At 42.1% G+C, this 288,358-nt stretch overlaps 1 protein-coding gene, 2 long non-coding RNA genes and 1 pseudogene across 8 annotated transcripts; 2 read left to right on the top strand and 2 right to left on the bottom strand.

Moving 5' to 3' along the window:
- Positions 1–48,313: 48,313 nt before the first annotated feature.
- LOC123457609 lies at positions 48,314–59,777 on the bottom strand. Its single transcript, XR_006635080.1, has 3 exons — positions 59,661–59,777; positions 50,757–50,862; positions 48,314–48,355 (listed from the first exon to the last, which is right to left on the bottom strand). It is a non-coding gene; the product is annotated as an uncharacterized LOC123457609 (long non-coding RNA).
- Positions 53,847–54,058, top strand: LOC123458030 (annotated as a pseudogene).
- Positions 59,778–62,641: 2,864 nt separating the features above from the next.
- LOC123457610 lies at positions 62,642–75,785 on the bottom strand. Its single transcript, XR_006635081.1, has 3 exons — positions 75,231–75,785; positions 66,683–66,746; positions 62,642–62,661 (listed from the first exon to the last, which is right to left on the bottom strand). It is a non-coding gene; the product is annotated as an uncharacterized LOC123457610 (long non-coding RNA).
- Positions 75,542–220,475, top strand: Add3 (adducin 3). Of its 6 annotated transcripts, none has more exons than XM_004659357.2 (15): positions 75,542–75,840; positions 187,284–187,495; positions 199,169–199,307; positions 203,260–203,411; positions 204,478–204,558; positions 205,503–205,652; positions 206,574–206,717; positions 206,832–206,930; positions 208,398–208,580; positions 210,540–210,797; positions 212,020–212,139; positions 212,565–212,651; positions 215,419–215,542; positions 217,112–217,207; positions 218,290–220,475. In XM_004659357.2, the coding sequence occupies exons 2-15, from the start codon at positions 187,301–187,303 to the stop codon at positions 218,580–218,582; spliced, it is 2,121 nt and encodes a 706-aa protein (XP_004659414.1). In that variant the 5' UTR covers positions 75,542–75,840; positions 187,284–187,300; the 3' UTR covers positions 218,583–220,475. The 6 variants fall into 6 exon arrangements, with proteins under 6 accessions (XP_004659414.1, XP_004659415.1, XP_044997399.1 ...); XM_045141464.1 differs by lacking the exon at positions 75,542–75,840 and adding an exon at positions 76,527–76,591; XM_045141462.1 differs by lacking the exon at positions 75,542–75,840 and adding an exon at positions 78,183–78,361.
- The last annotated feature ends 67,883 nt before the right edge of the window (positions 220,476–288,358 follow it).

Genomic DNA, 288,358 nt, shown 5'->3' with positions numbered 1-288,358 from the left:
CAAGGGGGTGAAGACAGGAGGATCAATCGCTGGGATTCCCTGGTCAGCCAAACAGGCAGAAGACTGATAGAGAAAGATGCCTGATGTGATGTTTTCCTCTGGCCTCTGTGTGTGCATATCTGCACACACATGTGCATAAACTCCTCCCCCACACACACCACATACTACGCACTCCCCCACCCCCAAAAAGATGGATGGAACACATGTGTATATGAGTTCAGAGGCTGAGGACCCACACAAAAGCGGAACGCTGTAGCAGGCTTCCCCCATGAAGCCGACAATGAGAAGAGTCGGAGACGGGAATTTCCCACTCACTGGCCAGCTAGCCTGGCAAACACACCTAAACCAAGAGAACCCTCCCTCACACAAGATGGAAGGCAAGGACTGACTTGTCATTTGACTTCCATACATGTACTGCTTGCATTCACACACATGAACACATGTCAAAATAATACAGAAAAAGCTGGGCATGGCGGTGCACGCCTTTAAATCCTAGCACTCAGGAGGCAGAGGTAGGAGGATCGCCGAGAGTCCGAGGCCACGCTGAGACTACCTAGTGAATTCCAGGTCAGCTTGGACCAGAGTGAGACCCTACCTCGAAAAACCAAAAAATTAAAAAATAAATAAATAAAACTAAAAAATAAGATAGGGAGAAGAGAAGAAGCAAAAGGAGGAGGAGGAAGAGAAGGAGGGAAAAAAGGAGAAGGAAGAGAAAGAAGAGAAGAAGGAAGAAGAGAAGAAGGAGGGGGAAGGAGGAGGAAAAAGGAGAAAGAAACCAACTTTATTTAGTTTGGAAATGCAAAAAAAGTCAAGACAGCCGGAGGCATTTTCTTTACTGTTTGCAGTTGTTCTTTGTTTTTTGAGGTAGGGTCTCCCTGTAGTCCACGCTGACCTGGAATTCACTATGTAGTTTCATGATGGCCCTGAACTCACAGCAATCCTCCTACCTTGACCTCTGGAGGGCTGGGATTAAAGGCATGTGCCATCACGCCGAGTTTCTTTGCCTTTTATTTGTTAATCCTAAATGCTTTTCATAAACAAAGATTTCACTCGGTTCTCCCCACCACACACATCCACCATCCCCAGGAATGCTGATCCAGTTACCCTACCATCAGCCCACTCACAATGAGACTGCTAACCTGAAATTGGCAAAAAACTGTCTTTTCTGTGTACAAGTAGGCATGGGATTTATTTATTTGTGTTGAGACCTAACTATGTAGCTAAGGCTGACCTTGAACTCACTATGTAGCCCAGGCTGGCCTTCAACTCTCCATCCTTCCTGCCTCAACCTCCTGAATGCTGGGATTACATTTGTACACCAGCACACCACATCAGGCATGAGATTTGACCCACCTTTCTTAGCATAATAATATTTACAAGTACTAAGCATAAAGTAAAGGTGCAGAGTCAAAGGATTAAACTCATACCTGTACAAAGAATGTAGTGGGAGTCAGGTTTAACTCTGTGTGTGTGTGTGTGTGTGTGTGTGTGTGAGAGAGAGAGAGAGAGAGAGAGAGAGAGAGAGAGAGAGAGAGAGAGAGAGAGGTGCTTGATATTGTTTTGTTTTATATTTGAGTTGGTAAGGAACTCTTATTTCTTAAAAAAAAAATCTGTAATTTTAGCCAATTTCTTATTCCTGGTTTTTCTATCAACACTACATTGATTTTGTTGCCCAGGAAACTGGTGGGAGTGTCTGGAGAACTAATTACCTCATTCCAAAGAAGAGGTCACTACACTCCCTCTTTTCAACTCTATTTTTATTGGAAACAAAAGTCATTCCTTATAGCTCACCTGAGTCCCTCTGGAGTCTGAAACCCGAGTCTCCAGTCATTCCTGGGATTTCGCACTTCCTGCTGCAAACCATATGTCAGCTGCAAGGGAAAGCCCTGAGCTGCGGTGGGGAAGGGGGAGGAAGGAGGGAGGAGGTCACAAATGCCTGCAGGAGGCAATCACAGTTCCAGTCCAGGGCTGCTGGAAAAACTTGTCCCCATAAATTAGACAGGCTGTTTTTCTAGCCCTTTGACTTCAGGCTTTGGCTCTTGGTGGTTGGATGTGTTGTGCTGTATTCCCTTCTAGACTTCTGCAAAAGCTGGAGGCCAGCCTGCCCTGACTATAATCCATCTGGATTTTGTTCCTGCACCTGGAAAGTTCTTTTAGATAGATGCATCTTATTCCCCTTCTTTCTTTGATAGAGACACCAAATCCTAGGGTTTAGGGAAAGATGGAGTCTCTGAAGTCATTAACCCAGACTGAATGAAACCTCTCGGGTCATGTGTGGTGCTGAGGTGTCGCCTGGCACTCTAGCAAAAGATGCCCAGGATGTGGATGAGAGCACAGTGGGGGTGAGGGAGAAATTTGCCCTCCCAAGGACACAGGGTGGAATCAAAGGCTCAACAGCACACCCCACTGTTGGAAGGAAGACCTTGGTACCTGGTATGGTCCTGGAACCAGAAAGAATCCACCAGAATGGCAAGAGCATGATTATGTCCCTTAAACAAAGGCAGCCAAGGTGATCCCTTAAGAATGACTGGCAGAACCCGGCATGGTGGTGCATGCCTTTAATCCCAGCACTTGGGAAGCGGAGGTAGGAGGATCACCTTGAGTTCAAAGCCACCAAAAAAAAAAAAAAAAACAAAAAAAAAAACCTAGCAGAAAATTAACTCATGTCAGAGTCAGGGTGCTAGAGGAGAAAGGAAATTGAATTTGAACTCTAACCAGCCTGTTACAGTTGCCTTCTTATTGCTGGCGCAAAACCCCCGACCAAAAGCCGCTGGTGGGAGGAAAGGATTTATTTTGGCTTACAGTCTCAAGGGAAAGCTCCATGATGGCAGAGGACAAGCAGAGGCTGACATCACCTCTGTTACAGCAGGTAGAAAACAGCAGCGGGAGAGTGAGCTGAATTCTAGCCCAGGGGAGCTGGCTCTAACACCCCGAAGCCCACCCCAACAGCACATCTCCACCAGCAAGGCTCCACCTCCCAAATTTCCATCAGCTAGAAACCAAGCCTTCAGAGGACATGAGTTTATGGAGGACTCCTACCTCAAACTATCATTCAGACTGGATTTGAATTCTGAGCTCTCCCACCTGCTAAACTGGGTGACCATGAATAACCTGACCGCTCAGAACCTCTGTTTCTTCTTCTGTTAAAGAAGGGTTTCCATGTGAAGTGGGAAAACTGTGCCAATGAAGTTATGTCATGGATCCACAGGGCCTGCGGCCTAAAGACATGGGAAGAATGCTCTGCTGAGGGCAATGCCCCTGCGGCTCTCCAGACGCCCACCCCCACATGGTGGGGTTAGAGCAGCCCCTGGCTTGTGAGGGAGCATCTCCTGAGATGGCAGTTGTACACGGATTTTTTTTCCTACAGCACAGCCCAGACTCTCCTCACGTTTCAGTGCACCTCATCTGCTTCTCCCTAGGGCGTCTAAGGCCTCCGAAGTTCCATTCTCACTTAGCCATTTCCTCTAACAGGAGACTGAGAAGGGGCACGGAAGCCTCCAGCGTTGTGGGAACTGAGCTGCTTTGGCCAATCTGGGTTAATGTTATGACAGCTCACTATTTCTTGCACTCTCAAGACCAAAATCAAAGGGTTTTGCCCCTTTCTTCCAGCTCTGTCCTGTGAAATTGCTTTCATTCTGAGGAGGGCTTTTTAGAAGTGGCTGACTCTGTTCCTGCCTCTGTCGGTCCCTTATGTAGCCTAGAAGCCATTGACTACCAGCTCTGCCACACCAGAGAGTCCCGCCCCCTCTACGCAGCCCTCTTTGGTTACCCAGCACCCCAGGTCCACTCTGCTCACGACGCTGCAGTGCTGCTAATCAGTGCCATATGGCTTTGCCCGGGACTTAGCTTCATTTGCTCCATCATGTTAGCTCATTTCTCTCCGTTGCTGAGTCCCTCACCCAGGGGCTGCCAGAGGAAATACAGATGCTCCTATCAACTATGAATTTCAGATAAATAACAACGGATTGATGTCTCACAGTGGGGGCACCCCACATTTTTGTTTGCTAAGTCTGCAAACGAACTTCAGTTACATGTGCCACCTTGCGCATCCGGCTTATGTGGCTCCTGGGGAATCCAACCTGGGCCCTTTGGCATTGAGGCAAACGCCTTAACTGCTAAACCATCTCTCCAGCCCCCCCATAGGTTGTTGTTTTTTTCATGCAACCTTGCCTAAAGCAAATTTATAAAGTCTAAGAATGCAAATCAAAATTTCAGTGATAGGACTGAAAAGCAAAAAGAAAGGGCCAAAAAAGAAAACACCGGGGCTGGAGAGATGGCTTAGCGGTTAAAGCTCTTGCCTGTAAAGCCAAAGGACCCAGGTTAGATTCCTCAGGACCCACACAAGCCAGATGCACAAGGTGGCACATGTGTCTGGAGTTTGTTTGCAGTGGCTGAAGGCCCTGGCATGACCATTCTCTCTATCTGCTTTTCTCTCTCTCTCAAATAAATTGGAAAAAAAAAAAAACTTAAGGGTCCTCTCCAAAAATTCCTCCTACGCCTCTCTGTCCTGCAGGAGGACCAGGGCAGAATCCTCGGACCCGTGCTGCATCCGAGCTCCCTTCTACGGGGGCGGGGGGTGGGGGGGCGGGGGGGTGGGGGGCGGGGGGTGTTTCCTACTCTGCGCTGGGACTGTGGGAATGAAACCAGAGAGGGTGCCAGATGGCAGGGTGTGGGAAGTCTCAGCCTAGAAAGGGATGGCCAAGATAAACAAGAGACTGGAGGTCTGAAAAATGAATGGATAAACATCCAGACCAAAGTCAACAGTGCTAGAGAAGCCAACCCAGTCTCTACAGCCAGGGAGGTTTGGACATGTGAGTTCAGTCTGAAGTACTTGAAAGAACTTGTGTGTATCTGATGCCTTTGAAGGGAGTTTAGGGGCGGGGGGGGGGGGGGGGGGGTGGGGGGGGGGGGGAGGGGGGAGGGGGACAGAGGCATACAGCTCCTCTGACAGGGCAGAAAACCTCAGTTTTTTGTTTTTTTGTTTTTCCCTAGGTAGGGTCTCACTCTAGCTCAGGCTGTCCTGAAATTCACTCTGTAGTCTCAGGCTGGCCTCAACTCACGGTGATCCTCCTACCTCTGCCTCCCAAGTGCTGGGATTAAAGGCATGCTCCACCATGCCCGGCCAAAACCTTAGATTTTTATCAACAGCCCTTTCTGTGGGACTTGTGCTTAAAATTCTGTAGGTGACTGGATATTGATTGATGCTAGCTTCCTTTTTCTTTCCCTTTTTCTTTTTCTTTTCCTTTTTCTTTTTCTTTTCCTTTTTCTTTTTCTTACTTTGTTTTTTTTTTTGAGATATTCTTATGACGTAGCCCAAGTTGGCTTTGAACTAGACAGCCTCCTGTCTCTGCCTCCAAAGTACTGTACCAGTGTCACTACACTTGACTATTCAATTTATATGTGTGTGATATGCATGTGAATGCATGTGACTGCACATGGGTGCATGCATGTGGAAGCCAGGGGTTGATATTGGGCCTTTAAAAATATTTATTTAGGGCTGGAGTGATGGCTTAGTGGTTAAAATGTTTGCCTGCAAAGCCAAAGGACCCAGGTTCGATTCCCCAGGACCCATGTTAGCCAGATGCACAAGGGGGTGCAAGCATCTGGAGTTCATTTGCAGTGGCTGGAGACCCTGGCATGCTCATTCTCTCCCTCTCTCTCCCTCTCTCTCTCTCTCTCTCTCTCTGTCTGTCTGTCTCTCTCTTTCTTGCTCTGTCAAATAAGTAAACAAATATATATATTAAAAGATATGTATTTATTTGAAGCTGGGCCACCCCAGCACTCAGGAAGCCAAGGTAGGAGGATTGCCATGAGTTGGAGGCCACCCTGAGACTCCATAGTAAATTCCAGGTCAGCCTGGGCTAGAGTGAGACCCTACCTTGAAAAATAAAGCAAAATAAAAAATATGTATTTGAAACAGAGAGAGAGAATGGGTACACCAGGGCCTCCAGCCACTACAGATGAACTCCAGATACATGGACCACTTTGGGCATCTGGTTTACATGGGTCCTGGAGAAATCGAACCTAGGTCCTTTGGCTTTATAGGCAAGTTCCTTAACTGCTAAGCCATCTCTCCAGCCCTGATGTTGGGTTCTTAATCATTCTTCACCTTATTGTTTTTCTTTTTTTTTTCTTTTTGATTTTTCTAGGTAGAGTCTCAATCTAGCTCAGGCTGGCCTCAAACTCATGGTGATCCTCCTACCTCTGCCTCCTGAGTGCTGGGATTAAAGGCGTGTGCCACCATGCTCAGCTCCACCTTATTGTTTTTAAGGCAAGGTCTTTTCCTGAAACTTGAGCTCAATAACAGGGCTAGACTAGCTAGCAGTGAGCCCTGGTGATCTTCCTGTGTCCACCTCCCTAGCACTAGAATTATGGACGTGTGTCTCCATGCCAGGCTTTTATGTGGGTTCTGGGGATCCAAATTCAGGTCCTCCTGCTTGTGTAGCAAGCACTTTACCCACTGAGACATCTCCCCAGCTTCTCAATTGTTTTTTTTGTTATTAGTTTTTTTTTTGCAAGTTGGGGGGGTGCGGTGAGTGGGCAAGCCAGGGCCTCTTGCCACTACAAATGAACTCCAGATACATGTTACTTTGTACATCTGGATTTACCTGGATATTGGGGAATCGATCCCAAGCTATCAGGCTTTGTAGACAAACGCCTTTAATCACTGAACCTTCCCTCCATCCCCTTAATTGTTTTTTTAGAGTATGAAATATACTAGTTCAGGTCTGCGAAGAGCACAGTGAGATGGAAAACAAGCAAAAGGCATTTGGAGCTGGGAAATAACCATCTTCCTCATCAACATCATGACCAGATACCAGTGTTGCCCTGTAAGCCACAGCTGCCATGGAACAGTACAACCGGTGCAGTATTTTCACTTCTCTGGATGACTGGATTGTGAGAACTGATCTCAGGAAATAATAAATTCAGGAAGTAGAATTTACAGCGTGGGTCTAAAAGATGCCTGGGCAAAGCAGCATTGCTCATTGGCTGGTGACCTCTTTGTAGCTCAGTACGGTATTGACACAGACGGGAGCCAAAAGAGCAAAGAACCTCTACACAGTAAGGAGGCAAGCACACTGTCCAAAACACCCCGCTGGGATCCTTCACTAGCTCCATTCATTTCCTCCTGGCCTTCTGGGAAGATGGGATTTTTCTTGTTTATTTGGTTTGTCTTTTCAATCCCTGATAAATTTGAATTAAAATCACTCTATGATGTGTGTTATGGAAAAAAAAAAAAAAGCAAAGTGTTTAGAAATCCTTGTTTAAACTAGAATAACTGATTTGGCTTTGAAAGTAATACATAATCGTTTCCTGACCAGCAAAAGACCCCAAATCCTGTGTGACCAAAGAGTGAGTATTTATGTAACAAAAATGCCTGGGGTTTGTTCGTTCTCATGGGTGCTGGGTAGAAATGCCCTGCTGTTTCTCTAGATATGGTGGGTCCTGTCGGCACTATGCAAGCTTTCCTGGGTTGTGAGCATTGGTAGAAGACCAGCACTTGTCCTGCCGTCCTGTTCTGGAGCAGGGAAGAGTCCGCTAATGCTGCGCAGCTTGCCTAGTTCAGGAAGGAGGAGCACAAACCCGGCCACTTCCCTCTCCTAGTCCAAATCAATTATGCTCTAATCAGGACTGTTTCCAGAACTGGTCTGATTGAGGTTCAGAGGGAAAAGGAAAAATTGCTATTTCTCCCCAGATCCTGTTTGCATTAGCAGACTCCATCTGAGGCACATCCTGTTTGACCCCCGTTGTAGTGGGGTCGCTTGTGTTTGACTTTGACTGTCTCTGATCTGAGGGCCTCTTGTTATTTTTGTTGTTCTTTTTCAGGAAAAGCACACAGTATTAAAACTTAGTCATCATCCTCTGTCTGCAAGGGCGTATGATTCATAAACTATTCAAGTTTCTTACAGCGTTGATGGTGGAACAGAACCCCCAGGAGGTTTGCTGGTTTTTGACAAGTCTTTAGGAAGATGCTAGCAGCCTAACCAGCTGCCCAGGTGATTCTGAAGCCAAGTTCAAGAGCTGTTATCATGGCGGGAACTGCTCGTATCCAGGCTCCTCATCTTAGACACAACTCCTCTTTTGGTGCTGTAGTGCTGGAAAAATTGTTTTGAATGTTAGGCTCCTACAAAGGACCACCAAAGATGCTCCTGTTGGTTGTGGGCACAGGGATACCTTAGGACACCGGGTGAACGGATTGGATCGACCTGAAGGCTACTAACCGACCCTAGCCTGTCTCACTAAGGCACATCAAAGAGAGAGAAAGAGAGAGGGAAAAAAAAAAAAAAAGGACTGAGGAGATGGGTCCATGGATAAAGCCCTTGTCATGCAAGCATAAGTACCTCAGTTTGGATTCTCTGAACCCATGTAAAAAGCCAGATGTTGTAGCAAGTGTCTGTAGCAGGCAAATATGACCCTATTGCTGTAATGCAAATAAATAATAGCAATTTAGTAAGCAGATATATTTTGTATAATGAGAATTATTTTTGAGTAACAACTATTGCAACCATTTCAGAATCAAACAGATCTGGACTTATTAGAGTTCTACTGTTATTTTCTAAGTCTAAGAACTTAGATACGTTCCTGATTTCTCTGAGCTGAGAGTAGAGAGGGAACAGAAACCTCCCTCCTGGAGTTCTGAGGGTTAAGTAACGAGCAGAAAGCAGCTGGGACCTTGAACTGGAAGGATTATCACTGCAGAACTGGCCACAGAGAAATGCTCCAGAAGTTGCCAGTGAGGAAGACTGCAGTGCCCAGGGAGTGCCGTCAGCGGAGGGGCGGCGTGGCCATCCCAGAGAAGAGGAGGGTGGCGTGCAATGCTTGCATCCTATTTTGTTTTCCGAGACAGAATCTCATGTTTTGCTGACTGGACTTCAGCTTCCTATGTAGCCAAGAATGATCTTGAACTCCTCATCCTCCCCAGGCCTGGGATTTTAGGCTTGTGCACCACACTGGGATTATGTGGTGGTAAGGACGGGACCCAGGCTTTGATCACACTAGGCAAGGACTCTAACTACTGGGTGCACAGCCCTCGTGTCTTTGTAGAGACTGGGCACTCTAATGTGGTCCAATCTCAGAGCAGGCAGGGATTCTCAGTGACGAAAAATACTGTTTGGCAATCAAAAAGTTTCTCTGGGGTTCTTTATCTACATTTTCAGAGCACTGGAAAGGGCATATACAGGGTGGAATAATATTTCAATAAGTTCCATTTTTTCTCATGTGCTATACTCAAAGACCCTGGTAGAAATTAAGAATAACAATAGTGAGCCCAATAGGTACTGTTTTTTTCCTATATATGCACACCAGTGATAAAATTTAACTTAGAATTTAGGTATAAGAGAGTAACAGGAATAACTAATACTAATAAAAATGTAGAATTATTATACTGTAATAGTAACTATGTAAGCAACCCTCTCCCCGCTCTTTCTTACACACAAACACACACACACACACACACACACACACACACACCATCAGTATGGATTTGCTGGACAAAGGGATGATTCATATCCTGAGAGGAAAGATTCCTGGGAGGGTGCAAAATTTCATCCCACTTTTCAGAATGGCAATTTAAAACTTATTTTATGTTTATTTCTGAAATTTCCCACTAATACGTTCAGCCTGTGGCTGACCACAGATAACTCAAACTATGAAAAACTCAAACTATGAAACAACAAACGGGAGAGAGGCTCCTGCACTTCTCTCATTCTTCTGTTGTTCTTATGCGTCTCTCAGTGCACCTGCCCCCCCCCCCCCATCATTGTCTCCAAAGAACTTTCTCAGTAGTCAGTGCCACTTTTCCTCTTTCCCCACTTCCCATCTGATTCTGGCTCAAAAAAAGCCCAAAGAACCTCTGATCTAGTGCTGGCAGAATCCTCCACAGAGAACAGGACTGAGCCATGAGTACACAGTGCTGTCTGCCTACTGTGGGGCGGGGGAGGGCAGGGGTAGGAATCTTGCAGTATGAGCTCTCTCTCTCGCTCTCTCTCTCCACAGAAGAATGAGCAATGGATTAACTCAAGACAAAATCTGAGTGGGCTCTGCAGACCCTAAGAATGTACCAAGGGGTGTACCTGAGCAATGCCGTGAGGGGTTGTGAACAGATTCTGTCCCTCTGAGAAACTGTGTTTAACATGAATGAGGCCTTCATGGCCACCTCACTAGACCAGTTGAAATAATATTCAGGAATAAACAGTGTTCTAGATTCACATCCTCATTTTCTCTCTCTCTCTCTCCATATATACTGTTGGCTTTCTTTACCTCTGACCCATGTACCATAATGTCACATGCTACCATTTTCCGTTTCTGAATAAGCCCAGTGTCAAGCCCAACTAGAAAGTGCTGGGCGACTGGTCGTCTTCAGGTTCAATATTCCAAGGTGAGCACATGATAGCCAACAGAAGACAGGAGCCAGGGGGAAGAGGCCTTCAGGGAAGCCCTGGAAGTAGTCCACGCCCCCGGACGGGAGGCCTCCCCCAGGCCTTCTACCCCCTCATTCAGGAAAACTACAGCCTAATTTACCAAAGCAGAAAGACGGAGGCTTTGGCCTCCAGTGAAACTTCGTTGCTTTCAAAATACCTCTGGTTATGAAAGGTTCAGTGTCAATAGGTGAATTTCCATGTAGCATCAATTCAGCTGAAAGATGAGTGCCAATCTGAGTAGGGAATAACTCTTCTTTTTTTTTTAACAGAGAGAAACTCAAAGTAAGAAGTTAAGACGTAGCTGTAGAATTTCTAAAGAGCCAGGCTTTGCGCTTACACAGTCCTTGTCCCGCTGACTGTCACTTCCTTATCTGTGCATCCGTGATCAAGTTGCTCAAGCTGTGGTGGGAACTGTGCAGATAATAATTACAAAGATAATAACCACACCTTCTTCATAACATTCTGAACATAAGTCTAGGGGTTTGTGCCAACAAGAGTATTGTTCAGTAAGTAGCTTTGATATTGATTAGGAACATGGTAGCCTTTTCCTGATAGGTAGTTAGGGACTGGCTCACAGAATCTTGGATGCCACCTTGCCTGTCTTGGCAGGACTAAAACTTATGTCTGATCCAATCTAATTCAGGATGGCTGAAAGCAACAACCTCCTAATTCCTCCTTAGCAACAGTAAGAGCTTCCTGTTTCTTCCTCAGTTTCCGAGGCTTAGTGGCCGGACTCTTCTGGAGTCAGTGTCCCTTTTGAGCCAAACCACCAATTAGGTTTCTCCCTACACACCATCTGCGTCCATGATAAGGCTCATATAAATGGGTCTGAGAGACATGGGGAGGTCCCTTTGTCCATTGTTCATGCCTCCTACCCTTGGCTTCCCCTTCTGCCTTTCTTCCCTCCAGCAGAGGCTTCCTCCCCTGTGAGACTTTTCCCTCTGTGAGAGAGATTTTTCTGGTCTCTCGGCCCCATTCCCAGCCAGGATGGGACATTTCAGGAGAGTTTCTTTCTCCTTTCCTGCTTTGTTTTCCCTCTTAGCTCAAGTCACCCCAAAATAAATCTTATCATTTATCCTTCTCTGAATCCACATTTTAAATTCTTTTACAACTTGGACAAGGACCTGAAGTTGGGCTTCATGGCATCTCCTGCATCTTTATGCAAATCGAATCCCTGGTAGGACTCCAATCCTGCACCAGCTTCTGTTGTTGGTATTAGGGGATAATTTAGAGTTTCCATATGCACTTTGACTGGATTTTTTTTTTAAGTTTTGTTTATTCGAGAGAGCCAGAGAGAGAGAGACAGAGACAGAGAGAATGGGAGCACCAGGATCTCCAGCCACTGCAAACGAACTCCAGATGTGTGCGCTCCCCTGTGCATCTGGCTTATGTGGGTTCGGGGGAATTGAACCAGGGTCCTTTGGCTTTGTAGGCAAATGCTTTAACTGCTAAGCCATCCCTCCAGCCCCTGACTGGATTTTTAAAATGTTAACATCTGAACACTAGTGTGGTACATTGGTCAAAACTAAAAAGCCAAGCCAGAAAGATGGCTCAGCAGTTAAGGCACTGGCCTGAAAAACCTAACTACTCTGGCTCAGTTCCTGAGTAGCCACATAAAGCCAGACGCACAAAGTGACACATGCATCTGGAGTTCGTTTGCAGTGGCTGGAGGCCCTGGCATGTCCATTCTCTCTCACTGTCAGTGTCTTTCCTCTCTGTCTGCTCTCTGCTTACAAATAAATAAATAAATAAAAATGCAATTAAAAAACAACAAAAATCTAATTTCAATACATTGTTATTAATTAAATTCCACCTTTAAGTTTCAGTTTTTGTGCAATGATACACTTGGATCACATTGTATTTAGAAGAATGTTTTAATTAGCACTGCAATCAATGCCATTAATCAATTAGTGCCTGTATTGTCAAAATCTAAATGTACCTTCCAAAAACATGAGAGTTCTTGAAAATTATTTCATATATTATTTAAAAATATTTTATTTGGGTTTTTGTTTGTTTGTTTGTTTGTTTGTTTCAAGGTAGAGTCTCTCTCGCTCTAACCCAGGCTGATCTGGAATTCACTCTGCAGTACCAGGCTGACTGCAAACTGATTCTCCTATCTCTGCCTCCCAAGTGCTGGGATTAAAGGTGAGCCACCACACCCAGATTTTGTTTGTTATTTATTTGTAAGGACACAGAGAGAGAAGACAGAGAAGGAGAGATAGACAGACTGGGTGTACCAAGCTCTCTTGCCACTGCAAACAAACTCCAGATTCATGTACCACTTTGAACATCTGGCTTTATGTAGGTACTAGGGAATTGAACTTGAACCATTAGTCTTTGCAAGCAAGCGCCTTTAACCACCAACCCATCTCCCTAGCCCCTCACTTTATATCTTTTAAAAAATTTTTGTTTTGTTTTGTTTTGCAAGGTAGGGTCTCACTCTAGCCCAGGCTGACCTGGAATTCACTATGTAGTCTCAGACTGGCCTCAAATTCACAACAATACTTCTGCCTTTGCCTCCAAGTGCTGGGATTAAAGGTGTGCCCCACCATGCCCAGCCCTTTCATATCTTTAAAAAATATTTATTTATTTATTTATTTGCAGAAAGAGAGAGAAGAGAAGAGAATGGGTGCACCAGGGCCTCCAGCCACTTCAAACAAACTCCAGATGCATACACCACTACATCTGGCTTTACGTGGTACTGGGGAATCAAACTCAGGTCATTAGGCTTTGCAGGCAAGTGCCTTACCCACTAAGCCAACTCTCTTTTAGACACTGGGTTAGAGACACTTTAGCTTTACTCCTTATTTAATTTAATTTATTTAAGAGACAAAGAGAGAAAGGATGGGTGTACCAGGGCCTCTAGCTATTGCAAACGAACTCTAAACACATGTACCACTTTGGCTTACATGAGTACTGGGGAATCAAACTTGGTTCATTAGGCTTTGCAGGCCATCTCTCCAGCCCTTAACGAGCTTTTAAAGGAGCTGCAGTGACAAAAGGCACTTGCTTGCAAAGCCTTCTAGCACGCCTCAGTACCCACGGTAAAGCCAGCCGCACAAAATGGAGCATGGGTCTGGAGTTCATTTGCAGTGGCGAGAGGCCTTAGTGTGCCCAAAGTCACTCTCTTTGTCTCTTAAGTAAATAAAGAACTTTTTAAAATGTTGGTGTGTGTGTATGGGGGCGTGCATGTAGAGATCAAAGGACAACCACAAGATGTCCATCTTTGCCTTCCAGCTTGTTTGAGGCAGGGTCTCTCTTGTTTGCGACTGGAAATGCCAAACTAGCTGGCCCGAAACCTTCAGGATTCTCATGACTCCACCTCCCTTCTTCCTAGGTACGTTTGGGATTAGACACTTGTGTCACTCTGTCAGGCTTTATGTGGGTTCTGGGGGTCTGAAACCTGGTTTCAGGCTTTCTGAGCAAAAAGCTTTCAACACTGAGCTGACTCTCCCAGCCAAGTAGTTGCTCTTTTTATTATTATTATTATTAACATGCTTGTTGACCTACTTCTTAATTGGCATAGTAAATCCTTTTTGTGTGGTTAGCAAAATAGTTCAATACAGGCTAGCATCTACCTAAATACATTCAATTTATTCACTATTCAGTCATTCGGATTTGAAATTAATAAGATTTGGCTTTGCATAATCATATCCTGCAAAGAGATTTGGTGCCTGACACACAGTAGGTGTTCAAAATGTCCGCATTGTCCAGCTGAACGTAAAAGTGACTTCACATCCCCTGACAGCTTGATCTGCTCACAAGCAGAGTTGGTGGCATTTGCCATGAAGTGAGTCTTGCATTGAGTAATCTCTTGGAGCTTAGCTTTGCCTTCACACACAGAACCTGTTTGTACAAGACTATACAGAATCTGAACAAATAAGATTTACCATTTGGCAAACCACAAATTTCTCTACAATCCTTCACTCAGTAAGGATTATCCTTTGGAGGGAAATTGATTCTGCTGTTGAAAATAAATGTTTTACTTTCATCTCTGAAGAAAAAATATATATATACTCACGTGTACAAATTCAATTTCTGGGAAGTCACAGTAGTGGCTGTTTTTAATAAACAATATTAAGCGCAGATGAAGAGACTCTCCAGGGTAGTGGTGGCAGTGAGAAAGCCAGAGATGAAAGAGCCCAGCGCACCGTGAGCGTCCCGTGTGACCACGGGGGTCCGCTGGAGGCCTGCAGGGGCCTCAGAGGTAAATGATTACAAGACGGGTGTGGCGGGGAACAGCTCACAAACATTCTTTTATTCTATAAGCACACACAGACAACTCCATGCCAGGTAGTAGGTCTTGAGGACTGAGGAAGCTGCTTGTAGATCATCTAGTTACCTGGGAGCTTGTTAGAAATCATGACTGGGGATACAGCTCAACTAGTAGAGTGCTTGCCTAGCATGCCTAAAGACCCGGGTTCAATTCCCAGCAGCGCATAATTTGGGCATGGTAACAAGCACCTGCAATATCCCAACACTAGAGAGGTTGAAGCAGGAAGATTAGAAGTTCAAGGTCACTCTCAGCTATATAAGGAATTTGAGGCAAGTATGTGATACATGAGAACGTACCCACCCACTCCCAAAAAAAGTGGAAGCAAGGAAGGAAGGAAAGAAGGAAGGGAGGGAGGGAGGGAGGGAGGGAGGGAGGGAGGGAGGGAGGGAGGGAGGGAAAGATTGATTTTAGGCCCCCACAGCAGCCTGTGAAATCAGAATGCTGGCAATGAAAGTAAAATGTTTCTTTCCAACGTCAGAATTAATGTCCCTAAATGTTAACAAGATCTGAAGATGATTTTCTTGGGGAGTCGCATTCGAAAAGCATTGGGTCAGATGACACACGTCAGAGTCAGCTTGCCAGCAGGAGAAAGGTAAGACAGTTGTTGAGGAGACCATCGGTAATGGTTCAGAGTCACTGCCAGGCACGGCCAGTCCTAGCTCTGGGGAGGTAGAGATGGGAGGAGCCCCTGGGGCTTGTGGCTTATCAGTCAGTCTAGCCTAATTGGAGAAGCTCCTGGCCAGTGTCTCAAGGAAGTGGATAGCATTCCTGAGAATGACACCTGAGGTTATCTTCTGGCCTCTACGTGCAAACACACCTCCTGCACACATTCGGACATAGAGCTGTTTAAAAGTCCCAAGTGCCAGGAGGACACCAATTGAAGGGATCCGAGTTGGTGGTACACCCTGGAACAAGGGCTGTCAGGAGGCTGTTGCCATTCCAGCTGTAGGAGAGAGCTATGCAGAGGAGCCGAGTGACCATGACCAAACTGTGCCTTGTCAAGAAACCTGTTCAGTGGAATAAAGACCCCAGCTTTTCTCTTGTTCTTCCGCCTGTACCTCCCAGACCCCCAAAGCCAGAGGGCAAAGAAATCTAGATGATACAAACTCTTGAGAGTCAGGGCAGAAATCACAGTGGGGAAGGTGGAAAATGTCTCCACTGGGGCCTCCAGAGGCTGCTGGCCTTTGCTGTCCACAGGACTTTAGGTGTGTGGAGGTTGGAGGTGAAAACAGCCAATATTCTTCTAGCTGATACAAAAGCTAAATTTTCAAAGTGACTTTGGGTTTGATACTCTTAAGATCCTCCTAGATCATTATTTAATAAGCTGCGCGTATTTCAGAGCAACTGTTACTTGAAAGTCACTAAACTTGGCACTAAGAGGAGGACAGAAGGATTAGATAGGCCCCTGCCTTAGGTAATCAATTCTCTGCACATAAAACTTAGAAGACAGGACTTTGAATATACCTCAGTGGCACAGGTGCTTGCTTAACATCATGTGTGAGGCCCAAAGTCCAAGTCTCAGTACCACCAAAAACAAACAAACAAACAAAAAAAAAAAAAAAAGCCAGGCATGGTGACACACACGTACACCCCTGGGATGCAGAGATAGGAAAATCATAAGTTCAAGGCCAGCCTGGATTCCATGTGGATTCTTGGCCAGCAAGAGCTTAAAACAAAACAAAACAACAACAAAAACACCCCAGGGTGACAGCAGCAGACCTGCCTCAGTAGACCTACCTCTAAGGGTTGCTGTAGGACTGAAGACAATGAAAGGAGTGAACAGTGTTTCTGACGACCTCCACCTGGTTTCCTATCATCAGCAATCATGTGCTAGATGCTGAAAGAAAGCTAAGTCAGAACCACCTCCACAGTGGCGGAAGGGCAGAGTAGCAGACACGACATAAGCTGAAATCAATTAATTAAAAAAGAAATATGTCTGGGCCTTTAATCCCAGCACTGGGGAGGCTGAGATAGGGGGATCACCATGAGTTCAAGGTCACCCAGAGACTACAGAGTGAATTCCAGGTCAGACTGAGCAAGAGCAAGACCCTACCTAGAAAAACCAAAACAAAACAAACAAACAAAAAACGCATATGAGTAGGACATGGTGGTGAACGCCTTTAACCCAAGCTCTCAGGAGGCAGAGGTAGAAGGTCACCATGAGTTCAAGGCCAGCCTAAGACTACATAGTGAATTCCTGAAAAGCCTGGGCTAGAGCAAGACCTTACCTTGAAAAAAAAATGTAAGTAAATATTCTTACAGTTGGCACAAGGATACAAAAATATCAAAACAAGTAAGTTTCTATGTGAGTAGGAATAAAACTCAGTAGCAGAGGCCAGTAGGCTAGAAAGGGGATATAAAGGGAATAGAAGGCGGGGGGACCTCAATAGGATGGTATTATATACATGTAAGTAGAAGAACAGGTTAATGGGGGGTGTAAAGGCCTAAGTGAGGTCAGGGGAAGAGATTGAATAAAGGAAAGGTGGTGAGAGGGTTAATCAAAATCTAAGGGGACATAAATAAGTCATATGGAACCTACTTTTTTAGACAATGGAACACTCAGAAGCTATAGATTGTTACTAGAAAATTTTCAGTGCCAGGGATGGGATATCTTCCAGTGAGTAGCTGGCCAGGGAGGTCACTGATACTCCCAAAACATTACAGGCCATTGCTAAGACTCTTGGTTTCCCACCAGGAATAGATGGTAAGACCCTACTGCTGAAGACTCCACATGCTTATGCTGTAAGGTCACTGAGAAATCCTGCTGGAACTGAGCTGATAACCTCCTCCATGTGGACCAGCTGACAGAAAGCTGGAAAAAGCTACATTGCATGCAGTTCAATGGGAGAAAGAGAAATCACCAGTGGAGATACTCAACAGTGGACACTGCAAGCCCTAAATTTGGCCAATCAGATGAAATGAGCTAATGGGTGCATATCTGTTATGGGGAAAACCAACAACTCTAATTGGACTGAAGGCCCACTCAATGGAAGGGAATACATCTCTGATACTGAAAACTTACAACAGGGGTAGTCATGAGCCCTACGGGTGTAATGTCTGCTGGTGTCTAGCTAAATGTATATATTGCTCACCAAACTGCCTGGTAAGCACTTCTCTTAATGTTCATACCTTTATATTAATGCTACACTCACTTTTGGTTAGAGAAGCTTCTCTTTTCAGATGGTGGTGACCTTGCGATGACTCAGCAGGCACATGCTGCTGAGAAGTGACAGGAGTGCTTAGCACTGAGACATCTCTATCACACCTCCCAAGGCTCAGGGTCCATTGCCGAAGAGGTGGTGGAAAGAATGTAAGAGCCTAAGGAAGGGTAGGACTCCTTACAACATGCTCCTCCAGACACAAAATGGCCTGGATATCCATGACCTCACAGTGCCTGCCACTGCCTGCACAAGACCATCATAATAGGAGGAAAAGATGGTGACATCAAAATAAAAGAGAGACTGATTGAGAGGAGGAGAGGATATGATGGAGAGTGGAGTTTCAAAGTGGAAGGTGGGGAGAGGGAAGGAATTACCATGGGTTATTGTCTACAATTATGGAAGTTGTCAATAAAAAAATAAATTAAATTAAAAAATATTTTTAAAAACAAGTAAATTTGAGAAACTTTGTCCTCTGGTTATTTCTAGCCCCATGGATGCCACATAATCCCTGTCTAAGTGTCCTTGGAGGGTGAAGAGACAAGCATTGTCCAACAATTTGGCATTGCAATATGACATCATCTACAAAGTTCACTGTGGAAAAGTGTACAATACAGTTACAGCAAAAACACAAAAAAAAAAAAAAAAAAAAACAACCAAACAGAAAACCTCTCAATGTTTTAAGTAAGTTTTCAGTGCTGTGAGGGGCTACACTCAAAGCTGCCCTGGGGTGCGTGTGGCTTTCAGGTCATGAGGTGGGCAAGCCTACAAGGCCACAGATTCCTACAGAGCTTTCTGGTTAAGAGGGAAAAGAAATAGAAGTTTAAACGCAGAAGTGCTTGGAAGAAACTGACATCCGCTGTGTATTCAGAGCTGCTAAGGGAGTTCTCAGTGCGCCTCGGGAGCCAGTTACTCTGGGTCTCAAGTGGGCCACGCAGCTGAGCCAACAGAAGTTCCGCGCATGCGTCTGGGGCAGAGGTCGCCTTGTGAGCATTTGTTTAGTTACCGCTTTGCCAGGATTTCCAAAAGTTTCTTTTGTTAGAGCTAGTCTTAGTTTTTCTTTGCTTTCTGATGAACTTTTGACCCAAATTGCAGTTCCAATCTCCAGTCATTTAGTGGCAAGCCATTATAGCGGCTGGTTAAGCATACACATGTACACGTATGCCCATACATATTACATTTCCAGGCCAATTGAGTTACAGAAGGAACCAATTTGATAAGTTATTGAATTAAAATCCGAGGAGAGAGAGAGAGATGGGTTTTATTGTTAATGGTTGGCATGACAACTTAATATGCTGGAGAGTAATATGTTCTGAGTTCCTGGCATTGGAGGCTCTGACAAGTTCAAGGCCAGGGCTCTGCCTCGAAATCTTGTTGCCAAGGTAATGCAGCATAGGCCAGAATCCACTGAAATGAATACCTCTGACCGCTCATGCCAGCAGGAGCTATCTGATTCAAAGGGATCTTTTAAAAGAAAAAGAAACAGTATTTTAACAAGAGGAGGAGGAGAATGTAAAGACAGGATATTGAAAAAACGGTCCGCAGAAAATCTGAAAGGGAAGAAGTCAGTGGGTGCCAAGAACTAACTAAATGATGGGGTCTGTTTTATTAGCAAGAGGCTGGTGGTGTGTGAAGGTCTGCAGGCAGGGATGTCAGCCTGCCAGGTCTTTTTGCATGTGAAGTGAGACTGCCACATTTGGCTTCCTTGGCTCAAGTTCAGCAGGATAATTTCATTGGAATGGTGGTCATCTCCCCCCGTCACACACACACCCTACTGCCATCCACCCATGGCAGACTTTAATTTGATAGCTTTTCTTCTCTGATAATACAGTAATGGAAATGGTTCTGGTGGGACTTCGTAGGTTACACATATTTTAAGATGAGAAGAAAATTCATAAAAATCTCAACCCAGAGGCTACCAAAATGTCACCCCCTATAGCTAGGAGAATGACCTCTTGTGTATCTGCATAATTCATGTCTCAGTGACTTGTGAGGTGATTTGCAGGGTAAGAGTCTTAGGTTCATGATCTAGTGCCATCCCCATTTTCTGGGTTTTATGCACCAGTTTGTCTTGGATTTGTACATGATGAAATTATAGTGCTTAGTTATTGTTTTGCTGTTGCTGTTGCACGTATGTGTGGGTGAGGGGTGTGTGCGTTAGATGTGTATGTGTGAGGTGTGTGTGTGTATGTGTGCACATGTGTGTGTGTGTGCATGTGGAGCCAGAGTTCAGCATTGGTTGTTTTCCTCCATCACTCTCCACTTCATTATTTGAGACAAGGTCTCTTGCTCAACCTAGAGCTCACTAACTGGTCTAGCCAGTGTGCCCCAGGGGATCCATCTATCTTTGCCCCCCCCCCCCCGCCCCCCACCAGTGCTGGGTTTACAGGCATGTTCCACCATGCTTGGAATTTTATGTGGGTGCTGGGGATCTGAACTCAGGTCACAGCAAACACTTTACCAACTGCGCTGTGTCTCCAGTCATCCCCACCCGCTTGGAGGTGCTTAAACTCTAAGAATGGAGAAGGACAAAGCCTCAAATACATGATCATCTTTCCAATAGGGATAGACCCAAGGGTTGTATAAGAATCTCTCCCTTACATTTCCAGGACCTCATGGTGACAATTTATGAATTTTGAATGAAATTTGAATTAGTGAACTTACATCTGTAAGTAGAAAAATAAAAATAGACAACTAAGGAATCGCTGCACTTATTATGTCCTATACAAGTACTTTATATCAACTATAATGGAAAGGATTCCAGCCTTGTAATTAGTTGTCCCTAACTATCAGTAAGGGACACACCCCAGAAACTGAAATCTGCCTATGTTTAAAGTCCTGTATAGCAAATTGTATATTTGCATATGAATTACACACATCTTCCCATTTACTTTATTTTTTTTATTTTTGTTTTTTTAATTTTTATTAACATTTTCCATGATTATAAAATATATCCCATGGTAATTCCCTCCCTCCTAACCCCCACACTTTCCCATTTGAAATTCCATTCTCCATCATATTACCTCCCCATTACAATCATTGTAATTACATATATACAATATCAACCTATTAAGTATCCTCCCCCCTTCCTTTCTTTACCCTTTATGTCTCCTTTTTAACTTACTGGCCTCTGCTACTAAGTATTTTCATTCTCATGCAGAAGCCCAGTCATCTGTAGCTAGGATCCACATATGAAAGAGAACATGTGGCGCATGGCTTTCTGCGTCTGGGTTACCTCACTTAGTATAATCCTTTCCAGGTCCATCCATTTTTCTGCAAATTTCATAACTTCATTTTTCTTTACCGCTGAGTAGAACTCCATTGTATAAATGTGCCACATCTTCATTATCCACTCATCTGTTGATGGACATCTAGGCTGGTTCCATTTCCCAGCTATTATAAATTGAGCAGCAATAAACATGGTTGAGCACGTACTTCTAAGGAAATGTGATGAGTCTTTTGGATATATGCCTAAGAGTGCTATAGCTGGGTCATATGGTAGATCAATCTCTGGCTGTTTTAGGAACCTCCACACTGTTTTCCACAATGGCTGGACCAGATTGCATTCTCACCAGCAGTGCAGAAGGGTTCCTTTTTTTCCACATCCCCGCCAACATTTATGATCATTTGTTTTCATGATGGTGGCCAATCTGACAGGAGTGAGATGGAATCTCAATGTAGTTTTAATCTGCATTTCCCTGATGACTAGTGACGTAGAACATTTTTTAGATGCTTATATGCCATTCGTATTTCTTCCTTTGAGAATGCTCTATTTAGCTCCATAGCCCATTTTTTGATTGGCTTGTTTGATTCCTTATTATTTAACTTTTTGAGTTCTTTGTATATCCTAGATATTAATCCTCTATCAGATATATAGCTGGCGAAGATTTTTTCCCATTCTGTAGGTTGCCTCTATGCTTTTTTCACTGTGTCCTTTGCGGTGCATAATCTTTGTAATTTCATTAGGTCCCAGTGGTTAATCTGTGGTTTTATTGCCTGAGCAATTGGGGTTGTATTCAGAAAGTCTTTGCCAAGACCAATATGTTGAAGGGTTTCCCCTACTTTTTCCTCTAGCAGTTTCAGAGTTTCCGGTCTGATGTTAAGGTCTTTAATCCATTTGGACTTAATTCTTGTGCATGGTGAGAGAGAAGAATCTATTTTCATCCTTCTGCAGATATATATCCAGTTTTCAAAACACCATTTGCTGAAGAGGCTGTCTCTTCTCCAATGAGAATTTTTGGCATTTTTATCGAATATCAGGTGGCTATAGCTACTTGGGCTTACATCTGGGTCCTCTATTCTGTTCCACTGATCTACATGTCTGTTTTTGTGCCAGTACCATGCTGTTTTTGTTACTATGGCTCTGTAGTATAGGTTAAAATCAGGTATGGTGATACCACCAGCCTCTTTTTTGTTGCTCAGTATTATTTTAGATATTCGAGGTTTTTTGTGATTCCAAATGAATTTTTGGATTGTTTTTTCTATTTCCATGAAGAAAGCCTTTGGAATTTTGATAGGGATTGCATTAAATGTGTAGATTGCTTTTGGTAAGATTGCCATTTTCACAATATTGATTCTTCCAATTCAGGAACAAGGGATGTTTCTCCACTTTCTAGTGTCTTCTGCAATTTCTCGCTTGAGTGTTTTAAAGTTCTCATTGTATAGATTCTTTACATCCTTGGTTAGGTTTATTCCAAGGTACTTTATTTTTTTTGATGCAATTGTGAATTGGAGTGATTTTCTGATTTCATCCTCTGTGTGTTTGTTGTTAGCATATATGAAGGCTACTGATTTCTGTGTATTTATTTTGTATCCTGCTACATTGCTGTAGGTTTTGGTCAGCTCTAACAGCTTGCTAGTAGAGTCTTTAGGGTCCTTTATGTATAGAATCATGTCATCTGCAAATAATGATAACTTGATTTCTTCCTTTCCAATTTGTATCCCTTTTATTTGTGTCTCTTGCCTTATTGCTATGGCTAAGACTTCCAAAACTATATTAAATAGAAGTGGGGACAGTGGACAATCTTGTCTTGTTCCTGATTTTAGTGGAAAAGCTTCCAGTTTTTCCCCATTTAGTAATATGTTGGCTGTAGGCTTGTCATAAATAGCCTTTATTATATTGAGATATGTTCCTTCTATTCCCAGTCTCTGTAGGACTTTTATCATGAAGGGATGTTGGATTTTGTCAAATGCTTTCTCTGCATCTAATGAGATGATCATGTGATTTTTGTCCTTCAACCCGTTTATGTAATGTATTACATTTATAGATTTGCGTATGTTGAACCATCCCTGCATCTCTGGGATAAAGCCTACTTGGTCAGGGTGAATGATCTTTTTGATATATTCTTGTATTCTGTTTGCCAATATTTTGTTGAGAATTTTTGCATCTATGTTCATGAGGGAGATTGGTCTTTAATTTTCTTTTTTTGTTCTATCTTTGCCTGGTTTTGGTATCAGGGTGATGCTGGCCTCATAGAAGGAGTTTGGTAGAATTCCTTCTTTTTCTATTTCCTGGAAAAGCTTAAGAAGCAATGGTGTTAGCTCTTCCTTAAAAGTCTGGTAAAATTCAGCAGTGAATCTGTCCGGGCCTGGGCTTTTTTTAGTTGGGAGATTATTGATAACTGTTCGGATCTCCATGTTTGTTATAGGTCTATTTAAGTGATTAATCTCATTTTGATTTAATTTAGGTAGGTCATATAGATCAAGGAAATCATCCATTTCTTTTAGATTTTCATACTTTGTGGAGTATATGCTTTTATAGTATGTCCCTATGATTTTTTGAATTTCTCTGGAATCTGTTGTGATGTTACCTTGTTCATCTCTGATTTTATTAATTTGTGTCTCTTCTCTCTTTCTTTTGGTCAGATTTGCTAAGGGTTTAAAAATCTTGTTTATCCTTTCAAAGAACCAACTCTTTGTTTCATTAATTCTTTGGATTGTTCTTTTTATTTCTATTTCATTAATTTCTGCCCTAATCTTTATTATTTCTTCCCGTCTACTGATTTTTGGTTTGCCTTGTTCTTCTTTTTCCAAGGCTTTAAGGCGAAGCATTGGGTCATTTACTTGCGACCTTTCTAATTTCTTAATATAGGCTCTTAAGGCTATAAATTTACCTCTTAGAACTGCCTTCATTGTGTTCCAGAGATTTTGGTATGTTGTGTTCGCATTATCATTTGACTCTATAAATTTTTTGATTTCCTTTTTGATTTCTTCATTGACCCATTCATCATTTAGTAGTGTATTGTTTAGTTTCCATGATTTTGTGTATGCTCTGTAGCCTTTCTTGCTACTGATTTGTAGTTTAATTCCATTGTGGTCAGATAGAATGCAAGGAATTATTTCAATTTTCCTGAATTTGTTAAGATTTGCTTTGTGTCCTAATATATGGTCTATTTTAGAGAATGTTCCATGTGCTGCTGAAAAGAATGTATATTCTGCAGCCTTTGGATGAAATGTCCTGTATATATCTGTTAAGTCCATTCCTTCTATGACCTCATTTAGTCCAGATGCCTCTCTGTTTATTCTTTCCCTGGATGACCTGTCAATTGATGAGAGTGGGGTGTTAAAGTCACCCACCACCACTGTGTTTGGTGTTATCTGTGACCTTAGTTCTAATAGTGTTTGTTTGATGAATTTGGGAGCCCCCATGTTAGGTGCATATATGTTTAGGATTGTAATGTCCTCCTGTTGGAGTGTGCCCTTAATCAATATAAAGTGACCTTCCTTATCTTTCTTGACTAACGTCGGACTAAAGTCTACCCTGTCTGATATTAGGATAGTAACCCCTGCTTGTTTTCTAGGCCCATTTGCTTGAAACACCATCTTCCAACCTTTCACCCTACGATAATGTCTATCCTTTGTAGAAAGGTGAGTTTCTTGGAGACAACAAATTGTAGGATCCTGCTTTTTAACCCAGTCTGCAAATCTATGTCTTTTCGTTGGGGCATTGAGGCCGTTGATATTAAGAGATATTATTGAAAGGTGTGTATTTTTGTTTGCCATTTGTGTGTGTGTGTGTGTGTGTGTGTGTGTTTCTGGTTCTACCTGCGCTCTCTTCTGTTAACTGGTATTTGAGTATTGCTTGTTTTTTCTAGGTTCCTTATATGTGTGCTTTTCCTTTTCTTCAGCATGGAGGATTCTATCAAGTATTTTCTGTAGAGCTGGTTTTGTCTTCAAATACTCCTTTAACCTGCTTTTGTCATGGAATGTCTTTATTTCTCCATCTATTTGAATGGATAACTTTGTAGGATAAAGTAACCTTGGTTGACAGTTGTTATCTTTCAGAACTTGGAATATATCACTCCAAGCCCTTCTGGCTTTAAAAGTTTGTGTTGAATAATCTGCTGTAATCCTGATGGGCTTGCTTTTGTAGGTAACTTGATTTTTCTCTCTAACTGCTTTCAATATTTTTTCTTTGGTGTGTGTGTTTGGAAGTTTGATTATAATATGGCGAGGAGAGTTTCTTTCTGGGTTTTGTCTGGCTGGAGTTCTAAAGGCTTCCTGTATCTGCATTGGCACCTCTTTCCCAATTTGGGGGAAATTTTCTTCTATGATTTGGTTGAAGACGCCTACTATGCCTCTGGAGTGGAGTTCTTCTCCTTCTACTATGCCCTGAATTCTTATAATGGATCTTTTCATAGTGTCCCGAATATCTTGAAATTCCCACTCATACTTTTCTATAAGTTTGTCTTTCTCTTTGTTGGACTGCATTAGGTCTGCCACCTGGTCTTCTAGCTTAGATATTCTGTCCTCTCCCTCATCCATCCTACTGGTGAGATTTTCTACAGAGTTTTTTATTTCATTACCTGTGTTCTTCATTGCTAGTAATTCTGACTGGTTTTTCTTTATTATTTCTATTTCCTTATTTATGTCTTGTATTGCCTTCTTTATTTCATGAAATTGGTGTCCTGCATCTTCTTTGATTCCTTTGATTTCTTCTTTAAGTTCCTCTTTGACTCCTTTGATTTGTTCTCTGACTTCTTTGAACATATTTACAATCATTCTTTTGAACTCTTTCTCAGGCATTTCCTCTAACTCTTTCTCACTGGAGGACATTTCTGATGCATTAATACTTTTAGGTGGGTTTATATCGTCTTGCTTTTTAGTGTTTCTTGTGTTATAATGCATATATTTTTGCATCTTGGATTAAGTTAATGCTTGGATTTTCTAGATAGCTGTGTATTCTTAGCTGTATTAATTGATTTGATGTAATATATTTTCAGGGTAGGACCTTAAGGTGTTAGGTGTGGCTCTTAAGACTCTCAGAGTATCTACAAAGATGTTCTTAGGGGTTGAGTTTCCCTGCTATAGGAGTATTCAAGCAGGCTGAGTGGAATAAAATACAGGTAGATTCTAAAATTTAACTAAACCCTTTACACATTCAATCAAAAAACAGCCCCAAGTATGTATGCAAGAGTAGTTATTATAACGACCAGATCCTCTATCAACAAAAAGGTTAAGATTTCTGGTCTGTTGAGGGATCCAAGTCAGCTTGCGACCAAGTGAGACCCTTCCCTGGTGCAATCCCAGTTACCTTGGATGATTTTGGTCTCAGTCAAGTTGCTGCCTGGGCCGTCGGGCTGCTGTTCTGATTTCTGGAGCTGGGCACTTGCTTTTCCTGTGGGCCAAACCGAGCCTGGCAAGTGTGGCCCTGCAGATCAGCACCCCTGCTGCTGGAACTGCTGCTGCTCAAGCTGCCCCTGCTGGGACTGTAGCCACTGCTGCTGAAGGTGTTGCTGCTGGACCCACCGCTGCTGCTGCCTCTGCTGCTGCTGTAGCTGCTACTGCTGGAGCCACCACTGCTGCTGAAGCTGCTGCTGCTGTGTCCACTGCCGCTGCTCCCCCTGAAGCTGCTGCTGCCAAGTTTGCCGCTGCTGCCACTTCTGGGTCTGCTCCTGCTTGGGTCCCGCTGGCAGCCAAAGTTGGCGTGGCCTGTCCCGGGCTGCTGCTCTGTTCGCCGGAGCTGGGCTCAGGCGGTGGGGGAGTGGAGGGAGCCGCGGCTGCTCTGGTTCTCTCGCTATTCCACGTGTTCTTCTACCTCGCCGTCTGCTCCTCCGCTGCTCGCTGCCGCTCTCCCCTCACGTTTCCTGAGTCGTGGAGAGCGCGGTGTGAGGGAAGCTCCCGCACCTGGCTTTTCCTGCAGCTGGAGCCAAGCCTGGTGGCTTTCTGGTGCGCCGCGGCCGCGGTTGGCTGAGCTGCCGGAGCTGCTTTTCCCGCCTGTGCAGGCTCTGGATGCTCTGGAACTCTTCTACTTCTCCACTGCTGCTTCAATTTCCTATACACCTCACTTTTTAGTAAAAGTGTGTATTTCGCTGAGTTTTTTTGGTCTTTTTTCCCCCCTAGGCTGCTTTGGCATGGTACCTACGCCGCCATCTTAACCGGAAGCCCCATTTACTTTAAATCACCTCTAGATTATGTATGATACCAATATAATGTAAACGCGACATAAATAGTTATACTGTATTGTTTAGGCACTAATGACAAGAAAATAAGCCTTTATCTGTTCAATACAGATGTAAATTTTAAAAAATTATTTATTTATTTGACAGAGAAAGAGGGAAAGAGAGTGAGAGAATGGGCACACCAGGTCCTCCAGCCTCTGCAAATGAACTCCAGACATGTTTGTCCCCTTGTGCATCTGGCTAAAGTGGGTCCTGGGGAATTGAACCTGTGTCCTTTGGCTTTGCAGTCAGATGCCTTAACTGCTAAGCCATCCCTCCAGCCCCAACTGTAAACTTTTAAATATATTTTAATTTATTTATTTAAGAGAGGGATGGAGAAAGCGGCAGAGAGAGAATGGGTGTGCCAGGGCTTCCAATCTCTGCAAACACACTCCAGACATGTGTGCCATATTGTGCATCTGCCTTATATGGGTCCTGGGGAATCAAACCTGGGTCCTTTGGTTTCATAGGCAAGAGCCTTAAAGCTAAGCCATGTCTCCAGCCCACAGATGCAAATATATATATATATTTTTTTTTTTTTTTTTTTTGAGCTAGGGTCTCATTCTAGCTCAGGCTGATCTGGAATACACTATGTAGTCTCAGGGTGACCTCAAACTCATGGTAATCCTACTACCTCTGCCTCCCAAGTGCTGGGATTAAAGGTGTGTGCCACCATGCCTGGCTCAGACACCAATTTTTTGACTGCAAATGATTTACTGAATGATCTTGGCAAAATTAGTTTACATGTTTGAGCTTTCTTTCATGAGTTTCTGTGGGTGGAGTTTACTTTGTTTTGGAGACAAAGTTTCAGTATGACGCCCAAGCTGCTCTCAAAACCAGACTAAACCATTCCCGCCTCAGCCTCCTGAGTCGCTAGGGCTACCGACACACACGGTTAGACCTACCTTGTTTATAAGTCTGGTTTTATTTTATGTTTTGGTGTGTGGCATGAGTGGTGTGCAGTATGTGCTCTTCTGGGTGTGCACATGTGTGTGTAGATGCACGTACAGGGACATGTGCCAGCTGTCTTCCTCTCTCACTCTTCCATCTTATTTCCAAAGTCTTTCAGTGAACATGGATCTCGCTGTTTTCTGTTAGAATGGCTAACCAGTGAGCCCCCAAGGATCCTTCTGTCTGCTCCCTTCACAACTAGGATTTCAGGCATGTGCTGTCACACGGGTGCCAAAGACTGAACTCAGGGCCTCATGCTTGTGCAGCAAGTCCTCTCACTGCTGACTTTTACAGGTTTTAAAACCTGTAAAAGGAGGTTCGCCTAGCTCTCACCTGTACTGGCAGTTCTCTAAGTCATAGAAGGAACTTTCCAAGCAACACCGATCCTCTGGCCTCACCCTAATCTCTACTGAGTCGGTGTATGCCTTTCAAAGTCTCTACATGTGATTCTGATTTGCATCTCTAAGAATCACTAAAGATTAAGGATAGCTTCCAAAGATGAGCTTGTTAATACATGTGAATTGTCATAAGCTCCTCAATCAGTCAAAAAAGGTACAGCTAAGCTCAGCTCATACATACATATTTTAGTTTTATATTAACATCTAAACAGGGCAAAGGAATTTGGAATGTAGGAAAGTTGGCATTAATAAAGTGGAGACATTTCCCTGAACTACTTGCAGTATTTGAAGATGTCCAAAGTTTAAATGAAAAGCCCTTTGAAGTCACTTTCTTTGTTCATGATTTGCAATATTCCATTCAGTCTTTATTGATTTGGACAGAATGATAATACTATTTATCTAATGCTTGCTGGCACTTACTTTAAGTGCTTTATAAGCATTAGCTCATTTGATCTTATCTCTCTAATATATTCACTGTGGAGAGATTACAGTACCTGTCTAAGACCTCCAGGATAAGAGGTAGAGGTAGGCTTTGAACTTAGGAACTCCACTTTAGAGCCCCACTCTTAATCAACCTGCTATTCAATGACTTGATGGGTCTGATACTTTTAATGAATAAACTGTTCCACCTTTTTAAGTAAAAAGCAAAGCAAACATATAAGAGTTTTCTTGTCCTTAGACCATCATTTCTTCAAGGATGTAGACCCAGATGGAGAATTCAAAGACTGCTCCTAAGCCCCTCCAACCAGAATCTTAGGCTGTAAGTGGAGACAAGGAACTGACATGTAGAAATACACTCTTCAATTGAATAAAAAGTATTTTTTAAAAGTACTGGAGAGATGGCCTAGGCCCACAAAGTCAAAGGATCCAGGTTTGATTGCCCAAGACTCATGTAAGCCAGATGCACAAGATGGCACGTGCACCTGGAGTTCATTTGCCGTGGGTAGAGGGCCTGTTGTGCCCACTCCCTCTCTCTGCCTCTCTCTCATAAATGAATAAAAAATACTTTTGAAATGAAATACATTCCTAAGCACAAAGAACTCAAAGAGCTAAACAGCACCAAAACAAATCCCATAATCAAAAAATGGGCTAGGGCTGCAGAGATGGCTCTGAGGTTAGAGGCATTTGCTTGCAAAGCCTAACAGCCTGCCAGATGCACAAAGTGGCGCATGTGTGGAGCTCATTTCCAGTGACAAGATGCTCTGGCATACCCCTTCTCCCCCTGCCTTCTCTCTCTCTCTCATAAATAAATAAAAATATTTTTAAACACTATGGGCTAGTGGGCTAGAGATATGGCTTAGTGGTTAAGCACTTGCCTGTGAAGCCTAAGGACCCAGGTTTGAGGCTCAATTCCCCAAAACCTGTTAGCCAGATGCACAAGGGGGCGCATGCATCTGGAGTTTGTTTGTAGTGGCTGGAGGCCCTGGCGTGCCCATTCTCTCTCTTTCTCTCCCTCTCCCTCTTTCTCTCTGTCACCCTCAAATAAATAAATAAAAATAAACAAAAATTAAAAAATACTATGGGCTAAGCAGGGCATGGTGGTGCACCTCTTTAATCCCAGTACTCTGGAAGCAGAGGTAGGAGGACCGCTGTGAGTTTGAGGCCACCATGATACCACATAGTAAATTCCAGGTTATCCTGGGCTACAGGGAGACCCTACATCAAAGAACCAGAAAGTTTATATATACATATATATATGATCATACATTATATATAATATATATACATATATATGTATGTATGTATGTATTGGCTAAATGTAAGGCCCTCAAAACAATACAAGCTATTGCCAAAGCTCTTTGTTGCCCACCAGAACTAGATGGTAAGACCATATTGCTAAAGACACGCCATGGTCTGGTTGTAGGGCACTGAGAAACCAAGTAACAACTGAGCTGAAAGCCTCATTCCTGCTGGCTGGCTGGCTGTCAGTACCCAAAAGTGCTATGCCCCCTGTTGGAGAAGGAAAGTCATCAGAGGTCTTACCCAGCAGTGGATCCTGCAAGCTTTACAACTGGCCAGCTAGGTAAGATGTGCCCACTTTGGCAATAGTGGCTATGGAGTTAGTGGTTATGGAGTCATGGAGTTAACAGTGGTTATGGAGTTAGCCCAGTGCCCTTAGACTGAATCTGAGGGAATTCCTTCTTGATACTAAAAGCCTAAAGTCAAAAGCCCATGGCTGGGAAGGTCACAAACCCCATGGGGGGAGCAGAGCTACTCCTGCTGTTTATCTAGCTGAATGGACATATTATGCCAACCAAATTGCCCTCAAAATACTTGTGTTTATGCCCATATATTATTGCTGCTCTCACTGTTGGTTAGAAGTTTCTCTTTTAAGATGACAGTGATTGCTGGGAGGTCTCAAAGTTGTCAACGCGCTCAGGGGAAGCTGAATGTTCAACCCAGCATGAGCATCTCTACCACACCTTCCACTGGCTCAGGGACTGTAGTGGAAGAGGTGCTGGTGGAAAAAGTGTAAGAGCCAAAGGATGGGAAGGAGTTCTTTGAAATGCTGTCTTCCAAACACAAAGTGGCCATTGCATTCATGAGCTCATAGTGGCTGTCATTATTTGCACAAGACTTGTGTAATATTGGGCCCACAAACAAGTTGTCGTGTGTAATGGAGGAGGACAAACACACACACACACACACACACACACACACACACACACATCAAAATAGAAGAGGGAATAAGTAGGAAAGAACTGGGAGGTTATTGGAGAGGGATGGGGGGCAAAAGAGTATAATGGGAGGATGTGGTGGCTTGAGCTAGGTGTCCCCTATAAGCTTGTGTGTTTCGAATTCTTCCTTCCCAGCTGATGGAAATTTGAGGGGTGATATTTTGCTAGAGGAAGTGTGTTGCTAGGGATGATCATAGGGGTATTATAGTCAGCTCCCCTTTGTAAAGCTCGGCTCACTCTTCTGCTATTTGCCACCTGCTAATGATGTCCAGTCTGCTCTACCATCTTTCCCCTGCCCTCTTGGAGCTTCCTCTTGAGACTGTAAGTAAAAATAAACAAACTTTCTTCCCATCAGCTGCTTTTGGTCAGAGGGTTATTTGAAATATTTAATACAAGTTTTTTAAATATGCTTCATTTTCTTTTTCTTTTTAAAAATAATTTATTTATTTGAGGCAGAGGGAGAGGCAGATAGAGAGGGAGAATGGCCGTGCCAGGACCTCTAGCCACTGCAAACAGATTCCAGAAACATGCACCACCTTCTGTATCTGGCTTATATGGATACTGGGGAATCAAACCCGGGTCCTTAGGCTTTGCAGGCAAGTGCCTTAACCTCTAAGCCATCTCGTCAGCCAAGGTTAGTTATTATTTTAAAAATGGGCTATAAAGTCAAATATAATTCTCAAAAGAAAAAATGCAAATGGTTGTGCAGCAAGTCCTCTCACTTTTTAAATTGTTCAACATCCTTCGCCATAAGGAAAATACAAATTAAAACTACTTTGAGATTCCATCTCAGCCCTATTAGAATGGCTATCATCAAGAAAACAAATAACATCAAATGCTGGCCAGGGTGTGGGAAAAGAGGAACCCTTATCATTGTTAATGAGAATGTAAACTGGTGCAGCCACTATGGAAATCAGTGTGGAGGTTTCTGAGACAGCTAAAAATAGAACTACCATGTGATCCATTTAATGCCACTCCCATACCCAAAAGACTCTGCACCTTATTACAGAGATCAGTGTTTATTGCTACACTCTTCCCAAAAGCAAAGAAATGAAATCTGCCTAGACATCCATCAAGGAAGAATGGATAGTGAAAATGAGACACATGTACACAATGAAATTCTATCCAGCCAGAAATAAAAATGAGGAGGGCTGGAGAGATGGCTTAGTGGTTAAGTGCTTGCCTGTGAAGCCTAAGGACCCCAGTTCGAGGCTCGATTCCCCAGGACCCACGTTAGCCAGAAATAAAAATGAAATTAGCAGGAAGATGGTTGGAATTGGAAAATATTATATTAAGTGAGGTAACCCAGCTACAGAAATACAAACACTACATGTTCTCATATGCAGATCCTAGCTTAGAATATCTCTCTCTATCTCCCCCGCCTCTTTCCCTCTCTCTCTCTCTGTCTTTCTGTGTGTGTGTGTGTGTGTGCTTGCTATTGTGGGAAAGAGAATGTGTTGAGACAAGGACATTAAAAAGGGGCCCATGAGGAAGGTGGGAAATAGGCTATTGAGAGGAGGGTAGGAAAGTTAACAGATCTTAAGTGATATAAAAGTCAAAGTAGAAGGGCCTGGAGAGCTGGATTAGCAGTTAAGGCACTTGCCTAAAAAGCCAAAGGAGGGCTGGAGAGATGGCTTAGCGGTTAAACGCTTGCCTGTGAAGCCTAAGGACCCTGGTTCGAGGCTCGGTTCCCCAGGTCCCACGCTAGCCAGATGCACAAGGGGGCGCATGCGTCTGGAATTCGTTTGCAGAGGCTGGAATTCTCTCTCTCTCCCTCTATCTGTCCTTCTCTCTGTGTCTGTCACTCTCAAATAAATAAAAAAATTTAAAAAAATAAAAATAAATAAATAAAAAAGCCAAAGGACCTAGGTTCAATTCCCCAGGATCCACGTAAGCCAGAAGCACAAGATGGCACGTATGTCTGGAGTTCATTTGTGGTGGCTGGATGCCCTGGCATACCCGTTCTCTCTCTCTCTCCTCTCTCTCTTTCACCTTCTCTCTCCCTCTGTCTGACTCTGTCTCTCTCAAATAAATAAATAAACAAATAAGAAAAATTTTTGAAGTTTAAAAAAGTCAAAGTAGAGCTGGGGAGATAGATGGCTCATTGGTTAAAGGCACTTGTTTGCAAGGCTTGTGAGCCCAGCATTCAATCCCCAGCCCCCAAGTAAAGCTGAATGCAAAGTTGTACATGCATGGCACACATATGCACATACATGCACACAAATAAATAAAATTTAAGAGTCAAAGGAGGACCATGAGGGTAATAGCTGAGCAGGAGCAGGAAGATGGGGGAGAAGAGGAGAGCAGTGGATCAAGATTAAGTATATCTGCGAATAAAGGAAATCCATGCTAGGGGTGGTGGCTCAGCCGCTAAAGTCACTTTCAAAGCCGGTTGGCCTGTGTTTTAGTCCCCAGTACTCATATAAAACCAGATGCACAAAGTGGCACATGCATCTGGACTTTGTTAGCTGTGGCAAGAGGCATTGGGGCATCCATACTTTCCTCTCTGTCTTTCCTCACAAGTCAATTTTAAAAATTGGAGGGGCTGGAGAGAGGGCTTAGCAGTTAAGGAACTTGCCTGCAAAGCCTAAGGACCAAGGTTCTATTCCCTAGTATACACGTAAGCCAAATGTACAAGGTGGTACATGCATTTGAAGTTTGTTTGCAGTGGCTAGAGGCCCTGGCACACCCATTATCTCTATCTACTTCCTTCTTGCTCTCAAATAAATAAATAAATGCATTTATTTGAGAGATGTATATATTTGAGAGCAAGAAAGAGGGAGAGAGAGAGAGAGAGAGAGAATGGGCACACCAGGGCCTCCAGCCACTGCAAATGAACTCCAGACTTACATGGCTTACGTGAGTCCTGGGGAATCGAACCAAGGTTCTTTGGCTTCTCAGGCAAGTGCTAAGGCATCTCTCCAGCCCAAATTAAATATTTTTTTAAAAAAAATTAAATCCCAAAATATTTGAAGGACTTTGAGCAGTGGTAGGAACAGGATGACAGTGTGATGCCAAAACTCCAGTTCTGGCTGCCACATTAATGTAAATAGAACAGAAAAGGAAAGAGAGAAAAAAGAAGAAGAAGAAGAAGAAAGAGGAAAGAAATACACTCAGGTGATTCTTAAGTCCAGTGGCCTGGATTAATGTTTGTAGGTCACCATGGTTAGGATACATGTTGGGGAGACCATCGTGAGAGCCGTGAGAAGCCAAGCTGTTTCTCGCTGTGCCCCAGGGCTGTGCCTGAGGTGGCTCCGAGATGGCAAGCACCGATCTGTCCCGGAACTGCTGGTGGCTGTCACGCAAGGACAGAGCATGAATTTGCCTTGCCTTCCGGGCCCAGACCTCATAGTCCCTCAAGGGCTCGTGCTCATGAGCAGCAGGGCTGGCACTGGCCTGGAACTTTAATGTCCTTTACACTATCTGAATGCCACAGAGGCTCCGTGTCACAGCAGAGCTGGGTCCCTGTCCCACACCAGGGCGGAGGAGAAACGGCTGTTTGGAAGGATGTCTGCTGCTCCCCTCCCCCTCTACACTTGTGTTGAGCTGATCTTGCAGGCTGAGAATCCACCCAGGCCTTTTCAGATGGGCAATAAAAAGGAGGTCAAAAGGCTAACCTGGAAGGATTGGGGCTCTGTATTTTCTTTTTTCATGAGCTAAAAAAAAAGAAAAGTAACAAAGTTGAGGTATAATTTTATACAATAAATCTTTTTGAGTATACAAATCCATGAGTTACCAAAGGCAACTTTACTTAGCATAGTGCCAGTCTGATGAGTTTTAAGTACTTGCCAGGTGTGGTGACACACGCCTTTAATCCCAGCACTTGGGAGGTAGGGATTTAGTTCAGAGCCAGCCTGAGACTACACAGTGAATTCCAGGTCAGCCTGGGCTAGAGCGAGACACTACCTCAAAAAATATGTGTGTGTGTGTATATATATATATGGTGTATAGTCAGGCAATGGACATCAAGTAAGATACAGACCATTTCCAGTTCCTCACAAAGCTTCTTCTGCAAACAGCTCCGTTCTCTCCAAGCCCTCATCTAGCAATGATCTGAGAGCCTCTGTATTACAGAATGTCACATAAATGAATCTCATAATCATTTGTCATCTATATTAGTTGTTCCTTTTTATTATGAATTAGTAGTACACTGTATGGTTGTAACATAATTTGCTCATTAGTTGGTGGGCATTTGAGCTAGTTCTTATTTGAGCAAGGAACTGAAATTTACAGGAGTAGTAACTCAGCAGCAAGCATTGACTGGGCTTGAACACGGGAGAGTCTGGAAGATGAGAAGATGGACGTGCTGTTTGGGGTAGTGATTAGAACAGCTTGTTTTGCCCTTTGTAATGACAGTATCGTGAGGAGACACATGAGGGCGCTCTAACCAACCAACGTTACCAACTACCTCCCTTTTTTGTCATTAACAAATCTTGGTGTTTTTGCTGTTGTTTTTACTTTATTGGAATGCTTTCATGAAAGCCTTAGTGGATTCTCTCTCTTATCCTTAGTCTTGTTAGCTATTCCTGGATAGCAGAAAATAATTTGGCATCGAGTGTATCCGTCTTTGACTAGACCTTGGGGATTCATGGTACCCAACCACAGTTTGACGAGGAAACTCTAGGCAACTTCCCTGCTTAAAATTCACAAGGAACTCTGGATGAAAATATCTCATAAATATGAACTGTTGATGGTTAGTGAATGTCGGGAACAGGGGAGTTCTCCAGTGGTGCAGCCACTGCTAAGTTTCCTGTGCTTAGGTAAACACCCACCCGGGCTTCTGCAGGCAGTACCCGATCAGACTCAGTGGGTCACAAAAGAAGAAGAAGGAGAAGGAGAGGAAGGAAGAGAAGGAGAAGAAGAAGAAGAAAGGAAAAGAAATTAAAAGAAAAAAGACATAAAAAATGGGAAGGGGACCAACTGGGAAGGAGCTCAGTAGGAATGAAGGAAGTTGAGTGCAAAGGAGAGGGTGATAATGACCAAAATATTTTATGTACATGTAGAAAACTGCCAAAACGAGAACAAGTGAAAAATAAAGAATGCCTTATCAATCACAAAAGAGAACTGGGATTTTCCCTAAGTTTCCTTTTTCATTATTGTTGCTTTCAGGCCTTCTCAGAACATAGCACATAAGTCTTAAAAAGTAATGGCTGGGCCATGCTTTGGAGAGTCTGGACTCATGCCTCTCCTGAGGGTCAGCACTTTGGCTGCCTGAGAGCCGTTGCGGCTTGTGGAAGGGACCCCGGTCAGGATGGAGAGGAAGGCAGGACGCCACCCTAGTACAAAGCAGACCAGAGAGCTTAGGGTTACGGGTTTTGGCTTTCTGAGTGACTGTTCAAAACAAAAACCAGAAAAAGAAAAGAAAATGTTCTGGATGCATTTAAATTTTTTTTCAATCAGTGACTCATTACAGAGTCATTGTTACGGAGTGACCAAGTACAAACTAAAACACACTTCATAAGACTTGCATGCAAGCCCTGGGTGGAACTCCGGAGTGGGAGTTTAGCCCTGAGGTCCACGTGGTTTTCAGGAAAAGACCTAGCAGCCTTAGGGGGGTCCCATCTTTGGAGATGAATTTGATTCCATCACTTGCAAGGACATCTCTGCAAGCCTGTTTTACCATTAACAGAATAAAATGCTCACTCGAAAAAAAGAAGTCTTTTACTTTGTCAAACCTATCCAATCTAAAATATGACTAATTGTTTTAAGTGGAAAATTATCTCTGTTTTTTATAGCCAGATTATGTAATAGAGTGGCCTTAAAATCAAGGAGATAGTGAAAAAATGTTTCTAATGACAGGGTGTGGATTTAAAGCGGTTCTACTCCTGTCTCTTGTGCTGGGCTCCATCCACAGGGACCACCCTAATATGTTCTTTCTTCTCATTTGGGTGTAGTCCTAAACCACTCCTGGAGACCTGGAACCTTCACACAATCCTCCACTCCCCCTTTTCAAATACATTTTCCCAGTCTATCCTTACTCCTTGGATCCAAAGCTCACTGGCCAATGAGTGTGGTGTTAAAAGCATGATCGTGGTGGCACACGCCTTTAATCCCAGCACTCTGGAGGCAGAGGTAGGAGGAGTGCCGTAAATTTGAGGCCACCCTGGGACTGCATAGTGAATTCAGGTCAGCCTGAGCTAGAGTGAGAACCTACCTCGAAAAACAACAAACAAACAAACAAAAGCATTATTGAGGGCTGAATATGTAGCTCAGTGGTAGAACATTTGTCTAGCATGTATACAGCCCTGGGTTCAATCCCTAAAACCACAGAATATTGACTAAACATAATAAATTATTTCTGATTATGTGATTTCTGGTACATTTAAACTTCTCATGTCTCAAGAGGTCACCCTCACTATAAACTAAAGATTATAGCATCCATATTAAATTATAATTATATATAGTTATAGATTAATATATAGGTACTATACTATTACAGTATCTGTCTGGATATAGATAATGCCATAATAAATAGTACCTATCTGAAGTTGTTGAGATTAAATAAGATAATGTATATAAAATAATAAAGCAGAGTCTGACACATAGCCCTCTATAGAGACTAGCATTCTTATCACCATCACCAGCATTACCATTATTAATTTTCTCTTGGGCCCCTCTCATTGTGATCTGACCTCCTCATCTTGGTCATCCATCCTCAGAGCCAATGGGAAGAACTTTTCTAGTCAACCAAGCCTTTAGTCTCTCCTGTCTGCATCTCCCCTGAGGATGAACCTCTCCCCCACCAGGATTTGCAAAAATATAGACAGCCAGTGCTAACAAGGTCCCATCTCCTATGAAAGTGGTACTAAGCTGAGCAGGAGCATCTGTCACTTTGGCTAGCTATCAATTTGTATGGATTTTTCTTAAAGGTGGCACACACTCTATTCCATTATAAATCCCTGTGACATTCATCCATTCAGGGCAGAAATGAGACTTCAGGAGCATACACGACCCATCAGCAGCTTTTGCTTCTGAACGAGAGGCAGAAAGAGCAAATGCAAACAGAAAGGTGTTCTGTCTGAGGAGAGGAAATGCTGCTTAATATCATTCCAGTTATGTCACCAGCAGGCAACCGAGTCAAGACACAAGCTGACAAAGGTGACTCTCAAGAGAAATGAAGCAGAGGAAAATCTGAAGAGACAAAGATCCCAGCTTTTCGAAACTGGCTCAAGTTCTGCAAAAGAAGAATGAGGAGAAGCAAAGATCCTCAAAATAGATCTGTTAACATTTCTCCTGAATAATGAGAGGAGATGTCTTACAGACAATTCAAAATAACTTAGAGACAAGTTGTATTTTAAACAAGGGTTTGGTTTGGTTTTTTTTTAACCTTCCATTCTAGGAACTGAACCCAGAGCTTTGTGCATGTTAGGCAAGCGCTCTACCATTGAGTTTCACTCATTTAAAAAAATTTTTTTTTCTTTATTTTTACTTATTTATTTGAGAGCGACAGACAGAGGGAGAAAGAGGCAGATATATAGAAAGAGAATGGGTGCGCCAGGACCTCCAGCCACTGCAAATGAACTCCAGACGTGTGTGCCCCCTTGTGCATCTGGCTAACGTGGGTCCTGGAGAATCAAGCCTCGAACCCGGGTCCTTAAACTTCACAGGCAAGCGCTTAACCACTAAGCCATCTCTCCAGCCCAGAGTTTCACTCATTTTGAGACCGTGCCTAACTAAGCTGCCCAGGCTGGCTTTGAATTTGCAATTCTTCTGCCTCGGCTTCCTGAGTAGTTAGGATTTCAGGCCAATGCCACCAGGCCTGGTAAACAAATGTCCTTGTTTAAAGGGTGTAGTGTTTAGGAGTGTGACATTTGAAGCTAATTGGGTTTATATTATGCATTAACCTTTTGCTCTTTTTGTTGTTGTTTTTTATTTTCTTTTTTTTTTTTCAAGGTCCAGGGTTTCACTTTAGCCCATGCTGACCTGGAACTCACTCAGCAGTCCCAGGCTGGACCTCAAACTCACAGACATCCTCCTATCTCTGCCTCTTTTTTTTTCATAACTGAAGAAATATTTTATTTTATTTTAATCTTATTTTATTTTTTCTCAATTTTTTAAAACATTTACTATGATGATAAAAAATATCCCATGGTAATATCCTCCCTCCCCACCACCCACTTTCCTCTTTGAAATTCCATTCTCCATCATATCCCCTCCCCATCTCAATAAGTCTCTCTTTTATTTTGATGTCGTGATCTTTCCCTCTTATGATGGTCTTGGGTAGTGTCAGGCACTGTGAGGTCATGGATATTCAGGCCATTTTGTGTCTGGAGGAGCATGTTGTAAGGAGTCCTACCCTTCCTTTGGCTCTTACATTCTTTCTGCCGCCTCTTCCACATTAAACCCTGAGCTTGGAAGGTGTGATTGAGATGTTACTCAGTACACTAGTCACTTCTTTCCAGCACCATGATACCTTCTGCTATCTCTGTGAATGCTGTGATTACAGACCTGTACCACCCTTTTGCTCTTTTAAAACCTCAGTTTCTCCATATGTCAACTAAGAGTACAACAGTCTGTCCCATAGGGTTGTCATTAGAACTAAATAAAGAGAATAGACATGGTGGTGCACTCCTGTGGTCCTAAGCACTTAGGAGGTGGAGGCAAGAGAATCAGAAGTTCAAGATCAACCTAAGCTAAGCAGGGTATTGAAAGCCAGCCTGGGTAACATGACACCCTGTCTCAAAAACAAAAAGAATTAAATCAAGATAGATCATTTGCATCAATAAGCAGAGCAAATGGAAATGGAACAAGGGGAAAAATGATGGGGAGGAAAAAATAATAACTTAATAAGAAATGGAGAAAGGTTTAATCAGCCTGGATGACAAGAGGACATGTGAATGCACAAGTGAGGTCAGCTCGCCACAGTGCTTCTTCTGCCCATGGACCTTGCCAACCTGTTTGCCCAATGGCACTTTTCCTCATCCTCTACTGTGGTTGATGAGGCGAGCTTGCCAGATAGCCAAATACCAGGGAAAATGGGTACTAAACAAAAAGGAACCAAAAAAAAAAAAAAAAAAAAAACAACCTCCACCACAACAAAACCTCTATTCATCCAGGGAAGTAATCCACAATTTTAGAGGCTCCGTGGGTCAGCTCACTGAGTCTAAAAAGGTTAAATGTCCTCCTCAGTCATGCAGCTAGGGAGCCACCAAACCAGGACTAGATTCTGAAGGCATCTTGAGGGTCTCCCCTTACTTCCAGCTGCAGGGGGAATGCAGATGTAAGGATGCTATTTTATTTCATATCTGATGTCCAACAAGAAAATGAAAGAAAAGCCCCAGGACAGGAATCTTTTTAAAGTTCCACTCACAATAGGCCTTACATCTTAAATGGGTCACTCTTCATCACCATGGTGACTCTTCCAAGTTTTCCTGGAATCATCAGCTGTTTTCTAATGAGGACACTCCCCTGAACTTGCAACTCCACCAAGCAGATAAATATTTCCCAGCAGAAAATACTTAACTCCTTCTGCAGCTTAGTCAGCAACTGCTTTTCCTTCTCCACTTCTAAAGAAAGCAGCCTAAAGCCTGCTCCCACATTCATTTTGGATGTCACACAGTCCTCTAAGCCTCTTGAGTCTACTGATGACAAGGTTAATTCCCTAGGGTCTGTATGATTTATGCATTGAGGATCAACCACCTTCTTGCCTTCTATCTTTCTAACTGAGCCTTGGAATAGCAATAGTGGCACTTCAAAAAGTTACACAGCATTATCCTATGATCTGGCAATTCCACTTCTGGGGATACACCCAAGTGGGTTGAAAACGGGGTTTAGGAGAGATAATTTGCACACCCATGTTCCATGTTCATCAATACCCTTGTTTGCGAGAGCTGAGAGCTAGAGTGCCATTCAATGGAGGAAGGCATAAATAAAAATACACCACCTATAGTGTGCTGTGTATGTGTGTGTGTACAGTGAGATGTGTGATGTAATATTCAGCCTTGAATAGGAAGTCCTGTCACGTGCTATATCGTGGAACCTTGAAGACATTAAGCTAACTAAGCTAAGCCAGTTACAAAAAGACAAATGCTGTATGATTCCACTTATATGAGGTGTCTAGAATAGTTAAATTAATAGAAAAAAGAGTACCATTCTTGCTATCAAGGACTGAGGAAGGGGGAAGTGGACAGCTGCTTAATAAATATGAACTTTCAGTTTGTGAGATGAAAAATGTTCTGGAAACTGGTGCATGACAAAGTGAATATATGTAATAATACTGAACTATACATTTAAAAATGTCTAAGAGGACAATTTTTTAAAAATATTTTATTTATTTATTCGAGAGAGGGAGAGGAAGAGGCAAATAGAGAGAAAGAATGGTCGTGCCAGGACCTCCAGCCACTGCAAACGAACTCCAGATGCATGTGCACCCCTGTGCATCTGGCTTATGTGGGTCCTGGGGAATTGAACTGAGGTCCTTAGGCTTCGCAGGCAAACGCCTTAACGGCTAAGCCATTTCCCCAGCCCCTAAGAGGATAGCAAGTATGTTATACAAGTTGTACAAGTTGTATGTTGTACAAGTGACTTTCTCATTGCTGAACAACTAACTGACTAGGAGCAACTTAGGGAAGGGACAGTGTAGTTCTATCTCGGGTATTGTTGGGAGGGTTCATGGGGGGGAAAACGCAACAGGCTGGAGCGGGAACAAAGTTGGCCACACTGACAGGCAGGAAGCAGAGGACAAAGGGAGTGAGGGCAGTTTACAAATCTCCACTGAACACTGCCTCCAGCAAGACTCCATCTGCTAACCATAGGTGTGAAGGGTGCTGGTTTGAATCAGATATTCTCCATAAACTCAAGTGTGTTAAATACTTGGTCCCTTATGGTCTGGTTTCTCTTCAGATCATATAAAAATCATCTTGAATACTTGGTTCTCCAGCAATTTGAGTGGTGGAACCTTGCTGGAGGTATGTCTTCGTGGGCAGGCTTAGGGGTATTACAGCCAGCTCCCCCTTGCCGGAACTCAGCTCACTCACTGCTTCTTCTGCCTGCGGTGGCAAGGTGTGATGTCCAGCCTCTGCTCTGCCATTCTTTTGTTGCCATCATGATACCTCCTCAAGACTCTAAGCCAAAATAAAACCTTTCCTCCCACCAGCTGCTTTTTTTTTTTTTTTGTCCCAGCAATGTGAAGGTAGCTATGACATGAAGGTTCACAGTTGACATCCCAGGTCATGAAGCCTGCCATAGCACGAGTTTTAAGCAACAAATGAAAGAAACATCAAGAACAATCAAGACCAATTATTTACTCTTCACCTGGATGTCTCAAGTTTCCCTTGGGAATATTGATCTCCTGACAGCTAGAGATAGCTGTCCTAATCTTAACAGTCTGAGGTTTTTGGTTTTTTTTTACTTTTTGAGGTAAGGTCTCACTCTAGCCCAGGCTGACCTGGAATTCACTATGTAGTCTCAGGGTCTCAGACTGGCCTTGAACTCATGGCAATCCTCCTACATCTGCCTCCTGAGTGCTAGGATTAGAGGCATATACCACTACACCCAGCCAGTCTGAGTTTTTTTTTTTTTTTAATTTTTTATTTATTTGAGAGCGACAGACACAGAGAGAAAGGCAGATAGAGGGAGAGAGAGAATGGGCGCGCCAGGGCTTCCAGCCTCTGCAAACTCCAGACGCGTAGCCTCGAACCGGGGTCCTTAGGCTTCACAGGCAAGCGCTTAACCGCTAAGCCACCTCTCCAGCCCAGTCTGAGTTTTTATATAAGTTATGATTTTAACCAATGGCCAGAAATTAACAGAATTAATTTATAGGGATTTTTTATTATCTCCATAATGGTCCAACCAAAATTCTTCAAGTTCAAGTCCTTGCTTAGGATCCAGTTCACAAAAGAATTTTTTAAATTAATTTATTTATTTGAGAGAGAGAGAGAGAATGGACACACCAGGACCTCCTGCCACTACAAACGAACTCCAGATGCATGCACCACTTTGTGCAAGTGGGTTTATGCGGGTACTGGGGAATTTAACCTGGGCCATCAAGCTGTGCAAGCAAGTGCCTTTAATCATTGAGCCATCTCCCCAGCGCAGGAATTTTTATTTCTATTTTTATGAGATTCCAGCTTAGAAATTCTGACCCCAGGACCTCACAATAGGACCTTCTGTAAACAGGGCTGTTGCAGATATAATGAATTAAGATGAGGGTCATATTGGGGTCGGACGGGTCTCCAATTCAATATGACCAGGTCCTTATAAAAAGTTGGTATTTGGACACAGGAAAGACACAACGTGGTTATGAAGGTAGACAGCTACAAACCAAGGAACACCAAAGGCTCACCTACGAGCCATCGCAGGGTGGAGGGGAAGCACAGCACAGATTTGTTGGGTCATAACCACGAGAAGAAAGCTGTCCTGCTGGCGTCTTGATCTTGGCCTTCCCAGCTTCAGAACTGTGAGGTGAGAATTTTCTATTGTTGAAAGCAAAGCAAAACCAACAGCTTTACTCTTGCCACCATTTCCCTTTTCCTTGATTCTTTTACCTATTTTTCCCTATTTATTTACGTCTTTGTTTAGGAGAGAGAGAAAGAGAATATGGGTGAATGAGGGTCCCTTGCACTACAGACAAACTCCAGACGTATGTGCTACTTTGTATATCTGGCTTTATGTGGACATGGGGAATTGAACACAGGCCATCAGCTTTTACAAGTAAGTACATTTAACCACTGAGCAATCGAGAGATTTTTCTTTTTAATTTTAATTTATCTATTTGCAAGCAAAGAGAGATGGAAGTGTGGTAGAATGGGCATCCCAGGGCCTCTAGCCACTGTAAACAAACTTCAAATGCATGCGCCACTTTGTGCAGTTGGCTTTACATGGGCACTGGAGAATTGAACCCTGATCTTTAGGCTTTGTAGGCAAGTGCCTAAACCACTGAGCCATCTTTCCAGGCCCTGTTTTTTTGGTATTTTTGACACCAGGTTTCATCTAGCCCAGGTTGGCCTCAAACTCATTACATAGCTAAAAATGACCTTAAACTTCTAATCCTCCTCCCTCCAGCTCCCAAGTGCTGGGATTATATGTATGCACCAGCACAGGCCCAGATTCTGTTTTATTTTATTTTCTTCAACTCTCTTTGCTCCAAACTTTCCCTGTCCCTTAAGGCTCTTGCTCCATGTATTATAGTGTACAAAAATATGTCTGGGGTTTATTTTTATGTAATTAAATCAATGTGTTTGGTTGTCTTATAAAAGTAACACATACCCATTGTTTAAATGTGCGCTGTCATATAGTCCATAAAACAAATGAAGAGAAAAGAGAAAGAACCCTGGCATAGCTCCACAGCCCAGCAACGCCTTCCCGGGAGTGATCCCTCCCTTACAAGCCAGCACCTTACCTGATGAGCCATCTCCCAGCCCAGGAGTGATTCCTTAAAAGTGTGACCTAGTTCTGTTGGTGGTGGTTTTGTTTTCGTGGTTTTAGGGTTGTGCTTGTTTTAAGATAGCCTTTACCTTGGGCCACCCTAAGTAGCCAAGGATAACCTGGATGACCTGCTTCCACCTCCTGCATGCTGGGATTAAAGGCACATGCCACCATGCCCACTTGACACAGTGCTGGTGGCTCAAACCCAGGATTTTATGCACATTAGACAAGCACTCTACCATCTTCAACCTTTGTTTTTGATTTTTTAAAATTTATTTTTGTTTATTTATGAGAGGAGAGGAGAGGGATTGAGAGAGAGAGAATGGGCATGCCAGGGCCACTAGCCACTGCAAACAAACTCCAGGTGCATGCGCCACTTTGTGCATCTGACTCATGTGGGTACTGGGGAGCTGAACCTGGGTCCTTAGGCTTTGCAGACAAGCACCTTAACCACTAAGCCTTCTCTCCAGTCCTGTTCTTGATTTTTTTAAGCAGAATTTCACCCTGTAGCCCAGGCTGGCCTGAAACTCACTAGGTCGTCCAGGCTGGACTCATACTCATGGTGATTCTTCTGTCCTAGGTTTTCAAGGCCTAGGATTACAGGCATGAGCCATTACACCTGGCTCTCCAGAAGTTTGCATATGCATGCATAGGATTTATACCTTTTTTAAAAAAAAAGATAAACCGAGGCTGGGAAGATGGCTCTGAAGTTAAAGGTGCTTGCTTGCTAAACCTTCCAGCCCAGGTTTGTTTCCCCAGTGCCCACATAAAGCAAGATGCACAAAGTGGCACATGCACCTGAAGTTTGTTTGCAGCAGCAGGAAGCCATGGTGTGCCCATACTCAATCTCTCTATGTGCTCACAAATAAATAAAGTCATTAAAATTAAAAGTAAAGGGCTGGAGAGATGGCTTTACAGTTAAGGTGTTTGCCTGCAAAGCCAAAGAATCCAGGTTCAATTCTCTAGGACCTATGTAAGCCAGATGCACAAGGGGGCACATGCATCTGGAGTTCATTTGCAGTGGCTGCAGGCCCTGGCACACCTATTCTCTCTCTCTCTCTCTCTCACTTTCTGCCTTTTTCTGTCCTCAAATAAATAAATAAATGAATATTTTTAAAAACTGGAATAAAATCTTGAATATATTTTTTAAAATTAAAAAATAACAATAGGAGGCTGGAGAGATGGCTTAGTGGTTAAGGCACTTGCCTGTGAAGCCAAAGGACCCAGGTTTGAATCCCCAGGATCCATATAAGCCAGATGCTCTAGATAAAACATACAACTGGAGTTCATTTGCAGTGGCTGGAGGCCCTGATGCACCATTATCTCTGTCTCTCCCCCTCCCCCCCTCTCTACCGCTCTCTCAAATAAACAAATAAAACATTAAAATATTTAATTAAAAATAAATAAAATCAGAAAGGTAAATCCAATCTAAGAATACATGTCATTCAGTAGCTTGCTTTTCTTCAATTAACACTACATCCTAAATAGCTTTCAATTTAGCCTCCCTAAGTATTGATTCTATCCTTTTAAGCATTTTTTACCTTATTTACCAAGTTTATCAGCAAGGGATGGTTACTAATAGAACTCTGCTATTGTAATCAGCACCTCAATGAACATTTCTTGTGCTTGTATCATTAAGCATTTATATAGTTGAGGATGAATTCCTCTAACTTGTGGGTCAAAGGGTACATATGTATATTTTACATTTATATAGATATTTCCCATGGACCTTTGCACCTGGTGATGATGAGATTTAATCTGTAATCTGGCACCTTCTAGCTGTGCTACTTCAAAGAGCTATTTTGTTTCTTGCCTGTAAAATGGACATAATTTAAATATTTCAGTGCTGTTTAGGGATTAAACAACATAAATAGTTCATGATGGCTAGCAGTTTGTAGCAGACAGCTTCAGGTTCGCTGAGATGAACTTTCAGACCAGGCACAGTTATGCAGGAAGGGATTTATTGAAGCTTACAGATCCAGGGAAAGTTCCATAATGGCAGAAGAAGCTAGCCTGCCTTCACAGGTCCAAACAGAGAGAGAGAAGCACAAGCCTAAAAGTCAAAAGCCACACAGCACACTTCAGGAACTCCAGCTAGGCACACCTTGCATATCTTTAGATTGAAATCTGAAACTCACCATCACACCTTAAAATCACGTGGTGACATTGCCTCCAGCCAGGTGGCTACAGATGCAAACTACAAACAAACAAACAACTGAATATATTGGGGGCCATCTATTCTATTCAAACCACCACATTCCGCCCTGGCCCCCAATAGATTTATAATCATCACACATTGTAAATTGTAAGCAGTTCAATTTTAAAGGTCCCCACAGTCTTGAACAATTTAAGATATTAAGACCTGTAAAAACAAACAAGTTAAACATTTCTAACATAAATAAAGGCACAGAGTAAACATTTTTAACTGGTATAAGGCACAGCAAGGAGATACTAAAACAATGCAAATTCAATCACCATCAAACATCGAACTTCTGCAGTTCAAGTTCAACATAATCAAAGGCTGACAGTCTCCAGATTTTCCAATTCCATCCCTCCAGCTGGGCAGAGTAGCAGGGAAACATTTCCATCCCAGGCCAACAGTGCACTCCATGGTAGCCCTTGCACAGTCCTGGTATATCCAAAACATCTTGAGGTCTTCATGCAAACCACGGTCCATCTTCCAAAGGCTCTTTCAGCCTATCAGGGCATCATGCCCTGCCTCATTCTGCATCTCAGCAGCAGCTCCTGGAACAATGTGCAATTCATGACCACTCCTCACATTTTCCAAAGGCTCTTTCAGCCTATCAGGGCATCAGGCCCTACCTCATGCCACATCTCAGGGGCAGCTCCTGGAAGCATGTGCAATTCACGACCACTCCTGGCATTTTTCATGCTTCTGAAACCAATACCAGGTGTGTAGGACACAGCCAAATTCTTAATTCAGGGATGAAACAAATCATAGCCTTGTAAAGCAGGTTCCTTCTCCAATCAACTCTTTTCAAAAGTGTTTGCATTTCTATGATAGTCTTTCCTCAGGCATCCTTTCCATGGTCCTTTAAGATTGCTAATGTGTTTGACAATAGCAGCTTTAGTAATCTAAAGCCAGTTTCTGTGCCAGTAAATTTAACTTGCTTAAAGTTTTCCAGCTTAAAATCTTAAGTCTCTCAGTCCAATATCTCTAGCCAAGCACATCAGTCCATTACAAATTCAACCTTGATCAAGTTCTCTGGGCCTGGGCAGCAGGATGCAGCCAGCCCTTATACCAGTAGCCCAGTTCCAACAAAGTCCTCTGCAGTCTTTCCTTCCCCTTAGAAAGCTCATAAGCCAAGCCTCGAAGTTCAATGCTATCTGCACTTAGCATTCTCAGACTCTCATCAGAATAGTCCATAAAACTTGGCTTACCACTCCAGAAGACATCCTCAGCTGCAATCACCAAGTTCATGCCTATTCCTCCAAAACAACATCCACATGGCCAGGTACATCTCACCCCACTCCTGGTACCAAGTTCTGTAGCAGACAGCTTCAGGTTCGCTGAGATGAACTTTCAGACCAGGCACAGTTATGCAGGAAGGGATTTATTGAAGCTTACAGATCCAGGGGAAGTTCCATAATGGCAGAAGAAGCTGGCCTGCCTTCACAGGTCCAAACAGAGAGAGAGAAGCACAAGCCTAAAAGTCAAAAGCCACACAGCACACTTCAGGAACTCCAGCTAGGCACACTTTGCATACCTTTAGTTTGAAATTGGACACCCATCACCACAACTTAAGATCCACACAGTGACATTGCCTCCAGCCAGGTAGCCAGCAGATGCAAACTAAAAACAAACAACTGAGCTATTGGGGGCCATCTATTCTATTCAAACCACCACACAGTTCGTACTCATCTCCTCCACCCCCCCTGCCCCCCCCCCCCCCCCCCCCCCCCGTAGTTCCTAGCTACTGTGTTTCTACAAAGATTGAGCAAAGATCCCATTTCATGTCAACAAATATTTATAGAACTCTAAAATTGCAGGACTTAACAAATGCTGAAGAGACTTTAATTATTTGTTTTGCTCTTGAAGATACTGACTGTCCATTTGGGAGCTGACATTACTGAACAGGATAAAAACATCCCCCAGCTCCTAGTGTATAATAGGCCCTTTACTGAACATTGTTGGAATGAATGAGTAGCGAAAGGAAGCAAGGTTGTTGAATGAGTGACAGCACCCAGTCTGGAAGAGAGCTCACTGGTAGTGGTGGAGGCAGCAGAGCAGTGATGGAGAAGGGAATTCACAGAACACTCTCTCTGCCTTTCACCTAGTAGAAGGGAGGCACTGAGGCTGAACATCAAAGCATTCAGATGGAATGAACTTACAGACTCACATTTTATTTTGATACTTTACAATCAGTTTGCATTCTCCTCCCTAATATTTTGTCTCCATGTAAATGGCATCTTTCTCCCTAATGCTGGGGGATATTTCAAGAAGATGTATCATATATATCATGTGGCTTTTCTGTTCCTGGCATGTTTTCAGGGACGTGCATACTTAAGTTTGAGAAATGTTAGATTAAGCATGATCCTGAATGAGCTCTCCTCCTGCTTCCATCCGAGTGTATGACATAAACCCATATCTCACAGGCTCATCCCTCCCAACTTTCTGCTAAAAGTCTCCACAAACCCCTATTTGTCTCCTCCATCCTGGTTTTGTTTTCCTGACTAACCAAAATTTCGTGCTGAAACTACACTAAAGGAATACTTAGTGAAAATTTTTTTTTTAAAAAAGAAATATTTTGGAAGAATAACTGCAAAACCTTTCCAATAACATTTAAGTCTACTCAGGTCCCAGGGGACACCCTTCATTTATCCACACTGTACTGGTTTCTTGGTCTGTTTCACCCCCTCGTCATCTATGACAATAGACTCTTGGAGCCTGTTTTGTTTAAACCTTGAAAAACACCCAAACTAATGCTGTGGTCAACTAACACAGCTCTGTTTTGGAGCACTTGGTTCAATGCTCTCCTCTGTTTGGGAAGGGCGCGCTAAGTAGAGCATGTGCTTTGAATTGATCTCCAGAGCTCTGATCTGTTCACCTCTTTTCCATCTGTCACCCCTGCTTGGACCCTGAGTTATGTCCTTACGTTCTCTTGCTAGATGATTCCCCTAATTCCTTCCCTGCTCTTGTCACCCCTCTCCACCCTCCTCAAAGCTTCAAGAGTGGCTGTTTTAACAGAGATCAGGCCAAGCTGCTTGCGGTCTTCAGACTTAAGCAACAGACTTAATCCACGACTGCACACAATAACTCCAGTTTCATTTATTCACACGACGGAAAGGAGCCAGCCACAGGAACGCACACGTTGTAAACAGAGTGCGGACCCCAGTAAAACCCGCCTATGGGAGTCAGCATCACAGGGACACTTGCCAGGGATAGAGGGCTGATCATGAGAGGGCGTGGGTGGGCCTCCTGATAGGCTGCTAACGCCCTATCTCGCTATCGGGACGCTAAGAAAATATGTATGTTGTGTTTTTGAAAATCTGTTCAGCTTTAAGTTTGGGGCACTCTTTTATGTCTATTCCTTTAATAAAACATGAAAACAGGTCTAGGGAACTGGCTCAGTCAGTACAGAGCTTGCCTCACAAGCATGAGGACCTGAGTTCAGTGTCCAGATCTCAGGTAAGAGTGATGGGCATGGGTGTCATCAGAACCCAACAGAGGCAGAGACACAAGGATCATTGGGGCCAGACTAGCCTAATTTGTAAATTCCAGGCCAATAAGAGACCTTTGTCTCAAAGAAGGTGGATGGCATCTCTGAGGATGAGGCCTGAGATTGTCTTCTGGCTTCTAGACGCATGCACACACACACATGAACATGCATTCCACGTGTACCCACATACATGAAATTGAAAAAAAAAAATACAACAAACCATATTACTTGTTGCCTCCCTGACATGCTATTCAGTCGCTCCCACGTCTCCCCCTGGTTTCTCCTGTGAGCATTTTCCCCCACCCACCCACCCACCCAGCGCACTTACATTCCTGACGCTGCGCACTTTGACAGCAAGCCCTTCCCTTCCGCTGAAAAGTTCGCTTACCCTTTTAGCCCGCACTCAAGTGTCACCTTCTCCGTGCTTCCATGCACGTTGCCATTCCTTCTCTATCACTGTAGTGCCCATAGTTTCCATGTGAAAAGTGTGTTATCTTGAAGGGAGAAACAGGACAGAATACCAGGGTCAGGGGGACGTGAGAAATCCAGCTCTGCATAACACATTGCTTTACTGTGTAGTAATTTCTCTGGATTTACCTGCCCATCCATGCAGACACTCTTTATCGTTTCTATGCTGGGAACCTCTCCAGCAAACTGAAGAAGCATATGGACCCCCCCCCCTCCTTTAAGTGAATTTTTACTGAAGTATGACTAAATGCACAGATCACAGGTGGGTGACTACAAATTTGCACAAAGTGAACACATTGATATTTCTTGCATCTGGATCAATGAATAGATAACCTGACCCCCTCCTCTCAAGCACCACCCTATAAAAGAGCAAATGTCTTGAGTCCCAATCCCAGATCCTAGTCTGGTTTTAAAAATGATATGAACTGGATTAGATAGTACTTTTCCTTCTGTGTCTGGTTTTGGTGTTGAGCCTTAGGGGCTGAGATGCATCCACGTTTCTGAATGTAGCAATTGTCTCCTTTTTCTCATCCATGGCTGGCATTTCATTGTATCAACAGACCTCTGCTGACCTAGCCATTCTTTTGTGATGACCAGCAATAGCTTGTTCTCAGCCTTGGATATGAATGGTGCTGTTATGAACGTCCTCATATGTGTGTACTTGTTTCAGGAGATTTTTAGTTGTCTAAAATACTCCCAGAAGTACACAAGAAATTTAAGTAATTTATAGTTCTTAAAATAGAAGACAAAATTTGAGATGTAGTATAATATATGCGTGTATATATCTGGAGATGCAGGTAGCTCAGATGGCAGAGTGTATGCCTAGTTATCTATGTGCTGGCTGGGGAGATGGCTCAGTAGTAAAGCACTTGCCTAGTGTGGTCAGGACCCTAACTTCAATACTATCTCTGCATCACCAAACAAAATAAGACTCCCCCCACCCACAAAACCCTCTAATTTGTACATCATTTAGCTAGGCATATTAGCTATTACCCAAATTTCAGCACTCAGGAGGCTGAGGCAGGCCAATTACCATGACTTCAAAGCCAGCCTGGTCTATATAGTGAATTCAAAATAGTCTGGGCTACCAAGTGAGACCCTGTCTCAAAAAAAATAATGTTATATATGTACTTCGTTATCAACACAATCCCTAGATCTAGCATGGTTCTAATAGCTGTTAATAATTTCAAAGTCATAATGTTCATAAATAAAATTTTTAAAAAATAGCTATACGATAATATTCTATGAAAATATGTACATGTGTTCATACATACTGTGAGTACTTTATGACATAGTGAATGCACTCATAATTAAAGGAAATGTTAAATTTCAAGCAAATGTCTTTAATCTCTGAGCCAACTTGGAAATTTTAAGTTTTAGTTAAAAGGTTAATTTGGTAATTATTGTTTTGCTTGAGTTTTTGTTTATCTGTTTTGTTTGTTTGGTTGGTTTTTAAGGGTTGCCTTTTTAAAAATTTTATTTATTTGAGAGAAAGAGAAGGAGGCAGATACAAAAAGAGAGAGAGAAAAAGAGAGAAAATACACATGCCACAGTTTCCAGCCACTGCAAACAAATGCCAGATGCATGTGCCACCTTGTGTATCTGACTTTACATGGTGTTGCAGTCAGGTTCGCATTGCTGGTAGAAATCACCCAACCAAGAGTAGCTTCTGGGAAAAAGAGGTTTATTTTGGCTCACAGGCTTGAGGGGAAGCTTCACGATGGCAGGGGAAAACGATGGCATGAACAGAGGGTGGACATCACCCCCTGGCCAACATAAGATGGAACACAGCAACAGGAGGGTGTGCCAAACACTGGCATGGGGAAACTGGCTATAAAGCCCATAAGCCCACCCCCAACAATACACTCCCTCCAGGAGGCATTAATTCCCAAATCTCCATCAGCTGGGAACCTAGCATTCAGAACACCTAAGTTTATGGGGGACACCTGAATCAAACCACCACACATGGGTACTGGGGGATTGAACTGGGTCGTTTGGCTTTGTAGACAAATGCCTTAACCGCTGATCAATCTCTCCAGCCCTCAGAGATGGCTCAGGGGCTAAGGTGCTTGCCTACAAAGCCTAATGACCTGGGTTTAATTCCCCAATACTCATGTAAAGTCAGATGCACAAAGAGGCACATGCAACTGGAGTTTGTTTGCAGTGACTTGAGGACCTGGTGCACCTATTCTGTCTGTCTCCTCTCTCTCTCCCTCTCTCTCTCTCTCTCTCTCTCTCTCTCTCTCTCTCTCTCTCTCCTTGAAGATAAATGAGAGCTTATTTGGAGGTTCTAGCAGGGGAGCACAGCTACTCATACACCATTGACCAAAGACGGGGATCCTCCTCTATTCAGGAAAAGTGGTCCTCTTCGACCCAGCACATGGCTTCGGGAGGGACGCACACGGAGCGGTGAGGGAGGAAGGGGACACCCTCCTAACCAGCCAGATCAGCCGAATCAACCCTGGCGATTAATGGGTGAAAAATGTTGCAACCAGATCGCCCTCACATCCTCCTTGCAAATAAATAAATAAATAAATGATATTTTTTAACAATCAACTCACGAGTGACAATTGTTAACTTTTGTTCAGTTCATCATGTGCATCGTATCTATGGTAAGTGCTTTAAAAGTCCTTAAAGTCTCATGTCAGCTTGTTGATTACAGCCAGCAATTTATTGATGAGGATTCAGACTTGGATAGATTATATAACTTTTTGTTTTGTTTTGTTTTGTTTTGTTTGAGGTAGGCTGACCTGGAATTCACTATGTAGTCTCAGGGTGGCCTCAAACTCTCAGCAATCCTTCTTTACCTCTGCTTCACTGAGTGCTAGGATTAAAAGCATGCGCCACCATGCCCAGCAGATTATATAATCTTAGATTTTCTAGCCTTTTTGTTTTAGGCCAGGAATTCAAACTCAACTATTTCTGATCCCTTAACCCTTAAATGACTGCTATGTTTTATATATTATTGCTGATGAATGAAGAGATTAATGCATAAATAAAGGAACAAATAATTGCTTCTCAGCCTTTTGGCTAAGATCAAGTGTAGTATCTGTTCTTATCAGTTTAATAAAGGAACAAATGAATGACTTTAGCCAACTACATTGCGTATTCCACAACTAGTTGAAATAGTGATACAGTGTGATCAGTAAAGAATAATCTTTATGTAAAGCAGTTTGTCCCCTTGAAAATATTTAAAACCAACTGCTCATAAACACAGCTCTTTAATCTAACAAACAACCATCTAGTAATGTTAGATGACAGTGCCAAGCTCAAGAAGACAAACTCCTGGGCCACAGAGCGACCAGTACTTAGCCCCAAGTGAGGCGTCAGGGTATTGTGGGAAATAAGCTCATAAGTAAATCTCCCCTCCTTTCAAGAACATCACTCAGAAGAGCCACACTTCAGTCAAGACATTCTGTCTCTTCTGAGAGACAGAGGAAGAAGTGGAGAGGTCCGGAGAATTCCTGAGGTCTGAGGAATTTCAGCTTCCTCTTCTGTCCTGAGTGAGGTCTGGAGTGCGTATGTGTCTCTGCAGACTATCTTTAAGACTGAGACACTTCTTATCCAAAGGAAATGCATTCAGATTATTCTTTTCCAGCTGAACATGGTGGTGCTTACTCTAATCACAGCATTTGGGAGGCTGAGGAAGGGTGATCTTCAATAAGTTCAAAGCCAGCCTGGGAAAGAATGAGACCCTGTCTCTAAGTAAGTAAGTAAGTAAATAAATAAATGTATTCTTCAAGTTATTCTTCTGAAATTTAGGAAAAGGTAACCAAGTGTTTAAACATGTTTCTGAATTTAGCTATTTTTGCTTTACTGCTTTGCAAAATTATAGAACTGGAATTTATACACTTTGTAGTCACCTTCAGGTTGCTGGGACAAAACACCCAACCAAAAGTAGCTGATGGGAGGAAAGGGTTTGTTTTCTTCTTACAGTCTTGAGAAGTTTCATCAAGGCAGTGTGGAAGGGTGGTAGGGCAGAGGCTGGCTATCACTCGGACCACAGCTGGTGGAAAATAGTAGCAGGAGAGTGCACTGAGCTCTGGTAAGGGGGAATCTGAGCTATGACACCCCAAAGCCAACTCCAGAAACACACTTCCTCTAGCAAAGCTCCACCTCCCAAATTGCCACCAGCTGGGGACCATACATTTGAAACACATGAGTTTATGGGGACATCTGATTCAAACTACCACAACACATGTAAAAATATACAAATAGCCGGCGTGGTGCCACATACCTTTAATCCCAGCACTCAAGAGGTAGGACAATCACCATGAGTTCAAGGCCACCCTAAAACTACATAGTGAATTCCAGATTAGCCTGGGATAGAGTGAAACTCTGCCTTGGAAAACCAAAAAAAAAAAAAAAAAAAAAAAAAAAAAAAAAAAAAAAATCCAAATATACAAGCACTTAAAATAAAAAGATGAAAATTTCCTTTACTTCCCTAATCTCTTCAGAATTAAGTATTGGCAGTATTTAAAGTTTCATGTTGAGATTTTCAAACTTTTTTTTACTAACTACACCATACATTTGTATCTCTATGCACACATAAACACATATACAAATATACAGGCATATATCCAAATATTTTATGACTTACTTTTTTCCTTGCCAATATGTCATGGACATCATGCCTGATCAATACCATGTTTCTTTTTTATTTCTTTTTTTTTTGTTGTTTGTTTGTTTTTCAAGGTAGGGTCTCACTCTAGCCCAGGCTGACCTGGAATTCACACTGTAGTTTCAGGGTGGCCTTAAACCCACGGCAATCCTCCTACCTCTTCCTCCCGAGTGCTGGGATTAAAGGTGTGCGCAACCATGCCTGGCAATACCATGTTTCATTAAAGGTAACTAGTATTCATTTTAAGGATTCATTATAAATTGTGTTTACTGTTTATTGTAGTTAGTCCATGTTGTTAGGACAAACATCCAACCAAACACAGCTTGTGGGAAGAAGGGTCTATTTCAGTTTACAAGTCCGGAGGAAACTCCACCAGGGGCAGAAGAAGCTGCTGACTCCCACAGACCCGAGCACAGACAAAAACTGCAGCAGGCAAATGCCCACACCAGCCAACAAACTCACCAGAGCGCAACCTTCTCTCTCCACACCTTTGGGGCGAATCCAGATTGCCCCAAACCCACCTTAGGGCTGAACTCCAACCTCCACCCCCAATGACAGACACCTCCTCCAGCCAGGCCAAAGTTACAAGTTTAATTTTAATAAAACACCAAGTCTATGGGGCCGTACATGTTCACTATTGCATTCAAACTACTACACTGCTCTCTAACCGAAAGCGCGATGTAATTCCTTTTGTTTCTGTCAGAAACCACAGGTCAGTGAATGGCCTTGTGATTACCTACTCTAAATGCTCACGCACAGATTCCTGTAGAGTGGCTTCATTTCCATTAATTTGCTGGTCACAACTTCTCACCTTTCATTTTCAACAGTTATGTACAAATTCCAGAGGTGCCATGGTGAAGCTTCTGCTCCTCGGGGCATTTTCCACCAGCTTTCAACTGGCTGTGGGGCTGCCGCTCTGGGTTATCTCACTCCTAACCTCACAGAATTCCTCCCCGGGAAGCTGACATGTTTTCTGCATTGCTGTTATCTCGCTTTCAGGGCATATTTCAGTTATTAGCCCCAAACTACCCTTTATTTCAGAAACATTATTTATTTGCAACAAAATATAAAGCCTCTTATGCTTCAAATAAGAGACTAAATGCCACCTCTACTGTAAACTTTTGCCCTTGGTCAGCAAACACATGTCTACAACCTCATTCAGTTCAAGTTCAAGCTTCCTTGCATCCTTCCCCTCTTCTAATTGTACAAGCAAAAGAAGCAGGTGGATTGAATGGGAAGGGAAATGCTGGGAAATGTATAGGAAGTGATTATTTAGGACTGGAACAAAGGAAAAGTTGAAAAAAATTGCAGAGTAAACCATTGGAAATCATGACAGAAACTCCTTGGGCCTCAGTAAATACTGATTTTGTGGTATGCTGAGAAAAAGAATCTGCTTAATCCTATATTAAGTATCCTTTACCTCATGACATTTTATAGAAATCATTTCTTTTTAAAGTTATTGATTTTTTTTTTTTTTTTTTTTTTTTTTTTTTTTTGGTTTCTTTGAGTGTCTCACTCTAGTCCAGGCTGACCTGGAATTTACTATGTAGTCTCAGGATGGCCTTGAACCCATGGTGAGCCTCCTACTTCTGCCTTCCGAGTGCTGGGATTAAAAGGAGTGCACCACCATGCCCAGCTGATTTTTAATCTGTTTTTAATTTTAATTTTATTTTATTTGAGAGAGAGAGAAAGATAGAAAAAGGCAGAGAGAAAGAGGGAGAGAATGGGCGTGTCAGGGCCTTCAGCCACTATAAACAAACTCCAGATGAATGTGCCACCTTACACATCTATCTGATTTATGTGGGCCCTGGGGAATCGAACCTGGGTCCTTTGGTTTCTTAGGCAAACACCTTAACCACTAAGCCATCTCTCCAGCCCAGAAATCATTTCTTCTTTTAACAAATATTTTATTTATTTATTTGAGAGAGACAGAGAGAAGCAGATATGTATATACAGAGAAAATGGGTGCACCAGGGTCTCTAGCCACTTTAAATGAACTCCAGACGTGTGTACCACCTTGTGCATCTGGCTTTACATGGGTACAGGGGAACTGAACCCAGGTCCTTAGGCTTTGTAGGCAGGCACCTTAACCACTAAGCCATCTCTCCAGCCACATAGAAATCATTTCTAGCCCTAACCCAATACAGTTTTCACATAGTTTGCACTATCTCCACCAGACAGATAAGGAAACAGAGGTTCATAAATCTTATGTGATTTGGTCTGGATTTCATAGTCAGTGAGGTGCTTAAGATAGGGTAAGACTCGGGTCCCCTTGATTTTTTTCTCTCTGTACTGCACTGTCTCTCTTGGCATGCAAGATACCAACTCAGACTTTCTTTTTTTTTCTTTTTTTTTTTTTTAAATATTTTATTTATTTATTTGAGAGCGACAGACACAGAGAGAAAGACAGATAGAGGGAGAGAGAGAACGGGCGCGCCAGGGCTTCCAGCCTCTGCAAACGAACTCCAGACGCGTGCACCCCCTTGTGCATCTGGCTAACGTGGGACCTGGGGAAGCGAGCCTCGAACCGGGGTCCTTAGGCTTCACAGGCAAGCGCTTAACCGCTAAGCCATCTCTCCAGCCCCCAACTCAGACTTTCATGGAGAAAACAAGAACTAACAAATGGATGTGTTGAGATGCAGAATGTGTTTCAGTCTGAGGGTTCAGACAGGTGCTCTTTCATAGGAACATGGCTAATAGTTAATCTGTCAAGAATATTGTAGATGAGGTCTGGGGAGATCACTCAGGGGGTCAAAGTGCTTGCTGATCAAGTGTGACAACCTGGAATTTGGATCCTCAGAGCCCACTTAAATCCAGGCATGCTAGTGAACACCTAAAACCCCAGCATTTCTTAATCTCACAGGAAGAAGGGAGGCAGAGACAAGAGAATCCCCAGAGGCTAATGAGACAGCTAGCCTGATGAACATAGCAATGAACAAGAGAGAGACCCTCCCTCAAACAAGATGGAAGGTGAGGACTGATAAGCAGAGGCTGCCTCTCCCGCCACAAGCGCACTATAAATACATGCATGCATATGCACACATACATGTGAACAACACATGTGTGTGGCATACATATCATACACAAATACAAAAAAAATATTATATGTCAAATTCTATAGTGGATGCTAGATCGAACTTCCAGATCCTCTTTCCCTCAGACATCCATTTTACAGATAAGAAAAAAGAGCTACAGGGCTAGAGAGATGGCTTAGCAGTTAAGGCGCTTGTGTGCAAAGCCAAAGGACCCAGGTTCAATTCCTCAGTACCCATGTGAGCCACATGCACAAGGTGGCACATGTGTCTTGAGTTCATTTGCAGTGGTTGGAGGCCTTGGCATGCCCATTCTCTCTATATATATATCTGCCTCTCTGTCTCTCAAATAAATAAATATTGCAAAGAAAAGAGAACTACAGAATAAGGAAGAGATTTGCTCAAGTCCACGGCTAACTCGTACAGACCAGTGGGGGACTCTTCTGCTAACCTGCCTGCTAGAAGACACCTACTTCCATGTTTTCAGACTGACTCCCTTTACTAATTCGTTTGTACTTTGGCTAATGTAGGCTCCATCTTGATATAGGAACATGGGCAGGGAGTGTCACACTTTTGTTTCTGCCCCTTCTCTCCCCAAAACAGAGACACAAGATGCAGTCCACTGCAGGACCATTTAGTGTCATCCTATCTTTTAAAAAATGCATAATAAAAGTTTCAGTATATTAAAGAAAGGAACAGCATAGCAAAAGAGGGGCTGGAATATTTCCAGAAAATACAAACACTGAGCCCAACCACAGGTGCATCCAATAAGAACTCTGGCGGTCTTTGGAAAAGCAGTCAGGGTTGTATCAATTCCATTATCCCATTGGAGAAGGAAAAAAGACGAAGAAGTGTCCTTAAGAAACTACTGCCTTCTGTGCTGAAGTGTGTTGTGTCATAGCCAGAATTTGGGGAGACTGGCTCAAAAGATCCACACTGCAGCAAGAGCTCTTGCATGTTTGAGAATAGACAGTTTACCACACTCACTCCACACCCAGGTACACTGCCAGAAGTGAGTCCCCTGCTGGCATCTTGGTTACTATCCTGGCAAAGAAATGAAACCACCTATCAGAAAAAAAGAAAGAAAGAAAGAGAGAGAGAGAGAGAGAGAGAGAGGAAGGAAGGAAGGAAGGAAGGAAAAAAGGAAGAAAGAAAGAAAGAAGGAACCTACCTTTCGCAGAGAATGCACCCATGCCCTCATCCCACATTCTCTGTAGCAAAGGATATCTGAATTTGAAAAAAAATGAGGGCCTTGCTTACGTATCTGGAGGCTTAACTTAGATTAGATACCTAAATTCTTACTATTCCACTTAATGTAAAACTCAGGTAAGTACATTGCTGTAAAGGCTGCTTTTAAAGACTTACCATTGAGTTAACAATTAACATCTAAGCAATTTGATTCCCAGAAAGACTATTTATTTGGACTCCCTAGTTCATGTTGTTTTTTTTTTTTTAATGTAACTTTAAACCATCAAGGGTTAGAACAGTCTCAAGCACACACAGAAGCAAAGACCAGCTGCAGTCTCACTCAATGGCCAGGCCATATTAGAGGGTTAAATATCAAGGGGATGAGAACTGAAATTCTGGAGCTGCTGTGTTATTGGCATTCAGAATCCAACCTCTGCCAGTCACTGGCTCTTTGACCTTGGGCAAATTACTCAGACCCTCTATTACACTGTGTCTAAATACATGTAGTAAATAGGGTGATACTTGATGGTACCATAAGGGTTGAATGAAATAAAAAGTTTACAATAGTACTTGGCACACAGTAAGTCCTCGGCAAGTGTGAACAATACTTTGCATGTTTGAATGATAAGCATTGTCTCCTTCTTGTATTTGACATGAAACAACTGACCCAGCAGAATTGATATAGTTGTTTTATCCGGACACTGTTATGTTTAGCTTCCCACTACTAAAAATACCAAGTAAAAACTTAAGGAGACTGTTTTTTACATTTAATCTCTATTTCTACTGCATAGAATCTGCAAGTGATTAGGCTTCATTTTTATTACGGTTGTTAAACTGTAACATGCGGCTTATCTCTCCCTGGGTGTGGTTCACACTCAGAATGCTGCTGGCTTTGTTCAGCATCCTATCTGTTGTTACTTAATTTCAGCTCTCATGAGAGAGATTGTGAGAAACTTATCTTGTTCTGTTGTTCATAAGAGTTATTAATTTTTTAAGACTTAAAGAGTTATAGGTCTTTAAAATTATGGGGGGAGGGGCGGAGGTCAAGAACTGGCTAGGATTTAACCCAAATGATTAAAAGGACAGGATGTTCTCCCCTCCCCCCCTCGGGGAGCCTCAGAAGGAAATGAGAACTAAATTTAATGTTATGAGTTCTCATGTTCACAAATTGGTGTCTTAGGTTTATGTGTCCTAGTAATTATCCCCTGCTGTGGACCAGCTCCCCCTGCCCCCCCCCCCCCCCCCCCCGCAAAGCTTAAGCTGAAGGTAGAAAGTCTGTAGTTGAGAGATCTGCATGGAAACTATGAAAGGTGTGAGAGTTTCTAACAAGCTAGCTATCTCGTGTGTAACACGGGAGCAATTGTGAAGTGGGACTCAAGGATCACACCCAGCCATTCTTTCCCTTCCCACCTCAGGGATGGAGCTGATGTCAGGCAGTGGAGTGGCTCAATCTTCTTTGTCTGCTGAAGTGTGCTGTTTAGGCTCTGCTATCACACATTTACACCTCAGTGAAATTGAAGTCAACGTGCTGCTGCTTCCAGGAAGGGCCTGTTTCAAAAGCTTTCTCGCTCACTCGTGCTCTCTCTCTCTCTCTCTCTCTCTCTCTGTCATTGTGGATGTGGATTGCAGAGTTTGTATCACTGGGTCATAGTTTATATGCAAGCACATGACACTACTCTATCTTAAATGAGACAGGGGTTTATTGGAGGAATAAGACTCACAGCTCATACTGAAGGTAAAAAGCTGAAGGACTGGGCATGGGAAAGGACAGGAGCCTAGGGAGTTCTGTGAGATCTTTGAAGTTTTATCTAATCACGTTCTCTGTAGGGACCTCCCCTGAGCAGGACTCTGATCTTAAGTCTTTGTGTCACTTTACTCCAAATTCACATGCTGAGAAGGGAACATCTGGTTGGTCCAGCTTGGGGTCAAGCCTTATCTGAGGGGAGGGCAGGGTGCCAAGAGTGTAGCAGTGGGGTGAAAAAAAGTTCCACAAAGGATATCAGGGCACTGTTCCTGAAAGAGGAATGGATGCTGTGCAAACTAAAGCATACATCTGCTATAATCACCAAGCAAGGGGATTTCATAGACCTATCCACAGGGACACTGTCATTGAAATCCTAGCACTTAGGCTGCCACTTGTATTCAATGTCAGACCTTTCTAAGAAACCCTTTTCTGATCTCCAAGGACATTATGTAAGTCAAATGAGATAGAATGGACTCCAGGATTCTTTTAGGTTATTTTTTTTTTTTAATTCAGAAGCTCAACACGTTGTAACCTGACTACATTTAAGAGTATCATTCAGGACTGGAGAGAAGGCTTAGCAGTTAAAGAGCTTGCCTGCAAAGCCTAAGGACCCAGATTCAATTCCCCATGACCCACATAAGCCAGATGCACAAGGTGGCACATGGTGTGTGGAGTTCATTTGCAACAGCTAAAGGCCCTGGTGCATCCATTCTCTCTCTCTCTCTCTCTCTCTCTCTCTCTCTCTCTCTGTCTCTCCCTTTCTCAAATAAATAAAATAAATATTTTTTAAAATATCAGTCAAATTTTTGTTGTCGTTGTTGTTTGCTTTGTGTTTTTGAGATGCAGTCTCACTGAATAACCCAGGCTGGCCTGAAACTATCTTCTTGCTTGTACCTTCCAAGTGTTAGCATTATAGGTATGTATCAAACCCAGCTTGAAAACTTTTGTGGTAAAAATTCAAGTCTTCCTATGGAAAGGGGAGGTCACGAACCCTAGGTGTAATGCCTGCTGGTATCTGGCCAAATGCATATATTATACTCACCAAGCAGCCTTGTAAGCACTTTTCTTAACATTGATACCCATATATTAATGCTACTCTCACATTTGGTTAGGGAAGCTTCTCTTTTCAGATGGAGGTGACCACTGGGGTAACTCAAAAGGCACCACAGTGCTGAGAAGAAGTGACAGGAAGGTTCAGTGCTGAAGTATGTCTATCACACCTCCCAAGGCTCAGCGACCACTGAGGAAGAAGAGCGGAAAGAATGTAAGAGCCAAAGGAAGGGAGGACTGCTTACAATACAAGCTTCCAGACACGATTTGGCCTCGATATCCAGGACCTTGCGGTGCCTGGTACTACCTACACCAGACCCTCATAATAGGAAGAAAAGATGATGACATCAAAATTAAAGAGAGATTTATTGAGAGGGGATGGGAATATGATAAAGAGTGGATTTGTGAAGGGAAAATTGGGGGGGGGGAATTATCATGGTTTATTATCTATAATTATGGAAATTGTTAATAGAAAAGTTTTACAAAGGCACGCATGTCTGTTTAGCAGGACCTGGTGGTACAGAGCTGTAGAACTATCACTGGGGAGGTGGAACCAGGAGGATCAGAAATTAAGGTTATCCTTGGAAACATAGTGAATTTGAGGCCAATATATCTAAAGCAAGAAAAATAATAAAAATAGGGCTGAAGAGATAGCTAGGTGGTTAAGGCATTTGCCTGAAAAGCCTAGCAACCCGGGTTTGATTCTGCAGCACCCAGGTAGAGCAAGATGCACAAAGTGGCACATGCATCTGGAGTTCTTTTGCAGGGGCTAGAGGTCCTGGTACACCCATTCTCTCTGCCTCAGGCACTCCACCACGGCAGGACTGCTGTGAGTTCAAGGTGAATTTCAGGTCAGCCTGGGCTAGAGTGAGACTTTACCTCAAGAAACAGAAAGAAAGAAAGAAAGAAAGAAAGAAAGAAAGAAAGAAAGAAAGGAAGGAAGGAAGGAAGGAAGGAAGGAAGGAAGGAAGGAAGGAAGGAAGGAAGGAGGAAAGGAAGGAAGGAAGGAGGAAAGGAAGGAAGGAAGGAAAGAAGGAAGAGAGAGAGAGAGAGAAAGGGAGGGAAGAAGGAAGGCAGAGAAAGGAAAAGAATTGACAAAGAAACAAACAAATCAAAAATTCAAAATCAGGTTTCTCAAGATGCCACTGAAATGTGGCTTCTAAAGTAAATATTTGTGTGACCGCTGATAGATCTAAACCACTGCTTTAACCTATGGTCCACTCCCATCCACAGTACTAGCTAAACATGTAAATCTCTAAGTGCAGCCTCAGACTCTCACTGGCAGAGTGTAGGTGGGGATGTGCTAAGGTAGGGGCTGTTTCTAAATGCCCAGTAAGCTCACTAAGTGGTAACTGAGAACTACTACACCCAGATTCAACAAACCCCAGTGTTTTTTGCATACCTATCATGTGCACCTCAGTGGTCTAGACTCAAAGGATACAACAGTGAGCAAAATAAACTAGCTGCTTGCTCCTCTTGGACTCATAAGAAGGCAGGGGAGAATAACTTATAAGTAAATGTTAAAAATAACAAGATAATTACAGGATGGAATAAGTACTCAAAAGGAAGAAGAGAGTAATCTCAAGGTTAACAGAAGTGTTCACTTTGGGGGCTAGGAATACAGTTTGTTGGTAAAGTGCTTGCCCTAGCAAACACGAGACTACTGTGTAAACTGGATATGATAGAGGCAGAGGGACCAAGAGTTCAAGGACAGCCCGGGATACATGAAACCCTATCTCAAACAAATAAATATTTATATTCACTTTCCCCTGCAATGCTATGTCTTCTCTATCAAGATATTGGAGCTCCAGGGGCTGGGGAGTTGACTCTGTGGTTAAAAGTACTTGCTGGCAAAGCTTGCTGAACCTGGTTCAATCCTCAGTACTCATGTAAAGCCAGATGTGCAAAGCGATGAATCCATCTGGAGTTCATTGCAGTTGCAAGAGACCCTGGTACACTCATTTTCTCTCTGTCTCTCTCTCTCTCTCTCTCCCCCCTTTCAAATAAATAAATAAAAATTTTTAAAAAGATAGTGTAGCTGACATCCCCCAGGTGCTTAAGCCAAGTCTTGGAGCCACTCTGGATCCTTTCCTCACCTCCTGGCCCTCACCACTCTGTGCATGACATCAGCAAGTCACATGGACTCTGAGTCCAGTCCACCCATCTTCTTGCATTAGTGACCTCAATGGCTTCCTAAATGGCTTCCCATGTCCCTGTAGACTTTTTTTCCCTAAAGCAGCCAGGGTGAAATTTCAAACATACAAAGGAGACTGTTTCCCCACCTTGCCTTGAAACCTTCTGGAAGTCAAGGTTCTCCCCTGCATCCATCAGGCAGACATGGTCCAGCCTCTGCCTTCCCCAGCTCTCTGGCCTCATCTCCAGCATCCTGCCTCCAACACAGTGCTCAACCACCCTTCTCTCGGTCCCTCTCTCAGTCCCTCAGGCACACCAAATTTGTTCTAGCCTCAGGAACTTTGAACTTGTCTTTCTAGCTGCCAACTATAGACCATTTGGGTCTTAGCTCATGTTAACAAAACTAGCACCCCACCCTACCATATTAAGGTCTGTTTTATTGTAGTCATAGGCTTAGTATACATAATGATTTTTTAATCAGTTTATTTACACATTAACATCTGTGTTTTCCCAATACAATAAAAACTTCATGAATGCAGAGACTTTGGTCCGTTTTATTCACTAGTTATCCCAAGCACCCAGAACACAAGTTAACTAATTCTGGTGCCTCAAGGAGTGAAGGGAAGTGAGTAGATTAATGGAACACATTGGAGGCAGGCAATTTAGGTTCTCAGAAAAGGAAAGCCAAGTATTTCAGGGTTATAGGTTTACTGCTTCTAGGCCTTTGGGCTAAGGCAGTGCAGGGTGACAGCCTAGGGGAACACATACATTCTACCTTTGCCCTACACAACCCCATGCTCTAGACAAACAGCCTCACTGCTATTTTACCAACATAGCTAGAATTTCCCAACCCTGTTCAATGAAGAGATCTAAGTCCTGTGTTCATCGTGAGCATCAGAGCACTGGGGGAAGCTCTCACAAAGTGCGTGTGTATTACTGTACCCTCCCTCCGCCAACATCAAAAGACCATCCCAAAATTAGACATTTACATTTTAGTCAACATTTAGGTCAATGTGTTCCTGGTCCCAGGAAGGCCTTGCATTGAAAGCTTTACCTCTGATTGTAGATTGCCGGGTGTGTCTTCCCCGGCTTCTCTTCCTAGTCATCTACCCTCCATGTTTCCTCCAGCAGAACTGGATCCCCTGGCCGGCCCCCCCCCCTGGTTTTTGCAATACTAGAGATTGAGCCTAGGATGTCATGTGTATTGGGAAAGACTCTACACTAAACTCTTTGGCTGTTATTTTTTATTTTCAGACAGGATCTCACTAAGTTGCTCAAGCTGGTCTTGAACTCACTCTGTAGCCCAGGCTGGTCTTGAATAGGTAGGATTATAGCTTGCGCCACCAGGTCCAGCTTCCCTCCCCTTCTTTTTTTTTTTTAAAAAAATATTTTTTTGTTCATTTTTTATTTATTTATTTGAGAGTGACAGACACAGAGAGAAAGACAGATAGAGGGAGAGAGAGAGAATGGGCGCTCCAGGGCTTCCAGCCTCTGCAAACGAACTCCAGACACGTGTGCCCCCTTGTGCATCTGGCTAACGTGGGACCTGGGGAACCGAGCCTCGAACCGGGGTCCTTAGGCTTCACAGGCAAGTGCTTAACCACTAAGCCATCTCTCCAGCCCTCCCTCCCCTTCTTGATTGCATTTGTATATTATCTGACTCTGACATACTTGCCAAGTATGTGTGTTGGGCAAGTTCTTCAGTTGTGTCCTCTGAAAAGGAGGATAAGTAAGTATTGTCTTAATAGAATTAATATCGTGACTAAATGAAACATGCATTAGCACTCCAAGCACACTGTTTAGCACGTAACCATTCGTTTAAATGGTAGCTATAGCATTTATTATTTCTTCTTGTTGTTAATAAAAGTTAGCCCATACTATTTATCAAACAAAAAATATACTGATGAAGGGCTGGGGAGATGGCTTAGTAGGTAAGAGTGCTTTCTGTACAATCACGAGGGCGCAAGAAGGCTTGATTCACCCTAAGTTTGATTTCCCCAGCACCCACATAAGCAGCTGGGCTTAACTACACATACCTATGACCCTGGCCCTGTTAGGATAGAAGACAGGAAACTCACCGAGGCTCACTGGTCAGCCTGTCTGGCTGAAAATAGCCACTCCAGCTCCAGTGAGAGACCCTGTCTGAAGGAAACATGCCAGTGAGTAATATGATATATAAAGGAGCACACCTGACTTCCTCTTCGGCCTCTTCAGGTGTGCACACAGGCCACATGCATCTGCACATGCACGTGTGTACCGCACATGTGCTAACTATACCATACCACGCATACCACATGTACACACATGACAAAAAAATCACTGTAATAATATGGCAATACTTTATTACACGTTTGCCAATTGCTAGAAGATTCTTATTTATTATCTCCTACGATTTTGCAATCCAGTTGCTTCAGACATTTGTGTCTCATTTCCCAACCACAGGCTATATTTTAAAGGATTTTTTTTTTTTACAATCCTCCTACTGCCAGATGAGTATATTGTTCATAACAAGGATTCAAGAACCATTGCAAATAATGGAATTATATGTGGTTCTGTGATTTAGAGACTTGCATTATGTCAGAGCATAAGCTGATCTGGAAAACCAGATCAGGTTGGTCTGCAATTTTTTGTTTTAAAATATAGGCTTGCATAAGCCAGTTGCTGAGGTGGTGTACTGGTACAAGCCCTGACTTCCTGCTTTGCTTCTGAGTACCTATGATATGCTGTGCTCTGGTAGAGGCGTCTAAAGTAAGAAAGTTTGTGGAAGATAGGGCTTGAGGTGTGGCCCAGTGATAGAACATGTGTTTAGCATGTGTGAGGCTCTGGATTAAATTCTCAGCATCCCCTTCAAATAAATGAATAAATAAATGAGGAAATTATGGCATCAACTTGTCAGTATTTCTGGCATGTTTATAAACTTGACTCTTGCAGTTGCTTATTCCTCCCAAGAGCCTGGCTTATGTGTTGGAATCCAAGTGCTTGGAGAATATATGGAGCACACAGCATAATGAGCACTTAGGTTCTAGAGTCAGAAAGCCCAAGTCCAAATCCCAGCTGCATATGGCTTGTTCTGAGATCCTGGGCAAGCTACATAAATAACACTGAAGCTTTAGCTCTATTTCTTCATCTGTACATGAAAATCATAATAGCACCTATCATTTGGGGCTGTTGTAGGTCCAAAATCAAATAATGTACATAGAACATTCACTACTGGCACATTTTATTTTGTTGGTGCTGGGGACTGAACCTCAGGGCCTGACACATGCTAAGTAGGGGCTCTCCACTGAGCTACATCTTCAGGATTGACGTGTTTATAAAACTCAAAACAATATGGCATGGTGGCACACACCTTTGATCCCAGCACTCAGGAGGCCAAGGTAGGAGGATCACTGTGAGTTTGAGGCTAGCATGAGACTACATAGTGAATTCTAGATCAGCCTAGGCTAGAGAGAGACCATACCTCAAAAAAACAATAAAAGAAGATAAAATAAATAACTCCAAATATTAATCATCCTGGGCTGGAGACATGGTTTAGCAGTTAAGGCATTTGCCCTCAAAGCCAAAGGACCCAGGTTCAATTCCCCAGTTCCCACATAAGCCAGATGTACATGGTGGCAATGTGTGTCTGAAGTTCATTTGCAGTGTCTAGAGGCCCTGGCCTATCCATTCTCTGTTTCTGCTTCTTCTCAAATAATAATAAATAAAATATTTAAAAATATTAATTATCCTTGTATTGCTAGTTCATACTACTCTACCAAGCACAAGCAAGAACATGAACAAGAAGACTACACTTGGAAACTCACTTGTTAACAAAGAATAAGAGAGTGAGCAATACACCAGTTCCACTGTAAGTCAGGCATTAGAGTAGAAATCCTCCAAACGGACATCACTTAATCCTCACAACACTGCTAAGCAGGTATTATCTTTTAGAATATTTATTTATTTACGTGTGCATGTGTGTGTGTGTAGGAGTTGGTGGTAGTTTGAATGTGATAGTTTAAGTGTTATGGCCCCATTGACTCAGTCGTTTTTGCTTAACCTTCCCACCTGAGCCCCTAGCGGAGTACAGGGAGCATTTCACTGAGGGCAGATCTTAGTCCAGCCCTAGCAGGTATGTACAGTTTGAACTCTGGCTGTTCTCATTTTGTGGCGCTGACTGTTTGTGATGTCTCTCTGCTTAGATCTATGAAGGGGATCCAGCTTCTACCACTGTTGATGGTGTTCCCCTGGACTGTGTAAGTCTAAAATAAACCCTCTTCCTCCCACAAACTGTGTCTGGTTGGATGTGTTGTCTCAGTAATGTGAAGCTGAATGTAACAGCATGCCAGGGTCTCTCGCCACTGCAAACAAACACCAGATGTATATGCCACTTTTTGCATTTGACTCTCATGGGTACTGGGGAATAGAACCTGGACCAGCAGACTTTGCTGAAACATCTCCCAAGCCCCAAGCAGGTATTATCTTAAACTGAGGATACTAGGGCTCAGAGAGACTTACCCAAGTTTGCATAATAGAAAAAAAAAAAAAAGGCAATAGATTCGTCCTTTTCTGAGCTCCTATCACCTAATGCAAAAGGTGGGCCCGAGTTGCCCATGTCTAAGTTCTCCACAACACGGCCCTCCTTCAGTAGGAGAGTAGTCAGTGCTCAAGCTGGTGTGTGTAAGAACCACTTGGGTGTCCTAGAAGATTCTAACTCAATTAATTTAGGGTAGAACTCAGAAATCAGCATGTTAGGAAATTCTGCAAGTTATTCTATTGCAGGTAGTGTCTGATCACGTTCTAGAAATCTAGTCATAAGGATTAAAATGCCATTTTAAATTCATGTAATATAACGATTAATGATTAACAGTTGGCATGCTGGTATATATGTTTCATACAATAATAACATCTGTTGCAGCCATTTTACAGTTTCTTTGTACGGAAACTAATGACACTTTAAAATTGTTTTTTGTTTGTTTTGTTTTTTGAGGTAGGGTCCCACTCTAGCTCAGGCTGACCTGTAGTCACTCTGTAGTCTCAGACTGGCCTTGAATTTACAGTAATCCTCCTACCTTTGCCTCCTGAATGCTGGGATTAAAGGCATGCACCACCACACCTGGCTCTAAAAAATATTTTTGAGAGAGAGAAACAACACAAATAGATACACAGACTATGGACATGATGCCAGGTGTGCTTGCCACTACAAATGAATGTCAGACTCATGTGTCATTTTTTGCAACTGGTTTTACATGGGTAATGAGAAATTGAACCCAGGCTGTCAGGCTTTATAAGCAAGCACTTTTAAGTGTGGAGCCATCTCCCCAGCCCCAGAAATGGATGACTCTTAAATTGAGTCCATATGACTCTCATGAGTTTACTGTGCTATCTATTGGTGGGTCTCTCATTAGGAGTATCTACTTGGTAGCAGTTGTTTCCATATCTATTTAGTCATGATGATTTAAGTCACCAAAGAGAATTTTAACACTTTAAAAAAGTAGGAGGATCTAGGCGTGGTGGCAAATGCCTTTAACCCCAGCAGAGGTAGGAAGATTGCTGTGATTTCAAGGCCAGCCTGAGACTACATAGTGAATTTCAGGACAGCCTGGGCTAGCATGAGACAGTATCTTGAAAAACCAAAAGAAAAAAAAAGCAGGAGGATCCTGAAGGTAGCACTGCATTAAATTTACAGGAACCCACCAAGCCTGATTACTTAAACAGTTGTATCAGGACCTGCCTGGTATTAGCTGAGGTAATTCCTTTAAAATAAACCATATAGGTCACATAGTGCTAATAAAATATGTTGATGAATTCTTGAGTATTTTGCCCTGATTACATCTCCCTGAAGAATTGAGAACTCATTAGCATGAGCTCCTTGTCAGGCCTCCTGCCTTGTTCCTCAAGTACTTTCCAGACAGGTTTGGCATAAGAGTTATCAAAATGAACATGGTATGGCCAGCTTTCAAATGCATGGCTCACCCACCCGCTGACGGCACACACGACATTACGTGCTATGGAAAGGCTGCTATGCTTCATTACGTCTACTTTTCCATCTGAGAACTTTGGAAAGGTGAACTTGGGGGAGTGGGATATGGAGAGAGCCCTCTCTAAAAATTCTTAGCTCCTCACATGAAACTGTAGCTGGGTATTTCTCAACCCGGGGGGAAAGTCCAAAGCCAAGAAGGTAAAATAGGAAACAACAGGTGTGTGTCAGAGAGAGAACATGTGGGGGGATAAGAGTTACTTTCTGAAATGATAAGTAGTAAAAGATTGTTAGGGTAAAGCGCCTTGAATTGGATGTATTTAAAATACATCTTGCTATAGCAATGCATTATACTTATAGAGTGCTTTGAGAAGTTCAAAGCGGTTCTACATTTATGCATCTCATTTGAGCTTCCCAGCAGTCCTGGGAAGTAGTTAGTGCAAGCCCTATCACCCACCACCACCACTTGGCTGACCCCAGGAGCAGAACATCATGAAACTTGTCTGAGGTCACATGACCAGTTAGTGTCACAAGTAGAACCAGAATGCCGAGATTCTGAAACTTCGCCCGTGTTTTCTTGGCAGAAAGTGACTCTGTCACAGCTTGATCTACCCAGAGCTCATGAGGAGATTCGTGGCTACAATTTAATTGGAGAATACAAATCAGGCATGCCTAAAGAGCTCCACAGAAAGGAGGCTGTGTCTTTCAGATCATGACTGTGTAAGGAAAGGGAGGTGGAGGATGGAGTCAGTTGCTTTGGACAATATAAATTAAAAACAAACAGAAACACTTTGTAGTCAGTTTCAGGGTATTTTCAGGATGATTCATTCATTAAACTGTGTATTCATTTTTAAAAGTATCTATTAGCTGCCTTTCTATAGGAGACTGTACTCATCATTTGGGGAAGATACAAAGAAATGCATTTACGTTTTTTTGAGGGCGCTTTGAATTATACAGATAATCACTGTTTTACTGTGTTCATTACCACCTACTAGATCAAAAGAGAAGACTTCCAAGCAGAGAAGAAAAATAAACAGAAAGAGATGAAGAAGGAATCTGGGAAACTAATTTCCTTCGATTCTCTCCTGGTAGAAAGCTCTCCCTTCCCCCACATCCATCAAGGTGATAAACTGTCATACCTGGTACACAAAAGGCCAGTTAGGTCAGGTCAGCTAACCTAACATACACACACACACACACACACACACACACACACGTGCACAATGTGTGTTTCGAGGTAGGGTCTCACTCTGTTAGCCTGACCTGGAACTTCCTTTGTAGTCCCAGGCTGGTTTCGAACTCATGGTGATCTTCCTATCTCTGCCTCCCAAGTACTGGGATTAAAGGTATGTGCCTCCACGCCTGGCTCTAACACACATTTTAGCCCTAATGTTTCCTTAAAATTCAGGAGACTTAGCTCTGACTGGTGTCCGTTTCCACCAGGAACAACCAGATCAAGAGTTAAAGGAACTGTGCTAGAGCGTTGCCCAAACCTTACACTAGTCACAAAGCATCTTGGAAAGCCCAGGAATAAACTTCTGTAGTGTTTTCCTTTCCCTGGCACCAAAAAGAACTTTTCCTCTTGGCAGGCATGCACGAGGATGCAGACAAAAGCAGAGGTTTCAATGAGTGTAAGGAAACAACCCCCAAAGCAGCTAAAGGCCGGGTCATTTAGGTTGGAAGATAAACAAGGGTTTCCTAATGGGAGGCTGTGGGTTTACCCACTTGGGGGAAGGGGATTTTTATTTTCTTAAACATTCTTCCAGGCAAATTTCTTCACTTTATGTCACAAATACTTCCAAAACTTGTGGTAATACTTACATGCTAACTTTTTGTTTGGTATGTTTTTCTCTCTCTTTGTCTTGAGAGAGAGGAGAAAGACAGAGAGAGAGAGAAAGAGAGAGAGAGAGAGAGAGAGAGAATGAGCAAGCCTGGGCCTTTAGCCACTGCAAATGAACTCCAGATGCATGCACCCCCCTTGTACATGTGGCTTACGTGGGTCTTGGGAAATCGAACCTGGGTCCTTAGGCTTTGCAGGCAAACGCCTTACCTGCTAAGCAATTTCACCAGACCACAAGCAAGCACCTTTAACGGTTGAGCCATCTCTCCAGCCCCCTTGATGTATTTCTTTAATTCATCTTATATGTACATAAATAGTGTCACTGAGTAAAGACTACTTTTGTTGCTGTTGTAAGAGGTCCTGCTCAGCCCACAGAGTCAGTATATGAAACAGTGTGTATTTTCATATGCATGGTTTGCCTTTAGTGTGCACATAGACTCAGTGCTGGCTCTGTCTCTATGCCATCTCCTTTCTGCTTCTCCCGGTTTCTGTGTTTTCCACTGGCAAAATTACAGGTGAGCCCTAAAATCTGTTCCATGTGCACCATCTGATCACGCTCAGTTTTTATTTAAAAAAATATAACACGCTAGAGTGAGACCCTACCTCGAAAAACAACAACAAAAACATATATAACATATATTTGTTTGGTTTTTGAGGTAGGGTCTTGCTCTAGCCCAGGCTAACCTGGAATTGACTATGTAGTCTCAGGGTGGCCTCTGATTCACAGTGATCCTCCTACCTCTGCTTCCTAAATGCTGGGATTAAAGGCGTGTACCACCACACCCGGCCTTAAAAAATATTTTTTTAATTGGCCTAGGAGGTGGCTCAGTGGTTAAAGGCATTGCCTGAAAAGCCTGTGGCCCTGGTTCCATTCCCCAGTGCGCTGGCATGCTCATTCATTCCCCCCCCCCATTCTCTGTTACCTTCTCTCTGCTGATAAATAAAAACTATTTTTAAAATATTGTATTTATTTATTTGAGAGGGAGATAGAATGTATGGGCATGCCAGGACCTCTTGCCACTGTACACAAATTCCAGATGCATGCACCACTTTGTGCATCTGGCTTTACGTGGGTACTGGGAAATTGAACTTGGGCCATGAGGCTTTGCAAGCAAGTGCCTTTAACCAGTGAGTCATCTCCCTAGCCAGTGGCTCCAGTTTCTAAATCAGTTTTAGATACATTATGCATACATGAGAAGGGCATGGTGGCTACACCTGTAATCCCAGCTACTCAACAAGATAAGGCAGGAGAATCATAAGTTCAAGGCCAACTTGGGCTATTTAGCAAAATCCTGAGTTGGAAAAGAGAAAAAAACTGGGTTGAGAATTGCTCTCAGTGCATGTGCCACGTGCAAGACTTGAGCATACATCTAGTGCTCCAGGCAACTGGTGCTCATGACATAATTGGATTCTGCACGGCAAAATTGGGCATAGTTGGGTAGTCAATCATAATTCTGATACAATTCAGTTTATTCATGACAGAGTGATTGTAACATAACTTCAGGATAACAAATGAACTGACTGTGCTACTTTGCTCGTCCTCCCTTCCTTTCTTCCTTCTTTTCTCCCTCCTTCCCTCTTTCTTTTTTTCCTTCCCTCCCTCCCTTTCTCTCTCTCCTCCCTCCCTTCCTCCCTTCCTCCCTCCCTCCCTCCCTCCCTCCCTCCCTCCCTCCCTTCCTTTCTTTCTTTCTTCTGACAATGCTGGGGATCAAACCCAAGGCCTTGCGTGTGTTAGATAACAACTCTGCCACTGAGCTACATCACCAGCACTCAAGGTCTAGTTTTGGGTTGGAGAGATGGCTCAACAGTTAGAAAAACTTGCTTGCAAAGCCTGATGGCTCTGGTTCAATTCCCCAGCGCCCATGAAAAGCCACATGCACAAAGTAGCACATGTACCTGGAGTTCCTTTGCAGTGGCAGGAAGCCCTGATGTTCTCATCCCCCCCCCCCATCTCTCTTGGCTTGCAAATAAAAAATGATTACTTTTAAATCATGTTTTCAGAAAAAAAGTAATGTAGAGTGGGTAGTACTTGCTTTAAGTGATGAAAATATAAAACATGTCAATGTCATGAAAACCACAGTATTTTGGAATGGTCAAGGCCATGTTAGCATTTCTTTAGTAGAAATCTGAATCCAACTTCCACGTTTTACAAAATAAGGAACTAAGGACAATAAGGCCACTTGCTCAACACCACACAGGTAATTAGCAAAGGTCGTGTAAAGGAAATTCGTGGCAGAATATTTCTGTATGCAAACCATCGTCTCCACACTCATCTATGAAGAAAAATGTCACAGATGCTCAGAGCTCAAAAGAAGAAATATGATTAAAAATAAAATTTGAGGGCTGGAAAGATGGCTTAGCTGTTAAGGCACTTGCCTGAAAAGCCTAAAGACCTAGGTTTGATTCCTCAGTACTCACGTGAGCCAGATGCACAAAGTGGCACATGCGTCTGGAGTTTGTTTGTGGCTAGAAGCCCTGGAGTGCCCATTCTCTCTCCCTTCCTCTCTCTTTCTCAAATAAATAAAATATTAAAAAATAAAAATTGAGGTTATAATATAGTCCTGGCAGGCACAGCACATTTTAATAGTTTAAGAAGATTCACAAGTATTTAAAATAACCTAAGGCAATAGGATTTCTAAATTTTGCTGACTTTTGAATTACCACTGAAATAACATAGTGTTCTAAAATTATTCTAGAAGTTATATTTTTATAAATGATACTGTGGTTTTTATAACATATGCATATACATTGAAATCTTAGAGTAATATATTTTCTAATATTGAGTGCCAGTGTTAGAAAATATAGTAGAAATTCCAGGTATACTTACAGTTGTTGGTAGGACCTGAATCCATTGCTCACGATGGCTTAAACGCATTTTACATTATTTTCTTTCATTCTTGCACTAAGTACTCAACAGTCCCCCTATGGTTATTTAATTCAGCGATTGGAAATTAAATATTAACACAAATCGTTGATCAGTCATTTTTCAAGGCACATGGCTTTATTCTTACCATTAACCCCAATATTCCGAGCAAGCAGGGCTCTTTAAAAGGAGTGCTTCCAGCATTTCATTGACTCACTCAAAACTCGGTGCCTCCGTCCCTCAGTCACCCAGTGAATTTTAACCTTGACCTCCCCACAGCTGCACTGAGTCTTAAGAAAGTCCTCGATTCCGCCCTGATTCTGCCTCTTATGAAGCAATCGTGGAGAGGAAAAACAAAACCCATTCCTTTAAGAAAGATTCCGCCTCCTCTCTTCTGAGGCAGCCCCTCATGGTAATTGTGGAGTCTGCACGAAGTCACACACTTTACTACTCGCTGCTGCCGCCGCCGCGGGTCCGAGGCTGCAGCGGGCTCGGCGCAGCACTGCAGAACCCACACCGAGGAGGACGCGCACACGTCCACGGCCCGCACCCGGGAAGCGTGGATCGTCTGCGGGTAAGCACCTCTCTTACCCGTTCTCCCCAGGAACCGCGGGAGAGGGAAGGATCGTGGAAGGGACCGCTCATCAGACATGCTTAAAATGGTTATATGAATGTGTCTTCCTTCCGCGGCGCGGTGGGGTCTCGATTTGTGACTGGCAGATGTGCAGTGCGGGAGACGATGATCTGATCCATGCCCTCAGCACACTTTTTTTTTTTTTTTGTGGCTATTCATTTTAAGAAAAGCTCCTCTTGATGCATGTGAAGCTTTTCAATTTTTATTTTTATTTTTAAATGCAAGAAAACATCCCAGCCACTCCCAACAGATCTCTCAAATACTGCAGATATTTTTAAATGCCAAATAAATTGACAGGGTGAGCATTTTCTAAATAGCATTTTCTCACCAAGGCTAAGAAGTCTTCCCCCATGATTGTTTGGGTGTGTTTTTAAATAATAAGGCATGGTTAGATTTTTTTTTTTAATATATGGGAGATGGTGGGAGACTAAAATTTCTATAGCTTCACTCCAGTGCAGAGAGAAAAGGAGGATAAATGAATCGCGGTATGTGCCAAGACAAAATTCATTTGCCACACTTTATATGTGGGAAGAGGGAACTACATTTTAATTACCACATTCAGGGAAGAGGGAGGGGATGAAGATGAGGGGGATGTCGTGAAGTATTTGAGGGGGAAGAGAGAGGAGTCTGCAGATGAGGAAGGAAAGGAAATGGACTGTCGCCAGTGCCTGGGAGACGACGGGAGATAAGGGTGGGGAACGAAGTTTGTTGTGTGTTCGGGTGGGGTGAGCCCTAGGGACCGTGAATCACTAGAATGGCGCTCCGAGGGGTGTGCTTGCGGGTGGACTCGTGTCCGTGGAGGACATGTGTGCGGGAGGGATGTGCCAGTCGTGGGTGGCAGAGAAAAGTGTGTGCTGGGAGGTCTATTTCGGGACCAGGCTGGGGGTGAGAGCCTCGTGTGGAAGGCGGAGGTGGGCGGCCCGGTGTCACCTGTGGAGGGATCCCCGGTCTTGCCGGTGAGTGTGGCAAAGTTTGCCTGGTCTGGGATTAATTTTGAAGGCTGCTGGCGAAGCCTGGACTTTTCATCCACCCCAAGATGTCAGGTCTCCTAAGGTTTAGGAGGCCAGGGACCAAAGGAGGGGTGCACACCCTTGCACTGGTCCATATGAAGAATTTAAGACCGTGTCCCTGGGGAGGCGCGTGTGTGTGCGCGCGCGCACGGGGCGAGGGGGGCGTCCCCCCCCCCAACGCCAGTGTGGCGGGGAGGAAATCCAGGCCCCTCCGGCGGGGGACGTGCGGAGCTCGCTCCTCGGGGCCTCCCTCGCTGCAGCCGCTGCGGGCAACAGGCTCCATCGGAAAGCAGAGGCTCCCCAGCTTGTGGGTGTGTGTGTGTTGGGGAGGGTCTCGTTCAGCCTGGGGGAGACATTTCCCAGGCATCCCTCCTCCCCCTCGCGGTCGGTCGGGTTTCCGTCGGGGTCATTTCCCTCCTCAGGCCACGGCTCGGAGCTGCACAGCGGGAGGAAGACGTAGCGGAGGCGCCAGGCAGCCGCCCTGCAACCAGCCCTCCCTCCCGCGGAGCGCGTAGGCCCCCGCGGTCCGCCTGCCTGCCTGCCTGACGGTCTGCGCCGCAGCAGGGCAGACTTGGGGCCTCGGAGGGCGGGGCCTGGGAGCGCCGGGGTCTGGGCAGGGGCGGGGCCAGGGAGGACTAGGGTCTTGGCGGGGGCGGGGCCTGAGAGCGCCGGGGTCTGGGCAGGGGCGGGGCCAGGGCAGACTTGGGGCCTCGGAGGGCGGGGCCTGGGAGCGCCGGGGTCTGGGCAGGGGCGGGGCCAGGGAGGACTAAGGTCTTGGCGGGGGCGGGGCCTTGGAGCGCCAGGGCCTTGGAAGGGGCGGGGCCAGGGAGCACCAGGGTCTGGGCGGGGGCGGGGCCTGGGAGCGCCAGATTCTGGGCGGGGGCCTAGCCTGGGAGCGCCAGGGCCTGGGTGGGGCGGGGCCTGGGAGCGCCATGGTCTGGGCGGGGGCGGGGCCTGAGAGCGCGAGGGCATGCTGGAAGCGGAGCCTGTCAGAGGCGGGGCCGCGACGCTCCGGGGGTCGAGGGGGCGGGGTCTGGCGGAGCTGTGGGAGCCTGTAGGGGGCGGAGTCAGGGGCGGTTGGGGCGGGGCCTTCGGGGGCAGGGCCAAGGCCGCTCGGGGCGAGGGGAGTTGGGTTCGTCCCGCCAGAGCGCGAGCGGCCGCCGGTAACGGTCGCGGGGGTTGGGGGCGGGCGGGGAAGGGAAGGATTTAAATGAAGTACATTTTGAAAAGCCAAGTCGAGAGCTAGAGTCGCCGGCGACGTAGCCAGGTGTCGCCGCTTCCTGCCGCCCTGCTCGGCGTCCAGGTTCCTCCCTCCGTCCGTCCCTCACGCCCCCTCCCGTGGCGAGCGGCTCTTAAGAGGCGGCTGCGGCCGAGCCGGGGGCCGCGGCAGCCCGGCGGCTGCGGAGAAGGAGGCTGGGAAGCACAAAGCGCGCTGCGAGCGGCGCCGCGAGGTAACCTTGCGGGGTCCGGGCGGCGGGGCGGTGCTGGCCTGGCTGCGGGGGACCCTCGCCGCGGCCTCAGGTGAAGTCCCCGTGCAGGCCGAGGGGCGCCGCTGAGAGGGCCCCGACTTCCCCCGGGTGACCTCTGGCTGGCTCGTCGTGCCCGGGCGGGGAGTTGTAAAACCCAGGGCTGGCCGGAGCCTGCGCGGGCTGAAGGTGCGCACCGCGAGGGTGGGAGGTTCCCGCGCTTGGAAAAGGTGGGAGAAGAGTGTGTGGGCTTGCTGGCGGGCTGGGGGGGGGGGCGTCGCTACTCTTGTTAAAAAAAAAAAAAAAAAAAAAAAAGAAAACAACTGTCACAGGTTAAAAGTATTCATTTCTTTCCACCCCACCACACCCGCAGTCAGTGTGCCCCCCCCCAGCTCTCACCCGGGGCCGCACACACCCCCTGCAAGGATGTTAGGTTGCGCTTCCTGCGAGGGGTTACCAAGCAGAGGTAGCAGCTAGTCTGATGGGCTGGTGTTTGGGGCACTTGCAGCCCTTTTGGAGGTGTGTAAGAGCTGAGGCAAGGCCACAGATACTCTTATAACTGGAGCCTCAGTGAAATCGGCAAGACTGGCCTCAGGTGAACTTTTTTTTTTTCCTTTTTGCAGAGATTTAATTGCAGGTAGGTGCCCGTTTAAAGAGGGAGTGTAAGGAAAACCACTAATATCCCTGGCACATGTGCTGTTGGAACTGACCCGTACGAGTGTTGTGGGACTTAACTCAGCCAAGAGGCTTTGAGTGAGGATTATATGCAAGACTCAGGAAGGAATTGATAAGACTCAGGGGTTTAGGAAGAGCTGCATAAACATGTGTGGGTCCTTTCCGCTGAATTGTACAAACTTTAGACTTAGCCGTATGAAATGGTTGTCTTTCCTAGAATGGATTCCATCCTGCATCGTGCTGGAGACATCCTCATCTTGGTTTTGGAGATTTCTCCTGAGTGTTGTTAAGAATAACAATGCGATCATATTTACAATTATGACTCTTAGCTGGTAAAAAGATTTGTGTATGGGACTAACTCGTTTGGAGCATTTATGGAAAGATTTTATATCAAAGTCTCCATTGCACTGTAACTCATTTTCTTTTGCTTAAACTGATCAGATTACTGGGGGAGGACCAGGGGGGAAAGTCCACTTTTTAAAATAATTCTCCACCCCCTTAAAGAATTCAATCTGTGCTGACTTACTGAGTGCTGGCTTGTTGGTAATACTTGCTTTTCTAAAGAAAAAGAACAGTAGTATATCTATTTAAAAGGTTAGACTTAATTTAAGGTGTTTTTGAGATACTTGGTTATGAGACATTTTATATGGCGCAGCTTTTAAAAAAGTTTGTGTGCATGAGCACGTGTGTGAAGGTCAGAGGACAACTTTGAGGTGCCCCACTGCCTTTGAGACAGCGTTTCTTCTGCTGCAAACAAACTTCTGGATTGCAAATGAATGTCAGATTGCATGTATGTGCCACTTTGCATCTTGCTTTATGAGAGTGCTAGGGAATTGAACCCCCAGTCAGGCCAGCAAGGCTTTGCAAGCAAGTGCTTTTAATTGCTGAGCCATCTCCTAAGCCCCTAATATGATAGAGCCTTTTGCATGTATGATATATCAGGAAGTGTTTGGTAAACACTTGGCATGTGACATAGAGGGTTAACATGACACCTGGAAATGTTTGTTTTGCATGGTAAAAGGAAACTTTCATAATGTGTAACTTTTAGTCATTGGCTGAAAATAACTGTTTTTAACACCTTTTACCAATAATAATGTTATACTGAGATGAATGTGAGTTCTGCTCAATGATGTAGATTTGGTTTTTGTGATGCTACAATATGTTCTGGAAACAAAAGAAAACCTCTTCAAGAGCCTTCCTGAACACAACCCTAAAACTGGATGCAGTGGTGTCTGTTGTCTGTGCTTGTGAGGCTTCTTGAAGTAGTCAGCCCGGTGCTTTTGTCCCATGTAAGCACAGGTGGTTAGCTAATCAGTCTGTTATCTCAAAGCAGTTGACTGGCTGCACAGAGCATTATGCAGGTATGTTTTCAGAATGAAGGAACCTTTTTCAGAATGAAGTCAGGTTAAAAACTCAACCCAGAGCCAGGCGTGGTGGCGCACGCCTTTAATCCCAGCACTCGGGAGGCAAAGGTAGGAGGATCGCCATGAGTTTGAGGCCACCCTGAGACTACATAGTGAATTTCATGTCAGCCTGGGCTAGAGTGAGACTCTACCTGGGGGGGGGGGGGGAACAACCTCAAACCCAACTGAACAGTTGTAGAATGATCAGAACTTTCGCTTCATTAAGTACTTAACAACCAAGTGACTGAACCAAGGCATAGAGATATTCAGTGCCTGGTACAAAGTGAGCAGCCCATGTAACCTGTGGGCCCTGTACCCTGCTGCTGTTTCACATAGGGATCAATGAAGATCTTTGCTGTACTCCTAAGACTACTATGTATCATAGTAACAGGCTGTCCTGTTAATTGCTATGTAGCTCAGACTGGCCTTGAACTTGTGGTTTTCCTGAGTGCTAGGATTACAGGCATGTGCCACCATGCCTGGTACAGCCTGTTTTAAGTTTACCAAGGTATGTAGTGCCTGTAAATGCCCAGATGATAGGCATGATCTTCTTTCTGGATTATCAACATTATCAACCTGAGAGAGGTTAAGATTGTTCTGAATATTGCGTGAGTTGCTTCCTAAAGTAAATTAATTAAAAAAGATGTAAGCTGGGCATGGTGGCACACACCTTTAATCCCACCACTCGGGAGGCAGAGGATCCCCGTGAGTTCGAGGCCACCCTGAGACTACATAGTGAAATCCAGGTCAGCCTGAGCTAGAGCGAAACCCTATCTTGGAAAACAAAACAACAACAAAAAGATGTAACTTGTGTTTATATGTTGTCACTCATACTCCTCCAGGAACTTGTTCCTGCTGCTTCAGCATTGTGGTTGATATGCCAAGTAAATTAATTGTAAGTTAAGAGATGCTTAAAGCTGTGTTTAGAATTATTATCGTTAGCTGATAAGTCCTTTGGTGATAATTCAGTGAAATGTAATGTTAGGGAAAAATGCTTAAAAACAAACATTGAGGGCTGGAGAGATGGCTTAGCGGTTAAGCGCTTGCCTGTGATGCCTAAGGACCCCGGTTCGAGGCTCGGTTCCCCAGGTCCCACGTTAGCCAGATGCACAAGGGGGTGCACGTGTCTGGAGTTCGTTTGCAGTGGCTGGAAGCCCTGGCGCGTCCATTCTCTCTCTCTCCATCTGTCTTTCTCTCTGTGTCTGTCGCTCTCAAATAAATAAATAAAAAATGACCAAAAAAAAAAAAAAAACCAAACATTGAGTGAAGGAAGTTCAGCCTGTCTCCAAGACACAGGTTGCTCATCTGTGTCTCACTGTAAACTATTTCTCCTATAATTCTTAGCACTGTTGCACATTCCTTTGAAAATAATAACCATGTAGAATTTGACTAGAAAAATCTTTAACTGTCTAATTGATAATGCTGTCTTTCTTTTTAAACAGTCTTATGTGAAATTATTGAAATCTAATTTGAAACTAACATAACAGTCATAGACTGTATTGTGTCATTGAAATTCAGAATGGTGTCTTAGCACTTTTTATTTCATGTCTTCTATGTTGTTATTCTATCATCTGAATTTGGGGTCCATACCACATTATTTATAAGTGAGATTGTTATGAGGTCTTTGGGTTATACCACACATTAAATTATCTTGGCCCAAAGCCAAAACAGTCTCAGTTTTTACTGAAATGTGTTGTCTTATTTTAAGAATCCCCCTCAAAACACACAAATCAGAAATTGTCTATTGACTGGGTAAAACAAAAAAGTTTGTTATCTATTAGATGAATTTATAGTAGTCAATTTCTCTGTGATTTGTGTTTTCTAAAGGTAGGTTGCTGGTGATCCAATGGGGTCAAACCTTTTTAAATGGAAAATTCTAGAAATAATTTCTAAGCGTTATAGAATATATTATGCTTGTTTTTACTAGTGTGATGGTTTGAATGTGAATTTGTGTCCCTGTAGCATCAAGGATTTTTGATTGGATTAAGCTTCCTACTTAAGTCTGCTGGAGGAGCTGTCACTGGGGGCAGATCTTATAGTTCAGCCCTAAGAAGTGTTCAGAGCCATTTTGAGCTTTGGGTGCTCCTGTTTGCTGGCTGTTTGGTGGTGTCTGTGCTGTGCATCTGCAGAAGGGAACCAACTTCTGCTGCCATTGATGATGTTTCCCTGGATTCTGAAATAATAAGCCCTTTCCTCCCATAAGCTGCGTCTGGTCAGATGTTTGTACCAGCAACAAAAGTAACTGCAACAGTTTGTTTCTTTTGTTGTTCCTGATTTATAAATTAAACTTTATTACTGGTTTATGTTTACATTTTTCTAATACACAACAATAGATGACTTCTGATATTCCCTGGGGCAGGGGAGAGGGAGTCTTGGAATCTATTCCCCTGGGATGAGGAGGAACTGCTGTAATTATTTCTTCTATGTGAAGTGAATCACAGTTGCATATAACTGTGTGCAGGCACTGTACAGGGAGGATTCTGTTCCTTTTAAGTAAAGTTAAATAATATTTACGTGGCCTTCATTCAATAAGTGTTTACTGAATAAAAAGATAAAATTATTAGATAATGAAAAACGTGTCGTTTCTTTTATTTCATGTGTGTTACTAATGCTGCTTGTCATAGTTGAACAAGTCTCAAGTTCAAAATTAAATATTAATTGCACAGTTAAAAACATGTTTGGAAGCTGGGTGTGGTGGTGCATGCCTTTAATCTCAGCACCAGGAGAGGCATTGGTAGGAGGATTGCCATGAGTTCAAGGCCACCCTGAGACTACATAGTGAATTTCAGGTCAGCCTAAGCTAGAGTGAGATTCTACCTAAAAAACAAACAACAAGTGTGTTTGGCCAGGTGTGGTGGTGCATGTCTGTAATTCCAGCACTCAGGAGTCTTAGGTAGAACCGCTTTGAGTTTGAGGCTACTGTGAGACTACATAGTGAATTCCAGATTAGCCTGGGGTAGATAGAGACTATACCCTGAAAAACCAAAAAAAAAAAAAAAAAAAAAAAAGAAGAAGTTGTTTGAATGTTATCAAAGTACTGTTAACTTGTGTTAGCATAGGTAATGAGAATCATCAGTCTCTTGTTTGTTTAAACTGTTTTTGATTGAATATCTCTGAAAGGCTGCATGAACAATCCCTTTCAGGCTTCCTGAACATTACCACGCTTACAGAAGATTATCCTCGAAGCCATGAACAGTGACTGTGGCTTTTTGAGTTGCCTAGTATAATCCAGATGGTAGCCCAACCACCAGAAGGTATCAAGTGGATGAAACTTACTTTGGATATGAAACAGCTTGCAGTGCTTAAAAGTTTGCGTCTTGAGAAGGTAGCATAGAACAGCAGTAAAAGCTGCATGGTTAGTAGGCAAGCTGTTCAGGTTTAGTGTATAATAAAGCTAAGTCTGAATCGAGCTTTTACCTGATATTAATTGATCACCACCTTGTCGTTATCTTTTTAACTTCAAGTTTTCAGTTATCTTATTTTTCAGAGTTGGCCTAGTTGGAAGTGCTAAGACTTACTGGCATAAGATGACCTTTGAAACCTCTTTGTTATAAATTTCCTGAAATTGGTAGTAAGGACATGGGTCTGTAGACCGCACATTAGCATTTAAGGTTACTTCCTCGTACCAGGTTGGTTTGGACTTCAGGTTATAAAACTCATTTTCTGGAGTGGGCATACTCATACTTTCCACAACCATGTAGGGGTAAAAATAGTTCTGAGAAATTTGAGGATAATAGCATAATGTCCTTAAAATCAGTGTTTGTACATGCACACATACACACACACATGAAATACTTTAAATGCTCATGTGTATTAAGACAAGTAAACATTAAGGTAAGCATTGGATTAAGCAAGTTCAAAACCTGACTCTAGGTAATATACATGAAATCATTATTTAAAAAAAATACTTATTTACTTGAGAGAGAAGGAGGAGAGAGAGAAGCATAGAGAGATAGAGAATGGGTGCACCAGGGCCTCCAGCTGCTGCAAGCAACCTCCAGTTGCATGTGCCACCTTGTGCATCTGGCTTATGTGGGTCCTGGGAGAATCAAACCAAGGTCCTTTGGCTTTACAGGCAAGGGCCTCAATTGCTAAGCCATCTCCCCAGCCTGAAATCATTATTTTTTTTAGCTCATTCCTATCTTCTTTAAACCTGCCTTAATTTCTTACAACCCTCTCCTTCCAAGAAGTACTACTCCTTGGAGGGAAGGAGAAAAGGTGTTGCAGTAAGGAGTCAGCCTATTTAACTGAACTCGATGGAGGTTGGTTGGTTGGTCACCTATTAGGAACCTGGAATTCCAACAATATAGAAAGCAGTCAGGTTGAAAAAGTACTGATTTTTTCCCTTGATCTTGGGGTCTTGGTTTATAGTGTTTAAATTTATTATCATCAGCAGTCAGCAGTGGCTCAGTTTATCTATCCTGTGCATGGACAGCATTTCCCTCTTCCTTTTCCATACAGTAGCACTCTGATCTTTATATCTGCTGGAATGACTCAATGTCACAGGAGAAAGATGGGTTTACTTCACCTCTTCATGGAGAAGATAGACTTAATTGCTATGTCTAAGGAAATACATTTCAGGCTCATTTTCCCCACTCCACCCCACCCCAAGACTTAAGAACACTCTACTTGCAATCCTTTAGATGTTGGAGCCAGCCCTTGTTAACTGTGTTGTCTTGTTTATTCTCACTTGTCTAATTACTGCTTGAGGAAGAGAGTCTGTATGGTCAGCTTTGTAATATCCAAGGGTGTAGGCTGGATGGAGAGTGCCTAAGTGCAGTTGTGAATAGGTATAAGAATCTTGCATCAGTGGAGCACCTCATTGTTTTTCAGGATGACCAGAGGAATGGGTGATGACCTTGATACTTTGTTCTTACACTCATTTTTCTTCTCTCTCCTCCCTTCCCCTCCTCTTTCCTCTTCTTCCTTTCTTTCCCTCTTCTCTCTTAACTTTAAGAGTATTCCTCTTTCCTTGCCTTTTTGCTGATGACTATTACTCTTGAGACAGTATTCTGTTTCTTCTAGGGAAAGATAGATAAAGTGATTCCCATCTTGTTTCTGAAAGTTGGCTTTCAACTAGGGATTGCTTTAGAAAGAATTATTTTTCTTTTCCAAGACAGGGTCTCTCTCTAGTAAGTCTCAGGGTGGCCTCACTGCAACCCTCCTAACTCTGTATACCAAGTGCTGGGATTAAAGGTGTGCACCACCATGTGTGGCTTGTTTTTCCATTTTTAACAGCTTTGCTTTTTAAATTTCAAAGAAAGAACTCTGCAAACAGAAGTGTTAGAAACCTTACTCATCACCTAATAGCTGGGAGCCATTATGTGTTAGAGTAAAATATGTCATCATAAATGCACAATGCTTTATACTTGGGCTTTTTTGTTTTGTTTTACAAAACTAGATTTGCAGTGATTTTTATATTAAAAGTCTTGATCTATTTAAGTGGATATCAAATTATTTTCAATCAAAATGTTAAAAAGTAATATGTTCTTTATCTTGGGTTGGAGAGATGGCTTAGAGGTTAAGGCACGTGCCTGTGAAGCCAAAGGAGCCAAGGTCAATTCTCCAGGTCCCACATAAATCAGATATACAAGGTGGCACATGAGTCTGGAGTTCGTTGGCAGTGTCTAGAAGCCCTGATGTGCCCATTTTCTCTCTCTCTGTCTCAAGTAAAAATAAATATTTTTAAAAAATACATTATTTATCTTAATGAATGTTGATAATATTGTTTCCTAAATACTTTGCTATCATTAGCATCATAATGAGAAATGCTTGATAAACAAGGATATAGTCACTAGCCATAGAGACACGTTCACTACTATCACAGAATGGAATAGGGAAGGGAGGGACATTTTATGCTGGCCATGGTAAAGACTCTGTGAAACAGATTACTTGGCATCACTTGAGTTACGTGGTTTTATGTTGCATTTGATGTGTTACAATAATCTTAACTTCACTGGGCTCTTTCACAGCCAGGGGATCAGTCAGACCAGTACTGTCCATGTGCTAGCTTAACACCTCAGGTTTCATTGAGTATGTCTGACATGACCCGCCAGTTTTTAATGGATGCTTCTGGAGGATTGTGTCTATCAGTTAGGAACTTTGAAGAAGAGATCCTGCGTTGTCTCACACTTGGATGTCACAAGCACATGTCTCCTGGAGCTTGTTTAATCTGGTCCCAAAGAGAAGAGTGCTATCTATTGAGTGGCCAGCATCAAGTTGAGCAGTGCCTAATTTTTCTTACAAAAACTCTGGCAATTCCTGTAGAAATCAGATCTGTCTTATTGGAGGACTTGAAAGGATCTTACTACCAAGCAGCATTGTTGCTAGTTTCTTTTAATTACATTTCAACTAACTCCATTTGTTGAAGTGCATGGGAAAGGAGAAATCTTAAGAAGTTGTTGGGAGTTACTAAAAATAGTCTAGCAGTGGTGAAATTAATAAATTAGGCAACAAAGGAAATGATGTGAGTGAGGTATCCTTCATTAGTTGGTCTGGTTATTGATGGCTTCTGCAGACAATAATGAAGTTTTTTCTTTGTATTAGTTTCTAAGGCAGTAGGCAGTACTTGACTTTCAGTGTATACTTGTAGTCTCCTTGTTTGTTTTCTTTTCCTGTCTTCAGAAACTGCTTTTAGTAGCAGGTGTGGATATAGTTGGAGGAGAGAGTGAAGCCAGTTATAGGTCAGCAGAGGCTTAAGGTACTCAGAATAATCCTGTCAGAGCCAGATAAGAAGGAACTTTGACAATAAGACTTGAAAAGGAAGCTTTGAAATTGTTATTGTAGGAATAGCCTGGATTTTTCTTTTTCGAAGTAGGGTCTCACCTAGCCCCTTCTGTCCTGGAACACTCTCTGTAGTCCCAGGCTGGCCTTGAACTCACAGTGACCCTCCTACTTCCGTCTTCTAAGTACTGGGATTAAAGACATGCACCACCATGCCTGGCCTGGATTGGATTGTTTTTTTAATATCTATCATATATAACTAATTAGTTGCCATTTTAAGCCCTTAAAACCTGCCAAAGATCATGTTTTTTAGGACAAGTAAAGTTATTTTATTAAATCATGCATATCACATGTGTTAGTGCAAATAGTTTAATCTGTACTCCAGAAATTTTATTGTATGTTACATCCTTACAAAAAAAATTTCAAACATTTCCTTTAAAAATGTAATTTGGGGCCTGGAGAGATGGCTTAGTAGTTAAGATGCTTGTCTGCGAAACCTAAGGACTCAGGTTTGATTCCCTAGTACCCATGAAAGCCAGATGCACAAGGTGGCACATGTGTCTGGAGTTTGTTTATAGTGGCTAGAGGCCCTAGTGTACCCATTCTCTCTCAAATAAATGAATAAATAAAATATTTTTTTAAATGTGATTTTTCCAAGTATGGTGGCACACGCCTTTAATCCCAGAACTTGGGAGGCCAAGGTAGGAGGATTGCTATGAGTTCAAGGCCAACCTGAAACTACATAGCAAATTCCAGGTAAGCCTGGTCTAGAGTGAAAACCTACCTCAAAAATATAATAAAATAAAATTTGAAGTTAAGCATATTAGAACAATACTTAACAATAACCTATTGTAAGAGATACTGGGTACCACTGGGATATTAACATTCTGTGGTGGAGTCGCCAAAGATATTAAGTAGTACATAAGTATCTGAAGTTTAATGAAATTTACCCAAGATCATACAGGCAAGCTTTGAACCCAGGCTTATTATCCTTAAACACCATGCTGTACTGTGATAGTCTTGTTGACCCCACAGAAAGATTTGAACCAAGATTAGAATGATATTTCTGTCTTTATTGGAAAATAATTACTTTTCAAGTGGGTAGACAAATGAATAAACAGGATTGAAATTTCACTAAAAGCAGCAAGTAATCATGAGACTTAAGTGTTTTCTGTTTTTATAGTATATTAATTTGTTCCTTTTGCTGTTTTATTTGTTTAAAATCACAAGGCAGTGGGCTGTGGAGTGACTCAACCATTAAAGCCATTTGCTTGCAAGGCCTGCTGGCTCAGGTTCAGTTCCCCACATAAAGCCAGGTGCATAAAGTGGCACATGCATCTGGAGTTCATTTGTAGTGGCAAGAGGCCTGTTGTGCCCACATACTCACTCATTCTCTTTTACACCCCCCAATAAATAAATAATAATTTTAAAACCTAAAAAATCACAAGGCAAGTTTATTGAACCGTGAAGTGAGTTGTTTCACATGCCTTACCCATTGTATTTGAAATATCCTTCCTGGGAGGAAAGAGCAAGTTATCTTTGGGGTTTCTTAAGGTGGTGACTTGTTACCTGACTTTATTTTAGACTTCAACAGTGTGCTCACCAAACCTTTCATGTAAGTCACTGGTCACAGGAACATTCTTAAACAACTCTGTTAAAGTCTATAATGCTTAGGAAAGCTAGTAGACTTTAAGAATCCACGTCTTCCCAATGCCAGGCTAGCAAAGTCTCCTCCTTTCAAAAGGTGTACTTAAAAAAATACTTGTGCCAGGCGTGGTGGTGCACGCCTTTAATCCCAGCACTTGGGAGGCAGAGGTAGGAGGATTGCCGTGAGTTCAAGGCCACCCTGAGACTCCGTAGTGAATTCCAGGTCAGCCTGGGCTAGAGTGAGACCCTACTTCGAAAAAACAAAAACAAACAAACAACAACAACAACAAAAATACTTGTTCATCATTTACCTCACTTGCTGAATACTATAGTTCTGTCAGTTTGTTGTTATAAGTTGTGGGTGATAGGTGAAGGAATAGAGTTGTTGGTATTATGGGAAGCAACTATTTTTACTTAAAATTTTTATTTAAACATCTTATTTTAAAATTTTAAAGTATTTGTTCCATACTTACAAGTCCATAGTAACTCATACTTGGCCATGCTTACTATTTCGTATTTGAGCAACATTTCAAACTTTTTCCTTTTCTTTGATTTTCTTATGTATTAAGAGATGTGAAAAGTTGGGATAAATAGTCATCTGATTCATTTCAGTTTGAAGGTGGTATGATTGTCCTGGAAAAGCACGTGAATTTCCCAGTGGCATTCACACCTGTGATGGAGCTGTGTGAAGGTCTTGAACACGAGTCTAACAGCAGCAAAACCCATGAATAACTTGGTGCTCTGTATATGTGGCAACAGAGCAAAGGACACTATCACTCCAGGAACTTGACTCCCAGAGTTTCAGTTCTTCAGAAACTAAAGGCCTTTGGCAATGGGCAGTTTTACCTTTCCAAAAACAATGGATGAGCCAAGAAGACAACTTTTCCCAAAACAAACTGTAGAAACATTGAGGTATATTTTTCCAGAAATGGTGCCTTCATCTCCCATCCTGACTTTATTATGTTTTAGTAATGTTATTTCCTCATAAATATTTCCCTGACCTCTGTTTAGCTCTCCTTTTTAAAAAGCAGCTTGATGCTTCCTTTCATTTGTTCATTTATTCATTCAACAAATATTTATTTATTAAGTATTTACTATGTGATAGGCCTTTTGTGAATACTGAGAATTCAGTAAGCAAAACAGACAAACCCTCCTGCCCTAAAGAAGTTTATATTATGGGGGTAAATATAAGTAAACATATACTTAAAGTATATGTCATGTCAGTGATTAAGACTATGGAGAAATACAGAACAGGGAAGAGTAGCCAGGTCAAGTCTTCATGGAGATGACGACATGAACAGAGACCTAAAGGGAGTGTGTGTCTTTGTGTATCTGAGGGAAAAACATTGCAGACAGAGGGAACAGGGGTCCCTGAGGTACAAGTTAATTGGCATAAATGAAGCAAAGGGCCAAGGGTCAGTGGGAAGCTTTGAACAGAGAAGGGACCTAATCTGTTATATTTTAAAAAGAATGACTTTGGCTGTTGAGAGTAGCAAATGTGGATGCAGGGTGACTATTTAGGCTATCAGCTTGGTGAGAGGGGATATATCTGGTGGAATTGGTGAGATTAGATTGGATTTTAGATGCATTTTTGAAAATCAAGCCAATGAAATTTTCTTTTTTCTTTTTTTAAATATTTTATTTGAGAGAGAATGGGCCTCCACCAACTGCAAGTGAACTCCAGATGCATGCCCCACCTTGTGCATCTGGCTTATATGGGTCCTGGGGAATTGAACCTGGGTCCTTAGGCTTAGCAGGCAAGTACCTTTACCACTAAGCCATCTCCCTAGCCCCCAATGAGATTTTTCTGACTGGCTTGTGGGATAGATGTGTGAAAGAATATCAAGCTTGATAGCAAGTGTTGGGCCTATGCAAAAGTCTGCAAGTAGAGCAGTTTGGGGAATGTGAGCAATCATAACCTGATTTAAGATGCATAATGTATGAGCATGTTTAGCTGTTAGCTTAGAGGTTGCTGAGTGGAGACCAGTGGATAGTTCTAGGCTGATGAGATAAGCCCAAGAGCTGTCATTATTTTTCTCCTTCATTTTTAAAAGAAATGCATACTTAATTCCTATAGCGACCTGAATAAAAACTTTGCTCTAGTAAGGGTTTAAAATACAAATACACATCCATATGCTTTCAAGAGCTTTAGGTTGAGTTTATTTCAACTTAGTGACACAGTACCAAAGGAAATCTTTTTGCTTGTGGGTAGAATATTTGTTTAATCAAAAGGTAAAGTAAAAATAGCATTGTTACTGCCCTTTAATAATGTGTGTGACTATAAGTGGACTGCTCTGGCAGTTTCTCAGCTAACATGATTGAAAGTAATAATGGAGTTATCATTAGGACCCAGCAATTCTAATGGCTACTCAAGAGGATTGAAAATATGTGTTACCACAAAAACATTGTACACCTGTGTTCATAGCAGCATTATTCATTATAGCTAATAAGTAGAAACTGTGCATATATAGCAAGTACTGATAAATGGATAAGTAAATGTTATCCCATATCTGTAAGGTGGAATATTACTGTCATAGAATGAAGGGCTGGTATAGACTACACACTATGCTAAGTGAAAAAAGCCTGGCACAAAAAGACACATTGTATGGTTCCATTTACATGAAAGGCTTAGCATAAGTGTATCCATAAAGAGGACAAGATTGCCAGGAGATGGTGCAGAGGGAGATAGGGAGCAACCGCTTGATGAGAGCTGGGTTTCTTTTGCCTCTTGACTCATGAAAAGTCCTGGAACCACATGGTGGTGGTGGTTGCAATGTTGTGACTATACTAAAATGTATGGTTTGAGAATAATTTTATGATGCATGGATTATGCCTCAGTTTATAAGAAATCAGGAAGTCTGCGTACACTCATTTTTACATGAAAAACAAAGCAATTGATATGGAACTTGTATCTTAAACAGAGCTGCTTTTCTAGGAGACTGTTAGACAAAGCAAAAATTACCACACCTGCCCTGGCTGGGCTTGGTTTCTTTAAATAGGTTCAGCTCATCTAGATAGAAATCAGGAGGTAGTGATCCTATCCATGATGTCATGAGTTTGTGCCTTTAATACCCATTTGATGGGAATGACCTAGATAAGCAAAAGAAGGGCTCTATGATTATTTCTGTGGGTTTCAGAGAGCAGCAACAGCTTATAAATAAGTTTATGAGGTTACATTAATAAAGATAGTCTGTATTTTTCATACTTAAAATTACAATTTAAGGGGCTGGAGAGATGGCTTAGTGGTAAGCGCTTGTCTGTGAAGCCTAAGGACCCCAGTTCGAGGCACGATTCCCCAGGACCTATGTATGCCAGCTGCACAAGGGGCGGGCGCATGCGCCTGGAGTTGGTTTGCAGTGGCTGGAGGCCCTGATGCGCCCATTCTCTCTGTCTGTCTCTCTCCCTCTCCCCCTCCCTCACTTCCTCCCCCTCTTTTTCTCCCTCTCTGTCACTCTCAAATAAATAAATAAAAATAAACAAAAAATTTTTAAAAATTACAGTTTACAATATTTTTCACAAACTCAAATTCATGTTTACCTTCTTAAAAACATTATTGTCAGCCAGGCATTGTGGTGTATGCCTTTAATCCTAGCATTTGGGAAGCAGAGGTAGGAGGATAGTTATGAGATCAAGGCCACCCTGAGGCTACTGAGTGAATTCCAGGTCAACCTGGGCTAAAGCAAGACTCTACCTCAAAAACCCAAAAAAGAAAAAAAAAAATTACCATCAAAGATTTGTCTGTTCATAAACTACTTGAAAGTATTCCTTATTTTTATTCATTTTTAAAAAATATTTTATTTATTTATTTGTAAGAGAGAGGTGGGAGGGGGAGAGAGAGAGAGAAAATGAGTACGGCAGGGCCTCCAACCACTGCAAACAAACTCTAGGTGCATGCGCCTCCTTGTGCATCTGGCCTATGTGGGTTCTGGAGAGTTGAGCCAGGGTCCTTTGGCTTTGCAGGGACTAAACCATCTCTCCAGCCCCTATTCATTTATTTTAATATTTATTTATACATTTATTTATTTGATAGAGAAAGAGGAAGATAGAATGGGCACAACAGGGCCTCGAACCACTGCAAATGAACTCCAGATACATGCACCACCTTGTGCATCTGGCTTACATGGGTACTGGGGAATCAAACCTGGGTCCTTAGGCTTTGCAGGGAAGTGCCTTAACCATTAAGCCATCTCTTCAGCCCTATGCTTTAGTTTTATATACTACATATTGTAATTTTTATATTTTAATATTGTTATTTTTTTTGAGACAGGGCCTCAAGTTTGACATAGCCAAGGATCATTTTGCCTAGTGACACATACCGGCAATCCCCCACTCTGGGGTGGAGGCATAAAGATCAGAAGTTCAAGATCATCCTCAGCTACATAGAGTGCGCCAGGATTACAGTGCCATCATACCAGCTTTTATACATTGCTAGAGATCGAACCCATGGCTTCATTCATACTAGGCAAGCACTCTGCTAACTGAGCTGCACTCCTAGCTCCATTTAGGTTGAAATGGTCTCATTGTAGCCTTCAATTCTCATTCTTCCCTGTCTCAGCCTCCTGAATGCTGGGATTTCTGTTGAGTGTCACAGTGCAAGGTTATGCCACGTGGGTGTGTAATTTTTCTGAAATATACTTCATACAGTATAAACTTTCTAAATTTTAGAAGTCTTTCCCTCCTATGAACAGGTATATGTTATTTGTGCCTAATCGTGATCATGGCTAATGTTTTCAGGATTTTAAGGAGAGCATATGGACCTAGATGAGAACTGTAGTGGAGAAGATGGACGTTTATGTATGTTCTCCAACCAACTGTGCTAAGTAAAGTAAATGAAGTCAAGCATGGTGGCTCATACGTAAAAGCCTACTAGCACTGGGGAGGCTGAGGCAGAAGGAAGGATTGCCATGAATTTGAGGTTTAGTCTGGCTACTTAATGAGTGCTGAGCTGTCTCAACTATATTGTGTGACTGTGTCTCAAGAAAATAGCCAAATAAATGAAGGGAGGGATGAAGGAAGTAAGGGCAGGTGGGCAGGTGGGCATAGAGACAGGGTATTTATCCTGTTGGGAGGAAGTGGCATGGGATTTGAGCTCCCCTTCCGAAGGATTTCAGCCGTTGGGAGAAAGATAAATTACCAGCTAAGGCAGTATAAATACTCTGTCCTGAATGTCCCTGGGGGGGGGGGGGAGCAATGGAGTTGAGATTATCAGATTGTATGGGCCTTGAATGCTACTTTAGAAGCTTAGATCTCATGCTTTGCCACCTGTTTTGATTGATGAGAGACATAACCAAATGTATCTTAGATTTGGAGTTAATATCATGTGGAGAGTGGATGCTGGCAAAGAGTTGGGTGAGGAGACAGTGATAAGCAGGTGAATTAAAGTATGGTTTGGAGATTAGAAAGTGAGGGCTATGGACTGGAGAGATGGCTTAGCAGTTAAGGCGTTTGCCTTCAAAGCCAAAGGACTCAGGTTCGATTGCCTAGGACCCACAAAAGCCAGACGCACAAGACGGCACATACTTCTGGAGTTCGTTGCAGTGTCTGGAGGCCCTGGTGTGCCCATTCTCTCTCTGTTCTCTCTGCCTCTTTCTCTCTCTCTCTCTCTCTCTCTCTCTCTCTCTTTCAAATAAATAAAATATTTTTTAAAGAAAGGGAGGGCTTAATTGACTGAATGTTTATTTCCCCTCATAATTCATAGGTAGGAACTTAATCCCTCATGTGATAGCATTTTTGGTATGGGCTTTTGGGCTAAGCCCTCATGCGTATAATCGGTGCCTTTCTAAAAGCCATCTCCGAGAGCTCCCTCATTCCTTCCTCTGTGAGAGAAGATGACAAGATGACCAGCTGGCACCTCCTTGTCCCTTAGCAGACATCAAATCTTTCAGTTTCTGAATCTTGAATTTTGTACCAAGAACTGTGAGAAATAAATGCCTATAACTCATCCCTTCCTATGGGATTCTATTATGGAGGTCTGAATGGACTACGGAAGGAAGAATGGGAAATTAGGGAGGCAAAAGTTTCTAAAATTTACTGAAGATCACTTCATTTAAATGTTTGTCTAAATATTTAAATGTTCATTTAAATGTTTCATTTTTCTATTTTCACTACATCTGACTTGTGTGAGAGAGAAGTTAACAGATGTGCTACTTGAACTTAGGTAGATTCAGCAACTCTTGACATTTTAACTTCCCATACATAATTCAGAAATTTGACTCAACCTGTGTATGGTGCACACATCTGGAGTTGGATTGTGGTGGCTGGAGGCCTTGCCACTCCCAGTTCTCTCTCTCTCTCTCTCATAAAGGCACATGCCACCACACCCAGCAAAAAAGTAAACATATAGAAAGCATACATAACAAATTAGTAGAAACACCCAAATCATATGCAAAAATCATTTTTACTATATAACTTGAATGGAGAATCTAAACAGTAGGATTGCATATTTGCATAGTGAAATAGCTAGTATAAGGTTTAGCTTCTCAGATGCAAAATTTGCTTTCATGTTTAAAAATTTAAGTTTTAAATGATGCTTGAAACAGCCTATTTATTCTAAAGTACTCTTCATAAAATTTAAAATGTCTTATGGACATAAGATAGAATGAAAATAACACATCAGAGATGTAAAAGGTACCTAGGATGTTATAAAAATATTTTTATTTGAGAAAGAATGAGGCAGAGAGACAGAATGAGGGAGAGAAAATGGGCACCCCAGGACTTCTAGCCACTGCAAACAAACTCTAGACACATGTACCACCACGGGCATCTGCCTTATGTGGGTACTGGAAAATAGAAACTGTGTCCATAGGCTTCACAGGCAAGTGCTTTAACCACTAAGCCATCAACCCAGCCCCCATATGTATTTTAAAAGCAACACTTTCTTGGTGTGTTGGTTTATGGTATGTCTCTGTGTGAATGTGGGCATGCATGTGGAGTCCAGGACAACTTCCAGTCAGTCCTCACCTTCACCTTTGAGGCAGAGTCTCAAGTTGTGCACTGCTATGTTTTCAGAGTCCAGGGTGCATTGTACCATGGAACCTCATGCACTCCTGCTTTTTTGCCAGGCTTGCTGATCCTAAGTTTCTGGTTGATTTCCCTGTCTCTGACTCCCTTTTCATCTGTAATGCCTGGCACAGTGTTCAGCTTTTAGATGAGTGCCAGGGTTATGAACTCAGGGTCTCATGCTTGTGCATGAGTTAAATTGCATGTTAATCAAATTTTGTAAAATAAATTTTATTTTTTTGGTCTTTTAAAAATATTTTTACTTATTTATTTGAGAGAGAGAATGAGACTGGCAGAGAGGGAGAGAATGAATATACCAGGGCATCCGTCCACTGCAAATGAACTCCAGATGCATGCACCACTTTGTGTATCTGGCTTACATGGGTCCTGGGGAATTGAACCTGGGTCTTTTGGCTTTGCAGGTAAGCACTTTAACTGCTAGGCTATTTCACTGGCCCTTTCTTTGGTCTTTTCGAGGTAGGGTCTCGCTCTAGCCCAGGCTGACCTGGAATTCACAATGTAGTCTCAGGGTGGCCTTGAACTTAAGGAAATCCTCCTATCTCTTGCCTCCCTAGTGTGTGCTAGGATTAACGGTGTGTACCACCATGCTTGGCTAAATTCTTTTTTTTTTTTTTTTTGTTTAAAGGAAAGGTTTATTTATTTACTAGAAAGAAAGTGGCAGGTGAGAGAATGGGTTTGTCTAGCCACTGCAAATGAACTCCAGATGCATACACCACCTTGTGCATCTGGGTACTGGGAAATCTCTAGCCCTCAAGTTACTTTCATTTAATTTCTTTCTTTCTTTCTTTCTTTCTTTCTTTCTTTCTTTCTTTCTGTCTTTCTGTCTTTCTGTCTGTCTGTCTGTCTGTCTGTCTGTCTGTCTTTCTGTCTTTCTGTCTTCCTTTCCCTCCCTCCTTCCCTCCCTCCCTCCCTCCCTCTCTTTCTTTCTTTCTTGAGGTAGGGTCTTGCTCTAGTCCAGGCTGACCTGGAATTCACTATGTAGTCTCAGGGTGGCCGTGAAGTCATGCCAGTCCTTTTACCTCTGCCTCCTGAGTGCTGGAATTACAGGCGTGCACTACCACACCTGACTTCTCAATTTCATTTTTAAGTACTTAAAAATATTTATTTACATATATTGTGTGTGTGTGTGTGTATGTGTGTGTGTGTATTTATATTTATATATTTGAGGCAAGCCCAACATTTTTTTTTTAATGAGAGTGAGAGTGAAGGTGAGAGAAAGAATTTGCATGCCAGGGCCACCAGCCACTGCAATTGAACTCCAGACATGTTGTGCCATCTTGTGTGCATGTGCAACCTTGTGTACTTGGTCATCTTGTATGTCTCACGTTGGATCTGGATAGTCGAACATGTACCCTTAGGCTTTGCAGGCAAGTGCTTTAACCATTAAGCCATCACTCTAGCCCTTAAAATTATTTTTTGAGGGCTTAGTCTTTGCAAGCATAACAACCCATGTAAAAAATGCAAGGCATGGTGGCAAGCATTTGTAATCCCAGCATTGGGGAGATAGAAACAGGTTGATCCTTGGGTCTTCCTGGCCAGCCAATCTAGCCTAATTAGTGCATAAGAAACATTGCTAAATTAGTCTTAGAATAAATTTAGATAGCTGTGGTGCACCATCCATTATCTCCTTCAGTTAAAGTTATCTTTCCCACTTTCCCTTCATCTTCAGGCAGAGGATTGGAGAGATTATCAGTTACTTTTCAGTCATAAGTGGCTTTTTTTGTTTGTTTGTTTGTTTTTATTATATTTATTTGAGAGCGACAGAGAAGGAGGCAGAGAGAGAAAGGGCGCACCAGGGCTTCCAGCCACTGCAAATGAACTCCAGACGTGTGCACCCTCTTGTGCATCCTACTAACACTGGTCCTGGTGAATCAAGCCTCAAACCAGGGTCCTTAGGCTTGACAGGCAAGCGCTTAACCACTAAGCCATTTCTCCAGCCTTTATAAGTAACTTTTAAAAATTGTTTTAAGGTAAAGGTCCGGGGTGACATAGAATGTCTTTTTCTTATGCCTAATTAATATTTTGAAACCTTATAGTCTTTTTTTTTTTTTTCCCCAAGGTAGGGTCTCGCTGTAGCCCAGGCTTATCTGGAATTCACTGTTGTCTCAGGGTAGCCTTGAACTCCCTGTGATCGTCCTACCACTACCTCTTGAGTGCTGGGACTTAAGGTGTGCACTATGTTAAGCATTATAGTCTATTTTTAGCAAGAACGTGATCTTCAAGACCCTGGAGTTGAGAAAAGGGCATATAACCTTTGTCCATTATTTTAAAGTTGAAGAACCACAATTTCATCATAAGTGGAGGGACTCCCACACATAAGCTGGACAGATGCTATGGTGGGAAGTCAAGTAGCTTGGTGATTATGGGAGAGGTGGGATCTTCAAAGGGTGCTAGCCTCCGTGACTCAATTAAATGTAGTATCCAAATAATAGAAAGAGTTTTTCCAGATTTGTAGATTTCTTTGGCTGCTGAAGTTATTACGCCTTTTATTCAGACTTTGTTATATGGGTGGGAGTGGGAATTCTCTGTAAACTTCTAAGTTTGGAGAAGGGAGTTAAGAGTAGCTTTTTGAACCTTTTTCTCTAAGTTCTTGGTCTGATTGAGGCAGCTTGTGGCTTAGGGCAGATAGATCTGGACTTAGATTCAGAAGCCTGGTTTGCCATCCAGTGCTTTTCCTGCTTTATCATGTTGCCAGCCATCAACCCTGGTGCAGTTCTGGAGTGAGGGTTTCCTCAAACTATACTTGACCTCCCTAGAGCAAGGCCTTGGACGGGGTGAGAGACCCTAGGCTCTTTTCTTTTTAGGAAATAGTTAGATTCTGGCTTTTTAAAAATTGAAATTAATTTTATTAGTATTTTAGTCTTTCATTAAGTTGGGGGAGCTTTTGTAGAGTTTAAAAAAATTGGAATATGTCATAAACTTGCTTATTTTCTTAACACAAAGCCATGCTAATCTGTGATTGTCCAGTTCGGCATGCTCACCACCAAAACAGTCATGTTTATGATAACTGCTTCTGACAGTTTAGGAACATTATGCTGAAATTCAAACTGGGCGTATTTGGCTGCCACTTCTTTTTCTTTTTTCTTTTGGAAAGGAATGGATTTAAATGAGAAACAGTCTCACCCCTCCAAAAAAAATGTTTTAGGTCTTTGCTTGAGTGAAATAGATTATAGAACCTTTGACCCCAATTTTCCATTATTTTCAGCTAAGTGGACCATTACATAAGACACAGAAAAGGAAGGAATTCTGCTATGTTAGAAAGATTAGTGATTTAAAGTGTAGTTTTGTGATTAAGCTTATTTATCAATAAGTTTTTTTTTTTTTTTTTTGGTATTTTGAGGTAGGGCCTCACTCTAGCCCAGGCTGACCTGGAATTCACTATGGAGTCTCAGGGTGGCCTCGAACTCACGGCGATCCACCTACTTCTGCCTCCTGAATGCTGAGATTAAAGGCGTGTGCCACCACACCCGGCTTTATCAATAAGATTTTTATCCATCAAGAATGTATTCTTTTATTGACAGCTTCCATACTTACAATAAATCATGATATTTTCCTCCCCTCCCCAACTTTCCCCTTCACAACTCTGCTCTCTATCATATTCCCTCCCTCTCTCCATTAGTCTCTCTTTTAATTTGATGTCATCATTGTTTCTCCTATTGTGAGGGTCTTGTATGGGTATTGCTAGGCACTGCGAGGTCATGGATTTTTATCTATGCTGCATTATACCAAGGACATTGAAATCTATCAGGTTGTTTTTATTTTTATTATATTTTGGTATAACATTTTTAGAAGGCAGTTTTCAGGATAACCTGATCTTTTCAGAATAAGACCTTTTATAATACTTCCTTTTGAGGCACTGAAAAGATTCATCATATGGTTAGGGCCTAAATAAAGTAGAATCACTTTTGATTTTGCTAAGTATAGAAGGTGTCTTCTGATCTATTTTTACAGGAGGAAGAACAAGGTCAAGGCATTTAGAACTTAGAATTTTGTGAGGTTTTGCTGTTGTTGTTTAAAGTAGGTTCTCACTCTAGCCCAGGCTGACCTGGAACTCACTCTGTAGCCCAGGCTGGCCTTGAATTTATGGAGATTAAAGGTGGACACCAACACACACAACTCCAAATTTGGTATTTTATTAACTGTGTTTGAGTTGGTTGGAGACTTTCATGGTGACAGTATTTGTTTTAACAGTATGCATCAATTTATATGAAAATCATGCAGCATTTATTTATTTTGGTTTTTCAAGGTAGGGTCTCTCTCTAGCCCAGGCTGACCTGGAATTCACTATGTAGTCTCAGGGTGGCCTCGAACTCTTAGCAATTCTCCCACTTCAGCCTCCCAACTGCTGGGATTAAAGGCGTGTGCCCCCATGCTCTGCTTTTTCATGTAACATTTCTAAGTAAGCTATTTGGGTTTTCAAAGTCCTTTGTTGAGGTTTTTCCTGAGAGTTTTAGTCTGTACAGAATAAAATATGAGTTTGGCAGAAAATTTCAATTATCTGAAATTTTATGGGTCCTCCTTTTAGTGAGAAGGAACCACATGATTAAGAAAACATTTGGATAAAAACAAACTGTAAGGGTATGTATGTATGAAAGTTCTGGGCTGGAGAGATGGCTTAGTGGTTAAGGCACTTGCCTGCGAAGCCGAAGGACCCTTATTCAGCTCTCCAGGTCCCACATAAGCCTGACACAAGCACAAGGTTGCACATGTGCGTGAGGGGGTGCACACATCTGGAGTTTGATTGCAGTGGCTGAAGGCCCTGGCATGCCAATTTGCTCACACTCTTGCCTTATTTAAAAAAAGAAAGAAAGAAAATGCTATAATGGAACCCATTACTTTGTATGCTAGCTTAAAAAATAAATTATAAAAATCTCTAAAACATGAAAACTAATAACTTGAATTCATGGTTGTATAGAAAGAAGTAACTTCTCAAAGATCTTAAAGTCAGCTCACATGGCCACCTCTGTGCTCCTGCTTTGTTATATTTAGAATCAGTATTCAGAATGAAGACCCTCCCTGGTCTTGCAGTTATTTTTGTTTTGTTTTGTTGAGACAGGGTCTCACTGTGTAGCTGGGCTGACTTGGAACTTGCTGTGTAGCCCTGACTGGCTGGGAACTGCCGCCATTCCTTCTTCTTGAGCCTCCTGAGCAAATGTGAGAATTACAGGTGTCCACCACCACAGGCTGCCTTGTACAATTTCTATGCAATAAAAATAAATATGCTCATGAAAGTCTATGAAACCAAAAGTCAGAAAAGTCCTTCCATTTTTTTGTGTATGCTTCTATAACTGAATGGAAAATGAAACACTTTAGAGAGAACAACAAAAAAATTAAACATTAAACCTTTATTGGTCATGGTGTTTTTCACCATTTTTGTTTTTATAATGTAACCAGAAGCTAGCTAGTACTGCCAAAGATATGCAAGTGTGTGCTTGTTATCAAATGAAAACTTCAGAGGGTAAGTTCAGCTGGTTATGTCTCCCGCCCAGGGAAATATGTAAGGACACACTTCGTGGTTTTTTTTTTTTAATTTATTTTATTTGTTTATTTGAGAGAGAGAGAGAAAGAGAAATAGGCACACAGAGAGAGAGAGAATGTACCAGTGCCCCCAGCCTCTGCAAACGAACTCCAGACGTATGTGCCACCCTGTGCATCTGGCTTACATGGGTCCTGAGGAATCAAACCTGTATCCGTAGGCTTTGCAGGCAAGTGCCTTAACTGCTAAGCCATCTCTCTAACCCTCATCCCCTCTTTTGTTGAGATACAATCTCACTCTATATCAGACTGGCTTTGAATGCTCCATCCTTCTGCTTCAGCCTCTCAAGTGCGAGGATTCCAGGCACAAACTACCACATTCAGCTAAAAGGACAAGTGTAGGGATTTTTGCATGTGTATTTATGTGTGCACGTGTATGCATAATTGCATACGTGTGTACACATTTGTGTGGATGTGAATGCATGTGTGTACATGCATGTGGAGGTTGAAATTAGGGCTCTCTATTGTTCTCTACCTTAATTATTGTGGGTCTCTCACTGAAGCCAGTGCCAGTGCTCCCCCATGTGGTTAGTGTAGCTAGCCAGTTTGCCCCTCGGCTCACCTGTCGCAGCTGGGGTTACAGGCGTGCCGCTGCATGCATGTGGGTGCTGAGGAACAAAACTTAGGTCTTTAAACTTGGGTAGTGAGTGCTTTACTGACTGAACCATGTCCTCACTCAAGGGCACGTTTTGTTCAGACAGATACAATGTAGAATGATGCTGGCCTTCAAGTTCAACATCTTTGAGCTTTTTCGTTTTCTTCATATGTAGAATTGGGATAAAAACTTTCTCTCAAGTTGCTTTGAAAATAAAGTGAAATGACAGTAGAAATTCCATATGCAAGCAGTAATTTGTAGTAGTAGATTTCATAGTAGATTATTCTGATTATTTCAGTGGATCAATTAATATGTATTGATTAAATGTGTTCTGGTTACTTACCTCCTGTATCTCCATGCCCCTTGTGAAAAAGGAAGATGCAGTAGGCAAGCCTAAAATGAATACAGGAGTATATGGAAAAAGCAATCCAGGCCAGACATAGTGATGCACACCTTTAATCCCAGCTCTGGGGAGCCATAGGTAGGAGGATTGCCATCAGTTTGAGCCCAGCCTGGGACAACAAAGTTACAGGTCAGCCTGGGCTAGAGTGAGACTCTGCCTTGAAAAACTAATAAGTAAATCCACTTACTAAGTTGACAAGAACTCAGTGATTGACAAGAACAAACTAGTCTGTCTATTAAGCATCATGGATAATTGAAGTTTTAAGTTATGACTATTATTCAGGTTGAGAAAGTAATGATACATAATTGTTTATGCTTTACATTTTTTAAGTAGTAAGGAATTGATTTTGCTAATTTTATTTCAGTGTATTTATGCCATTGTTAATGAAACGCATCTCTTTTTCTTATTTATTTATTGAGGTAGGGTCTCACTGTAGCCCAGGCTGACCCGGAATTCACTATGTAGTCTCAGGCTGGCCTTGAACTCACAGTGTTCCTCCTCCCTCTTCCTCCTGAATGCTGGGATTAAAGGCGTGCGCCACCACATCCCACTCAAGGAGGAAGCATCTGTTTATTTCTGAATTTGTATGAAATAAAGGGAAAATATGTTTCAAACTCTTAATCTTTTCTAAGATATGATAAAATGCATTGTATTCTATTTCTTGGAAAGGTTTTATCAGAGGGGTTACTGCATTTGGGAATTTAAACATGTTTTACTCCTTTGGAAGGTTAGGTTACAGTGCAATAGATTGTTCTAATGATTATATCCTGGTTAGTAATTGGAACTGAGGGACAACTTTTCTAAATGGAAGGAAAACAGCTACTTGGTGACTTAAGTTTAACAGTGTACTGCAAGTGGTGTTTTTCTTCTCATTCTCCTTTAATATAACTGAGGATTTTATGTGAAATTAGCTGTATGATGTGTTCTGAGTCTATTTAAGAGGAGGGAGTGTTCACTCACATATTTCTGATTTGTTGTGTATTTTGAGAAATTTTAAAATTTGCAGTATTGAAATGTGGAGAGTTAGAATTCTGAGTAGATGGTTGTTAAATTAGATGTGAATTCTTCAAAGCTTTATACTCATCGGTGTGTAGGTCTTGTCTCTGGTAATGTTCTTGGAAATCAGTCATATTTGAAAATCCATTTCTTTGCCAACAACATCTGGTTATACTTTACATTACATACTTTAAAAGTATTTTTGAATCACAAAAAGTCAAACCATATGAAATGAATTATTCTTACCTGATGGAAAGTTGTTTACAGTTTGGTTGGATTTTAACAAGCTTAATGTAACTAAAGGCATAATTGTCCACAAGCATGTATCATTACATTTTCAAGATAATGGATTCTTCTTCTTCTTCTTTTTGGTGGGGGGTTTACCAGGTAGGGTCTCACTCTAGCCTAGGCTGACGTGGAATTTACTCTGTAGTCTCAGAGTGGCCTTGAACTCACAGCAATCCTCCTACCTCTGCCTCTCAAGTGCTGGGATTAAAGGCGTGTGCCACCATGCCTGTCAGATTCTTTTTTTTTTTTTTTTTAATTTTTACTTATTTATTTGAGAGCGACAGACACAGAGAGAAAGACAGATAGAGGGAGAGAGAGAGAATGGGCGCGCCAGGGCTTCCAGCCTCTGCAAACGAACTCCAGACGCGTGCGCCCCCTTGTGCATCTGGCTAACGTGGGACCTGGGGAACCGAGCCTCGAACCGGGGTCCTTAGGCTTCACAGGCCAGCGCTTAACCGCTAAGCCATCTCTCCAGCCCGCCTGTCAGATTCTTATTTTTAAATTTTTAAATTATTTTAGTCGGGCTGGAGGGATGGCTCAGTGGTTAAGACATTTGCCTACAAACCAAAGGACCCTGGTTCGATTCCCTAGGACCCACCCACGTTAGCAAGGTGCTCAAGTGGGCACGTGTGTCTGGAGTTTGTTTGCAGTGGCTGGAGGCCCTGGTGCGCCCATTCTGCCCTCTTTCTCTCCTTCTCCCTCTTTCTCTGTCAAATAAATAAATAAATAAAAATAAAGTATTAAAAATTATTTTAGCAGACTCCTGTGAAGGAGGCCTATTTACTAAAAATTCTCTTAAGTGTATAGAATTTTTTTTTCAGGTACATATGTGTGGATCCAAACTCAGGTCTTTATGCTTTCATGGCAAGCACTTTTCTCACTGAGCACCTCCCTAAGGTTTAGAACATTTTCAAGGTAACACTGAGTGGACTGTATTCCACTGAGCAAGAAATAGTGTTGATTGATGTAACGTCGCTCATCAAGTTCTCCAGCTCTAACAGCTAGCTGTTCACAATCATTATACACTTGTGTGTGTTTGTCATACCTGTGAGGAGGTTTTGTTTGTTTATTTATTTATTTGAAAGCAACGGGGGGGGGGGAGAAAATGGGTACACCAGGGCCTCCAGCCACTGCAAATGAACTCCAGCTGCATGCGCCACTTTGTGCATCTGGCTAACTTGGGTACTGGGGAGTCGAGCCTTGAATCGGGGTCCTTAGGCTTGACAGGCAAGTGCTTAACCACTAAGCCATCTCTTCAACCCCTGTGAGGAGTTTTGATAGGTCAGTGTATTTTCATTGCAGTACTCTGGGTAGTTAGATTTCTTGGAAACCTAAAAGGCCTCTGAGATGATTCTAAATTGCAAGGACCCAATCTAGCTTGTGAGACAGAGATTAAATAGTAGAGATTCTTGGGACTTGGCCCACACAGACTTGGTGTCAAAATTACAAAGCTCCACTGCCCATAGTGGCAGCTGCCAGCTACATGTGGCTGTTGACCAATTGAAATGTACTGTAATTGTAAAGTACACAGTATATTTTGAAGACAACACAAGAAGGATGTAAAAGAACTCAGTTTTTATATTGATTACATATTGAACTCTTTTGATGTTTCATTAAACAGAATGTTAAATTTAAAAAAACAAAAGAGCTAGGTGTGGTGGCTCATACCTTTAATCCTAGCACTTTGGAAGCTAAGGTAAGAGGATCACAATGAGTTTGATTGAGGCTTGCCTGTGAATTCCAGATTAGTGTGGGATGGAGAGACTCTGCTTCAAACAACAACAACAAAGAAAACAGTTAAAATTAAGCTGTTGCTTTTTACTTATTTTGAGAATTGGACTCATTATATAGCCCAGACTGACCTTGAACTGATAATTCTCCTGCCTCAGCTTCCCAAGTGCTGGGATTGTAGGCATGCATGACCAGAGCTGGTGTTGCTTTTTACTGTTGTAATGAGACTACTACAAGGAAATTTAGGAGCATGTAGATGGCTTGCATGGTGGCTCGTATTATGTTTGCACTGAGCAGTGCTACTATAAAGGAAAGAGAGTGCATGTCATATTTGTACTTTGGGAGCTTGCAGAGAAGTCTGGGAAGTGCTCCCTTGGGATCCTTCAGCTACAAGTACTTGAGCTGACTTGGCTGCACCAGTTTGTATTACATGTGCTGTTTTGAGAACTGTGGCCTACAAACAGCCATTACCTTTCCTCCTCCTACGTCTAGCTTTCCCAGTGGATGAATTAAAAACAGAAAAAGGTTGTATCACCCACATCTCTAATATTGCTTGCTAACTCAGCTTCTTTTTGAAGACAAGTGTTACAGCTGCTACCCTTTGGGCACCTGCCACGTTCCAGGTACTGTGCCAGATTCCTTACGTCAATTCTGCAAGTCTTATATTATAAAATGAAGAGACAAAGTCAGATGCTTGTCTTTGTCCTGGGTCAGCTAGGAAGTGCCAGAATTAGGATGTTAACCCTAATCTGCCTCATTGTAAAACCAGTGTTCTTAGTGACAGTATTATGTTCTGCTCACATATTTGTAATTTCCTAAGTGTGTCCTTTAGTATAAAGTAGAATACTGGATAGAAAGTCTCTTAGCAAAAGGTGTTGGCTTATTGCCACCTGGGATCATTGAGTTGTTTTCCTGTGTCTTGGTGTATGACATTAGTACCCCTCACTCCAGGCTACCCTCACACCTCCACTCGCCACCTGGTGAGTAGCTGAAACTTTAATGAAAAGACTTCAATTTTCTTTCTTCTCTCTCTTTCTTCTTCTTCTTTTTTTTTTTTTTTGGTTTTTCGAGGTAGGGTCTCACTCTGGTCCAGGCTGACCTGGAATTAACGCTGTCATCTCAGGGTGACCTAGAACTCATGGCAATCCTCCTACCTCTGCCTCCCGAGTGCTGGGATTAAAGGCGTGCGCCACCACGCCCGGCTCTCTCTCTCTCTCTCTCTTTCTGTTTATTTGAGAGAGAGAATGAGGCAGCTAGAGAGAGAAGGAACATACCAGGGCCTCTAGCCTCTGCAAATGAACTCCAGATGCATATACCTCCTTGTGCATCTGGCTTAAGTGGGTACTGGGGAATTGAACCTGAGTCCTTAGGCTTTGCAGGCAAGCACCTTAACTGCTAAGCCATCTCTCTAGCCCTTAAATTTTCTTTCTAAAGAAATTTACTTGAGTGCCGGGCATGGTTGTGCACACCTTTAATCCCAGCACTTAGGAGGCAGATAGGAGGGCCATCATGAGTTCAAGGCCACCCTGAGACTATATAGTGAATTCTAGGTTAGCCTGGGCTAGAATGAAATGAGACCCTACTTCAAAAAACAACAAAAAAAAAAAAAGAGAAAAATTTAGTTGACAGAAATTGCATGTGTTTGTCATGTACAGTATGTTTTGAAATATATATGTATTATAAAGGTGCTAAATTGAACTAATTAACATGTGTATTCTACTTCATGTACTTTTTTGTGGTGAGAACATTTATAGTTTACTTTCTTAGGAGTTTTCAAGAGAGACCTAAGCTTACTGGCAGCCTTTTGAACAACATAGATTATCTAAGGCCTATGAAAGAAATCTTTCTCACCTTAAAAATCCATCAGCAGATCTTTCAGATGCCTTCAGGAAGAGATACAAGAAGAGTCTTTTCTAAATGCTGGGAATATCTTCAGTCAGCTTCAAAGACCAACCATATAAGGAAGGAACTTTATAGAGAGAGAGCTGAAGTGAAACAATGTGATGGAATAAGCATATTGATCTGGATAAGTCTTCTATAATCCTAGGTCATCTCTTAATGGCCGTGTCCTTGACATTGTTATATTTGATAATGAGGGCAAGGGGAAATGGTGATGTGTTGACATACTTACTGCTAAATTAGATGCAATTCCAGTTTGAGTGCTCTGGAGGGCTGGGTGCTGCATATACTCACTGCATACATTCACCCAGGCACAAGTGTTACTGACTGTAAAGATGAAGAGAGAACAGAGAGATTCAGAGAGCAGCAAGGAAACCTGAGGAAGTTGGAAGTCTACAGCACAGCCCGGCATTTAAGAGCCTAAGGCAGGACAATCTTGTTTTGTTCAAGCTAGCCTGGGTTATGAAGTGAGCTTATGATAGTCTGTTTGCATATTTTAAAAATACCTTGCAAAACATAAAGAAAGCACTTTTACCAAGGTACATGTACATTCTAATACTGAGAGTATAATAAACAGAGAAGCACTATTATTTCATCAAAGAAACTTATATACTACAAAGAAAATTTTCTGGCTACGTGGTATGGATTCACTTTCGTAAGTCTTCCATTATCCTAACTATGTAGCCTTAGGAAGTGACAGAATATGGAATAATCAGATTCAGTAATCACCTTTTCTTCATGCTGAAAAGATCAAGAAGAGTTTTAACACTATTCAGGCTCATATACTATATATATTATAGTTTTTATACTATTTACTCCTCTGTATCTGAAATATTACCTACTTGAAATCTCAGGGAGAGGGAGAAAATGCGTACCCAAGACACCCACATAATGTTTCAGGGAAGTGAGAGTTAAATGGTCAACTTGAAGAGAGCCAACATGGTCTCCTTCCTAGGCTTTCTAAAAGAGACAGTGGCTGCCTTGTGGGTGAGGAGGTGGTGAACCTAAATACTTACTTAATTTAATCATTCATCCCTTTAGCTCCCTTAAAGCTTGACTTTGTAGATCAATTATATAATATATGTATGAATGATGTTTCTGAGTAAGAATCCCTGTTGAATAGCTGTTTTTTTTTTATGAAAAGGTTTTGATGTATTTATAGTAATCAACTTGGTTTGCATTTCTGGGTAACTCATGCCCTTCAACTTCCAACCAGGTTTGTGAAGGGTTGCTATAACTACCAAATGGCAGGCTTTCCTACTCTGGTGCTATATGCCAACAGATTAATAACAGATATATGCAGAATCAAAGCACAGTGTTTGAGGTATTGTTTAAACTGCAAATTTAAAGAGTATAAATTGATATAGCCTTGTTAGGATGCAGTTGCTTGGTTCTTAGGACAACCCTAGAATGCATCTTCACTATGTATTCTATGTAAAATATTGGGTGTGGGGAGAGGGGATATAGTTTGCCAAGTGCTGGTTTGGAATTTACTTGGGATCTGTCCAGCTGGCAGATCAATTGTACTAATTACTCAGATGGGCCCATTTCTGTGGAATGGGTTTTCATTGTGGAAGAGTCCCTGAAATGTAATTATTTTGAAAATCAACTAACTAAAATAATTTTCAAATGCTTCGTTAAAATATAGACAATACAAGCAATATGTATATATTAGAAATACTTAATTCTTATGTGTTGTTGTTGTTATTATTATTATTATTATTACTACTACCTTCAAAAAGCAATAGTGGGGCTGGGGAGAAGGCTCAGTGGATAAAGCACTTGCTTCTCAAACCCGAGTACCTGAGTTCAGTTCTCAGACCCCATGTAAAAAGCCAGAAGCTGTGTCAGGTTTCTGTAACCCTTCATGCTGATAGATGGGAGGCAGAGAAAAGAACATTTCTTAGAAGCTCTCAGCAAGCACAGGGAAAAACAAAAACAACAAGACCCAGCATACAGAGATATAGAGAAACACTGCTTCAAATGAGTGGAATGGTAAGGACCAACTGGAAAAGTGTTCTCCGACTTCCACACGTGTGCTGTGCTACACATTTCCCCACACTCACACACAAATATGTATATATACATGCATACACATGCAAATATCCCCCCACAAAATAAATGATAATATTCAAAAATATAACAGGGACAACAAATTATAATATATTCATTTTTTTAAAAAAAATTTCTTTGAGCTCCTGAGATAGCTTGCTTCTATTAATCTCCTAAGACAAAAGATACTGAAGTGTAGATGTGACTTAAGCCTCAAGTAGTACAGGCAACTAGCTTTCTTTGTGAAGTAGCTGTAGTGGGCACTCATGTGGGGGTCAGATAAATTGTCTGTGTTCCATCTTTTAACACAGGGTCTCCTGCCACACAAATAAGTCTGGCACCCCAGTGGCTTTACATGGGTGTAGAAAACTGAACGTAGGCTGGTAGGCTTTGCAAGTAGCACCTTTAACTGCTGAGCCATCTCCAGTTCCCAATTACTCTTTTTTGGCTTTCCAAGGTAGGGTCTTGCTCTAGCTCAGGCTGACCTGGAATTAATTCACTATGGAGTCTCAGGGTGGCCTCCAACTCACAGTGATCTTCCTACCTCTGCCTCCTGAGTGCTGGGATTAAAGGCATGAGCTACCACGCCCAGCTACCCAATTACTTTTTTAAAAACCTCATAAGATTAAATTTAGTTGATTAGTTTATCTCCATTTTGTGAATATAATGTTTTGGTTTCAAAATTGTGTTTTAAAGCTGGGCATGGTGGCACATGTCTTTAATCCCAGCACTCAGGAGGCAGAGGTAGGAGGACTGCTGTGAGTTGGAGGCCACCTTGAGACTACATAGTGAATTCCAGGTCTGCTTTGTCTAGAGTAAGACCTTAAAGAGCCAGAGCCTCAGAGGCCCCCAACACCTCAACACTGAAGCAGACCAAAAATGAACCCAACATGGCTCAGGGAAATTTTGCGGAAGAGGGGGCGGAAAGAATGTCAGAGTTACATGTTGGGTCATGATTTGCAGAGACATTTATCATACCAATAACTGGGGGCTAACTCCACAATGCACGACCCATTTTCATTAACAAGGAGGGTCTCATGGGAGGGGTTAGATCACAGATGAACCTAAATAATGGTACCAAACTGCCTGTATTTACTGAAGAGAAAACATAAATTAAATTTTAAAAAATCCAAAAAATAAAAAAAAAATGAAGTTTTTTTTTTTTTGGTTTTTCGAGATAGGGTCTCACTCTGGCCCAGACTGACCTGGAATTCACTATGGAGTCTCAGGGTAGCCTTGAACTCACGGCGATCCTCCTACCTCTGCCTCCCGAATGCTGGGATTAAAGGTGTGTGCCACCACGCCCGGTGAAGATTGTGTTTTAAAGTCAGTATTTACAAGACCATTTTACATAGAAATGTTAAATTTTATAGGGATTATTTTTGAATTACAGTATATTTATACTGGAGGGCATTTTGATGCTCTTTACAAATGTAATTTTTTATTTAAAAAATTAACTCATATCACATAATTTCTTCAGCAAGCTTTTTAAAAAAATTACATATTTTGAATAGTAAATTAAACAGGTTATTTTAAACTCAGTGATTATGTAGAGAAGTGTTAGTGCTATTTGAACTAGTCTTCAATTGCTTTATTTGAAACTGAAAAGAACAACTAGTTCAGTAATCTCATATACTGCTTTGCAATCACTTGAGGTTTTGAAATTCAGCCTATACAAGGAATCCTAAGGATATGCAAAGTATTTACTCCAGACCTTATTATTTATAGAATCTCTTAACTGGAGTTTGTACAAGAGGATATTAAGCATCATTTTGCTTTCCATGAATTCCCTAACAGAGGTATTTTTTTGTTAAATGTTAGAGCTAAATATGGATCTTGAGTCATCCCAGGGTTGGACATTATGTCAGTGAGTAATAGAGATACTAAGTAAAGATAAGTTTCTAAGTGTAAGTCAATGCATAAATTAAGTAAATTAAACCAAAAAGCTTAACTAGCTGAGTTTGGGGTTTTGAGACATATGCTGTATAAGTGTAACCTCCTACAAGAAAAGAAACAGTTCTCTTTCTATGATCCACCAAGCCAAATCATGAGAAAGCATTTTTTTCTTTTTTTATTAGTTATGTACACAGTGTGTATATAAACATGTTGGTACCATCATTAGCCTCCTCCCTGTCCTCCCCATTTCGCAGGGACCCTCTTTGTTGGGGGTTGGGGATCATGCATTGTGGGGTAAGAGGCAATGTATCTCTGCATAATATCCCAACATGTGGCTCTAACAATCTTTTAGCCCCCTCTAATGAAAATTTCCTTGAGCCATGTTGGGTTTGTTTTAGGTCTACTTCATGATGATCTTGGTAGCCTCTGTGTCTCTGGATATCTGATTTGGTAAGAGTTGAGTGTTCTCTTTGTCTATCCACTTCACCCTTGTGCTGGCACCAGGTTCACCAAGAAAGCAACATTCTTGCTCATTGCACCAATTCTCTCGGTTTCAGCTGAGGCCATATTGAGGTGCAATGGGCTGATTCTCTCATCAAGATCTGCGTCCATCTGAAAAAGAGAAGCAAATTCTCCAGTGTGAAGTCAGCATCAGATAAATGGGATAACCATTATTATTTTACAGAGAATTTAATAGATATAGGCCCTCTTGTAGCCCATGTTTGGTGGGAGCTTGATAATGGAGAGTGGGCTCTTTTTATTACATGGTTCTGACATGTTACCCAGCTCATCATATGCTGTCTTCAGCTGTAGAGACTTATCACTAACCTTTGGTGGGTCATCAAGTACTCTGACAGAAATCTTTCTTCTTTTGGGAAACATTGTAGGTCTCTCTGATAAACAGCTCACTGTGGATGTTAACCACATACTGGTACTGGGAGTTAACAGGCCAGCGCCAAGGAAAAGAAGGAAGAAAAAGATGAGTAATATAAAAGAGACAGAGTAGAGAGGGAAAGAGAGAGAGAAATGAGAAGATTAAGGTTAGTCTTTATCATACCTTCTCCAGGGCCCTATGATTCAGGTGTTCCCTCTAAGGACCTGATAAAGGGTCAACCATTTAGTCTGTCTTTTAGGATGTAGAATTTTATGGTACCATTGCCATTTGGGTCCAGTTTTGTGTCCCCCTCCCCCCCCCCCAATGTCTGGTCTCAAAAACAAAAACACCCAACAACAACCACACACAGAAAAAGAAAGCAAGTGCTGGTTGCAAAGAACTGTTTATAAATCTCGAGGTCATCAAGTCCAGTTTTCTCATCTTATGTGGTAGGAAATGGAACATTTTCTGGGCTTGTCTAAGGTCACATAGGTGATCATACATTACTTGACCCTGATTTCAGCCTTACTTTAATTTCTCTCTCTTTACAAATAAATAATAAAAATAAGTTTAATAAGTAAATCCTCAACCTGAACATGGCTGACACCATACAGTGGGCTAGGTTTCCAGACTAAGTACAAAGGAGAAAGCAAGCTGAGCACCAGCATTCATCTCCCTGATTTCTGACTGGATGCTCCTGCCACCATGCCTTTCCTTTCCTGATGGACAGTTTGCTCAAACTGTGAGCCATAATAAACTCTCTGCCTCCTCCTTTGTCTGTCTGTTGCTCTCAAATAAATAAAAATAAACAAACAAACAAAATCACCTTGTTTTTGTAGCCTTAGTCCAGACTAAGAAAACACCACTGTAGGGATCCATTTCATATTCAGGCTTTCTTGAGGTTGTAGTGAATGAGATAAACTTTGAGCCCAGGTTTCTTTGTCTGTAATGTGAAGGTGGGGTTTCAAGCCAGTTGTTCTGGAGCTTTTTTTCTTCTGGATTAGGACAGCATGGAATATTCATGTGCATGGTACATTCCTACAGATGTTTTCAAAATTATGGACAGTTTTCATACAAAAAATACAAGTAAATGAAAGTTTTTATAGAGATAACCTTGGTTCTGCTTTGTTACGTACTTAAAATAGTTATCTTACAATTTGAATCTTAAGGAGCAACAAGCTGTTTGCTATAAATACCTCCTATTTGGAAGGCATGTACCAGAAAAAGCATTTAAAACTCCCAGTTTAGTCGTGTAACTCCATAAACTCTTGAGGCCACAGATCCCCTTTGAGACTTGGTCAGAGCTATAGACATTGCCCAGAAAGTACATGGATTTTTTTTTCCTCTTTGTGAGACTTCAAATTGAATTTTCTGAAGTTTGTCAATAGAACCTTGGGATCAAAGGACTTTGTATAAAAAATACCTTATTATGGAGTATGCTGGCACAGGCCTGTAATCCCAGCACTTAGAAGGCTGAAGTAGGAGAATCATGAGTTCAAGGACAGCCTAGACAAGCAAGGAATTGTCTTAGCAGACTAAAACCAGCCAAACTAAACCGTGTTTAGATAAATCTTTAAAACTTTATAACTTTTATTTCCTTTTTACAAAAGAAGTTTTAATAGTTTGAAAATATACTTTGTAAAAAGATCATTATAGCTAAGGAGATTCTTACTAGAAGATAGCTGTCTATTTTGGGCTAAATGATCATTAAGAAAAAGAGATATTTTGAAGCACAATATGTTAAATGTATGAAAATAATCATTAGTTATTGCAGCTACAATTCTACACTGTCTTTTGATAGGGGTGACAAGGAAGTGGTGGTAAGGCAGCCAGAAAATCATAATGCGCCTGAGAGGCTGAGCCAAACAAAAAGTTTTGTTTGCTCATTTTGTCAAAATTGGTATTACTCAAGTGATATGGACTGTTTAAAAATATTTTTTTAATTTAATTTATTAGTTTTCTTTTCAGTAAATACAGGCAGTTTGGTACCATTATTTAGGCTCATCTGTGATCTACCCCCTCCCATTAGACCCTCCTTGTTAATGAAAATGGGTCGTGCATTGTGGAGTTAGCCCCCAGTTATTGGTATGATAAATGTCTCTGCAAATCATGACCCAACATGTAACTCTGACATTCTTTCCGCCCCCTCTTCCGCAAAATTTCCCTGAGCCATGTTGGGTTCATTTTTGGTCTGCTTCAGTGCTGAGGTGTTGGGGACCTCTGAGGCTCTGGCTCTCTGCTTTGGTAGGAGTTGATTTTTCTCTGTGTTGATCTCCTTCCCCTTTGTGCTGGTATCCGGTTCACAGGAAAACATCACCCTTGCTTATTTCACCAGTTGTCCTTAGTTTCAGTTGGGCCCCTTTTGAGGTATGTTGGGGCAGCTCTCTTCTTAGGATCTGCATCTATCTTTGTTTTCCTTGTTGTCTGTAGTGCTGCTAGGCGGTCGCCATCTTGGCTGGAAGTCTCTAAAAATATTTTTTAAAGATAGTATTTTGCTGTGTAGCTCAAGCTGGCCTTGAACTAACTCAACCCTTTTTTGTTGTCCTGTCAGTTTCTAGGATTACGGATTTACCTCAGTACTCCCAGCCCTTATACATTTCTTTACAAAGAAAACCTTCATGATCTGAAAAGGGAAAAATGTATTTCAGTTAAAATCTTGCTGTTTTAAAAAATGTTTATTGAAAGAGAGGGGGAGTGGGCTTGAAGAAAGAATGGGCACACCAGGGACTCCATCTGCTACAAACAAATTCCAGATACATGCGCCACTTTGCATCTGACTTTATGTGGATACTGGGGAATCAAACCCTGGCTTTCAGGCTTTGTAAGCAAATTCCTTTAACCACTGACACCCCCCCCCAATAATTCTACTTTTTAAACTTTTTGTTGTTGTTGTTGTTGTTGTTTTTGAGGTAGGGTCTCTCTAGCCCAGGCTGACCTGGAACTCACTATGTAGTCTCAGTGTGACCTTGAACTCACTGTGATCCTCCTACTTCTGCCTCCCACGTGCTGGGATTTAAAGGTGTGCACCACCATGCTGGTTTTTTAAAGAAACTTTTTATTGGCAACTTCCACAAATACACACAGTGTACACTGATCATAAACCTCTCTATCACCATCTTTTGTTCCCCTGTCATATTCCCCCTTCATTGAACCCCTTCTTTTAAAAAAATATTTATTTACTTACAAGATAGAGAAAGAGGCAGGTAGGGAGAATGGACATGGCAGGACCTGTAGCCAGTGCAAATGAACTCCAGACACATGTGCCACTTTGTGCATCTGGCGTATGTGGGTCCTTTGGCTTTGCAGGCAAGCACCTTAACCAATAAGTCATCTCGCCGGCCCTGAACCCTTTCTGTCCAACTAATCCCTCTGATGTTATCTTTTTTTTTCTTTCCGGTTTTGGTTTTTCTCACTCTAGCTCAGGCTGACCTGGAACTTACTGTAGTCTCAGGGTGGCCTTGAATTTACAGCAATCCTCTTGCCTCTGCCTCTGCCTCTGCCTCCTGAGTGCTGGGATTAAAAGCATGCACCACCGTGCCCCAGTGATACCATCTTTTTAATTTTGTCTTCATATTATGCAGGTCTTATGTAGAAAGAATCATAGCTACTGTGAGATCATGAAAGCAAAGGCCCCTTAGTGTCTGGAAGTCAGCATTCCAAAGCACTGCTCCATGTCCTTTGACTTTTACAGTCTTTGTTTCACCCCTTCCCCTTCCACAATGGTCCCTGAGCTTTGGAAGGTGTAATAGAGATGTCTCCGTGCTTAAGACCTCACAGTCGCTTCTACTCAGCACCTTGATGAGTTTTGAGTTTCCCCATTGGTCACTGCTGTTTCTAACCAAAAGTGAGGGCAGTATTAATACATGGACACACACACATATTATGTGAATTATGTATTTAGAGTACAAATTAGTGGGCACAGTATACCCATTTAGCCAAACGACAGTAATAGCTTCACCCCAGGGCTCATGACTTCCCTAGCCATATGGTTTTGACTAGATATTAGTACTGTGAATTCCCCTCCCACGGAATGGGCCTCAAATCCAAACATAGATTGGTTGGTTTCCCCAATAACAAATAAGACACCATTATACCATTTGGCATATTTGAGCTGGCTGTCCACTTGAAAGCTTGCCAGTTCCATTGCCGGTTAAGACCACTGATGACTTCTCCCCTAGCAGGCTGTGTAGTACTTTCCATCACAGTCAATAGGGAGGAGGCTTCCAGCTCAGCTCCAGCTTGATTTTTCTGTGTCCTGCATCCAAAGCAAATGGAATCGTCACCAGTAGGGTCTTAACCATGTTAGTTCCCAAAGACAACCAAGAGCTTTGGTTATAGCCTATAAAGTTTTAGGGCATCAAGGACCTCCCTGGCCAACTGGGAGAAATGCCAAACATGACAGTGAAATTTTTCTGTAACAGTTATGGCTTCTGGTCACAAAAGTAATGCTATCTTCAATCAAGAAATATTCTTTAATAATATAGAATGTGAATTTTTGTGTTTTATAAAAATTTGCTTAGAATTATTACATTAATAAAATACTAATAACATTAACCTTATTGACAGTTGAGTTTTGTCTGACACTTCATCAATGTTTTACTTCATAGATTGGGAAACTAATGCTAATAATTACAAATAAGTATTATTTCAACAATTTCCATTAGTTATTTAAAAAAAAAACTTCCACTAATAGTAAAGCAATTTAACTTTGTTCTTTGTCCAGAATTGTGCAATACACATAACTAATTTTGATCTAGTTATTAAAACTTTGAGAAAAAGGCAGAATGTATATTTTTCTACCCCAGAGTTTGGAAGGGTTACTTTATAATTTACTTTTTGTGAATTATCATGTATTTCAGCATTTTGGCCCATGGCGTGCACAAGGCCAGTGATGAATCCTGTTGTGCTGGTCTAGGACATTGGCCTTAAACAGCTTACTTCCAAGGATAGAGCAGTGTAGTGAGGACACTGATGGTTCGTGCTGGAGCAACTTGTCAGAAACTTGGTGTACATGGCTTAACCAATCCAATTTTCATTTTACCTCTTGTTCTTTATAGGTCGATGTATTTCTTTCTGTTCTTCTCCCCCTTATTTGTAGTAGGCTTCTTTTTGTTTCTGATTTTTGCAGTGCAGAGGATCTTTGTATCCTACACAAGTGATCTACCAAGCTACATCTAGCCCAGTAGTTGTAATTTTAATTGAGGTTAGATAGACCCATCAATCCAGATGAATTTTTATTTTCCTTTAACTAGCTTTGAAATTAAAAAAGAAAAAAACAATAGAATCAGTGTACTTCTCAGTTCTACATTTTGAAATCATGTGCTATCATAAAAACTTAGCAAATGTACTGTGCTTGTATTTGGCAACATCTGAATTATGAATTAATGTTGTTTAGGGGAAAATTATTGCTTAACACGTAAAGAAATGATCTTTCTTCTTCAAGGTTCCTAATGATATTGATTGATGTTATAAGACAACGGGATTCATTAGGACATTTTATTCATTACTTTCCATTGTCCTTTCTCCCTTTTGCTGGGCGTTTTTCTCCCTCTAGCTTCCTCTCTAGGTTCCACAGTGAGAGAAAACCTGCAGTATTTATTTGACTCTGGCTTATTTCATTTAACATGATGATTTCCAGTGTTGTTCATTTTCCTGGAAATGGCATAATTTCTTTCTTTGTAGCCAAGTGTTGGTACTAAACATTATGGAATATGTTTATAACAATAACTTGAAAATAGATGTGTTTCTCAAGGAATATTAAGTTAATTGGGGAAGTTAATGCTGTGTGCTTAGCTGTAGAGGAAGGGTTCCAGTGTAATGGTTAGCACTCTGGATTCTGAAAGCAGAGTAGTAAGAAAACATAATGGCTGTGGTAGCTCAAAGGAAGGGTTGTTGCGGGGGAGGCATGTTGGGAGAAGTAAGATAATTAGGCATGATAGTCTTACAAATCTTATAAAGTTTATTGAATACTTAGTAGAATAGGAAACTTGTGGCTATATAAATGAAACTGAAGCTGGAGTACATCCTAAGAGAAAACCTATGCAAGAATTTATCATTTTGTATTCTTGTGTCTTTTTGCCGATTAAACCATTGTCCTCTTGAGAGTATCATGCATTTTTTGTCTTTTGTGTTTGTAGTTTCATACTTGATTGCTGCTTATTACATGACTTTTTTTTTTCCTATTTTGAGACAAAGTCTGACAATGTAGCTTAGCTGGCCTGGAACTTGCTATGTCATGGACAAGAGCAAAAGAAGGAGGAGGAGGAGCCAGGTCCAACTACATACCCTGCCTGAGTGCCCAGAGTACCTCCTCTAAAGTTTCTACCTTCTCCCAGTGAGGCCATGCTAGGAACTAAGCCCTTAATACTCAGGCCTTTAAGAGGACACATACAAGATCCAAACAGTAACAGTCAAACTGCTGTGTGCATTTGATAACAACTGGATTTGTCTTCTTGTAGCTTAGCTGGCCTAGAATGTGTTATGACATGGCCAAGAGCATGGTAAAATAGGAAAAGGAACCATGTGAACGCTTCTTTTCAGTGTTTTTCCATACGTGTGTTCTTTGAAATAAAGTGCGGATGGTGAAAGAGCAGAGCTTTAGGGATCTCTGTTGCTAGGTTGTACTTTTGAGCTATTAGTTAAGTTGTATCAAGCATTTGTATAAATTTTATCTGTAATTCTGAGACAATATTAAAAGCTTTACAGAATATGAAATCCTGCCTAAAGTGGCAGTTTTATTTAATGTGCATAAAAATGAAGGTTAACTGGAAAGCAATGTTTACTGAGCATGAGTTTCAAGCCCTGCTTCTTCTTGTGAAGCTAGAGACGTTGCTCATCCTTTCTATGCCTTGATTACTTCTCTACAGAATGGAAGCAATAGTTGCCTCAGTTATTGGTGAACTTAAGTCAAATGTGTATGAGTGAGTCTCTTAGCATGGTGTCTTGTACTCATGTGCTTACAATCATAGCTTCTAATTAGGCATAAAACACTGATTTGAAAATACTTGGTTGAGAATTGAAACAAGCAGTATTTTCAATACTGTCATAATCCATCCAGTATGTTGACATTTTTGGTTTGTTGTATGATGTTTCACTTCCCACTGTGAGGCTTGCTCAGCAGCAGTTCACTCACACTGATTGAGGTGAAGTACTTATCATCCTAAAGACAGTGGAAAGGAATTTGTGCCAGATCACTTTCTGTTATATGGACCATGCTTTTCTAATGTGCCCCGGTTATTATTACACATAGCTTATATCAAAAACATAAAAGCTTAATGATTAAATAAATCAATATCTTATCACTCTTGAAACACTTTCAGAGAAGATACACGCACATTTGATAGTAAAGAAGATGATATAAATGAAAGGGAGTAAGTCCCATTGAGAGACAGGCTCTCCAGAGAAGTTGGCGTAGACAAGAGGGACATCTTTAGAGTTTGAAGAAACCATTGTTCAGATAGAGTGCACAGGCACTCATGTGGTTGGAAGTAACTAGAGTGTGTTCTGGTGATTCACAATATGAAAATAATGAAGCCTTGAAGAATCTGTTCTGAGGGTCAGAGAGATAGCTCACTGGTGATGAAATGCGTGCCTTGCAAGTATGAAGACCTCAGTTCAGATCCCCAGCTCCCACTAGAAGCTGGGTATGGTGATGTGCATCTGTAATCCCAGTGTTGAGGAGGCAGAGCAGAGGATCCATGGCCAGGTCTACTGGCTGGCTAGTCTAGCTGTATTGTGAGGAGCAGGCTCTGGGGCACAAGTGAGAATTATACCTGACATTGACCTCTGGGCTCCACACATGCACATATTCATGTGTACCCACACACATATGAATGTGCATACACATGTGCACACCTCACATACACAGAAGAACAAAAATAGAATCTGTTCTGAGGTACACATCATAATTTGTTTAGGTAATAAAAGAAAAGCCTATAAAACAACTGTAAGCACAATAGGAAAAACTGCACTTTGAGTTTTGTTAGTAAGTATTGATTCTGAATACAGCGAATACAGGCCAGATGGTTGAAAGCAGATGATCATAGCAGAGGAAGGAAAATAGTCCCCAACAGTTGATCGTAGTGATCATAATGATCATTCTGCATTTTTACATTTGATTCAGTAATAAAAGCAATAAAAAGAATGCTCCTTGGGGCAGGGAGGTGGCTCAGTGGATAAAACATTTGCCATGCAAGCATGAGTACCTGAGTTCGAATCCCAAAATCAGCATTTAAAAAAAAGTGCCAGACAAGGTGGCACATGCCTTCAGTTCCAGCGGTCAGGAGGTAGCAGAGGATCACTGTGAATTCAAGACCACCATGAGACTACATTGTGAATTCCAAGTTAGCCTGGGCTAGAAGGAGATCTTACCTCAAAATATAAACACAAACAAACAAAAAAGCCAGAATGTGCCAGGTTTCACTTTTGGATATATAAATTTAAACAATGTCAGTTTCTGCTTGGACACAACGTAGACAAATTTCTTTTTTTGGTGGCAGATGATAATGAAATAACAGTTCCCCTTCCTTCCCCCCACCTTCCCTTCCTTTGTGTTGGGGTAGGGTGCCAGGGCCTCTTGCTACTGCAAAGGAATGCCAGACACTAGTGCCACTTTTTGTGTCCAGCTTACGTGGGTGGTTTGGGAAATACACCAAGACCAGCAGGCTTTTCAAGTAAGTGCCTTTCACCATGGAGCCATCTTCCCAGCCCCAACTCTTCTCTTTTCAATGAGCATTTCCACACAGCACAGTCTGGTTATTACTGTTAGAACTGTCTATCTGTATGATATAAGGTCATTTAGTTGTTGATTTAAAATTATGTTTGCATATAAATAAAATATTTTTTAAAAGGGCTAGAGAGATGGCTTAGTGGTTAAGGTGCTTGCTTGTGAAGCCTTAAGACCCAGGTTCATTTCCCCAGTACCCACATAAGCCAGATCATATGGTGGTGCATGCATGTGGAGTTTTTTTGTAGTGGCTGGAGGCCCTGGTGCACCCATTCTCAATCTTTCTATCTCATTCAGTCTCCCTCTTTCTCTCAAATAAATACATTTAATTATGTTTGCATTTCTAGCAATCCTCTTAAATCTAGTACGTATGTTCTAACACTAAGACTTTGGCATAAATGTAAAATAGTAAAATTTGTTTCAAAGTATGTGCTTGCATTATGATTATAATCATTACACAAAAATAAGAGTGAGTGAAGTATCCCAGGACAGAAATTTTAAGTGAAACTTTAAATCTAACATGGAAACTAGTAATATGTGTGTTAAGACGTTCATCTTTTATGCAGGTAGTTTGTCAATGTTTACCAGAGATTAAGTATGCCTATTCTTTGCTTCATCAATTATGTTTGCAGTAATTTACTGTACATTTCATTTCCAAAAAGGTGCCAAATTACATATGGAAATGTGTATTGTAGTATTGTTAATGATTTTAAAACAACCTGGAACCTGGGAGATAATGATGGTATATGACCATTCTGCATTGACGTGTAATACATGTCCATTATATCTTATTTTATTTGCACGTGTGCACACACATGCACCAAGATCTTTTGTCATTGCAAATGCATGACCTTTACATAGTGACTGGGGAATTGAACCCTGCTGGCAGGCTTTGCAAGCCGTCACCTTTAACTATTGAGCCATCTCCCCAGCCTATTATATAGTTTTCAAAATCCAGCTTGTAGGACAGAAAAAAATGTACTATCGGTTTTTTTGAGGTGTGAACAAGAATCTACTTCCATATACTGAAGGAATACCTGGCAAATGATAAAAGTTGATGTTTGGGGAATAGTATATAAATATAAATATTTTTATAGTATATTATGAATGTAACATACATTAACTTCTAAAGTTCTTAGACACAGAAGATCTTTCCTTTTAACTTTTTTTAATTGACAACTTCCATAATTATGATAATTCCTTCCCCTCCCCTACTTTCCCCTTCACAAATCTACTCCATATCTCTTCCCTTTATCTTTTGTTATTTTGATGTCATTATCTTTTCCTCCTGTTTTGAGGGGCTAGAGAGATGGATTTAGTGGTTCAGGCACTTGCCTGCAAAGCCCAAGGATCCAGGACCCACCTAAGCCAGATGCACAAGGCGGGGCATATGTCTGGAGTTCATTGGCAGTAGCTGGGGTCCCTGATGCACTTATTCTCTTTCTCTCAAATAAAAATAAAATATATTTTTAAAAAATCTTAATGTTATTAGATAAAGCTAACACAGCCTATAATAGATGGGACACTGAGTATAGAGTTCTAACTAGATTCAAGTTCTGAGACTATTATTAGTTAGCATGTGAGCTTGAAAGAATAAGCCAATCTTCTCAGAATTCCATGAGCAGTCTGTAGCACAGTTTATAGCATAGTAAGTACCCCATAATACCAGCCGTTGTAATGCTGCTGAAATCTTTCTTGACCAACATGATGATAAATTAGAAAATACTCCAGAAGGACAAAAAATAAGAATCAGCTATGATGATAAAACATTGGGGCAGATGTGTTCACCTTTGAACTCTTGAGCTCTTTGCTTGGTGTTCTGAATTATTCTGGCATTGTGTGAACATAGAGTGTAGTGGTAAATCAAGGTTCTCCATAGACTGTTCTCCTGCTTATCACTGTCATCTTTAATTTCAGAAACACCATGTGACATTTTCTGATTATTACTTGGCTTATCGGTATGCATATTTGGGGCTAAGGATTGAGTTGTGTTCTGTATTTGCCAGAGTCCATAGAAAAGATAGGTTGCTAAATTTCACAGTGTAAGTTGTTAAGTTGTTACTAGAAGGATGGTATTTTCTAAGGCTCAAAGCCTTCAATGAATCTTACAATGTTTGTATCTTGGTACTTTCTTTGATGTTTCATGTTATATATCTAAGAAAAGCCCAGAGTTTTTTAAAAGAAAAAACGGATTAAAATTCTTAGTAACATATAGCCTCTCACCTGCCTTAATAAGAAGCAGGTTCAAATGACTTAGACTCCTGTCCTACCTCTGCCACTCACTAACTTAATGTCCTGAATAAGTCTTTTCATTTCTATAAGCCACAGATAGATCTTAGTCTGTGTAAGGGCGCTATAATTACACAAAGTTGTTTTGAACATAAATGAACTAGTGGATGTGGAAGTGCATTGTAAGCTGGAAGGCTCTGTGCAGAGAGAGGAGACATGTAATCTTTTTCTAACGTGGAATTTATTTGCACAGTTTGTTTTGTTTTATTAGATGACATAAAAGTCCATCATGCCAATTTTTTTAAAAGGAATATTTATTGTAAATCCATGCTAACCACTATGAAATATTTTGGCCTCGCTAAACATGCAGATGAATATAGTGCCTGTGGTAGCATAGATGGATTTATGACCTGAAAGCTGTTGAATTGCAAACAGATTTTTAGAAATCACCAAAAACAGTAATCCAAAATCACTTCCCAATTCCAAGTGTTTTTAGTGAGATGACTGCTTGCATCAACCTCACCCTTCCTTAGCTGCAAAGGGTTGGGGTGAGCCACACATATCTGTAATCTTTAAATTCTGTAACTAAATTGTATGTGGATTACTTTTATTTTACATGTGCAGACTGTTGTGTTCCTGGATACATGCACTACCTTGTGCATCTGGCTTAAGTGGGTCCTGGTGAATCAACCCTGGGACCTTTAGCTTTGCAGGCAAGGGCCTTAACTGGTAAGCTATCTCTCCAGCCCTATTTTTGGTTCTTTCAAGATTCATGTCTTTATTAGAAGGTGGTTTGCATTTCTGTGCTCAGCAGGATAAGGAAATAACAGGTTATGAAAAATTTTATTATTTCATTTTTATGTTTTTGGTTTTTCGAGGTAGGGTCTCACTCTAGCCAAGACTGACCTGAATTCACTATGTAGTCTCAGTGTGGTCTTGAACTGGGCAGTCCTCCTACCTGTGCCTCCCGAGTGCTGGGATTAAAGGCATGCCCCACCACGCTTGGCTCAACAATTTTTTAATTATTTTTTGGCTGCAAAATTTTTGTTTTTTTAAAAAAGGCAGGGTCTTGCTCTAGCCCAGTCTGGCCCGGAATTCACTATGTAGTCTCAGGCATCCTCGAACTCATGGTGATCCTCTTGCCTCTGCCTCCTGAGTGCTGGGATTAATGGCATGCGCCACCATGCCTAGCTACACAATCTTTTCGTATTCTTGTTGTTGTTTTGGGAAGTAGAGTCTCACTATAGCCAATGCTAATCTAGAACTCACCTTGTAGCCCAGGCTGGTCTAAAACTCAACAGCAGTTCTCCATTATGCTCAGCTCTTTGCTATGTTTGTTGATAGAGTTAGAATAGGATTAGTGACTGCATTTCTAAGAAATTCATGATATTCATATTCCTAATTAGTCCCACTTCTCCCCCTTTTAGCCCCATCACCAGTCCGTGTCACAGTTTTCTAATTGGGTATTTTGTAGTAACCAATCCTTAAAAAAAAAAAAAAGAATCTTCTCTTCCTTCTTCCTTCCTCCCTCCTTTCTTTCCTCCCTCCCTCCCTTCTTCCCTCCCTTTCTCCTTTCCTATTTAATTAATCATCTGTTTATTTATCGTGTGTGTTTGTGTGTGTGTTTGTGTGTATACACCACAGAATGTCTTGCTGCTACAAATGTGTGCTAGATTCTTGTGTTACTTTTGTGTTTGGCTGTGCCTCCTTTCTACCTATAAGTAATGTCTCTACTTTGAATGATTACATTGTTGAAATAATTACTAGTAATTTTCCCTAATAGTTGCTATACAATTTTTCCTTCATTTGAAAAGATGCATGAAAGCACTTTTACTGATGAAGATGTTTTTTCCACCATATCTTTTATCACTATATATTCATATATCAGATAAATATATCCCCAAAACTTAGAAGGCATGTGTTTGTAACATGGGGTGGAAAAAAAGTGTTACATGTTGAGGGACTGGAGAGATGATTTAGTGGTTAAGGCACTTGCCTGTAAAGCCAAAGGAACAAGGTTCAGTTCCCCAGAACCCATGTAAGCCAGATTCACAAGGTGGTGGAGGCCCTGGTATACCCATATTCATGCTCTTTATTTCTCTCTCTCTCAAATGATAAATAAAAAATTTAAAAAGAAAAGAAAAAGTGTTACATGTTGGAAAACATTAAATGTATTATCTGACTACCAATGTACATCCATTTCAGTTTTGCGAGTTTAAAAAAAAATTCTGATTGTATATAATGTTAATTTTCCAAATTAGGATATTTTAGTTTTCTTTTTTTTTTTAATAGGACCTAAGCTGTTCCAACACTAAGATATATTTTGGGGCATAAAATATGTAGAATATATTCTCTTAGGAAAGATACATACCAGCTGGGCATGGTGGTGCATACCTTTAATCCCAGCACTTGGGAGAAAGAGGTAGGAGACTACATAATGAATTCTAAGCCAGCCTGGGCTAGCAGGAGACCCTACCTCAAAAAAAGAGAGAGAGAGAGAGAGTGTGTGTGGGGGGGGGACCCAAAATCTGAGCACAGTGAATGTTATAGCACATGTTATAAATGTTGAGAAATATTTGTAACTCATCAAAGAGATGAAAAGAACCAGGAAGAGATTGGTGACATGCTTGAAGGATTTCACAATAAAACCTAGGTGATAGAAGGCTTTGAGTCTTTGAGTATTTTAAATTGGAACAGTGTAAGGGTCTGTATACATAAGTTGTAAAATATCAGGCTTATCTCTAGAAAGGTCCAACGCATGCCTAAATAGGAACTTTATCAAATTATATAAATTGTATGAATCAATATTTTATTGAAATGAGATATTTAAATAGAGCAAGTCCCTTTGCAAGAAAAATTAGTTCAATTTTGCTCTTACTAATTGATTTAACTCGCATGCATGTGGGTATTTGAGAGAGAGGGAGAGAGAGAAAGAGACAGATATATATAAAGAGAATGGGTGCACCAGGGCCTTGTGCCACTGCAAATGAACTCCAGACACATGTGCCATCTTGTGCCACTAGGCTTACATGGGTACTGGGGAATCAAACCTGGGCCCTTAGGTTTCACAGGCAAGCACCTTAACCACTAAGCCATTTCTTCAGCCCCTTAAATTTCTTTTTGCTCTTCTATGGAAATATGGAATTTAAAGGGGCTATAATTTTCTTTTTATAATTTTAACTTAGGGTTGGTTGATTTTTTTTTTTTAAGTATAAATTTCAGTAATGCTGCCTAACCCTTTCGTACTAATTTAGATACCAGAATGACTTTTCAATCCTAAGGCTAAAAAAAAAATTAAGCAGAACATTTAAAATATCTTCATTGCATAATTAGCATGTTATAGAATGTGTGCTCTTCACGTATGTCAGCATATACCAGAATGACTATTCTGTCTTCCCTTTGGGTATCTCAGAAGCCCAGGAAGGAGGCACCAAAAAGCAAGCTGGGTGGAAACATCTGCAGAGACCTCTCTGTGACAGGTAGTTGCTGTTGTGAATTGCAAGTAGACTCCCTTCCTTGTCAAGCATCCTCAGTGAGCCTTCTTTCTCTTATTTAATAGTAGAATGCAGAGGAATAGAGAAATCCATTTCTAAAGATTTTTTTAAAAATCTCTATTTTTTTAAAGATGCAACATGGGGACTATACTTTGATTTTTTTTTTTTTTTTTCATGGCACTGCTAAACACTACTGCCTGCACTCCACCCCTATGATTCTGATTTAAATGCTGGCTTCAGCAGGAAATTGGGATTTTTTTTTTAAATCTCCTTATGTAATTCTCACTTTTAACAAAGTTTTAAAACTGCTCTGATCTGTAAACAGAATGAGCATAGGAAAATGGATTCCTTTCCGAGCTCTGGGAGGCAGGGAGCTTGTTCTCCACTCTGCCCCCAACACAAAGAACATTTATTGAATGAAGAAATAGACAATAAAAAATTGTCTAACTTAAAATGTGAGCCATCTAAATGGCTCTTAAAAATTATCTGTGCTGTAAGATCTAATAACATATAGTGGTGAATCATAGAGACTGTGTGTGTGTTTATGTGTGTAGGATTTTTTTTTTCTTTGTCTTATTTGATTTTTCTGTGCTAGGCTTTCATCTAGCCCAGGCTGATCTGGAATTTACTATGTAGTCTCAGGCTGGCCTTAAAGTCACGGTGATCCTCCTACCTCTGCCTCCTGAGTGCTGGGATTAAAGGCATGCACAACCACACCCAGCATGTAGGAAAATTTTAAGCTAAATACTCACTTTCAAAAACTGCAGATAAGAATTCCTACATGAACATAAAGAGGAAGTTGGCATAATTCCCATGAAGTATAGTTGCCCTTGAGACAGATGAACCCACTGGGACAAAATGATTATTTCACTGAGGCTAACCAAACCAAGGAAGTAAATGTTCAGTTAATGTCAGTGGGACATCTCTTGGAGAGACATTTTTCAGCTTGCTTTCATTTATTTATTCTTTCCAAACCATGGCAGTTCTGTCTCTCCTTGCCTCCGGAAACACCTTTTTGTGTGTGATGTAGTCATGTTTTGTCATTTTCACTTTAATATAAACTAAAAAGTGACAATTTTCTTGGAAAAGAAAAGTTCCTAGCTGTTGAACAGTTATGTAGAGACTATTAAGAGATATATAGAGAATGTTGAGAGTTCCATCTCTTGCCTTGTGTTCTTTTGTTGTTTCCCATGCTGCTGATCTTTTCATATCCGTCTCACTGACAAGTTGATGGCTTCCTGCTTTGGAGCTAGCTCAGCTTTGGGTCTCAGACTCATGGTGATAGTACTCTATGAGACTACAGCAACACTGTTGTGCTGTCCTCTGAGGTGACAGGTGAGCTCGGAAATGAAGAGATGTTGAAAGGGGTGTTATTTTGAAAGTAATTCTGTGCTCACCACTTCCTCTTTTGTAAACACACCCATTTTGAGCACATCATGATTTCCTTTGTTTTGAGCCTAACTTATTCATGTATGTAGAACTGCCATTTAGAATATAAAACTGTGGCTGATGTATCAAGGTACCTCTAATCAGTACCTAACTATTCAGTGGGCTCTTTTTTTAGTATCCTAAACTCACTTGCAAGCACAGTTGGCTGAGCAGTGGTACATGCCTTTTATCCCAGCCCCTGGGAGGTAGAGGTAGGAGGTTGGCTGTGTGCTCAAGGCCAGCTTGGGACTACAGAGTGAGTTCCAGTTCTGGGCTAGAGTGAGACCCTGACTCAAACACAACAAAAAGAAGGAAACTGCCATACTACTTTTCACTTATCATCATCTTTCAAATGTACCATTGCTTGTGCCCATGTTGCTCTGATGTCTTGATCACTGTCTCACTGCTCCCTTGCTTGGCTACCTTATCCTTGGATTTTTAATTTGTAAGGTACACATGATTTATAAGTCACATTTAGTTGTTTTGCCTTAGCCCTGGGTTTGGTTCCTTCCCTGAGTATTCTGTGATGGATAAAAAGGGAAATTCTGGCCAGGCTTGGTGGCTCATACCTTTAATCCTGGCACTTGGGAGGCAGAGGTAGAAAGATCACCATGTGTTTGAAGCCACCTGGAGAGAGTACACAGTGAATTCCAAGTCAGTCTGGCCTAGAGTAAGACCCTGCCTCAAAAAACTCCAAACAATAAACTTATATTTTAGTATCATGGAAACAACTCAGAAATAGGAAACTAAATACCATCCATATTAATACAGGCTTATTAAGGCTAATTTGTCATTTTTGCTACAACTGTATAAATAGTTAACACATTCATCTTTCAGGGCTTTTTAATTTTGGAGACATCATGATTAAAGGTTACTCTATGGACTCCCAAAATACTTCCCACTGTAGGCTCGCTGACAGTTCATCAGGGTGATGCAACCTGGCCAGAGGGCCACTGTGTGCTGAGAAGCGGGGAGTGTAGAGTTGGAGCTTGGGAACATGTATGTTTTCCAGATTTCTGCTTCCTGTTTAGCAGAGGAGATAGTCCTGTAACTGCTATTAACGAAAGAGATAGTTCTGTGAGCTTGACGGATCACAGCTGTATCCTATACTATGTGAAAATGCCTAGGCTTTCCCTCCTATTCATTTAGTCTTTCTGATTTCATAATATATTAAAATATATTCTAGTGTTGCATGCAGCAAGAGTTTGGATATATGCCCAGATGAGAATGTGAACAATGGCATAATACTAGGCTGTAGGCAGATAAATAGTAAATTAAACATGGGGTATATGTGTTAGAAAAATTGAATGACAAGGAGAAAATTGCCAAAATAGGAGGACTTGGATGCTTTAAGGAAGGGCTGTCACTGAAGAAGTTCTCCTATTTCTTTTATAAACTACACAGTTCTTTATACAAAGAAACAAATGCATGCTCTATGTTCTAACTGTTTCATCATTTTAACTCAAAGCTTTTAAACAATTTTAAGATATTTCTTCTATCTCACCCTCCTAAAAGTTTTTTATTGCCACTGTTACAATATTAATTACTTCCTTCCTTGGGGTTTCATACTCTGATGTCTCTTTAAGCCAAATATCCATTAGATTGTGCACATCAATGCAAACTTGTTTCTGGACATTTGACAGACACAGCTTGGTACTGCTTTCCAGCATGTCATCTTAGTTGAGGTTGAATGTTTAACAAGTCACATAGGAGGACGAGTTTTAGTTTGAGCACTCTTTCCTGAGAGTCAGTTTTCTCTTTTATAGAAACAGCAGGAGAGTTGAAGGAATGGCACCATGTTTAAAGGCACTTGCTCTTTTAAGTCTGGCCTGAGTTTGGATCCCTAGCATATACATAAAGCCAGACACAAAGTAGCTCATGCATCTATAATCCTGATGGTGGATCTGGGGCACAGATAAACCAGAGGGACTGGGTGACCTTCAGGGACCTTTCACCTGTGTTTGATGTTCACTGAGTCCTGGCTTCCTGCTAGGTTAAAATGCAGCTGTCTGTTGGAAGACCTGCTATATAGTGTGAAAGATGAGAAACAATGTGCTGGGTGAATTGATTTAGAAGGTGACATCACAGTGTTCTGAGTGGTGAGGTAGAGCTACTGATCATAGCTAGAGTGGATGCAGGTGATGGCTCCTGAAGGCAGAAGGTATATGGATTGACATACTTAATGCTTACTAACAGCCTAAAAGTGGATTGTCTATTGTTGCTGTTTTCATTTTTAATTCTAACTAGTTGACATTGAAATCTAAATGAGGATTGACTGGAATCAGTTTTCCTTTGAGAACATAGGAAAAACATCTTCACAAAGTATTATTATAGAAGTAAATCAAACAAGTGTACTGAACTTGACACAGGGTAGACTGCTACAGTGTACATCAGTTCTGAAACATATGGACATCATCCAGGGTTCCTCGAGGAGTAAGGAATCTCCATTTGTAAGAGATGTTTCCGCTGTTCAGGCCAAGGAGGGGTTAAATTAACTGCCTGTGCTGCTATGTTGTGCTCTTCTAAGTTCTGTAATCCATGTGAACTTCTGTTCTTAGACACATTCTTCACTAGTCTTATAGAAGGTTAGCAGGGTATGAAATCTTTGAGGGCATTAATTTAGTCCTCTCATGTTTAGTTGAGAAAATCAAGGCCAACAAAGGTTCAGGAATTTAGCCAAAACAACACAGTTAGAATCAAAGGTAGAATTGGAACATGAATCAAGTGCTATTGATTTTTTTTTTTTTTCTGTTACAATACAAAGCTGAGCTGGACGTGGTGGCTCATGCCTATCCTCCTAGCACTTGGAAGGTTGAGGATCTCTGTGAGCCCCAGCCTGGGCTGGAATTAAAACCTGCCTCAAAAAAGCAAAGGAAGGGCTGGAGAGATGTCTTAGCAGTTATGTGCTTGCCTGTGAAGCCTAAGGACCCTGGTTCGAGGCTCAATTCCCCAGGACCCACGTTAGCCAGATGCACAAGGGGGCGCATGCGTCTGGAGTTCGTTTGCAGTGGCTGGAGGCCCTGACGTGCCCATTCTCTCTCTCTCTCTCACTCTCTGTCTCTTTCTCTCTCTGTCACACTCAAATAAATAAATAAAAATGAACAAAAAAAATTTTTAAAAAGCAAAGGAAAAACAAAAAGCCTGCCTTTTGTGTTTGAAATGTACTCTCCCCATCCCCACTATTTTTTCAAGAGGGTAGCCAATTTTAAGTTAGTGAATGAGAGGAATGTGCTATTCTTTTCCCTAGAAACTTCCTCTTCCTCCAGCCTTTGCCCTTCAATAAACATCAGAAAGTAGCTTTCTGCTGGCAGATCTATCTCCTTTTCACATTCTCTGTCAGATTCTTGAACTATAGAGTAAAATAGTGCTCACCAAAATGGGGTAACATGAATGTACAGTTAGTTACACTGTGTGTGCATGCATGTGCGTATTCACATTTGTGAGGGCTTGTGTGTATGCAAGCATTCATGCACATGTGTGCACGTGGAGGCCTGAGAACAACCTTGGATGTCATCCTCAGGTACATTATTTACCTCTTTTTGAGACAATGTCTCACTGGCCTAAAGCTTGCTGTATAAGTTAGCTGGGTGGCCAGTGAACTCCAGGGATCCTGTCTGTGCCTCCCTGTTCTGGAATTACAGTAGTGCACCACCGTGCCCAGCTTTTATATAGGTCCTGGGGCTCAAGCTCAGGTCCTCGTGTTTATGGGGCAAGCACTTTACTGACCGAGCTCTCTCCTCAGCCCCCGTGTTGGTTTGGAGCAGAAATAAGAGAATGCAATGAAGGAAAATAGAATACCCAGTTATTTGCTGTCAGTTAGTGGTCACATGTCAGCTTTTGTTTTCTTTACATCTAGTGTAATATGTATATCTCATTTTTTAATGACTTAGCCATAATTTAGATTTGAATATTTTGTGAATATTTTAGAAATTTTTGTAATCACAGAAAAATAGTATCCGAATCTAAAGATGGGAAAAGGTGGTAAGTTGAGATAATGGAATGTCATAAGACTTCAACACTGCAGTTAGTCATATCAGTTAAGCATTGAGATAATTTAAGCTACACTGTACATTTCAGTTCATTCACTGTGTAGTTGGTGTACAGAAACAAAGTATGTAGCAGAATGATTTGAGACCTAAATTCTCTAAGAAGCTCTTAATTATGCCTTTGTACAGAGTAATTAAATTATGTGTCTCAGTTATTTGTTTTTCTTTATGTAGGAAATACACAGTTTATGTAAAAGACTTACATTATTTCTTATAAGAGCCATGGGGATGAGAAGATGACTCACTAGGTAAAAGTGTTTGCTGCTTAAGCATGAGAGCATAGCAGGGCTTGAGTTCAATCCCAAATTAAAAAAAAAAAAAGGTCAGTTGTGCCCATACGTGCTGGTAACCCTGTAGAGAGCAGAGATTTCCTGGGAGAATTCCTGGGACTTGCTAGTTAGCCAGTCTAACCAAAAACAACAGCTCTGGGTTCAGTGAGAGACTTTACTCAAGGAAACACATATTGCTCAGTCATGGACACCTGATTTATTTTTTGCACATATGTACACAAGGCATGCATATCTGCACACACATGTATGTACCATACATACACATCATACATAGATATTATTATACATATGCTTGTACTTAAAATTTTTTTAAGAGCTTGGATTATACAAATGGTCTGTTTTTCATGAGAAAGATTTAACAGTGTCTCTGAAGAGCTAAACTAATCAACAGAAAAAGATGGCATCCAGTTATAAGTTCCTGCTATAGGAATAAGACAGGATTTTCTTTATTTTAATTTTTCAGATAAACATTCACATTAACTTAAATAAATAAATAAATAAATATATAAATATATATGTATATATACACACACACACACACACACACACACATATATCTAGAAAAGTGCAGGGATTATAGTATAGTCTGATCAGTATTTACAATGTGAACAGCATGTGCCTAGATCAAGAAACAGCACTAGGCCTGTAGAGATGGCTCAGCACTTGTCTGCAAAGCCTAACAACCCCTGGTTTGATTCCCCGGTACCCACTTAAAGCAAGATGCATAAAGTGGCACGTGCATCTGGGATTCATTTGCAGCAGCTAGAGGCCCTGTTGTGCCCATTCTCTCTCTCACCCCTCTCTTTCTCTCTGCTTGAAAATAAAATTATAGAAAAAAAAGAACACCAGGAACATCCTTGATGTGCTACTGCTTGAGCTATTTCCCCCAACAAGGTGACATAATTTTGACATTTAATATTATGCAGTGATGTTGAATTTATACAGTTTGGATCATTGACTATCTACTACTCTTTAGTAGCTGGCTTCTTTTCTGCAAGGTTCTTCTACATTGTTAAAGGTAACAGTATTTTATTCTCATTGTTTTATGTATTCTGCTTTATGAACATAACATAATTCATTCAGTTTCCTGATGGTCAGAATGTTTCCAGTTTGGAGCTGTTAAAATAATTCTAGGGATGGAGAAATGGCTAAGCAGTTAAAGATGCATGCTTAAAGATGGCCCTGGGTTCAATTCTGCGTACCCATGTAAAGCCAGACACAAGTGGCACATATGTCTGGAATTCATTGGCAGTAGCAAGAGGCCCTGGCATACCCACATTTTCATTCATATTATCTATCTCTCTTACAAATAAATAATAAATAAACTATTAAAAATAATTTTAGCCAGATGTAGTGTGCTTTTCTGTAATGGCTCCTTTTTGCCAGCTGTCTCAAATCACTACAAGAGACTGAGGCAGGAGGATCATGAGTTTTAAGGCCAGCCTGAGCTGCACAGTGAGACTCTACCGCAAAATTTAAAAATTTCTGCCTGGAGTGGTGGTGCACACCTTTAGTTCTAGTACTCAGGATGCTGAGGTCAGAGGTTTGACATGAGTTCAAGGCTACCCTGTGCTACAAAGGGAAATCCTGCCTCAAAAAAAACCTGTGAACATTTTTAAATATTTTTTTCTTTGAGTCAGAGAGAGAAAGGGAGGGAGGAAGGGAGGGAGGGAGGGAAAATGGGTGTGGCAGGGCCTCCAGCCACTGCAAACAAACTCCAGATGCCTGCACCTGCACCACCTTTTGTGACTGGCTTATGTGGGTCCTGGGGAATCAAACGTGGGTCCTTTGGCTTTGCAGGCCAGTGCCTTAACCACTAAGTCATCTCTCCAGACCTACTGTGAACATATGATCCTTAGAGTTCATATATGTGCAGCTCTTGGTATGTTTCTAAATATTTTATTTATTTATTTATTTGAGAGCAAGAAAGAGAGAGAGCGCGCGCGCGCGCAAGCGTACCAGGGCCTCCAGCCGCTACAAACGAACTCCCCTCTTTAGATATGTTCTAAGAGAAGAGTGGCTGTTTTATAAGGCATGTGTGTGTCTAACTTTTAAGATAATGCCAGACAGTTCTTAGAGTGCTTGTGCTGTTGACAAACTGACTTGTAAGAGGTTGAATTCCTGATACTCCACATAAACTCTTACCCTCCATTCTCATCCTCTGTTACCTGATTGACCACAATTTCTGTTCACCTTCTTTTTAACCCCCTAGTTGTTGCTGTTATGGGCTGGTTAGATGGTTGGTTTAAAACAGGGGCTCCAGCTGAAGAGATGGCTTAGCAGTTATAAGATGCTTGCTTATAATTCCTAACGACTGGGTTTAATTCCCTAGTATTCATGGAAAGCCAGATGTACAAATTGGTGCTTGAGCTGGAGTTCATTTGCAGTGGTTAGAGGCCACAGTGTACCCATTCATATTCCCCCACCCTCCCTCCCTCTCTCTCTCTCTCTCTCCTTGTAAATAAATAAAGTATTAAAAAACAACAACAACAGGGCCTCACTCTGTATGTAGCCCATGCTGGTCTGGAAGTCACCTTGTAACCAGGTAGGCCTCGAACTTCAGCCATCCTCCTGCCTCAGCCTCCTAAGTCTTGGAATTATATACATAAACCCTCATTCCTGGCTTACTGCTGTTTTACGTAGTATTTTTTAAAAATATATGCTTACCAATATAATATTCTGAATTCTCTTTAGGTCTTGTAACTCTTTCACCTTTTACCAATATATTTATCTTTCTTTCTTCCATCTCAACTCTTGCTGTTTTAATTCTTTTCTTCTTAGAATTCATTCTTTAAATTACTTTAGTGAGTTTATGTAATACTCTTGACAGGTAGTGACAGATAGTTGTATTAGACATATCATTCTAGGCTGGCAGCTACCTTCGCCCAGCAGTTCAGAAATATTTGTCTTACTCTTTCTTTTGAAGTCTACTGCAAATGTAATTGTCTGTTTCTTGTAGGGAATCTGACCCTGGGTAACTAAACTCTTTGCAGCCATGAGCTCCTTGACTATGGCCTCTCCCTACTCTGTTTCTTTTTACAGCGCTACGATGCTCATTTTACATACTGTACAATTATTTCACTGTAGCTCTTGGAAAAGCATGTCATACCAGGCACTCATACATGCCAGGCAAGTGTTCTCTCTCTGAGCTGCAGCAGGGACCAGGAATTTGGATTTTTTTTTTTTAAAGATGTGGTCTCACTGTAGCCTAGGCTGACCTAGAACTCACTCTGTAGTCCTAGGCTGGCCTCAAACTCACTGCATCCTCCTACCTAAACCTCCCGAGTGCTGGGATTAATGGCATGTGTCATCATGCCAGCTAGGAGTCTGGTTCCTTTTTGCCAGGTGTATCAGATTGCCACTAGCCTATGACAACATCATGTTCCTCTCTTGGCTAAGATTTTTCTGGACCATCTGGTGTGTAAATTCCAAATGTAAAGTTCAGATTCTTTTAAGTAAAACTACTGTTACTGATTCTTAGGAGAGATTTTCTTTTTCCATTTAGCATTGTGGAGGAGGGGCCTCAGATAAGGCATTCTATTTTTATTTTGGGTTTGAGTGTGGTTTTTGTTGTTGTTTTGATAGAATCTTGTCATTATGGCCAAAGCTGGCCTTGAATTTACCATCTTTTTACCTAAGCTGCCTCAATGGGCTTGCTAATGTGCACTACCCTTGGTTCCATTTTTTCTTTCTTAAAAAAATTCATGTTAGTGGATAGATTACATATTTATCCACCTGCTTTTTAAAAATCTTATTTATTATTTGCAAGCAGGGAGAGAGAGAATGGGTGCTCCAGGGCCTCTTGCCACTGCACATGAACCTCAGACACATGTGCTACTTCCTTGTGCATCTGGCTTTACATGGGTTCTGGGAATTCTAATCTGGGCCGTCAGTCAGGTTTATAAGCAAGCGCCTTAGCCACTAAGCAATCTCTCCAGGCCTGTGTCATTTTGTTTTGAGACAGGGACTCATTATGTAGCTCAGGCTGACTTGGAATTTGTGATCTTCTTGCATCAGTATTTTGTGTATCTAGGAATATAACCCTTCAAAATTCTGGCTTTCATGAGGTGGTTTTTTTAATCTTTTTAGATTTTTGTAATAGTTTTAAAAATGGCATACAAAAGAATGGGTTTTATTATGACATATTCATACATATATAAGTTCTCTGCTTTTAGAAAGAACATGGTTTGGGATTATTGGTTATGACTGTGATTCAGAAATTTTCTTGTAGCTGGGTGTGGTGGCACACACCTTTAATCCCAGATCTCGAGAAGCACAGGTAGGAGGATTGCTGTGAGTTCAAGATCAGTTTGGAACTACAGAGTGAGTTTCAGGTCAGCCTAGGTTAGAATGTAACTTTAAAAGAAATTCTCTAGTAAATTTGTTTATTTATTTATTTGAGAGAGAGAAAGAGAGAGAGGGAGGAAGACACACATGAAGAAAGAGAAGAATGGGGTTGCCAGGGCCTCTAGCCATTGCAAACAAACTCCAGACCCATGTGCCACCTTGCGCATCTGGCTTATGTGGATACTGGGGAATCAAGCCTGGGTCCTTAAGGTTCACAGGCAAGTGTCTTAACTGCTAAGCCATCTCTCTAGCCCCCTTGTAAATTTTAAGCTGTTTATGAGGTCTCATTAAGTGCCTGGGATTTGGGGAAATTGCTGAAGTAAGATATTTTCAGCACTGGGCATGTAGCTCAGCAGGGTACTTGTTTGGATTCCATCTCCAGCGGCACCAAAAAAAAGTATTGTCATAACTTCACATTGGAAGTTTATGTGTTTAGTAGATTCCTTTTGTGAGCCTTAGATATGTTTATTGTTTTTAAGCCAGTAATCCAGAGTGTTAACACAAGATCTGGCTTTTCTATTCTGACTATGGTAAAAGCACCAGTCTTGGTAAATGACTATTTTCTGGTTTATCAGGTACATCTTGGCTTTTGTGTCATGGAAAAAGCAAGCACTTATTGAATCTACTGTCCCTTTCCCAATTTTATAGACAGATACTGACTAGTGTTTAGAATAAGGGTGAGCAGATTTGAGTAATGTAGTAAATCATCCATAAGAAATGCCTCACCAAAAGCGTAAAATCCCTCCTTCAGTATTCTGCAACCTTTTAGTTAAATTGAACCAGAATTGTTCACTTTTATTAACTTCTCTTTCTGAGATTGTAGCAGAGGTAATAATTAACAATCATGAAATTGAAGAAAGTAGTTTGTTTCTCACAAAAGGCCTTTCTGAAATCCTTCTTGTAGCTTCTAGCCATGGGATTAATAAAAAAAAATAGTAATATTAGCTGGGCGTGGTGGTGCATGCCTTTAATCCTAGCACTTGGGAGGCAGAGGTAGGAGGATCGATGTGAGTTCAAGGCCACCCTGAGGCTACATAGTGAATTTCAAGTCAGCCTGGGCTAGAGTGAGACCCTACCTTGAAAAACGTAGGTGTGTATGTGTGTGTGTGTGTGTGTGTGTATAATATTGCTTCCTATTCACAACTTTATTTGTTGCCCTATTGGGTGATGGTCGTGGTGGTGATGGTAGTGGGGTGTGTGTGTTCTTGGGGTCAAATCCATAGCCTCAAATGTACTAAGGTCCTTTGCCATTGAACTTAAAGCTTAAAAGTCACACCAAAGTTACTAATTGAGCCTTCTTTCTCCTTATCCCTCCCCTTTTTAGTTAAGTACTATGTCATGTATTATATTGGACCTGCAGGAATCAGTTTTACAGGAGTCAAGAGCTGTTTCAGATTAATTACTTGGAAACTTGGAAAATACCCACCAGAGGCAGGTCTTGTTATCTTAAAGCAAGTTTTAAAAACCTCACCATTCAAAATTGTTTCTATAAGCTGCCAAATTTAAAATCAAAGCAAAAAACATTTGTACTGATGTAGACAACCCCAGATTTTTGTCATCATAATTTATACAGGTCTTGGTTGAGTGTTGACATGATCCACAGCATTATAATGAGATAATGGCTAATGCTCTGAACTTAAGTAGAGTTTATATTACTCTTCTTCAGAGTTTGTTTCTTCATTTTCATCTCTAAAGTGTGTATATTGCCTTCCTGAAATACTTTTTGTGCAAAATTATTTTGCTTTGATTTTCATTATATTTCAATGACTCATTTTTCTCTTCTAAAATATATTTAAAGTGAAAGGCATTTGTTGTATCTCAACTTTTTTCTATGTTGGAAAACAGCCCTTCTTCCCTAATTTGTATGATTATGCAACCTTTGTTAAACAAAACCAAAATTGTTCACTTGTTTAGTGTTCTACCCCCTTGAAATAAGTGACACTGGTCCTTGTGAGTATGCCTGGCCATGGTTGATTGGTCTCTTAATCTCATGCCACCCTGGGTTCCTTATGATTTATCTTCATTTTTCCTGCTCTAAGTCACAGAAGTAGTTCTTTTGTGAGCATATTTTTGGGTTTTAGATACTGTCCAAACATACATGTTTCATTGAGGAATTCCTGCTTCAGGATTAAGCTTCTCAGTATGAACATTCAAAACTGCAAGTTACTTTTCCCCCTTGTCAGAGCTTAGGTATTATAGGTGTAAATTCATTAATATAAATCACAGGTGGCTTTTACTTTATGTAAGCTGTTTGTTCCCCAAATTTTGTTATATCCCAGGATGTTATGATTACATTCAGGAGAAATTACTACTGAGAAGAACTTGACAGGCAATCTTCAAAGAATTCACATAATATAAATCTATCTTAATTTTGCTGAAGTACATTCTTTTCTACCAGGATGAGCTATGCTATAAATGATCATCAGGAGACTTGTGTATACTTATGTGTAAACATAAACCTTGGGAATTTTTCATATCAATGGTAACTTGACTAAAGTGAGTGGTCTGGTCCCAGCAATTTGATGTCCTTTTCACAATTGTCTTTTTCATCACTATAGCCCTTTTTTCTTTCCAGAGTTGAGACAAAAACTGAGGGGCCTCACCCATACCAGGCAGGTATTCCACCATTGAACTACATTCTCAGCCTACCTTTGCGCTTGTTTGAATCCACATAAATTTATCATCTACGTGCCTTGTAAGACAACTCTGGGACCAGTTGTCTTTTTCTTCCCAACTCCTGATAAATCAATACTTGATGCCTTTAAGAATTTCAAGCCATAGAGTATGGCTGTACTTCTGCCACACGGAATGTACCTTTGTTTACTGACCTTGGTATTAACCCGGAACATTCCTGTGCCTCTCTCCATGATGCTCTTGTGGCAGAGTACAGTTTGACTGGCTTTCAAGATAATTGGTCTTAATTATTTCTAAGTCATTTGTTAGCTCAGATTAAGAAAGGTTATAAATGGCTTGAGTTTCTTTTCTTAGCGTGCAAGTCAAAAGATGAGTGAGAGGTGAAGCGCACGACAGCAGTGTAGTTGTAATAGAGCGCAGGTCTTACAGCCTCAATTATGCAAACCACTGTCTGTTAACCAGGGACAAGGTTTACTTCTTTTATATCAGTTGCAGTATTTCAAACTTTTATTTAAAGTAAAGTTGTATGTTAAAATATAAGCTTATTAAGAAGTTTATTGTCTTTGCATGCCTTTCCCCTCTTCTCACATACCATTTGTGCCTTGTAGAACAAAGCTGTTCTCTCTGAGTCTGTACCATGTGCGTGATAGTACAAAACACACTGTACAATAATTTTTTAAGAAGTTATCTTTCCTTTCTTCCCTCACCTAGCTTACTAAGTTGTTAGTATTTTATGGTCAGGAGCACTCTCTCATTTCTTTCCACCATACTGTCTGATCAGCTGCTGTTTATACATAACAAATATGAAATGAATGATTGTTTGTAGAATAAGTGAGTTTAAACAGAAATTAGAGAAATATTTTACTGATTTACCAAGTTAGAATTTAAAAACAAATTTAAAACAGCATTCAGAAGATTATGTGATTAGTACAGCATAAACTTAGCATAAAACAGGTTGATACTATGTAACTTTAATAATACTTGGGGTAGAATGCAAAGAAGAGATATTTACACACTAATTTTCATTTTGTTTTAATTAAACATTCTATCATGCTACTAATTTGCCTGAGTAGCTGACAGATCTGCCAAAAAAGAATGAACAAACACCTAGAGAAACTACTTTGAAGACGGGCAGAGCTGTGCAAGTGTTGAGAAATAGGGATGGAGATGGGAGGGAAGTATTTAAACCACTTTCTTGTTCTCTCTTGGGAATAGTGTATTATAGTATCCAAAGACTCTTAAAAATGTTAGTTTTAGAGGATGACATGTGGCTCTTACAAACACACAGTTCAAGTGTAGAGCTGATCTCCAGCTGGGATCACTAGTCGCCCTATAGCCCCGTAATGAATCAGCATCACCACCACCATCTTAAAGCAGTGCTTGAAGCTGTGCTTGAAGTTGCTTCTAGAGGAGGCTGTTAGGAACACTGTCAGTGACACAATGCCCAAGATTTTTTTTTTAAGAAGAGATATGGCCTTTTCTGGGCAAAGTATTTGAAGCATAAGATTTTTTTTTCTGACTAAAAAGATTTTATATCATAAAAAAAAGCAATATGAAAGTCCTGTGTTCCATGCCCATTGAGTGGATGGAAGTAGAAGTAATATTTTTAATGAGAAACTGCAAAGGTAGGGGATTTCAGCATGTGCGATGGGTAAGTTCAAAAGCACTCCTGATAAGTTTTGTGCTAACTGCCAACAATCTTGCAGTGGTTAATTCCTCATTGCTGGGCCAAAAGACCTGTCCAGAAGCAACTTAGTGGAGGAAAAAAGGGTTTAATAGTTTCAAGGGGAAATTTCGTCGTTGTGGGGAAGGCATGGTAGGGCTGCTATGGGAAGTGGCATCACACTGGCAAGAAGGAAGCAAAGAGAGACAAGTAGTGAGGCCAGGCTGTAAAACCTCAAGCAAGGCCTACCCCTCAGTGACTACTACTCCTAGAAAACAGAATCACTAGCGCAGGATCAAGTATTCTAACACATGAGCTATGGTGGGGAGGGAGGGCCATCTTGCATTCAAACCACAACAAAGAGTGTATTGGACATTAACTCATTAGCACTATACTGTAACTAACTGAGCTAACCGGCCACGTTGGATATTAACTATCATTGTGTTAGCACAACTAAAAATAAGTGTCATGCTTGAGTAAAAAGTTAAAAGTAGCAATAATGACAAAAATGCTATCGTAACTGTTTCATATGTTACGGCTATATTACATTTTGTTTTTACTTGTTTTTTCCTCTGCTATTAAACTCTTTCAGAAAGTTGATACTATGAGCTTGGTGTGGTGACTAAAGCCAGTTATCCCAATACTTGGGAGAATGAGGCAGGAGGATTGAGAATTCAAGGCCAACTTGGGCTACATAGAGATGTCTGTGTCAGCCTGGGATTCAGGGTAAGACTCTAGATCAAAAACAAGCAAGACTGATATTATTAATAATTACAGAGTATTTTACTTTGTTGCTTTGAGGTACTGAGAGTCAAGCCCAGGGCGTAGAAAAGTCTAGGCAGGTGTTCTTCCACTGAGCTACAGCCCTGCCCCCTGTAGGCATTTTATTGTATTCATTTCATTCATTCATTATTCATTTTGTGTATGGAGGAGTGAATGTAGGGCTTCATACATGGTAGGTGAGCTCTCTAGCATGGATCTATATCCTAGCTCTCATTTTACTTTGAGACTTTGAGACATACTAAGTTGCTCAGGTTGGCTTTGAACTCACTCTGTAACTTAGTACTAGAATTTAGAGCATTTTTTGCCTCAGCCTCCAGTGTATCTGGGATTACAGTTCTGTACCACGTATAGGTAATGACTGTGTGTGTGTGTGTGTGTGTGTGTGTGTGTGTGCGCGCGCGCATATGTGCCACCGAGCAAAAATGGAGGTCAGAGGACAACTTTTGGGTGTCACTTCTCACTTTCTACCTCCTACAAGGCAGATCTCCAATTGTTCATTGCTACTTTTTCACTAGACTAGCTGGCCACCTAAGCATCCAGCTGATTCTCGTATCTCCACCTTCCATTTTATCCGTAAGCGTGGCTGTGATTAAAAATGCTTACCACAGTGTCCGACTTCACCTGGTGCTGGGGTTCTGAACTGAGTGCTCGTATTGGCATGGCAAGCAGTCATTCATTGAGCAGTCTCCCAGCCCTCGCCCATAGGGATCTGCAGCAGTACATGTATATTGACTCCTCTTGGTACTCCTCTTCTATGCAGTCTTTGTTTCCATCTATGAAGGGGTTAATAAAGTGTGTTGTTTTAAAAAGTGTTATGCCCTGGTAGAGCCAAAGCCATGGTATATCATTTCACCTCAGGGTTGGCAGCCTTGAAGATATAGTACAATATAGTCACCAGCCTTTACAAGTCATGATAACTAAATATCTGTCTTGATAGGCCTAGTGTGACAATCACTGTAGGCTACAGTGTGACCTTCTGTTGATATAGAAGAAAACTATTTTGAACATTAACCATCTTTCACTTATTCCCCATCCTTGCCTTTTCTGTAATTTCATTTTCAACTCTGGATTACCTCTTTTAGCAAATAACCATCTACCAACCATTAAGGAGGCAAAGGACATCAAATACCATCCCTGGTATTTTCACCTCTTGATCAGAGTCTGTGCTAGGTCCTCAGGAGCTACCTTGAAGTTGCTGACCACGTGTGCCCATGAACTAACAAGTGTGAATAGGCATCAGGACATGTCTGGGTAATAGGGATTCAGTTACCATCATTCAGTAGGCATTTATACGTGTTCCACTAGCCTAGGCAGTGGGAAATGCTACTGACTGATTTGAAGTGCCCACAAAGCAGCTAGTCATTATGAAATGTAATTATTTAGACAAAACACTATGGAAACACAGATGAAAGGGCTTTAAGGTTGCTCTTGGTAGGCCAGTAAAATGGGTTATATTTTAACAAGGCCCTGAATTATTTTTTGTTTGGTTGCTTTTTTAAATATTTGTTTATTTTTATTTATTTTTTTGAGAATGACAGGCAGAGAGACAAAGAGGCAGATAGATAGAGGGAGAGGTAGGGAGAGAGAGAATGGGTGTACCAGGGCTTCCAGCCACTGCAAACGAACTCCAGACGCATGCACCCCCTTGTGCATCTGGCTAATGTGGGTCCTAGGGAATTGAGCCTCGAACTGGGGTCCTTAGGCTTCACTGGCAAGTGCTTAACCACTAAGCCATCTCTCCAGCCTTTGTTTGGTTGTTTTTGAGATAGGGTGTCACTCTAGCCCAGGCTGATCTGGAATTCACTCGTAACTCAGGCCTCACACTCACAGCAGTCCTCCTACCTCAGCCTCCCACATACTGGGATTGCAGGATGAGCCACCACCTGTGCTAGGCCCTGAATTCTGACTTGGTGAAGAGAAGTAACAGCAAGTTGGCAGAAAGAGCTTTTTATACAGACAAGAGTATAAGTATTTAAATTATAGCTAGCTACCACACAATCTAATCTGTTTCCCTCCTCACACAAGTTCAGTTATGAAAACAAACAAAGCAAAAAAGGAATAGTAGCCACCAACCCCCTGCCCCCATTACAGTTACATTACTGCCTGCTTTAATCGTGAATAAAGGGTTCTAGCCAGGCAGGCCTGTAATCCCAGCTGCTCAAGAGACTAAAGCAGGAGGATCATAAGCTCAAGGCCTTCTTACTTAGGCCACAGAATAAGTTTATGACCACCTTGGGTAAGTTAGCAAGACCTTACTTCAAGCCAAATAGCAAAAGAAGAGCTGGGATGTAGCTCAGTCACTGTGCTGGGGCAGGACTCGACTTTATTTGCTGTGGTTTTTTTTCCATTTCCAAAATGCAGACGTGGAGTAACACAACATTGAAGAAAGCAGTATTTTTTTTTTTTTTTTTCTCAAGATGGGGTCACGTTCTGGTCCAGGCTGACTCACTGTGTAGTCTCAGCTGGCTTCAGAGTCACAGCAATCCTCCAGCCTCTGTCTCCTGAGTGCTGGGACTAAAGGTCCACACCAACAGCTAGAATATGCTAATTTTTTAGTTATGCCTCAAACTGCCAAGTTTCCCTCTGTTCTCTGTGTTTCCTTCCTTTGATCCCTTACTATATACCAGGCACTTTACAAATGTTCTCTTTTAAAATATTTTTGTTTTATTTATTTATTTGAGAGAGACAAAGAGGCAAATAGAGAATGGGTATACCAGGGCCTTCTGCTGTTGCAAATGAACTCCTGACGCATGTGCCATCCTTTATGTGGGTACTGGGGAATCGAACCTGGATCCTTAGGCTTTGCAGGCAAGCGCCTTGATATTTCTCTTATTTTGCAGTTAAGTCTCAGACAGTAAATGGAAGATCTGGGTTGTCTGTAGCAGCTTCTGCTGCTTTTGTTGTAACATGAAACATAGAGCTACCGCCTAAGAGCTCTGGACTAGGAGTAGGCCAATGAACAACTCGCTAGTTGGCTGACTAGGACAGGTAGCCAGAAGCTTCTCAGTGTTGCTCCCTTCACCTAAGATTTTGAGTAATGTAAGTACATGGATATGTACTTTCCTTTAGCTTTATGATCTCTTCTGAGGTCCTCCCATCTGGTTCATGTCTGCCAGTTGTCATTCTTTGTGACCAAATGCAAGTTATGTGATACAAAATATCCTCCTTTAAAGATCATGTTGATTTGTGTGTTGGGAATGCGTGTGCCGCACATGCAGGTGGAGATCAGAGAACACCTCTGAAGTCCCTGTGTACCGCTGCAGACCTGCAAGCTGCCAGAATGCAGAGGAATGTGAGTCCGGGCCTTCACATTCTCCTGGCTCTGCCTCACATTGTCACTGGTGTTGGGATCACATATGCACGTACCACTTTGCATCTGGCCTTATGTGGTTTCTGGGGAATTAAACCCAGGCCAGCAGGGTTTGTAAACAGTGCCTTTAAGTCATGAGCCATCTCCCAACCCCCTGATACAGAACATTCTAATGCAAAGGGTACAGAGGCCTAGTTATTCAAAGGTGGTTGCTTCTCCAGCAGTAGAGTGGCAACAACCTGGGAGGAGATGTGAGGGAAACTGGGGTGAGGGACACAAGGTAATGATGGTCTCTATAGGAATTTGAACCACCCAGGTCCATACAGATTTTTGCTTTGATCTATATGCAAATGTTATACTAAGAACAAAATTAAATTTGTTGGGGCTGGAGAGATGGCTTAGCAGTTAAGCGCTTGCCTATGAAGTCTAAGGACCTCAGTTCAAGGCTTAATTCCCCAGGACCCACATAAGCCAGGTGCACAAGGTAGCTTACACATCTGGAGGTTGTTTGCAGTGGCTGGAGGCCCTGGAGCGCCCCTTCTCTCCTCTCCTCTTCCCTCCCCTCCCTCTGCCTCTATTTCTCTCCTCTCCTCTCCTCTCCTCTCCTCGCCTCGCCTCGCCTCGCCTCGCCTCGCCTCGCCTCGCCTCGCCTCGCCTCGCCTCGCCTCGCCTCTGCCTCTGCCTCTGCCTCTGCCTCTGCCTCTGCCTCTGCCTCTGCCTCTGCCTCTATTTCTCTCTGTCTGTCTGTGGCTCTCAAATAAATAAATAAACAAAAAAATTAATTAAACTTGTTAGTGACAAACATGCTGAAGTTTTTTGAGGGATATGTACTGATGTCTATAATTTATGTTAACATGCACTACAAACAACTTAATAGATTAACAGAAGGATAGGTAGAAGAAATATTGTGGCAAAGTGGGTAAAATGTATTCCTAATGCAAAACCTAGAAGTTTTTTATATGGTATCATCAAATGCCTTCAGGGCTGGAGAGATGGCTTAGCGGTTAAGTGCTTGCCTGTGAAGCCTAAGGATCCTGGTTTGAGGCTCAATTCTCCAGGACCCACATTAGCCAGATGCACAAGGGGACGCATGCATCTGGAGTTCATTTGCAGTGGCTGGAAACCCTGGCACGCCCATTCTCTCTCTTTCTCTCTATCTGCCTCTTTCTCTGTCATTCTCAAATAAATAAAAATGAACAAAAAAATCAATTAAATAAAATGCCTTCAAATTTGCTGTATATATAAATTATAAGCATATAAATATTATTTATAATAAGCCATTTGGAGAAAGTCACTTAAATTTCATTTCAGTGGCTTCTTTGAAGGTACTTTGTTAGTGCTACCTGGGCCTTAGACCGTCATAAATTTAAGATTAAAACTGCTTAGACAGACCTCTGTCTTTTTCTTAGCTGGTCTTGTAGGTGGGGAAGTTCCTGCCCTTAGATATTTCAAGCCAGACCAAATGTCCCACAGAGTTGAAGCCTGCCAAGCAAAGCTCATCCCAGTGGCTGCACAGTCACTAATGGTTACACCATACTTTAGAACTAATGTCACATCAACCAAAGATTAAATTCTCCTCCTTCCCCATATATCCTTGATTGGATGACCTTTATTGGAAAGGACAAAGCTCCTTTTTGGTGTGTTCTATTTTCAGTCTTCCACATATTTAAAGTGCATTTGTTTAACAAATCAAGCTTCAGATATTGAGGCTTCAGAGAACTTTTGTTGCAATAACTTCACTTATACTCGGTTCTGGCACTTAACAGCATCTTCCTTCAGAAGAGTAAAGGAGTATCTCATTTATATTGGGAATAGACAGCTTGTGTTCTCGTCATTAGAATGACTGCCCCGTAGACATTATGTTTGAGAACGTTATAGGCTTTAGAAGTACATGAATGTTGTGCAGCTGACATTAATTGGTGGGCAAAAGGGGAAGAACAATTCAATTATGGAAATAACTATCATCCTATTTGATTTTTAAAAACACTAACTGTTCTAGGCTTAGTGGCGCATACCTTTAATCTCAGCACTCGGGAAGCTAAGATAGGAGGATTGCTATGATTTTGAGGCCACCTTGAGACTACATAGTGAATTCCAGGTTAGCCTGAGCTACAGTGAGAAACTATCTTGAAAAACAAAGCAAAATTAAAAAAAAAAAACCACTAAATATGTTTTGCATTATTTTGTTTGAAAAAAAAACCTTAGGCTGGAGAGATGGCTTAGCGGTTAAGCGCTTGCCTGTGAAGCCTAAGGACCCCGGTTCGAGGCTCGGTTCCCCAGGTCCCACATTAGCCAGATGCACAAGGGGGCGCACGCGTCTGGAGTTCGTTTGCAGAGGCTGGAAGCCCTGGCGCGCCCATTCTCTCTCTCTCTCCCTCTATCTGTCTTTCTCTCTGTGTCTGTCGCTCTCAAATAAATACAAATTAAAAAAAAATTAAAAAGAAAAAAAAAACCTTCTTTCTCATTCTCTAACTTCATAATAGTAACTAATCATAGATGTTTTATGTACTGAAAATGGAAGTCATTTTACACACTGAAATAAAACGGTAGCTTACAAGATTTAAATGAAAGAATATTTAAAATAAAATTGGGGGCTGGAGAGATGGCTTAGCGGTTAAGCGCTTGCCTGTGAAGCCTAAGGACCCTGGTTAGAGGCTCGGTTCCCCAGGTCCCACGTTAGCCAGATGCACAAGGGGGCGCACGCGTCTGGAGTTCGTTTGCAGAGGCTGGAAGCCCTGGCGCGCCCGTTCCCTCTCTCTCTCCCTCTATCTGTCTTTCTCTCTGTGTCTGTCGCTCTCAAATAAATAAATAAATAAAAATTAAAAAAAATAAAATAAAATAAAATTGGGTTGGAGGGTAAAGAGAAAAGGGATAGAATACCTGTTGAGTTACATGATTCTACACTGTCATTATTAAGCCTTTGGGTACTCAGACTATTTTCACATAAAATCCACAACACTGGGGCTGGAGAGATGGCTTAGTGGTTAAGTGCTTGCCTGTGAAGCCTAAGGACCCCGGTTCGAGGCTCGGTTCCCCAGGTCCCACGTTAGCCAGATGTACAAGGGGGCGCACGCGTCTGGAGTTCGTTTGCAGTGGCAGGAAGCCCTGGCGCGCCCATTCTCATTCTCTCTCTCTCTCTCTCTCTCTCTCTCTCTATCTGCCTCTATCTGCCTCTTTCTGTCTCTGTCACTCTCAAATAAATAAATAAAAATGAACAAAAAAAATTTTTTTTTTAAAAATCCACAACACTGGAGAAAAGAAAGGAGAAATTTGTCTGCTTGAAGGTTACCTTAGAAGATTGGATCTGTAAACATGCATGCATCTTTGTAATAGGCAGGTGTATACATATGCCAAATAATGTCTGAACCAACCAAGAAAAACTGGCTTTACTGCATGATTGTGGTGCAAGTACTACTTCCCGATAGCTTTCACATGTAGAAGGTTTTTAGTGGACTCCCTACACATTGGACAAGCAGCTGTGTAGTCAAAAAGTTATTGGCTGTATTTAACATTATGGGGGCATGTAGATTCCTAAGAATGTCACACCTTGCCTATGCCAGTAAATCAGTGAGTATTCTTGATCCCAAGTCTGATGTCATTTGCAGATTTCCCTCTGTATTAAGGGTGATACTGAGAAGAGAGAATTTTTAGTGTTATTTTTCTCTCTGTGATTGTGGTGTTTTTATGAGCTTTTAAAGCTATGAAATAATACTGGCAAATCCCAAGAAAACTGAATCTGGATTTCATTTTGTCTCTTCTACTCTTGTGATCTTGTGCACATTCCTGACATGTTACAAGCAGCTTGTGTCCCTGAATGTGCAGTATCGGTTTTCAGTGGTGAAAGCCCCAAAAGGAAACAGACGGATTCTTCCATGCACAAACAGCTGGGCAGTTGTGGATGGAGTTAATTGCTGATATATATTGGCTGTGTTTTTCTTCTCTTGTCATTTCCTTTGCAGCTGTGAAAGTGAAGTTGGACTTGAAAACAGGCATTTCCAGCAGTACAAATCCAAAAGTATCACAATGAGGTTGTAATAAATACCTACTGGTACCTTTGAGTTACAGTGTGAAGCTGAAATGAGGAAGAGTGAAGGGTGGCAGCAGGTGACTTGTAATTACATAGATGGTTGGAAAAATAAAGCGGTCACATGAAGAAAGGGGTATTTTGGAATGGGTAATTTTGTTTTGTTTTGTTTTTCAAGGTAGGGTCTCACTTTAGCCCAGGCTGACCTGGAATTCGCTCTGTAGTCTCAGGGTGGACTCGAACTCATAGCAACCCTCCTACCTTTGCCTCCCAAGTGCTATGATTAAAGGCTTGTGCCACTACTCCCGGTGAATGGGTAATTTTGATATGGCAAAAGTTGGTCTCATAATTGAGCAAAGTCTAGCTCAATTAGTACCCGCTTCATAGGATTCTGAAAGAGGTTGTTGTAGGCCATCTCACGCAATATTAAAATGTCCAATATTACAGAGCAATTTCTTCTTCAGTAAGACAGTAGCAATTGTTGGGGGTAATGTGACAACATGCATCCCTACAAAATGTTTTCCTGGTCTTTCAAAACCTTTCCATTGTTTATTTTAAATTCTGTGTGAATAATTATAAAGCTTCTTTTTTTAACATGCTTGGATTTTTTTAACCAGCGAAACTTATTTTTTATTGCATTATTCAGTGCAAAGTAATGTTGTTTTAAATATGCATACAAGGAAAGTATTATTTGTTAAAATCACTTTAAACAGTTATCAAATGTTTAATAATAGATTTAATACTGACAAATTATTTTAGACGCAAAGATTTTACAAGTACTTATGTATCCTGTAGAGTAACTTGTTTGGAAAAAGTCATAGAAAAATGTTTAAAAACTAAAATTCTTATAAAATCATCTGACAATAGATGATTATAAAAATTTTAAAAGTACGGTGGGCATATTACTAATCTTTATCAAATCATCTTTTCATGTGCACATTTTGATGTCCTACCAAAGCAAGTTCATAAATCACATTCCTTATTTTTATTTTTGAAGGCAACTCGTGCTAACTGGTAATAAAATGCCTTTATTATTTCCATATTGCTAAGAAAAAAAAAATAGGGCATTGATGAGGAGGGAAAGTTGTGTCCATGTTCAACAAGGCATGTCGTGTTCTAGAGTGAACATGTTTCTGACACCTTGAGATATGTAAAAGCGGCTGTTGCTAAACTTAGAAGTTGGCATGGTTGGGCTTCCTTTAGAGTAGTTCACTTCCACCTAACGTTATGTTGGTTGAGCTGCGTGACCTATCTGGCATTCTGTCTCTCCTTTCTTCTGAGAAAAGAATTGAGCCTGTAGTGTACTTGTAAGGCAGGAAAGCTGATCCACAAACATGAACTTTTCTCCTATTCCTTTGAGGAGAATTGACCAATTAATTTAGGCCCTGAAGCCCTGGAAAATGTTGTGGCAGTATTAATGTGCAGTTTGCTCTCACTGAAATCTGTCTGGGTGTGTTGTTTCCCCCAGAGTGGGCTCCACCCTTGCTCTAACCACAGCGAGTGTGGATATCTTGCTGTTTAAAACAAAGTTCATTTTTAGGGCAGCATTGCATCAGAATTTTGCCACATGAAAATCGGTTTAAGAAATGTGCAACCGCTTCAAATTTTGTAAGTAATGGATTGTCTATTGTAATGCTGATAGCTCCCAGCCCAGAGGGAAGATAAGATAGGTGGTTAATTTTGTGCTGCCCTCTGTAACATTCTTTGGAAGTAACCTGTGGATTGTTATTCAACTAATTATTTTCTTTTAGTTCATTGTCTGCTTTTCATTTCTTAAACAATTCATTCTTGTTTTTAATTGTTTCATGGGTGGCATTGCCTGATTTAAAAAATAAAAAGGGAAATACTAGTAGTCTCCCAAATGTGCTAATTATTTAACATAAAAACATCTGAAGTATGGTTTTGTACTGAATTTATTAGGCTCTTTATGGCATAATCTGGTAATACTGCATTTCGAGACATCGTGGCATGAACTTTGTGTGTAAGAGTGGGTTCATTGAATTAAAACAAGGCAGTATCTAAAGAGCCTTTATTTCTGTCATAATGATGCTTTGTCCTGTCTCTGTTGGCTATTTGTCGGCAGTCAGGGCAGGCTGCAGCCCAAAGTTCTGTTCCATGCCCGGGCAGTTCCTGTAGTTCCATGCCTCTGTGTTCTCTAGAATTTGTGACGTGAATGGTAAGTTGAACTGTAGGAGAATTACTGCTCAGTTAGGTTCGTGTTCAGAAGTTTTGTTCTTTACAATGGAGTGTGATTCCACCCCTCCTCACATATCAGAGGGTTTTGTTTATAGCTAGATTTGAAATGCCTATGAAGTATTCTTATGCATGAAGTGGGCATGTTGAGAAAGATTGATTTGTAATATCTGTATTCTGCTGTGCTACTTGTTCATTCTGCACTCTTGGGATAGTTATGTGCATTCAGTGTAATCAAGTTCAGCAGCCTGCCCCCATTGAAATCATAACTGAATGTTGAAAATGGCAGTTATCTGTTACTCTTGCACTGCTAACATTGTATCATCCTTTTTGGACTTCCTGGCATCCCCTTGCTTTAGCTTCCTCCTTGTAAATTGGCTGTGACTCGGTGGCCTTGTAAACTCCCAAGAAAGTGAAATCAAGTGAAGCCTGGTGGCACAGAAGGAAGCGCCAACTGGTAACCAAGAGACTGCTTCACTTGGGGCTCACTTTCTCCATCTGTAAAGTTGGGAATTTGGTTAGCCCTCTAAGATATTTTCCAGATTAGAATACCTTAATCTCTTTGTAAAAACACATGCTTATTCCAAAAACCTTAAATGACAGTGTGTTAAAATTGAGAAAAAAATGCTTATAACTTAACCCCAAATTGTTATTATGACATAGAAATACTAAGCATTACTTTAAGTAAAGTGTATCTGCCAAGAGTTTTTAGAAATTTACTTTTTAGTATATTAGTAAGTCTGGCTAACCCTTACCAGAAAAATAAATGTCCAGGTCGAAGTTTTGAGGCCATCCTCTCTGAGCAGTATAGTCATTCACCTCAAGGCAGCTCATGTACTAAATATGCTTGCACGGAATGGGTGTAACTGCCCTAAGAGTTATTAGCTGCGCAGTGATGGGCAAGGCTTTTAGACTTCTTTTCAGTGTATTTTACATCAAGACCTTCTGTACCATTTAATCTCTAAAATTTATTTTTTTTTCTTTTTTTTTTTGTTTTAGAGAGAGAGAGAGAATTGGCATGCCAGAGCCTCAGCCACTGTAACTGAACTTCAGGCACTTGCGCTACCTAGTGGGCATGTGTGACCTTGTACTTGCCTCACCTTTGTGCTGGCTTATGTGGGATCTGGAGCATTGAACATAGGTCCTTAGGCTTTGTAGGCAAGTGCCTTAGCTACTAAGCCATCTCTTCAGCCCATTAGTTGACATTTCTTACAGTATTCTTTCCTTACAAGAATTACATAATATAAAAAGAATGGAGTGAAATTTTTTCAAGTCCTATACAATTGCTCCCCAGCTCATTTGCTTCTGTATGCTTTAAGAATTTTACCTTCTTTATGCTGTTACCTCCACCTTTTTAAAAAAGTTAACTTTTAAAAATTTTATCCGTACTTACTTATTTGAGAGAGATAGAGAATGGTTGCCCCAAGGCCTCTAGCTACCGCAAATGAACTCCCAATGCATGTGCCACCTTGTGTATCTGGCTTATGTGGGATATGGGGAACTAAACCTGGTCCTCAGGCTTTACAGGCAAGTACCTTAACCACTAAGCCATCTCTCCAGCCCCTATACCTACACCTTGTTGGTGTATCTAGTACCTATTCTGTGATGTGAGAAATGTTAGAAAGTCATGTCTAAGAATGAGAATAGTGGGTCACATAGAGTAGATGTCAAATGTCAGCTTGCTGTTGATAAACTCCTGTATCTTTCTGTCCAGAAAGCTGTACTCCAGGTCTTTGTAGTTGCTGCTTTGCTTCAGTGTACTTTTGTCATTGCATAGCTTGAATGCTTTTACATGAATTAGACTATTGTTCAATATAAAACATTTTTAAAAAGAAAATGCAAGGCAGGGGAGATGGCTTAGCAGCTAAGGCACTTACCTTTGAAGCCTAAGGACCCAGGTTTGATTCTCTGGGCCCCACATAAGCCAGATATACGAGGTGGCACATGCGTCTGAAGTTCATTTGCAGTGGCTAGAGGCCCTGACATGCCCATTCTCTCCCTCTCTCTCTTTCTGTCCCTCCCTCCTTCTCTCTTTCTCTAATAAATAAATAAAACTAAAAATAAATTTTAAAAAAGAAAATGCATATGGCAAAAAGGTGAAACAATATAAAAGAATTATGACAAGCTACTTTCTTTCCCATTCTACTCCTCTCAACCTTTATAAACCCAAAGAGGAATTTCTGTTTTTCCAGAAAACATCAATGAGTAACAGTTTATGTGTATATATAATTGTATATACTTGTGTACTTATAAAATAAACTGCACATTATATTATATGAACTTCTAAAATTTTTATTTATTTATTTTTAAAGAGGATTTATTTATTTGAGAGAGAGGGGCACAGAGAGACAGAGAAAGAATGGGTACTGCAGGGCCTCTAGCCACTACAGACAAACTCTAGATGCATGTGCCACATTGTACATCTGGCTTACATGGGTTCTGGGGAATCAAACCTGGGTCTTAGGCTTTGCAGGCAGGCAAGCACCTTATCTGTTAAGCCATCACTCCAGCCTCCATTATATAACTTTTAAAAAGAATGTGTAGTATTGTATGCTATGTTAGTGTATGGACAGATTTGTTATGAATTGGTCATTTTTATTGATATCTGTATTATTTCAAGTTGATTCCCTTTGGGAATCACTTTTATCAGATATACTTGCCCCCTCTAACTTTTCCTTTACCACCATTATAGGACAGAAGCCAGGGGCTGTAACAAAGGATGCTAGTGTTGTGTAGAAGTAGAGAACCCCTCACCACCTCTCACTTGATTAGGGCATTGAGGAGAGGTTTCACCATCCTAGCCTCCACAGAGGAATAATTTTTTAGCACAACAGTAAAAGAATATTGAATTCAAACTTAGGTAACTTGAGTGTGAGATTATGGGACTATGGTCAGGTCATTTAATCTAGTTGATTCTCAGTTTCATCATCTATAATGAGAGATTTAGGAGGCTAGGAAAATGACTCAGTGCCTGATTGCAAAACCCAAATTCAATTCATAAGCCATCCACAAAAAGTGGTGAAAACATTGACATTTGTTTGCAGTGGCAAGAGGACCTGGTACCCACATACAGGCACAAAATAAATAAATAACATGAGAAATTGGGATAGATGAATTTTGTTGTTCCTTCCAACTTTAATATTTGTTGGAATATTGATTTAAGATATATAACCCAAAATTACACAAAATTTATACCCCCCCCCCTTTTATTTTTGTTTTTTTGTTTTTCGAGGTAGGATCTCACTCTAACCCAGGCTGACCAGGAATTCACTATGTAGTCTTAGGGTGACCTTGAACTCACAGCAGTTCACCTACTTCTGTCTTCCAAGTGCTGAGATTAAAGATATGTCACCATGTCTGTCCTGTTTTTATTTTTTTAAAAAATATTCTATTTATTTGCAAGCAGGAGAGAGAGAGAACATGCATGCACATGCATGCCAGGGCCTGGTGCTACTGCAAACAAATTCCACAGATATATCCATCATTGCTCAAACTTGAATTCTTGAGGAAAAAGATCATGAGGTGATATTTGCTATTAAAATGAGTCCTTTTGCTGGATGTGGTGCTGCATGCCCTTAATCCTAGCACTCCGGAGGCTGAAGTAGGAGGATCACTGAGTTCGAGGACAGCCTGAGAATACATAGTGAATTTTAGATCAGCCTTGGCTAGAGTGAGAACCTACCTTAAAAAATGGGATCCTGGGCTGGAGAGATGGCTTAGTGGTTAAGCGCTTGCCTGTGAAGCCTAAGGATCCCGGTTCGAGGCTCAGTTCCCCAGGTCCCACGTTAGCCAGATGCACAAGGGGGCGCACACGTTTGGAGTTCGTTTGCAGAGGCTGGAAGCCCTGGCGCGCCCATTCTCTCTCTCTCCCTCTATCTGTCTTTCTCTCTGTCTGTCGCTCTCAAATAAATAAATAAAAAATGAACAAAAAATATTTTTTTTTTTAAAAAAAAGGGGATCCTTATAATTTTCAATGAGTAACTATTGAGAACTAATCTAGGGCTTTGAAGTTTGGCCTCAGCTTTTTGTTTACATTCGTTCCCAGTTTAGCTTCTAATTCACCTACTCCTTTCTCCTGAAATGCTAAAATCAACATCACTGATGTGACCAGTTTTCAGATTTGGTGCTGAAGAAGCAGCCTGGAGGTAGACTGTACACTGCCCTCCTCCTGCACAGTTATGAAGTAACAGGAGCAGGGATGTTTGCTGCCTCATACATACCATGTTAGCTTTGCTTGTTTCATAGTTTAATCTCATAATTCTTCCAAATGAGAGCTATTCTAAAAGCAAAATGGAATAAGAACTTCATCTGTGTAACCACAGCCAAATGATAAAAGACATTTTCTTGGCCCAAAGGTTAGGGAATGGATGTGTATTTGTGTGTGGTTACACTAACTTCTTGGCAGAAGGCTTGATGTACCTTAAGAATACTTTAAAACATAGGATTATTTATTATCTAAGTAATATTAGATAATTAACTGGTATTCTGTTTTCATATAAATGGTTTGGCATATGGTTCTGTTTAGCAAAATGTATTGACGTCCTAGAAACCAAACATTATTAGTATTAAATGATGAGAGTGGGCTGGAGAGATGGCTTAGTGGTTAAGTGCTTGCCTGTGAAGCCTAAGGGCCCCGGTTCAAGGCTTGATTCCCTGGGACCCACATTAGCCAGATGCACAAGGGGGCGCACATGTCTGGAGTTCATTTGCAGTGGCTGGAAGCCCTGGTGTGCCCACTCTCCTCTCTGTGTCTCTGTCACTCCCAAATAAATAAATAAAAATATAAAAATTTTTTAAAAAAGAAGCTCTTCCCTACCTGGTAAGCCTCTTTAAAAAAAAATGTTGAGAGTACATTAGTGACTAAGTCTTTCTCCCATTCTTTCTTCCTCTCCTTCCCTCCCTCTGTCCTCCTTTTTCTTTGCCTGTCTTTCCTCCTTTCACTTCTCTCTCCCTCTCTGTCCCCATCAGTCAGGTCTCACTACCTCAGTCTGCCAAAGTGCTGGGATTGCAGGTGTGTGTTACCATGCCTGCCTCCTGTGTCTTTTATTATTGGGAATTTTCTAATATCAACTGGCCAGTAAAACTTGCTAAAGAAGCTTCTTTAAATATGAATTTGTGAAAATAGATGAAAATGAAGTATGTTTTCAGAGTTTAAACATGGAGACTTCTTAAAGGGTGGGGGGGGAGGGTTTTAATATTATTAGGGCAGTGTCAGTTACTGAGGGAGCACACTTCTGAATGTGGATCTGCCAGGTACTGGTTGTTATTAAATTGAGTTCTGCATGAAATAATGTTGTGCTACTTGCACCAATAAATTAAACATCTATTTTTGCCTACTAAGATGTATCTAAAATGTAAAAGCCTGTTGCAGTTATTGTGTGTTAGGTACGGTACCTTTAAAATGATTGTTTACATTAAATTAAAGCTTGACAATGATCTCCCTGTGTTCTGCGGGAATATCCTGATCACTTCATTGTGACGTGTACAAAGAAGGAAATTCTCCACAGTTAGAAATATACAGGATGCTGCTGTCTACAGGATGTTGAATGAACTCTGTCTAAAACATTTGAAGTCATTTTAGGAGAACAATTCTGGAAAAACAAAATGAACCAAATAGATCACAGCTTAGCTAGAACTGAAACAGAAAACCATTTTAAAGAAAATAGAGAGGAGAAAAAGGAACCAAAACGGGCTCATCAGTGCTCTGGTCAGGCATGCACTTCCAGAAGAACTTGCTGTTTCTCCTTTGGAGCCCACCCAGTGTTTGGCTAGGGCCCTGTGACACACAGTGGGAATTCACTTCCTATCAGGAAATGCTGATTTTCAATGTATTATCTTGTTGAGACAACCAGAGTGAACAATGGGCTATTAACTTCTAGAACAACAAGTATCATAACTAAGCCAATATTTGCTTTGTTTTGAGTATTACTCAAAAAAAAAAGCTTTGACCAGGCTTCATAATATGCTGGACCATCAGTAACTGCTGTACATAAAAGTCATGACAGTTAAAGCACTTTTTTCTTTTTAAAGGAGTATGGATGTGCTTTTGCAGGCTCACTCTTCTCACTTTATATGCAAAGAGAGATAAGAATCAATGAAACTTTTTCAAGCATATCTTTGGGTATGAAAAATGTTCAGGAGCCTACTTTGAATTTTTTTAAATTTTATTTATTTATTTATTTGAGAGCGACAGACACAGAGAGAAAGACAGATAGAGGGAGAGAGAGGGAATGGGTGCGCCAGGGCTTCCAGCCTCTGTAAACGAACTCCAGATGCGTGCGCCCCCTTGTGCATCTGGCTAACGTGGGACCTGGGGAACCGAGCCTCGAACCGGGGTCCTTAGGCTTCACAGGCAAGCGCTTAACCGCTAAGCCATCTCTCCAGCCCCCTACTTTGAATTTTGACAACCATACCACAGAACTGGTTATTTCGGTCAGCTTCGTGTTGCTGTCAGAAAACAACCAAGAGCAGCTTGTTGGAGGAAAGGGTTTATTTTTGCCACAGACTCTAGAGGAAGCTCTGTGATGGCAGAGGAAGACGACGGCAGGAGCAGAGGGTAGACATCACCTCCTGGCCAATTCCAGATGGACAAGAGTAGCACAAGAGTGTGCCAAACACTGGCAAGAGGAAGCTGGCTATAACACCCACAAGCCTGCCCCCCAAATATAATGCCTCCAGGAGTCTTCAATTCCAAAATTACCATTAGCTGGGGACCTAGCATTCAGGACACATCAATTTCTGGGGGACACCCAAATCAAACCACCACAGTGGCATTAAAGGAAGAAAGGCCTCAAAATAAAGTTTTCCTTTGAAATAGCAAACCCTCTTATTAGCCATCATACTGAGAAATATTTACATTTAAATACATATTTGGTAATATTTTAAGGGTTGACAACTTTTTCAAAGCTCTGCTTTTTCATAGTTCATTCAAATGGCGGCCAGCTAATAGCAAGTTACTACTATAACCAGGTGTTCAAAGCACAATAAAATTTGTGAGCTTGATGGGAACATAGAGATGATCTGGTCAGGCCTCTTCACATGTGCAGAAATTCAGATCTTGACATCGCCATTGAAATCCTCTGTCCTGTCTTGATCCAGAATTTGTTAGCAGGCCTCAGCTATTGTGTATGTAATATACGTAGCACATATCATGCATCCCGAAGCTGTCTCATACTGACTTTAAAGTCAGTTATCTTTTTCCTTTTATAGTTGTCTCCATGGTTAAAATAGAATGTCCTTTAAGGAAGGATTCAGACCTCTGCTTTCTCTTTCTTTATAACCTTTCCCTACTATCTGCATGAATGTTTACTGATTGGATCAGTAGAATTTTGGGGTTTTGGATGTTTATAACATTTTTTGTATTTGGTCTTAGATCATTACACTAAGAATACGTTTGTTTGTTTGTTTGTTTGTTTGTTTTTTTTTTTTTTTTTTCGAGGTAGGGTCTCACTCTAGCACAGGCTGACCTCGAATCCACTCTGTATTCTCAAGGTGGCCTCGAACTCACAGCCATCCTCCTACCTTTGCCTCCTGAGTGCTGGGATTAAAGGCATGTGCCACCACACCCAGCCCTAAGAATATGTTTTTAAACTGCTCTTTTTATGCCTTCATTTTTTTAAAATGACTTTCCATTTCAACTAGTATGGTTCAAATGCAGGTCACAGTATTCATTACCTCAACTACTTTGAATCTGGTCAATTTGATCAGTCTACAGAGAACCCAGGATTTTCAAGTTTGCTGTATATTCTGGTTTATTTCAAGAAAAGTAGAGACTGGAATATTAAAGAGTGAAAGGCCCTACCCAGTGCATAGTTAGGAAAGAATAAAGATGTTGACCCAGTTTGTGAAAGCAGACACAAAGTCTTTAAAGGTAGCACAGACTATGACAAAGTCCAGGAACACTGAGGCAGGGTGTAGGAAGCTAATTCTCATGGAGGTGGGGGAAGTCATGGAAGGAGCTGACTTTTGAATAACATCTCAAAGTATGAACTAATATTTAGATGAATAGAGATGAGTAGTGAATAGTCCAAAAGTGTAAGAACTATCGTAAGCAACAGTGTGGGATGCTTCTGCTTGGAAGACTCATTTCCTACTGAACCTAAGAACTGATCTTTGAAGCCTCTTCTACCCATTTTTTCAGGGTCTGCAGTTTAGAACTCTCAAACATATTCCTAGGTATTTTTATAGATGGGACTCTGGGCCTGGAGAGATGGCTTAGTGGTTAAGGCACTTGCCTGCAAAGCCAAAGGACCCAGGTTCAATTCCTGGGACTCACGTAAGCCAGGTACATGGGGTGACACATGTGCCTGGAGTTTGTTTGCAGCGCCTGGAGGCTCTGGAGCACCCATTCATATTCATTCATATTCTCTCTCTCTCTTTGTCTCACAAGTAAATAAAAATAAAGATGGGTTTTTAAGATGTGTTTTAAAGAACCCATTCCACCCCCAGAAAGGGGCCTAGGAAATAATGTTTTGAAAAATTACAATAGATGGCGTTTTGCTTCTCAGTTGTAGCCAAGGACCCCAAGGATGATGGTATCCATGCTTCTTCTTTTTTTGTTGTTGTTGTTGTTTATTTTTATTTATTTATTTGAAAACAACAGAGAAAGAGGCAGAGAGAGAGAGTGGCTGCAAACGAACTCCAGAAGTGTGCGCCCCCTTGTGCATCTCGCTAACGTGGGTCCTGGGGAATCGAGCCTCAAACCGGGATCCTTAGGATTCACAGGCAACCGCTAAGCCATGTCTCCAGCCCTCTTTTTTTAAAAAATATTTTTATTATTTGTTAGAGAGAAAGAGGCAGGCACAGAATGGGTGCACCAGGGCCTGTAGCCACTACAAACAAGCTCCAGATGCATGTACCACCTTTTGCATCTGGCTTATGTGGGTTCTGGGGAGTTGAACCTGGATCCTTTGGCTTTGCAAGCAAGTGCTTTAACCACTGAGCTCTCTCTCCAACCCATCCATGCTTCTTTAGATGCTTGAGGTAGCTGCAGCCTTTTACAAGGTTATAGAACCAACCATTCTTTGACAACAGAGATGCAGGGTAGGCACAAATGCTTGCTTTTCTGGAGAGCTACTTAAATTACTGAGCTCTATGAAGTTAGCTTTTTATTTGACAATAAAGTGCTTGATGGAGGCTTTAAGTCCAGCTAAAAAGGCACTATAGAACTAAGCTGTGAGTCTAGTCTTTGTGAGCCTCAGAAAAACAAGAACCCTACTTCAAGCTTGAATTTAAAATATAGCAACCAATTTAAGTGGCCCTTTCAGGCATGTGGGTGGCATGTTTACTTGCTAGTGAATTACTGGAAGCTTTAAGGAAGAGTTATTATTAAAAGCTGTAAGTTTTTGTAAATTCTTATGAAAATAGCACCTCCAAAACTGTTGTGGTTTTTAGCCCTGAATGCATACCTATAAACCTCTTAAAAATCAAATTGAAAATGAAGGTATTGTGTTTTTATTTTCAAAGAGGTAAATATTTTATTTACTGTCAATTTCCTTCTAAAATTAGTATCTTCTAAAACCTTTCATTATGGACTTTTGAAAAAATATTTTGTCTTTTATTTATTTATTTGAGAGAGAAAGGGAGAAAAAGAGAGAGAGAGAATAGGTGCACCAGGGCCTCTAGCCACTGCAAATGAACTTCAGGAGTGTGTACCACCTTGTGCATCTGGCTGTACATGGGTACTGGGGAATTGAACCTGGGTCCTTTGGTTTTGTAGGCAAGGACCTTAACTGCTAAGCCATCTCTCCAGCCCTACTTAGGATCTTTATTTATTTACTTATTTGAGACAGAAAAAAAAAAGAAAGAATGGGCATGCCAGGGCCTCTTGCCATTGTAAATGAACTCCAGATGAGTGTACCACTTTATACATCTGGTTGTATGTGGATACTGGGGAATTGAACCTGGCCCATCAGGGTTTGTAAGCAAATGCTTTTAACCTCTGGGCCATCTCTCCAGACCCCCTAAGCAGGAATTTATAAAAATGCAATTCATGGGCTGGAGAGATAGCTTAGCAGTTAAGGGACTTGCTTGTGAAGACTAAGGATCCAGGTCCCATGGTGGTGCATGCATCTGGAGTTTGGTTTGCAGTGGCTAGGGGCCCTGGCATGCCCATTTTTTCTGTCTTTGTCTCTCTCTTTCTCTCTCTAATAAATAAATATAAATCTTTAAAAAAAATGCAGTTCATATTGTAGATGTTTTAAAATTGACAGATCATATGACCTATATTCGATACTCTGTATATCTAGATAATTTGAAAAGGCTAAATTGAGGGACTTTAGCAAATTACATTCTCCCTCAGGACTTGTTTCTTCCTATGCAGAAATAATGGAGTAAAATAAAACCCTACATGTCCTTTAAGCTTTGACACCTTTAAGTTCCATGGATGCTATTTCTTTTGTTTGTAATTAGATATATAAGGAGAGACAAAGAATTATATATTCATATATTAATATTTCTCATGGGCCTTAGAAAAAGATGCAAAAATTGTTTTCATCCTTCCAAAGTCTGCATTTCTTTTGTTGTTGTTGTTGTTTTAAATAAACTTCCACAAATTAAATTTTGAGTTAGTTTAATGATTTCTTTTTCCCTGTCAGTTTGATACTATACTCTTGAGATTTTCTTTTATTATGATTTGAGCTCCCAGAAGAATTGGCAGTCCGAGTTGCTGTTTCTGTCTTGCTCTGTCCTCACCATCTCTGTGTCAAGAAAGAATCTCAATCTTCTTTTTAAAATTTTTTTGTTTATTATTTATTTATTTATTTGAGAGCGACAGAGAGATAGAAAGAGGCAGAGAGAGAGAGAATGGGCATGCCAGGGCCTCCAGCCACTGCAAACAAACTCCAGACATACGCTCCCTTGTGCATCTGGCTAAGGTGGGTCCTGGGGAATGGAGACTTGAACTGGGGTGGGTCCTTAGGCTTCACAGGCAAGCGCTTAACAGCTAAGCCATCTCTCCAGGCCAAGAACCTCAATCTTAAGTGAACTAGGTGGATGTCATAACACACCAAAACATACACAGGCTTGAAGTTCTTACTCTTACTAAATAAGCCCTACTTTTCAAAGCTAAATCTTTTTTTTTAAATATATTTTATTTATTTAATTGAGGGAGAGAGAGAGGGAGAGAATGGGTGTGCCAGGGCCTCTAGCCACTGCAATCAAATTCCAGATGTGTGCGCCACCTTGTGCATCTGGCTTACATGGGTCCTGAGGAGTTGAACCTGGGTCCTTTGGCTTTGCAGGCAAATGCCTTAACCACTAAGCCATCTCTCCAGCCCAAAGCTAAATCTTATTTCCTTTGTCAGATTAGAACCAAGATCTCCATATGAATCAGTAAAATTGTATGGCAGTTAATGTCTGTCTGACAGAGTCCTAGATAAAATGATGAGTCATACATAATCCAGATACCATGATCCAGAGAAGCCCTACTCTTTTTAAAGTTCATAATTACAACTTTAGTTTCTACCTTGTGGAGGACTGAATTTGTTGAATGACCAGGAGACTTATTTATTTGTCATTGATTTGATTATAAAATTCTGAATGTTAAACCCTATGCTTTATTTTTTAATATTTAGGTAAACTTCATCTTTAGAAAATCTACTCCATGAAAATAAGCATTTTGCAAAAGAATTGATATATAAAAGCCAGAATTTAGATTTGAATCTAAGGTAGGGAAAAAGTTGTAAAGTTACACAAAAAGATCTCTACTTTAAGTTTATAATGATGCAAAATTTGGAAACATCAGTGGGAGTGAGAAGATTCAAGAGGCATTATAGTGTAGTGGTGAAGAACTTGTTTTATTTGAATTGCTATCTGAGTTCCACACACAGTTCTTAGGTGGGTGTGACCTTGGACAAGTAATTTCTCTAACTTGCTTCTTCATCAGTAAATTGAGATAACAGCAACCTCCTCTGAGGGTTGTTATGAGGATTAAGTGAAGCAAAACATGCTACATCCGTAAAACACTGTTGAACAAGAATAGGTGCTTAAGTGTTAGGTATTTAGTGATGATTTTCCTTTGCAGCACATTTGTTACAATTTGGGATTGTGAACATATGCATAATAAATTACTAAGGAGTTGAAGTAACTGAACGAAGATTTAGAATCCAGGTAAATAAACCCTTGAAAGTAGAGTAAGTTCTTGACACCAGGCAACTGGAAAGAGTCCAGACAGTGTGAAAGATTTCAAAATCTGTCATGTAGGCAGAACATAGGGACAAGTTATTTTTGGCAAAGGCCAGTAAGTAATTTATATAAGTCCACACAGAAACAATACCAGAGAGTTGTGTAAGGTGTCAGAAGTCTGCTTCCATAAGTCAAAGCATGAGCTATCAGATGACCTCAGAGAGCAGTGGCAGCTGATGGAAGATTTAATATGAATCTTAACAGAGGTGTACCAAGAAATATCTCTTTGGATCACATTTTCTTGCTTTCTTGAAAAGGAAAAAGCTAGAAAATGGGATTCACATAGAATGTCAGTTGCAGGAATATTTGAAGTTACCCAGTAGAAAAATAAGAAAGCCATTAAGTTCATACAATAAAGTTCTCAATAAAAGAGAGAGGGGGGTTAAGAAAGGGATTTAGGCCACCCAAGAATAGGTAGGGAAATTAATACTTAAGCAGCACTTTCTTTTTAAAATTTAATTTATATATATTATAACAGGTTATACTATTATTCCCTCACCCTGGCTCCCATTTCTCTGGGTGTCCTTAAGTGTGGCTATGATATTCATTGTGGGGTCATGAAGGCCTCAGTCAGTCCCATGGGGTGGAAGGGCAGAACATGCCTCAAGATATTCCTACCCACTCAGAGGCTCTTAGAATCATTTTCCCCTCTCTTCTGCAGTGTTTCCAGAGCCATGGCAGGTCAGTTGGCAGTCACATCTAATTGAGTTCTCTGTAGCTTATATATTTCTACTTTGGTGGATTTTGATTGATCATCATGTCTGTCACCATCACCCTGGAGCTGGTTGTCAGGTTAGCAGTCAGAACAGTATTCATGTTGCCACTCCCTCTACAATTTCTTTTTCTTTTTCTTTTTTAAAAAACATTTTATGTATTTATTTGAGAGAGGAGGACATGGGGAGAGAGATTGGGCACACCAGGGCCTCCAGCCACTGCAGACCAACTCTAGATGCATATGCTTTCTTGCGCATCTGGTTTATGTGGGTCCTGGGGAATTGAACCGGGGTCCTTAGGCTTTGCAGGCAAACACCTTAACTGCTAAGCCATTTCCCTAGCCGCCTTCTACAATCTCACATGGGCCCCAACAGATGTGGTAGAGAAGGCATGTCTCATGGTAAGCAGTCAGATATCTTCTTGTTTTACTGATAGATCTTGGTTCTCCCCCATTTTCTCTGCCATTCATAAAATAAAACAGATTCTCCAATCAAGAGTGAGAACAGCTTCCCCTGGTTTGTCCACTCCCAGGCAGCCACTATAGAATGAGTAGTCCTGGCCCTCAGCCCCAGTTCTCAGCCCCATCTCACAATCAGCACTTTGTTTCTTAATAATTAAAGTAATAGTCAAATATTATCATGGAATCCAGCAGCAAGACTGACTCAATGCTAAGCCAGTATCTTGTGCTTTCTTATAACACGAACCCTAGCATAATACTTAACCCTGCAGACAGGGTTAAATAGTTGTTGATGTGGAGAAAGGGGCAGAAATAGAACACTGGACAAGAATCTAACCTGAACATGTGACTTCTGAAATTCAGTCTTGCTTAAATTTTATGATTTGATACCTGCTTTTATAACATATCAGCTATGGTGGGAGCAGGAGAACCTATTTCAGCTTTAATCTGAGATTGGAATTCATTGTCAATCTTCATAGGGTTTTACAAAGCAATTTCTGTTCAAAATCTGGTGTGATCACGTTTTCTTGCTTCAACTTTGTAGAAACATTTATTCCCAGTCTAACTTTGTAGTTGGCAAAAGTCATGGTGTGGTGGAAAACATTTTTTTCTTCAAATCAAATGTTTTGTTTAGGAGACTATAGGCTATAGGGATTATTACTTCTGAAGAGCTGACTTAATGCAAAGATGTTCATTCCACATTGTTATGATGGTAAAATGTTTCCTAAAATGCTGATTGGGATGGAAATACTATGGTTTCCTAGAACTACTATATCAAAATCAAAATTAGATAGCTGAAAATAATAGGAAATTTATTCTCTTAGAGTTCTGGAGCCTATGTGTACAAGATACCAACAAATTGGTTTCTTTTAGGAGACCCTGGGGAAACGTGGACTGTGCCTCCCTCCAGCTTCGGGAGGTTGCCGGCAGTACGTGGAGCTCCTAGACTCGCAGCTCCACCAGTCTAGTCTCTGCCTTTGTGATCACCATGCGGGTTCTGCACGTGCGTCCTCTGGGCCCAGTTCTCTCACCTTCCACGTGCTAGACACTAGTTAGTGATCTAGGGCCCACCTCAATCCAGAATGACCTCATTTTCATTTTACCTTCAAATATCCTGTTTTCAAATAAGATCATTTTGAGGTACTCAGGACATGAAGGGGGAGGGGTTAACATGCAACAAATGAGTGTAGCACTTCTTAAGGAAGTGCTTCCTAGTAAAGCCATCTTAAGTTGAATATACCTAACTTCCAAACATGGATGAACAGCTTCGTACCCTGCAGTACTACTGGTTGTATTCTTGACTTCAGAGATGACAGGAGCTGGAGATTACTGCACTGCCCAGCATCCAGTGAAAATACCCCTTAAGATAACCAAAGCAGTAATGTTACATAACCGCTGTAAAGAAAGTTACAAATTTTGTTTTTCTATCAAAAATTACTGTACAAATTTGAGAGAAAAAAGAGAACATCCCATTGTATAATGTTACATCAAAAAAAACATCAAAATTCCAAGTATCACTTCTGGCTGGATGTGTATTGCTCAGTCAGTCATAAAGCTAAAAGTCTGATTCAAATGATTGTAACTTGGACACTGTCTTTATACTGTGTAGTATCAAACTTTAGATTTAAAGGATGGTTAATTTGAAAAATGTTTTTTGTTTCAAGATTGGCTTTCACTGTAGCCCAGGCTGACCTGGACTCTTTAGTCTCAGAGTGTGGCCTGGAAGACTTGGTGATCCTCCTACCTCTGCCTCCTAAGTGCTGGGTTTAAAGACGTGTGCTACCATGCCCACCTGAGAAATGTTTTTGAAAAACTGCTTTTGTGAAACTGATTTCCAAAGTTAATATATTTCTCTTTGTGGACTTCACTTAAAATGATCATCAGATTTTTATACTTAAAACCAGAAAGTAATTTTTTTCTTTTTTGGCTTTTCAAGGTATGGTCTGAAAGTAACTTTGGAAGCAATTTTCAGACACCATTTCCTATGCTTAATAAGTTACATTTTTATGGCTCAATATTAGGATTTCCACAAAGAAAAGAGCAAGTTGTGATTATCTTGAAGCCCTACTAACTAGCCAAAATATGAAAGCAGGGATACCTTGTTCAGTTCAGACTGCTTTGTAGTAACAATGTGTTGAGTTACCTACAGTTTTGAGACTGACTTTTGCAGTTGTGTTTTATAAGTTACCATAATAAAAGCCAGAAGTCTTTAGCGCAAAGATCCAAAATAGTAAATCAAAGTGAATTCTTGGGACTTAGTCACACCCTGTGTTCTTTAATTTTTTGTTTTGTTTTGTTTCTGTTCTGCTTTTTTTGTTTGTTTGTTTTGTTTTGTTTTTGAGGTAGGATCTCACTCTAGCCCAGGATGACCTGGAATCACTATATAGTCTCATGCTGGCCTAGGACTGATGGCAATCTTCCTACCTCTGCCCCTCCCAAGTGTTGGGACTGAAGGTGTGCACCACAAGGCCTGACCCACTTTTTTGTTGTTGTTGTTGTTGTTGTTTTTTGCGGCAAACCCAATAGACTGACCTTTTTTATGAGAGAGAATATGAATTGGTGTACCAGGGCCTCCAGCTACTGTAATCAAACTTCAGATGCGTTCATCACCCTGTGCATATGTGTGACCTTCCACATGCATTACCTTGTGCTTCTGTCTTATATGGGATATGGACAGTTGAACATGGGTCTTTAGGCTTCCCAGAAAACTGCCTTAACTGCTAAATAGTCTCTCCAGCTCCTTTCCACTTTTTCAAGGAAGGTACTTTGTCTTCTTCTTGGTACCCTTCCAATCCTCCCAACCCCAAGAATTCCAGTGACCTCAGGAAGAATATGCACAGGGGATGTAAGGGCAATCTGGCTGCAACATTTTTCACCCACTGACCGTCAGGGTTGATTCGGCTGATCTGGCTGGTTAGGTGGGTGTCCCCTTCCTCCCTCACCACTCCGTGTGCGTCCCTCCTGAAGCTGCGTGCTCGTCGAAGAGGACCACTTTCCCCGAATAGAGGAGGACCGGTCTTTGGTCTAGGGTATACGAGTAGCTACACTTCCCTGCTTGAATCTCCAAACAAGCTCTCAAGGTCCATTTTAGGAGTATGTAGGGTAGTCAAGCTTCCAAGACTCCAGACACAACCAAATGAGGCGCTGCATGTGGCAGTCTGCCTTTGTTTAAAAAAAAAAGAATATGCACAGGAGTCCATGGTAACAAATCAGTTTTTTTAGGGTAGTATTTTAGGTAAACGGTTCTTTCTTTCTTTTTTGAAATAAAGAGAAAAAATTATTGGGATGTAGAATTATTTTAACAAAGCTGAAGAGTATAGCCTCTCTCTTATGCACATTCTCTTTCTTTCTCTCCATTGTGTTTCAGCCTCCTTTTTCTATCTGCCTCTCTTCCTCCTTCCCTTCTTGATGGTAAATGTTTTCTTTTGCAAACTCTTTTCTATAATGTGCTTTGTTAGAGTAAGTATATTTCTTCAAGCAATTAGAAATTCGGGTTTTTTTTTTTTTATGAGAAAGGGAGAATAAGAGGGCAAGAGAAAGAGAATTGGCACACCAGGACCTTAGCCACTACAAACAAACTCCAGACGTGTATGCCACCTTGTGGATCTGGCTTATGTGGGTTCTGGGGAGTCAGATTCTTAGGCTTCACAGGCAAGTGCCTTAACTGCTAAGCCATCTCTCCAGCCCTAGAAATTCTTTAGTACAGTAAAAATTTCTGCGCTTGGAAGCCAGGTGTGGTGACATACACCTTTAATCCCAGAATTCAGGAAGTTGAGGTAGGAGGATCACCATGAGTTACAGGCCAACCTGGAATTACAGAGTAAGTTCAGGTCAGCCTGGGCTGGAGTGAGATCGTCTCTGGGACCAGTGGAGATTTCAGCACTTGGGAAGTAGAGGCAAGAGGATTGAAAGTTCAAGACCAAGAAGGGAGAACCAATTTTAACTTTTAAGAAATAGAGGTGGGGGACAGAGAGATTGCTCAGTGGATGAAGATGCTTACAAAGGTTGATGGCCCAGGTTTGATTCCCTAGTATCCATATAAATCAATATGCACAAAGTGGTGAATGCATCTGGAATTCATTTGCAATGGCAAGAAGCCCTGCGTGCCCATTTCTCTCTTGTCTTACCCCCTCCTCCACCCCCCACCGACTTGCAAATAAGTAAAATTATTTTTTAAAAAGAAATGGATGTACAACTGGAATTTAGAAAAGTTACTGCCTGTATTTTCATACTCACTTTGAAAAGAATTTTTTGAATATATGTATTACAGTGCCAGGTAAGAGTAAGTTTAACCTCAATATCAAAAGTAAGGGTTTGGCAGAATAAAAGAATATATCAAAAAGATCATTCACCCTGACCAATTTGGCTTTATCCCAGAGATGCAGGGATGGTTCAATATACGCAAATCTATAAATGTAATACATTATATAAACGGGTTGAAGGACAAAAATCACATGATCATCTCATTGGACACAGAGAAACCATTTGACAAAATCCAACATCCCTTCATGATAAAAGTCCTACAGAAACTGGGAATAGAAGGAACATATCTCAATATAATAAAGGCTATTTATGACAAGCCTACAGCCAACATATTACTAAATGGGGAAAAACTGGAAGCTTTTCCACTAAAATCAGGAACAAGACAAGGGTGTCCACTGTCCCCACTTCTATTTAATATAGTTTTGGAAGTCTTAGCCATAGCAATAAGGCAAGAGAGACATAAAAGGGATATATATTGGAAAGGAAGAGATCAAGTTATCATTATTTGCAGATGGCATGATTCTATACATAAAGGACCCTAAAGACTCTACTAGCAAACTGATGGAGCTGATCAAAACCTACAGCCATGTAGCAGGATACAAAATAAATACACAGAAATCAGTAGCCTTCATATATGCTAACAACAAACACAGAGGATAAAATAGAGAATCACTCCCATTCACAATTGCATCAAAAAATAATAATAATAATAAAGTACCTTGGAATAAACCTTACCAAGAAAGGAAAGGATCTCTACAATGAGAACTTTAAAACACTCAAGCGAGAAATTGCAGAAGACACTAGAAACTGGAGAAACATCCCTTGTTCCTGGATGGGAAGAATCAATATTGTGAAAATGGCAATCTTACCAAAAGCAATCTACACATTTAATGCAATCCCTATCAAAATTCCAAAGGCATTCTTCATGGAAATAGAAAAAAAATCCAAAAATTCATTTGGAATCACAAAAACCTCAAATATCTAAAATAATACTGAGCAACAAAAATAAGGCTGGTGGTATCACCATGCCTGATTTTAACCTATACTACAGAGCCATAGTAACAAAAACAGTGTGGTACTGCCACAAAAACAGACATATAGATCAGTGGAACAGAATAGAGGACCCAGTTGTAAGCCCAAGTAGCTATAGCCATCTGATACTCGATAAAAATGCCCAAAATACTCATTGGAGAAAAGACAGCCTCTTCAGCAAATGGTGTTGGGAAAACTGGATATATATCTGCAGAAGGATGAAAATAGATTCTTCTCTCTCGCCATGCACAAGAATTAAGTCCAAATGGATTAAAGACCTTAACATCAGACCTGAAACTGAAACTGCTAGAGGAAAAAGTAGGGGAAACCATTCAACATATTGGTCTTGGCAAAGACTTTCTGAATACAACCCCAATTGCTCAGGCAATAAAACCACAGATTAATCACTGGGACCTCATGAAATTACAAAGATTTTGCACTGCAAAGGACACAGTGAAAAAAGCAAAAAGACAACCTACAGAATGGGAAAAAATCTTCACCAGCTCTATATCTGATAGAGGATTAATATCTAGGATATACAAAGAACTCAAAAAGTTAAATAATAAGGAATCAAACAAGCCAATCAAAAAATGGGCTATGGAGCTAAATAGAGCATTCTCAAAGGAAGAAATACGAATGGCATATAAGCATCTAAAACATGTTCTACGTCACTAGTCATCAGGAAAATACAGATTAAAACTACATTGAGATTCCATCTCCTGTCAGATTGGCTACCATCATGAAAACAAAAGATCATAAATGTTGGCGGGGATATGGAAAAAGAGGAATCCTTCTACACTGCTGGTGGGAATGCAGTCTGGCCCAGCCATTGTGGAAAGCATTGTGGAGGTTCCTAAAATAGCTAAAGATTGATCTACCATATGACCCAGCTATAGCACTCCAAAGCATATATCCAAAGGACTCATCTCATTTGCTTAGAAGTACGTGCTCAACCATGTTTATTGCTGCTCAATTTATAATAGCTGGGAAATGGAACCAGCCTAGATGTCCCTCAACAGATGAGTGGATAATGAAGATGTGGCACATTTATACAATGGAGTTCTACTCAGTGGTAAAGAAAAATGAAGTTATGAAATTTGCAGAAAAATGGATGGATCTGGAAAGGATTATACTAAGTGAGGTAACCCAGGCCCAGACAGCCAAGCGCCACATGTTCTTCCTCATATGTGGATCCTAGCTACAGATGATTGGGCTTCTGTGTGAGAAGGAAAATACTTAGTAGCAGAGGCCAGTAAGTTGAAAAGGAGATATAAAGGGAAGAGAAAGGAAGGGAGGAGGGTACTTAATAGGTTGGTATTGTATATATGTAAGTACAATGATTGAGATGGGGAGGTAATATGATGGAGAATGGAATTTCAAAGGGGAAAGTGGGGGGGGGGCATTACCATGGGATATTTTTTATAATCATGGAAAATGTTAATAAAAATTGTGAAAAGAAAAAAAAATGAATTTGAAAAAAAAAAAGTAAGGGCTTGGGGGCTGTGGAGAGATGGCTTAGTAGTTGAGGCACTTGCCTGCAAAGCCAAAGGACCCAGGTTTGATTCACCAGGTCCCCCGTAAGCCAGATGCACAGAAGGTGCGTTTGGAGCGGCTGGAGGCTCTGATGCACCCATTCTCTCTCTCCCTCCCCCTTTCTGTGTGTGTGTGTCTCAAATAAACATAAAATATTTTTTTAAAAAAAAAGGAAGGGTTTTTGGTTTTTGAAATTCAGTGCTGAGCAAATAATTAAATGGACTTAAGTTCAGGAAGTATATGGGACTTGCTGTCCATCCCCAAGAGGATTTCCACATGTTAATGCATCAAGATGTAAGGCATCTCTAGAAATTGAGAGCAATGAATCTTCCTGTAAAATTCATCATTTCTAGTGATTTCTCTCTTGCAAACCTGTTATTTATCATGAGCTGTCAAGTTCTGAATGGTTTTCTGGATCTCAAGTTTTAAAATTTCACAGATGCCATGGGACTCAATAACAGAGACTAAGTGTCTGATAGGTGCATTCAGGTAATAATCCACTGGTCTTGGTCAACTTTCTCTTGAAGGAAAAAAATGTTTTATCTTCTCTCAATTGTTTCCAAATACTTCATATTGAGGACAAATGATGACTGCAGAAATAGAGATCAAATGTTCATCATTTTAAATGAGGCAATCTGTGTAGAACACAATATCTGTAATGTATGGTTGCAAAAAAATGACTGATTAACACTTAGGGATATATGAATAGACGTACATTTGTACTCTGTGCCCATCTTTTTTTGTTGTTGTTGCTTGAAACAGTGTCATGCACTGTAGCCCAATAGCTTGGTCTGGTTTAGAATTTACAATGTCCTCTAAGCTGGCCTTAAACCACAACAGTCCAGCCTCCCATGGGCAGGGATTACAGGCATAAGCCGCTACCCACACCTGTCTCTGTCCTGTTTTGTTTTGGTTTGTTTTCTGAGACAGGGTGTGTCACCCCAGCTGTCCTTAAACTATTCATTCTCTTTCCTTTACCTCCTTAGTGCTGGGAATACAGGTATTTACCACCCCACCTGGCTTTCTTAGACTGATTCTGTCACCCCTCATTCAATTGGGTTCTTGTCTTAACTTTTTATTTCCTAACACATTCAGTGCCCATCTGGTCTTTTCAGGGGCCCTTAACTTTATAAAGACCCTTATCCTATATACAGTTGCTTTTGGCTTGTAACTCAAGAGCTGTGTGGAATGTCTCATGATGTTTGTGATCCCACTTATCATTGCCTGGATTATGCTTCATAGTTTGCCCATCTCCTGGTCTGCTTGTCCTTACAAAGCTTGTTCCCCATATGTCTTGTTAATTCCAGTGAAATGAAGAGCAGGTACATGAGGTGGAGGCTATGAGGAAGTGAGATAGTAGAGTGGTAGAAGTCTGGTCTGGAAGAATTAATGCTGCTAGATATGTGTGTATGGACAGCATCTCTTTAAGACCTCCTCGTTGCCTAAAATGTTAAGGATACTTCACAGCCTTAGTAACTCAGTTACTTCCAGAAAACTTGCCCCTTCAGTATTTAGCTCAAATCACCGTCAGATAATGGCCTTATTCCTACATCTGTTATATATACTAGACTGATAAGCTGTTGAGTCTGTTCATGAACACTAGACTTTTAGCCCTTCCTTTTAGCTGTTTAATTAGTTATTTCTCTGTATATAAATTAGAAACACACTAACATATTCCAAGAAAGGTAGGACAGGCTCAGTAGCCATTATAGTAATAAGATTCCAGAGGAAGATAATTAAATCTTCCTCTACTTGGGAACTTGGAGACTGCAGCTGTATTACTTGATGTCAGACTTGTTTGTTTCCATTTTCCTCGGCTGCTATCTCTTTCCAGTTCAGTTTTCCAGATCACTCGGTGTCGATGTCAATTTATATAAAATTGTGGTTAGCAGATAAAAGTGGCTCATAGAACTTAAATAGAATTTTAGTGGCTAAAGATGTGGCTTTCCACTTTGTGCAGGAACTAAGATGTTTTCTAGAACTTTAAATATTTTCACCATTTTACAGTAACCATCAAGAAGAACAGTAACAAACAATCAACCTTTGTTGTTTTTAACCAACCAGTTTATTCCTTTGAAGTCTGTCATATATGTGATTGTTGTTTTAAGGGTGGAACAATAGGCCTGGTACTTGAAAGTACAGCGTCTCTTGGCTTTTTTCTAGAAAAAGGGGTTACAACTGCCAAGAATTTTAAGTTTGGAAAGACTTTTCATAGGTAATAACTTTTTAAAAAAATTTTTGTGCCATTCCTCACTCTGCTTAGAAGGAATTATAATGTAGTAAATAATTTGGTTCAGTCCCCATTATATAATGGGGAACCTTCCACTGTGGACATTGTACAGATGGTCCCCACCCCCAAGCTCACAAAGTGGTCAAGACCTTCTCTAGTGGGATTTTTAAAGTAATAGCTCTATAGATATGCAAATCAATTCCATCGAATTTTTCTTTTTAAAGTATATAATTTGATGGTCTTTAATGTATTCACAGATTTATACAACTCTAATAATTTTAGAACATTTCCATCATCCTAAAACAGAAATCTACCATTTACTCCTCACTTTCTCACAGCTGTAAGCTGTAAGCTGTCCCAAACATTCCAGATAAATGTGTAGTCCTTGGTGACTATCTTCTTTAACTTTTAATAGTGTTTCATGATTTATCCTATAATGGTATGTATCAGTACTCCATTTTTTTGTATTTATCAAAGTTTCTCATTGTAATCCAATGTAGCCTAGGATTCACAGAAACCCCCTTTCTTCAGCCTTTTGAGTGCTGGGATTATAGCCATGTACTACAATACCCAGTTTCCATATAATTTTTTTTTTAATTTTTTTTGTTCATTTTTTATTTATTTATTTGAGAGCGACAGACACAGAGAGAAAGACAGATGGAGGGAGAGAGAGAGAATGGGTGCGCCAGGGCTTCCAGCCTCTGCAAACGAACTCCAGATGCGTGTGCCCCCTTGTGCATTTGGCTAACGTGGGACCTGGGGAACCAAGCCTCGAACCGGGGTCCTTAGGCTTCACAGGCAAGCGCTTAACCACTAAGCCATCTCTCCAGCCCGCATATAATTTTTTTTGCCATGTAATGTTCTGTCTTATAGCCATACCACATTGCATTTGTCAATTTACTAGATGCTAGATATTTGGATTATTTGTATTTAGTAGTTATTATGAAAAATGATGCTGATAAAATCCAGAGACTAAAATAATCTGGATATCCTTCAATAGGTAAATGATTAAACAAATAACAATACAGCTATACCATGGGAGAATACTAAGATTAAGATTGAATAAACTGAAAAAAGAGTGAGTAAACTGTCGATGCATTCAATAGATCAGCACTGAGCTATGCTGCATGGGAAAAGTCCTAAAGGTTATACATTGCAGGGTTTTAGTTGCATGATGCTCTTTAATGAATTTTAGGAGAAATGAATAGATCAGTGCTTGCTGCTTATGAAAGGAGGGAGGTGGGCAGAATGTGTGCTTTCTGCTTCAGAAAACTGTCTTCTTGACTGTCTCTCAGGTCCTGCTTCTGATGTTATAATGTAGTTTTGACAAGGTGTGCCATTAAGGAAAACTGGATGTCTGTATTCTTATGTATAACTGTTGCAGTCCGGTTCGCATTGCTGTTAGAAATCACCCAACCAAGAGTAGCTTCTGGGAAAAAGAGATTTATTTTGGCTTACAGGCTCGAGGGGAATCTCCATGATGGCAGGGGAAAACGATGGCATGAACAGAGGGTGGACATCACCCCCTGGCCAACAGAAGGTGGACCACAGCAACAGGAGGGTGTGCCAAACACTGGCAAGGGGAAACTGGCTATAAAGCCCATAAGCCCGCCTCCAACAATACACTCCCTCCAGGAGGCATTAATTCCCAAATATCCATCAGCTGGGAACCTAGCATTCAGAACACCTAAGTTTATGGGGGACACCTGAATCAAACCACCACAATAACTAACATCAAAATACACTTTTATGCTCTGGAGAGATGGGTCAGCAGTTAAAGCACTAGCCTGCAAAGCCTAATGACCTGGATTCGATTCCCCAGGACCCATGTAAAGCATGCATCTGGACTTTGTTTGGAGTGGCTAGAGGCCCTGGCATGATCATTCTGTCTGTCTCTCTTCTCTTTCCCTGCTTACAAATAAGTGAAATATATTTTTAAAGATTTTTTTTTCATTATTTAGGTATTTATTTATTTATTTATTTGAGCACGACAGACACAGAGAGAAAGACAGATAAACAGAGGGGGAGAGAGAGAAAGAGAATAGGCACACCAGGGCCTCCAGCCACTGCAAACAAACCCCAGATGCGTGCGCTCCCTTGTGCATCAGGTTAACGTGGGTCCTGGGGAATCGAGCCTCGAACTGGGGTCCCTAGGCTTCACAGGCAAGCGCTTAACTGCTAAGCCATCTCTCCAGCCCAGGAAAATATATTTTAAAGTATGTTTTTGTCTTACAAAACAGCCTCAATTCACTTTCAGCACTTTGCCTATCCACATCTCCTTAGCAGATCATGTTTATTAGGCTGTTTTCACACGCTTGCTAGCTTGTGCTATCACCACACAGCTAGCCCTTCTTCAGCCTGCAGAGGCCTCTCTTCACTGCCTCACTTGTCAGCCTCACTAAGGCTCCAAGCCAGAAGCACGCACTTTCAGTTTTGGTTATTGCAACACTGCACTTCTGGGCACTCCTTTGCAGTATATTTCTCTCTGGCTGTATTAATGGTTGGGCGATGGGAGAGTGCCGGAAGCCTGGAGTTGTACTGGATCTACTCAGCTGGTCCCTTTCAGCAGATCTTTAGCTGATCTCCACTGTCTCCCCTTCAGGTTTCTTGACTTTGCAAGGCGGCTGATGAAGTTGGAAAATCCCCTTGTTTGGTCTCTGCTCCTGCAACGTGGTGCACAGATCAGGGCCACAAGCACCTCAGTGTGATTCTGGCCGCTTTCCTCCTTTCTGGTGGGTCTCGCTGTGGCTAATAAAAACCTATACACCTTCACTTTTCAGAAGAAGAGTGTATTTTGTTGTGGTTTTGCTTAAGTCTCTCACGAGGCTGGTTTGGAGTATCTTACCCAGAAGTCCCCCTCTGGCTATGTAGAAAAAAATACAAAGTGCCAGGTGTAGTAGTGCACACTTGTAATTCTAGCTGCCCAGGAAGATTGCAAGTTCAAGGCCAGCTTGGGCAACCTCAGGAGATTCTGTTTCAAAATATATAAATAGGAGCCGAGCATGGTGGCACATGCCTTTAATCCCAGCACTTAGGAGGCATAGGAAAGAGGATCACTGTGCATTCGAGGCCACCTTGAGACTACATAGTGAATTCCAGGTCAGCGTGAACTAGAGTGAGACCCTACCAATAAAACAAAATTTTATATATATACATACATACATATATATATATATATACACACACACACATATATATATGTATATATATACACACATATATGTATATATATTGTATATGTTATATATACACATATATAAAATAAAGATACATTATTTACACATACGTTCATAAATATTCATGTAAAAATGGACTGTAGATACAGCTCTGGTGCAGCTCTTGTTTTAACATAACCAAGATCCTGGGCTTACTCCCCATCCCCCCCCGCCAGTACCATCATGGGATAATAACCACTGACCTCAAAGCTTTATGTCTAAAACAGCTTATTGCTTCCTGTTTTTCTGTATGCTGGCCTGCTCACTCATTATTGCATGCTGCTGTAGTTAGCTGGTGGTGTCTGTGTGGAGCTAGGTTTTTCTGGGCTGGCTAGATCTGTATCACTTGATGGTTGTTCATAATGGGCTTCTTCATGGCATTCAGCTCCAGGCCCCTCAAAGGCCTAACCTGGAAGTTGCACAGTGTCACTTCTGTCACGTTGTATTAGGCAGATAATCTGTGTCTCAGTGGAGTAAGTAGCAAGGTTACTTGCCAGTACAAATGTACTCCAGATGTGTGCACCACTTCATGCATTTGGCTCTACATGGATATGGCAAGCAAGCATTTAGCCACTGTGCTATCTCTTGTGGCCATTTTTAAAAACAATCCACCACAAAGACCGTTTTAGTTACTTTCTTGTTGCTGTGACCAAAATGCCTCACCCTAAGCAACTTAAGGAAGAAGGGTTTATTTCAGCTTACAACTCAGAGATGCAGTCCATCATGGTGGGGAGAATGTGGAACGTGAAGCAGTTGGTCACGTTCAATCTGCCGTGAGAAAGCAGCGAAAGGTATTTGCTGCTCAGCTAGCTTTCTCTTTTGTTGCATCCAGGACCCAGCCCATGGTCTGGAGCCACCCACATCTAGAGTGAGTCTTCTTGCCTCAATTAACCTAACCTAGAAAATTTCTCACAGGCAAGTCTAGAAGTTTGTTAATTGAATCTGACAACTGAGAATAACCATCACCAATCTTAGACCACGAATTCAGCTTGTGTGGAAGCATCTAGAAGATGCCTCAGCCCTGGCACAAATTTCAGTCAACAGGAGGAACTGACTAGTACAAGCAAAGCAGGCCATAGGAGAGGCAGGCCTGGCACCAGCGGCAGTGCCTTGAGCTCAGAGATGAAAGCCAGGGTGTTTTATTCTGGTGTGCTGCTGAGCTGAGAGGCCTCAGGAAGCTACAGAGCAGTGTAACTTTGAGTTGATGAATGTGGAACTCGCTTGTTTACTAGTCACTGCAAGTGACTACTTTAGCTTACCTGGTATTTGTGAATTTGTGAATGTTAGAAAGAATTTGCAAATACAGGCTTTATAAACATTAGTCTTACATTCTAGAGGCCTGCCATTTATATTTTCCTCTTTGTGTGTGCACGCACATGTATGTGCAGGTGTGCATACACATGTGTACTGATATGTGTAGAAGCCAGGGTTCATACCAGATGTCTTTCTAAATCACTCTCCATCTTAGTTTTTGAGAAGGCTCTCTCACTGCTTCTGCTAGACTAGCTGGCCAGCAAGCCCTAGGGATCTTAGTATCTTCACCACCCTGGCACTAGGATTATAGGCATGCTGCTGCTGTGCTGGCTTTTATGTGGCTGCTGGGGATCTGAACTCAGGTCTTCATGCTGTACAAGTACTTTACCCACTGAGATATCTTCCCAATCCCATGTTTGCTTGTTTTTCTTGAAGATGTACTACACCCCAGGTATGGTGGTGCATGCCTATAATTCCAGCACTTTGGAGGCAGAGGCAGGAGAATTTTGAGTTCAAGGTCTGTGTGGGCCACATAGCAAAGAAAATCAAGGATGGCTCAAGTGGTTCAAGGCGCTTGCTTGCAAAGCCTGATAGCCTGGATTCAAATCCCCAGTACCCACATAAATTCAAATGCACAAAATGGCATATGCACCTGCCGTGGCAAGAAGCCCCTGGCATGCCCATTTTCTCTCATTCATTCCTATTCATTCTCTTTTCTTCTCTCTTTTTCTTTTTCCTTGTGAATAAATAAGTTATGGCTGGATATGTTGTTGTTTGCCTTTAATAATCCAAGCACTCAGGAGGCTGAGGTAGGAGGATCAGCATGAGTTTGAGGCCAGCCTGGGGCTATAGAGTAAGTTCCAGACAGATCAGCCTGGGCTACAGTAATACTCTGCCTTGAAAAGAAAGAAAGGAAAGAAAGAAAGGAAAGAAAGAAAGAAAGAAAGAGAGAGAGAGAGAGAGAGAGAGAGAGAGAGAGAGAGAGGAAGGAGGGAGGGAGGGAGGGAAGGAAGGAAGGAAAGAGGAAGGGAGGAAGAAAGGAAGAAAGAGAGAAAAAGACCAAAGGCTAGGTATGTAGCTCAGTGGTAGGTTACTTGCCTACTGTACACAAGGCCCTAGTTTCAATCTCAGGGTCAAATATACATAGACACACACACACACACACACACACACACGACATACATGTTTGAGTAGACAAGATCTTACTTACAGTATAGTCTTTCTGCCAACATTTGAAAAGTGTCCATACTTATGTATCTGTTTCTACAGTCTGTTTGTCAGTCTGTAAACCTTTAGGATTAATTTGATAATGAGCAGCACACAGAAGACAAAGTAAGCCTGTCTGATACCATTTCAGTATATTAACAAGGTTTTATTACTTGAGTTTTGAGGGTTCTTGAATTAATAAATTTAAGTGGATTGAGGGTATAACTTTAATAGGCATCTCTGGTTTGTAGTTTTATAACTCACATTGTTTGGCACTCTCACATTTATAAATTTATATTTTGTCATATTTTACCTGTTATTTAACATTTATTTGCCAAGGGAAGAGCATGATATACTGTAAAACTTAGGGAGTGTCACCTTGAAAACTGCAATATTTTTCTTTGTGTGGGGTTGAATTTATTTTTAAAGGTTTGCTAGAGATTTTAAGCACAGGCATTAAAAGAACGAGAAACACATTAAGAGAAAGACAGTATACTCCCTATAGTGTGTATGTACTTCTCAAATTAAATACTGTATAGTTATCATATGTATTTTACAGGATTGTTAAAAGAACTTTAAAAAAAACTTTATTTTGGAATTATTTTAGACTTACAAAGGAGTTACAAAAGTAGTAAAGGAAATCCCTCATCCTGATTCTCTAAAATGGTAACATTTTACATAGCCACACTATACTTGTTAGTATTAGAAAATTAACATTTATGTAAACACCATTATCATTTATGGTTTTGTTTAAACATTTTTAGACAGTAAGAAAGAGAGGCAGATAGAAAGAGAATGAGCATGCCAGGGCCTCTAGCCACTGCAAACGAACTCCAGATACCTGCACCACCATGTGCATATGGCTTTACATGGGTCCTGGGGAATTGAGCCTGGGTCCTTTGGTTTTGCAGGCAAGCCTTAACCGCTAAACCATTTCTCCAGCCCTATTTATGTTTTATATAAATTTCACCAGTGACCTCATTGATGTCCTTTAGCTGGTATTTAGTCCAACCCAAGATTTCCCAGTTGCTTTTAGTTGTAACCTATTCTACCTTTCTTTTTAAAAATCTATAACAAGTCCTCAGTCTATTGTTCATCATTTGACATTATTGAAGAATCATGGCCAATTGTTATATTTTTATTAATTACAAACTTTGTTGTATGGACAAAAAATGTATTGGTCCCATTCCCCCCCCTCCCTGTCCCCATTCCACAGAGGGCCCTCCTCAGTGAGGTTATGGTATTCACTGTCAGGTTATGGGTTATGACTGTAGCTATCAGTCATGGAGGGGAGGAAGGACAATGCCTCTGAATACTCCTCACCCTGTGGTTCTTACAGTCTTTCTACCCCCTCTTCTTCAGTGTTCCTGAGCCTTGGTAGGTATAAGTCTACTTTAGAGTTGAGCTCTCAACTTCTGGATTTCTGCTTTGTGTATGTTTTGAGTATTGTGTCTGTTGCCATCTGCCTAGTTCAGATTGTCATGAGAGTAGCACTCATGCTTAACTTACCATTTCCTCTGTGATGTCACCTGGACCCTGGGTGATGTGCAACAGGTGGGTCATCTCATGATAAGGAGTCAGCTATCTTTTCTTGTCATGTTGATGGATTTTGAATCACTCTGGTTTTTGCTGCCTTCTGTAAAAAAGAAAACATATTCCCCAACATAGAATGAGAAGAGCATTGGTTGAGGAGATAAGCATAGTTAACAGAGAGATTTTAGTGAGTGTAGCCTCCCTTTTTGGCCAAAGAATAGTGGGAGCTTCTCATTGGAGTCTGTGACCCTCATCTCAGTAGGATTCTGACTTGGTTCCATGTACCAGCTATGGGTTCCTTCCCATTGAGTGGGCCTCTTATCCAATCAGAGAGTCATTGGTTACCCATATAGGCCAAGCACCACTATTTCACAAGTGTGTACATCTCGTCCAGCTACTTGGTATCTAGCAGGATCCCCTGCTTGTTCACAACATTGGTAGCCATTTTCCCCCAGCAGCTCATGTAGCACTTTCCAACAATATGAGGACTAACCATTGGTAAGCTGGCTTTCTTCTACCTTCCAGTGTGATCTCACGATGTCCTGTTTTGGCAGTTTGTGCTGTCTTCAGCAATAGGGTCTTACCTTTTAGTTCTGGCAGGTAATCAAGTGTTTTGACAGAATCCTGCTTGTTTTAGGGAACTCCTAGGTCTCTCCCACCAACAGCTCACTGTGAGTTATTACCCATTTGTGATGGCCTTTTATTTTGTAGGATAATTAATAATTTGGGCCAACCAATTAATTTGGGTAAGAGGAATGGAGCCTTCTTGTTTTATTATAAAGTAGCCAAATATGCAGAAACATTTCAAAAGTATGATTCTTGAAAGTATGAATAATAATCAAGAGAGGTGGACAGCTGAGGAAATGGATGAACATGACATTAGTAATCTTTTTACATGTCTTTGTTATGGAGAGAGAGACATAAGGAGAGAGAGAATTGTCATGCCAGGGCCTCAGCCCAGATGCTTGCACCACCTAGTGGGCATGTGCAACTTTCTGTTTGCCTCACCTTTGTGCATGTGTCTTAAGTGGGATCTGGAGAGTTGAACATGGGTCCTTAGGCTTTGCAGGCAAATGCCTTAACCACTAAGATATCTCTCCAGTCCCTACATGGCTGTTTTTATAATGTGTTATAGTTTAATTTTTAAAAACAGACCAAAAATATTTTGCCTTCAGACATATAGTATACAGACTCACAAACATCCCTTCATAATACACTCAGGTGGTTTGAAAATGCTTTCATATTTCTTCATGGTGACATGATAGTGACATGTGTTTTATATAGGTGGGCTAACTGTCAACAAAGTGTCTATCTAAAATAAACACATAGTTGTTAACACTTTATCTGGGACTGGCTACTTAGAGGCACTTTACCATTTGTGGTGGTTTGATTCAGGTGTCCCCCATAAACTTAGGTGTTCTGAATGTTAGGTTCCCAACTGATGAAAATTGGGGAATTAACACCTGCTGGAGGCAGTGCATTGTTAGGGGTGGGCTTATGGGTGTTGTAGCCACTTTTCCCATGCCAGTGTTTGGCACACTATCCTGTTGCTATTGTCCACCTGATGATGGCCAGAGGGTGATGTCTACCCTCTGTTCATACCATCATGTTCCCTGCCATCATGGAGCTTCCCCCTCGAGCCTGTAAGCCAAAATAAACCTCCAGCAAGACTCCGCCTCCCAACTATTCAACAACTTTCCAAAACAGCATTACAACTGGGAATTAAATATGGAAACACATGAGGCTGTGGGGGCATTTTACTTACAAACCACCACTGGCTGACACGTTAACTATGGGAGTAAAATAAGAGAATTACCTGTGAGACCAGAAAAGAGGGCTAGGGAAATGGCTTAGTAGTTAAGGCATTTGCCTGCAAAGCTTAAGGACCCAGGTTCAATTCCCCAGGACCCACATAAGCCAGATGCACAAGGTGGTGCATGTATCTGAGTTTATTTGTGGTGGCTAGAGGCCCTGCTGTGGCCATTCTCTCTTTCTTTCTATCTGCATGTCTCTTTCTCCCTCTCTCTATCTCTCTCTCTCTCTCTCAAATAAATAAAATCTTTAAAAAAAATCTAAAGGGTCTCTTGAAATAATCATATTATTTTACTTTATTTTTAAAAATTATTTATTTGGGCTGGAGAGATTGCTTAGTGGTTAAGGTGCTTGCCTGCAAAGCCAAAGGACCCAGGATCTATTTCCCAGGACCCACATAAGACAGATAGATGCACATGGCAGTGCATACATCTGAAGTTTGTTTTCAGTGGCTAGAGGCCCTGGCACACCCATTCTCTGTCTCCCCCCTCCCCTCTGTATATTTCTCTCTCTCAAATAAAGAAAAATAAAGTATTTAAAATAAGAAAAATATTTATTTGCAAGCAGAGAGAAAGGGGGAGGGTGGGAATGGACACATCAGGGCTTCTTACCACTGCAAATTAACTCCAGATGTATGTGGTTTTATGTGAATACTGGAGAATCGAACCCAGGCCATCAAGCTTGGCAAAAAAATGCCTTTAACTGCTGAGCAATCTCTTCAGCCCCCTTTTATTTTGTAATTGTTTGTGACATCTTCATAATGAAATTGCCTGTTTTCTTCTTTGTATTTCTTTTTAGACTGCAAACCTCAGGAAGAACCATTTCATCTTTGCCATTGTATCCCCAGTGTGCAAGGCAATCCCTAGCATAGCATGGATGCTCAAACACTTGTTAGATGAGCATCCCGTGCTGTTGTACACAAGTTAGTATGAATGCAAAGAACTGTGTGCTGGTCTCTTTAGCTACAGTTTAGTATCTGCACTACACTGCTTTCTGGTTGGAAAGATTATATAGATGGAAACTTTAACAATATATTTTGAAGTTTTTAAGCTAATAATCAGCTGACATTCCCAGACCATTTCATCTCTGTTTAACTATGTGAGACTGTTTCATGGAAAGTAGTTATACTTAAACTGACCTTACCACAGCAAGGGTTCCTAGAGTTCCTTAACAAGCTCATAACTGAGTTAATATTTCTGCCTGGGGTATCTCCTGGCTCTTGAAGACTCGTACTAAAATCTGAACAGTATCCATTGTTGTTTTTTTTCCAGTACTGCATCATTTTTTTTGTGTCCCAGGTGGCTTCATATTATAATTGTCCTTAGTATAAGCAAACTGCTGCATAACCACACTTTACATTCCATTGTTCCACTAATCACCATGAGAAATATTGTGCAGTTCCCAGTTGATGCCAACAGGATGCATGTGTTTTTACACAGGTGCATTCATGCAGAACTACAAGTACGCTCTGGTACAGAAAGTACCTAATGGCAACTATAGTACAAGCTTTGCTTTGCTGTACAACAGGTCATATGCTTATAGCAAATGGGAACTCACAGCTTTGCTGTTTTTCCATTCCTACAAAATGTTAATTTATAAAATTAAAACTGAACTTTTTACAGATAATTGTAGATGTACATGCAGTTGTAAGATTTAGCAGAGATCCTGTGTACCCCTCACTCAGTGGTCCCCAATACTAACATGTTAAACTATGATTTGCTATCCTTTCAAGATAATGGTACAAGAGATCCAGATTCTTTACATCCTTCTAGCATTTTGGGGGTCATCACTATTTTCATTCTGATCAGTCTGATACTTGAATAGATCTCATACTTGAATAGAGACTGTGGTTTTATCTTATGTTTCCCAGTGACTAGTCCTGTTGGAAGGTTTTTTTGTGGGGGCCCATTTGCTATCCTCTTTGGTGAAATGTTTGTTTGCATTCCTAATTGTCTGTCTGTGTTCTATTTACTTTCTGTTGTTTTTGTTTTTTTGAGGTAGGGTCTTACTATAGCCCAAGCTGACCTGGAATTCACTATGTAGTCTCATGGTGACCTTGAACTCACAGTTCCTTCTACCTCTGCCTCCTGAGTGCTGGGATTAAAGGAGTGTACCACTACACCTGGCTTCTGTTGACTTTTGAGAGATCATTATCTGTTCTATACACTTGTCCTTAGTTGGATATGTGGTTTTCTCATGGTCTAGAGCTTATCTTTTCCTTCTCTTAGCAGTATCTTTTGCAAATAAACATTTTGGGGTTTCCAACTCATGCTTTATTATGAAATTTAAGAATTACGCCTTATCTTAGATCCTGAATATCTATTTGTTAAATAAAATTGTATAGTTTTAGGGAAGTTCTTCTAAGGTTTTGTGTTTTGTTTTTGCAAAATAGGCTTTCACTGTAGCCCAGGCTGACCTGGAACTCACACTGTAGCCTCAGGCTGGCCTCAAACTCATGGTAATCCTCCTACCTCAGCCTAGCAAGTACTCGGTACACCACTATGCTCAGCTGTTTTTATAGTTTTAGGATACAGCTCAGTTGTTAGAGTGCTTGTCTAGTATCTATCTATGGGCAAGGCCCTGTGTTCAGTTCCTTGTATGAAAAATAGTTACAGTTTTACACTTAATATGGTGGTGTTCTGTTTGGAACTGTTTAAAAATTGTGATAAAATTCATTGCCTTCAATTAACCAAGTGCACAGTACCACTGACATAAAGTACAATTGCAGTATTGTGCAACCATCACCACTGTCTTGATCCAGAGTGCTTTCATTGCCTCCTAAAATACCAGTAGCTATTAAGCCATTACTCTTTTTACTTCTTCCTCTAGTCCAACAAGTATGGAATGTAACAACAAATGATAACTTTCTTGTGATTTTATGTTGAGTAGCATCTAAGCTCAATTTTTTATATTTTACACAAAATATTGGTCCATGTGAGTTGGAAAAGGTCTTTCTTGGGCATTGTGCGCAGGCTTCAGCTTTTAACATGGCTGCCCTGCTGATCTAACTGGTTCTAGCTCTAGTAAAGCTCAGATAAATTTGTCTCCTTGGCTGGCATCAAGAGTTCTCCACAGTATCAGCCATGAGCATGGTAAATGAGTGAATTATGGTTGTTCATGTAGCTTCTGAATAGTTTTGTTTTTTAATCATTTCTTACTTGGAATTAAAGTACCATTTGCTGAAGTTGTATCATCTAGCAACCTCAGCAATTCTGATATTCTCTTGGGAAGTTACCGACTCACTTGAAAACTTAACTTATACCTCTTTCATACGTCAGGAAGTTAGTTATATCCATTATGGAATGTAGAAGTTATTGAATGGTCTAACACAAAAACATGAGTCGAGAAAGATCACTGGTACTTGTAAAAATTTGTCATCAATATTCAACATTTTACTTTTGGACATTTTGATAATTACTTCCTTGGCAGTGTTTAGATCACAAGTTTCCATTAGCTCTAAAAATACCAATTTCCAAGTTATCATAATCTGATTGTTTTGTTTTGTTTTCATTTCACGTTGTTTTGTTCTGGTTTTTGCATTTTGAGACAGTCTGTCTATGTCATCTGAAATTCCAGGTCCAAGTGCTACAATTGAAGGCCTGTGGTGATACCCAGATAAGATACTTTTTCATGAAGAAAATTTTTATAGTATTTTTGTAGAAGTTGTTTTTTTCTAAGGTTTATAGGTTTCATTAGATTATAGGTGGATCTTAAGAGAGGGAAGGAATACAGAGCTCTTGCCCAAGAGGCATGAACAATGTTCTCAGAAATGGGGAAGCCCAGAGTTTACGAGAAGGAAAGAGAGAGAATACAGAATCCTGCCCATGAGAAGGCAGGAACTGGATAAAGCCCAGAGTGTAGAGAGCTCCTCCCCATGAAGGCAAGAGCAGGGTAAACCCCCAGGTACAGAAAGTTCCTGCCCATGAGAAGGTAAGAGGTGAGAATAAAGCCCCATAAGTTGTGTTCTTAACATTGTGTGTATGCACAGGCGTGGTAGGGATCAAACTCAGGGCAAGTGCTCTATCACTGAGTTAGCCCACCATTCTACCAAGCTACTTTAAAGATATATTTTATTTATGTGTAAACAAAGAGAGAATTATGAATGAATGAATGGATGCTCTAGGGTCTCCTGCTGTTGCCAACAAACTCCAGACACAGGCAGCACTTTGTGCATCTGGTTTTACATGGGTATTGAAGAATTGATTTCAGGCCAACCCAGGCCAGCAGGCTTTGCAAGCAAGTGCCTTTAACTGCTGAGCCATCTCTTCAACCCCCACAAAGCTACTTTTTTGTTTGTTTGTATATGTTTTTCAAGGTAGGATCTTGCTCTAGCACATGCCAACCTGGAATTCACTATGCAGTCTCAAGCCAGCCTTGAACTCAAAGCAATCCTCCTACCTCTGCCTCCTGAGTCCTGGGAATTAAAGGCATGTGCCACCATGTCCAGTTCTAAGCTACTTTTTGAAGAAAGTTCCAAATGTTGCAAAATTAAATGGTTGTACTAGATTCATGTAAAGTCTTAGTTAAGGAATATGTTGTGAATGTCCTCCTATCTTTGTGCTTATTACATAGAGAACAAGACGTAAAACATGAGTTCAGATGCCAGCCAAGCTGTGATCACCACTCCGCCTCCTCCCAGCATACCGCACAAAGAGAGATATTTTGACCGTATCAATGAAAATGACCCAGAATACATTCGAGAGAGGAACATGTCTCCTGATCTACGACAAGACTTCAATATGATGGAGCAGAGGAAACGAGTCACTCAGATTCTGCAGAGTCCTGTGAGTCACGTGTGGTCTTGTTCTTCCTCTTTGGAACCCTTAATATGATGAAGTAGGCAAGTGTTTAAACTAACCTGGGGAAAAAAATGGGTGGAAGAGTGACCATTTGCTTAAATGAGAAATGGGCACTTAATTTACATATTTGACTTGCAAAGCTTTGATAACAGTGCTGTGTCCAGTGGTGTACATTTTCTTTGTCTTTGGATGTAATGCTTCTAAAGGAGGACTGATCATTTTACTGAAATCCCCCAACTAAGGTCACCCGATTAAGACTGAAAAATAAAAAAAGAACGGTATGACTCAAGCTCTGGGAACCAAGAGCTAAGTTAGGTATACCCCATATGCATGCTTGCTTCTTCCTTTGGGTCCAGTCACACTCACAGTAGTGCAGAAAGACTTCAGAATTTTGAGCTCTGATTTGACAGCCTAATGTTAACACACCTAATGCAGGCACACATATGTGTACACACCCCAATTAACTAGATGAAAATAAATGCAGCTTGAGTTGAAAATCCTGTCTGCCTCAGAAGGTATCATAGTGCTGGAAAGAAGTGACTAGAGTACTGAGTAACATCTCGATCACACCTTCCAAGGCTCAGGGTCTAATGCAGAAGAGGTGGCAGAAAGAATGTAAGAGCCAAAGGAAGGGTAGGACTCCTTACCACATGCTCCCTCTAGACATAAAATGGCCTGGATATCCATGACGTCATAGTGCCTGACACTACCTACACAAGATCATCATAAGAGGAGGAAAAGATGATGACATCAAAATTAAAAAGAGACTGATTGAGATGAGGAGGGATATGATGGAAAATGGAATTTCAAAGGGGAAAGTGGGGGAGGGGGAGGGTATTACCATGGGATATTTTTTATAATCATGGGAAATGTTAATAAAAATTGAGAAAAAAATAAAAAGAAAATCTGTCTGCACATTAGTATACAGGCTTTTAAATTATTTTGAAGTGTTCAGTTAGTTTTCATCCAAAGCCTTAGTGGAATTACATAGGTTACATATAGTGAGAGAATACCTTAATTTTCTTTAAGATGATAGAACTTATAACTTTATAAAGAAGGAAGATCATGGGTCCCATAGGCATGTGATGTCCTGGTTAGGATTCAATTTGATTTCCAACTAAGGTGCTAAAATATGCATCAGGGCATTGAGCTCCTGGTGGCCTGGTAAATCATTTTTTGTTTTGTGCCCTTGTGAATTTAATCACAGGAGTCAAGTCCAAAGCTAAAGGGGAATTCCACTCTGAGTAATTTTCCCATACTAATGGCCTTGATGAAAGTATTGAGGATATAGAAACAATGCCAGCTTTGAACGGTTTTAAAACTATAGTCCCCAGTTTAGAGAAACCCTTTCTGAAAGAACCTGAAATTAACCAGAGAAATTATAAGAAGGCAGGGCATGCTCAGGACCCTTGCTTTACACAAACCTGGGCTTAGGCTTACATATACTTGAAGGACACACCAATAATTTACATCAAATTGATTCATTTTCTCCACAAAAGAACCCCACTTTTAATAATTAATTTATAGGTGGGTGGGGTGGTACATGTTGAAACTCAGGAGCCTGAGGTAGGAGGATCCCTGTGAGTTTGAGGCCAGCCTGGGACTACAAAGTGAATTCCAGGTCAGCTTGGGCAACAGAAAGGCCCTACCTCGAAAAAAAAAAAAAATGGAAAAGAATTAATTTGTGAACCAAATGATTATTGTAATAGATACTATAAAGTAATTTAAAGAATGACATGAAGTTCAAATTTTGCATAAGGTTATATACTGATAATTCTCAAGGAAAATGCCCCTATAAGCATCATTCAATAAAAATTGAAAATTTAAACAAAAAGAACTAACCTACATTTCTATTCCAGAATTTTTGCTTGCTTTATTTATTGTATTTCCCCATTCAACGAAAGGGCATAAATTTTAGTATGTTACTATTTTTTAAATCTTTTTGCCTATCTGAGAGAGTGGAGGGAGAGATCATGGGCATGCCAGGGCCTCTTGAAGAATCAAACCAACTCCAGGTGCCTATGCCACATTGTGTATCTGGCTTTATGTGTGTACTGGGGATTGAACCCAGGCCAGCAGGCTTTCCATGCAAATACCTTTAACCATTGATCCATCTCCCCAGCCTACTGAGTATATTATTTGATTTTTATATTTATGTATTTCTATTTGTCAATTAAGCTAAAAGCTACCAATTTTATGTCTGTCCTGGAGAACTTAAATAATAGGAAAGGGCAAGCATCTAGACTGCCATTCCCTACACTTGTAAAAGAATGGTCATTTTCTGCTCAGAAAGAAATGAAGAAGGCTGATATTTAAAAGAAATGTGGGTAATTTTCTTTTCCTTAGATTTTTGCCTAATGATTTTAAATTTTTGGTTCATTTTAAGTGCATAAATTTTGCATTCTCTCACGTGAGACAGTGGTCTTCACCTTCGTTTGAGGGCATCAGAAATTTTTTAACAGAGAAAGTGACACATTATAGCCTATACTAGTTATTTACTGATGAGCAAAAAATTACCCCAAAACTTCACTTAAAATAACTACCAGTTGTTTTTACCTTACCAATGTTGTGGATCAGGAATTCAAAAATAGGTTAGCCAAGTGGTCCTGGCTGAGCTTCCGTTATGACCATGGTAACTAGACACCTCCAGAGCTGCTGTCATGCTAGGATCCCTTCTTAAAATGCATCATGTACATAGTTGGTACATAGACCTTTTGGGGGGCTACTTGATGCTACCCCCCACCACTGCCGGCATCTTAGGAGAAAGCAGTCTTCAGTTTCTGTGACCTACTATCAGACATCAATCATACCGTCACTTCCCACCTGAGGTATTTTTAGCCTTTTTTTTGAGATGGTTTCTTATGTAGGTCTCATCCTCAGAGTCACTATGTAGCCAAGACTGGCCTTGAACCACTGACAGTGCTGCTTTTCCCAAGTGGGTGCTAGCATGCGGGCTCCTAAGTTCAGCTTTTAAAGGAAAGTTACTCCCTGGACATAGCTTCTTTCCAGAGAACTCCTTCCTTGGTCTGGAGAGATGGCTTAGTGGTTAGGACTTGCCTGCAAAGCCAAAGGGCCCAGGTTCAATTCCCCAGGACCCACATAAGCCAGATGCACATGGCAGCACATGTGTCTGGAGTTTGTTTGCAGCATCTGGAGGCCCTAGTGCACCCATTCTGCCCCACCCCCTTCTTCCCTCCCTCTCTCTTTCTCTCTCTCTGGCCCCCTCTCAAATAAATAATAAATACATTAAAATTTAAAAAAAAAAAAAAAACCCTTTCTGCCATTAGCCACAATTTCTTTTTGTTTTTCAAGGTAGGGTCTTGCCCTAGCCCAGCCAGACCTGGAATTCACTATGTAGTCTCAGGCTGGCTTTGAACTCCCGGCCATCCTCCTACCTCTGCTTCACAAGTGCTAGGATTAAAGGTGTGCACCACCATACCCAGCCCATGGTTTCTTTTTTGTTCTCTCACCTTACAAAATATACTTACCCTGTACTAACATAAAAGTTTCATCCCGTTATAACAAGAGCTTCCATCCAGGAGCGTGCAGTCCTCCTCAGGGAGTAAGTCAGTCTTTACATACAGCTTCTTGTATTTGTTCCTTTCAACCTGTCAGCCAAGAGGGACTGTGCTCCCCAGTGTGCATGCACACATACAGTACTCTTGCAGACATTTCTGTGTGAAACCAGAAAATTGTGGTGTTTTAAGAGGAAACTGGGACTGGAGAGGTGGCTTAACGGTTAAGCGCTTGCCTGTGAAGCCTGAGGACCCCAGTTCGAGGCTCAACTCCCCAGGACCCACGTTAGCCAAATGCACAAGGGGGCACACGCGTCTGGAGTTCATTTGCAGTGGCTGGAGGCCCTGGTGCGCCCATTCTATCTCTGTCTCCCTCTTTCTCTCTCTGTCGCTCTCAAATAAATAAATAAAAATAATTTTAAAAAAGAGGAAACTAATGCTTTGGGGACAAGCTAAGCTTTCAAGTAAGACTTTGAATTGAAGTAGTATGACTTTTTAAAACTATACTATCCAGTGAAGATGAATATCTCATTTAAAAAATGATTTCTCCCAATTATAGATAATAGTTACTGTGTAAATGACTATATGTATCCCAATCAAGTGACAGACTGGACTATTTTCTAGCTAATAACTCATGATGTCAATTGTTGCATCAGTGAGTGAGTTAGATTTTGTGATGAGATTCTTGGCCTGTTCCCTAGGATAATAAAATGAAAACTTAACAATTTTTGTCATTGAGCTGAACTAAACATTCCTAGAGGATCTATGAATGTTAAAGATACTGTCCTTATGAAGAGGTCAGAAGGAAGTATCAAAGAAAAAAATTCAAGGTCCCTCTGACTGAACTGAGTAGGAGGGACTTCAAGGAGAAGGTGGCATGTGCTGAAAAAAGGGAAAGGTTTCGTTAGAATGAGGAACATGGAAGCCAGCATGTCCATGAAACAAAACATCCAAGCATGGAGAGATGTGATTTGTAATCAGAGAATGCTAGATGAATGCCATAGGCTACACGAGAGCATAAGGTCCCAATGTCAGATAAAACCACAAGAGATTATGAAGCAGTAGATTAGCGGGCCCTGCAGTACCAAGGAGCCAGCTCATTTTCTCCTCATTTTCAGGTACACATTTGTATTCTTGTTTCATTCTGATCACAAATCTTGCCTCATCTGCCATTTATTAGCTGTGACATTAGGAAACACACTTAACTTGCACTTCAATTTCCTGATTGGTAAATGAGGAAATTGCTTCACGCATTTGTTGTGAAAACAAAATGAAATAACAAAAGTGTGTAGTGCTATACTTAGCACAGAATGGGCAACTCTTGTGTGGAAATTGTAGGGTAGCTTTCTAATATAAAGCAAGTGATGGTTTTGTGTCAATATGTGAAGATTGTAATAGGAATACCTAGGACTATATTTTAGTTTTTGAAGGTCCTAAAGAATCAATCACCTTGATAGCATTCTAGCTTGTTTATGTTGTTCACAAAATGTCACAGTCCCCAGTACCTCCTTTGTGATCTTCTCTAACAAGGACATTGTGGTTTTGTGCAGTTTGCTATACATGCAGTGCAGACTTTAAGGAACTGTTGTCTAATCTGCTATGAGAAGCCCAACATGTACCTTAACTGTGCTGCCCTGGTTATTTATAAGTTAGTATATCATTTTGCTCTGCTGTGTTCCTAGAATCACCACACTATACTGCTATTCGATTTTACTTACTTTATATCCAACCAAATGTTCTAACAACAGCCTGGGGAGAGCTTCCCTCAACATTTCTGATCACAACATATCTATTGCCTTATATTTGTTCTCGGAAATATAACCAGCTGTGATAAAATTAGAAAAAGATCCTGTACCCAATTCAGAGTTTTGAGCTGGTCATTGCTTATTTGGGGACTGTGTTGTGAGACTCAAGTGAATCAACTATGAAGAATTATTTTATAAATGTTACATTGTTGTAGGAATACGATTTGCTATCATAAAGATAAGTTTAATGTTTATGCTTTCAGGATTTCATTTGATTATTGTTTGGTTTGTTTCTTTGTTTTAAAACAGGGTCTTGATATGTTGCTTAGGCTGGCCTTGAATTCATTGTATAGTGTAGGCTTTCATCAAACTCAAGATCCTCCTGTCTCAGCCTTCTAAATGCTGGGATTATAGGGATGTACCATCATGCCTGCATCTTTTCATTGTATATAGAAGTTAAAGCTTGGAAAATTTACCAACAATTTTCTAAAGTCAATTAACAGTTTATATTAGTAATGATTTGTACACTTCTGTTTTATGAACTATGTAATTATCTGAATAATATTTCAAAAATGTTTCAAATAAAAACTGAATTGTAAATGCTTGTGACAGAAAATTAATTTTTTTGCATTAGAGGAATTATTTTATTTCATTTTGTTTTTTCTGAGGTAGTGTCTCACTCTAGCCCAGGCTGACCTGGAATTCACTATGTAGACTCAGGGTGGCCTCGATCTCTCAGTGATCTTCCTACTTCTCCCTCCCGAGTGCTGGGATTAAAAGCATGTGCCACCACACCAAGTACTCTTTGTTGTTTTTGTTTGTTTGTTTTGTCTTTTTGAGGCAGGATCTCCCTATAGCCTAGACTGACCAGGAGCTCAGTCTGTATTTCCAGGCTGATCTTGAACTCATAGTTCCTCCTACCTCAGCCTCCCAAGTGCTGAGACTAAAGGCATGTACCACCAGGCCCAACTTACAAGAATTCTTACTATTGAAGTGTTGTCAACTATAGTAAAGGCTGGGAAATTTTCATCTATTTTCAAAGTAACTTTTTTAGCCATACTGCTTCATAGAAGCTATTTAGCCTTAAAGGAGCCACTCATACTTGATATCAGAAGAGCTTTGACATCCTACTATGATATTATAGATACTCTAAAGCTTTAGGGTGGTACTTATTATATTGTGGAATGTATAGAAATGAAAATATTTTTAATTTGAATCATGTTCTTATTAATCTATTCTGACAATCCTATCTTTTTAATTTATTTTTTAAGTTGATAATCTTCATAACTTGAGCATAATAATCTCTTCCCAATGCCTTCTTTTGTCCCTCCTCTTCCTCCTCCCTTCCACTGAACTTTCCAGGTAGTCCCTCTTCCATTTTAATGTGTGTGTGTGTGTGTGTGTGTGTGTGTGTGTGTGTGTGTGTGTGTTTGCCACCTCCATCATCCATGTTGAAATGTGGTTGGGATCAGTATTGTGGAAGTAAAGGATCCACTGTGAGGTCATGAAGTAATGGTCACATAGCCAGAAGATAGTGCTCCGAAGTATTCCTCCCTGTCCTCTGCTCTTACATTCTTTCTGCCCCCTTTTCCACAATATTTTCTGAGCCTTGGAAGTCATGATAAGGATGCCTCATTTAACACTGAGCACTCAACTGTCACTTGTTCTTGGCACTTTGACAAGTTTTGAGTCTCCCTAGTAGTCACCATCATCTGCAACAGGAAGGTTCTCTGACCAAAAGCGAGAGTGGCACCAATCTATGGGCATAAGCATAGTATAAATACTAGAGGGCAATTTAATGGACACAGCATGTCCTTTTAGTCAACCAAGAGTAGGGGCTTCTTCCATAGGGTCCATGCCATAGTTATACAGACTGTTTTCAGTCTTGAGGTTGAATTCCCTCCCATGGAATCAGAAAGCAATTGGTTACCCCCATTAACCATCATGCCACTATTGCACCAGTGAGCACCTCTTGCCTGGCTACTCAGTTGTGTAGCACATGGAGATCCATAGTTGGGTAAGCCTGTTGATGATTTTTCTCCCCTCACAGGTTGCATGGTGCTTTCCAACACCATGACAGCCAGGAGGGAGGAAAGAAGCTTCCAGCTTGACTTTTCAGTGTCTTGTGACAGCATTTGAGGTGTCTTCAGCAATAGGGTTTTACCATCTAGTTCTGGTAGGCAAGCAAGAGTCTTGGCAGTAGCCTGTACTGTTTGGGGGCCTCTGGAGTCACTATGACCAACAACTCACTGGAAGGCATCCATTGCAGGCACTGAGGTTTTCCTGTAACAACTTGTGGTTTCTACAAGCAGCACTGTCCACCCTCATAGGAAGCCCAAACTAGAGCCCTTTTTGTTGTTGCTATTCTTAATTATGTTTTCAATAGTTATCAAGGAACTGGGTTTCTATATGGCTTCTTCATAATGTCTTTAGTTTGATTTAGCTGTCTTCCATTTTTACCTTTTCATTCCCAATATTCTGCCTGCTGGCTTGCATATCCACTGTCCCCTCTGTGGAGCTCCCTCCCCATGGCTCCACTGTGGCTTCCAGGCCTCTGCTGCTCTTACTCCAACTTACATGCAAATCTAAAAATTCAGAGTTGAGATCTATATGTGAGAGAGAACATGCAGCATTTATCTTTCTGAGCCTGGGTTACCTTACTTAGTTTAATATTCTTCCAGATCTATCAACTTTACTGTGGATTTCAAATTTAGTTTTTCTTTACATCTACGTAAAATTCCATTGTGTATATTACTACATCTTCATCATCTATTCACTTGATGAGAATGTAGTCTGATTCCATTTCCTAGCGATTGTGACTACAGCAACAGTAAACACGAATGAACAGGTATCTCTAGAAAACTTAGGGCATGTACCCATGAGTGCTATAGCTGAGTTATATAGTAGGTCTGTTTTTAATTTAAAACAAAATACTTGACCTGTATCCTTACCTGTGACAGTTACTAGCTATATGACCTTGTCCAGGTTTTCAGCCTTGTCATCCCACCCAGCAGAAATTGCTCATTAGTATAACAAATAGTTGTACTTCTCTTGAGCAACTGGTTACTTTTTTATCTTGAATACAGTATAAATTAGCACACTGAGCAGGTTATCCTGATTGATTTTTTGTCAGCTCCCTGAGAGTTTACATGAGATTTGACCCATCTCTGGCAAATACTTACGACTGATGGCATACATTTAGCACCCTGACTTCATTCCTGCCACTGTCTCCCCACCTTAGGTTTAATTTGTCTCTGGAGCTTGATTTTTTTTTCTTACTTATATTTAATTTGTTTTGCTTTTTAAAAATATTTTTATTTTTTGGCAAGCAGAGACAGATACAAAGAATGGGGGAGAGGGAGGGAGGAGAGAGAGAATAGGCACTCCAGGACCTCCTGCCTGTGCACCTGAACTCCAGATACAGGTACCACTTGTATCTGTCTTTATGTGGGTACTGGGGAAGCGGGCCTGTGAACAAGTACCCTTAACCACTGAGCCATCTCTCCTACCCTTGTTTTGCTTTTTGTATCATCTTAATCGGCCTTAAATAAATTTTTCCTAGAAGAATATGGGGTCAAGGACTTTGAATAAAATAGATAATGCCTTCTGCTTAGAGTCATGGGATATGATACATATAACAGGTATTACTAGGTTGTTGTTTTTTTTGGGGGGGGCGGTTTCGAGGTAGGGTCTCACTCTGGTCCAGGCTGACCTGGAATTAACTGTCATCTCAGGGTGGCCTTGAACTCATGGCAATCCTCCTACCTCTGCCTCCTGAGTGCTGGGATTAAAGGCGTGTGCCACCATGCCCAGCTGTTAGGTTTGTTTTTTTAAATTGAATCAAAGAATATTGATTATAGCTACTTTGAGCAAGATAAGTTTAAATAGTTTACTTTTAAAGGGAGATAAAGCTTTAGAAGAACATATTGGCCTGTTACCATATGTGTAGAATTTTTCTGTAGAAGACTCTTTCCTTCCAGTCTTAAGCATGATGGATTACTCATATTATCCATCTTTGTGAAGCCATACATCTATCTCACACACAAATCACAACCATTTTATGATCAGGGGATCCTGGGTAGAATTTTTTAATGGATGGAGTATGTCTTTGTAGAGGATAATTAGATTTTCTTAGGAGAAAGTTCAAAAGAGTTCTTCAGTGGCTTCTGTAACACAGATGTTGGGGAATGTTGTGTGTACACGCCTGTGTGTGTCTAGGAGAGGTGCACCAAAGTGTGTTCAGCCCTCTGCTCCCTTGCATTCCCCTTGCACATGATGATAGCCTGGAAGCTGGTTTTACCCTGTCAGCAGGAGCATGGGTTTACTTTTTTAAAAATAAATATTTTTAATTGTTATTTCTTTCTTTATATATTCATTTACAAACAGAGAGAGAGAGAGAGAGAATAGAGACAAAATGGGTATGACAAGATCCTCCAGCCACTGCAGACGAACTCCAGATGCATGTGCAACTTTGTGCATCTGGCTTTACATGGGTATTGGGAAATTGAACCCAGGTCATCAGGCTTTGCAGGCAGGTGCCTTAACCTTTGAGCCGTCTCTCCAGCCCTGTGGGTTTACTTTTAGCTCAGGGTTCAGGCAGACTGCCATGGCGCATGAGTAGGATGAACTTCTATAAGCTCTGTCCAGGTCACAGTCATGGCTTCTAAAAGCAGCACAAGCAATGAATAAGGCCTGGTCCTGATATCTCTCATGTAGCCTTAGACACACATTTTCCCTCCCACTGTGGGCTCCTATGCTATTATTTTAAAAGGAAGGTTCCTGGACCTCTGGATTATTAACTCATTCTCTGAGCAGAGACCCTGAGGATCTTATTTCTACACCAATAAAGGTTAGTGGAGGCTGGAGAGATGGCATAGCGGTTAAGCACTTGCCTGTGAAGCCTAAAGACCCCAGCTCAAGGCTCAGGACTCATGTTAGCCAGATGCACAAGGGGGCGCACGCGTTCGTTTGCAGTGACTGGAGGCTCTGGAATGCCCATTCTCTCTATGTGCCTCTTCCTCTCTCTGTTGCTCTCAAGTAAATAAGAAGAAGAAGATTTCTGTTGGACTGGGAAGATGCCTCAACAGTTAAGGCATTTGCCTACAAAGCCTAGCAACCCAGGTTCAGTTGCCCAGTACCCACGTAAATGCAAATGCACTACATGATGCAAAGTGGCGCATTAACCTGGAGTTCATTTGCAGGGGCTAGAGGCCTGGCACACCCATTCTCATTCTGTCTATAATTCTTTCTGTCTCTCTGCTTGCAAGTAATTTTTAAAAAGAAGATCATTGCTGTTGTCTAAAAGAGATTGGCCCTTCTAAGAGAACAGAATGTGATTTCTAGAAGGGCATGTAACTAATCTCAAAAGGAAGAGAAAGATTTGAGTGATTTATATTACAAGAGCCTTCATATTTTAAAAAGATACAATAGACACGAGCAGGACAATACATGATAAAGATAAATATAGTAATTTCCAATTTTTTTCTTTTGGTTTCTTGAGGTGGGATCTCACTCTAGCCCAGGCTGATCTAAAATTCACTATGTATTCTCAGGGTGGCCTCAAACTCACAGTGATCCTCCCACCTCTGCCTCCTGAGTTCTGGGATTAAAGGCATGCACCACCATGCACAGCCAATAAATACAGTAAGATAAATGTGATGGAGTGACATAACCAACAACTTCTACTGAAGTAAAGGGTTCTGAGGTTCAGATGATGGATCATGTTAACTACTTGGGTTACTAGAATAAAGTTATTCTGTTAATGCCCAGGATTTTGATTTATGTGAACATAGTTTCTCCTACTACCACCCCAAAGAAATAGTACAACTCCAGAACAGCAATAGAGGATCACAGAGTTGGAAAAGTGTCATTTCACAGGTTAGCTGCATTGAAAGGAAGTGATTAATACTCAGTGCTCCCTTTTGCTTTGTGTTTAGCACTTACAGAACTTACTCCAAGGAATTCCTCAAAGGAAAACCACAATTTTGTATGTCTTAGTTCAAACTTTCTCTGTGACTCACTCTGTATTCAGATGTGCTCCATTCAAATAGGGACTGAAGATAATCAAGACAATGATGTTGCTAAGCAAGGAAGTATCTGTCTGTGTTAGTTTACAGCTGGTGCTCAAGTTGCATATTAATAACAATTATTTAATCTATAACTGTTATTTTATGTTACTTTCTTTGAGAATAAGAATACCTGGTGGTTTCTTGCTTTCGAAAAAAAATCTTCAAGTGTGTTTATTTTATTATTCTGCACTTAATATTTGATTGTACATGGTGTATATAAAAAGAGTTCAGAGGAAGTATGGGGGAAAGAGTGATTGTGCTGGGGCAAGTTTAAATCATCCTGTTCCACGTGAGATACATGTACTCAGTGGTTATTTTTGTGTGTTACAGGCCTTCCGGGAAGACCTGGAATGCCTTATTCAAGAGCAGATGAAGAAAGGCCACAATCCAGCTGGATTACTTGCATTACAACAGATTGCAGATTATGTTATGGCCAATTCTTTCTCTGGATTTTCTTCACCTCCCCTGAGTATGTCATTTTTTGGAGAGTTTAACAATTATAACTTTAATTTTATTGCTTTGGAATACTGTACATCTCTAGCATATTCTGCCCCCATTCATCTAGCCAGGATTTAGTGATACAGGCCTGTAGTACCAGGTACTCAGGAGGCCAAGTGAGGCAAAAGGATCTCAAGAGCTGCCTGAGCTACAGAGTAAGTTCAGTGCCAGCTTGGGCATCTTAGCGAGGACCTTGTCTCAAACGTTAAAAAGTTGTGCCAGGCATGGTGGCGCACACCTTTAATCCCAGTGCTCCAGAGGCAAAGGTAGGAGGATCACTGTGAGTTTAAGGCTAGCCTGAAGACTACATAGTGAATTCCAGGTCAGCTTGTGCTAGAGCAAGACCCTACCTTGAAAAAAAAAAAAAGTTTATAATCTTATATTTAGAGTAGCATTGTGTCAGAATCTCTTTTTTTTCTGTACCACTCAGGCAATTAACTGACTTTGTAAGGATTATAAAACAGTACAGGGGCATGATCCCTGCCTCAGATAAATATATTTTAATCAACTCTGGAATATAACTGTATATGTTATTTTCACTTCTCTGTGACCAAAATAACTGACAGAAACAGCTTAAAGGAGGAAAGGTTTGTTTGGCTCGTGGTTTGAAAGAGATTTCTGTCCATCATGGCAGGGCAGAGCAGCTTAGGCTATGGCAGGCCGTGCAGCCTTTCACATCAGGGAGCAAAGAGCAGACCATAATCAGGGCCTTCATGACCTTTCAAAGGCCCATCCCTAGTGACCTACTTCCACAGCTAGGCCTTGCCTCCTAAAGCCTCCACACTCTTCAAAGTAACAACACAAAATGGACCAAGAATTCAAAGCATGAGCCTGTGGGAGATATTTCAGATTTTAACTGTAGCATAGCTATAGAGGGAAAAGCAGCTAACAATCCACAGAGAATTGTCTAACTGTCTTTGATAAGTCATCTCACTTGTGTGCTGAGTTGGAGTTGATTACAGGCTGTAATAGACTGAAAATTTTATGGGAAAAGAGGTCAGACAGAATAAATCAGGCTTTGAAGGATGATAGTTAGTCATAACATGGTGTCAAAGAAGGATTCGGATGTTTTATTCATGAAATAACTCTTTAGTGAGAGAACCAGTTTGTTAAACTGAACTCTCAGATACCAAGCATCAAGGTCTTAAGCAGCTCCAGTATCCAGCCTTGCAGCTGTGATATGCAGAGAAGTCGCTGCAGTGCAGGGGCAGCACAGAATGCCAGATTGACAAGGACTCCTTCATGGCAGACTCAAGGGACAAAGGGACTTTTTTCCCCTTTCCTATATTTCCTTCTTTGTTTTCTTTTTACCCCTTTCTCTATTAAAGATTTATAAGTAGGCTTTTATTGAATTAAGTATTTTTCAAACACGCTAGTGGAAACAGGCAGAGTCCCAGTATAGAAGCCTATGGAGAGGAAATAGGTCTTATCAAAGGTCCTTCACTATTTGACCAAAGTGGTATACCAGGTCTGGAAAGATGGCTTAGTGGTTAAGGCATTTGCCTGTAAAGCCAAAGGATCCCAGTTTGATTCTCCGGGACCCACGTAAGCCAGATGCACAAGGGGCTGCATGCATCTGGAGTTTGTTTGCAGTTGTGCCAGTGGCTGGAGGCCCTGGCGGGCCCCTCTCTCTACCCTTCCCTCCCTCCCTCCTTCTCTCAAATAAATAAACTATATTTAAAAACAAAAAAGTAAACAAACTTCTTTAAAAAAAAAAAAAGAGGTATACCAGCATGAAAAGGAAGAATTGATAGCTGGTGAGCTAAATGAGTACCAGGAAAGGGGAAGAAGCTGAGGACAGGTATTTCAAGACTCTGGAAGTGTTTCAGCATGAGATGTGTGGGTCTGAGGTAGAGGAGTCGTCACTTGTGGGAGAGAAGAAACCAAGAACAAGGAAGAGTCGAAGGGCTTCACTGTTAACACGTTTGATATGTTTAGGAAGGGAAAGATTGACTAAAATCGAGCTTCTACCAATAGAAAACGAAAAATTCAAAAGTAAAGCTAATTTTATTCTCTTTCTATAACATTAGGCATCTATGCCAAGCGCTGTTTTAGGGGCAAAGTACACTGCTAAACAGCATAGACAAGATTCCCTTTCTTATGGAATTAGAAAATACACTAAATAAATAATGTGACAAGATAACAGGAAGTACTCTGCAAAGAATCCTGACGTTGTAATGAGGCTGAGAACACCTGGGTGACAACGGTAGACTAGGTCATCAGAGAAAACATCTCTGAAGTGGTCACATGTAAACTGAAATCTGAATAACAAGGGGTGCCATGTCCTGCTGCAAAACAAATGTTTAAGTCCAGGCAGCTCGTACACGTATCTGGTGGAAGAAAGCCAGGGGTGAGTTTAGCCTCTCCAAGGCCCAGAAATAATGGTAATGGTCTGGAGTGTGGTTTTCAAAGGGGCAAGTAGAGCAAAATCAGAGCAGAAACATAGGGCCAAATAATGTGGTGTTATTTTAATGTGGTAGTGTATAAATTATACCACAGACAGGGTTGGAAGTTTGATGTGTGTGTATGTAACGTTCTTTGAGTAAATTTTCAACATTTCACAATTAGAAGATCGCACATTAGTAACTTCTGTTTTGTTTCTTAAGACAGGATTTTATATAGACAAGACTGGCTTTAAACTTGGTATGTAGCTAAGGGTGGCCTTGAACTCCACTCCTCCTGCTATAATTAAAAGCATGCACCATATGCCTGGCTCTTGTGGCTTCTCTTTAAAAGTTCTTACGGGCCTCATAGTCTCATGTTAAAAGCGGTGCTTTGGGAAACAGTCTAATGGCTTTATGCTGAATGGATTTACTGAGAAGGGCTACAGGCAGGAGGAACAAACAAGAAGAAGAGGCTTACTGCATGGGTGTACATATGATGTAAGGCCCAAATCCAGCCTGGAAAGTGGGGGACCTTGTCAGTAAGAGTGAAGGAGCATAGTAGTATGTTACTAGTGGTAGTGCAGGAAGAATTAAAAAGTAAAGATTGCTAAGGATTAAGCTTGCAGAAATTGTAATATTGTCAATATTAGAAGAATAAAGAAAAGAAAGAAGATAAGGAAAATGGGAGAGAGAAGGTAAAATCACTTTTAGATCCTTTTAAGTTTTAATGTTACTGTGTTGCAGGCAGTTAGGAATAGCAGCTGGAGAATGGGGAGGAGGTGGTGGGATATGAAGACCAAATGACTGACTTAGAAATGGCATTAGAGAAGCTTGAGAGGATGTTTGATGTAGCGGAGACTCAGCTTTGGATAGGAAAGAGAAGAGAGTGCCTGAGAAGGCGAACAGAAGCAGGTGAGGGGGGGCCAGAAGTCCAGCACAGTATCTCCCAGCTTGGGGACTTATTCTAGAGTAAATAGCATCAGTCTATAAAGAGATCAAGAAGAATAAAGACTGAACAAAAGCTGAACTTTGAACTTGGTAACAAATGAACTTGACATTTGGATCATCAGAGACTCTCAATAGGGCAGAAGTCACACTATTATTTGTATGTATGCTTTTCTGCTTGAAATGGTTTTTATATTTGAAAAAGTTTTTAAAAAGATATTAGAAATAACTGTCTAAAAAAAGAAATTACTGTCTGTCAATGCCTTTTCATCCTACAGTAAATTACCTCAGTATTTATTAACATTTAACCTTTCGGTTCATCTAAGTAATTTTTTTTTGCCAGTGATGTGATCCTTTGGCATAGTTACACTCCAGTGAGTATTAGATGAAATAGCTTATATCAAGCCATCAGTGAAGATCCTGATACTTATTTGTACTCTGAAAATTAAGTGAATAAAGTGTTGTAAGATAGTGATATGAACTTTATCAGTGTATACAAGACTAGATACTCCCAGGCACAAGCCATTTCCTAGCATCAGATTTCCAGGTTAAAGGATTATTTGACTCAGATCTCTCCACAATTTTTCCTTTTAGGTCTTGGCATGGTCACACCTATCAATGACCTTCCTGGTGCAGATACGTCCTCATACGTGAAGGGAGAAAAACTTACTCGCTGTAAACTTGCCAGCCTGTACAGGCTTGCAGATTTGTTTGGATGGGCACACCTTGCAAATACATATATCTCAGTGAGTCCTTCAGCTTTTGGTTCCTTTTTCTAAAATTCCAACTAGAAGGCAACTTTAAGTGGAAATCCAGTTTTCAGAATTTATTCTCTGAACCCAGCATGTTGGATCACAACTTACATCTCCAAGGGAGAGACTACAGTTCTTCAACTTTCCCCTTCACTATCTGTGTTGTTCCTTCCTATGACCAGGAAGAAACGCCCTGTCCTGGATTAATTGTTCCTAAACACCAGTGGCATTAAAAAGCATTTGGAAATAAAAAAGCAGCCAGTGAAGTTTCTCCCATGTTGGTTTCATCTTTCAAATACACTTTTCCTATTCAGTGTCATCTGCTTTAACTTTGGCACACTTGGAAACAGGACACTATTGGGAATGGAACAATATATTATGTGATGCAAATGGCATAAACACGTTCAAGTAGTCTACCAACAGTCTTTTTTTTTTTCTTTTCCCCTATCCATTCCTTAGTTTCTACTTTACATCTACCTAACTCCTTTATAGGAAGAGATTTTTTTAAATATTTTATTTATTTATTTAGTTGATAGAATGGGTGTGCCAGGGCCTCTGGCCACTAAAAATGAACTCCAGATGTATGTGCCACCTTGTGTATCTGGCTTATGTGGATCCTGGGGAAGCAAACCTGGAGCCTTAGGCTTCACAGGCAAGTGCCTTAACCATCAAACCATCTCTCCAGCCCTTACAGAAAGAGATCTTATCCTCTTTCCTGCCTATTTTCTATGAATTTCCATGTTATCAATTCAAATTATGATCATTACCACATTCTGCTGAGTAATATTGATTATTGGTAGTATCATATTGATAAAGTAGCCATCTTAGAAACCAAGGTGGCACTTAGGTAAGTCCAGCAAGTGAGGAAATCATGTGGAAATTTTAGCAAGTACTTGAGACCTAGAAACTTCAGGACAGGTTCACACTATAGACCTAGAATTTTTGCTTTGTTGTCCCCCTCCATCCTTACAATTAGTCACTGGCAAGGTTTCTAGGCACATTGATGCTGTAAAATATGAGTATCTTAAAGTAAGTTTTTGTTGTTGTTGTTTTCTTTCAGGTAAGAATAAGTAAGGAGCAAGACCACATTATAATAATTCCTAGAGGCCTTTCTTTTTCTGAAGCCACAGCCTCCAATTTGGTATAATTTTTAGTTCTTTCTTACCTTTTCTGAATTTCCCTGACCATCCTTAGCTTATAGGATAGGGTGGACCAAGAAAAAGGTGTGGATAGAAAATCATTCATATAGAACAGTGAAGGGGTTGGAAAATTATGTTAATTTTTAACAAAAGTTTTAAGCTTAAGAAAAAATAGGATGTAGAGACTACTAAATGAGCTGGAATTATAATTTAACCTGTTCATTTTTTAGAAGAATCTTTTGGTATTTTCCACCTTGTCCTTGTATTCCCACCCACACCCCCCACACACCCATTAAGGTCTCATTCTAGCCCAGGCTGACCTGGAATTCTGTAATTCCAGGCCTGCCTCAGACTCACAGCAGTTCTCCTACTTGTGCCTCCCAAGTGCTGGGATTAAAGGTGTGTGCCACTGGCTGACCTTGTATGCGTTCAGGGTACCTCCTATAGTATAATTTAAACAGTTTAGTTGGTATGAGTATAGGACCTAATGTAGTATTTTCTCTTCTGCACAACTGCATTGCCAGCCTCTCCTGGGTTCCTAGGACACCTGGAGCAACCCAGTTCTAGGTGTTGTAGTGTTAGCAACTGTGAGTTTTCCAGTCAGCTCAGTCCGTGCTGGATTTGTCTAAACCTCTGAAGATGACAAGCTTGTTACTCGGCTCCTTGGGAACTGTGATTCTTGCTGAATATTAACTTTGGTTGCATACTGCTTATTTTATAATAAAATTTTATGGGAACAAAGCCAAACCTTTTCTTTTACAAATTGTTTATGACTACTTTTATACTGCAGAGATGAGCTCAGTTGTTGCAACAGAGGCCCATAAAGTTGAAAACATTTACTATGTGGCCTTTTACCCAAGTTGGCCACTCCCTGGGCTAACTAGTGGGACACAGATGAACTTTGGTATATATGTATTGGTTAACTATGCCCTTCTGACTTTTCCAGGTAAAAGTCAATATAATAGGAGAAGTGGTTGACCAGGGAAGTACTAACTTGAAAATTGACCATACGGGATTCAGCCCCCATGCTGCGATCTACTCAACACGTCCTGATGTGAAATGTGTGGTACATATCCATACCCTCGCTACAGCAGCTGTAAGTTAGCCCAGGGCAGACCAGTGATGGCTGGAAAATGTATTGTTTCCATGACTTTCCCATCTGTTGCTTTCCAGTGTACCCTGCCATTCAAAATTCAAGTTGAAATAGTAACCCAAGGGGCTAGATAGATATCTTAGCAGTTAAGGCACTTGCCTGCAAAGCCTAACAAACAAGGTGCCATTCCCCAGCACTCTTGTAAAGCCGGATGCACAAAGTGGCACATGCATCTGGAATTCAGTTGCAGCAGCTGGAAGCTTGCGAACCCATTTTCTCTGTCTCCTCTTTATCTCTATGCTGGCAAATCAATAAATAAAATTATTTTTAAAAAATGCTAACCTGGGCTGGAGAGATGGCTTAGCGGTTAAGCACTTGCCTGTGAAGCCGAAGGACCCCGGTTCAAGGCTCAACTCCCCAGGACCCACCTTAGCCAGATGCACAAGGGGGCGCACGCGTCTGGGGCACACGCGTCTGGAATTCGTTTGCAGAGGCTGGAGGCCCTGGCGTGCCCATTCGCTCTCTGTCTATCTCTCTTCTTTATCTTTTTCTCTCTGTGTGCTTGCAAATAAAATAAAATATTTTAAAAAAATGCTAACCTGAGCCAGAAAGGCTCATGGACCCAAATGCTACCAGTCTAGAAAACAACCAGAGAAATAACATTTGGATTTAAAAACAAACTAACTTAATAATTGGGTCATTGAGGTTTTTAGAGTAAAACTTATTCCATAATATTTAATATTTGATGCCACTTTTAGATTGTGTTGTATCTCCTAAGATCTTTTTGCTTTTTGCTGAAGTGGGAGGTATGCTATAAGCCAGTGCTTCTTGAACTGTCTAGAAAAAAAGAAAAGAAAAGAAAAAAGATCAGCTTTCTATGACTGTGCAGTAACTCAGTGTGCTATCTTGGAACAAATCAAATAGGTGTCGTCCATGAAGTGTGGAATTCTTCCAATTTCTCAAGAGTCCCTTATTCTTGGAGAGGTTGCCTATTATGACTACCAGGGGTCACTTGATGAACAGGAAGAAAGAATTGAACTGCAGAAAGTTCTGGGGCCAAGTTGTAAGGTATGTTGTAGTGGAGTCCGTATCTAAGAAGCTATTTTTGTTGCTGTTGCTTGTGATGAAAACAGTGTGAGCTGCGGCGGCTATTGAGAGCAATGCTCTGTGGCTCTGTTCCAGGTGCTGGTGCTCAGGAATCATGGCGTAGTAGCACTTGGAGAAACACTTGAGGAGGCTTTTCATTACATATTTAATGTGCAGATGGCCTGTGAGATTCAGGTAGGAAAAACCATCCCCTTCTTCTTATTGCTTGATTGTTTAGTTGGATCTTGTGCTTGCTTACTTTCAAGGCCCTATTAACCAGTGACTTTTTATTTTGTCTTAATGGAAGTTCTCCTTCATTCAAGTAAAAAAGGTTGTCAACTCAGTTATCTCTTGGAATTGAAAAGAGGAGGAGAGGAAATTAGACATTTACATTCACATTGTATTATATGCACATTACATTCACATACCCACAAGTCTAAGGGCCTTACGAATGTCATTTTCTCTACAGTCCTGCTTTGCTTTCCCTCTGGGAGTCCTGACTGAGAAATAAAGGTAGCCATATATTATCAAAGATGGGGTGTGCTCTGGTCACTTCTGTAAAAGCTAAACGTAGAGCCAAAGGTTCTAGAACTCAAGCAGTTTCCAACAATCCCCCAGCTTCTGTTTTGTAATAGGTTGGATATTTATTAGCTGTTTTTCTCCATCTGAAATTTTCTTGAAACAAATGGCAATAATCCTAATGTATTCAAAGGACTACAAGAAAGGGGAGGGGACTTTATACCAACTTTTTTCAAGATAAAGTAACCCATGCTAGCCCTTGGCCTTGGGCATACTGGGGTCTCAGGCATGTACCAGGACTCTCAGTCTTTGTCTAGAAACATTACCTAGTCTTAAGAAGCTTCTCTTGAGCTTTAACATCCTCTTAGGTGGGGCTATGAAAGGCTCAGTGAAGACAATGAGCTGTTAACTTCTGCCTAGATATCCTAAATATTCCTTTAAAGTGATGCTTTTCAGCCTGGTGTGGTGGTGCATGCCTTTAATCCAAGCACGCTGTAGGCTGAGATTGGAAGATCAGTTCCAGGTCTTTCTGGGCTAGAATGAGACTCTGCCTCAAAACAACCAAAAAACTAAATAGAAACAGCAAAATTATTAACTAGATAGCTCTAAGGAAAATTTCAGGAATAGAGCTTTAGGTTGGAGAGATGGCTTAGCAGTTAAGGCACTTGCCTATGAAGCCTAAGGTCCCATGTTTGACTCCCCAGATCCCATGTAAGCATGTGCAAGGTTGCACATGTGCACAAGGTGGCGCATGCATCTGAAGTTTGATTACGTGGCTGGAGGCCTTGGCATGCCAATTCATTTTGTCTCTCTCTCATTTAACAAAAAAAGAAAAAAAAAAACAGTCTGTTGGGCTTGCCTCAAAAATAAAGAAAAGAACTTTAAAATTTGGTAAGAAAACTCAGTTCTTTGAAATAAGGTAAAAGGTGTGGTTCTAAATGTGTTTTCCTGCAGAAGCGTAACAGTCCTGGAAGTTATTGTTTCCAGACCAATGGAAAGAAACTCTGGCTGCTGCCTTGTCTTTGCTGGCAACAGCCTGACAGGCACTGTGGATGTTTGCCATATTGAAACTGGCTTTCTGAGAGTCAAATACTTGTTACGATATTGACAGTGTTGTGTGTGTCTATATCTGATCGATTACAGGTGCGGGCGATAGCTGGGGCAGGTGGAGTGGACAATCTACTTGTGCTGGATCTTCAGAAGTATAAAGCTTCCACTTATGGTGTGGCAGTATCTGGAGGAGGGGGTGTTAATATGGGTTCCCATCAGAAATGGAAGATTGGCGAGATTGAGTTTGAAGGGCTGATGAGGACTCTGGACAATCTGGTAGGTGAACAATTGAACATAGACTTGGGTTTCATGTCTCCAGAGTCAAAAGATCCTTCCATCTCCCTTTCATTTTAAAACATGCTCTTAGGCTAGAGAGATGGCTCAGCAATTAAAGGCACTTTCTTTCAAAGCTTGATGGCTCAGGTTCAATTCCTCACTACCCATGTAAAGCTAGATGCACATAGTGGCACAGGTGTCTGGTGATCGTTTGCAGTGGAAGGGGGTCCTGGCATGCCTATTCTGTCCTTTGCTCTTTCTCCTCTTCTCCCATGTAGATAAATAAATAAATATTTAAAAAAAAAAAAAACCATGCTCCTAATTTGACCACACCACATTTCTTTGTGATTTGACCACATCTCAAAGAAATAAATAAACATGTAGATGTTACCTTTTTTTCTCAAGAATACAGCACACTGTCATTATAGTCACAGTATTATACAGTATATTCTTGAACTTAACCCTCCTGTCTAATAGACTTTGTATCCTTTGACCAACTTCCTATCTTTGTCCACTTGGATCTGCTTGCATGAGTTCAGCTCTTGTAGATTGCACTTGTGGGTGAGACCATGTGGTGTTTGTCTTTCAGTGCCTGGCTTGTTTCACTTTTCATGGTGTCTCCCGTGTATGTCCTTGTCAAAGGTAGTATAGTATTCCTGTGTGTGTACCTCATTTTATTTTCCCCTTATATTTAATTTTATGTGTCTTTCATTGAAACATACTAAATTCAGACCTAAAGTTTACAAAAGTACATACAATAGAAAGTTTGTCCTTTTCCAAAGCTAACCACTATTAACAAAAGTATTGTGTACCACATTTTCTTTATTTATTCACAGACACATAGGTTGATTCCCCATCTTAGCTATTGTGACTTAGTGCTTCAGTGAAAATGGGAGAATAGTCTCTTCACACTGAGTTACATTCTGTTGGAGATACATCCAGTAGTAGAATTACTTTTAAAAGTATTAGCTCTCCTTTTAATTTTATAAGGCCTCTCCATAATGGCTATACTAATTTACAGTCCCAGCAACAGTACACAGGGGTTTCCTTTTCCCCTCATCCTCTCCAATTCTTACCCCTTATTTTCTTGATAATGGACATCCTAACAGATAACATTTAATTTGCATTTCTCCAATGATTGGTGGTGGTGGTCATATTTTCATAGATCTAGATGTTAGCTATCTGAGCGTTATCTTTTGAGAATTATGTATTCAGATATTTTGCTTATGTTTTAAAATATCTTTTTTTTAAATTTTTTAATTTATTTTTTTGAGAGTGACAGACATAGAGAGAAAGACAGATGGAGAGAGAGAGAATGGGCACGCCAGGGCTTCCAGCCTCTGCAAACGAACTCCAGATGCGTGCGTCCCCTTGTGCATCTGGCTAACGTGGGACCTGGGGAACCGAGCCTCGAACCGGGGTCCTTAGGCTTCACAGGCAAGCGCTTACCCGCTAAGCCATCTCTCCAGCCCTTGCTTATGTTTTAATTGGATGGCTTCTTGGTACTTAATTGACTTAGCTGCTTAAGTAGTTTTGATTATAGCCCCTTATCAGATATATGGTTTGGCAAATGTTATGTCAGATGTTTTTCCCTCTTCCAGAAGGGGTCAGAAGTCAGATTGTCTTCAGATCCAAGAAGAAAGACTTAAATGAGCACTGAGCTTTGGTTTCCCCAAAGCCACTTTGTAGGTAGAACATGTTTCTGGTGAGATGTCTAGAAGTTACCTTTGCCAGAACTTGTATGAGTAGAAGTTAGAATGCCAGGTGGAGTCCATTTTAACCAGATTTTGAAATTTGTTTAATTTCAACTGTATTATTGTGAGGAAGTTATGTGGGGTTTGGAAGGATATTTTCCCTTTATTTTTCAACAAAAGGATCTTTTTGAATCATTCGTTTAAAAAAATGCTGTGTTGGTACAGGTTGATTGCTTCAAATGTGGTTTCTTCCTCCCTCCTTTAGGGGTACAGAACAGGCTATGCATACAGGCATCCTCTCATTCGTGAGAAGCCTAGGCACAAGAGTGATGTGGAAATCCCAGCAACTGTGACTGCTTTTTCCTTTGAAGATGATACAGTGCCACTTTCTCCTCTCAAGTACATGGCTCAGAGACAGCAGCGTGAAAAAACAAGATGGCTAAACTCTCCAAATACTTACATGAAAGTTAATGTGCCCGAGGAATCTCGGAACGGGGAAACTAGTCCCAGGACCAAGATCACAGTATGCTGCTATTCTGCACAGCTTCCCTTCACTAAATATTTTGCTTACTTACTCATCAGTTGTATGTTCAATGTCTTAAGTTATTAGGAAATTTGAATATAACTTAAAAATTATATCACAGTCAGTTACTAACTTTGTAAAGCATTGTCCTATGTGTCATACATGACCAACTTAGTTATCCTAATGCGAAACAGAGACTATTTTTCTCTTGTAGATGAGAAACCCAAAGCAGGAAAGGCTAATTGATTTTTACTGGTAAAGTCAAAATTTAAAAGCCAAGAGCCTAATTCCTACGAGTACTTGATACTGTTGTGTAGCTTATATTTCTCCAGTGCTTTAGAATGATAAAAATTATCATAAAATAAGTAAATTCCACTAAAAATGCCTGAACTAGCATATATAGCTATTTTAGACAAGCTCTCACAGGTTGAGAATTGGGTGGTTTTATCTTTGTTAGACTATTGCTTCAAATTTGGAATATAACAAACATTTTTTGGTCATTCAAAACAGTCCAGCTTGTATATCATTGCCATTCAACAGAAAAGCTTAGGTATTTATTCCTCATCTATAAGATGTCTTATGTCCAGGAAAAGAACATAATATAATTAAACTCATAAGTTTCCCATAATTCAACTTGACAGAGGTTGATGGTCAGCCATCATTAATGGTGTTCAGTATTTGTCTTCTCTAAGTTATGTAGTTTGGAGTAAATAAGGACTTATACAGGGCCCTTCCAATCCTCTGGATGTATCATGCTATGTATCTCCAGATTATCTCTTATGAAGTCTGATTAGGACTTCTGTCTTTTCTGTAAGACAAAACTAAAAACAAAGCCTAGTCCTAGAACATTGCATCTTTAAGAGATTTCTTGAATCCTTTTTAGTGACTTTTTGTCTGTTGTCATCTGATATAATTCAGTACAGGAAACAGAACTCTTGAGTATTACATAATATGCAATCCTGCTGTCTGTCAATCTGTCTGTCTGAAATAGTTTCAGCAGCAGTATCAGTTGTCAAGAAGAAAAAACTTAGTCAGCACTGTAATTGAGTCTTCATGTGAACTGTCATAGTATTTGTTTAAGTGAATAATTTTTTCTGACTAGTATGAGGTAAAAGCCAGTAGGATATTACTTAGTGAAATTTGACTGGCAGTAATAAAAAGTTACTCAGTATCTGGATTTCCTTAATAAAAATCTCATTTTAGAAAATGTTTTATTTTGTAGTGGATGAAAGCAGAAGACTCCTCTAAAGTTAGTAGTGGAACACCTATCAAAATTGAAGATCCCAACCAGTTTGTTCCTTTAAACACAAACCCAAGTGAGGTGCTAGAAAAAAGAAATAAGGTAAGATAAGTCCTCTGTGGCCAGAGACACGTAGCATCTGTTCCATGTTCAAGTCACAGTGACTGAAATTGATGATAAGCTTAGGAATTTGAATACCTAAAAGTTAAATGCAGTAATTTAAGCTTGATTGAATGCCTCTAGCCCCATGCTAGTCACTGGCAAACAGGTTACATGAGGAGGGTTATTCGGCTTTAGAGAGCCCTAGTAAGAGAGGAGAGTGCAGCTCGCCACCATATAAGACAATAGGGAATCACGTGCATGAAAGGAAGAGATTAATGTGAGGGTTGGGATGGGAAAAGGACTCTTCGTGAAGATGAGAATTGAAGAGACCTACTTGGGAACAGCACACAGTGAGCTTCCTGGAGAAGTGAAGGTGAAGGTCATCTGCACATTTACCCAGAACTTGTCACTGTGTCTCAATTCAGATTCGGGAACAAAACCGATATGACTTGAAGACGGCAGGCCCACAGTCTCAGCTGCTGGCTGGAATTGTTGTGGAAAAGCCTCCTTCTGTAAGTTGAAAGCAGCATGATCTTTGTGTTCTATCTGCCACATAGTATGTTTGCTTTTTAACTATGATGTGTGTGTGTTGTGTGGTATATATACATGTATGTACATATGCATGTCTGTGTATGTGTGTACAGAAACCAGGGTCTTCCAGTTCCTTCAGTGACTTCTTAGCATTTACTTCCATGTTTCTAAATAACATGAGCCACACATGCCTGTAACCCCACTGACTCTGGAAGAAACAACTTGGACAGCAAAAGACCTTATCTCAAAAAAAATAGCATATTTATTCTGCTTGCTTTTGATCTTAATTCATTCCAACAAATCCAGTATATCCATAAATCCCATTAATGCTTTATATCTCAGTTATGGAGACAAAACACTGTCATTTATATTGTAGAACACTATATGGTTCCCAGTATCAGAGATTAGAAAATGTAGAGAATCTTAAAAATAGTGGTTACTTTTTTAATAAGTGGGCATTAGCCTGTTTATAAAATGCAGGTGCAAGTGTATGATTTCACACATGAGCACAAGGGGGTGCACACATCTGGAGTTCGTTTGCAGCTACCAAAGGCCCTAGCGTGCCTATTCTCTCCCTCTCTCTGTTCCCCTCCCACCCTTCCTCCCTCCCTCCCTCAAATAAATAAATAAAAAATTTTAACTAGCAGAAATAGCTATATTCACATCAAGGCAGACTTCAAGCCAAAGTTAATCAAGAGACAAAAAAGTCACTTCCTATTCATAACAGAAGCAATCAAGAGGATACAATACTTATAAATATTTGTGCACTTAGTTTTATAAAATAAATTCTACTGAGCATAAAGGGTAAGATAGACTCCAGTACAGTCATAATGGATGACTTCAGAACCCTTGTCTCACCAATAGGTATATCTTCCAGACAAAAATATCAACAGAAGAACATCAGAGTTAAACTACACTATAGATCAGGTGGAAACACTATGCCCTGTATATTCTGTATAACTTGATATCATGAATTTTAAAAGTTCTGTTCTGACTTCTTCAGTAATGCAGTAATTGGATATTTTCTGTAGTTTATCAGGTTGTTAATAACTAGTTTTATTCCATTATGATCTGATAAGATACAAGAAATTATTTTAATGTCTTGGTATTTAAGACTTGTTTTAGGGTTGGGGAGACAGCTCAGTAGTTACAGGCACTTGCTTGCAAATCTGGTGGCCCCAAGTTCAATTCCTCAGCACCCATGTAAAGCAGAATGCAAAGTGGTGCATGCCTATGTGATCCCAGTGTGCTCATGGCATCCGGAGGTGGAGCAAAGAGATCCTGCCTCAAGAAAAAGCTGGAAGAAGACAAATCCCTGAGGTTACTCTCTGACCACCACATGTGAGCAATGGTGATGCGACCACCACATCCACACACACTTAGGTACATACATATATGCATGCATATAGACATACATACACACACAAACAAAATTTTAAAAAGATCTCTTCATGTCTTAACATAGGATCAAGTTTAGAAAAAGATTAGGGAGCTGGAGAAGGATGGGTATTCTGAAGCTGTTGAGTGTAAATAATCTATACATGTCTTTGCTCAGTCCACTTGAACCCTTTATTCTCACCCACTTCCCTCAGCACCCACCCTTTTCCCTGTCACCTTTTTACTTCCATGAACTTTTTTCCTAGATTCTAGATTTCATAGATGAGGGGAAATGTGATATGTGTCTTTCTGGGTCTGTCATATTTTCACTAAGCATGATCTCCAGTTACATCCATTTCCCTTTTTTTTATTTTTTATTAAATTTTTTAACTTTATTTACAAGAGAGAGAGAGAATGGGCACACCAGGCTTCCACCTTCTACAAACAAACTCCAGATGCATGTCCTATGTGTGCATCTGGCTTATGTGGATCCTGGGGGAATCTAACCTGGGTCCTTTGGCTTATCAGGCAAGTGCCTTAACTGCTAAAGCCATCCTTCCAGCCCTCCGTTTTCTTGTATGGACTTGATTTCATTGTTCTTTGTGGCTGGCTAATAGTCCTTTGTGTATGTTTACATTTTTTCATCCATTCATATGTTGATGCAACTGGACTGATTCATGATTTGCCTGTTGTGAATAGTGTCCTGGTAAAGATGGTATGTGTACAAGTATTGCCATTGTGTGTTGAGTTTGATTCCTTCAGGTATACACCCAGGGGTTAGTGTAGTTGGATCATATGATAGTTCTTTTTAGTTTTCTTAATCTGTTAAGTTTTTTTTTTTTTTTTTTGAGGTAGGGTCTCACTGTAACCCAGGCTGACCTGAAATTCACTAAGGAGTCTCAGGGTGGCCTCGAACTCACGGCGATCCTCTTGCCTCTGCCTCCCACGTGCTGGGATTAAAGGCGTGCACCACCACGCCTGGCAAGATTATTTTTTAAATAATCATTTTGTTTGTCATTTCTTTTTTGGTTTTACGAGATAAGATCTTGTTCTAGCCTAGGCTGACCTGGAATTCACTGTGTAGTCTCAGGGTGGCCTTGAACTCACTGTGGTCCTTCTACCTCTGCCTCCTGAGTGCTGGAATTAAAGGCATTTGCCACCATCCTCATTTTGTGGTTTCTTGTAACTGCTGTGAAGTTGGAACTCACGAACACTTAAGGATATTATACACACACACACACACATACACATGCATGCATGTGTTTATGTAAATAGATAGTTATCACAAACATGTATGTGTGTGTGTATTTAAAGAGGTAGTTGGAAAAGTTTATGTAAAGTTGCTGGTAATGACTTGTTCTTCTTTGTCAGACCATGCAGTTTGAAGATGATGATCAAGGCCCACCAGCTCCTCCTAACCCATTCAGTCATTTCACAGAAGGAGAACTTGAAGACTACAAGAAGACAATCGAAAGAAAGCAGCAAGGCCTGGAAGGTCAGTTAACTTTTAAGTTCAGCTTAGGGTAACGACACTGACAACAGTAGAGCGCCCTGAGTTGGATGATTAAGACAGTCAAAGTCACTGTTAATGAAGAACAAAAAGATCTGACTAATTGAGTGCTCTCTCCCTTTTTCTCTAGGACAAGAACTTTTAGTAGAGTCTCTCAATCCTAGGTCTCTGAATAAGCTTCAGACCTGAAAAATACAAGATTAATTGTCTATGATACACATCTGGATAAGGAGGCATTCAGGGTAGAAGATACGAAGTAGACAAGAGCTTTAATTCACCTGTAGCACGCAGTTAGAATGTTCACCCAGAGCAAAACAGAACCCAATAGTTGCATGTATCTTTCTACTTTTATTGACTTATTTATTTGAGAGAGAGAGAGAGAGAGAGAGAGAGAGTGGGCATACCAGAGCCTCCTGCCACTGCACACAAACTCCAGACACACCACTTTGTACACTGGCTTTACGTGGGTAACTAGAGAATCAAACCTGGGCTCTGTAAGCAAGCACCTCTAACCACTGAGTCATCTTCCTGGTCCTAGTTTCAGAATTTTTGCCTATCTATGTATTATGTAGTTTTTAAAGATTTTATTTTTATTTATTTATTATAGTCAGAGGGAGAGAGAGAATGAGAATGGGCAAACCAGGGCTTCTAGCCACTGCAAATGAACTCCAGACACATGCACCAACATGTGCATCTGGCTTACGTGGGACCTGGAGAATTGAACCTAAGTCCTTAGGCTTTGCAGGCATGTGCCTTAACCACTAAGGCATCTCTCCAGCCCAATTTTTATCTATGTTAATTACCATGGAAGAGGGGCTGATGGCATATGGATTATCCAAAAGACCATGTTTAATCAGTGTACTAATAATGTCTTCATCACAAAGATGAGTCTTCCTCACTCATTAAGGTACTTACACTAAATGTTTCAGCATATTGAACTTGTTTATTCTGACATAAAAGTAGAAGCTTCTTTATCTTTTTTTTGTTTTGTGTTTTGTAAACTCTCTTTAATCTTATTTTTTTGAAAGCCTAAAGATGCCAGGTAACAAATGTTCTCTAAAACTATCACCTTTCATATGTAACTTTGTAAGAAGATTATTTTATATCAATCATGACCTTCTGGATTGGCTCCTTAATATTGCTCTGAGGGAAATCACTAGTTGGAAATTATTCACAAATTCATTGAAGCATTCTGCCTCATTAATGTAACAGCATTGATGAGGCTTCATAATTCTTCTATCTGAGTATGTTTATTTGGGTTACTTAACATGAGCGAACGCTAAAAGCATAGATTCTTTGCCTGAGCTACCAGTAGCCATGCTTCCTTTGTAGCCCTGTATGTAAAATTGTTATTAGCAGCCTCATGTTTTAACAAATTAATCTCCCGAATGCATAATTATTGGCATATGGTTTAACTGTCAGCATGCTCAGGTCGTAGCTGAAGAATTTCACATCTCTTTGTGCACAGGCATTTGGTACATGCACTAACTTCCCTGAAATCTCGAGCTTCCTTGCTTTGTTTTGCATGGCTTTAACTAAACTCTTACCCAACAGATGCTGAGCAAGAATTACTCTCAGATGACGCTTCATCTGTTTCACAAATTCAGTCTCAAACTCAGTCACCGCACAATGTCCCTGAAGACTCAGAAGGTACTCACTGTCGCTTCCCTAGCACTCACTGAGAACTCGGAAGGTGTTCGCTGTCACTTCCCTAGCACTCACTGAGAACTCGGAAGGTACTCACTGTCGCTTCCCTAGCACTCACTGAGAACTCGGAAGGTACTCACTGTCACTTCCCTAGCACTCACTGAGAACTCGGAAGGTGTTCACTGTCGCTTCCCTAGCACTCACTGAGAACTCGGAAGGTGTTCACTGTCGCTAGCACTCACTGAGAACTCGGAAGGTACTCGCTGTCGCTTCCCTAGCACTCACTGAGAACTCGGAAGGTACTCACTGTCGCTGCCCTAGCACTCACTGAGCTGTCTCCAGTGTCTTCCTTTCGTTTGTTCTCATGTAAGAAATTGAACACTGTTCACAGTAAGTTTGTCAGGGATTTTTGCTTAAATCTCCCAACAGTTATATATATTTTCTTAAATGGGGTACTATTTTTGTGGACATTTTTATTGACTTACTTTCATCTGGGTTTTGGTAACCCATAGTTTTTAAGAATCTGTGTAACTAAGCTAGGCGTGGCGGTGCACGCCTTTAATCCCAGCACTCGGGCGGCTGAGGTAAGGGGATCGTTGTGAGTTCAAAGCCACCCTGAATCTACATAGTGAATTCTAGGTTAGCCTGGGCAAGAGCAAGACCCTACCTCAAACTAACAACAAAAAAATAAAGAAAGAAAGAATTTGTGGAACTAAACATTGACTTGGCATGTCATGCATTGTCTACTCAGTACCATGAATGTTTTCATGATTTGATTATCAACGATCAAAAGTAAAGAAAAGTATGTTGTCTTCATTTATACGGACTTGGTCTACAATGAAATGTCATGTCATCAAACTAGAATTATGTAGCTTGACTCTGGTTTCACATCTTTGCCTCTCGTTCCCCTTTCTAACATTTGGAAAAATTCGCTTCATGCTAATAGATCCATAGGCTATCAAAATAATCATCTATTCTCAATAGAATTAAAGTAATGCCTTAGTACATCGCTAAAACATCTGTTTTTTCAAACTAAAATGAAATGGCTATGTAAAATAACTCCCTAACTCTCCCCTCTTTTGTAGAAAACCATGAGCTGTTTTCCAAGAGCTTCATGTCCATGGAAGTGCCTGTCATGGTAGTGAATGGCAAAGATGATATGCATGATGTTGAAGATGAGCTTGCAAAGCGAGTGAGTAGATTAACTACAAGCACAACCATAGAAAACATCGAGATTACCATTAAATCTCCAGAAAAAATTGAAGAAGTCCTGTCACCTGATGGCTCACCTTCAAAATCGCCATCCAAGAAAAAGAAGAAATTCCGCACTCCTTCTTTTCTGAAGAAAAACAAAAAAAAGGAGAAAGTTGAAGCCTAAGGAGTCTTTTTGTAACTTTATTATATTGTGACATTGCACATTGACATACCACATTTAAGTTGATCATTAAATTCACAGTGGTAGATCAGATTGAGGGTGTGTAGCAAACTGGACTTTAAAAACTGGAAAGAGGTTTTACTAAAAGAAAAACATATTATGAAAAAGAGTTTTCAAATTCATCTCTCGTTTTATATGTCCAAAACTGGCTATGACTTTTTAAAACATTTGCTAGTTTTAATTAGTTCTGCCCTCATGAAGTAGCATTAGAGTCTGTCACTAACAGATACCTGTCTGTATACTTCAGACCCTCTCCATCATATCTGTTAGAAAGAATTGTCTGAGAATGTGAGACTTTAGTTCACCACCTGCCTCACTTGGCAGTCAGACTATGATTTTTGTCATGGTTACTGACTGTGTCTTTTGGGTCACCAGTGTTTCAGTGGGCATTAGTAAAATGCTTTAAAAGTTTCTAAGACAAGAATCTATAGCATTAGTATACACTGGCACATAATTTTTTTAAAGTTTTGAGAAAAAAATTGTTTGGAATTTTATTCATAGTATAAAATTCCCTCACCTGAAGTAACTTTGTTTGCCAAAAAGAAGTCATTTTAAAAAAAAACTATAATTTTTGAAAACTTCCTTTTTTATTAGTTTAGAAAGCCCCTTATTTTTCACAAAGGGGATTTTGTACACATAATTTAGTTTAACTCTGGCAGAAACAATTTTTGTATGTTGAAATGTTTGTATACCTTTCAGTATAAGAGTGTCATATGCATATTAGCCAATCATTTAACAATAGAGCATATTTGTGGCTGCTTGGTACTGAGTCTGACTCAAGAATCCAGGGACTTGGCATCAAAAAGGCATATAAAGGTATATCTAGATTCATATTTGAGCCTTATAATGTCTTTTTCTCTTAGTATCACTAATGACTGGCGAGTATCTCTGAGGTAACCAGTGAAAAGATAACGAGAGAAAGGGAAAGGAAAAAGTAAGGGGCCAGAAGAAGTGATATGAAAAGAATTCTGGCTTATTCACAACAGGGACAAAAAGTTTGATTTGTTGAAAACATGTCCCAGATCTCTAAAGCCCTGTTTCTCTGCCAAAAATCAATGTCTTGGTTGGTATTTGAGTTTTAAAAGGACCAAATCCTTCTAACTTAAATATTTTTAGCGGGCAGCACCAGAAGACTTCAGCAGATATAATCCCACCAGTGAGAAAACTACCACTTCTTGATTTTTTTTTCAAACTTAAAAAAAAATAATTTCAGTTGACTTTCTTTCTCATGTAAATACAAATTTAAATCTAGGCTTTATCTAATTTTCTCCCTTTTCCCAAGTGACGTCACAAATCAATGTAAAGTCAGTGATCCAAAATGGTCAGTGGGTAAAAATAAACACAAGTGTTCTGAGGGGAGTTGGCATGCAAAAACTTCCATTGATTACAGTGTACTCTGGGCTGGTTCTGTGTGTATGTGTGAGTGTGTGTGTGTGTATGATGCTGCAAAGTGAAAGGGCGCCTGGGAATGTCATTCTAGATCTCACTAACTACTGGAATCAGTGTTCTAGCATAGTGGAAATCTTCCATTGCTTAACTGTGGACTAGGATTTTATTTTTATGTTCTACATCTACAATATATGTGGAAACAGTAACCTGTGAACTATGCTTTTCCATACTTTTAAAAAATATATATATCTAAATGTGCATAAATATTTTTTAAGCGCAACAGTAAACTATTGCACCTTTTGCTAATGCCTCTATTTACTTGCTTTGGCATAATGAATGAGCCAATGAACCTGTGTCCTGTGGAAAATGTATAAAAGTTATCTGATATTGCTCTTAGATGTTATGCTAATTAATGTTAAATCACAAATAAACAGTATTTTAAATATATGTATTTGGTGTAATGGGCTTCAGGAGTGGTTTATGTTGTATTTTATATAAACTCTGTAAAACTTTCAGTAGGTAAGAGTGATGCTTCTGAAGAAGGAACATCTTGCTAAATGTATTTTCCACTTAATCAAAAGTTCACCTAGGGCTGGAGAAATGGCTTAGCGGTTAAGGCACTTGCTTGCAAAACCAAAGAACCCATGCTCTACTCTCCAGATCCCATGTTAGCCAGACGCACAAAGGTGAGGCAAGCACAAGGTCGCACATGCCCACTAGGTGATGCAAGTGTCGTGAATTTGATTACATTATCTGAGGCCCTGGCACACCCATTCTTTCTCTCAAAGAAAAAAGTTCACATATATAGCATACATAGCATATATGCTTCCATATATATGTACATGGATGAAACCTTTCTTGTTGCCACCCTGTTAGAGGAAATGCTCTAGTTTTTGTCTTGATAGGGTATGGTGGTTTAGGATTCTGATAATCTTGGTTCTGTGGTTCATAACTATAAGTGTAGGGTAGAAGATTTAAGATATGTACTGAGTTTATACTTTGGCCCCTTTTGAGTGTTGGGGTTTTTTTTGGTTTTTTTTTTATTTTTTGTTTATTTTTTTTTATTTATTTGAGAGCGACAGAGAGAGAGAGAGGGAGAGAGAGAAGGAGAGAATGGGCACGCCAGGGCTTCCAGCCACTGCAAACGAACTCCAGATGCGTGCGCCCCCTTGTGCATCTGGCTAACATGGGTCCTGGGGAATTGAGCCTCAAACCGGGGTCCTTAGGCTTCACAGGCAAGCGCTTAACCGCTAAGCCATCTCTCCAGCCCTTGAGTGTTGTTTTATTTTACAAACAATATAAGGAAAGTGACAGATAAAAGAGAAAATAGTTCATTATTTCTGCTTCTTTAACATATTTTTTTTTCATTCCCTTCCAGCCTTTATATACATTTTCATTTTCTACATGCTGATAATCCTGGTACCAAAAATCCTTTCTGTTCTGTTTCTGGGGGATGGAGAAATAGCTTAGTGTTTAAGCTGTTTGCCTACAAAGCCAAAAGGACCCAGGTTTGATTCCCCAGGAACCATGTAAGCCAGATGCACAAAGGGGGCACATGTGTCTGGAGTCCATTTGCAGTGGCTAGAGGCCCTGATGCACCCACTCTCTCTCTCTGTCTCTCAAATAAAGAAAAATAAAATATTTTCTATTCTATTTTATTCTTAAATAACCCACCATGGCCTGGAGAGAGAAGAGATGGTTCAGTGGCTAAAAGTGCTTGGTTGCAAAGCCTGACAGCCTGGGTTTGATTCCCCAGTATCCACATAGAGCCGGATGCACAGAGTAGCAGGTGTATCTGGAGTTTGTTTGCCATGGCTGTAGGCCCTGATATACATTCACATTGTTCCTCTTCTCCCTCCCCCTTCTTTCCCCTCTTCCTCCTTTCTAGTTCTTTCTTCTTCCTCTTATAAACTATTTAAAATTGTTAACAAGAAGAAAACTCCCTATAAGATTTTTAAACCAAGTTCCTCACATGAATAATTTCTTATAATTTTTTTTCTACTTTGTCCTAAAAATAGAAATGCAAGAGGGAGAAATCATGTTAATTGGAGGTTCTGGTTAATTGAACTTTTTATTATAATTATAAAAATGAAGGGCTTGCACAGAGAATAGATTCATAGTCTTCGGCATATTTAATTGTTACCTTGGCTTGTAAATAACTCTGTGGTTTAAAATGTTTTTGTTTCAGAAAGATACCAAAATCCTTTCCATAAAGAAACTAAGACCAAAGCCAGGTATGGTGGCTCTTGCCTGTAATTCCAGCACTTTGGAGGCTGGGGTAGAAGATTGCAGTGAATTCAGGGCCAGCCTGGGCTAGAGTGTGACCCTGCCTCAAAAAAGTAAAACTGTGGAGTCTGGGAAGGTGGACTCAGCAGTTAAAGACATTTGCTTACAAAAGCAGTGGACCCAGGTTCAATTCCCAAACCACTCATGTAAACCAGACACAGAAAACAGCATTGATACTTCAACAGGAAATAAAAATTAGTATGCCATTGTTTCCCTTCCACAAACTCGTGAGCCCACTGCAGATGTGCTTCCCTGCACAGGACTGAGCCTGTCAGTGTCGCAGACCCCACAACTCCCAAAGTCAGCAGTGGGAACCAGTGGTTTCTGGGAGAGGGGTAGTCGTGTCCTCTAGCGTGGTAGCCATTCATGGGTTGCCCATTCTGCAGTAAATAACCTGCCATGATTATGCGGGCAACCCCAGTTTAAATCAGTGTGTCAAACAAGTAGCATGGGGATGAATGGGAGTGCAAGAGGGGAGAAAAGGGAAGCCAAGGCAGTGGGATGAAAATCCGTTGTACGCAGGTGCGAAAGTGTCTAAATTTAAATAAAAATGGGGAAACTCAAAAGCAAACTGCTTATTTTCTGAAATCCAGGATTAATATATCCCAAGTTACCTTGAAACTAGGAAAAAGCAGTCTTCTTTGTGGCCACTAGAGGGTGCTACAGACCTAACAATCCGGTCTTTGCCCTCAACTTTGCACCATGTTTATTGCGAAGAGCTTAGCATTCCTTTGTTGTGTATTCTCCTCACTAGACTGTTCTCAACTTTTTATCTTAACAGAACCCATTTCACCAATACTCGTATCACCTGCAGTGGCTGTAACGCCTGTAGAGACATGCTGAAACAGAGTAAGATTGCCCCAAGTTTTTCTGCTTGTGAGGGGCAGCATAATTAGTATACCTATCTTGATGGGTGCCTGTGTATAGCACAGACTATGTTGAGTGATTTTCGCTTGTATTGCCTCTGTTGACCTTCCCACCATTCCAGTAGACAGTGTTACCCTGATTTTGTAGATGATAAAACTAAGGTTTGTAAAAGATGGAAAGGAAATGTTGGTATTTTGACTGTAGATTCAAACTTCAAAAATTACTAAAATCAGCGGGGCATGGTAGCACTTGGGAGGCAGAGGTAGGGGGATCGCCATGAGTTTGAGTCCACCCTGAGACAATAAAGTGAATTTCAGGTCAGCCTGGGCTAGAGTGAGAACCTACCTCAAAAAAAAAAAAAAATTACTAAGATCATATGTATGCTAATCTGTGTGTGGCTATAGTGTATGGGATTTTTGTTTTGTTTTATTTTTCGGGAGAGGGAAAAAAAAGGCTTGTATTTTCCAAATCAGTATATGAGATATCCTGACAGGTAGGGGTAGAAAGGAGGAAGAGGAGATGTGTTACATAAGAGAAGTTCAGGGGCCTGGAGAGATGGCTTAGCAGTTAAGGCACTTGCCTGCAAAGCCAAAGGACTCGGGTTCAATTCCCCAGGACCCATGTAAGCCAGATGCACAGGTGCATGTGCCTAGAGTTCATTTACAGTGGCTAGAGGCTGTGACATTCCCATTCTCTCCTTCTGTCAAATATTTTTTTAAAAAAAGAGGAGGAGCCTGGCATAGTGGCACATGCCTTTAATCCCAGCACTCGGGAGGCAGAGGTAGGAGGATCACTGTGAGTTCAAGGCCACCCTGAGACTACATAGAGAATACCAGGTCAGCCTGAGCTAAAGTGAGACCCTACCTCGAAAAACTTTAAAAAGGGGGGGGGGTTGAAGGGGAGTGAAATATTACGGCTTATTGTCTATAAGTATAGAAGTTATCAATTAAAAAATAATATTAAAAAAGAGAAGTTCAGGGATAGCCTGTCTGGATATCCCTGGCGGTGTTCCTGACTTGACTTCTTTTCTAAGATGAAGAGGAGGAAGTAACTGTGCTCTGTAACTCACTCTTTTCCTGTTGAGTAATGCTGGGGGGGGGGGAGGTGCAGGGGTGACTGATGTGATAGACTCTGACTTCAGAATAGATGGCCTCCTCAGTTTTACGACAGAACATGTAGATACAGTCAACTTGTTGGCAGATGTGGGCAAACTCTTCCCAAGGAGCTCACTGGGCTAACAAGGTTGGACACGACTTTCTGCCTGGTTTCTGTTTTGGAAATGTTAGCTTCAGTTGCTTCCACTAACTTTAAAAAAAAAAAAAAAAAAAAAAAAAAACTTATTTGAAGTCAAGACAGTGAAGAATGTGTCCCAAATAAAATCTGCTGGTCCACAGACAGGTAGCAAAGGGTGAGGCTCCCACTGTACCTGGACTTCTTCAGCGGGTGAGTTCACCGTCCTTACTTCAGAGTGCACTGTGTGATACAGGCTTTGTTTCAAAGTACCTTTTAAATAGATTCGTTTATTAGGTCTGTATGGGCTCCATTTTGACTTTCAGGTTAGTATTGAGCAAGAGCTTATGTACGTGTACTTGCCAGAGTCAAGCAGGCCCGGCTCAACTACAGAGCAGGACAGGCTGGGCGGGGCAAGTGCGGAATTCTTCCCACTCACTGAGCGGCAAGTCAGGTGTCAGGGGAACAGCTTGAGCTGAAGAAGCTAGCAGCAAGTCAAGCCACCAAGTGAAGCATGGGATCTAGAAGATTCCAGTCAAGTCAAAGAAGAGCCTGGTAAATGGTGTTCATCAGGGAAGCCTACGTCCCATTGGGGGTCATGGAGCAGGACTGTGGAGCCCCAATCCCTAGGATGTGAGGAGCCACACCCCCTCCCCACCACACACACACACACACACACACACACACACACACACACACACACACCCCCGAGCTAACAGAGCAGCACCTCCTCTACTTCCTGTGTGCTAAGGGCAAGATCAAGGCAGGATCTCAGGCCTCAGGCACAGGCGGCCCCAGGGGAGTTAACAGTTCTTCAGGATGGGAGCCATTGTTACCAGAACTGAGGGGTCAAACACCAGGCCGAGTTCAGAGCCAAGTCTGGCCTGGAAGTGGCTTGGCTGGAGGTGAGTTCTGACTTCAGAAGTGAGGTGCCTGAGCTGCATGGAGCAGTCAGTCCCGGAACATCACAGCCAGTCTAGCAGTCCAGGTGCCCTGGCTATGCCACAGGAGGGCTACAAAGACACGGAAGGACCTGGCCTGGCTTTCACAGTGGAAGCAGCATGTGAGAGAAAAACAGCCATGATGGGGGTGGCCATGGTGCAGGAGAGGTTATTGGTGTACCACAAGCCCCAGAACCACGTCTGAAGCGTAGTGAACAAGGGCCCAGGACTACCAGACGAGCTGTGGAGATGGTCCTGTGTTCCTTGCAAACTGATTTTGTGTCTGGAGGCAGTTTCCCATAGAAAAGCAGCTCTGGTGATGGCTCTGTCCACCCCTGTGGGGACACCTCTGATGATCACAAGAGCACTAGCTGGAGGGGATCAAAGATCCAGGTGCATGCTTCCTGCAAGAGATGTGTGTGTGATTCTATACCAGCAAAACAGTCTGCATTCCATGCAACTTGACTTCCACAGCCCTCTGCTCCTGCTAATAGCCTCTGCTATGAGTAAGAGGCGTCTCTGACTTGTCCTACCACATTTGCCCAAATAATGACCTCTCAGTCCACTCCTCCAGCTTGCTACTAGACAGAATGGCTTCCTGGAGACCCTGTAAGAGCTCTAACCTGTTACCACCTGGGAACCAGAATGGAGCTCAGCCTGTTGTCCTTGACACTCACCACAGCTGTCCATGTTGTCTGAGCTTACGCCTGACAAGCAGAGCCCCGCTACACCCGTATGTCCTTGATGCAGGATTTGTGGATCCAGAGGGTCCCCCAAACCCATGAATACCAACTTTTGGGTCCCTTATCCTATTTTTGCAAGGAATTGAACAGACTTCAAGAAGGGAAAATTATGAATTCTTTGTAAGTTTATTTAGGGGGAAATTGTGAATTATGTGGTTTACTATAGAGGGAATTAAGATCCAGGGAGGACGCAAGCTGAGAAGCCAGAAGAGAATTCTTCCCAGCTGGAAAGGGAGAGAGGAAACAGTCTCCATCACAGAGACATCTCCAGGGGTAAAGGAGGCACACACATACACCTCACCTATGGAAAGCAAAGCATAAGAACTAAAAGGGGACTGGCAGAGATGGCTCACAGGTTAAAAGTGCTTGCTTTCAAAGCCAGATATATGGGGTTCGATTCTCCATTCCCCACATAAAGCCAGGTGCAGAAAGTGGCACATACTCATTTGGAGTTTGTAGAGGCAAAAGGCCCTGGTATGCCCAGTGTCTCTCTCCCACTCTCCGTCTCCCCCTCCTTTGGTTGCAAATAAATAAAATTTTTTTGTTTTTATTTTTATTTATTTTATATAGAAAGAGGCAGATAGAAAATGTGCCACTGCAAACCCCAGACACATGTGCCACCTTGTGCATCTGGCTTATGTACATCTGGGGGAATCAAACCTGAGTCCTTTGGCTTTGCTGGCAAGTGCCTTAACAATAAGCCCAATAAAAAATTTTTAAACAGGGCTGGAGAAAAGGCTTAATGGTTAAGGTGTTTGCCTGCAAAGCCAAAGGATCCCGGTTCAATTCTCCAGGACCCACGTACAGATGCACAAGGGGGTGTGTGCATCTGGAGTTTGTTTGCAGTGGCTGGAGGCCCTGGTGTGCCCATTCTCTCCCTCTCCCCCCCCCTCCTCCCCCTCCCTTCCTTTCTCTCAAATAAACAAAATATATTAAAACTTAAGAAAAAGAAGATCCCCTTCACAGAAAAGACCAGAGAGGATTAAGAAATAGTGAAGGACGGGGGCTGGAGACATGGCTTAGTGGTTAAGCACTTGCCTGTGAAGCCGGAGGACCCCGGTTCAAGGCTCAATTCCCCAGGACCCACGTTAGCCAGATGCACAAGAGGGCACATGCATCTGGAATTCATCTGCAGTGGCTGGAAGCCCTGGCCATTCCCTCCCCCCCCCTTCTTTCTCTCTTCTCTCTCTGTCTCTTTCTCTGTTGCTCTCAAATAAATAAATAAAAACAAACAAAAAAAGAAATAGTGAAGGACTATTTACAACCAAAGAAAGAGAATGAGAAAGAGAAGGAATAGCCGGCGCACCAGGGTCTTCTACCACTGCAAACAAACTCCAGATGCATGTGTCACCCCATGTACCCAGCTCCATGTGGTCACCCAACCGAACCTGGGCCACCAGACTCTGCAAGCAAGCACCTTCAGTCCCTGAGCCATATCCCCAGCACCCTAGATCTATTTCTTGCTATTATAGCAGATTATTCACCAAGTGCAGCTCTAACCTACTGGCAGGAAAGTCAGGCATTAGAACTTGCAGTAGAGCCAGAGAAGGCACTAGGTGAGGAAGTGTTTGCCCCAGGCACCAACTGGGGTTCAGAGTGGGCAGACCTCCTGGTCAAGAGCAATGTAGTCACCTTCAGACAGCTCAGGACAACTTGGGGTACACAAAGGATAGAAGACTGGGCACTGTTCTTTCAGCAACCCCTTGACAAATATTAATAAAATGAACAGTGACCTAGGCATCCTGATCAACGATGTGATTTTATGCACATTCCTTCCTTGGATCTTCACTAATTGCTTACCTAACTAAAGACTAATACCACAGAGGTTTTTTGATACATTATAACTCCAGATAAAACTGCAACTGACTAAACACCAAGTATTTTAAATAAAACCTCCCAGGCAGATGCTATTCCTTCCATTTTATAGATGAGAAAACTAAAACCTAAGAGAAGTTATCCAAATTATACAAACTTGAAGTTTATAACTCTTTAAAAGGACGCCTACTTTCTTGCCTTAATTCGTCTGACCCCACTATCTCACTTGAGGAATCTAAGAAAGTCTGTCTGCATAAGCTCAGCTGATGCTTGCTCTATCTGTCTCTCAGCTTGGAGATGCTCTGGCAACGGCATGATCCCGACTACTCTCAAGATAGCCTGGCAGAGATGCAGCAAAGGCAGCTCCATGCCAGCCCTGGCTGGACACGGCAGTTAGAAAATGAGCATGCTGCTACGGCTTTCTGTTTTGAGACAGGGTGTCATGAAGCTCAGGCTGACTTCAGATTTGCTATGTAGTCAAGGATGACCTTGAACCGTTGGTCCTCCTGCCTCTACCTTCCATGGGTGGCTAAATATGCTTATTAAGAAAAATTTTATATGCTCACAATGAGATGGTTGTGGGATGAGTGGAATGTGTAAAAGTGAATGCAGTAGGGAAACAATGTAAAATTTTTCTACAGTTTTGGTTTGATAATCATATTATACATCTTCATATGTATAAGGGAAAGACAAGAAAGCACATACAAATGGCATGTCTTTAACAATGGTGAATTCCTGTTGGTGGAATTACATGTATTATTTCTTGACTTTTTTATATTTCCAAATGTTGAACAATGAAATATTAGAAACTCAAGAAATTAGCCAGCACAGTGGCTCTCACTTATAATCTTGGCACACAGGAGATCAGCCTGGGCTACAGAGCAAGTGCTAGGCCAGAGTACATAGCAAGACCCTGTCTGTCTGAGGAAAAAGAAGAAAAAGAAACTCAGACAAAAATTGTGATAATTGGGCTGGAGAGATGGCTTAGCAGTTAAGCGCTTGCCTGTGAAGCCTAAGGACCCCGGTTCGAGGCTCGGTTCCCCAGGTCCCACGTTAGCCAGATGCACAAGGGGGCGCACGCGTCTGGAGTTCGTTTGCAGAGGCTGGAAGCCCTGGCGCGCCCATTCTGTCTCTCTCCCTCTATCTGTCTTTCTCTCTGTGTCTATCGCTCTCAAATAAATAAATAAAAAATTAAAAAAAAATTGTGATAATTTCTTGTCATATCAGTATTGGATGATAAATAACAGTGTAGAACAATACCCTTTCATAAGAAAGGGAGAAACATATTATTTGCTTTTATGTGTATAAGATATCCTTAGAAGTGGAAAGCAGAAATCAGTTACACATTATTGTAGCTGGGGAAGGAATTAACCTGGGGGGCACTGGAAATGGAGAGTTTTCACTGGGAGTCTTTTTACTATATTTTTAAATCTAGTACCTATATTAAATGTTGTATTTTCAGGGCTGGAGAGATAGCTTAGTGGTTAAGGTACTTGCCTGCCAAGGGACCCAGGTTCAGTTCTGCAGGACCCAGATGCACAAGGTGGTACATGATGTGTCTGGAGTTTATTTGCAGCAGCTGAAGGCCTGGAGTGCCCATTCTCCCTCACTGCCTCTTTCTCAAATAATTTTTTTAATGTTGCTTTTTTTTTTTTTTTTAAGGTAGGGTTTCACTCTAGCTCAGGCTAACCTGGAATTACTGTGTAGTCTTAGGGTGGCCTCGAACGCTCTACAATCCTCCTACCTCTGCCTTCCATTTTTAAATACAATGTGTTCTTGCATTCTTGTGATGCCAAGAATTTCATGGCTGTCCTCATTTGGATACACACACACACACACACACACACACAGCCCATCAAGTTTCCATCTTTACCCTGGCTTCCAAGTTTTCCGGAATAGTTGACCCATATTTATCTATTCATGTGCGTGTCTAGACCTCATAGCACAAGCTGGCTTTAAATTCACTGTGTGGAAGAGGCTGGTCTTGAACTCGCGATCATCCTACCTCCACCTCCCACATACTGGAATATAGGTATGAGCCACCACACCTGGCCAACACACCTTATGTATGAACTCATTCTCATCTTTCAACCCTTCCCCCAGGTTTCTATCTTGTTATAGTTTTGCTTTCACCTGTAGGCAATTTCAAATTCTTTTTGAAAGGCAGTGGGTATATTGTTACCTATTTCTGGGTAACAAATCACAGTTTAGCTGCTTAAAACCATGTACATTTAGTATGTCTCCTTCTTTGGGTGTGAAAGTGGAAGCTTCTGAAGAAGTGAAGGCATCATCTGCAAGTATGGGGCAGGAGGAGCCCCTTCCCTAATGGCCAGCAGGTTGGTGGACCTGAAATGCTGACCACATGGGCTTCTCTGCTTGGATAGCCTCATGCTGGGACAGTCCCCAGAACAGACAAGCCAAGAGAGAACAAGACAGAAACCACAATACCTTGACAACTATGCCCCAGGAGTCATGAGCCTTCACGTCCACCACGTTCTGTGCATCAGAAGTGAGTCACTACGTGTCATAGAAAAGCAAAAAGACTATAGCGGGGATGGGGCAGGAGAGGAAGGAGGAAAAGGAATTGAAAATGGTTGCTTGAGATACATAATGAAACCTAGTTCTTTGTATACTAGTAAAACAAATTCTAATAAAGTTCAAGCCAGCCATGGTGGTGTGCACCTTTAATCCCAGTGTTTGGGAAGCAGATGGTCACTGTGAGTTTGAGGCCAGTCTGGGAATACAGAGTGAGTTCCAGATCAGCCTGGGCTAGAGTGAGATAATACCTCAAAAATAAATTCTCTAATTCATTTATACGTTAAAAAAAAAATCATTACCCAGGTGTGCATCTATAAACCTATAATCTCAGCCTTGAGAGGCTAAGGTAGAAGAATTGCTATAAATTTTAGGGCAGCCTGGACTATTGTGAGTACCAAGCCAGTCAGGGTGACATAGCAAGACACTGTCTCTAAAAGCAAAAGCAAGAGGAAAAAGTCATTCAGCTGAGTGTACTGGTATGCACCTGTAGTCCCAGCTAGGTGCTGAGAAGGCTCAGTTGAGAGGATCCCTTAAACCCACAAACTCAAGACCAATCTGGGCAGCACAGCAAAGCCACATCTGAATGAATGGATAAATAAATTATAAACAAATGGAAAAATAAATGAAACACTAAGTCCATAGGCAAAAACAAAGTGGGGGGGGACACGTTTTTGAAAAGTGTCAGAATTTGGAGTACTATTTTGAAATGACCATGGTATGGTAATCAGAATTAGTTGACATGAAATTAGTCAAATGACAAGGTGAAGAGAACTGTAATACATTGCCGTGTTGCGTACTCTGCTTTTGTTTTTTGTTTGTTTGTTTGTTTGACTGATTGTTTGTTTTTGAGGTAGGGTCTCACTCTAGCCCAGGCTGACCTGGAATTCACTATGGAGTCTCAGGGTGGCCTCGACCTCATGGGTAATCCTCCTACCTCTGCTTCCCAAGTGCTGGGATTAAAAGCATGCGCCACCACACCCAGCTTGTTTTTTTTTTTTTATTTGCACATGTGCTGGGGTGCGAGTTGCACTGGGGCCTCTTGCTTCTGTGCAAACGAACACCAGACACTGGCCCCACTGGTTGCATCTGGTTGACATGGGTGGCATGGGAATTGAACCTGGGCTGTCAGGCTTTGTAAGAAGTACCTTTAACCACCGAGAAATCTTGCCAGTAGCCCCTGCAGTCTGTATTTGACATGCTCTGTGCTCAGTTTAATTAAAAGTTATTCTTGGGCTGAAGAGATGGCTTAGCTGTTAAGGTACTTGTCTGCAAAGCCAAAGGACCCAGGTTCAATTCCCCAGTACCCACGTAAGCCAGATGCACAAAGTGGCACATGTGTCCAGAGTTCCTTTGCAGTGGCTGAAGGCCCCAGGGGCTCACAATCTCGGACTCTATCTGCCTCTTTCTCTCTCAATCTCTCTCACAAATATTTTTTTAAAGTTAATCCTAGCTTTATGAATGAGGAAAAGGAGACTCTAAGGAGGTATAGGTTACCTGAGGTCACATGGCCAGTAAAGTATCAGAGGAAGACTTTAAGATACAGGTCAGCCTGACAGCCCCAAACCCTCCCACAGTAGACAACGGAAAAACATGCCCAAGTATTTGCTGCTTTGACTTTTCTATGCTGAAACCGTTTTACCACCAGAGAGAAATGTGGCGGACAACCCAAGCCAAATGAACTGTGGCAGAGCTGTGTGATGTGCGTCTAAACACACCGGGATCAAACAAGCATGAATGCTCCAAGCTTAGCAGCACCTCAGGGCCTTCTCATCACCCATATTTGCCCAGCCTGAGGCAGACTGAACCTCCCCTCACCCCTGGCTTCAATCACATCAACTCCTCTTCCCATTGTGGCTGACAGTGGCATGGAAGCCCCTGGAATCAACAGAGCTCGGTGACACAGCCCTGGGTGTGGAGAGCAAGGCCCTCCCTCTTGTGGGGACAAAGCCAAGTCCAGCAGGGTGGAGCTAGGATGGCCCATCTGCCCTGGTTCTTTGCTGGGCTGTGGGCACCTGATAAGGCCGAGGGAGCCACCCGCCCCACTCTGTGTGCCCTTCCAAATAGAGATTTCTTCACAGGCAGCTAGCTCCCTCTAAGCCCACTGTCACGAGGCTCTTTCCCTCTGAAAGCAGCTAGCTGGCTTTTCCCCGCTGGGAGATAGAACCTGATCCAGGGCAGGGCCAAGTGTGCAGGGGCGCAGGTGGCCGGGGGCTATGAAGCAAGTGTGTGATTTCCCACCTCTCCTACCCCCACTTCTCAGCAGGGGGCATTGCCTCCTGGGAAACAAGCCCTTCCCCTGGATTCTCCAGCTAACACTGCCTGGTTTGCAGAGTGCTCACACCTGGAGAATCCCCGCATTCTCCAAAGCTAGACAGTTCCTAAGGCACATTACCCTACATTAGAGGTTGGAGGACCTACAGGCATTGCTGTACCCCAAGCTGCGGGTCAACCGAGCCATTAATGTGGCTCCTGAGGAAGGTGGAAAAAAAGGTAGGCTTACTAGAGTTCCTCTTAGGAGGTACAACCATCTGTGGTTGGGGTGATGAAATATTTGGGGAAGGCATTGAGACAGCATCCACTGGTTGCCAAAGATGATGGTCTGCTTACCATCAGGAGTTTTTTTTTTTTTCTGGGTGTGGTTATGTTTGAAGTCCTGGCTGCTCCCACTCCACCCTGCTCTTCCTCCACCCTCTGTACTCAGCCTCCTCTCTGACACACACTGAGGGGTTATCAGCAGGCAAGGGGAACCAAGCTGTCACTCCTATAGAAAAGTCAGGTCTTGATTGGTCTGGGTGTGAGTGGCATGCGTTTGGGGCAGGCTGCTCTGTCCTAGCAGGGACTTTGGAGGATGAGCTAGATCTGCCCTAATGGGGTAGAGAGAGACAGGGAGGGACCAAGTCCATAAACTCTACTCTGGCTGTCTGCTTTCCCCTCAGTCAGCCAGCCTAGCCCTGGAGTTGACCTTCCATGTTCCTCATAGCTGGGGCTGGTCCCTCTCTCGGAAGCCCCTAGGATACATGGCAGTGATGAACAGGACAGGGTGAATCCACATCCTGTCTGGAGGGCAGCTGTGAGTCAGTGCCAGTTCATGTTGGGAGCAGGTGAAAAATTCCTGCTGAGGAACCCATTACTTTGAAACCTTGAGCCCCTGAGAGGGTGGCACTGGGGCCCTAAGGAGGTCAGCCTGACAGTGGGACGCAGGGAGATGATAAGTGGTGTCAGGATGTAGGTTGGTGCACCTGGCACATGCGTGTAGGGTACTGTTGCAGTCAGCCTCACCTTGCTGCCAGAAAACACCCAGCCAAGAGCAGCTTGTAGGAGGAAAGGGTTTATTTTGGCTTGTAGACTCAAAAGGAAGCTCCACGACGGCAGGGGGGTAATGATGGCATGAGCAGACAGTGGACATCACTCCCTGGCCAACATCAGGTGGACAACAGCAGCAGGAGAGTGTGCCAAACACTGGCAAAGGAAAACTGCCTATAAGACCCATAAGCCTGCCCCCAACAACACATCACCTCCAGGCGCCTTAACTCCCAAATTGCCACCAGCGGGGGACCTAGCATTCGGAACACACAAGTTTAAGGAGGACACCTCAAGCAAACCACCACCGATACCATCTGGGCCATTGAGCTTTTCGGACGGCACAGGAGACAGGCCTCATGACTACCTACCCCATCCGTGAGCGGGGGCCTGCAGGGCTATGGGCTGAGCAATCTCCCTCACCACAGACGAGCACGTGGCTTCTGAGGCCTTCCGAGCCACGCATCTCTCTGAGAAAAGTTACCTTTTTGGTACTCATAAACCCTATTTCTTGCTTTTCTAAACATCCGTTGTCCCCCACTCCTTCCCTAAGGATGAAAGCTGCGCCCTCTCACCATGGAAGCTGCTTGGGCAGTTCACATGATCCTACAGCAAGACAGGCTTTTCCAGACCAGATGGGGGTGTGTCCCTCGGGAAGTAAGAGAGCCCGGCCTGGTGAGAGGGTGTTGGGCGCTGGGTTGTGACTGAGGATGACAGCCTCTGCCCTGAGGGTGGCAAGGCCAAGGCCGTGGCAGAAAGAGTATAAGCAAACTTTGGAGCCAGAAGCCTTGCCCTGAGCCAGTGGAGTGACCCGGGGCCAATGACCACACTATGTTCCAGTTTTCTGGGCTGCAGAGTTGGCTAAGTGTGCATCTTCCATTTGGTGTTGATTCTGGGGATGCAGCAAGTGTGACTGCAGTTGTCCCACTTCAGGATTTCGGCTGTCCGTGAAGGGCCTGAGCGACCCTTCCTCCTGTTCCCACCCCTGCCACGCCCCCTCCACTGTCATTCTTTCTGTGCCTTTTCCTTCTGGCTTATTGGAGGCCTCCAAGTGGCCAGAGAGATGAAGCTGAGCCTTGCCCTCACCCCGGAAGGAACACAGACACACCTAGAACACTGTGACCAGAAAGGTTAACTGAGCCAGGCCCTGAGTCAGTCGGAGAACTGTGCCCCATGACAGCCACACCCATGCTCTGACCTCCTCCCCACCTCTCACCCCCAGGCACCTGCTGCCCCACGTCCCTCCTCACCCCTGGCCTCCACCAGAGGGCCCCATTGCAGGCTCGGAAAGGATCCCAGGGGACTTGTGGGGGGGACCGTGGCCATGGTCACTTCTCACTGGGAAGGACACTGCAGGCGCCTTTCTCCCTCTCTCCCTCTCCCCTGCCCAGAGGACAGGAACTGGGGAGGGGTGGGGACTGCCACGCTTGGCTGCCTGGCTTTCTGTGTGCAGGGTATTGAGGCCGTCTAATTGACAGATAGCAAACAGGAATAAAGACTTTGGGGCAAGGAAGGGGGAGCTGTCGGGATAAGGCAGGCTGAGGCATTGGGAGGGTCGGGGGCTGAAGGTCTTGGGAGAAGACCAGATGGCGACCTGCCATGTCCCCATCTGGGCCTCTGCTAACTTTAAGCCAAGAAAGCGGGGCCCAGCAGACAAAGCCTAATGTGCACAAGGAGGGCTCTGGGAGGTGTTGCGTGCGGGGAGAGGAAGACGGGGCCTCTCCTGGGTGCGGCCTGGCCGCTGGGGACTCCACGCTGGGTGTCACCGTCCCTGGGAGGAATCCCGAGCGCCCAGCTGGTTTCGGGCAAGAGATGGGTCTGGCCTCTCCCCACGGCCCTCTGCTCGCTCATCTGCCGCTAGGAGGGAGGCCCCGGGACAGCCACGCATGGCTTGAGCATCCGCTTTTTTTTTTTTTCTGCAAGAACTGGGGGGTTTCTGCAGGCCTGCCAATGGCAGAGCCTGGGAAGTGCTCAGAGCGTGTGGGCCACCTGTCCTGTGAATCCCCAGCGGGGTCCCCCATTGGACCGCTAGCACAGGAACAGGACTTTGGAATGAGAAAGAAAAGAGGAGCTAGCTGCCTGCTGGAGACCTGGACCCGGGCATCACCTCTCCCCTGCCACGGCTGCCTGGGTCAGCCCAGCTCTATCCCGAAGCTTCTTATCATGCCAAGCGACCTGCGCAAGACGGAAGACCAGAGACGTGCCAACTCTTGTCGGAAAGACGCTCTCCCTTCTGCCCCTCTTCTCAGTTGTTTGGAGAGGCCTTGTCAGCCTGGTTCTGACCCTTAGCTAGGACCTGCCCAACCAGCCAAGGCTGCTCAGCACAGACAGAGCCCTCCCTCCTGTTCTTCCACCCTGTCCAAACCCATCCCAGGCATATGGCGCAGTCAAGAGAGAATGCAAATTGAAAGGATGACTGAACGTCGTGACTGAATGAGGAAGGAGTTGTCCTCTCTTCCTTCTTCCCTCAGCCTGGCAGGTGCTCTGGGAGCTGGTGAGACTGAAACTCAGAGGCCATAAAGCCACCCCGCCCCACTGACACTGCCTCCCACATCTCCTCTCTTTGGGCTACTTTTCCTAACCCCGCTGTCACCGCCTCGTCTGAGCTCTCCATTGCCCACCTGAGCTCAGTTGAACAATGAATCCCTTGGCCCTTCGCTGGTCTCACCCCACCCATTCAGCCTCAGGGTGGAAGAGGGACCTCTTTAAAATGCAAACCATGGTCCTACCACTGCAACTTTCTTGCCTGTGACTTACAAGACAGATGAAATCTAACGTCCTTCTCATGCAAGGAGTCCTGTCCACGGGTGATCTGGTCCTTATCTGCCCCCAGGCTTGATTTCCACGCGGCCACTCAGTCACCTCCCTCCAGCCACTCATTCTCCTTTGCGTAGGCCATTCTAAGTGCTTTTTCCTGGACTTGGCATGTCCTCACCCAGCTCATCTGGGCACAAAGGTACCTATATGTGCCAGGTGTACACTCTGCATTTTATTCTTATCATCTCATGAGGTTAAACACTATGATCACCACCACTTACCAGGCCTGACTCCATCCTGCTCCCAAATCCATGATCTCCTGCTCCTTCTGCATCTCAACCCCATGCCTCTTTCTCTCCCACCCAGCCTTCCACCACGCTAAGGCTGGAGGCTGCGCTGACTGGGTGGTGGTGATGGGGGGTGGGGGAGGTGGGGGGAGGCAGAATATGGAGGTGAATTTCAGAGAAGCAAAATTTTCTGTTTGGGCTAGTACAGGATTCCTTTAACAGACATGAACACACTACTTCCTGTGTTCAAGGGGTGGGTGTGACTGCTGCATGGAGCTTAAAACTAGGTAAGTAAGCAAAGTATTGGATTGTGAGCTACATCTCAAGAATGCGACTTTGAAAAGCTGGATGTAATCTAAGTGCCCACCTAAAGGAGAATGGCTGAGAAAACGGCAATATAATTAATAAAGCACTCTGCAGGGAGTTTCGACGATGCAAAGACGATGTAAAATGTTGCAAAAAATTCAAAATTGTTAAGTGGGCAACAGAGGAGTTACAGAACTCAAAACAGCATTTGATCTGGGGTGCGTGTGTGTGTGTACACGCCCAAAGGAAAAGACTGCCAAATATTACAAGTCCCATCTATGGCATTATTATGGGCAAATTTATTCTTTTGGGGGGCTGGGCTGGTATGTGAACTGTCTCTATTTTCGCACCATCAATACCTATTAGCTGTGTGATTTCTGCAAAGAGAATATAAGCAGTCATCTGCATCCCTCCAAGGGTTCATGGGTTAGCCAGGAAGCCATACGAACATTGCAAAGGGAGGCTAAGTGGGACAGAGTGGGTCAGGTCTCTGTGAGGGGCTTCACACACATCTCCTATAGGAGATGGGTTTTGAAATTATGGCTTTATGCAGCATTTGGGAGCAAAGAACAAACAAACAAAAACCCAGAGCCTTCGGCTCTCGCTCTCTAGAAAACTAAAGGGGAAAAGGCAAAGAGCATCTCTCAAGAGCTTGAAGCTAGCCTGAGCTACAAAGCAAGAAGCTGTCTCAAAGAAATAAATAAAATTGTATGTTCTCTCAAGATAATTACTCGTGTGTTCTTCTAACTTTACCAGGCTTTTGAACTGCTTATGAAATAGTCTGAGCACAAGCAAAATTGATTCAAAATTCTTTTTTTTTTCTTGTCCAAGGTTTATTTGAATATTGTTCTAAAGTTAAAATGAAGATGCCCTACTCTCTCATGCCCTACTCTCTCTTCAAGGCTGGTGAAACGATCCTTTGAGGTGTTCTATAATCACAGCTTGGAGGTCAAAGCTAATGAGGGGTAAGGAAGGTAAGAGAGTGATATTGTAGCCTTTGTCCTCCAACGTCAACCAGGACACAGGGGACACTGGACCCTTCTAAAAGGGACTGCTAACTCCAGTAAGTCAGCTGTCCTCTTGATTAGAGAGGCATGGAAACTCTTAAGTAGAGTCATTGGAGGGAGAAATGTCCCCTAGGCTTCCCAGGGAAGGCCCATGATCAGCAAGACCCTGACCCAACCCAGCAGGTATCAGTGAGAAGAGAAAAAAAGATTTAAAAAAATGAAGGATCAATAAGGCTCCCTACAGAGCCTAACCTTAACAGTACAAGAAAAAAGGTTAATTTTTGGCCATCTACTTGGTCTTAAACTCCCAGCAGTGAAGCATGACCAAAAAAGTTTAAAAATGCATTAGACTATTACAAGTCTACTGGTCTTTAATGGAGAATCTCCTCTCAACCCAGGTAAGCCAGGGACACAAGTGCTCTTAATGTCCTACAACTTCAGGTGACCAGCATTAGCCATGTCAGCAGGACCCCTCACTCTCCCTTTATTCAACACTCCACCAGCAAACTCCAGGGAAGTACTAGACAGGATCACCTGCCCAAGATGAAATCTGATTTTCCAGAAAATAGTCTAGTTGAGATGCAAGAGTAGCCTTGTTGGAGCAATAAGACAACTGGAGACTTACACTGAAAAAGGAACCCCCCAAGGGCTAACTTGGCTTAAAGAAATCTACAGACCCGTGATCCATTCCTCCTGCCTGTGGAATTAACCTATGAATGTGGCCTCATATTACTGATGCTCCCTTTACCTGGGCCCCACCTGCCAAATCCTTTCCTAGCTGCCATCAAAATGCTGTGAGGTATTCTAGTCTGTCAAAACGAATTGGCTGGCTAGGTGTGATGGCTCAAAATCTAGCACTAGGGAGGCTGAGACAGAGGAATCACTGGGAGTTTGATGCTCTCCAGAGCTACAGAGCTTCAGCTTAGGCTAGAGTGAGCACCTGCCTCAAAAAAAAAAAGGACATAGCCGGGTGTGGTGGCTCATGCCTTTAATCCCAGCACTCGGGAGGCAGAGGTAGGAGGATCGCCGTGAGTTCAAGGCCACCCTGAGACTATAGAGTTAATTCCAGGTCAGCCTGGACTAGAGTGAGACCCTACCTTGAAAAACCAAAAAAAAAAAAAAGGACAATTAATTTGTCCAGCTTTAGTAAATAAAAATCTCTCTGTTAAAACAACTGTATCTAGCCAGGTGTGGTAGCCCACGCCTTTAATCCCAGCACTTTGGAGGCAGAGGTAGGAGTGTTGAGTGAGTTCAAGGCCAGCCTACATAGTGAATTCCAGGTCAGCCTGGGCTAGAGTGAGACCCTACCTCGAAAAAGAAACAAAAGAAAAACAACTGTGCCTAAAGAGCCTGGATCCTGCCTACAGTTCTCCCCCAGTGCTGGCTGCACTCTGGATAGAGAATGTGCCCTCTACATACCCACCACCATTGGCAGGAAACTGGGTGCATCTGTCCAAGACCACGCATGACCCAGCGGTGGGTCTGCACCAGGCTTCCTGGGACAGCTGTGCTGGGGGCAGAAGGGGCGGGGACTTAGGAGAGGCAGGATGCAGCCCCTGGGCACCCTGATGTTTCCCACCTTTCTCTTTGCCTTCTTTCTTAAATGCTGTTTCCTCTCATGCTGGGGAAGTACCCAGTGGGCTGTGAACAGAAGTCAAAGGCTGTGAAATAAAGCAACCTTAAAGATCAACAGGAAGCGGGGAGATAAATCACAAGGAGAATGGCTTCAGAAGGGCGTGTGTTGGGTTGGGTCTTATTTTTAGTGGTCGTGGTGGTGACGGTGGTGGGGAATTGAGGCCAGACTCAGGAAGCCAGGTTTCCCAGCCTCAGCTTTTGATGGTTTCCGGGTCTCCTTGGGCCTGTAAAGAAGGGGCCCATCCCAGTGAGAAACTAACCTTTTAAAGTTGCCTGCATCTCTGAGAGTTTGTCGTATGATCTTGTGCAACCACTCTGAGAGGACTTCTTCATGTTCTGAATCAGACAGAACACATTAAAAAGGGTCTGAGGACTGGAGACATGGCTTAGTGGTTAAGGCACTAAGTCGAACTAAGGTTCGACTCCCCAGGACCCACATAAGCCAGATGCACAAGGTGGCACATGCGTCTGGAGTTTGTTTGCAATGGCTGGAGGGCCTCATGTGCCCATTATTTCTCTCTTTCTCTCTCTCTTTCTTTCTCTCTCTCTCTAATAAATAAATAAAAATAAAATATTTTTTTTTAAAGGGTGTGAGGGGGCTGGAGAGATGGCTCAGTATTTAAAGGCCTGGGCTTGATTCCCCAGTACCCACGTAAAGCCAGGTACACAAAGTGGCACATGTGTCTGGATTTCATTTGCAGTGGCAGGAGGCCTTGGTGTGTCCGTTTCTTTCCCTCTCTCTCCTTCTCTCTCTCTTACCCTGGCAAATAAATAAAAATATTTTTTTTTTTTAAATTAAAAAGGGGGCTGAGCACTGTTGTGAATTTGTAGTGCTGTGAATGAGCCAACACACAGCTTCTCTGCAAGTTCACTGGTAACTAGGAAGGAGGGCTTGCTCAGCCCTTCCAGAGACCCACCACCTGCTCCCAATCAAGCATCACTAACAAGAACAAGAGCACTGGACTTGGAGCATCTGAGTCTGTTCACGCTACTATAAGAAAATGCTACAAGCTAGGGAGCACATAAATAGTCATAGAATTTTGTAATTTTATTTTTGTGGCACTGGGAAATGAACCCAGGACCTCACATAATATTAGACATGCACTCTACCACTGAGCTACATCCTTAGCCCCAGAAATTTATTGTCTTACAGGACTGGCGACTGGAAAATCCAAGATCAAGCTGTCTGGTGTGGGCCTATTCCTGGCTGACTTTCTACCATGCTCTCACATGGGTCTCTCTCTTGAGCCTCTATTTTTTTTACTTATTTGTTTATTTATTGTTTATTTATTTATTTGTGTGAGAGACAAAGAGGCAGACAGTGAATGAGTGTGGGCACACTAGGGGCCCCTGCCACTGAGAACAAACTCTAACTTTACATAGACACTGGAGAATAAAACCCAGGACATTAGGATTTACAAGCAAGTGCCTTTAACTGCTGAGCCATCTCTCCAGCATCCTTGAGCCACTTTTAAAAGAGACACCAATCCCAGCATGAGAGCTCTGTCCTCCTGACCTACCCCAATGGCAACGCTATCACCGTGGGGCTTCGGATCTCAGCATATGAGTTTTGGGAGATATAAATATTCAAACTATAGCTGGAAGTTAAAAGCAAAATTTGAGTCTCAGCCTTGTATTATTTTTTAGGCAAGTTACTCAAGGTCTCTGAGCCTTAAGAATTATACCTGAAAGTATCTACTCTTTTTTTTCTTTTTTTCCCCAATTTTTATTAACATTTTCCATGATTATAAAAAGTATCCCATGGTAATATCCTCCCTCCTCCCCCCCCCCCACTTTCCCCTTTGAAATTCCATTCTCCATCATATCCCCTCCCCATCTCAATCAGTCTCTCTTTTATTTTGATGTCATGGTCTTTTCCTCCTCTTATGATGATCTTGTGTAGGTAGTGTCAGGCACTGTGAGGTCATGGATATCCAGGCCATTTTATGTCTGGAGGGAGCATGTTGTATGGAGTCCTGCCCTTCCTTTGGCTCTTACATTCTTTCTGCCACCTCTTTTGCATTAGAGCCTGATCCTTGAAAGGTGTGATTGAGATGTTACTCAGTACTCCAGTCACTTCTTTCCAGCACTATGATACCTTCTGAGTCATCCTAAAGTCACTGCCATCTGAAAAGAGAAGATTCTCTACCCAAAGTGAGTGTAGCGTTAATATAAGGGTATAAATATTAAGAGAAGTGTTTCCTGGGCAGTTTGATAAGCATAGTATATACACTTATCTAGACATCAGCAGATGTTACACCTCTAGGGCTCATGACTACCCCTGTTGTAAGTTTTCAGTATCAGGGATGTATTCCTCCCCATGGAGCAGGCCTGTAGTCCAACTGGAGGGCAGTTGGTCTCCACCATGACAGACGTGACACTATTGCACCTGTTGGCTCATTTGGGATGGCTGGCCAATTATAAGGCTTACAGTGTCCACTGTTGAGTATCTTCACTGGTGGTATCTCTTTCTCCCATTGAACTACATGTAGAATGGCTTCTTCCAGCTTTTTGGCAGCTGGTCTACATGGAGGAGGTTATCAGCTCAGTTCCAGCAGGATTTCTCAGTGGCCTTGCAGCCCAAGTATATGGAGTCTTCAGCAATAGGGCCTTACCATCTATTCCTGCTGGGAAACCAAGGGCCTCGGCAATGGCCTATAATGTTTTGGGGGCATCAGGAACCTCCCTGGCCAACAATTCACTGGAGGTATTCCATCCCCCATCCTTGGCACTGAAAATGTTCTAACAACGATCTATGGCTCCTGAGTGTTCCATTGTCTGAAACCAGAGGATTCCATATGATTTATTTGCATCCTCTTAGATTTTGATTAGCCTTCCCTCCACCTTTCCTTTACTCAATCTCTGGCCCTGACCTCACTTTGGGCCTTTTCACCCCCGTTAATCTATTCTTATATACAATACCAACCTATTAAGTACGCTTTTTATTCCATATGTCATAACAGGTTATACTGTTTTATCTCCTGGTCCCTGCTCCTGTTACCCTGGGGGGCCCTCCTCAGTGGGGTTATGGTATTCCCTGTATAGTCAAGGAGGCCTCAGCCAGTCCTTGTGGGTTAGCCAGGAACCGTGTTTCAGGATATTCCTGAAAGAATCTACTCTTGACTACTTACTTGCTGCACGTGAGTCTTCTGGAGGGGATCAGAGAGCATCAGGGGTTAGCCTGCAGAGTAGAACCAGAGTGGATGGAGGAGTCGGTCCTGCAGAGTAGAACAGAGTGGATGAGGAGTCAGTCCGCAGCAGGTTCGGCTATGGGGCTTAGGAGCTGTCCAAAGGCCCCCGCACAGTGACCTACCTTCCCCCTCTGTGTGACACTCCTTCCCTCCTGTCCTGAGCTTTCATCCAGACTCACTGCATCCACCCACCAACCATGTTGCTCTTTCACGTGGCCCTTCCAGCTGCCTAATATATTTTGATTCACGTGAGGGCCTTGAGGCTAGAAAGTGTCACGAAGAGCAAGGTGCAGAGTCACGTTCCCCCTGGCTTACAGCCACTTTATCCCAGTAGTCTCTGTCTTCTCATCTGTAAGGAAGAACTAATTAAGAGTACCTTTCTCTGTAGCTGAGCATAATGGTACATATCTGTGATTCCAGTACATCCTGGGGGATTATGAATTCAAGGTCAGTAAGGCCCTGTAAATAAACAAATATATATTTTTCTTGTATGATGGAATTTTGAAAACCAAGCGAGGTGCCGTGTGTGAAAGTTCACACAGAGTCAGGTAAGCTCGCAGTGGGGCTTGCTTATGTTTCTTCTTTTCACTGTGTGAGGCACTCAGCCTCCAGCATGTGTGGCTCCCCTAACTCAGTCATGCCACGTCGCGACTTTCACACAAGCTTGCCTTTCTGGAAGGCACTAGAGAGACTAGCTGGTTGCCAACACCAACCTCAGACTCTAAACACCTTTTTAGGTTACTGAGTCTCGCACCTAGCTGTGTGATAGAATGACCCAGGGAAATAAACTTAAAATACCAATTCTGGGCTGGAGAGATGGCTTAGTGGTTAAGGTGCTTGCATGAGAAGCCTAAGAATCCAGGTTCAATTCCACAATGCCCGCATAAGCCAGATGCATATGGTGGCACATGCATCTAGGGTTCATTTGTAGTGGCTAGAGGCCCTGGTGTGTCTGTTCTCTCTCTCAAATAAATAAATAAAAATAAAAAAAAATTTTAAATACAAATTTCTAGATGAGTCATCCTCTGGGAGCAAAGACCAGACATCTGCACCTCTTTTTTTTTTTTTGCATGTATATATATTGTATGCATGTTCATATACATGAGTGTGTGTGTGGTGTGTGTGTGTGTGTGTGTGTAGGTCAGAGGTCCATGGTGAGTATGCTCTTCATTCGCTCTCCTCTTTATTTTACTGAGGTCAGGTCTCTCATTTGAACCTAGGGCTCACCAGCTCAGCTAGTCTCGCTCACCAGCTTGCCCTGGGGTTCCTCTCTCTGTCTCCTGAGTGCTGGGATTGCAGGTGGGCCACCATACTCACTGAGCATTTCCATGGGTGCTGGGGATCTGAACTCAGGTCTTCATGTTTATACAGCAAACACGGCTAGCCTGAAAACCAGTTCCAGGGAGATGGCAACAGACACTATGGTCGCTGAAACCTTATCAAAACAAGATCCAGAGGCTACAGAGAACTCATCACTAAATCAGATCTCTGTCTTGCCCACCAAGGCTCAGGAAACATTGCAGGAAAAGGGGCTGGAAAGATTGTAAGAACCTCAGGGTGTGTGGAATTAACCTGAGGCAACATGAACACCCCCCCACACACACACCAGCTCAGAATAACTGAGGCCTCTTGGTCCCTTCAATAAATACCAATAACCAAAGAAGACCCTCAGCAGAATTGGGGTGGAGTGAGAGGGTATAAGAGTATGACTCTTAATTTTAAAAAAATCAATAAAAACTTTTTTATAAAAGATAATCTCAAATGTTGGCAGTGATGTGGAGAAAATGGAACCCTACCATATTGCAGAAGCAAATGTAACATGATACTTTGGAAAATAACATAGCATGTCTTCATGTTATTAAATATAGGATAGCCTTTATTAAATATGGGATAGCCTATGATCCAAAAGTTCTACTCCCTGGTTATATACCTCAGAGAAATGAAAATATATGTCCACCCAAATAATCATTCAAAATGCTGAGCATAGTGGCTCATATCTATAATTCTAGCACTTAGGAGGCTGAGGAAGGAAAATTGTTTGTTCCAGGACAATGTGGGCAACATACTGAGACCCTGACTCAATGAAACGAAACGACACAAAATACAAAATAAAAACCTAAAACAGAGGCTGAAGAGATGGCTTAGTGGTTAAGGTGCTTGCTTGCCTATGAAGTCTAACAACCCAAGTTTGATTCCCCACCACCTACATATGCCAGATGCACAAGGTAGCATATGTGTCTGGAGTTCATTTGCAATGGCTGGAGGCCTTGGCATGCCCATTTTCTCTATCTGCCTCTTTCTCTCTCATAAATAAATAAACAAATAACTAAAATATCAAAATAGCTAAAAAAGTAAAAATACTCCCAGTGTCCATCAGCAGATAAATGGATAAACAAAGATGTAGATTATCCTTACAACAGAATTATTTGGCAATGAAAGGACACAAAGGATGGATACCTGCTATAGCATGGGTGAACCCTGAGATGGGTACCTGTTACAAAATGGATGAACCTAAGATAGTGTGGTAGTTGAATGGATGTCCCCCAATACATTCAGGAGTTTATTAAAGCTTGTAATTTAGATCTCCAGCTACCTGGCTGTAGGAGATATCCTGTGGGCAGATCCTAAGTTCCAGACCTAAGGGGTGTTCAGAGAATTTCAGTCTAAAGATATACATAGTGCTTAAGCTTTGCCTGAGGTTCTTACAGTGTGGTTGCTTATGTGTTGATGGTGACTTTTCTCTCTCTGCATAGACCTGTGAAAGCAGGCCAGTTTCTTCTGCAATTATGGAACTTCCTCTCTATCTGTAAGATATTATAAATCCGTTCCTTTATAACTGTGTCTGGTTTAGAAGTTAATCCCAGTGACTTAGACTGTCTTCTACAAAATTGGTACCAGAAGTGGGGTGTTGCTGCCCAATGAATCTGACCATGTGGATTTTGGTCTTTTGGGACTTTTGTTTTGGAAGAATGGGCTTGGACTTGGAGCTCATGGCTGAAGACACCTTCTTTAGTGGTAAGCCAAGCATTATGGACTATTCTGATGAGAGTTTAAAAGTGCTAAGTGAAAAGAAAATTGTATTTAAAGGCTTGGCTAATGGACTTTCTAAGGGGAAGGAAAGACTACATAGGACTTTGTTGGAACTGGACTACTGGCAAAAGGACTGGCTGCATTCTGCTGCCTATGCCCAAGCAGTTTGATCGAAGTTAAATTTGTACTGGGCTTATGTGCCTGGCTAAAGATACGAGACTGAAAAATTTAAGATTTAAGGTTGGAAAAACACAAGCAAGTTTAAAATTTACAGACATAGAGACTGGTTTTAGGTTGCTGATGCTGCTATGTCAAATACATTAACATTTGTTTAAAAGATGGCCCAACTACTTTACATGCCTGAGGAAAGACTGATAAAAATACAAATTCTTGCCGGGCGTGGCGGTGCACGCCTTTAATCCCAGCACTCGGGAGGCAGAGGTAGGAGAATCGCCATGAGTTCAAGGCCACCCTGAGACTACAGAGTTAATTCTAGGTCAGCCTGGACCAGAGTGAGACCCTACCTCGAAAAACCAAAAAAAAAAAAAAAAAAACCCAAATTCTTTTGGAAAAGAGTTAACTGGAGAAAGACCTTGCTGTGTCCTGCTCACCTGGTATTGATTTCAGAAACACAAAAAAATGTGTTGAGTACATAATAAAGTGCCCACAGTTCTAGGAGCTGCTGCTGAGATGCAGTACATAGTCAGGGCATGATGACCCTGATAGGCCAGTGGAGCCATTGGAAGATGGACAGTGGTTTACATGGAAACGCAAAGATGTTTTGGATAGGGCTGGAGAGATGGATTAGTGGTTAAGCACATGCCTCTGAAGCCTAAGGACCCTGGTTCGAGGCTCAATTCCCCAGGACCCACGTTAACCAGATGCACAAGGGGGCACATGCTTCTGGAGTTCGTTTGCAGTGGCTGGAAGCCCTGGCATGCCCATTCTCTCTCTCTCTTTCTTTCTCTCTCTCTCTCTCTCTCTCTCTCTCTCTCTCTCTCTCTCTCTCCTTCTCTCTCTCTGTCTGTTGCTGTCAAATAAATAAATAAACAAAAAAATTTTTTTTTTAAAAAAAGATGTTTTGGATGTACCAAAACTGGACAAGGGCTACCATAAAGCTCTGTTGGCCTGGGCTGAAAGTTTTCCCTGTCTCTTCAGCCCATAAAGGGGCAGAATTACAAATTCTAGAGACTGTCAATCACTGATTATGATATCAGATTTAAATTACAGATGTTTGATGTTTGCTTGATTATTATGAGCTTACATTGCTCTAGTCTCTCCTTGCTATGCCTTATAACAGTTAAAGATATTTAATCTGTGCCTTTATATGTTAAAAATATATAACTTGTTGGGCTGGAGGGATGGATTAGTGATTAAGGTGTCTACCTGCAAAGCCAAAGGACCCAGGTTCAATTTCCCAGGGCCCAAGTTAGCCAGATGCACAAGGGGCGCAAGCATCTACAGCAGTGGCTGAAGGCCCTAGCATGCCTCTCTCCCTCTTTCTCTGTCAAAAAATAAATAAAAATTTTATATATATATACATATACATACATATATATATATATATATATATATATATATATATATATATATATGTATGTATATATATATGAAACTGCGTTCAGTTCCCCAGTCATTCATGTAAAGCTGGATGGGCACTCATTTGCAGCAAAAAGACACACACACACACACACACACACACACACACACACACACACATATGTAAAGGTAAGTTCAGGGCCTAGAAAGATGGCTCAGCCCTGAAGAGTTTTTTGTTTGTTTTAGAGTTTGTTTTTTCAAGGTAGGGTCTCACTCTAGCTCAGGCTGACCTGGAATTCAAAGAGTGCCTCTTGCACAAGCATGAGAACCTAAGAAATCCTGAGACTTCTTGAGCTCAATGACCCAGCACCCATGTAAACAGCTGGGATATATATATCTTGTTTTGATTTTATAGGACTCACAACTAAAAGACTATCTTAAATCTCAGATGAGACTTGAGACTTTAAAACCATCTTAAGTTGTAAAGACCAAAGAGATCTTTAAAATTAGACTGAATTCAATTTATGACATGAGATGGTTATAAATCTGTTGGGGGACAGGGGCAAAATGTGGTAGTTTGAATGAATGTCCCCCAATACATTCAGGAGTATTGTAACTTAGATCTCCAGCTGCCTGGCTGGAGGAGGTGTCACTGTGGGAAGATTCTAGGGTCCAGCACTAAAATATGTTTGGAAAATTCCAGCCTAAAGATACACAGAGTGCTTAATGTTTGCCTGGGGTTACTAGAGTTTGCTTGCTTATGTATTGGCAGTGACTTTTCTCTCTCTTCATGGACCTGTGAAATGGAGCTAGATTCCTCTGCCATATGGAACTTCCCCTCTATAACCTACAATGAATCCCTTCTTCCATAATTGTACCTGGTTTAGAGATTAATCCCAGCAAACTTGTCTGCTACAGACGGGAACCTGCTACAACATGGGTGCACCCTGAGATGAGCACCTGCTAGTACGTGGGTGACCCTTGGAAATGTTATCTAAATGAAACTACTCACAAAGGACCACATATTACATGACTTCACGTCTATGAAATGCTTCGAATAGGCAATTCTGCAGAAACAGAAAGTACACTGGTAATTGTCAAGAGCTGAGGGATTGAGGAAAAGCAGGGGACAATTACCAATTTCCTGGGGTGATGAAACATTTGAAACTTGAGTAAAGATTGGTTGCAGAATTTTGGAAACATACAAAAAAAACACAACAGTCTAAATATACACTTAAATGAATTTTGAGACCAAATTCATTTGAAGTGTGCACTTAGAGTTCAGGGGCTAGGAAAATGGATCAGCAGTTGCTTGCAAAGCCTGTCAGCCTGCATTCAGTTCCCCAGTCATTCATGTAAAGCTGGATGGGCACTCATTTGCAGCAAAAAGACACACACACACACACACACCACACACACATATGTAAAGGTAAGTTCAGGGCCTAGAAAGATGGCTCAGCCCTGAAGAGATTTTTGTTTGTTTTGGAGTTTGTTTTTTCAAGGTAGGGTCTCACTCTAGCCCAGGCTGACCTGGAATTCAAAGAGTGCCTCTTGCACAAGCATGAGAACCTACGAAATCCTGAAACTTCTTGAGCTCAATGACCCAGCACCCATGTAAACAGCTGGGAATGGCTCCTTTGGAGAACAGAAAGCAGAGAATCCCCGGGGCTCATGAAAATGGCAGCTCTGCACTCAGCGAGAGACTGTCTCTAGGAAGCACAGGATGAGTGATGGGGGTCCGTGACGTTCTCACCTGACACGCATATGTACCCACAGAGCATACACATCTGCACACACACCACACCACATCACACATGCTACACACATGCACATGCATGCACACACCCACAAATCTGAGTTCAAGCAGTAGAGTCTAAAACTCAGGTGAGAGTCCCAGCATTGCTATTAACAAGCTGGACAATTTGGAGCAAGAAACATCATGCTTCGTGCTTAGTTCCCTCCTGTGGTTATTGTTGAGATTGAGTAAACAGATGGAAAGTCCTAGAAGAGTACCTGGCCCCTGTTAAGAGTTCGGTAAATATTAGCAGTTACTGCTTGGAGCCAGGCCTAGTGCTTATGGGTGCCATCCAGCATGGTGGCCACTAGCATTTAAAATTTCGCTGCTCTGAGTTGATACGCTAAAAGTCTAGCATATGGCTAGGTTCCAAAGCTTAGTATGCAAACAAAGTAAACTATCTCATCAGGACTTTTATAGTAATTGCATGTTGAAGTAATGGGTTAAATGAACTATATTAGTACAAATCATTTTTATCTTTTTTTTTTTTAGTTCAGCTTCCGAAAGCACATAGAATGCATCTAAGGTCATAGTTAGGGCATAAGCATAAGACTGAAAGGTCTTCCCTTGACAGCATGAGCAAGACGAGGGTGTAGCTCTTGCCACGTCTAGTCAATATCGCACTGGAGGCAGGGAAACTAAGTCAGATGATGAAATAAAGGCATTCAGACTGAAAGGGAAGAACTATTTCTCTGTCTATCTTTATGTCTAAATAAAAAATCTTTTAAAATCTGCCCCCCCAAAAGAATATTAGAGCTATTAACTTAATTCAGCAAGTTTTAGGGATAAAGTTCAATATGAAAGAATCAATTCTATATCCATACAATACTGATAAAAAGTCCAAAACGAATTTCACTTAAATGATATCTAAAAGAATAGCATACTTAAGGACACATTTAACAGAAGTCTAAGATTTTTACATTGAAAATTATAAAATGTTATTGAAAGGAATTAAATAAGACTCAAATAAATGCAAATAGACCCATGGTTACAACCTGGAAGACTCACTATGACACATCTATCCCACAGTCATGAACTTGGAAGATGGCGGTAATTCTCAAATTGAGCTATAAATTTAATGTAAAAATTCTACCTAGTTTCTTTCCAGAAGTTGATAAACTGATCCTAAGATTAATGTGGAATATTAGGAGCACAAAATAGCTAAAACAATTTTGAAAAGAATAATAAAGGGCTTGCATGTCTCAATTTTGAAACTTACTAAAAGCTACAGTAAGTAAGACAGTGGCCCAAGTACAGATATATAGATCAATACGATAGAATTGAGAGAGGCCAGAAATAAGTCTCACAGTTATATTCAACTGACTTTTGACTGATAAACAAACACATAGAAAGGTGACCATATAAAAAGATGGCTAGGATCATTTGATAGGGAAAAGAATCTTTTCAACAAATGTCTGAAGCAAACGGAGAGCCATGGGCTGAAGAATGGAACCAGCTCTAACACTGCACAAGATAAAAAAAAAAAAAAAATCAATTCAAGATGGATCAAAGATCTAAATGCTAATTCTGTAAGACTCTAGAAGAAAACATAGGGAAACATACATTTATATTGCCAAGTGTAAATTCCAGCATCTAGGAAAAAGTGGCAGGAGCATCAATAGTTTGAGGCTAGCCTGGACCATATAGTAAGGCCCTGATTCAAAAAACATCAAACAAGGGCTGGAGAGATGGCTTAGTGGTTAAGCGCTTGCCTGTGAAGCCTAAAGACCCCGGTTCGAGGCTCGGTTCCCCAGGTCCCACGTTAGCCAGATGCACAAGGGGGCGCACGCGTCTGGAGTTCGTTTGCAGAGGCTGGAAGCCCTGGCGCGCCCATTCTCTCTCTCTCCCTCTCTCTGTCTTTCTCTCTGTGTCTGTCGCTCTCAAATAAATAAATAAATAAATAAATAAATAAATAAATAAATAAAAACAAACATCAAACAAGCCAAGCGTGGTGGTGCATGCCTTTAATCCCAGCACTTGGGAGGCAGAGGTAGGAGGATTGCCGTGAATTTGAGGTCACCCTGAGACTCCATAATGAATTCTAGGTCAGCCTGGGCTAGAGTGAGACCCTACCTCGAAAAATCAAAAAACAAATTTTTAACAAATATGAATTGAGTATTAGAGGGTGTTAAATGAGGCATGGTGATATGCAGCAGACCCTCTGGAGGCTGAGGCAGGAGGACTGCAACTGCAAGGCCAGCCTGGGCTGCATAGCAGCAACCTGCTTCACACATAAAAACAATTAGGACCTTGGCTTTGGCTTTGGTTGTGATTTTTGTACATACAATGGTGGCACATGACTTTAATCCTAGCACTCAGGAGGCAGAGAGGAGTAGGAGGATCACGATAAATTTTAGGCCATCCTGAGACTACATAGTCTTTTCCAGGTCAGCCTGGGCTAGAGCAAGATCATACCTTGAAAAAAGAAAAAAGAAGAAGAAAGAAAGAAAGAAAGAAAGAAAGAAAGAAAGAAAGAAAGAAAGAAAGAAAGAAAGAAAGAAAGAAAGAGGGAAGAGATGAGAAATTACTTAATGGTTAAGGCCCTTGCCTGCGAAGCCTAAGGACCCAGGTTCAATTCCCCAGTACCCACATAAGCCAGATGCTCATGGTGGTACTTGCGTCTGTAGTTCATTTGCAGTGGCTAGTGGCCCTGGCATGCCCATTCTCCCTCTCTCTTTCCAGTGCTAGGAGGCCTAGATAGGAGGAGCATTAGAAGGGTTTGCTGGCTAGCTGCTCTAGCCACATCCGTGAGATCTAGGTTCAGTGCAAAACCTTGTCTCAAAAAATAAACTAAAAAGCTGGACCTGGTGGTGCACGCCTTTAATCCCAGCACTTGGGAGGCAGAGGTAGGTGGGTTGCTGTGAGTTCAAGGCCAACCTGAGAATTCATAGTGAATTCCAGGTCAGCCTGGGTTAGAGTGAGACCCTACCTCAAAAAACCAATAAATACATAAACTGGAAAGCAACTAAGAAAGACACCTGATGTCAACCTCCAGCCCCCACATGCACTCACACGCATGCATGAGCATTCACCCACAGGTGCCCACTCACATATGAACATGCATATACACACACATACACATGTGAAAAAACTATTTATGAAAAGGAGAGGGTGGAGAGATGGCTTAGCGGTTAAGCGCTTGCCTGTGAAGCCTAAGGACCCCGGTTCTAGGCTGGATTCCCACGTTAGCCAGATGCACAAGGGGGTGCACGCATCTGGAGTTCGCTTGCAGTGGCTGGAGGCCCTGGCGCGCCCATTCCCTCTCTCTATCTGCCTCTTTCTCTCTCTGTCTGTCACTCTCAAATAAATAAATAAAAATGAACAAAAAAAATTTAAAAACACATGTTCCTTATTCATCAGAGAGAGTTAGCATATGTAATTATTATAACTCAATAATAATATAAATAATAAATTTTATTTTTTAATTTTTGGCTTTTTGAGGTACAGTCTCACTCTAGCCCAGGCTACTAATTTGTTCTTAATTTTGGCTTCTATTCTATGGACAGTGAAGTGACCAGGACAAAAAGGCTTAATTGTTAAAGCTAAAAATTATTTCTTATTTTTGGCTTTTTGAGGTACAGTCTCACTCTAGCCCAGGCTACTAATTTGTTCTTAATTTTGGCTTCTATTCTATGGACAGTGAAGTGACCAGGACAAAAAGGCTTAATTGTTAAAGCTAAAAATTATTTCTTTTTTTTTGTTGTTTGTTTGTTTTCCAAGGTAGGGTTTCACTCTAGGCCCAGTTGACCTGGAATTCACTATGTCGACTCAGGGTGGCCTTGAACTTACAGCAATCCTCCTACCTCTGCTTCCTGAGTGCTGGGATTAAAGGCATGAACCACCACACCCAGCTCTAAGTATACTTTTTTTAATTTTTAAATTTTATTATTATTTATTATTATTATCTTTAAACATTTTCTTAATTTATATATTTGCAAGCAGAGAGAGAGAAAGAGAGAGAGGACAGAGAGGGAGACAGAGAGAGAATGAGCACTCCAGGGCCTCTAGCCACTGCAAACAAACTCCAGATGCATGTGTCACCTTGCACATCTAGCTTATGTGGGTCCTGGGGAATGAAACTTGGGTCCTTTGGCTTTGCAAGCAAGTGCCTTAACTACTAAGCCATCTCTCCCCCACCCCCTTTTTGAGGTAGGGTCTCGCTCTAGCTCAGGATGACTTAGAATTCATGATGTACTCCCAAACTGGCCTCAAACTCAGTGATCCTCCTACCTCAGTCTCTTGAGTCCTGGGATTAAATGCATGAGCCCAGCCATTTTCTTTTTTTTTTTTTTTAATTTTTATTAACATTTTCCATGATTATAAAATGTATCCCATGGTAATTCCCTCCCTCCCCACCCCCACCCAGCCATTTTCTAAGTCACTACACCTTAAACAATACAGAACAATACATATTTATATGTCATTTCCAACACATTGGATTACATATTACATTTGCAATGTATTAGATATTATAAGTAATCCAGATATGACTTAAAATACACAACAGGTTGCACTGCAAAGGACACAGTGAAAAAAGCAAAGAGGCAACCTACAGAATGGGAAAAAATCTTCACCAGCTATACATCTGATAGAGGATTAATATCTAGGATATACAAAGAACTCAAAAAGTTAAATAATAAGGAATCAAACAAGCCAATCAAAAAATGGGCTATGGAGCTAAATAGAGAGTTCTCAAAGGAAGAAATACGAATGGCATATAAGCATCTAAAAAAATGTTCTACGTCACTAGTCATCAGGGAAATGCAGATTAAAACTACATTGAGATTCCATCTCACTCCTGTCAGACTGGCCACCATCATGAAAACAAATGATCATAAATGTTGGCGGGGATGTGGAAAAAGAGGAACCCTTCTACACTGCTGGTGGGAATGCAATCTGGTCCAGCCATTGTGGAAATCAGTGTGGAGGCTCCTAAAACAGCTAAAGATTGATCTACCATATGACCCAGCTATAGCACTCCTAGGCATATATCCGAAGGACTCATCTCATTTCCTTAGAAGTACGTGCTCAACCATGTTTATTGCTGCTCAATTTATAATAGCTGGGAAATGGAACCAGCCTAGATGTCCCTCAACTGATGAGTGGATAATGAAGATGTGGCACATTTATACAATGGAGTTCTACTCAGCGGTAAAGAAAAATGAAGTTATGAAATTTGCAGAAAAATGGATGGACCTGGAAAGGATTATACTAAGTGAGGTAACCCAGGCCCAGAAAGCCAAGTGCCACATGTTCTCTCTCATATGTGGATCATAGCTACAGATGACTGGGCTTCTGCGTGAGAATGAAAATACTTAGTAGCAAAGGCCAGTAAGTTAAAAAGGAGACATAAAGGGAAGAGAAAGGAAGGGAGGAGGGTACTTAATAGGTTGATATTGTATATATGTAAGTACAAGGATTGTGATGGGGAGGTAATATCATGGAGAATGGAATTTCAAAGGGGAAAGTGGGGGGGGGGGAGGGAATTACCATGGGATATTTTTTTATAATCATGGAAAATGCTAATAAAAATTAAAAAAATAAAATACACAAGAGGACATATGTATAGATTATGTACATTTTTTATGTGGGAGACTGGAACATCTGAGCATTTGAGTATGTATTTATGAGGGGCTGTCCTAGAATTAACCCTTCACCCCCCCTGGAACATGAGAAGAAACTATGTAAAATGTCTAGGATAGGCAATTCTATAGAGACGAGAAGTCGATTGGTGGCTGCAGGGGCGTGGGGAAGGGGGGATGGGAGAGGGACGGCTAGTGGATATGGGATTTCAATTTGAGGTGACGAAAATGTTCTAGATTTAGAAAGTGGTAGTGGCTATACAGCTTTTAAAATACTCTAAAAACCACCAAAATGTATATTTTTAAAGGTGAATTACAAACTGTATAAGCTATAGCTCCATTTTTAAAAGGAAAAATTTCCATATGTTCCTCCCATTTATTAAGCCCATCTCTTCTTTTTTTTATTTCTACCTTTATTTATTTGCAACATGAGGGAGAGAATGGGCATGCCAGGGCCTCTTGCAACTGCAGATGAACTCCAGATGCATGCATCACTTGGTGCATTTGGCTTTACATGGGTGCTGGGAAATTGAATCCAAGATGTCACGCTTTGCAAACAAGTGCCTTTACCCTCTGGGCCACCTCTCCAGCCTCACTTTATTCTTTTTTGAGACAGGGTCTTGCTAAGGAGCCCTGGTTGGCTGAATCTCACTAGGTAGACCAGGCTGACCTTGAACTTGGCGTGAGCCTCCTTTCTCTACAGAGATTACAGTCATGCACCTCCATGCCCAGCCCAAGGTTCAGTTTTTAAAAAAAACAGGTTTTTAAAAACAGAGTTCTAGGTTCACGGCAAAATGGAGCAGACGGCAGAGAGATGTCCCTGCCAACACATGCGCACAGCCTCTCCCGCCGTCACCATCCCAACAACGGCGAGGTACATTAGTTACGCCTAGATGAAACTGCACAGACACATAATGGCCCCCTAAGATCGGAAGTTTACATCAGGATTCACACTTGGTGTTATATATTCTGTGTTTTTTTTTTTAATGTTTTTCTTTTAATTAATTATTTATTTATTTGAGAGCGACAGACACAGAGAGAAAGACAGATAGAGGGAGAGAGAGAGAATGGGCGCGCCAGGGCTTCCAGCCTCTGCAAACGAACTCCAGACGCGTGTGCCCCCTTGTGCATCTGGTTAACGTGGGACCTGGGGAACCGAGCCTCGAACCGGGGTCCTTAGGCTTCACAGGCAAGCGCTTAACCGCTAAGCCGTCTCTCCAGCCCTATTCTGTGTGTTTTAATGAATGATAGGCATCCACCACTAGAGCCTCGACAGCCCTTGCACTAAAAATCCTCTGTGCACCACTTCCCTCTTTGTACCCTGTGGAAGTTTGAATGTATGTCCCCCAATAGACTCAGGTGTTAATTTAGATTTCCAGTCAGCTGGCTGGAAGAGGTGTCACCGTGTAGGTCCTGGGATCTAACCCTAAGATGTTCTTGGGTGCAGATCTGAATTCCAGCCAAAGGTATGAAGGGAGAATTTTTTGTTTTGATTTGTGAGTTTGAGGCCAGCCGGAGACTGCACAGCAAGTTTTCCAGGTCAGCCTTGGCTAGAACTCGCTGTGTAGTCTCCGGCTGGCCTCCAACTTCAGCAATCCTGCTACCTCAGCCTTTTGGGTGCTGGGATTGAAGGGGCGCGCCACCACGCCCGGCTGCAGAGAGGCTTGGAGCTCGGGCTGTGCTTGCTTGTGCTGCTGCCTGTTGGTCTCTCTGCTTGGATTTATGAATGGGAGCCAGCCTCTTCCATCCCCTGGATCTGTAAGTTTGAACTAAATCCCTTCCTTCCCTAACCTGTGCCTGGTGTGGATGGCCAAGCTGTCTTCCAAAGTGGCCATACCCTGCATTTCCACCAGAAACGACTGCTAGCTCATGACGTTCCACATCCCAGCCAGCACGCGTGTGCATTGGATTCCAATAATCTGTTAAGGGACTTCACCACATTGTGTTTTTATGGGATGAGCTGCTGCAGACACAGATGCAGTGGCGAGGAAGACCCACAAACCCTCAGCCCTTGTGGAAGCCCTGGTGTGGTAGGAGATAGCAGGGGCAACCACACACTCTAGTTGGCTTCTCCCAAAGAAAATATAAATAATAAATACATAAATAAATACAGCGGGATGAGGACAGTGCAAGCCAGGTGTGGTGATGCATGCTTGCAATCTCAGAATGAGGAGGCTTCAATGAGAAAGAATGAGTTCAAGACCTGCTCGCATTACACAGAAAAACCCTGTATTAAAAACAAAAATTAAGCAAGGCGTGGTGGCGCACACCTTTAATCCCAGCACTCGGGAGGCAGACGTAGGAGGATCGCTGTGAGTTCAAGGCCACCCTGAGACTACATAGTGAATTCCAGGTCAGCCTGGGCTAGAGTGAGACCCTACCTGGAACAACCAAAAAAAAAAAAAAAAAATTAGGAGTCAGGCATGGAGGTGAACACCTTTAATTCCAGCACTTAGGAGGCAGAGGTAGGGTGATCACCATGAGTTTGAGGTCACCCTGAGACTGCATAGTAAATTCCCAGTCAGCGTGGGCTAGAGTGAGACCCTACCTCAAAAAATGACTGAAAAAACTAGGGAGGCTAGAGAGATGGCATAGCAGTTAAGGAACTTACCTGCAAAGCCTAAGGACTCAGGTTTGGTTCCCCGGTACCCATGTAAGCCAGATGCACATGGTGGAGCGTGTGTCTGGGGTTGTATGCTGTGGTTAGAGGCCAGCACACTCGTTCTCTCTCTGCCTCTCTCTGCCAGGAGTAGTGGTGCCCACCTTGAATCCCAGCACCTGGGAGGCTGAGGGAGGAGGATCGCTGAGAGTTCAAGGCCATCCTAAGCCTACATAGTGAACTCCAGGTTAGCCTAGGCTAGAAAAAAACCCTACTTTGAAAAAACAAAATTAAAAATAATAGTTTGGAGCAGTTCCTACTCACCACTGGAAAACTCGGAGAGAACATAAGTCAGAACCAGGGAGAATAAGGAGCTGGTCTCTTTATCGCACATTTTAAGTTTGAGTTTACAAAGGAAGGAAGGGTTTGGCTCAGGGATATCAAGTATCTAAGATCAAACAGCTTAGTCAAGATAGGAAGTACTTCTGAGTCCAGGTTCAATACAAATTGGTCAGGGTTAATCATCCAACAAAAAAGGGAAGCCACCTTAATTACCCCACACTTAATACCAATGACTCCACTGAGGAGGCCTCCTCAGGAAAAGGGGGAGGCCTGGCATAGTGGTGCACACCTTTAATCCCAACACTCGGGAGCAGAAACAGGAGAATCACCGTGAGTTTGAGGCCAGCCTGAGACTATAAAGTGAGTTCCAGGTCAGCTTAGGCTAGAGCGAGACCCTGCCTCGAAATTCTCCTACCCAAAACAAAGATTAATTCTTGTAAAAATCAATCAATTAATTTTTTTTAAAGTGCCATTTTATGGTTGAGGAAACTGAGTTACTTGGTGAACCATTTCACATTCTTGTTTTAAAATAAGGTAGACTGTTAATAAATTTGCTCTTGATTGCAAAAAAACAAACAAAGCAAAGAGCATCTCAGCTGGGGGTCAGATAGCAGAGTATTGGCCTACACACACTCATCCCTGGGTTCCGTCCCTGGACTACATAGACAGGGCATGGTGGCACAGCAGAAAACTGAAGGATCAGAAGTTCAAGGTTATCCTCAGCTACATATCAAGTTCAAGATCAGCTTATGATATATGAGACCCTATCTCAAAAAGAAAAAAAAAATAAAGGAAGGGAGTGGGAACAGGAAACCCTTCTCTTCCTGGGATCCTAGCTGGACTAGACAGGGCAGGGTCGTCAAGCAGCCCCTTTCAACTCCTAAGGCAGTGCTGTGCTTTGACCTTGCCCCTTCACTTTCAGGGCTTCATCCTACATGCACGCGCACACGTTTGTGTGCAGCATCTAGGACATGCTGACATTCTGCAGCCTTGCTCCTAACACAAAGCCTTGAGATAATACTTACTCATCTCTGGGTGGCTACTCGGCACAAAATAGTCCCTCTATAAAGGGGCCAGAACTTAGATTGCAGTACAGTGAAGCATGGTGGCGCACGCCTTTAATCCCAGCACTCGGGAGGCAGAGGTAAGAGGATCGCTGTGAGTTCGCGGCCACCCTGAGACTACACAGTGAATTCCAGGTCAGCCTGGGCTAGAGTGAGACCCTACCTCAGAAAACAAACAAACAAACAAAAAATCTAAGACCCCTCATTTAGTTCAAAAGTGAGGTGTCTGGTGGTACCGACCTGTAATTCCAACTACTTGGCTACTTGGGAGGCTGAGGCAGAGGATCACAAGTTCAAGACCAGTCAGGGCTATAGAGTTAAAAGCTATCCTAGGTAACATAGTGATGCCCTGTCTAAAATAAAGGCATATAGCTCAGTGATAGAGTGCTTGCTCAGCATGTGAGAGGCCCAGGACCATAAGAAACAAAAAGCAGGGTGCCGACAGAGTGCGAAGTAGCTCAGTTTGTGCCTCACAGGTGAGGAGGGGCTTAGACAGAGATCCCAGAAACTGGAGCAAGAGGCTGACCCTGGGGAGTGACCAGGTGATCTGCCATCTGGAAGAGGAGAGCAATGTCTCACTGTATGCTCCTGTGTCCCTTTGCATCCAGAGAAATAAATTATATATTCAAACAGTTGATAAACTGGCTGAGATGGTTCACAAATCTGAATATGGTTTCCTCAACCAAAGTTGATCCAACCTGTGCCTGGAGCTGGTAGTTAGGAAAGGGTGCAAACACCTGGCCTGCAGAATTACCATGAGCTCTGGACCCCCTGATCAAGATTGAAGGAAGGCGTCACAAGGCCTGTCTCTCACCACCAGGAGGACTGTGGTGTCAAAAGTCCTCCAGGCTGAGGCTTGGAGTGCAAGGACGGGAAGAGGTAAGAGGACAGCGCAGCTAAGACTGAATGCCGCTCGCTGGGGAGTGTTTCCTCAATCCCGAGAAGCCCCTACCCTGCCCAGAGACCCTCTATCCTAGAGAGGGAGGAAGCTTGGCTCTGGCCCCAACTTGCTGGGGGAGGTCAGACAAGTAGGTGAACTGTCTGTACCAATGACACCCCCCCACACACTTATGTCACACCTGCCTTCCTCCCTCTCAGAGACAGGGGTGGCGGGATCACAAAGGACGGTGTGAAGTCACTAGTTCCTGGCCAGTGTTTGGAGAACACCAGTGTTTCCATGGGGGAGTAAGTGGCTACTTCCCAAAATGACTCTGTGGTCAAAATAAATTCATAATTACTTAATTAATAAAAAAATAAATAAAATGTCTAGGAAAGCCTGGTAAACAGAATTAGTTAAGTCCATCACCTTAGAACCTTGGAGATACTAAATACATTGAAACATGTCAGGTGTGGCTATACCATGCACCATCTCCCAAACTTACTAGGAGAAAAAAGCTATTAAAAGCTCCCAGGATAAAGTTAGTGCATGGAACACAGTTTGAGAAATGCTGAGCTGGGAGTGGTGGCGCACACCATCACACCTTCAATCCCAGCACTCGGGAGACAGGGGCAGGAGGATCGCTGTGAGTTCAAGGCCAGCAAAAGAGTGAGTGAGAGAGAGAGAGATAAATACTGGCTAGAAAAACCTGACATGAAATCCCAGTCAAAGGCTCCATTGTCCAGGTGATAGGTACGGTGTTAGCCCCTGTCACTCAAGTCCAGTCCATAGCCCTGCGGTTTTCGATGCTTCGCTCACAATGCTGGGTGTTTGTTTGTTTTTTACAGTGCAGATCATAAATAATTTTAGTGAGCAGTAAAGTCAATTTAGTAGGTTATGACCAGCTCTAAAACAAATGAATTTGGATAGAACAGAAAATAACATAGTAGTCTGCATTTAGCATGGGCAAGTATGGTTTTACAAGCTCATGGACCACACGTATCTGCCTGCCTGTGAAAGAAAGGCATTGGTGCAGGGCAGAAAGCCCAGCATGTGAAAGGCTAAGGTGGGATGGTCACGAAGAGTTCAAGGCCAGCTTGAGCTACATTGTGAGATCAAGGTCAGGTGGGCTACACAAGAAAGACCCTGTTGAAAGAAAGAAAGAAAGAAAGAAAGAAAGAAAGAAAGAAAGAAAGAAAGAAAGAAAGAGGGAGGGAGGGAGGGAGGGAGGGAGGGAGGGAGGGAGGGAGGGAGGGAGGGAGGGAGGGAGGAAGGAAGGAAGGAAGGAAGGAAGGAAGGAAGGAAGGAAGGAAGGAAGGAAGGGGAAGGGAAGGGAAGGGAAGGAAGGAAGGAAGGAAGGAAGGAAGGAAGGAAGGAAGGAAGGAAGGAAGAAGAAAGAAAGAAAGAAAGAAAGAAAGAAAGAAAGAAAGAAAGAAAGAAACTGTCTCCCCTACCAAAATTAAGAAAGAAAAGAAAATGTGGGTTATAGGTGGGGGGGGGAGAAACTCTAGTTTATTAGTTTATAGTGGAATAGTTTGCAAGGCATTCTCTGCTCCCCCCCCCCCCGCCGGTACAGGGAACCGGGCAGTGGGGGTTTCCGCCTCTTCTAACCGCCCTGTGCACCTGTCTGCTGAGGGCTGGGAATGGGCCTCTCCTTGGGCATGTGATTGCTGGGTAGATTTTAGGATTAGCAGTGTCACCTCACTGGACCCAGAGAATGACAGAGGCTTCCTTTGTTGTCCAATGTGCTCCAGCAGTGCAGCTGATCTTTCATTCCTTTTTTCAGAAGGTTCTCAGTCCCCATGAGCAAAAGCTCTTGTCCCATCCACGAAGGACAGGATTGTTGAGCCACAGACTTTTTGGTTCCACTTAACACTGAATGCAACTCAGATCCCTGGAGCTCTAATTCATTTTGACCTTATCTCTTAGTGATTTTTCATTAATGACTGAATTTTTTCTTATCTTTCTGTTTTTCTTTTTTTTTTTTTTTGAGACAATGTGTTTTGTTTTTTGCTTGTATGCACATGGCATGCATGTCTGCTTGTGTGCATGCACATTTGTATGTGTGTATGTGTGAATGTGTGTGCATGTGTGTTAAAGCCAGAGATAAATATTTGGTGTCTTCCTCAGCCATCCCCCATCTTATTTTTATTTTTTTGAGGTAGGGTCTCATTATAGCCCAGGCTGACTGCAACTTACTCTGTAGCCCCAGGCTGGCCTTGAACTCATGGTGATCCTTCTAACTCAGCCTTCCAAGCATCTGAATTGAAGGCATGTGTCACCCTGCCTGGCTTCCATTTTATTTTTGAGACAGATCATCTCACCAAAGAAGCCCTAGGGATTCTCCTGTCTCTGCCCCCCCCACCCCACTGCTATGATTATAGGTGATTATAGGTGTGCACCACCTCACCCAGCTTTCACCCAGGACTCAGTGGCAAGCACTTTACAGTGAGCCATCTCCCCAGCCTGGGCCACTCACTGTGTATGCCAGACTGGATTCAAATTGAGAGGAATCATCCCACATTAGCCTTCACACGCTGGGATTGCACGTTAGCATCCACACAGTTGGCTTTGGAGCTTTTGTTTTGAAAATGCCAGGCTGTTGCGTAGATCACACCTCGGGCTGGCTCTCACTCTGTGACGGACATTATCTGAGCCTGGAGGAGATCCATGGTGACCAACTGGAGTCAGGATCCCATGGAACTTCATTATCCTCCACCACCCCACCCCACCCCACCCCGCCCCCATGAAGGTGAGCATTGGAACAGCCTAGCTTGGCCAGTTGCTGAGTGTGTGGCTCTGTTCGGGTGGTCGGCTCCCTGTGTTTCTTTTCTCCTCTGTCCAACAGAGCAATAAAAATGGCCTCACAGGGAAGTGATGAGGATTAAATGAGACAGCCTGTATATCACAGTCCTGGCAAATAGTAAGAGCTCAATTAAAAACTAATTTAGTCACCTCTCCTCCCATGACTTAACTGCAGTGTAATTCACCTATGTGCTTGGAACAGGAAGTGATCTGAGCCAGCCTTCTGTGCCTCTCAAAGGACCTGCCAAGCCAAGTGAGGTACATGCCTACAATCCTAGTACCTGGTAGGTGTGGAGCCAGAAGGATGAGGAGTTCAAGGCCAGCCTCATAGTGAGTTCAAGTTCAAGGTCAGCCTGGGCTACATGAGACCCAGTCTCCAAAAGAAAAAAATAATAATAATCTTAAACCAAATCAAGGGACCTTTCAAGGTTGGCAAAAGAGCTCTGGGTATTCAGAAGTGGTCCCAAGCCAGCAGAAGCCCCCTTCTCCCTAGGGAGAGAGGTTAGTGTCATGAAGCGGGCTCATCTGTGCCTTGGAGACCACCAGAGCTTCCCTGTGGGCTTTTCTCTGTTCTAGGCAGTGGTCATCCAGGAAAACCAGTTTCTTTCTCCTTTGCCTCCCCGGCTCCCCTGCGGAATCCTGCCGGCCCACCCAGCATCAGCCGCGCACTTGGAGTCACCCCTGCAGCGAGGTTCTGCCTTCTTGCCCCCCTGCCTGGGCTCAGACTTCCTCATTCCCAGATTTCAAATGCCTTAAGTTCACTGACATTTCTCAGTTGACTGGTCCCCCTTCTCAACTAGACTCTGGGTCCCTGGTGGCCAGGAACTAAGTTTTGTTATATCAAATCTGGTCCTGTGTCCCTAGATGGTTTTCAGGGCTGAAAGCAAGGGGCTCAATAAAGGCCAGTGAACAGAACAGGGCGGGAGAAGGGAAGCCTGCTCAGAGGCTGGCCAAGCACAGCCTGTGAGACACTTCAAAGGCTGCCTCCCTTTCCTCTCCACATGGACCTCACCCCTCCGGGATTCTACATTGTCCTAAACATGAAGAGAACCAAGAGTCCCTTTGACTGTAACCATCACTAGCGAGGCTATTGCTTTAGTCAGAGGGTCATGTTATCAGGAACTCTTGTGACCTTTATTAAAAACGCCAGCACCTGGCTCCCCCACCCCCAGATGTGCTCAGTCAACAGGGGGCCCAGAATCAGCTTTTGAATGGGCAACTGATGTTAAATAAGAGTTCAGAAACCATGGATGTAAAACTTTACCTGCTCTACCCGCAGGTACTTTCCTGACACTCAAGCCCTGGCTCATGGGCTAGTGGAGGACAAATATCATCCTGGTCATTTTGGGACAAGGAGCCAGGTGTATGAGGGTGTGCCCCACCAGCACAGTAATTTAGAGAGGATGACATCTGACCCTTTCCCCAGCCTGAGACAAACCCTACACTGGGATCTGCAATTGGTAAAGAAGTTAAGATGCTCTGGGTTTGACTAGAAGTGTCAAACTACATCTTTGGCATTTTCATTTATTTTTTTCCTATTTATTTATTTAATTGTTTTTATGTCAGAGCCTTTTGCCACTACAAACTCTAGTCATTCACACTACTTATTGTGTATGGCTTATGTGGGTCACATGGAAATGGAACCTGGGCCAACAGGCTTCGCAAGCAAGCAAGTGCCTTTACCTATGAGCCATCACCTCAGCCCCCCATATTCTTACATGTAAGCTGATCTTGCTTTACTCTACAGGGTTGCTGCTAGGACTGACTCACGCAGCCCCTGCAAAGGGCCTGGAACTTCACTTGTCCTTGGCCATGACACACATTTCTGCTGTTAGCTAACAGTAGCTTTGGAGACATTTTCAAAAGTGAGCCATCTGCATCCTGGTGCGGATGTAATCCCAGCACTCAGGAGGCTGAGGCGGGAGGATCTGGAGTTCAAGGCGAACCTAGGCTGCATAGTGAGGCCCTGCCTCAAAAAACAAACAATAACCAGAAGCCCAGTGATGATCCAAAAGGAGGTTATGAAGCTTGACATGCGCTTCAAGCCTGGGGTTCAGCACAGCCTGCGCGGTAGTTTGAATGTATGTCCCCCGTGGAATCAGGCGCCTTATGAAAAGCCTGTAACTTGGGTCTTCAGGCTGGAAGTGTCACTGAAAGTGGACCCAAATTTCAGCCCTAAGGCTGCGGAGAGGTCTGCCGTCTAGAGGGTGCTGCTTGCTGCTGGTTGTGCGCTTGCTGCTTTTGGTTTTCCTCTCTGCTTGGCTCTATGGAAGCAACTTCTTCTGCCACTGATTGAACTCCCCTCTGGGTCTGAAAGCTTGAAATACACGCCTTCCTCCTCCACTCAGCTGTGCCTGGTTTGGATGTTCATCCCAGCAACGTGAAGCTGTCTCCAACAGTGGGGTAGTGAAGCCTGGCATCGTTATCAGTGAGACCTGCTGCTCCTGCCAGTGAATGTGGCACTGGAAACAAATACCTTCACCTCCCTAAGCATATTAGCCATCACGGGACTCACTTCATGCCACCTGCATGAGGAGTAACGCAGGGGCCGTGCTCAGGGGCCACGGTGCAGGGCCTGGCACAACGCAGACGTCAGCCGGGGCTCAGGAACCGCCACCGTCACGCAGGTGCCACAGAGGGTTCCAGGAGACAGGACTGTAATGTCTTCACCTGTTTTCAGAAAACCATTCTCCATCCATCAGAGCAGTCCAAGAAAAGGTCCCCCCACGCCTCCCTCTCCTCGCCCACGCTGCCCACTAAGGATAACTTCTCTGCTAGGGAAGCTCCCCGGCCGTGGGCCCCGTGGGCCGCGGGCTGCAAGAATCAACTGGAAAGCGCTCTGAACTGGAACCGGAAATGGAAATTAACGCCCCAGCCCGCCTCTCCTGCTGCTCAGTTTCCCTGGCTCCTCCCAGCCCTGCTTCGGGTATCTCTGGGGCATCTGGGCGGCTCAGGAAGACAGCTCAGGTGCCCTAGAGCTGTCAGAAGGTGCCAGAAAGTCTGACAGTGTCTCAGGAAGGACCTGCCTAAAAATAGAATCGCCAAATCTCGGGCCACACAGGAGTTGAGAGCCCTGATAGAGAGCGCATGGGGCACAGTGTCCTCTCAGGATAGGACTCCCTAAAGCCAGGTTTCTCAGGCTTGCTCAGTGCTGGCTAAAGGCAGGCTTTGGAGCCCTCCCTGGATCGTGCTTGGCTGGCTGTTGGAGGTGAAGGCTGAGGAGCTGGGTAAAGGGAAACATCTCAGGTGATTCCTGTGGCCAGATGGGGTTCAGCATTTCCTGAGTGTCCCTGGGAAAGGGAATTCACTATTGCTTCTCAGAACTTACAGGGAAGATGGAGTTAATGGTTAAGAATGTAGACTTTGGAGCCAGATGTGGGCAGCGGCCTTGGCTCTGCCAGCTGCTAACTCAGCCACATTCAACCAGTTACTTAACTTCACCAACCTTAATCCGTCTTCTGTGGTGTGGGGACAGTAACTAATTGCAGGCATCCTTCCAAGGTGGTCAGGAGGGTTACGTGTGCCAGTGTAGATAAAAGTGCTTAGGTCGTGTTTGACATTGTCCTCAGTAAATGACTGCTGCTGGAGTCATAGACAAGAAGAAGTCTTGCACGCTTGGATGTACCCATGGGCACTGAGGCTTCCCAACCTCACTTCCTGATCTTACTGTCATAGCCCTAAAGGTGTCTGAAGGCAGCTGTGACACTTTCCTCACCACCCACCCTCTAAATGTTTTCTTCCTCGCTGTTGACTTCTCAGACTGGTGGAACCTCCTGGGGTACAGTTTGAGAAAGAACTAGAATGTTCCCTCTCAAATTGACCATGCTACCCCCCAATTCACATTCCATATCCTTATTGGTGGAAGGTGTTGCAAGGCAAAGGAGGAGACAGATGACTTAGTGGCAGCCAATAGCCCTCTAGCACAAAGTGGCTGTGAGAATGTGTTGGAAGAGGGGGGCAGAATGTGGAGGGACTTGGTCCCCACTTCTGCTCGAATCAGCTGTGTGTGGGAGGGGGTGCAGCCCTTGGCAAACACCCAAGCCGAGGGGCTTGCTAGGCCCTCCTTCCCCTGTTCCTTCCCCCTTTCCTTTCTGTGGAACAGGAGCCCTGAAACATTTGCCGTGACTGCTCGCTCTTTCCCCAGGAAGAAAAGGACCCCCGAAGAACCCTGAAAGCTTCCCACTGATTGGCCACAGCTGGATGCAGGACATAGAGACTTGGTGTCACAGCCACCTTCTCGTTGCTGGAACAAAGCACCCGACCAAAAGCATCTGATGAGAGGAAAGTTTTTATTTCGGCTTCCAGTCTTGAGGGGAAGCTCCATGGTGCCAGGGGAGAGCATGGCATGAGCAGAGCCTGGACATCGCCACATAGCAGGTGGAAACAGCCACAGGAGAGGGAGCAAAACTCTGACAAATGGGTGCTGGCTATGACACCCATAAGCCGGCCCCCCATAACACAGCTCCTCCAGCAAGGCTGGATCCCCCAAATTGTCATCAGCTAGGGACCCAGCATTCAGAACTCATGAGTTTATGGGGGACCCCTGATTCAAACCACAATACCTGGCATCTCTTAGAAGCCAATTTTCTAAATATGGTAGTTGAGGGCTCAGGCCCTGGAACCAGGCTACATTGCTGTTAGTAAGCCTCTCCCACGGAGTCTCGCCCAGCCTCTGTTTGTTCATCTGTGAAAATGGAAGAGGCAGTAGTAGCCATCTCACGTGGTTACTCTGAGAAACAAAGAAGTTAATGTACCCAGCCTTTGCCATGGCTCTGAATAACAGCCCCACAGCTAAGGTTACCCATGAGCTGCATGTGAACACTGGGACTGGGAGGTATCTTTTCTTGTCTTTTGTTTTGCTCCCTGTGGTGACACTAGCCGCAGGCTATCTGCCTGTTTCCACAGCTGTGAAATATTTGGTCAAACATCCTGGGAGTGAGAGCATCTCAGGAGGTCCCCTAGAGTCTACAGGCTGGCCGGGAGAGAGAGCAGCCAGAGAGAGGTGAATAATAATTCTGTTCCAAGGATCGGGGCTCTGCCCCCAATGTTCCCAAACCCGAGCAACTTCTTGTGTGATTCATTTGGAGTGAGGACCCTGGGGCCCTAGCCGGAGCTGCCCTTGATCCCTTTGTGATCCTGGAGCCTGTCCGCGCTGGTCTCCATGTCTGGTTTTCTGAACTTGAGGTATGATGCTTTGGAAGTGAACAGGGCTGCCCAGGAGCGAGGATGTCCTTGTAGCATGAGAGGTCTTCTGATATCTGGAGGTTGAGGAAAGGGAATCCTTTCTTTTCCTGAGAGCTTGAACCAGGGTTAGGAAACAACTCAGAGTTGATTTTCCTTGTTTGCCTTTGGGCAATGGAAAATGAGGCCTTCCTGAGGGGACCCCTCGGCTCGGCCTCACCCCCAGCCCTTTTATTGTGTGGCTGCTGCGGGCTGCTGCTCCATCGGAGGCCAAGACCTTTTTCTTTTTTTAAGCAGCCAACAAAGAATACTTCCTCTGTCCCACACTGAGCGGAGGAACTATCAACTTTCTAACAGACATGGGCAGTCAAGAGCCCAAATAAGAAACCAGAAAAACAAAATTTCGGCCGATGTGCCCACTTGGGTTTGCTACAACTTGAACAAGGAGATGATGGGTCGTGTCCTCTTTGGAAGGCTGCTGTCCCTCTTAGAGGGAGATGGTCCTTTCTTTCTGGACTCACCACTGCGCTCTTGGTAAAGCGCCTCTCTCTGGGACAATGGGGAGGCCCCAGGTGTCAGGCCAAGAGCCTGGTCCTGAATCCACAGCCCAGGAACCTGGGTGGGGGGCCCGGGCGGGGGCGGGGAAGTGACTCAGTCGAGGGCAGCTGAGCAAATCTTCCCTTCCCTTCCCCAGAAGTGTGAAACAACACTTCACGCCTAGTGCAGAGCTCAACAGACCCACGTGCAGGTACCACAACCACCAAACTTTCCGAGAGGCACCTTCATTCATATAAAATAGTACCTCGTTCTGCAGGATTGTTGGGAGAACAAAATTATTGCCTGCATCTGGAATGGTAGACCATAACTAACCTAATCATCCTCCAGCCCCACCTCCGCAGCCCTTAGTCACACCTCGGCCCAGCCTCCCACAATATTTACATGGCTGCCTTGGAGCACGTCTCATGATTTTGTTGGAGTCATTTAAGTCTGTCTCCTCCTCTAACTGTGCGCACCTTGGGAGACTTGGAGGGTCAGAGAGGCAGCTGCAGCCCCCATTGGCCCCTGAGCCTGTCAGTCTGACACAGTCTGTGCAGAAAGTACCCTTGGGCCAAAGCCTTATCCTGGCTGGGATGGAATCGTCAAGTTCAGTGCAAAGTCCTGGAGGAGGGGCTCTGCCCACTCTTCCTCAATGTCCCGTGTCCTTGTTCTCTTCCCCCTGCCATCCATGGCCCTAGTAAAATGTGAGAAGGACCCAACACAGCTTCAAGGGGCAGGCTGGGTTGGAATTTATGCTTTCAGACAAATACTCCAGGTATAGTCATAGGATCACAGGTATCAGGATTACCCAGCAGGCTTGTTGACAAATAACTCATCATCTGAATCAGAATTAGGTGATGGGGGCCTGAAACTTGCCTATTTATCAAGCATCCAATGCACATTTCAGAGTGAGTTTGGGAACAGATGGTTGACTTAAAAGGAGTGCAGTTTGAGGTAGTGGGTAGAGAAGGGGCTCAAGGGGACACTGTTTGCAAATCACCTTCCTTCTACTTTAATCTTTTTTTCCTGTATATGGGATTGAACCCAGGGCTTCATGTATTTTTTTGAAAAAAGTGATTTATTTATTTGCATGGACAGAGAGAGAGAATGGGCCTACCAGGGCCTCGAGCTACTGGAAACAAACCTCATATATATGCCACTATGTGCATCTGGCTTTACATGGGTGCTATGGAATCGAACTCAGGCTGTTAGGCTTTGCAGGCAGCGCCTTAACTGCTAAGCCAACTCTCCAGCTCTCATGTACTTTCCATAAACAGGGACTGGAGAGATTGCTCGGTGGATAAAGTGCTTAGCATACAAGAGTGAGGATCTGAGTTTGGACCTCCAGCTCTTATATAAATGCTGGGCAGTTGTGGTGGCCAGTCTGTCATCCCAGAGCTTGGGAGGAAGAGACGAGGAATTCCCCAGGACAAGCTGGCAGCTAGACTAGCCATCTGGGTTCAAATGAAAGACTTGTGTCAGCAAATAAGGCAGGGAGTGATCGAGGAAGACACCTGAGGGCAAACTCTAGCCTCCACGGCTCGCACCCACACATGCACCCAGACTCCAGAGAGACACGTACCACACACATATGCATGCAAAAAGAAGAGGAAGAAGGAGAAGCAGACTTGGATACAGTTTGAGGGCCTGTCTTTAGTGTGACCACTGAGCAGCCAAGGTATCCAAGTGACTGACAGACTCAGAGAAGAAACCCTTCCTTCCTCTCAAGTCCCCAGCCTACCGGTTTGCTCTGTTCTGGCTTTGAGACTCCATCAGAGATGCTAGCGCATCTCCTACGGGTATTGCGTGTGTGTCCAGTGTCCTAAGAAATATCCCCAGGAGTGCCAACTCTGCATTGACCCTGCATTCAAGGTCAGCTCTTTCTTATTCTCTTATCTTGCTGAGGATTGAACCCAGGGCCTTGCACGTGCTAGGAAAGTACTGTGCCCCTGAGCTGTACCTCCAGCCCTCGAACTTCGATTCCTGAACAACCACAAACTTTTCCTAATTCTATCACTACTGTGCACATATTTTCTTTCCACTTGCACCACTGGTGTTTTACAGTATTCTGAAAGCCAGATAGCATGCGTCTCTCTCACTACCTTTCAGATTTTTCACCGAATATTCAGCATATATGGCTTTAAGGGCTGGAGAGATGGCTTAGAAGTTAAAGAGCTTGCCATTGAAGCCTAAGGACCCAGGTTTGATTCCCCAGTACCCATGGGAGCCAGATGCACAAAGTAGTGCACACATCTGGAGTTCGTATGCTGTGGCTGGAGACCCTGGTGCACATATTCTCTCTCTCTCTCTGTCTCTCTTTCTTTCTCTCTGTGTGTGTGTGTGTCTCTCTCTCTTTCTCTACCTCTCTCTCTCTCTCAAAATAAGTAAATAGGGCTGGAGGGATGGTTTAGTGGTTAAGGCGTTTGCCTGCAAAGCCAAAGGACCCAGGTTTGATTCCCCAGGACCCATGTTAGCCATATGCACAAAGGGGCACATACGTCTGGAGTTCATTTGCAGTGGCTGGAGGCCCTGGAGCGCCCATTCTCCCCCTCACCACCACCACTCATTTTCTCTGTCAAATAAATAAGTAAATAAGGGAGGTTACTTAAAAAAAAATAAGTTAGTAAACTATTTAAATAGGGCTTTAAAATTACAATGTCTATTACCTTTAAAAAATTATGTGCTGGAGAGATTGCCCAATGGTTAAGGTGCTTGCCTATAATGCCTAATGGCCCAGGTTTGATTCCCCAGTACCTATGTAAAGCCAGATACATAAAGTGGTGTGTGCATCTGTAGTTCATTTGCTGTGGCTACAGGCCCTGGCTCATCTATTCTCCCCCCCCTTTCTCCCCTTGCAAATAAATAAATAAATAATACTTTTAAATCTTCTATGTTTACTTTATAATGTCTTCTAACAGTGGTTATCAATGGGCATGTAATATAGGTATAATCAAGGCTTAGAAAGTGTTTTGCATTTTTATTTACCTAAAATTGTTTCATATGCACTTTTCCATGGACCTACTTAAACATCTTTGTTATCCTGAATATTAGGTGAATAAGATTGCATTAATTTGATAAAGCAAAGACACTTAACCCTCTTGTTGAGCACTGGGCAATTTCCAAACTTTTATTATACTGGACCATGTTTGTTACATCATTTCATTAATAATTAAAAAAAAAAACTTTAGCCTTTAACACTTAACAAATTTCTTGGTGATGTCTTTCCTGGAAAGGTATTTCCCAAAACCCCTTTGGATTTTGATTTCCCTGAAGAAGGCTTGCTGTTTCATTGACATTTCATATCCCTTATGCCTCCCCTCTGGCCTGGTCTCCTCCAGCCCACCTGAGAGCTCTATATATGTGCTTATTGACAATGCTGGGGACTAATCCTGGATTTCTTATTGTCTTCCTAGAAAGCGGATAATGATCTTTTACTAAGGAAATACCGTAATCCTTGAATGATTTGGCACCATGACATGTCATGCATGATAGTTGAGAAGGACCTTAGCGATTATGGAAGAAGGAATTCTCATTGCGCTTGGGCTATCTGCTCTCCTGCTGTGGTTCAGCTGAACTTAGTGCTCTTGAGAACTGTGGTTGGGCCTTTCATTTCTTAGCAGTGCGTGATCAAGACTGCAAGAGGAGTTTCCTCCCTTGGTAAGAAGCTCTGGACTGAAAGAGCCCAAGACTTCAGTGCTTCAGCAAGACCAGTGCTGACCTGTGCCATCAGGAGATCAAGAACCTGCATTCACCCTCTATGCCTTTAATAAACAGAACAGGAGGCATTACTCTCCCATTCATGGGACTTCTCATGGGGCCTTAGCATTATATCAGCTGGTATATTAGAGGGCAGCATGGTCTCTTGGAGTCCCAACTCTGCCAATTATCAGCTGTTTATTGAAGAGAAAACCACTTGATCTAAGTGGTTTCCTTGGAGGTTGTACAACAGGGACAATGTTGATTCTTAGAGACTGCAGTTATACAGAGTTACACACACACACATACACACACACACACACTCACATGTATATTAACTATACATGACAGTACTTGTTACAGACTAAGCAAATGCCATTGTTTCTTCAGTTGCTGATCACCATCAGCTAACTGAGGTATGCTTCCATGGTGTTTTTGAATGGGGCCATGACCTATGTCTTAGCTTCAGAATATCAGGTGCCTGAGATTAACAGCTAGCTATACAGGGACACAAAAAAATATGATTTCAACAATCAAGTACCAAATAAACTTCTGTGGAAAGAAAAGAGAGAAACTCACTGGATGCAAGACTCTTCTCCATCCTTACTTTATTTAAACTTTTTATTTTTTAGGTTTTTTTTTGTTTATTTTTATTTATTTGAGAGTGACAGAGAGGAGGAGGGGGGAGAGAGAGAATGGGCATGCCAGGGCTTCCAGCCACTGCAAATGAACTCCAGACAAGTGCGCTCCTTGTGCATCTGGCTAATGTGGGTCCTGGGGAATTGAGCCTCGAACTGGGGTCCTTAGGCTTCACAGGCAAGTGCTTAGCCACTAAGCCATCTCTCGAGCCCTACTTTTTAATTTTTTTTAATGTTTTGATTTGCAAGGAGAGAAAGAGAGAAAAAAATGGGTATGTCAGGGCCTTTAGTCACTGTAAACAAAATCCAGATGCATGTGTCACTTTGTGTATCTGACTTTACGTGGATACTGGGGAGTTGAACCTGGATCATTAGGCTTTGCAGACAAGCACCTTAAACCACTAGGCCATCTCTACAGCCCTATCTAGTATTTACCATAACTTTGTGTGATAGATATTATTCCCATATAATGGAGCTAAAAGTCATAGTTTTGTGCATGCCAGAGCTGAGGTTTAAACTCTGCCCATCTGACTACAGGGCTTGTGCTCCTGCTCTGGTAACTTGCTATTTCTATCTTTAGCCGACATGTGCAATAGGTCAAGGAAATAATCAGGACATTATAAAGGAGGGAGAAAGTATAATAATAGCTTACTATGTGCATCAGTCAGCTATTGCTGCATAACAAACCACCCCAAAACACAGTGGCTTAAACTGCTACATGTGCCTATAGATCTCAAGTCTATGGATTGATCTGGCATTTCTTCTGATGTAGACTAGCCCCATGTCTGCTCCTGTGGTCAAGTGTGGGTTGATTTGTTGATCTTGGCTGGATTTTCTCACCTGTCTGGTGCCTCAGCTGAGACAATAAGGCTGACTCAGCTCTGCCTCACCCGCTGTCTTATCATCCAGCAGGCTAGTCTGGACTTGTTCTCGTGGTAGAGTATAAAAGTGGGCAAGACCTCTTGGAGCCTAAAGCTCAGAATGAACCCATTGTCACTTCTACTAGCCAAAGAAAGAAGCAATATTGCTGTTATACATTCTTAACCTGAGTTAAAGCTTTTAATCCCCTTAAACACCTCTTTTAAATGGAAACCATTAACAGCCTCATTTTACAGAAGGGAATAATGAATTACAGCAATATTAAGCAAATTTGTCCAAAGAAGCAGGACGTCTGAGTGGCAGAGGCAAGACGAGAGAACCCAGAATTAGCTCTCTACACCACAGTGCTTTATGGGGAGGGGCACAGTGCTCCTGCGGGGAGGGGCAGACACCAAGGCCAGGAAGGAGATGAGATTGGTTTCACTGCACTGAATGCATGACTGTCGAGCTCTGGCAGGTGGCCAAGTTAACCATCTTCTTCTACCTCCTACTTATCAGAAGATGCCAAAGGAAGGTAGGGAAAGAGCCCTGAAGCATGGTATGGGCTAGCCTGGGCCATTGGCCATATATATGACTGGAAATGCATGGTCTGGGAATTCCCATGCCTGGCTCCATAAAAGAACTGTTTTGGGAAGATGTGGAAAGCCCTTGGATCTCAGAGACCCGAACTGCCACGTCAGCTAGCAATGTCGCAGTAATCGCCTTTGTCGGGGAAGGCAGGTACAGCCTCCACTGTGTTTCCCCTCCAGCCCCTCCTGACCGCCAAAGAAAATGACACAGAACTGACTGCACACAGGATCAGGGTTTGGCTGGTGAGAGGGCTTTATGGGGACTCACCAGTAACAAAGGGAGGAAATGAATATGCAGTATTAGTAATTATACTGTACACGTCCCAATTTGTATTTCAATATGTCATTTCCATAATAAAACTGCCAAAGCATGTAACTAATGACACAGCTCATGTCAGGGAGCTGAGGAGGGAGAGGGAGTGGGGGCTTCCCCCCCCCCAGTAGAATTGCCTTCAGTGTGCAACTTTCATCGCAGACTGGCTGCTCCCAGGGCAGATGTGTTCCAGGAGATGAAGCTGTAGCCAAGGGCTGTTAAGGAAGGGAGCCAGGGATGACTGGACTTCCATGGGTTCCATAATTGTGTGGAGTTATGCTCCAGGGCGGAGGTGCAGCCTGCAGGACACCCAGACTGGATAAGCACAAACTCAGACGTGCTTTGGGCTTTGGAGAACCTTAAAGACTGAGTATGGGGCTGGAGAGATGGCTTAGCGGTTAAGGCATTTGCCTGCAAAGCCAAAGGATACCGGTTCGACTCTCCAGGACCCACATAAGCCAGATGCACAAGGGCGCGCAAGCATCTGGAGTTTGTTTGCAAAGTGGTTGGAGGCTCTGGCGTGCCCATTCTCTCTCTCTCTTTCTCTCAAATAAATAAATAAATAAATAAAATATATTTTTCAAAAAAGACTGAGTATGAGCCAGCAAAAGTCTTGTGCATATAGCTATGCCATCTAAGGCCCCTGAATCTATTAAAATTATTCAAAATCCCCATGCCTTCTCATACGCTGATCCTGCCTCCTGGAGCGCCCTTTCCCCTTCAGTCGTTTGCTTGTTTGGACTCAGTATTAGGTCATCTCTCTAGGAACCAACCCTAACCACCACTTGCCAGTATCACATTCTCTATTTCAGAGGAATCTGCTCTCTACAGGGCTTTGGACAGGCACCTGCAACACTAACCATGGATTGTCACTTTGTTTATACCATCTACCACCCTTCCCCTCCACTGGCCTTGGGTCCCCTCAGGGCACAGAGAGATAGTTTAGGGCCTTTTGGAAGGGAGGAGGAATTACTTCAAAAACTTTCTCCATTTCTCTGGCCCCACCGCTCTCCAGGATCAGGCCAAATTCATTTACTTTTCCCAAAGTTTTTTTCTCTACTTCTAGATGGAAAAGAATGTGACTCTCTGGAAAAATAACAGAATCAGTGTCTGGACATGAAAAAATAATAATAGTGCCCCATAATTGTACAGTGCTTTACCAATGACAGAGCTCTTTGTGGACACTATGTCAACAGATCCATTACAGCATGATGAGGTGAGCACACAGGTATTATAATGATTCTTGTTTCATGAGCAGGAAGCCAAGGCTTCAAGAATAAGTAGTCTTTCCAAGATGCATAATGTGCATGTGTATTTGCAGCTGGAACTTGAATCCAGGTCTCTATTTCCAGCTCCAGGGTTCTTTGCACTCACAAGAAAGCGTCAAAAGTGGCCTCACGAAGCAAACTTGTCAGCAGTCTGAGACGTCGTGGTCCCAGGACCAGAGGCTGTGAGTTACCTTCAGCTCAAATGTTTTGAAGAAGAAAAAGGATACAGAGAAAGAACTGACCTTTTCTGAAACAGATTGCCAGATGACTCTCCCTTAGAAACACCTCTAGTGAATTTTGGCCGGACGTGGTGGTGTGTGCCTTTTTAATCCCAGCACTCAGGAGGCTGAAGTAGGAGGATCACTGTGAGTTCAAGGCCAGCCTGAGACTACAGAGTGAATTTCAGGTCAGCCTAGGCTAGAGCGAGACCATTAAAAAAAAAAAAAAAAAAAAAAGACTCCCTTGTGAATTTTGATCTGAGAGACAGAAAATGAGGAAAATTATTTTCCTGAATTCCTCAAAACACTAGCTTTTTTTTAAGTTGGAAAATTATATCATGTAGTTTCTATCTTTAAATTCCTCAAAATATCTCTTTTCTTCCACTGTCTTATCTTCTCAACCAAATATTGAATTTAGGTTTTACTTTCATAAAAAAATAAAATAAGTTCGGGTGTGGTGGTGCACGCCTTTAATCCCAGCACTCAGGAGGCAGAGGTAGCAGGATCGCCATGAGTTTGAGGCTACCCTGAGACTACATAGTGAATTCCAGGTCAGCTTGAGCTAAAGCGAGACCCTACCTTGAAAATCCAGAAAATTATAATAAAATATAATAAGGACTGGAGAGACAGCTTAGTGGTTAAGGTGCTTGCCTGCAAAGTTTAAGGACCAAGGTTCAACTCCCCAGCACCCATATAAGCCAGATGCACAAGGAGGCACATGTGTCTCGTGTTCATTTGCAGTGACTAGAGTCCCTGGAGTGCCTATTCTCTCTCTCTCTCTTAAATAAATAAATAAACAAAATATCTTTAAAGTAAAAATAAATAAAATAAAAGACAGGTGTGATGGCACATTCCTGTAATCCTTGCACTCAGCAGGCAAAAGCAGAAGGATTGCCACAAGTGTGAGATCAGCCTGGTTTACATACATAGTGACTTCCAGGCAAACTTGAGCTACAGAGTGAGACTTTGTCTCAAAAATTCATTAATTAGGGCTGGAGAGATGGCTTAGCGGTTAAGCGCTTGCCTGTGAAGCCTAAGGACCCGGGTTCGAGGCTCGGTTCCCCAGGTCCCACATTAGCCAGATGCACAAGGGGGCGCACGCGTCTGGAGTTCGTTTGCAGAGGCTGGAAGCCCTGGCGCGCCCATTCTCTCTCTATCTGTCTTTCTCTCTGTGTCTGTCTCTCTCAAATAAATAAATAAATAAAAATTTTTTAAAAAAGAGAAAAATTCATTAATTAAATAGTTAATTAAAATGAAATCAGAAAAATAAGAGATGTCAAGGGAGGCAACAAAATATCACATTTTCTCTCATACGTGAAATCTAAATTTAACTATTTATGTATATGTAGATACTTATATGTGTGATATCAAAACAGAAGGGGGCTATTTGGGCAGCATAAGGACCAGAAATAGGAGGGCAGAATGGTTAGGGGAGAGAAGGTTGTGAAAGGATGAATATAAACCAGGTATGGTGGCGCACACCTTTAATCTCAGCACTCAGGAGGCTGAGGTAGGAGGATTGTCCTGAGTTCAAGGCCATCCTGAGACTACATAGTGAATTCCAGGTCAGCCTGGGTTAGAGTGAGACACTACCTTGAAAAAAAAACAAGAAATAAGGAAGGAAGGAAAGGAAGGAAGGAAGAAAAAAAGAAAGGAGGAAGGGAGGGAGGGAGAGAGGGAGGAAGAAAGGAGGAATGTGGCCAGGGTAAAAAAATAAATAGATAGATAGATAGATAGATAGATAGATAGATAGATAGATAGATAGTCATAATGAAACTCCACAGTTTATACACTAACTAGGAAAATTAATTTAAAGGGAGAAAGAGCTAATTGTAACCTAGTAATTACTAAATAGTAGGTACAGTGGTCAATACTTGATAAGTACCTAATGCATCTCTCTTCCTTCCTTCCTTCCTTTCTCTTTCTCTTCTGCCTGCTTTCTTTCTGTCTTGTCCTTTCTTTCTTCCTTTCTTTCAAGCAAGACCTCATTCTATCCCAGGATGAACTGAAACTACCTCTGTAGCCCAGGTTGGCCCTGAAGTCTTCCTGATTCTCCTACCTCAGCCTCCTCAGTGCTGTGGCCATGAGCTGCCACACCCTGCTACATAACTCACTTAATAAATAAATAACATATGGTGAGCACTGTAGTTGATATCATTCTTGAGTAAAAGACTCTGGCGGGGGAAAAGCAAAGAAATAAGAAACAACTTCCTCTTCCTTTTCTGTCCCATAGGAGGTTTCTAGGAAGAGCTTTCTCAAAATCTCTGCATCTTCAGTTGTCTGTCTGCTAAATCCAAAATTGTCCCTTCCTTGGACCCAACCCTTCTTTCTCTTGAACTCCAGCCTCCGTCTTCTGACTCATCAGGTTTTCATCTTTTGCTTCTCTTTGTTCCATGCACCCCAGTACAGCTCTCCCCACTCTTACATTACAAATTATCCTCCACTCAGCTAAGGCTCTCCAAATGCCATGTTACTGTCTACGGCGAGGCCCAGAGAAGGGTCTTTGTGGGAGTTATCTCCTCCCTAAAGCTTCCCCCCCACAGTGATCTTTATGGGAATAGGAGAGAGACAATTTAAGTCACAAGCTATGCTGACAGATTGACAGATATACTTGTGTGTGCACAGAATTCTCAAGGGGTGCACGTGAAACTAGGTGGCTGGGTGAGAGCCCAGGAACAAGAGGGAGATCCTTGTTTCTACTGGGTCACCAAGTCATAATTCCTTAGCACTATAGGCACATTAGTGGGCAACATAGACACAGTACACCCCCTTCACACTGTCTGGGTTTCCTCTGTGTTCATTTCCTTTTCAAAATCAAAATAACAGGGCTGGAGAGATGGCTTAGCGGTTAAGGTGCTTGCTTGTGAAGCTTAAGGACCCAGGTTCAATTCCCCAGTGCCCACATAACCGAGATGCACAAGGTAACCTGGGGTTAAGGCTCAGTAGTTAAATGTACTTGCTTGCAAAGCCCTGATGGCTTGGGTTCCAATCCCTAGTACCCAAGTAAAACCAGATGCACAAGGTGGAGTTCATTTGCAGTGGTGAGAGGTATACCCATTCTTTCTCTCTTTCCTTTCCTTTGCAAATAAATAATTTAAAAAGGAATAGAATGAACATAAAATTATATTTAATGTAGGAAATCACAATGCTACATTATTTGCTCTTTGTATATAAGCATACATCTACAAGATTCCATATGTCTGTTTGCATAAATGAATGCAAGCATATGAAGAAAAATCTGGAGGGATTGTAATATGTTTGTGGTGGTGGGGTATTATAGGAGGAATGAGAATTGCACTTTTTACACTATTTTATATATGTTCATTTCATTTCAAATGTTTTTATATACAAATAAATAACTTCTTAGATTAATAACACCTTAGATCAGGGTCCAAGCCTCTAGCTGTTTTCACAGTTCCGGTCCTGGGGAAGGAGAGGTTCCTGGGGCCCTTGTTGGCTGCTTCAGCCTCAGATTTGAACAGGCACCCCAAATCTAGTCACAGCCTAAAGCCTCTTTGCTGGAAATAAGGAAGCCTGCTGGCTTTGAAAACTGGGAATGCGGTACTGAAGATGGGACAGAAGACGACATTGTGGCTGGTGGGGGGGGGGGGCCACGGGGCTGCAACGAGCGCTTTGCTGGGCCGTTACCCTGGCCCCCGCTCCAGGAAGCAACAATGAAAAGATACTGGCAACTCTGACATGGGGAAAATTGCTTTCTTCTACAGGAAAGAGGAGTTCTGTTTTCAGGACAAAAAAAAAAAAAGCCACTTGCCCTGACAAAATGCTTAATTAGGAGATAGGCGGAGGGGCAGAATTTGCCAGGGGTACTGCGGAGCGTGTGCATACCTGCTGTCCTCTGAGTCCTGCGGTCAGGGCCGACCAGGGCTTTGTGGGAGCAATTAGGGTCTTGGATCTGTGGGCCCCCAGACAAGCCAGTGGATCTGTCAGGACCTTAGTATACTTGTGTGTAACCTAGCGACTGAAATCTCCACCTCACCAGGATGGGAAGGATGAGGTGAGTCCCCAGCATGGTGCCAAACAGCTGGTCCTGCCGGATGAGGTCACCGCTTATATCATACAGGGGATTTGCACAGCGGTTGAGGATACAGGCTCTCGGGTCTAAGCACCTGGGTAAGATTCCCAAGTCCTCTATCTATTAGTTATGAACTTGAACTCAATGTGTCTTTATTTCTCAGTAAAATGAGGATAACGTTAGTACTTTACTTCCCTCCTAGAGTCATTGCTAAGTCATATCCATTTCAGCAATCTGTCCGTGGCCCATACTAGTCAGCACTTTGCACCTGATAGGGGCTATGATCAATAACAATGATGATACACACAGGCAGGCACATCCTGGGGGCTCAGGGTTTTTATTTTCATCAGGCAGTTGCTCACTGTCCACTCGTGTTAGGTTGGAGGAAATGCATAGCAGATCATCCCTTCTTTCTGTGGCCAGACAGACAAGACAGGGAGGGAAGAGATGATCTTTCACATTCCCTACAAATCTGCTGCAAAGCTAAGACCTAACACCCTGATTTCCTTGCTTTCAAGACCAACATTCTTGTCTCTAGACGTGGCTCGAAGGCAGCCTGGTCCTCTAGAGATATGGACCAAGTGCTCGCTTGCTGTCTAGCCTTGGGTGGGCCCCACTAAGGCCTCCTTAATGGAATTTGAAAACAGAGAGATGGTCTGTAACTGTTGCCACCCCTGAAGCTGGCAGTCCTAGAAGTATAAAATCTGTGTTTGTCCCATGGGTTGGCACCACTCAGACTTGGGCCCAGTTTTGGTTTATATCACCCCTTCCCTCAAGAGACATTGCTCTCTGAAAATCACTGTCTAACATAGTGGAAATAGATGGCAAGGAGAGGGCCACCCAGTTTCTTGGATGCCAGGAGTAAATGTTATAGAGGAATGGTCTATCAAAAAAGGCCATACCGGGCTGGAGAGATGGCTTAGCGGTTAAGCGCTTGCCTGTGAAGCCTAAGGACCCTGGTTCGAGGCTCGGTTCCCCAGGTCCCACGTTAGCCAGATGCACAAGGGGGCGCACGCGTCTGGAGTTCGTTTGCAGAGGCTGGAAGCCCTGGCGCGCCCATTCTCTCTCTCTCTCCCTCTATCTGCCTTTCTCTCTGTGTCTGTCGCTCTCAAATAAATTAAAAAAAACAAAGGCCATACCAGAAAGAAAAATGAAGTTATGAAATTTTTAGGAAAATGGATGGATCTAGAAAGAATTATACTTAGTGAGGTAACCCAGGCCCAGAAAGCCAAATGTTACATGTTCTCTCTCATATGTGGATCCTAGCTACAAATGATTGGACTTCTGTGTGAATAGGAAGAAAACTCAGTAGCAGAAGCCAGTAAGATAGAAAAGAGATATAAAGGGAATAGAAAGGGAGAGAGGGTGGACTTAATAGGATGGTATTGTATACATGTAAGTAGAAGAACAATTAATGGGGCTGAAAAGGCCTAAGGAAGGTCAGGGGAAGAGATTGAGTAAAGAAAAGGTGGAGGGAGGGCTAATAAAAATCCAAGAGGATATAAATAAGTCATATGGAAACCTATTTTTTTGGACAATGGAACAGTCAGGAGCCATAAATTGTACTAGAAAATTTTCAGGGCCAGGGATGGGATACCTTCCACTGAGTTGTTGGCCTGGGAGGTCCCTGATGCCCCCAAAACATTACAGGCCATTGCTGAAGCCTTTGGTTTACCACTAGGAATAGATGGTGTATTAGTCAGGGTTCTCTAGAGGAACAGAATTACTAGAATGAATTATTTTATAAAGGGAATTTATTGGATTAGCTTACAGTAGTCCAATAGCAGTTGCAGGCCTGAGAATCACCGAACCTGGTAGCTGCTCAGTCCACGTGGCCAGAGGCCTCAGCAGTCCCGACCGGCACTGCAGATGGTGCCGGAAAACCTGGAGGCCTCCTGAGGAGCCGGAAAGCCTGGAGGCTTCCTGAGGAGCCGCTGGGTTTCGATCCACGTGGGTCTTCAGTTGATGTTGGTCTTTAGTCCGCACTGGTCTTCAATCCACGCTAGAAGGTAGGGAGCAGCTCCGGCAGCCAAGTGGAAGGAAGGAAGGAAAAAGAGAACTCTTCTACCCAGAGCTTCCTTATATCAAGTCCCTCTCTGAGCGGGACCGCCCACTCTGGGGGAAGGGCTCACCCTGGGAGAAAGACCTCCTCCTTTAGTTGATCCTTCCTAGAAGCAGCCTGTGGATTACTAAACAGATCAAGTTGACAACACCTTAACTATCACAGATGGTAAGACCCTGTTGCTGAAGACTCCACATACTTGGGCTGCCAGGCCCCTGAGAAATCCTGCTGGAGCTAAGCTGAAGACCTTCTCCATGTAGACCAGCTGAAAGAAAGCTAGAATAAACCATGCTGCATGCAGTTCAATGGAAGATAGAGAAATCACCAATGGAGATACTCAACAGTGGACACTGCAAGCCTTACACTTGGCCAACCAGGCCAAATGGGCCAACAGGTACAATAGTGGCACATCTGTTATGGGGGAAACCAACCACCCTCTAATTTGACTAGAGGCCCTCTCCTTGGGAGGGAATACATCCCTGATACTGAAAACAACAAGGTAGTCATGAGCAGTAGGGGTGTAATGTCTGCTGATGTCTGGCTAAATGTGTATATACTATGCTCACCAAACTGCCCAGTGAGCACTTATTTTAAAGTTGATACCCATATGTTAATGCTGCTCTCACTTTTGGTTAGAGAAGTTTCTCTTTTCAGATGACAGTGACCTTGGAATGACTTAGAACGCACCATGGTGCTCAGAAGAAGTGACAGAGGAGTGCTCAGCACTGAAATACTTCTATCACACCTTCCAAGGCTCAGGGTCCATTGAGGAAGAGGTGGTGGAAAGAATGTAAGAGCCAAAGGAAGGGTAGGACTCCTTACATCATGCTTCTCCAGACACAAAATGGCCTGGATATCCATGACCTCACAGTGCCTGACACTGCCTACCAAGACCATCATAATAGGAGGAAAAGATAGTGACATCAAAATAAAAGAGAGACTGATTGAGAGGGGAGGGGATATGATGGAGAGTGGAGTTTCAAAGGGGAAAGTGGCAGGAGGGAGGGAATTACCATGGGATATTGTTTACAATTATGAAAGTTGCCAATAAAAAAATTAAATTAAAAAAGGACTATGCCAGGGTAGGAATGTAGCTCATTTATTAGAGTCCTTACCTAGCATGCATAAAGCCCTAGGTTTAATCCCTAAAATGAAATAAAACCAAGCATGGTGGCGCAGGCTTGTAATATCAGCACTTGGGAGATGGGGGCAAGAGGATCAGAAGTTCAAGTTCAGGCCGGACATGGTGGCACAGGCTTTGATGTGAGCAAACATAGGCAGAGATAGGAGGATCACTGTTAGTTCAAGCCCACTCTGGGATTCTATAGTGAATTACAGGTCAGCCTGGTCAGAGCGAGACCTTACCTGGAAAAAGAAAACAGTTCATTCAACTTCATCCTTGATTATATAAGTAAGTGAGTTGTCCAAAACCAGCCTGGGCTACATGAGACCCTGTCTCAAAACCAAAACAAAATAAACAAAGCCAAACAAACCAATTTTACCTAACTCACATTATCCTTTTCAGACACTCACATCTAAAATACCAACACCCAAATGATAGATACACTCTGTGTGTTGTTGACATGGGCATACACAAGTGATGTAAACAAATAAACCACAGGGCATTTTTCTTTTCAATGTTAGGGGTCAAACCCAGGGCTTTATGCTCACTTGGTAAACCCTATTCTGCTGAGCTAAACACACAATGCCCCACAGGGCAATTTAACAAAATCTTTCTGTCATCTTAAAGATGTACATACACTCCTTCTTAGAAACAAGTCCTAAGGAACAAATTAAGTATAGACAAAGATTTTTTTTGTTTTTATTTATTTATTTATTTGAGAGAGAGAGAGAATGGGCACTCCAAATGCATGCACCCCCTTGTGCATCTAGCTAACGTGGGTCCTGAGGAACTGAGCCTTGAACCGGGGTCCTTAGGCTTCACAGGCAAGCACTTAACTGCTAAGCCATCTCTCCAGCCCAAGACAAAGATTTATTTTTTTATTTTTTTGTTTATTTTTATTTATTTATTTGAGAGTGACAGACAGAAAGAAAGAGGGAGAGAGAGAGAGAATGGGTGTGCCAGGGCCTCCAGCCACTGCAAAAGAACTCCAGACACATGCACCCCCTGGCTAACATGGGTCCTAGGGAATCGAGCCTGAAACTGGGGTCCTTAGGCTTCACAGGTAAGTGCTTAACTGCTAAACCACCTCTCCAGTCCCCAAGACAAAGATTTTAATACAAGATGTTTATTGTGACACTGTTTGCAGCAACAAAAAAAAAATATTTGTAAACAATTTAAATGTTTATAATAAAGAGACTGGTTAAACAAATTATATCGCAATCATACAATGGAAGATTGTGCAGTCATTAAACTATTGTAAAAGCATACTCATTGACCTGAAAAGTTGTTTAGAATTTGTTGTTGAGTGAAATAAAAAAAAAATAGGTTGGAAAATGATATACACATTAGGATACATTTCCATCTAGCAAGTGTGCTAGCAATAAAATTTTGTTATTTAATGTGTTTTAACTTTACCCTGAAATATTAAAGGAAGTACAAATATATATCTAAACCAAAGATGTTACAGCAGTGACTGGAATTTAGATACTGTTTGGCCTGAAGGATGGGTTGAGGGTGCATGTAGCAGAATCTTGCTGTGTGGCCCAGGATGGCCTCACGCTTGTAATCCTCCTACTTGAGTAACCAAATTCTGGGGCTACAGGTGTGTGCCACCACATCTGGCTCAGTTAACTTTCATTATCTTATTGTATTTTTTCATCACTACATTTCTGTCTTGATTATTTTGACATTTTTAAAGAGAGACAGAGAGAAAAAGAGAGAGAGAGAGAGAGTTTGAAGACTAATAATATTTCAAGATAGATGCCAAAGATCTGCAAGAACTGGAAGGGAAATGAGGGGAGTTGAGAAGGTGCCAAATTCCAGCTGCTTCAGAATCTCATCCAGTCTGTCAGGGGTCAAAGCCTGTGACCTTTCCAGGAACTTCCAAGAGCCAGGCCCTTTTTTCTGTGACCATATCGCCTTAGGGTGATAGAGTGGACATGATTCTGTTTCTGGGCAGACTTTAGGTCTCTTCCATATGGCTACCTCATTTTTAGTGAGGTTGCTTGAAAGGGAAAAAAAAGGAAAAAAAGAGAAAGAGAAAGGAAAAAGAAAACTAGAACAGTGTTGTTTGAGAGAGAGTTGGAGGTGCTACTGGACCCGGAGCACACAGCCATACATACGTGCAGACTGGACCGAGACCACCCAGCCGTACATACACGTGGACTGGACCCAGAGCACACAGCCGTACATACATGTATGCAGTCCCAGACTAACAACTTCAGATTTCTCAACTTTATGATGGTGTGAAAATGATGCACATTTAGCCTAAACAAGAAACTCTGTCATGATGCTCAGCTGTGACTGTAGCCACATCTCCCAGTCACAACTGTAACAGGGCAAATGCCCAGCCTCTGCCATGGGCTGTGCTGCTAAACGGTGATGTGTGGTAGGATGGGTGTGCGGGGGGCACACTTGAAGGGCATGCCTACGTGGGAAGTGTGTGTTCACGGGTGTTGCAGTCCGGTTTGCATTGCTGGTAGAAATCACCCAACCAAGAGTAGCTTCTGGGAAAAAGAGGTTTATTTTGGCTCACAGGCTTGAGGGGAAGCTTCACGATGGCAGGGGAAAACGATGGCATGAGCAGAGGGTGGACATCACCCCCTGGCCAACATAAGATGGAACACAGCAACAGGAGGGTGTGCCAAACACTGGCATGGGGAAACTGGCTATAAAGCCCATAAGCCCACCCCCCAACAATACACTCCCTCCAGGAGGCATTAATTCCCAAATCTCCATCAGCTGGGAACCTAGCATTCAGAACACCTAAGTTTATGGGGGACACCTGAATCAAACCACCACATTCTGCCCCTGGCCCCCATAAACTGATATCCATACATGATGTAAAATACAATGCATTCAGTCTGACTTTAAAAGTCCCCATAGTTTTTATCAATCTCAATGATGTTCATACATCCCCATAGTTTAAGATCTTTTAACTGAGCCATAATACCAAAATATAACCTCAAAAAACCCATAATGGCACAGAACAAATATTCACACTGTAATAGATGGCACTGGGCATAGCAAAGAAACATTCAACCAATACAAGATTTAAAACAACCAGGGCAAACATCAAACTCTGTAACTTCAAGTCCAGCAACTCTAGCCAGTGACAAATCTTCAAGTCCGATAATTCTAACCAGCAACAAGTCTCTGGCATTCCAATTCCACCCCTCCAGCTAGGCTACTCACAGTCCTGGGAAACTTCATCAGGGCCGGCAGCTCCTCGGCAGCCATCTCATGGTCCTGGCATCTCCACTGGGTCTCCACTGCAAGCCACGGTTCATCTTCATGGCCCCATGGGGTCTCTATGCAGGCAACCAGCAAACCTGCTTCACACTGCCCATGGCCATTTCCAAAACACAACACCGTGTTGCAAACTCAATGACCCTCTTTCCAGCATTTCTTTTTTTTTTTTTTTTTGTTTTTTTGTTTTTTTCGAGGTAGGGTCTCACTCTGGTCCAGGCTGACCTGGAATTAACTCTGTTATCTCAGGGTGGCCTTGAACTCATGGCAATCCTCCTACCTCTGCCTCCCAAGTGCTGGGATTAAAGGCGTGCGCCACCACGCCCGGCTTCCAGCATTTCTTATACTCCACAATACAGGGTGCCAATTTGTTAATCCAGGGGGGAATAAAGCAGACTTTGAAGAACAGGACTCCTTGAGCACTCAGGCCCCTTCAAAAGAGTCTACATTCTTCTTGTTGCCCCAGCGCAGGTCAGCTAGCCCAGTCTCAAAGGTTGTAATCTCTCAGTTGCAGCTGAACGGGCAATAGTTCACCCAAAGATTTTTCTTTCTGTGCCATATCCCTCTGCACACACCAGTTCATTTCTATGCAAAGCAACCCTGCACAACTTCTTAGGACATGGGCACAAGAGCAAGCTTCTCACACAAACTACTAGCCCAGTCCAGGCAAAAGCTCTTTCTCACCCTCATAAGCCAAACCTCACAGTCCATAGTTCTTACTGCATTCAGGTCTTAGAGCTCAGACCAGAATAGTCCATCAAGCTGTACTTACAGCACTGCAAGACATCTCTTAGGCCAAGGTTTCAACTCCTTCCACTTTCCTCTTGAAAATCAGCTACAAAAGGCTGAAGCCACATAGTCAGGTGTCTAGCAGCAACCCCACTCCTCGGTACCACTTTACTGTTGCAGTCCGGTTCGCATTGCTGGTAGAAATCACCCAACCAAGAGTAGCTTCTGGGAAAAAGAGGTTTATTTTGGCTCACAGGCTTGAGGGGAAGCTTCACGATGGCAGGGGAAAACGATGGCATGAGCAGAGGGTGGACATCACCCCCTGGCCAACATAAGATGGAACACAGCAACAGGAGGGTGTGCCAAACACTGGCATGGGGAAACTGGCTATAAAGCCCATAAGCCCACCCCCAACAATACACTCCCTCCAGGAGGCATTAATTCCCAAATCTCCATCAGCTGGGAACCTAGCATTCAGAACACCTAAGTTTATGGGGGACACCTGAATCAAACCACCACAATGGGTGTGTGGGTACAGAGACACAGTCTTAAAATCAAGTTGAAATCAAGTAGACTGAGTCCTGCCATTTTACTTTCCATTTTTTCAGAATTATTTTAGCAGTTCTGACTCATTTGCCTTTCCATATAAATTTTAGTGTGACTTATTTGTTTACATCTATAAAATATTTCTAGGGTTTTTGCTAGAAAGTGAATTAAATCTGAGTATCAATTGAGAATTGGCATTTTCACTAAGTTGAATCTTCCAGACCATGGACATGATGAGCATGGTTTACCTCTCCCGTACCAAGACCCTCCTGACCTCCCCATCAGGATCATAGTGTACTCATCATACTAATTTATACTTGGTTATTTCTTTTTAAAATATTTCTTATTTTATTTATTTATTTGAGAGAGAGAGAGAGAGGGATAAAGAAAGGGGCAGAGAGAGAGAAAGAGAGTGAGAGAGAATATGAGTGTGCCAGGGCCTCCAGCCGCTGCAAACAAACTCCAGAAGTATGCGCCCCCTTGTGCATCCGGCTTATGTGGGTACTGGCAAATCAAACCTGGGTCTTTTGGTTTTGCAGGCAAACACCTTAGCTTCTAAACCATCTCTCCAGCCCCTTGACTATTTCTTGTTTGTTCATTTGTTTTTGAATGGTTTTAAATGGTTGGTGTTTGTTTATTCATTCCTAGTATACAGAAATACAATTGATTTTTGTGCCTTTATTTTGTATTCTGCATCTTGGCTGAAGCTCACTTATTAGTCTTGATGTTTTAGAGTGTTGGGGGGGAGGGAGG

Source organism: Jaculus jaculus, chromosome 1, assembly GCF_020740685.1.
Source record: "Jaculus jaculus isolate mJacJac1 chromosome 1, mJacJac1.mat.Y.cur, whole genome shotgun sequence".
Lineage (NCBI taxonomy): Eukaryota > Metazoa > Chordata > Mammalia > Rodentia > Dipodidae > Jaculus > Jaculus jaculus.
Note: the sequence above shows the minus strand (reverse complement) of the source record. Positions and strands in the feature narration are given on the sequence as shown.

Excerpts from the sequence above, each read along its gene's own strand:
- Add3 (XM_004659357.2), top strand. The coding sequence starts at position 187,301 with ATGAGTTCAGATGCCAGCCAAGCTGTGATCACCACTCCGCCTCCTCCC. Across the intron at positions 210,798-212,019 it reads GTCCCAGGACCAAGATCACA|TGGATGAAAGCAGAAGACTC; the intron begins GTATGCTGCTAT and ends TTTATTTTGTAG. Across the intron at positions 212,652-215,418 it reads TTGTGGAAAAGCCTCCTTCT|ACCATGCAGTTTGAAGATGA; the intron begins GTAAGTTGAAAG and ends CTTCTTTGTCAG.